Raw genomic sequence first — 288,358 nt, 5'->3', positions numbered from 1 at the left:
TGAGAAACCTCAGCAGCTTTAAACATCTCATCTGAATGTCCGACACTGCAAAATGCACACACCACCACATGCACCTCAAACACAGTGGTCAATTGGAAGAGTACCTGCATCTTCAGATTACTTCGTATTTATTATCTACTAGCTCAGAGATTTAAGATATCTAATGTACATCAAAGCATAATAGATGTTTTCATACCACTTGAACTCCAGGGTTTGTAAACAAGCCCATTAATCTTTAATGTATCAGCAGTGTAGGCAGATGTGGTTTCTTTCAGAGACACACAGCCAAACGCAGCAACCTCTGACCAGTAAAATTCCCAACTATGTCTAGACCTTTGGCACAGAACAAAAATTGTCACTGATGTGTTTTTTGTATTTTTAGCAACAGTTTACCTGAGTAAACACGGAACGATTTAACCCAAGGCCAGCAAGCCAGACACAGGGCAAATTTAGCCCCTGGTCCCTACCTCTGTGTGCATACCACTGATACATAAAACTCTGTCGTTTCAGAAAGCACGTAAGGGTGTTACCTTTCTGGACGTGGATGATGTCTGGAAAGTTGGCCAAATGCCCCTGATACAGCGCTAACAAATCCATCACGGGATCTAGGTCCTGCCGGGGCTGATCCGCAAAGAGGTCCCCGATGGTGTCGTAGGCTTCTGCAGTGAAGGCTATGGCTTGGTTGAGGCCAGCCGAAAAGGCCTGCTGGTCCAGCTCAAATGCCTGACTGAGGCACTTAAAGGAGTGCCCCACCTTCTGGTATTCCTTCTTGAAACCAGTGACTTGTTTGCGGGCAAACTCGTTGGCCGTGTGAGTAAGCTGCAGGGCACTCTCATCCATCTTCTTCGTGAAGGCTTTGAAGCCATCCACCTGGCTTTCCACCTCCTGCAAGTCCAGGCTGGCCCCAGGGCCCGTGGGGACACTGATGGTCAGGAAAAAGTTGGCACCCACCATCTCATCCTTCTCAGCCTTGCGCTTGCCTTGTTTCCAGGCCTTCTCATCCGTGCTGGGACAGGTGAGGAAGTGCTGGAAGGCATCGCACTGAGCCAGCACAGGGTGGCTGCACATGTGGTCCATCCACCAGGCCAGGCCTTTGCGACGTTTGGAGATGAAGTCCTCCTCGAAGCGGCCGGTGGCCTGCTTCTCTGGCAAGTGGGGCACGGAGATGACGGGGAACTTCTCAGCCAGGCGCCCATAGAGCCAGTCAAAGTGCTTGTAGCGGCGGTGCACCTGCTGCCCGGTGTGGCTGGGCACCAGCTTGTAGGCGATGTAGCTCTTCATGCCCTTGAACTTGGTCTGCTTGGTGGGGTCCTCGATGGAGCACTGGAAGGGGTAGGGGTTCTCCTGCCACTCGGGGCCCCGGGGGCCCAGCACCACGCACAGCTTGTCCCCGTCCTTCACGAAGCCCGACGCCTCGCCCAGCACGAAGGCCTCCCCGCCAGACTTGACGAAGGTGGAGAAGCGGTTGAGGTTGCGGCTCACCGTGGCCGAGCTCTTGGCTCCGCCGCCACCGCCACCGGGCGGGTGCAGGTGGCCGGCCGGGTGGCCGCCGCCGCGGGAGCCCAGGGAGAGGTCGGACCGGGTGGACAGGCGGTAGCGGCCGGAGGCCCCGCCGCCCGCCGCCTCGTAGTCGGGGTAGGAGCTGCCCAGGGCGCCCGGCTCGTCGGCCACGGTGGAGCTGTCGTCCCAGTCGTCGTCCCAGTCGTCATCGCTGCCCTGGCTGGGCTGGTAGGGGCCGCCGTAGGGCGCCGGCGGGAAGGGGTAGCCGGCGGCGGCGGGGGGCAGCGGGAAGGGCTCGGGCGCCGCCGCCGGCGGGGGCTGCTGCGCCGCCGGCTTGAAGGCGGCGGGGGGCGGCAGCGGCTCGAAGCCGCCGGCGGGGAGGTTGGCGTAGCGGGCGGGCGGCGGCGGCTCGGCGGCGGGGGCGCGGATCACCTGCACGTAGGAGGCCGGGAAGAGGCCGCGGTCGCCGCGGCTGTTGACGCCCTCCAGCCAGCCCTCGATGTCCTGCTCGCTGCAGAGGCTCAGCACCTCGTGCTCCCGCAGCGAGATCTCCCCCGGGTTCTCCGACCTGAAGTCGTACAGCGCCCGGGCCCGCAGCGCCATGGCCCGGCCGCCCCCCGCGGGGGGCTCCCCGCCCGCCGCGGTGCCGCCGCCGCCCCTCGCCTCGCCGCGCCGCGCCGGCGGGGCTGCGGCAGGAGAGCGCCGCTGCTGCCTGCCTCCCGCCTCCGCGGCCCGCCGGCGGGGACGCTGCGCTCCCCGGTGCTCCGCTGCGCTGCGCTGCGGCGCGGCCGGCTCCGAGTCCCGGCTTCACCCCGGCGGGCGAGGGAGGGCGCGGGGGCCGGGCCGGCGACCGTCCCACGTCGCCAGTTTCGCTAATCCAGGGCCGAGAGGCAGGGCGGAGGAGCCGAGCGCAGAGCGGCCGCCCCCATCGATGGGCCCGGCCCGCCGCCGCCCGTCCCGCCCCCTGGCGCCGCGCCGGCCCCGGGCCGGGGCAGGCCCGCCGTGCGGCCGCCCGTCCCGCCTGCCCCGCGCTGCGCCTTTCGTACCGGGTTCTGCGGGCCGTGGCGCCGGCACGGGCAGCCTCCCTACGTCCGTTGACCCGTTTCTCATCAGTCTGCCAGCTGTCCGCCGCTCGAACGCGTAGCGATCCCCCTCGGCCCGCTCCAAGGCGTTCCAGCCCTTCGCCAGGGCTGGCCAAGAGGCTTGGGCGCCTTCTGGGGTGCCCGGTGTTCTTCCCAGGGCTCCCGCCTGGGGAGCAGGGCCGACCGATGCTGTGGCGGCTTCGGCTCCTCCGCAGGGGATGCCGGCGGGGGGTTACGCTGTTTCTGGAGGTCCTCCTCCAGGTGGTTGTTGCTTACAAAGAAAAGTAAGGTTAGAATCAGGAAACCGTGCATTTTAGTTGCGGATAATGTGTATTTTAGCCCTCTCAAAAAATGTGGTCGTGCTGCTGGTGTTGGTTTTCTGTGGAACAGCCTCAGTCCCATCCCCAACCTTTTTCCCTGCCCTGATCATTTCCGCATGTGTCTCCGGTGGCGCCTGGTTCTGTGTTGTCTCATCACGTAGATCCCATCCCACTAATCATCTTTTAGCTCTCTTTGGATCCCCAGATGCAAGTTTCTCTCAAGATTTCTACCTGTTCATGAACAGTTAGTTCTCTGGAGGAGACGTGCCTGTTTGGTCCCCAGTTCTTCGTGCTTTCCCGTCAGCATCCTGCCAGATACACAGTTCTGGCTCATTTCTCTGACACAGTTCGAAGTGTATGTTGCTTCTCAGAGGTATTTGTGACAAATACTTTGTCTTCATCTGGGGACGATTCACTGGAATGCTACAAGACCCACTGCTTCCTTTCATTGCTAGTTTTAGTGCTTGATACCTGGGTTTTGCTTTTGTTCCCTTTTTTCTTCTGACCTTCATTTTTCCAATGTTAGTGCACACATTATCACAGTGCCCTTCTGTTACTGTTGCTTGGCTTATGTACTTAACACTTTTTTAGTATATCGGGTCACCCCACCCTAGCATTTTAGCCCCAAATTTCTTTAGTGCTTAACTCTGGAAGTCTGTTTTGGTTAGCCAATACCAATACTGTCCGAAGAGCCACATAGTTCACCACACAACCAGCTCCTCGGTGGCGAGCCCAGTAGAACACGTTCGTGTTGCATCACCTGTGCCACTGTCTCCAGACCCAAGCACTACATTTGCAGCAGCAAGTTAATGGAAAGCAATTCTGAGTATCAACATCAGTGCTAAAGTGAGAGGCGTCAGTCTCCTCCCAAGAGAGCTGGCAACTGCCCAGGACGGTGCAGCTGAAGACTTTGACTTCAGACAGCTCTGTATCAAGGCTTCTGGGTTTCCCCGCCAGCTCAGTTGGTACCGGTGGAAGCACCCTGACCTGGCCTGCTCATGATTGCCCCCCACAGAAGGCTCTGAGATGCTCCTCCCGCCCTGCATCAGCATCTGTCAGCTCTCTTAGAACTGCCAAAGTTCTTTTTCCATCAAGTCTAGTGATTGTCAGCATTCTGCCACTGCAGCTGGTGTGCCGTCAGTGTCTGCCTTCAACACAGACGTGGTTCTCTTCTGCCAACTGCAGAGATTGCCATGGCACCTGATGCACGGTCCAGCATGCTGCCCTCCACCCGTGTGGCCAACCTAGAGTAAGGACTAAAACCCCAACAGGAGGTAGATGTGGGTTAGTTTAACCTTGGTATTAGATTTCATCCCAAATTCTGACTACTGAAAATCAAGATGAGTGATTGAGGGTTTGTATACCTTACAAAGTAACTCCTAACATTGATCTGGGCAGTCTGGTGCATTCATGTGAATCCTCACAGGTTAAACTACAGAAAATAAGTTCCTGATCTGCCTTTTCTATAGCACTTACTGTTTTATACATATTTCACTGCACCTGATTCAGCTCCTTTCCCAAGCTGTTCAGCCCTATTCATCTTAATTTCAGTGTCCTTAATCATTAATGTTGTTTTCTCTAAAATAGTCTTTTTTTCACGAGGTGATCAGTACTTGAAATGATGCTGACCTACTTGCTTTGTATAAATAGACACATTTAAGATTTGCTTTCCTTGAACAACCTGGAGTGATGAACAAGATGCATTGCACAGCTGCAAAGCCAGTTCAGGAATGGGATTTTGCTGCTCCATGTGGTCGTCCTGACGTCTGTCAGGCTGCGGCTGTCACGGCCAGGGCAGGATGAAGGGACAACATTGAGCTGGGTGCCTGCCTTACTTCCTTGGGTCCGGTGGTGGAGGTGGCAGCTGTCCTGCTTCCCCCTGCCCCATTTCGTGCATTAGATCTGAAGATAGTAAGTACCTAGTTAGTAAGTTCTTAGCAAGTACCGTCTCAGTATTTGTATCTCAAACCGACACAAGAAAAGGCGTCAAGTAAAAACTCTACCAGGAGAATTTGAAGGCATAAGATCTGTAAAGCTAATGAGAATAGTATTTCTTATATAAATGTGTAAACTAGTGAAGTAGTTATTCTCTAAAATCTTCCAGTTTTATCTTCAGATTTTAACAAAAATTAAGTTACATGAAATTGGGTCGTGTTTTTTCAGGCACTAACACCACCAATAAGGCAAAATCATGAAAGGAAAAGTGTGTTATGTTATTTCCCTAGTGGACAAAACTGCAAAGAGAATTTGGAACAATAATGAGGTTGTAAATGACATTTTCTATCTTTCTTCTACCTGTGAGCCAACTCCGATTACCGCTGTGTTCAGGCACTCTGTTGTGGATGTTAAAATTAACATTTTTAAAAACTCAACAATTATTTTTGAGAAAACCAACCTGCAAAATTAGAAGCCACCCTAAAAAAGATTTTTAAAGGGTTTGAGAAAGCCAGCTTCCTAGGCCCTCGGTAACCACCTACAGTGCCAAGTAGAAGAGCTGGATTGATTGAGCTTTGTTTCTTGTTGTTCAGACTAGCAGAGGCAAGGATTTCAAAATAAGAATGGCACATATTGACTTACAGCATTTTAGCTGCACAAAGCATGTATCTGAATGCTTTGCTTGGGTCAGAAATTCCCACCATCTTCATTGGGAATGGAATTTTCAGAGTAAAAGTGAATGTTATTCTGATCCTATTGAGACTGATAACCTATAATTCAGTGAAAATGTTTATTATTTAATGTGTTCCTGCAGATTTGTAATTTGGGGGGTGAAACTGAAAGCCAGACTAAAGCCAAATGGCTACTGATGTCTATGTATGGGATACCTCATTGTTTTAATTTGGAGTTAGGCATCTCAAGCCCCTGAGAATATATACTGAAAGAGCTGTTTGAAAATAGCATGATTTATTTTTCTGCTCAGGTGCAGAAGCTTAAAATAAAAAATTTGGGAACATTTTGGGGAAAAGGTAAGGATTTTAGGCTATCTTGAATTAGGAAAAAGTGAATGAATAGAGGCTCTGAAACCAAAAATAATAAAAGTGTGTATCACCCCTGTGTAACTTTTCCTTGAAGCCCCCCAATCTTTCCTTCTTTATTTTGTTAATTTTCCTCTATGCTATCACTTTGCTGCTTTAGTATGAAAAGCAGAGTGATTTTTCATGAGAGAAGGTGAAGTTCGGTAGCACTTAGCCTTTTCATTATGATGATACCGCTTTGTGGAGCCTGGAAAAACTGTGTGTCTGGATATTGAACAATGTCCTAGTAGAAAACACACTGAATAGTGCTTTGTGCAAGGAAATGGCTACAAATAGGTCAGTTTTCATCGATATAATTTCTAAGAGCAAACTTAGTCAAACGCTTAGTCAGTATGTGATTTTTTTTTTGTTGCTCTTTGTGTTGCATCTCTAGATGATTTTGTTTTGCTGGTTTGTTTTTTGCTGGATTTTGTTTTGTTTTCTCATCATAACTAGAAATGACTGTAATTTTTTTTAAACTGTAGAGACAGGTAATAAATTTCACTTAAAAGGGGAATAAACTGTTTTTCTTACATTTCTACATCATCTGTAACTGTGATGTCCAATTCCCAGTCCTCCCAGAGCAGCAGTTCAGGGTTGCCACTAGAGGGCACGAAATGATTTTAAACATTGAAGTTACCAGACTAAAAGCAAGTAAAGACTTTGGCAGTGAAGAAAATGCAGTAAATGCAACAAATATGTTATTCTAGGGTTCTTTTATTCAGCCTCTAAAAGACAGAATATGGTTAGATTATAAACGTTTTGTAGAATCATACTTTAAAACATAAAACAGGTATCAGAAACTGAGACACTTCATAGTGTGCTATGGAATTTAGGGAAAGATACAGTGAACTATAGGAGAAAAGAAAATGTTTTTCAAGTGAGAACATAAATTAAGCAGAAATGGCATATTTTTTTTTTTCAAACTAGGTTGTGTAAAATAAGAGATAATTGAGCAGAAACACTGAGGTTCTTGTCTGACCTTTGCAATATGTATTAGCTATCTCAGCCCCAGTCTATGTAATAGATCGCTGTTACTCAGGAATTCTCAACCGTTCATTTAATATCGCTTGAAATGCATGTCTGTCTCCGTTCCTTGGCTGAAGAGATAATGTTTCATAACCATCTAAGGATGCTGTCAAGATAAATCCATTATGTATGCAGTTCTTCCATACTGAGGCAGTGGGGGTATGTGCTAGACAGACATTCTGGATGGTGCCGAGTCTTTCGTGGTTACAGATGAATGGGCCTGGGTCATCTGCCAGTCCCTTGACACGCGTACAGGCAGAATTTACCTTCTAATCATAAAGACTGAGACACAGCAAAAGAGGACGCGTGAGCCTGCTGTGCTTTAGCCCAAGCTGCACAAGTCCTTGAGGAGTAATCTCAGTCTTATATATTGCAATCCAATACCTTTCATGATAACAAACATTTTATAAAAAGCAAGACTGTGAGCTAAGTGAGTAACTGGTAAGGAAATCCAGGTGAGGCCAACATTATGTCCATGTGTCATATAAATGTGGCATGAAAGTAAAGTTACCATCTCAGCAGTGAACCCATTGTATAGGTTGAATAAAGTATGGTAGAGCAAGAAAGAAGGATTGAGCATTCATTCATTTCCCACATGCAGGTGTCTCTATCCTTACCCAGGATAGAGAAATTGCAGAGAGGACCTCCTTAGTGGGTTCTGTACCCGTGTTAACTCTGACCACTCCCCACAGGGGTCTATCATGCGAAAATAAATGCTGCTGGGTTCTAGAAATGCATGGAACTTGGGTCCTTTGGGCTGAAGAGGTTCACATTAACCCTGAAGGTCCTCTGGCCCTCTGCAGAGAGGTGGCTGGCAGAGGCTGGCCTCCGAGTAAAGGACTAGTCACCCTAGTTACATACTGCTCCTCAGTTATACCTGTCAATTGATCCGGATGATTGACCCTTAACTCGACTTTATGAGATTTTACTGTTCATTGTGGGACCTTATGAGAGTGACTTCTCAGTCTCAGCCTGGAAACCAGAACAAGTTCTCGCTACCTTAGGCAACAGACCAGTTTCGATGGCAGTTTGGCCATCAAAGTATCTTCCACTCTCTCAGTGCTTGTGTTTAAGCTGAGACAGTGCATTCGACTAGCAGGAGGCAGTGACATTAAATTCTGAGTAAGTGAGATTGCTGTCTTATCTTCAAGGACAAAAATTTAGCTTGTGTCGTTGCTTAAGGACGTGGAGTACAGAAAGGATGGTCAAGGAGATGCTCATGTTGTCTGTGTCAGCTCAAGAGATGAGTTCCGAGAAGCCTGGTGGCTGAAAACAGCATTAAGTTACTCTAAGGTAAATGTTTTATCTTCTGGGTTTTGCTGGTCTTTTGGCAAACATAGAGGCCTGCAAAGGATGAGGTGGTGAAGAAGGTTCCTGCTGTGCTTGGTTTGGGTTGTGTATTGATGAGAAGGTGAGGTATGAATTCCTTCTCACAGGTGGTGCAGCCTGTCCATTCCTTATTAAACCCTTGTTTTAGAAGGGATTTCAGTGCTGGAGACATACTGGGCATCCCATACCATTAGTGAAATGTTAAGAGATGATAATTTCCTAAGAGAAACAGTGTCAGAACCTGCCTGTGGCCATTCTGCATGCATTTAGAAGAATGTTTTATTAGCTACTTATAAATACATAACTGTATTCACACAGGCAGAATTATCTGAATTTAAAATATATTGTTATAAAAGGGCAAGTGAATGTAGAAATGGAAAAATTAAGAAGTTGACAGCAAGCAATACCAGTTGATAGTTATGAGAAAAAGCTAAAGGTATATTAAAAATTATATGGCCATTGGGACAATAGGCAGGACTTATTCAGGAAGAAACAAAATCCTAACAATGGTTTAGATGAGTATGGCATGAAGATGACAAAACTGCCAATGGTGATACAAGAGAGATATTAAATATATCCAAGGTTATTCAATAAATATTTCTGCTCTGTATGTGGAAAAATGATATTCACAGTTTTTCCTGTTGATGAATTCCTTTGTGTTCTATTAGTAACTAAAGAGGGTGTTTAGCAGCAGGTGTTAAACTTTTATATCTTTGTAACTCACAACATCAGGATAGTAAAAAGACTGTCCCAAGAGCTGTCCAGACTATTACTTTTAATTTTAGGGTAAAGTTTATATCACTGAGCAAATCTCAGAGGGCTAGGGAAAACCTGCTTTTTGTTGGCTGTGGTGATTATTAACACTTGAACAATTTATGGAGGGGTGTGATGAGTTTTCCATCAACTGAAGTCTTTTAATAAAGATTTGATGTCTTAAATATGTGTTCTTTTTCAAACATATTATGGGCTTCATGACGAAATTAACAAGTGAGATGATGTGAGTTCTGTTCAGGGGATCACACTGAGGATCGTCACTGATCCTTCTGACCTTTAAACCTATAAATCTAGAAACCTTAACTGTCTCCACACTGTAACCATTTCAGGATGAAGTTTCTAGAAAGTCTCAGGTAAATATTGCTATGGGTAGTATGATAGAATGAGTCTCAGAGTTCATATTTCTGCATGTATTTGCCTCGGAGTCTCCTAATCTGCGTTGAGTCCTTATCAGTTTCATTCCAGGATCAAGCCCTAAGGCTTTGTATATAAGGCAGAGACTGTATGGTGCATCTTGTACAGTACATACTGATCATGACAGCAGGACTTGGATAACTGTGGTAGTTACAAAAAATATACTTGAAATACTATTAAAATGCATACAGCTGTCACCACTGCAGGTAGCTCAGGAGTTTCTGTCTGCTTGTAAAATAGAGTACAAGAATTATGTTTTTATTTGTCAAACCACACTCTGAAAATCATTTCCCTTCATTAATTTTTCATTATAGCTCTGATGTAATGCTATCGCTTTTAGTTAAGACTTGGTCTTACTTAAACCCAACATCCAGACTCAAAATCAGCTCATTCACAGAAAAAGCTACTCCTGCTCTTAGTGCCTACACCACTGCACTGCTGTGGCGCCTGTGGAACAGCCCACTCCAGTGTCATAGAATCATAGAATCATAGAACCATACAATCGTTAAGGTTGGAAAAGACCCTTAAGATCACCGAGTCCAGCCGTTAACCTAGGACTGCCAAATCCACCACTAAACCATGTCGTCAAGGACCACATCTACCCTTCTTTTAAATACCTCCAGGGATGGGGACTCAACCACTTCCCTGGGCAGCCTGGTCCAATGCCTGACTAACCCTTTCGGTGAACAAGTTTTTTCTAATATCCAAACTAACCTTCCCCTGGCGCAGCTTGAGGCCGTTTCCTCTCATCCTACCGCTTGTTACTTGGGAGAAGAGACCAACCCCCACCTCACTACAACCTCCTTTCAGGTAGTTGTAGAGAGCAATAAGGTCTCCCCTCAGCTTCCTCTTCTCCAGACTAAACAACCCCAGCTCCCTCAGCCGCTCCTCATAAGACTTGTGCTCTAGACCCTTCACCAACTTTGTTGCCCTTCTCTGGACACGCTCCAGCACCTCAATGTCCTTCTCGTAGTGAGGGGCCCAAAACTGAACACACTACTTGAGGTGCAGCCTCACCAATGCCAAGTACAGGGGCACGATCACCTCCCTGGTCCTGCTGGCCACACTATTCCTGATACAAGCCAGGATGCCATTGGCCCTCTTGGCCACTTGACCACAGTGCTGGCTCATGTTCAGGTGGCTGTCAACCAACATCCCCAGGTCCTTTTCTGCCAGGCAGCTCTCCAGACACTCCCCCCGCCCAGCCTGTGGCGTTGCATGGGGTTGTTGTGACCCAAGTGCAGGACCTGGCACTTAGCCTTGTTGAACCTCATGCAGTTGGCCCCGGCCCAACGACCCAGCCTGTCCAGGTCCCTCTGTAGGGCCTTCCTACCCTCCAGCAGATCAACATTTCCACCCAACTTGGTGTCATTTGCAAACTTACTGAGGGTGCACTCGATCCCCTCATCCAGGTCATCAATGAAGATATTGAACAGGACCGGTACCAGTACTGAGCCCTGGGGAACACCACTCGTGACTGGCTGCTAACTGGATTAGACTCCATTCACCACCACTCTCTGGGCTCAGCCATCCAGCCAGTTTTTAACCCAGCGCAGAGTGCACTTATCCAAGCCGTGTGCAGCCAGCTTCTCCAGGAGAATGTTGTGGGAGGCAGTGTCAAAGGCCTTACTAAAGTCTGAGTAGACAACATCCACAGCCTTCCCCTCATCCACTAAGCAGGTCACCTTGTCATAGAAGGAGACCAGGTTAGTGAAGCAGGATCTCCCTTTCATAAACCCATGTTGGCTGAGCCTGATCCCCGGGTTGTCCCATGCGTGCCATGTAATGGCACTCAAGATGATCTGCTCCATGACCTTTCCCAGCACCGAGGTCAGGCTGACAGGCCTGTAGTTCCCCGGATCCTCCTTCCGACCCTTCTTGTAGAGGGGCGTCACGTTTGCTAGCTTCCAGTCATCTGGGACCTCCCCGGTTGACCAGGACTGCTGATAAATGATGGAGAGTGGCTTGGCAAGCTCCTCTGCCAGCTCCCTCAGTATCCTCGGGTGGATAGGTTGGTGGATAGCCTGGTGTCCAGGCTAAGAAGACAGTGGGATATCCTGGAACATGAGGAGTGGAACTGATAATAAAAGAGTTATTGCCACTGGAACCCAAAACGTCTTCTGATCCCATCTTACCTCTCGTGTGGAGTCACACACATGCAGGGAACCACTCACGTTGTACTGTTTGGAATCTGCCTGAATCAGCTGCAGGAGCAGGCAGATGAGCTCTGCGTTGCATTGGTACTGTGGTGGGAGAGAGAGAGACGCCAGTTGGCCGTGGAGGCTGCACAGCGGCACCTGAGTGAGGAAATCTTGCTGGATTAAAACAGCTCCATGCAGAGCCAACGAGAGGAACAACTGCACGTGTTGACTAGTTTACAGTCAATCAGTAAACCAGCTTGAGGTGATGAGGACTTGACTGTAGAAATTTTGGGATGGCTAGCTGAGAGAGGGCACTCACACTTTAACCCCCATGTCATCCATCTCTGCTAGGAGCACATGAAACTTTTGGAAATTCTGCAATGGTATCTCTGCTTACATGACAGGAATGTACAATTAATGGATAGGAAAATTGAAGGGATGTGCAATTGGAAAGAAACGTAGCTGAAGATATTAGGTGACTAATTCTTTCATCCTAGCCCACCAAGGATTTAGTCCATATATGGTATTCCTTTTCTATTAAATCTATTAACTTTTTTAAAGTCATTTTGAAATGTCTTTCTCAGCCCTTAAAAATGCTCATTTTATCAAAAAGTCAAATATTTCTTATAGGAGGTTTAAATATTATGCCTTAAAATTTTTATTTTTATATATATACTCTGAATATATATGTATTTATATAGGTATTCTGAACCAGTTGGAGTGTTGTTCCAGCTCCCCATCCTTGCCTGGGAGACCTCTGTGGAAGGTGGGCTTCCTTGCTGGCTACGTGCCAAGGCCCACCCTAGTCCTACCATTTTCTGTCTCCTCTCCGTGCACAGACCTGCCCACTGCTGCTTCTGTATTAGTTCACAGGGCTCAGGAGCAGCACGCTTTGTCAGCAGAGGAGGGGTACCCGCTGGGGTCAGGGCCAGTCCAAAGCACAGTAAACACACCAAGGAGCACAAGAGGAACCGTAAGTGATTCTCTACTTGCATCAGTTCTACTTCTGCAAGTGGCTACTAGACATACTTCCCCCTGAAAATGCTGGCATCAGCACTATTATGATGTGGTTAAATAGTGTGTCTTTTTAAGGAGGTTGATGGGATTTGTGGTAAGGCTACAGCCCACTGTGGTGCAGAGATCTGAGACCCCCATGCTAGCACTAACCTGGCTGGGGAGTCCTGAGCTGTAGTGCCATGTTTCTCCTGTCTCTCTGTCTGTGAAAGTATTTTTAATAAGGGATGAGTTTTTAGCCTAAGCACAGCAATGGACAGTCGGGGCTTTCTGGACCTGAGTTGGGGGTCACAATCTTGATGCTTGATTCATCTGTTCTCGACAGTAGCTTATCTGATCTGCATCATGCTCTTCCGATTCTCTCCCCATCCCATCGGGGCGGGGGGAATGAGCAAGCGGCTGTGTGGTGCTCAGTTGCCAGCTGGGGTTAAACCATGACAGTCCTTTTTGGCACCCAACATGGGTCTCAAAGGGTTTAAGATAATAACAGATTGATCAGAGCATATTAGATTTATATCTGTTAATAGTTGGGGGTCACAATCTTGATTCATCTGTTCTCGACAGTAGTTTATCTGATCTGCATCATGCTCTTTTTTTTGCTGTACCTGTTGAAGATTGGTGTTGGCTTTTGCAGTTTGCTGTGCTCTGTAGTGATTAGTGATGTTTTGCCTGGGAGATTTGTTATTAAATACTTGAGCTTAATCTGGTATTTGGGCTCTGTACTGAAGCCTTTACTGTACTTCGGGTACCATCTCATGGAGACAATTAACAATTATACTTCTTCCTCTGAGAGGTTTTCTGTGGAGGAAATACAGAATAGCACCTTTGCTACCTTCTTCTGTCATGTCTTTTCGCTTGTTACAGTAACTTCTCAGTATCTTGAACATCCTTGGGTAGTTAAAATACTTCTGTTGATATCTCTTAGAAATATTGCTTTGGTTTTGTCTAAGGTTAACAAGTGATTTAGGAATATGACCCAGGCTCCTCAAGAGTATGACCACGGGTGGCACGGCATGTGGGAGAATATGGGCAGGTATCTAGAGAACTTCTCACCTCCAATGGTCTGGAACTTCACTCCTGAACAACTGCAGGATCCTGATGAAGTGATAGAATGTTTGAAAAAAAATGCCGTGGCTACCCCGAAGAGCACTGTGCTGGGCCCCGGCCAGCATCTACTAAACACTGCTTGATATTATGCAGCACCCTCACAGAGAAGAGAGGAAAAGCATACCAACAGACATTGTGGCTAAACCAGACACTATATCAGTCACCCCTATAACTAAAAAGAAACAATGGAAGTGGAAGTCAGCTTGTTTAGTAAGGGATGAAGAAGCTTCTCCTAAGAGGGAGCAGGAGGAAGAATCAGGAGGTAGCCTGTTCTGCAGCAGAGAAGCCGCAAGAACAGAAGGAGGAAGAGACTGAAATCATAAATGAGACAGAAACCACCCAGTCCCTGTCTGTGAGTGAGCTGTGAGATATGCAAAAAGATTTTAGCTGTCAATCAGGTGAGCTAATTCTCAGGTGGTTACTGGGATATTTGGGCCAGTAGTCAGGAATTAGAGGTTAAGGAAGCATTTGGGATCCCTTGCTAAGGACAAGGCCATTGACAAAGGGACTGGAAAAAAGGCAGGAGTCCTCAGTCTTTGGTAGCGACTCCTGTCAAGTGTGAAGGACAGGTATCCCTTCAAGGAAGGACTTGCAAATTCCTGAAGCAAATGGACCAACACTGAGAAAGGTATCCAGTATCTGAGGGAATTAGCCATGTTGGAGGTGATCTATAACGACCAGGCATCCGAAGACCCAGATGAAATACGGATCATGCGGTCCATGTGGCAAAATTTTGTACAAAATGCACCATCATACACCCACACCTTGGCAATAATGAGCTGGACAGATATAGAGGCACCAACTATAGATGAACTGACCAGACATCTCCAAGAATACAAAGATACTTTCACTCCCTCCTTGTGGGCCTGTGTCTCGGCTGTGGACAGACTGACCCAAAAAATGTCCGAGCAAGCTGAGAACGGCAGGTCTTCCTCATACAGTCCGACCAAGGCTTCAGATATTAAGAGTCAGCCTTTTTCTGTCCAAGGGAAAGGGTACCAGTGGCACACACCATGTGCAACCCTGTGGTTCTTCCTGCATGACCAGAGGGAGGACATGAGGAAGTGAGATGGTGAACCTACCTGGAGACTAGAAGCTCAGGTACAGGAACTGCATGGAAAAACAACAGCCAAAAAGCATTCATCCAGGCAAATTACTTCTCCAATGTCTGTTGGGCAGAGCTGAAGGGCTGATCGTACTTTTGACCCTGATGAAGGGACTTCTGTTTTGCAGTTAAAAAAATCAAGTAATGAAGAGTCTGACCAAGAATAGAGGAGTCCTGCTTTTGGCCAGGTGGAGGAAAGGGACAACTGGGTTTACTGGACTGTGTGGGTCTGATGGCCTGGCACATCAGCCTCACAGGAGTATAAAGCTCTAGTGGACACCGGTGCACAGCATACTCTAATGCCATCAGATTGCAAAGGGACAGAATCCATCTGTATTTCTGGAGTGATGGGAGGATCCCAAGAACTGTCTGTGTTGGAGGCTGAAGTAAGCCTAACTGGGAGTGAGTGGCAAAAGCATCCTATTATGACTGGTTCAGAGGCGCCATGTATCCTTGGCATAGACTACCTCAGGAGAGGGTATTTCAAGGACCCAAAAGGCCACTGGTGGGCTTTTGGTATAGCTGCCTTGAGTACGGAGATTAAACAGCTGTCTAGCCTGCCTGGTCTCTCAGAGGACCCATCTGTAGTGGGGTTGCTGTGGGTTAAAGAACAGCAGGTGCCAGTTGCTACCATGACAGTGTATTGGCGACAATATCACACCAGTTGAGACTCCCTGGTTCCCACCCATAAGTTGATCCATCGACTGGAGAGTCAAGGATTGATCAGTAAGACTCATTCACCCTTTAATAGTCCCATATGGGCATTGCAAAAATCTAATGGAGAGTGGAGGCTAACAGTGGACTACCAAGGCCTGAACAAAGTCATGCTGCCGCTGAGTGCTGCCGTACCAGACATGCTAGAACTCCAATATGAAGTGGAGTCAAAGGCTGCCAAATGGTATGCAACAATTGATATTGCTAACATGTTTTTCTCGATCCCTCTGGCAGCAGAGTGCAGGTCACAGTTTGCTTTCATGTGGAGGGGTATCCGGTACACCTGGAATCAACTGCCCCAGGGGTGGAAACACAGCCCTACCATTTGTAATATATTGATACAGACTGCACTGGAACAGGGTGAAGCTCCCGAACACCTGCAGTACATTGATGACACCATTGTGGGGGGCAACACAGCGGAGGAAGTGTTTGAGAAGGGGAGAAGAATAATACAGATTGTCTTGAAAGCTGGTTTTGCTGTAAAACAAAGTAAGGTCAAAGGACCTGCACAGGAAATTCATTTTTTAGGAGTAAAATGGCAAGATGGGCATCATCTTATCCCAGTGGATGTGATCAATAAAATAACAGCTATATGTCTCCACCAACTAACAAAAAGGGAACACAAGCTTTCTTAGGTGTTGTGGGTTTTTGGAGAATGCATATTCCAGGTTGTAGTCTGATCATAAGCCCTCTGTATTGAGTGACCTGGAAGAAGAACAACTTTGAATGGGGCCCTGAGCAGCAGCAAGCCTTGGAACAAATTAAACGGGAGATCGTTCATGCAGTAGCCCTTGGGCCAGTCCAGGCAGGACAAGATGTGAAAAATGTGCTTTACACCTCAGGCGGGGATCATGGCCCCACTTGGAGCCTCTGGCAGAAAGCACCTGGAGAGACTTCAGGTCAACCTTTAGGTTTTGGAGCCAAGGATACAGGGGATCTGAAGCTGATTCCACTCTAATAGTAAAAGAAATATTAGGAGCATATGAAGGAATTTGAGCCACTTCAGAAGCAGTTGGTACTGAAGCACAGCTCCTTTTGGCATCTCGATTGCCTGTGCTGGGCTGGATGTTCAAAGGGAGGGTCCCCTCTATGCATCATGCAACTGATGCTACATGGAATAAGTGGGTTGCACTGATAATGCCATGGGCTCAAATGGGAAACCCCGAGTGCCCAGGAATCCTAGAATTGATCATGGACTGGCTGAAACTTTGGAATGTCGCCAGAGGAGGAGTTTCGTATTGTGGGGAAACATCAGAGGTGGGAAGCAGCTGTGTGGAGTCCTATATGACAAGTCGCAGAAACTGCTGAAGGAGAAGGTGAACCAAGTCAGTTTGCAGAGGTGAAAGCCATCCAGATGGCTTTGGATATTGCTGAACGAGGAAAACGGCCAGTACTTTATATTGACTCATGGATGGTGGCAAATGCCCTGTGGGAGTGGTTACACCAATGGCAGCAGAGCAACTGCCAGTGCAGAGGCAAACCCATCTGGGCTGCTGAAGTATGGCAAGATATTGCTGCCCGGGTAGAGAAACTGGTTGTAAAAGTACATCATGTAGATGCTCATGTACTCAAGAGTTCAGCCACTGAAGACACTGAAAAAATGAGCAGGTGGACCAGGCTGCTAGAATTGAAGTTGCTCAGGTGGATCTGGACTGGGAACATAAGAGTGAGCTATTTATAGCTCAGTGGGCCCATGACACATCAGGACATTTAGGAAGGGATGCAACATACAAATAGGCTCATGATTGAGGGGTGTATTTGACTATTGATGCCATTACACAGCTTATCCATGAATGCCAAATGTGCGCCATAATCAAACAAGCTAAGCAGCTGAAGCCTTTTTGGTATAGAGGACGGTGGCTGAAATATCAATATGGGGAAGCCTGGCAGATTGATTATATCACACTACCAGGAACCCGCCATGGTAAGCAACATGTGCTTACAATGGTGGAAGCCACTACTGGATGGTTGGAAATATACCCTGTGACCCATGCCACTGCCCAGAATACTGTCTTGGGCCTTGAAAAGCAACTTTTATGGCAACACGGCACCCCAGAAAGAATTGAGTCTGACAATAGGACTAATTTCCAAAACAATCTCATAAACACCTGGGCCAAGGAGCATAGCATTGACTGGATGTATCACATCCCCTATCATGCACAAGCCTCCAGGAAAATCAAACAATACAATGGACTGTTAAAGACTACACTGAGAGCAATGGGTGCTGGGACATTCAAGCATTGGGATACACACTTAGCAGAAGCCGCTTGGCTAGTTAACACTAGAGGATCTGCCAGCCGACGTGGCCCTGCCTAATCAAAACCCCTGCGCACTGTGCAAGGAGATGAGATCCCTGTAGTACTTATAAGGAACTTGTTGGGAAACACAGTCTGGGTTATTCCTCCCTCAGGAAGGGGTAAACCCATTCGTGGGATTGTTTTTGCTCAAGGTCCTGGGTGCACTTGGTGGGTAATGCAGAAGGACGGGGGAGTCCAATGTGTACCTCAAGGTGATTTAATTCTGGGTGAAAACAATCCATGATTTGAGTTGCATGTTATGGGAATTACTGTAGCACGAACCCCTTGTTGCTAGCCAGGCTAGGAGCAAAAGGAGTTCATTGCAATGTTAAACCCTGTAACCTGGACCAAAGTGACCAGTGGTGGAGACTGTAATGGAAATACCTTTAAATTTTTGTAACCCAGGATTATTTGTGGTAGGAATTACTATAGCAGGAACCACCTGAACCAATGGACAAGCCTTACAAGAAGCAGTGGAAATGCAGCAGTGACCCGACCTGAGCTGGCTTTGGTGCCCAGTAACTCCATGCAACACACCATGTCTCCTGTTCTGACTAACCACCACAACAGATGGAGCCCAAAGTCATGGACTAAATGAACTCAATGGACATTTTGTGGGCCTTTGTGGACATTTATGGACATTTTACAGACATTTCACAGGTGGTCCATAGACTAAGGGAATCATACCTGGGTATTGTATCAAAGGATGGGAAGGGTGGTGCTGGGTAATGAGGATGTATTGGATAGTGTGAGACCTGAGCGTGACGTAAATGGTATGGAATAAAGGGGGGAGAATGTGCTGGTTTTGGCTGGGATAAAGTTAATTTTCTTCATAGTAGCTAGTGTGAGACTATGTTTTGGATTTGTGCTGAGAACAGTGTTGATAACACAGGGAGGTTTTAGTTACTGCTGAGCAGTGCTTACACAGAGTCAAGGCCTTTTCTGCTTCTCACCCCACCCCACCAGCGAGGAGGCTGGGGGTGCACAAGAAGCTGGGAGGGGACACAGCTGGGACAGCTGACCCCACGTGACCAAAGGGATATCCCACACCATATGGCGTCATGCTCAGCACATAAACTAGGGGAAAAGCTGTCCGGGGGGTTGCTGCTCAAGGACAGGTTGAGCATCATTCAGTGGGTGGTGAGCAATTGTTTTCATTTGCATCACTTGTCTTTCTTGGGCTTTATTTCTCTCTCTTTTTGTTATTTTCCTTTCCATTACAATTTATTATTATTATTATTATTATTATTATTATTATTATTATTATTATTATTATTATTATTATTATTATATAATTTTATATATAAATATATTATTTATATATTTATATATTTATAAATATATTATATATTATATATTATATATTATATATTATATATTATATATTATTATAATATATCATATGTAATTATTAATGGTATTGATTATTAAATAATAATAATAATAATAATGTTTTAAATTTTTATCTTATCTATCTTATCTTATTTCAATTATTAAACGGTTCTTATCTCAACCCACAAGTTTTCTCACTTTTACTCATCCAGTTCTCTCCCCCATCCTACTGGTGGCAGGGAGTGAGTGAGCAGCTTTGTGTTGTTTAGTTGCCAGCTGGGGTTTAACCACAACACCCATTAAAAGCCAAATCTTGTAGCAATGAAAAAGCAGATTTTGATTCCTGGCTATGAACTAAGTAAGGAACACAAGACCTAACCCTCTTAGAGGGAATGTTGCCACCATGATACCCCAGGGGTTTCCTTTTCTCTTTTCCAATGCCCAGGGCTGTAGCTGGGTGGTTACTGAAGTGATTGATGGGTGTCAGCCTCGTTTCATTGCACCACAAGTATCAGATTGTGTAGAGAGATCTCAAATGCCCTGGATGCAGGAGAACCTATAAAAAGGCAACAAGTCCAAGGCATCTGTGGGCTTTTACCCACAGGGATCACATGGAAACGTATGTTTGTTACCTTGCTTTTGGAGACTAATGCTGATACTGAGACATTTTCTTCTTCTATGAAACCATTTTTCACAGTGCTTAGACTCATGTATGGAATCATCTTTATCCATTTGGAGGAGCGGTCTGATCAATTCTGAAGGTAATCCTTCAGTGTTGGGAACTGAGAAGACTCCGTAACACTTGCTCTGCAGGGCTTACAGCAGCATTTATCAATTATTCTGGGCCAGGGTTTTGTAGGCAGCCAATATCAGGGCTCTTAATTTAACCGTATCAGCATGTCTTAAACCTGTCTTAAGATGTAGCTGTTCTGAAATCCCTTGCTGTTGATGAATTTCTCATTTTGCTGTCCATGAGCAATATTAGCAGCTTTCTCCATCACATTCACATTCAGTTCTAATCAGATTATAAAAGTAAAACACCACATACAATATGTGAAAACAGCTCTTTCCAGACAATTCAGAAACACTCTGCCAAGTACTTTGAGACTGTTCTGGTAAACACATAAAAATCATTCATTCAAGAAGTTTTGATAAACTGACACTAAAAAAAGGAGAGAAGTACTTTCGTCTGCGTGGTTCTTGGTGCTAAAACGCAGGAAGCCAACAGCAGGTCCATACTCCAGCATGGTCCCTGTTACACGAGCAGTCTGGTGCTGGGCCAGGGCAAGTTCCCATTCACTAAGGAGCACACATTAAGCTTTTGTAAAGCTCTGAGTACTACAGAAGGTAAAATCATCCTGGGTACATCCTTGCCGTGTTTGGGTCAGTATGTTCCAGTGATTTCTATCTGACAACATCATCAGCAAGTACAGACCTGGGCACGGGGTGATATGAAGAGACCTATGATATACAACAGCCAAATGCCAAATTCTCCATCCAGTTTTGTGAGGCAGGCCTGTGTACATAAGCAGGGCTGTGTGTAACCATGGTATTAACATATATAGAACAGACGATATGATTTTGGCTGTCTGGTCTAATTCCTTGCCAAGTTTCCTGTAGTTTAATCATGATCTAATTTGAAATAATTAAATCACTTATGTTTTTTTAGAACTGTGTTTTCATCTCTAGTGCTATGAATACCATTGCTGCAATCATAGCTAGAATCATTTTTATAATAACCTATAATTTTAATTGATCAAATTTACAAAATCCTCTATAAACAAAAATCACCAAAGCAGGTTACTAACTGGTGATCCTGAACTCTGCTCCAACAGTTGTGCCAAAAGGTGATGTGTAAGTATGGGTCTAAACTTGTGAGCTTTTATAAAGTTGGTGTGTAAAGTTTAAATCCAGACCTGTATCTAGAATTCATTTTTTTTTAAATCCATGTTACATCTTTCATCAGATTCCTGGCTGAGGAAGCTTCTTGACCTAAAAGTATTGAAAATCTAGACCTGATTTTCTAGCATGACAGTTTATTATCTTAAAGCAATACACAAACTAAACACAGACAATATGAGGGAAAAGTGTGGGTTGAGTGGAAAATGTAGGGACATATGCTTTATATTTGGTTTGGTTTGTTAGAAAACACTCAGTTCTTGACTTCTGCTCTATTCAAAAAATAAAATAATTGCACATGATGGAAATTTACAATCCAGAACTTATTCTGTGTTTCTTGTACAAATTCCTTGTGAGTTTTAGCACAAATAATAAATAAAATGCAAGAATTGGACTACCTGCTTTTTTAAAGTCAATTGCTTCAAATATCTTCAAGTCTAAACAACCATGACATAAATCTTTCTAATGAAAGGACATGTGCAGAAGTACAAGCTTAGGGCTTTCATTTTAAACTAAAGGAACTCTCTGGCTTCAGCTAGTGAGAGCCTGGGTTTTGTTCATCAGATTTTTCTCATATTCTTAAAATTGTATTTGTATTCAGTTTCATTTGAATATGTTTTTGATTTGTCCAAACAGCAGATGGCTATCATAAAGAGTCTGTATTTAACTTGGCACTTTCCATTCCACATTCCTTTACTATTCATAGCACAGCAGTCATACTCATCTCCAGTACACATAAAAGGAGGCAGTTTGACTTGCAGCTGCAGATCTCCTCAAATGTTTGAGTATTTACAAACTCACAGCACTATTTTTTTTAATGTTAAGAAGACCAGATAGTAGACGTAGTGGGTGGATTTTTTTTTTCCTCTCTACCACTCTCATGAAATGACAGAAACCGGGACAGAAATTAAACGTGTATCTGTAGTAAGGAACCCCCACACTTAAAATTAGATTCATGTAGAGCCCATGTTGGTACAGGGAGAGTGGGACTATACATGGGCAGAAAAATTTGCTCTTGAAGACACAAACTGTCAAGCAACATGAAGAATAAAATGTTCATCTGATTGAAAAACAAGACTACTTAAAATGTGTAAGAATAAAGGCATCTGTGCTAGAGTAATGCCTTTTAATTACTGGGGCTTCACAAGGAAGAATTTGATCCTTTTTAGTATTTGTAAGCAATATCTTTTTTCTTCAGTTGCTAATAGCAGAATGTGTTAAATAAAACCAATTTTCTAAATGTCTTTGAATGTTTTCTTTTGAATTAATTTGTCTTTGACAGAAAGTATCATTTCGACTTACTGTGTTTTCAAGCAAATACAGTCAGTGATTATTCTTTTTTCTTATAGTTTCAAACATGCAACACACTTCTGAAAAGTAATCTCTCAAGGGTGTTTTTGTATACAACCTTAAACTGTGGAAATTTTTTTTTCTTGATAGTACCTTCAATTTCTGTGCTTTTCCAGAGCCTAAGGAACAAGAATTTAATCTCAAAAATTAGAAAACAGAATTTTTGGTATGTAAATTAAATTTCCGTAAGACTCACAACCTGTCTATTGCTTCTTTAATGATTATGACTATGAATAAATAAATACTTATTCCTTAGAAATACAGCTACTCCTACTGAACTCATAAATGTGCTTTATTTTCAGTATGTTATCAAAGAGATTTTTTTTCTCTTGCTGTGACTAGCCTAAATTTTCTACTGTTCAAAAAGCCTGGCTTTCCAACACATATGTAGCTGGAGGCAAGCAGTCTAACATTTCACATCAAACCATAAACTCAGCATACTGAAAAATATATACAAAGATTTTCCATTACTCTAATATAAATACAGCCACATGCTTAGTACACTCTACAGCATCACTTGAATGATATTATTTTGTTGTATTAAGAATGATTTTATCTCACCAATAAACTATGGACAAGACTCTAATTCTTTCCCACTGAGTTCTTCATTTCAACAACCAAAATGCCATCATGGCAGAAAAGCGCAGACAAGTCTTTGTTCTCCACTCCATTAGGTAATTTATATTGTCTGGTAAAGCTTCTGGATATGAAACCATGTTCGTCCATCCTGGGTCCATGCTGAGCTTTGATCAGGAGCCAGCCTTCAAAAGTCTGAATAATGATATCTTCGGGGCGGAACTGCACAACATCCAGCAAGACCTGAAAGCGTGTGTTTTCCTCCTCCTGGTCGCTCTTCCCAGCCCCAGCTGTACTTTCCACGATACACCTTCTGTTGCTCAGTGCAGCTGTAGAAGGGCCCGGCAAAGCATATAAAGAGTGGTCCAGTTTGTGTGCTTCCAGCTCTTGGACAGCAAACTGCTCTTGGTAGCGTACGGGAGTTTCCACCCAGTGTCTTATAACAGCTTCTGCCATTGCTGAGGCAGAAAGATAAGTTGCTGCTCCTGTGTCGCTCTGGGGAAGCTGCAGAGTCAGAGCAAACTCTTCCCAGTCATATGCCTTACCCACAGACTAGTTTATCAGTTGATGTCGCCTTTCACTTTTAGCACAGGCAGAGCTTAACATTTAATAGGGTGTGCTGTGCTCCAGTGCAGGGAGACTTGTTTCATCTTTTATCCACTAACAATAGAGCACTATTTATAGTGCTGGGGTCTTGAGTGGCTTCAACACGTGCACAGCTTTCATGCATAAGTAGTAAAAGCAAAATTTTAATACACCTCTGATTATTGCAATATTGGGCTGTTTGTCATTATGAATAATGAGCAGACCAATAATGTGAAACATTCTATGATTTAAATGGAAGTTTAATGATTCTGGTTTTCCAAGGGATAGATACAAACTCTGTATTTCCTCTAACTGAAGCACAGGGATTTAATTAGCCTGACAATAGGAATGGAGCAGATTTCAGGTTAGGTAAACTATAAAATTATCAAGTGCATTGGACTTTGTTGCAGAAGTTGTGCATAGGTGAAATACAGGCATGGTTAACCATGTTATTGGTGGGAGGAGGGAACTGTAGCCATCCCAGCCCAAAGAAGAGGTGCCTGCAGGGCTGAGTCAGCAATCTTAGTGACCTACAAACACAGCAGAGCCTTCTCCAACGTGTCAGGGAGTCAGACTCAAGAGTTCAGGGAGAATGACAGTGAAAGCTCATGTTTCACAGCTTCCAGGAGAGGGCAGAGTTATTTTTCCCCAGCGGAACAGTAAAGACAACTCCAAATCCTTAGTGCTATCACATTGTCCCAGTGACCTTCATCTTCTGGGGCTTAACAGCTTGAATCTATGATCCCATCTAGCGCATGTGTCTGGGGAGGAGGACTCATGACCTCAAAGGCTCTCTGTGGTATAATCTTCTTGCTACTCTGTGATCTCAGGGCAAATAATGCCTACAAGTGTTAATAGTTTGGTTAACAAGACTGAAGAGGAAAGTGCAATTAAAAGGGAAAAGCATTTCCAAATTTTAGTATGTTTCCTAAAAGATCCATCCAGCTGGGCTTGGTAATGTAATGTAAAGCAGAATGCACTATGGCAACTGATGGTGAAAACTTTATTTCCCTCAGTTGCACTGATGCTAGAAATAATCAAGCAAGATACTTTCATTCCTTCTTGTTTGGCGATTGTTGTTCAGAGCTCTGTCCCTCTCTTGTCCTTACATCTTCCATTACCATGAAAATGGCAAGTCAGTTTCTCTGGGATCTTTGGTTGCTTATGGACTCACAAAGAAAAAGGCATTTGAATTTTGATAGCTATCAGAAATGAACTTCGGTATTGAGTCGATGGCAGAGCAGGATTACCAGACATATCTATAATTAAAGTTCTAAGGTTGCTATTTTATTTTAGACTGATGAAGCCTGTATCACAAGGTAAGGAAATTTTTGAAGGGAGATCAAAGGTTCAAGATAACTTACATTAATGGGCAATCATTTAATTGAGTATTGTGGAAAAGGAGAGTTATGCTACTTTATTTAACTATTGGCTCGTCTTCTGTCAAACTGCCCTCCAGAAATTATTTAAAAATGCAATTCCAAATGTATGGCTTGCTAAAATAGTGATAAAAATAACCTGGAGCATTGCCCATTATCTGTTCAGCAGCTGTTTTCTGTTTTGTTAGCCAATGATTCACTTGATGAAGAAACTTTAACCCTGAAGTGAAGGAGTATGCCTGGTTGGTTGTGATATTATGCTTTTAGAGACTGCTGAAAGTTATTGCTATCCCTACTGAATTCCGTGATGATAGCCTGACTTATTTTACTTCAATTTTGCACTTCATTAATAAATGTACTGTGCAGGAATACAGCATTCTTTTATTTTTTCTTTTATTTTAATTATTCCCATCTCCTCTGGAAAAAGGTAAACTTGCTTATACTTACACTTTAAATGAAAACAGAAACCACCACCTCAGTGCAGCTCACTGCGGGACAGCTACACCCATTCCCAGAAACAGTTGTGTTAGTCTTTCAAATGTCTATATTAAGCACACTTGGAACTGTCTGTCTGGTCTAATTAGCACAAAAGATGCTTTGAATAGCCTTTAAATTAATGTCATGCACAAAGCTCTACAAAAGTTCATGGGATCCCTTTCTATTCTGTAGGACAAGGGTTCGGAAAAATTTTGGTAAAGAAGCCACGTAGCCTCTTTCTTCTCTCCCATCCTGCTCTCTCCTGGGTCCCAGTCCCCTTTTCTCTCTGTTTGCCACCTAAGGGCTCAGGAATTAGCACCATCTTTCTTATCTCTTTGTTGCTAACACAGAGAATATGTCTCCTGGAAAAAGGAAACACCCTTGAAATGCAAACAACCCAGAATATATTTCTGGGCTTTCAAATTTAAACATGGACGTGGTGCTGCAATACTGAGGAACTCTTGATGCTTATGCTGCTATACTCTTCAAATATCTATAGCACGCTTCGGTCAAGCAATGCATTTTAAAAACAATTGATTACCGAGGTAGTTTTAAACCTACAGAGCAGATCCGGCAGGAACAGGATCGATGTCCTTAATTGCCAGCTCGGTGCCTCGCGTTTTCTTTCCCTGTTTTTCTGTGCACAGCGAAGGCCTCGCCCCGCGCTGCACAGCGGGTAGGAAACCACCGACTGGCGTGGGAAGTATTGCAGAGCTGTTCTTTGCAGAACTGAAGTGAGACAATTACCTATCGTGGCCTTGCACGAGTCAGTCCATGCTCGCTTTCGCTGATCGCACGTATTCATTGTCTCAATGTCTTTTGGGGATTTTTAAGGGAAAGGAACGGGATCCATGGGGAATTTGCAACGGTTGGCTGGGAGAAACACGGTGCCAGTATAAATGGGTGACACCGACATCTTGTGGTGAGACGAGAAAATAGCTGCGAACAGAAAATCACAAGCTGCCTGCGGCGTGCTAATACCAGGTATAGTTACCAGTCTGTGAGATACTTGTATGGAAAGACAAATCAAAGGACGAAAACCGCAAGAGTTTAACTTACAATAGGCTATTTTCAAGCCTTTATATAAGCTTCTTTCTCAGTATTTTTTTGGGGGGGGGGGGTGTGTTTAAATATTTGATTTATGTTGAACTCCTGGAAAATATAGAAAGCAGGCACCCTGGTAAAGCTGTATTGCAAACTGCAAAAATGTGAGGTGCACAAATTCATGAGAATAACACATTTTTGATGCATATCATAAAGAAATACAGGTGCATCCTGCTTGACACAACTTTAAAATAACAGATTGCCGTGTCACAATTCTCTGCATGCTTGATTCCCCAATGAGAAGTATGTATTTCAGCTACCATTGAAATTCAGTAACTGCTGAAAAGGGAAAAAACTGAAAAGGCTGGCAGGCTGAAGTGAGCAAGAACTCTTCTAGCAAAAGCTAACAGGCTGTATTCAAATGAGAGCCATGTAATTGTCCTAATGAATTTAGGCAGAGCACTGCAATTACTTTTACCAAAGCACCCAAGGATGCCACTCATGATCTACTTCACGTGTCATTCAAAAGAGGTGCTGTCCCTTCGGAACGGGCAATACGTAAGAAACGGAAGGAAAAGTAGGACTTGGTGGGTTTTAGCGGTGCTGGCTCTGCTATACCCAACATGGGAGGTTCAAGCTTTGTGGCAATACTGAAGAGCTAAACAGTAAAATAAAATGTATGTGAGAATGGAATGTGGGGTAACACTTATGGAAACTGGGTGGTAAAGAGCTATTTTTCACATGGTATTTAATATATTTTTGTAGAGTGAGAAAATTACTGTCACCTACTTGTGCTGCTTTGAGTCCATTACTTCTTAGAGCTGTGAGTTGTCCTTTTAGCTGGATTGTTAGATCTGGATATATGTAAGCTCTGAAGGAGCCAAAAATATAATCACAACTACTGCAAGTGTCTAATCAGCAGATACTAGGTGTTCTGTTTTCCAGAAATATTAAGGGTTCTTTTTTATTAATGTCTCATTCCAGTCACATGGTATTTATATTGGTCAGTGAATCACAACATAACTCTTTCTGCAGCCAGACTTCATGCTGTGTTCTAAAACTTCTTGCAAGTTGTAAAGCTTGGTTGAAGGAAGGCTTCAGTCCGTGGGTCACGTCCTTCAAAACCTGGAAAAGGCTTGATCTGCCCAGCCTCTTGGAAAATCTCTCCAGGGCACTGATGCTCACTTGTAACTGTAAACTCAATCTCCTATTTTAGAGGCCTCTTAAGAAGTGGAAAACTAATCTCAGGTTTTGCACTAAGAATCAAGTGTTTGCTCATTTGTTAGGAAGCTATGTAAGAAATATAAGTAAGCATGGAAAGGACTGTCATTTTGACACGTTACATCCACTATTACAGGACTTTTTTTTAACACGTTGAGATGATAGAGGGACAGAGGAAGGAGGATATGGGGGATGACAGGACCATAACAGCTGCTGTTGGAGCAACATCTTTACAGAACAGTGAAGGAATAAAAATGCAACTTGTATAATAAGGATTTTAAAATTTCAAGTTACTATAAAAGTTACTTGAAAGTGATGTCATGGAACTCTTTACAAGTATCTGCTTTGTTATTCACACGGCTTGTTTTCTAAACATTTTTATGTCTGTTATAGGCAAATGCATCTGTGCCTCATGAATTCTTGTAGAACTCCTGTAGAAAGCAAACTGTAGTATTTTATTTAGAGTGATAATAATCTGTTCACTTCTTGCACACGGAACAGTAGAGAGGAAATGAACAATTAAAAGAGAATAACATGCCTAAGGGCTTGGAAGCTCTGTTTTGCCACTGAAAGGCAGGATGTAATGCACTCTTGTTGTAGAAACAGTCTTATTTTTCACCAGTTAAAAATTAACTAGTGTTCCAAGAAGAATGCCTATTTTCAGGTTTCCTCCTCCTCTGCCTCACTGAAGTCTTGACTTGAGACTGGATAGGAATAACTCAAGGCAGTTGAGTACAGTAAGACTGGTGTATTTATTTTGGATCTGTTTAAACTTCATAGCAAGTGCTCACTTGTTTATTTAGGATATGAAACTCCTATTCCATGGATCAGATCTTCAGGTTTGCATGTTTTGAGGTTGACCACTTCAGTAAAAATAATAGAAGTACTGAAAATATCACCTATGAGGTTCTGGGAGTAGGAATATTTCTGCTGTTTAAAATTAGGTACTCCCTAAGGCTTCTAGTGTTAAGGGCTGGAAAATCTAGGATCTAAATTACCCATAAAACATGCTCACATGTAATTAGCACAAAACCCCCATGATCTCATTTTGTTTAGTTTCTTCTAAGAACAAAGTTAAGACTGAAGTTAAATAGCTAGAATGAATTGAAGACCTATGGTGTACTGATGCTCTGGATATGTTTGTCAAAATAATTACTTGGCAGAAAATTTAACTTACTAAATGAATTTTGAGATTTAAAATTTTCACTATGTTGAAGTGTTGGAAGGGACTAAAAGTATAATTGAACACCCTTCATTGCTCACCTACCATGAAAATATTGTATTATGACACGAGTGCTAGAGTCAAGACTACATTATAGAATACATATTTGTGTACTCGAGATTTTAAAGCTGTGGAAAATACTTTCTGAGTATTTGCTGGCAATGAAGTATCAGCTGAATGGCCCCTGATATGAAGGTAGCTTGTGGCTTTAGCTAAAGTCTGCGACTTGAGCACTGGATGCGAAATGAAGCCACTGATTTAAGGCATCCTGTGTTGCTGCATCCTGCATCATTTGTGACTGTGTCTTCTAGGCACAACTGGAATCAGTTCAATTAAATTAAAGAATTCTTCTTTAACATCAAGAATCCATGAACATTTATCCAAATAACATAAAAGTCACCCACCACCATGCATCACCAATGTGGGAAGTTCCCTAGGGCAAAACAAATAATCCCTGATTACTCAGCCCAAAACTCGTTGAGGCTGAGAGTCAACACATTGGTCTGGAAGGTGGCCAGCTACCGATTCCAGGCTAGAAGCACCTCATCCAGAAAGTCCTTAAAGAGCAACTGCTGTAATTTGTGAAGGATTTACAGGAAGAGTTTGCTATGGTTAGTGAACAATTCCTTTCTGGAGTGACATAAATGTTCTGTTCGATGTCAATGTACCTTGGGAATTAACTTCTGTGATGAGCATCTTTGACTGACAAGGAGCAGCTGGAGACTGGGTGGGTCAGTAATGAGAGTGGAAGGCTTGCCTCAAAATCTCCAATTTAGAGTGACTGATAGGGGATTGATGGTGACTCAGTGCTACTGTCTTCATATGCTGACTTAGTGCATAATGTGAAATTCGTTGGTAGCCGCATCTGCATTCTATGGGCCACCTGTTTGTATCACAAAACCAGCCTCTCCCCTGGTTTCCAGTCTTAGAAGGAGAGCCAATAGTTTATTGGCAAAAATACTGCCTCCCCTTGCCTGTCCACATGGTGACAGCCAACCAAAATCTGGCTCCTGTGTCAGAATTGTTGTTTCCTTCAGTGTTGGAGTTAGAACAATATTCTCATATTTTCTTTATTTCCTGACTTTGGCAATGCCAGGAAGGCTGCAGGGGTTGTAAAATCTGATGTTGGAAATCCTTCTTTGTAGACAGAGTTTTCAGTTAAATCTGAGGACCAAATTCTGATATATAAACCACATAATCCTTTTATCTTCGTTGGAGCTGCACATACATATCAGTGCAGAATGTCTTAACTGTTTAAGTTTATTAAACTGTTCAGTAACAACTTAATTTTAACATTATCTTCCATACTAGTTCTGAAATTACATGTTCTTTCATAGTACAGGTTCAGCTCAGAAGACAGCAGTTAGCCAGACTTTTCTTTAAGATTACAGATTGAGTTTACTGTGGATCTTGATCTACAAGGCTTGGACAGTTATGATATTCCACAGACATAAGTAGTGAATACTTTAAGGAAGTGTTAGGCCTGCAATTTAAAACTTTTTTCTCCTCTCTCTTATTTGAGCTCTTGTTCATACATGTTAGTATTTGAAAAATCTGAAAACATGTTTTCTGGCCTGCTTTGTACACTTGCCTATATGCAAAGACTTCATGTCACATAGGTTGGAAAAAAATAATGAGAGACTTGCTTTTCTTCTTAAAAAAGTCATTGTATCACATAACATACCAGCAGAACCTCACTCAGTACCCTCTAAGCAATGATCTCTGCACATGTAAGCATTTATAACATATGACCAGATACCTGGTTAGTAGGTAAGGTAGCACTTTCTTTCCATTACTACAATAATTTCCTCCCAACAAGTATTTATCAATAAAGCTATTTTTGTAATAATATAGAGCAGAATTGCTGTGCAAAATCTATTGCTTGTATGTTGTGCTACTGAAGGTCAGGAGATCCTTAATTAAACTTTATTGTGCTAAGGTTTATGTTTAGATAGCATGTTGTGCAAGAAATAAAATATTTATAGTGAGATTGTGAGAGAGCAATAGTTGATAAAGGTAGATTTAACTCCCATGTTATAGAAGCTGTTTTGTTTTCACAGTAGAAGCTCTTTTTTCCATATTAATCTTTGCTGTACCAAGGAGTTAATTTATGTCTGTGTAGGCTAATAGGATAGTTCTGTAGTCATATTTGTAGTACTGGACTTTAAAGTGATTACCTATTCTTGGAGAGAAGTTTTAAAAAATAATTCAAATCTTTATTGAGCATTTTAAGTGTGTTAGCTATTCCATAGAGATTGTAGCATTCTTTGGGGCTGGTCAGAGCTACTTCTAGACAGCCAAAGAGTATGGACTCTGTTATTTATAAAGTGAGGTGGGGCTTCTTTGTGCTAGGGATGAACAAAGCCACAGGAAGATCATTCAGAAGAGTTAACCATAAGCAGAACCGCAAACCACAGAGTGGGGTTTGACATGCAGTCAGAGGAGCTAGTGCTGTTGGCATTTTCTAGCAATTCAAAATATATTTGGTTATACAGCGAGTGACTGATGGATGGATGGATAAAGAAGTTAGAAGCAGAGAATGAGAGTGAAAGAAAAAATGGATAGAGAGGAATGTTCTAAAACTGAGGAAATCTGATTATTAGTGTACAAGCAAGCTCTCATTCAGCAAAATATACTGAGTGATAGTAGCCCAAGGCAGCGGGATATTGAATAATGAGTGATTGTCTGTCCAGTTCGCCAACTCCCTGCTCACATTGCTATTCCCATAGCATTAGGTGGCGATATCAGAGAAGCTAAGGTTGCAAGATTAAACCTGATTCTAGCAACAGCCTAGGAGAGAAAGAACCACCAGACGGTTTCAGATGGACTCCACGCTGTCTCACTGCTATTCATTTTCTATCACTGCTGGAATTTTGCTGTGGAAACAAATAGCAAAGAAAACAATAACAGGATTAAGAACAATGACAGACTAAGTCACATACCAGTGGTTTACAGCCTATAACATTTTTTTCCTCTGGTGCAATGTCAGATTTTTTTTTGGCAATGGTTTTGTTTTTTTATGTACAACATTTTAGAGTTAAGCACATGACTCAGCTGAGGAGTAGATGCTTTCTAGTTCCTCCCTACTTTGATATAGTTTGTATGTTATTTTTGATTTAGTTCTCCCACCTGGCTCTGTGTAATTTGGAGAGAGGCCCCTTTTCTGCTCAGGAACAGCAACTAGGGCCCCAGTTGCCAAACCACGCTTCATTCTTCCTGGGTATAGGGAGCCATAGAGAGCAGTTAGCCAGTAGTGAGCGAACAATAGTAATGAACTCTTCTATGAACCGTAATTCTGGGAGTGCTAATGTGCACAGACCGCATAGCAACAGAGATTTGGGACCAACATACAAACAAGGATCTAGTCTAGCACCATAGAAAAGCAGCATCCTCTAAGGTTAGGTATTTAAATAGTGAAAGAGGACTCTGCTCTTTTGAGAGATCAAATTCAGTTTCCTGTTCTTCTTATTGCACGTTTCCAGAGTCAACAATGCATCCTAACAATACTATAAAAAGACACCGGTCTATTCAGCAAGCTGGAAAAGTGGTTTTTAGTTATTCTGCTGCTTCATTTCTATGCTCTGATTATGTAAAAACTCAAAGTTAATATTTCTTTTCAGTAGATGTTAAATTTTTTTAGTCTTTGAGGTCACTTTGCTTGCTCTGATAATAATTTTAATTTCCTGCTCTAAAATGTCCAGCATTATTTTCACACATTTTAGGATTATTTTTATCCGTATCCAAGTGTGAAGTAAGCATTTAGGTAGGTAATGTGGTTACAAAAGATGCTTGCTACATACCAATTACACATCAGGTGCATGATCGCTTGCAAAATTCAGCCCCATTTCAACATGCAGAAGGCTTTAGGGGTTTCCAAATTCAGCTGCTACAGTCACTTGTCTTCTAGAGCTTGTTACCCTTAACGTCCACATCTCATAGGTGTGGATGAGTTCAATAAGAGGTATCCTTCTGCCTCTAAGTTGGCTGCTATAGGCTGCTATATTTGTACGAACTAATATGGAGTTAATTGCCTGCATTTACAGAATCACTGGACTGATCCCTTGTGTTACCAGATACATTCCCCTGCAGTTATTACCTCCAGACGTGGGGAGAAAGGCTAGCAGAAATACCTGGCTCCATTGGCCCACGCTTTGTTCGACTACAGCAGGTCTGAGCTGGAATGTCAAGACCTGGTCTGCAGCAGTGTTAGGCACTCAGAGCTGTGTCACAGATGAGTGGTTAGGTTGCTTAAAGAATCACTGTCCAAGATATTTGCAAATAGTGATTTTAATAGAAATTTATGAAAGTGTGATTTAACAAAGTTTGATGGCAAGGTTCACTCTATTACTTACTAAATGAATGGAATATATATATAAAGAGAAAGAAAGAGAACATTGAGTTAGAAGAAAATACACGGGGGAAAAGAGGGCCGTCCCGCTGAGTCACGAGGTTCAGAATGGACCCCCTTGCTTTCTCAACTCCTTCTCAGAGAGGAGCCTAGGTGCGGCTGGATCCAATCCTAGTCTCAGACTTGGTCAATGGTTTATGTCTAAGGATTATATATGTCTAGTGGCAGTTTAAGGTTTGTTCACAGTCAAGAGAGAATCACAGGAATTTAGCAATAACTAATCATTGGTTAATTTAGCATCTACAAGGTGATTAAATAGCACTTACCACAATATTTGTATCAATACACACACATACACAATAGGCCTAGTAATTTGTCGCGAGTTTAGTGAAATACACACAATATGCTTATACAAAGGTACCTAGTAAAAATTCCCCTCAAGTTCAGTGAAATACTCAATCAAATGATTATCTCAACAGGCGAAGATTGAGTCTCAAGGAGTGAAAGGCACTGGAGATCAGCCCAGGTCCTGATCTGTCGGGCCTCTGTATGCAAACCTAAGAGTTCGCAGCTCTGAGAGGCGTCCCACTCAGAGGGAGATACTGGCGCAGCCCGCTGTGGTCCAGGAGAGCTCAAAGGGTCTCACTTGGTACCGCTGTTTATAGGGTCACAAGATGATTGACTTTAGGCATCAGTAAATTTTCCTCCTGTCATGTTCACAATCAGGTTGGTAATTACTGGAGTTTTCAAAAATACCAGTGATGCTGGTACAGATCCACCTGTAGAAATCCGCCCGAGTTACGACCCAGATATAGATAAAATATGTTCCAAGGCTGTCAGGGGGTGATTGATTGTTCCTGGTACAGTCAGTACTACTCCCACCTTAGCCATGTGATAGTTTCTGATATGGTTCAGGGATGCTTAACTGCCAAACTCGTTTCACAAAGGCCAAGTCTTGACAGGAGTTACTGAGACTGTAAAACAGTCCAGGAAGGCACGGGAGATGCACCACCACAAAGCTGTACTTCCAGATAATATTAAAAGCAGTCTGGCTGGGATGATATTTGATGCTAAATATTGCAGAATCATGTCTGTCTTATATTAGGTACCCAAAATCAATAGATACTTTGACCTTTAACTTTGTGTGCCTCATTCCTGCTTCTGAAAGAGAGCAATAATAATACTCTCTCATCTTAAAGGATTGTTGTGAAAATGAACTAATTAATATCTGTGAAGCACTCAGTATCGCAATGCATGCCAAAGCAATGAATAATTCTGTCCTCAGACAGGATTTGACAAGTGGTGAGTAAATAGTACATGGGGCCACACACAGCAATAATAACAGTAAAGAAAAGGAAAATTGAATACCTGCAAGATAGTAGTCAAGTGGAAAATATACAGTAAAGTTATATAATTGGACAGCACATCATAATAGACAGCCACATGCAGACTGAATTAAAGCTGCACAGGAAATCTGAAATCTAGAATTTCCTTCCTAAGTGCCTGATTTCAACGGTGGTTTTAATGTTGTGTTTTGAACATTTACTGTACTATAGCCGCAATTGTTAGGTTTCTATTCCTCTCCTTGGTTTTCAGCATGATACATAATTCACTGTGAGAATGTGGGATATGTAGAAAGATAGAATCACATTTGGAAAATAATTCAGATAGATAGTAAAGTAAAGTTGTCTGAAATGAAGTTAGGTCTGACCACACTGTGACTCCCATCTATTCCTCCTCCATGAGAATTAAGAGTCAGCTGATGTGGTAAATTGAAGCTTCTTGGCAGTTCCCTGTCTGGAGACCAAATCCATCAGGTATGTTCTGCCCACTGTTCCAGCAAAGACAAACCAGGACTTCCCCATCTGCAGCAGGAATGATATCAGGAAAAGTAGACAGAACCTGGTAGGATACAGGTTAAAATGTCTCAATTGGAAATTTCCATTTGTATCCCACTGAAATTATTAGGAATTTTACCGATATCTGTTTGTAAGCAGTAATATGCCTTAGACCTCTGAAAGCTAGGTATTAAACAGGTAACATGTGAAAAACATTACTTTTGCCCAATGCTTGTTCAGTTCTGAGACAGTGCATTAATATGCATGCCGAACTGCTGAATAGGGTAAAAATGAAGAATTAGTGATCAATACTAATGAGGACCATTAGTTCTAAACACAAATGTACTGTGCTTTTTGCTCACAATATATACAGCTTTACTTGAAAGATTCTCCTAGTGTCTGGTTATTTTAGTACCACTACTTATGATTTTTCATGTGGTCAGAGTAACATTAATGTTTAGCTTTAATTCCCTCAGTAAGTATTAACAGAATTACATGTTAATGAATTAACAGACTCACCTTCCTTGTTGCTTAAACCCTCCATGTAGAAGCAACTCATCAAATTCATGTTATACAGAAAGCTTTAGATTATTATTTAGCCAGGACTACAAAAATCAGATATGATCCAAATCTATCTATCCTTCATGCTGGAATAAAATAGAAATAAAATAGAGGAGGTATTCCTCCTCACATATTCTTCAGATGGGTTAAGGACAAGAAGCCTATACTTTTGCTGCTGGCCTCAAGGAAAAAAAGAAAAACACATTAGTGAGTGTCAAAGGACCCTGTAAAGCATGCTTTGGACTTGCTCCCATCGCTGAAATCTATACAGTTACCACACAGAATACTAACCTTTAATGAGCTTGTAAAAAACCTCACTGTTGTGACCTATGTTCCTGACCTGAGATTCAGTTTGGCTGATAGGTCTGTCAGTGTCTTTTAAATTGTGATTCTCTTAATTCCTTCATGGGCCAGCTACTTGCCAGTTTTTCCCATCCTCAAGACTATGTGGAGGATGCTCAAAGGACAAATACAGTTTATTCCTAACCAAGAATTTTTCAGGATGGACTCACAATATTCACACCCTTGTCTTGCTTTCCCTCACCTTTGGAGCTGTAATTGCTTGTAGGATAGATGAAAATGCACTGAAGTGGTTGAACTCACATGCTGTCTTTAGACCCTCGTACCGAAAACATGCAGGAACAGTGGGAAAAAGGGGACAGTGCTAGTGTAAAGTTCCCACCCACACAGTAAATTGGCTAAGTGGAAATGCATTTCCAAGTGCGTGCGCCCTCTGCCGTATTTATTCCTATACCCTTGACTGTACTGCGGCTGAGCTTCTCAGCTGCATAAGTCTGCTCCCTAGCACGTCTGCAGTGTTACTGGCTTTGCGCTGTTCAGGCAATCATCATCACTAACTGGTTTTATTACTCACAAGATAGATAGATAGGTTTATAATCCAGTTGCCAAGACATTAGCAAGAAAGGATGGCTGGACTTGTGGTTAGGGCTCTGACTTGGGAGGTAAGAAATCCAATCTTGGTTCTTGGCTCTCCCGCAGGCTTTTCTCTACCACTTCTGGCAAACCACAGTCTTCCTGTTCCACTTTCAAAGAGTGGGGGAAGAGATATCAGGATCCTAGCCCTATTTAGATTATCGAGCTTTTTGGGAGATACAGTATCTTCTACTGCATGTATGCAAAAACTCTTGCACAGAAACAAGATTTGGTCACAACAACCCCATGCAACGCTACAGGCTGGGGGAGGAGTGGCTGGAGAGCTGCCTGGCAGAAAAGGACCTGGGGGTGTTGGTCGACAGCCACCTGAACATGAGCCAGCAGTGTGCCCAGGTGGCCAAGAAGGCCAATGGCATCCTGGCTTGTATCAGGAATAGTGTGGCCAGCAGGACCAGGGAGGTGATAGTGCCCCTGCACTCGCCACTGGTGAGGCCACACCTCGAGTACTGTGTTCAGTTTTGGGCCCCTCACTACAAGGACATTGAGGTGCTGGAGCGTGTCCAGAGGAGGGCAACAAAGTTGGTGAAGGGTCTAGAGCACAAGTCTTATGAGGAGCGGCTGAGGGAGCTGGGGTTGTTTAGTCTGGAGAAGAGGAGGCTGAGGGGAGACCTTATTGGTCTCTACAACTACCTGAAAGGAGGTTGTAGCAAGGTGGGGGTCAGTATTTTCTCCCAAGTAGCAAGTGATAGGACAGGAGGAAATGGCTTCAAGTTGTGCCAGAGCAGGTTTAGGTTGGATATTAGGAAAAATTTCTTCACTGAAAGGGTAGTTAGTCAGGCATTGGACCAGGCTGCCCAGGGAAGTGGTTGAGTCCCCATCCCTGGAGGTATTTAAAAGATGGGTAGATGTGGTGCTTAGGGACATGGTATAGTGATGGACTTGGCAGTGCTAGGTTAATGGTTGGACTTGATGATCTTAAGGATCTTTTCCAACCTAATCGATTCTGTGATTCTGTGATTCTATGATTCTATGATCTCCCAAAACATCCTTGATGACTGGAAGAATTCCCTTGCTGGTGGGTTATTTTTAGGTTTTGGGTTTTTGGGGTTTTTTTTGTTGTTGTTTATTTGTTTTAAATTGAATCTGGAAATAAAAAGATCTTTAAAAGATCATTCATTGATGACTTCTTGAAAACTGGGGTTTGAAGCATAGATTCTCTCTTGGCTTATGCAGGCTCCTATTCATAAAGCAGACTGTAGGTACTAGAAAATCTGTGACTCCACCTCATTAGCCCATAAGAAGTTACAGGAGTTCAGGACTTAATTCAAAGTTAAAGTCAACAGGAGTCTGTTTATGTCTTTGGATCAGAGTCAAAAATTTACTACCTTTTCAGATCAGAATCTCTCCAAAGAGTGTGCATAAAAACCAGGCTCCTTCCTTTCTTCTTGTACTTTTCAGGTTGTCCTGATGTTTTTCTGGTTAACATGCAAGGGAATCAGAAGAGCTGACTGAGCATACACAATTTTCACACTCAGTGAAGTCAAAACTCCTATAGCGCACTTTGGCAGGCAAGGGGGGCACTCCTTACAGCATTAACTCTGAGATGGAGATTTTCACACTCCTCACCATCACTTAAAGAAATTTGCATTATATGATACCAGACCTGGCAAAGATAACAAAAGTTTGTTAAAAATCTAGATCTATGATTTTAATTACCTTTATGAAAACTTTAGGTATTTATCTTTAAGGTCAAGTCTTGATACAGCAAAATAGCATTGAGAACAAGTGTTAGCAAAAGGCTTTCTTCATTTCAGTCTTTAATTGAAAAACAGAAGGAGAGCTGAGTGTGTATAATTAAGTACAACAACTTAAGTAGTATCTATCTGGCTTACAGGGAAATTCAGCTAAGACAGAGTGTGACCACAATCTGAAGAGTGTACAACAAAGAAATATGTTTTATCCAGAATTACCATAAGCATAGTTGGCAGAAACCTCATGATTTTCTCTCTTAACTACATACTTGCAATTTCCTGTAAATAATAATGCAGAATAGTAGCTAGTCATTTACGGTTTGTATAAAATAAGGAGACTATAAAAGAAACGAGCATTCTGCCTATTCTTAGTTTGAGATTACGTTTTACTATAAAGTGTATGGTATTGGTCTCATTCCTGAGTCTCTGCAAGTCTTAATGCATATTTAATGGTGCACACCTACTGCAGAAAGTCTATCAGGAGGGAGAATTATCCCGATAGAAACCTAGTCACACATTTCCCCATCCTGAGTCCCAAAGCAGGTTAATAAGAGCCTGAAAAGTGAGAAGCAATGGTGAGGAATGCTGAGAGATGGCCTGTTTCAAGACAACTTGCTTGTGCCCGCAAACAGAACTGCTTTTTTAGGGTTCCTTGCTGATATTTTAAATCACCTATTTGGCTCCTCCATTGTTCCTTTGAATCCCTTTTGTTAGAAATTACTAAATGAACTTTTTAATGTAGAAAACACTGTGTTTTTAAATACAGCGACTAATTGTGATTATCTCAGACAAAAGCAGTTAACACAGGTCTGCCCTTGGCCATAGTAAGGGCAAGTCCGCATTTAATGTAATTGTCAATTAACATCTATTAATTTGGTACAACTTTGCAGTAAAACCAAGCCAATGACAGCAGAGTGCACACTGTTCTTTCCAGACTGAATCCTTCCCTGCCAGTGACCATCTTCTGTTCTCCAGCGCAAAGCAGCAGTTGTTCCTTTGTTAAATGGCAATAAGCCTTTGTCCATGCTTTTGTATGAACAAATCGTTATGTATGTTTCACACCCTTAAAAAGTCTAAATGTCATAGTTAATATACTAGGGACTTACAACAGTCTTTGCCTCTAGCTGTTTTCTACACCTAATTTTACGCAGTGCACATAAGCAGAACTAAATTGTTTAAATAGCGTAATGCCATACAGCTGGTTCAGTCAATAATGTCCTTAACTCTTGCTACACCGTCTTTTTCCCCAAAGGATTATATGCGTTTTATCCTATTGTTTTGCCTTGTTTGGGAGGGGAAGAAAAATTTCTCAATAATTTTATTCTGCAGGAAGCAATAAAGAAGAACATAAACAACGTATATACTGTTACATGTTATAAGCAGCTGACAGAGGCATCTTAAAACTGCTGTACAAATACCACCAGCATCCAAATAGCTCTCCAAAAAGTAGCAATGGCAATAAAGGCTTCCTTGACCTTTCTCCAAACACCCAAGGAAAAACGGTCTTGCTAACAAACCATTCAATTTTTACTCATGGAAACCAGCTGAAATCTGTGGAAGCTTTTCTCACCAACACCAGTGGCAACTGGCAAGTTTAACTTTCAGGCACAGCCAAAGTAAACACCAGTATGTGACCTTGCTACCAGTTTTGCAAGATCTTGCTGGGGGTAAAGCTGGAGCATGTGAAGTGTGGGCTGTTAGTGTGAGACCTGGCAACAACCTGCTGGCTTATTTTTGGCCGTCCCTTCCCTGCCCGGTCTGTGCAGAGTCAGGTGAATGCTTCCCCTGGAGAGGGTGGGAGCTGACAGCCATTCAATGGGAGGAAGAGGAAGGAAGAAGAGGCCTCTAGGTTTTAAGATGGGAGTAGACTGGGGAGGGAGGAGAGGCTACTGGGAAGTGGGGGAGGCAGAAGGACGTGTCCTGTATCCTGTCATCTGAAGGGATGAGGGCTGCTGAGTGTGTGGAGAGACTCCCCAAAGCCCCAGAACTGCCCTCATCCTTCTCCTTCCTTTTTCTAGAATCCCACTCCTTTCCACAGACCTGACTTTTTCCAGTCATCCTTCCCACTGAAACCCCCTAAACTCACTCCCAGTTCATCTTTCCCTGCTTTCAATCTAAGGAACAAAACCCTTAAATACACTTGCTAAGCCCTGCCACTTCTCCACCACAGCAGAACCTGATAGTGATTTTCTCCATTTATTGCTGATGAATCTTGAACTTTTGAGACTTCATAAAATCCTCTCTCTCACTCCCTGCAGGTCTCTACTCTGGCCTGAGAGGTAAAGTATTAATTGTATTCCTCCTATGGCATTCTGTAAGTCAATGGATTTAAACAAGCAGAATCCCAGTATGTTATATCACACTGTATCCCGATACCTATCTGTTGCCATTTTCCTATGTTTAAAGGATACAGAGGCCCCACCGTGTGCTGTTCTCTCTTGGACAGTGGCTTACAGTCATTCTGCAACAGTATTACTGGAAGGATCTTCTGGGCAGGGAACAAGGCACAGTAGAGAGAGCCGTCAGAGCGATGGCATTTCAGGGTCAGCTGCCTGTCTTCCAACAGATGGTGTTTTGTTGTCTCTCATTAAAAAATCTTCCGTGCAGAAAGTAACAGTGTCAGATCTTCTCATGCTAATTTAGCCTAAGTTCAAAGATAAAATATGTATTCCAAAATTACACAGGCTACATGGTCAGCTTCAAAGTGCAAAACATCTTTTGATTGATGTGCTAGCTATGCGACATGTAATTATATCACCTCATTTCCTTTTGCAGTTTAGTTTTGATTGGACCAATACATATAAGCTACTTCACTTGTTTGCTTTACATTTCGCTCTTGGCCATGGATGGGGTATGTGCTACCACAGTGCACACACATGACACAGTATGGTTCAGAGCACTCAGCATATACGAATTCTGGACAGCCAGGAATTCAAGAACCATATTTTTCTTTCAGTTCTTCCTGGTTGTAAAAATGAGTGCATAAGGCTTATGGAAATCCAGTTCAATTACCAGGAAAATCTCTGAACAAAACCCTTTACACGAAGGTCAGGTAGCCAGTGTCTTGCTCCAATTGAAAGCTGTGTTTTTACTGGAAACGTGAATTCGGTCTTCAAATCAAGTACCTGGATCTTTGTGAAGAGGGATACAGGCTTTTCTGCTTTTCCTGACTTAGAGAGTCCAGTCTTCCAAAGCAAAGATGTTCTCATCATTGCTATAATACATAAAGATTATGCTGAAGATGCAAATACTCGATGCAAATGCTGTTTACGTTTTTAAGTAGCTTTCTACATGTACTTTCAGAATAGGCAACCATTCTCATTATGAAGATCATCCATTTTGCATGGGGATACTTTCTTATTTCCACTCGCACTATCAGAGCAGTTTCTTAAAAACCTGTGATATAAAATAAATAGCAAGAATTTGACCTGTGGATTTCCAAGAGGAAGTTTAATTAAGAAAAAACTTCAAATTAAGAAGAACCTACTTTATATTCTGCTTGTATAAACATTTGAACTAAGGTCTTTTGAACTTATTGGTAATTGAAGTATATACTTAAGCATCTGTTGAATCAATTTTTATAAGGTGGCATGTTTAACAGCCTGCTGTGTTCAACCTTGGTTACTCATCATAACCTTAGAAAAGAGAATAGGTAAACTTGTTTTGACATAAACTATGCTACCTTTCCCATGAAGTGGGCCCAGTAGTGAAATAACTTTGCATGAATTACAGCATTTGTAGAGCAGCCAGCAGTCAACCAAACCACTTTATGGAGAAAGCAATATAACTGGTACTGAATACCTCCAGTGTTATATTCCATGTGTTAATCTTCCAAGAGCAGTTCATGTGAAGGTGGAGGTGGTTATACAGATATTTAAGTGGAAGCTCCCAAACCTAGAAAGCATGGTGCTTTGAAGACATTTGGATTACCTTCAGTTCATGTTATTCCTACAGTACAGATCGCATTCAGGTGAGTTGCTTTTGGAAATCAAGGAGACAGTTGAGTGATTAAAAAATGCAAGTTATTTACTTAATAGCCACAGTACAGAGATTAGTAGATCTGAAAAAGAAACACTTTGTTATACACATTTGCTTTCCTTCTTCCAGACATATTTTCCAGTGTAGCGCTATTTTCTCAAGTTTCCATCCTAAAAATACATTTGCTGTCCTAGTGGGGGAGCATGAAGTTGATTTATCTGGATTCTTTTGGTGTATCATTGCTTCAAATTTTTATTACCTCAGATGTATAGAACTGTACCTACAGAAACATCACAAAATGCCTCAGAAACAGTTAAAATTGAAACAAACCCTTTGGAAAGATATGATTCGTTTCTAAGACTTCCCAATTACCGTGTTGGTTTCAGTTCACAGTATCTCCTTACTACATCTATTTTTTCCCCTCAAGAATTAGTACATCGGCCCGTATTTCCTGCTTTTCAACTAAATGGGAATCCTTTAAAATGATCTGCCGTTGATATAACCTTTTCCCTGTTCATTGTCTTCAAAAAGTGGCTGAACCACAATCCTTTTGCTAAATATGTCTGACCAACATAGGATTCTCCTTCTGGACTGGTATTGTTCAAGGCTTGTAATGACTTCTTGAGGCACTGATATCTATACCTCAGATTTTGCTTCCAGACTCTTATGGTTTGACAGTGCTTTTTAGTCTTGTTTCAGCTGTATGTTAATGTGTGCCTTATCATTAGTTACATACTTCAATTCATCAGGAATATGCAGATAAACATTTAAGGACACTTTAGCCAGTAGGACTTTAGGACGTGCTTTAAAGAAAAAAGAGCTCCTAAGGGTACGCTACATGGCAAAATGCAGGTTTAATTATAACTTGTGTTCACATGCCTGCATAGCTTAAATTAGCTAACATGAATAAAAGTAAAAGAATTACTTTCGTGTGAACTGGTAACTGGAGTTCAGACTCTAAGGCATGTGTTAGTACTTTGTCCTTTCTCTTCTTAATATACTGCCTAGATGAGGCTAAAACATGCCTTCATTTCTGCCATAAAGGTATATCCATAACAACAAATTATTTCTTACTCATTTTGAGCATTTATTTTATCCTTTTTGCTCAAAGGCATTTTGCTTTTCATTTAAGATTGAGAAATAAGTTAAAATGTAGAAAAACTTCAACCACTGAGACTTTGTAGCTGGTTTTCATTATTCCTGGTGAGAGATGAAACGGTCATGTCCACTGATCGCTGCAATGCTTTGCTGAGCATATTCTCTGCACAACTTCACTTGAGGCACCACCTTCCTCGCCTTTGGACAGGCAGACCTATGGGACGGGCATTGTTGATCTCCAAACACAACAGAGGTATTATGCAAGTCATAAGATATATTGTCTTCTCATGGTATTTTTTTTCATACCTTCACAGGACTACGAGAAGTTCTGAGAATATGAAGAATTTTCTAAGACCAAATGGGAAGGTGGAAGGCTTTAAGAACTGGATCCAAACCCAGCCCATTTTATAGTTTGAAAAAGACAGAATATTGTCTCTCTAATGTTTTTAGGAGTAAATTTGGAACAGGATAATTCTGGCCTAACAGAGTTCTCATCATGTGGTCAAAAACAAAGGAAAAGGCTACAGATGAAAACATGTATTTGCATGTTAACACTAGAGCAAAGACCATAGTATAACTGTATTGCTTCTATTTATTTATTCAGTAAAAAGGCAAAACAATCTGAACATGAGATAAATATTTGAATACTCTGTAAACAATATTCATACTAGAAACAAATGTATTACAAACTCTAATCGGAACTGTAATCTTCATAAAATGTAACACACTGAAGTCACAAAAGTCCAAAGGTTCAGCTCATCCCAGAAAGGTAGACATTATGTGGAACAGGACTAGATTTCTTAGTGTTTGCCTCCTCATTGATTCTCAGCAGGGACACAAAGGTACAACTTCTAATCCATCTCTTGAAGGTATTTCCACAGTGCCCTCAAGCAGTAGAGGGTTAAACGAGATCGCAACTGTGATTTTTTTTTTTTAAATCTTCACAACACCTTACTAGAGGAAAACACTATTTTTCTACATTTCACAAAAAGGAAACCAAGCAAAGAAAAGTCAAATGCTTTGTTAAGGGTGTATGAGAAAAAACCCTAAAGCCCTAAATCTAGGCCTTCCAAATTCCACAGTTTCTTACACACAAAACCCCTGCTACCAAGGGAGATTCTCTATCTGTCATCATTTAGGCCTCACACTCTGCTAATAATTCCAACAAGGTTGCCAGTTTAGGACTAGGACTCTTTACTATTGTTTTTATTGCTGTGGGACCATTTCATGACCTTCCATTGAAGAGTCATGAAATGAAAAATGAGTCCACAGCATTGCCAACTTGGGCTGGGGTGACATAGAAGTGAAAAAATATCGTAGGTAATTTCCAGTCTGCTCAGCAATATCATCTATGGACTAATCTATTTGATTTTCTTCCTGCAAATCTTCTTGCATTACTTTACCAACAGTAACATTTTTGGTGCACAAGGAAGAGTAAATAATGTATACAAAATCAACTGTAATACTACAATTACTTTATTCATATCCCATAGGTTTAAATTAATTATTCATTAAAATTACACTAAATTTGTATCTGTGTAACTACACTCAGAAACAGTTTTCTACTTTTGACCTTTTTTACCATTAATCTTTGCTTTTAGACTGCCTGTTGTTATTTTGCAGTAAGGTTACCTAATGGACAGACAAATATTTCAGGAAACAAGAAAAGGAAGGAGAAGAGGTAAAAAATCCGTTTCAAAATCTGCTTGCTTGCTTTCCTATCCACATGTTCTTTTGTAGGAAAAATACCTAACCATAGCACACATGGCGACCATGTCAGAAGGTAGTAAAGCATCAGAGCACAGAGAAAGAGGAAGAGAATATTTTTGATTTAGATGTCTTGCTTCTCCCATAGCACTCATTCACCTTTGTCTGTAGTATCTCTGCATGCTGACATTTGCCAATGTATCAGATAGAGTTGCAAATCACTTCAAGTTTTATTTACTCAGAGCAGCTTCTCCCTTTTGCTGGTAAAAGTTACATGAGTTTGTTTAGCAGCAGGCTCCAAGTCGCTGAAATTAGAGCTGCAACTACAACTGCCGACTGCTCTTGGCCTCTATTTAATACTCAAACTCTCCCTGTGAAAAAACCCCACATTCTTTGATTTCTATGCCCAGTTCTTTTTCCATTTTCCTGCCCTTCTGGATCTTTCTAGGAAATACGTTTGGTGACAACTGGCCACACACATCTACTGTTAAAATTTATACTTCAAAATCTGTTACCATTAGACCATTAAGATACTTTTTCCCCCCACCAGTTTTCCAGCTGCTGAACCTCAGAATTCCTCTAAGTAGTCTTACTTCCTATCTTCAGCTTTTTGTCTGTTCTGTCAGTGAAGTTGGAGACTGTTTTGTACATCATTTGTCTTTTTGAACTAACCACAATTTCTATCTTTTAAGGCATCCAATTCTAAATTTCTAGCCATGCCCAATAAAGGGATTTTGTAGCATTTGGGAGCATTTACATTACTGTATAAGTGTCCTGACTCAAAGTGGTCTGTATTTTTATGTGTAGCTTTTCTCTACAGATTTTATTATTCCAGAGTAAGGATATGGTATTAACATGAAGCTACATGTTATAACATTTTGCTTTCCTGTTGCTAACTATCCTATGAATTGCCAAGATCAGAGTTTCTATATGCCCTCTGTAACAGCCTTGTACCATGGAAAACTGAATGTTAAAACATAACACAGTATGCATAAGGTAGTGTCTTTCAGTACTTTCAGAGATATTGAATGCTTTGTCTCAGTTTCTTAAGTTTAATCAGAAGGGTAATATTAAACAGAGCTATCTGGGCACCTTATACCAGTAAAAAAAAAAAAAAAAAAAAAAAAAAAAGATGATTAGTACAACTGCCTTCTTGCTAATAAACAAAAGTCAGTTGCTTTTCACCTAAGGTTACTAAAAAGTAAGGCAATTGGGCGAGATGGGGGAGCAAGGAGAGAACAAACACACCATGCACTTTGTTGTCTCAAAGAATTAAATTATTCTGGCAAAGTAGTTTAGATTGTCTCAATCGCTGATACACTGCTAGATCTCTTTCCTTTAGGGCACCTTTTATGAAACATCCAGTGTTCAGGTCATTCAAACCATGATGTGGCAACACTGACCACACTGTTTCTTTGTACTGCTACTGAATGAATAGCACAGCTTTTTTGCAGGACTTCTATACAAGTATTATCTTTGCTAGAATCTATTTAACTAATGAGACCAGAAATTAAAGTGGTATGACTAAAAGATATACTAAAGTATGCCTGTCTCTCAAGTTGTTTTCCAAGATAATGCTTGCTGGACAACTTGTATCTATACAGCTGACTGTACAATTCTGAAAAAATTCTGAATTCCATTCAGATATGTTTGGAAATAGGCATATTCATTGGTATTTACATTTTAAATTCCCATTTCTCTAATATCTACTAATGAACAAATACATTTTATGTCAATTTCCCCTTCAGAGTTTGTTGACTGCTAGTGCCATAAAACCTTGAATTTGGCAAGTGGCAATCATAGGTTAAAATGTTCAAACTCATTAAATTGCACTGACATAAACAATAGATGATTAAATGTTGTGCTCAGCACTTCTCAGGGTCAAAGCCTGAGTCCAAGATCAATTATTTTTCATACAAGTTTTACAGAAATAATTTTCGCAACAGGATTTAACTGAACATACGCTCATGCTTCTGTGAAGCAGCTCACTTCACTTTTTGGATCCAGAGTTATTACTAATAGCCACCACATGAAGTTCGCCCCATTGAAATATTTTGGTCTTTTCCCTTCTATCTTGACATGTTAGTTTCTGCTGACAAGCTTCTTTATGAAGATAGCTAACACTACATTAGGTATATATTCCAATATAAAATTGAACTTCTTTTTAGATGGAAGACATCCTACAGGACTTGCTAGAAAAATCTCAGCAACACAATGACTATTATGTAGGCTAGAAGACACATGTTGTTGGACTTGTATTCTGCTTACATTCTGCTATTGTTTAATGTTAATCTTCACTTTATGTCATAAAATGAATGCACCATAAGGCTACACAATGGCCAAATGACTTGTGTGTTTATAGTGAACAGAATGACTAATATCTAAGCTTAGGCTTGGTTTCTCTCTCAGTCAAGTCTGTGGGATTTGCAGTGTATACATTAGAATTTTTCTGATTTTGTAAACTGATGTTCTGTTCAGCTCATGAGGACTTGTTTATAAGCTAGAAAGAAAACTGCATGTATAAATTAGTCATTTGGGAATAAGTATTTTTCTTCGCACGTATAAACACATTGCATCTTCATAATCAGATCTATCAGATTCATATAAAACAAAAGGGTCTTCTAGTTCATTTTCTCCAGATCTAAATCAGTGCTAACTAAACCACACCTAAGAAATGTTTACGTAACTCACTCTCAGAAAGTCTACTACTTTTGGTTGTGATGTCTGTCTGTGCTTGATTATTCTTCCCATTACAGTGTTTTCCAGTGTCTGACCCAAATCTCCCTTGCTGCAATGCAAGAAAATCACTTAATTTTCCCATCATGACATCCTCTCTGCAGCAACTTTCTACATATGGATTCTGTTTTCCCCTCAATCAGCTCTAGAAGAAATAATTCCCAGTCCTTTCCCATTACTCTCATAGGAAACACTTCTGAAATCTCTGCTTGTTCCTGATGCTCTCCTTTAGATTCTATTCCAGTCACCCTTCATTTAGAGAAGCGTCTAAAGGCTGCAAGTCTCAAGAGTGATGTGTTACTGCTGCTAAAAAGACAAAATAAAGAGTTTTAAAGGTTAAGGGGAAAGCACTGCAGAATGTTAAAAAACACGGGCAATGACAGAAGAATGATGAAATCCGAGTTTCTCACAGCTCCTTTGTTACATTATTGAGAGCCATACTTTAGCCTGTTCACCCTGTAGTTCCCACTGTCAAAAAGTTATCTTGTGATCAGCAATGGTTGTGACTATATGGAAAACAGTCAGAAAACTGAAGAGCGGGAAGTTCAAGCCTGTCTCTCTCCTTCCACCTCTTAGCTATTAAAATACTAGAATTAGCAAATTTCTTAATGATTCAAAGTAAACGAATTCATTTGTACTCATCTAAGTTAAATGTAATCTGCTCTGCAGCTGTATTTGACATTGATTCCCAAAGTCAAGTATGGAAGGTCAAAGGAAGTAAGTTTTTTCTAGACTAGACACATGAGGAAAATAAATTGTCCATTGACAGGAACTATCTGCCCTTTGGGCAGATGGGGGGAACACCTTATCAAGGCTCTCTGACACCGACTGGATGTTGTAACTGAGCCTGTTTGCAACAGGCCTTAATTCATTACAAAAATCAGAGCAGCGACTGCAATTATGTTTCCCCCACACCAGTTCACTAAATCTTGGCCAACTGCTTACTAATATCCTTACAAATACACATTCCTGTTTGCTCCTGAATCCTCATTTACTCCTTGTTTCCTCTTTACTCCTTTCCTACTTTTGCAATGCTTTTTACTACACTGCAGGATTTCTTCTTTTTTTTTTTTTTTTTAAATTATCTCACCTGATACTGTCTTTCTAGATTTCCTATCCCGCAGCCACACTGAGAAGTTTCCTTCTATTTCTCCAGCAAGGCAGGTGTTATTGCTGAAGTTACAGATGTGTGGGAAAGCCTGGGGGTCAGATGTCAGCTTGCAGCACAAAACACCAGTGTTGCTTTCACAGGTGGCTGGGGGAACTACGCTATAGTATAAATAAGATAAACTTCTTACCTGCCTACACCAAATTTCTCAGAAGTAAGTTTACTGAGAGGTTCTGCTGAATGTGGTTTGCCTACCGCGGTCCCTCCTGACAAGAGCTGCCCTCTGCACCGCTATTACCCTGCCCCTCGGGAATTACCCGGTATTTGCAAACCGGGTCGCTCCCTGCGCGGGGTGAGGAACCCCCGCGCTCCCAGGGTGCTCCCTCGGCCCCCCCGGTCCTCGTCACGTTCAAACCCGCCCAGCGCCGGAGGCGGAGAGCGGAGGCGAGAGCTTCCCGGAGCGCAGCCCGCGGGCCGCCGCCAGGCACCCGCCCCGCCCCGGCGTCGCCCATGCGGCAGATGACTGGGCCTGAGGCCGCGCACGACAGGCTCTCCCCGGGGATGGGCCGCCCGCCTCCGCCCCGCCTGACAGCCTCCTCCCGGGCGCCCAGGCTCAGCGCGGACCCCTGCGGCTTCACCCCGCTCCTCCTCCCGCAGCGGAGCCGGCTCCGACCCTCACCTCACCCGCCACGGGAGAGCCCCACTGAGCAGGCAGCGGCCCCGCCTAGGCAGAGGCCCCGCTCGCCTTACCCAGGGCGGGAGCGGAAGGCGAACCGCACCGGCGAGCGGAGCACGGGCGACTGCCACCCGCCCCGCCGCCGCCGGACCTTCCGCAGGCCCCGCCGGGCGCGTACGCCTTTAAGAGCGTCCTCCTCGCGCCCCACGTGTGCGATCAGCTGATCGCGACGTCGCGCGGGGCGGGGGGGGCGGGGCCTCTGCCTGCTGGCGAGCGCGGGGGCGCCGCGGGCGGCGGGCTGGGGTTGGCTGCGCCGCGGCCGCCCGCCCGCCGCGCGCCCCGCCGCCGCCGCCCGCCCCGCCCCGCCCCCGCCCGCCGCCCCTCCCCCCCGCGCGCGCAGGGCGCTGCGGCGCGGTGAGGCGCGGTGAGGTGCGGGCGGCGGCAGCGGCGGCGGCGGCTCTGACAGCGGCGCCGGGGCAGCGCCGGCGCCCCGGACCCTCCGCTGGCCCCCGGGGCGGCCGCGGCCGAGCCTCCCCCGGCCCTGCACCTTGCGGCGGCGGCCGAGCCCCCCGCGCCGCCGAGGCGGCGGCAGGAAGCGCCGCTCCTCCTGACGGCGGGGCTCCCGGTGGCCCAGCGCCGCTGCCAGCCGGGCGGGCGCCCGCGGCCCCGGAGACCTCCTCGGCAGCGCGGCGCCCGGCGCCACCCGGTAGATGGATTACCTGGTAGGTCCCCGGCTGGGAGCGGGGCGCCCCCCGCCGCGCCGCCCCCCGCCGCCGGCCCGTCGGACATCTTACCGGGCGCGCCGCGGCTGAGGCGGCGTCCCCGGCGGGGAGGGGGCATGGAGGCGGCAGGTGGGGCGGTGGGCAGCCGGGGGCCGCCCGCACCGCCCTCCCCCGGCCCGGCGGGCCGTTACGGCGCGATCAGCCGGCAGGGTTCCGCTGGAGCGTGCGGCGGCCCCGCTCATTTGGCCGCTATTAGATTGCTAAAGCCGTGACCCGGGTCGCTGTTTTTTTCCTAAATGCATCAGCTTAGGGTACGCTTGAATGAACTAAATTGTCACCGCGGGCGGGATCAGCCCTGCGCCCAGGCAGCTGGTATTCAGGGGTAACGTTTATTGCTCTTTAATGAATATTGGCTTTATTCGACTGCGAGAGATCGTATCGCGGGCGCGCACTCTAGGCTGGAGTCCTGGTTGGCGTTCAGACTCACCGACCTACACTCGGCAGGTAAACCCTGTGCCACGGCTGGGTAACGAGCTGGTGGCTTTATTTTGGAACGGTACCTGCTCACCTGGTCTTTTCAGCGTAGCAGCGGGAGAGCGTAATGGGCCCATCCCATCACTCGAGTTTTGTTCCTTTGAGTGCTAGTCTGTAAACTGTGCCCCACCTTCGCTGTGAAGGGCTGCGAAGAGTCAACTGGGGCAATAAGGAGTAGGGCTCTTCTGGCCACCCCTGTTTGCTGGTGGTGTCTGGTGTGAGCAGTCAGGAAATATCTGGAGTCAGAAACTTGACTCGGCCTTTCTGGTGTCTTCACATGAGATGCGCATGGGTGTAGGCTTTCAAGAGAGGTTTGTCAGCCCATCGACAAAATCTCAGGGGATGCTCTTTTTAGTGAACTGATTTGAAGATTTGCTGTATTGAGGTGAGAGCTGCATGCAGTGGCTGACTATTCCTTCTCTGATGATGAAATTAACTAAATCAGAACTATATTAAATATTTACTTAAATACTGTTCTTGTGTCCCTGTAGCTTAGATTTATTTTGGGGTTTTCAGCTTCATACAAAAAAAAAATGTTTTAGGCTTTCCTTCCTGAATGCGAGTAACAGAGAGAGAATAGAAAATGAGTCCTGTGTGGCAGAAGTGGTAGACAGACTTCTCTTTAAGAACCTAGTTAATGAAATACTGATAATAAACTTGCTGTGTGCTAAGTGCAGCCTTGTCGCTCCTTGAGAGCCTGGAGCTGTTTCTTAGATTTTTTTCCTTTATAAACTTATATCCAGATGAAACTGGCCATCCTGTACTTTTTTGAAATGCTTGCATTAACCTTTGTGACTGCTACAGGCTGTTGTGTGCAAGGCCAACCGCTCCGAGAACAATAAATTTAATAAGCCTTGGAAACTGAGAGCATGTTTTTGTATTAACTAAAGGGGGGAGGGGATTAAGTAGCTCTACATTTTTTTTTTTTTCCCTTACTCTTTTTCTCCACTTGATCCTTTTCCTCTTCTCTGTTGTGTGGCCTTCTTTGGTGCCATCTCTAAAAAAAGTAAATCTTCAAGATAATGGTATCCTGAGTGTTCATGCAATTTTTGCATATTGTTTCTGTTGTATCAGGGAGTATCTCTAAAGACAGAATTTCTCAAGGTCTCATCAATCTCACAGTGCATGTTACAGTGCTGTGTGAAACACAAAGGATACTTTTGGTGTCGAAGTTGTTACAGATCAGCCAAGTTGTTTTTTATAGATGGTGAAAGCCAGGGGTTGGGGATAATAGTTTAAACAGGGTCCTGGTCCACTGATGCTCCAGGACAGTCCAAGATGCCTTCATCTATCACTGACCACCACTTGTTGCTGGGGTTTCCATACTTCTTATGCAATAGGAGTCCCTTGATCTTTGGAATACTTGTTGCAACTGGCTTCAACTCTTTTAAACCAAAGCAGAAAAAAACCCGAAAGTTTTTAATCTTTTGCATCTGTGTATAACTTGGAAAGAAAACAAATTCTGTTTGGCAGTTCAAATATTTTCTCATGCATTTGTGCTGAGGACTTCCCCTTCCAGTCCTCATCTTCACCAGATGCAGGAGATTGGTCCTCCTCCGCCTTTCTCTGTTAATGGTGGTAAATGGAACGGCTCTTCTTGGTAATGAAGAGCAGGTTCAAGCACCTGAGAAAGTCCCCTCTGACAAAAAGAATCAATGGTGGCGAGTTAGGCAACTAGTTGTCTACAGTCCACTTTCAGCCTGGAAGACCGAGTTATTGCCACAGTCTGCCCTCACGTAAAGACGGGCCTGCTCTTTATTTATGCAAGACTTGCAGTTATAGTATGGACCTGTACATGTGTAACAACCACCTTGTTATTTTCATAACAGCAGTAGGAAAAAGCTGTACATGTTAAGGAATTTTGTGTTTTATGCATTTATGTTGGGATCTTACACCTATGTGGGATTCAAAACTTGAGCAGAAGGTCCCTTTGCTGGTTCTTCATGTTGGTCACCTGCATTCCAGCCTGCAGGCAGTGAGGTTTTCTCCTCTGCTGTTAGTGTGAAGCAGACAGCAGGGCAAAGGGTGCAGTTGTTTCTGGCTGCAGTAGTCCCTTGACAGAGCATTAGACAAAGTTTCGGTTAGCAGTTGGGCTGAATGAGGAGGTTGGGTGGAAGGAAGCTAGGATAACTGAGGTCAGGTTTGCTGCAGCACGGACTCAGGAATCATTCCCTCTTGGTGAGGAGTCTACCCTCAGCTAGCTCTTCCCAGACTTGCATAGGAAGGTTCTGTTCCTGATTTTTCCTGGATAGGGCCTACATTGACGGAGACTTTTGTCTCCTTTAAGGAGCTGATCCCAAGAAATACCGAACATCTGCAGCACCTGCTAATATCAGCAAGTCATTGAAAATGTTCAAAACCTGCTCAAAGCCAAGTCCATTGGAGCCAGCTTGGAGTATGGCCCTGAAGTTTGTATGGGTAGATACCCAGAACCTGTGTAGGACCTCTCTGCTTACAGTGTGATCCTTGATTTGTGACTAATGCTGTTTGATAAAGCACTGGTATTAGAAGAGTATCTTCTGTGGTGCTGTGGTCTGGTTGTGCATTGTAACAGAAGAGTAACATTAGCCCCTGTATTTTAATAGCTAGAAGAGGCTCCTGAGCCTGGTGCCTTTTTTATTTTTGTATTGATATAATTACAGTGTTAGGAGTGGTGTGTTTTTTTGTGTGTTTTTTTTTTTAATCAACATAGCTAAACCAAGTTCAAGCTCTAGAAGACAATCCATCTTCACTCATTTAGAAGCACCTTTTACTCATACAGTTTATTCTCCTTTTATTGAAGTTAACTCCTTTAAAACATACTATGTGAACACAGCTGCATCAATGTAGATTTGTAGGTTTTTGTGACTACGTAATCCTGTGGTGTATCTGCAACCTTCTTCTGCTTCGTTCTTGCTGCATTGCATCTGGAAGGATTATAGCGTGTACATAGACTTGTGTTGGCTGGCCTATGTTCAGTAGACTATGCTTAATTTAAGAAATTATGGCATGATGCATCTTGTGAAAAGCATGGCATGCAATCAGTCTTACAATTTTTGCTCGGAGAACTTGTGGGGAAACAATAACAATGCTTCCATTTTCCATATGTGATACTTGCAATGCAAATTTTAAGCTGCTGAGTAGACTTTCACAATATACTTCTTCAGTGGCATCCTCTGCACTAGGTAAGTATCTTAAACTGAACAGTTGCATGTATCAGCCTGATCTGTGTAGAGCTTTTAAAAGCTACCTTAGAGGATGATGTAGAAATTTGAATTAGTGTGACCACAAAAGAAGAGGAGATCTTATATGGCCCTGGAAGTTTGTAACGTAGATTTGATAACCTGTTTAATTTTGTATATTTAGCATTTTTAATATGATAGCTTATCGTTAAATTGTATCCTATACTATGTAGTAGCTTAGTTGCATATAAGAATGTTTCTTGGTGGGTAATGAAGAGTATATTCCAACCGGAAATGGAACATAACACTTCTTGCATGACCAACCACATCAACTTTAGTGATTTTTTTTTTTTTCCCTTAAAAGTTAAGCATGAACATGAGTATTGCAAAGTCAAGAGAGTGTACACTCTTAGGGCGGTAGAATCCTTGTTGCTTTGTTTGGGATTGCTTTTTTAACTATAATAAGTTTGGATTTTTTTGGTTCTTTGTACATTTGTTAGCTGTTATGAAATACTTTAGTTCTGTATGTGTGCACACAGAAGCTAAAATTTGGGTAGTGTCTGAGTAAATTGAACATAATTTTCAAATTTTAGATGAATAGGCCTTGAAGTGACTTCAGAGTTTCTTGGTTTCTAAATGGTTTTGACCTGAAGTTCTGGATAGTCAGTGTCCAGGCAAAGTCTTTCTTGGCTGGGGAAAGCTGCATATACCAAGCTGTGGTGTTCTTAAAAACATTAGGTGATATTAAAAGAAAAAAAAAATGTTTCTGAGCAACTTTTCTTTTTTGGACAGCTTACCTTTAAGACCTTCCCTTTTATGTAGTTGGACCCTTTAATTTAATTGGACAGGTTTGATTTGGAAAGTGGTAATATGGGGTAGATCATGATCCCTTGATGGTTCTGACCTACTTCAGATCCTGTCTTTCCATTGCTGTTGCCTGTTATGTTGTTTGGTATCTGCAGGCCATAGGCTACGTTCGTTCTTCTACTAGAAATGGCATTATGGAGGCTTCTGAAGGTTAGAGTCTTACTTCACTGAAACTTTGTAAACCAGTAGCTGCTGTTCTTTGAATAAGGAAAGATGGGAGAAGGTCCACACTAAGAACGCTGGATTTTTCCTCTGAGGCACGTACGGGTGTTTGATACATCACCTGCAACATGAGCAACGAAGGCCTATGTAGCCTTGCCCTCTTACCGTTCGCTAAACATCCCTGTCATCATATGAATTTTGTCTTTTCTTGTGTAACTATAAGGATTATTGGGACTGTCTGTTGTCTCATCTGTCAGCTATAACATCCTTGACATTTGACACCCTCTGTAGAGCACAATGGCTTATATCTTAAGATACTATCCCTCATGCAGTTTGGGAAGCTGATTAGGCACAAGAATGAGGGGTCTGACAGTTGTTTCAAGATAAAGGTATAGCTGAACGCAGGAAAGAAGGCAACTAGCAGGTGTAAGATCAACTAGTGTATAGGGTGCATGCAACTGTATTAGTATTTGGATCAGATGTGAATTTTTGAAGTGAATCTTAGTCACCACTACTGACTGTATGTAGGTTTGCACTTCAGAGTGATCACAGGTCACATGAACTTGGTATTTTTCAGACGAAACCATATCGGAAAATGCATTCAACGAATGAGTTTTCAGTCCACAGGACCAGATCAGAACTAGTCTGAAGTGAAATGTCTGAAGTACGTAGTATGAATACTTGGTCTTCAGCACCAGCTCTTATTATGCTGCACTACTTGCTATTATGTACATAGCCAGGGTAACTTAATCTGGAAGTGAGAGTGCTGCTGCTTCTTATTGCTTTCTGCATCAGCATAGCAATGTAGGAAGAAACCCCAAAGAAACAAATTTTTGAGACCCTCGCCTGAGGAAGTTGTTGTGGCTAGGTTCCTGTTGGTATTTCAGCTCTATGAAGCATAATATTCAAATCTAAATCAATTGGGAATGGGAAATGGAATCAGTTCTGGGAGACAACCTCCCCTGAACGAGCATGCTTCTGATTTAAGTAAGTTTGGGAGTTCAAGAGCCTGATCTGGCTGAAGACCTGAAAGATAGGTGCTCTGGAAGACAAATCCTCCTCCTTGCTAGAATCTACCTAGCCAGTATTGCAAACAGGTTTTGCTGAATGAAGGATGTAATCAGCCATATAGAAAGGGCAATAAAAAGATTGGTGACTTAACTCACTGGAAATTACCTGGCTGAAGATAGATCAGTGAGCAGAAGTGTAGAATTCCTTTGCAGAAGATAAAAGTCAAACGCTGTGTTTGCTCATCCTGCAATAGGAAGCATTATTGAATTCCCCAGGTAAACATTTGATTCAAAGGTGGCTGTTACAAACAGTGAAACTTGGTACAGCTTCCTTGGGAAGACAAAAGAATGACTTAATGTGATTATAATTTCCAGCACAAGGTTCTGTGAAGTCACAGGAGTATTGCAGTGCCAGAAAATTCATTCTCTTCAGAGATATGCACACTGAAGAAACAAGTGAATTAGCATGGTTAAAATCAAATTACTTTACCATTTTGCCTTTTCTGTGATGAGGATTGCATTAAAGTGGTAGATATTATTACATCAAAAAATGTGTGCCAGTTTCTGAAAATGTGCTAGTCTGTGTTTGTTACAAACAGCGCTATAGTGTCTTTGTGAATTACTTCCAGGTTCAATATAAGTTGGGCCCCATGTTTCTCTGCAGTGTGCTGCTCCTGAATTCTTCAGTCAGAGCTCCAAGCTTGAGGCAGCATAGTAATGAATTTCACAAAAGGTTAGAAATGCAAGCTTTTAATAAGTGAGAAAATCTGCATTTAGTAAGGACAGAATATTCCTCCGAATACCCCCTGCTGATTACCATTTTTGGCTTGTCCTCAGTATCATCAGCTCATGTTTTTTAATACTGCCAGCTTGTGATATTTATTCTCTTAAGGACTGAATTCTGAAGTTTTGTTGTTATATGAGGGTATCAGCTTTCCATTAACAAAAGAAGCATTTCTAGTTTCAAACTAAAAAGCACAAATGTAAGCCCAAACAGCTGTAAAGCCATAAGGAAAAAAAAACATATGCAGTACTTAAAATCTTGTGATTGTTTGGGTTCTGGCTCATAATACTCTGGAGTGTGTTGGTTTTGCTTTTTTTCACTGTGTGTGCAGCAAAACTTTCTGAAGTGCAAACTGTCCGACTGTATAAAAGTCCATGGGGACATAAATGGCGTATTTGCAATTGAATAAGAGATTGGCTCATCTCACGATGGAGCTCTTCAGAGTACAGAACTTTTCTTTTGTCTCACTGGCAGCCTGGTAAGGTGACGATATTAATTGCCAACACGAGGATGTAAGTAGCTTCCTGCTATCTGAGGACGACACAAAGCAGGAAGTCCAGCTGACGAGTCCTCTTATGTTTAGATGCACTCCTCCCCTACAGCTTTGTTTCCTATAAGGACAAACAGCAGGGAGAACATGAATCTTTGAACAATGCTTTGTTTTTATGGTGTATGTTTGTGTGGAGCAGTAGAGGAAAAATTGTTTCACAGGACCACATTAGCTTTTGGCATTGGAGGGTCTGGGGAGGCAAGGTGGCATCCAGGAGCCACTAGGAACTGTTGATATGGGGGAAGTGAGTGGGCAGATCTGGTTTTTTTTCTTGTTACGACTTGGAGATTTTTGGATGGAAGAAGCGTCTGTTTTCTATGTTTTATTTTACAGCAACTACTGCCCGGTCCTCCCTTATATGATTTTGCCTCTAACAGAGATGAAAAACTTGGAAGCAATTAAAAATGAAGTAATCATTCTGTAAACTGTCAATAGGAAGTTTCATAAATGAGCATTGATAGTGCTGCTCTGGCAGTGAATAAGAGGGAGAAGAGAATGCAGAGATTACAAGGGAATTTCATGTTTGTGTTTAGTTCAATAAACTGCATATGCTTTGGATGCGCTGATGCAGAGACAAATATTAAAGGTGCATATTGAATCTGGGAAAAAATCATAGTACCCCTTTTGATATTGGTAATAAAATGGCAGATGAAATTCAGTTGATAAATGCAAAGTTACATATATTTATAGTAGACGTCACATGACAGTACAGATGCATGGATAGGCCCAAAAATACCATCAGTGCTCAGGAGAGGGAAAGAGGATCCTTCTTTAAAGTGTCATCTCAACCCAGACATTTGCCAACAAGTTTAGAGTATTAAGAAGGAAAAAGAAGGAGTAATCTCATTTTTACACTGCTTAAATGCAAGGTTTGCTGCTGTCTTAAATGCTACATTTCTGGTTGCATCATGTCAGAAAGAGTATTGTAAAACCAAAGAAGATACAGAGAAGGATGACATGGTAATTGAAAGAAAACAATTGCTTCTGTACAAGGAGGGATTAAAAAGTTACAGCCCTTCAGTCTGAAGAGGAGACAGCTGAATGGTGTGGTGAGGTGATATTATAGACATCTTTGAAATCATAAAGAGAGGGTAAATAGGCGATAAATCATTTCTCCACCAGAAGAACATGACGACAGTTAGAATCCACAAACTGCTTTTTCCCACAAGTATAGTTGAATTCTGGGTCTCACTTGTGCAGTAACATTAGGGAGGCCAAAATGACTAGAGTATGAATTTGTACAGTTTCTTGGAAGACAGGTCCATTGGGGGGGGTGTTAAACATGATGTTCAGATGCGATGGTAGGCTTGTGGAGATCCTGAAGCTGTGATTGCTAGAACCTAAGGATATGTCCATGAGATGTGATTCCCTGTGTGTCCTAGTGCTTATGCTGTGTGCTAAACACCTCCATCCCTCCTCACTGAGGGGACAGCTAGGTCTAGTTCCAGAACAGGAAACTGCAGTTAGAAAATGGAGGTATTCTGGACGGTGTCCAGGAGCACTCCCCAGTGTAAGCAGAATTGCATTGACTGCACAGGAGGTGAGACTTTTTAATTCAGAGGGATTTATGAAGATACTTAATCTGCTCCAGGGACATGTAGCGAAAGGGTTCCTTCTGCTTGGAGGTGCTGCCTTGACATGCTAGCAGAGGCTATTGGCCTTCCAACATTTGTATCCTAACCATTTTATGACTTTATATGTAAGGCCCACAACATTGACTGAACCTGAAACTGAATTGACAGCCTGTGGAGAGTGATGATGCACTCTGCAGCGAGTGATCTCTCAGTACTTTATTCTTGCCTAGAAACTTGCATACTTTCTGGTTTCATCAAGACCGGAGAAAAGGTCCAGAATTCTTGAGAAATGTCTATGCTGTTCTTGCAGCTATTCATTTTGTGTTGGCTAATCTGCAGCTTTCACTGTCTCAACCGTTGCAGTCCTGGAAACAGTCATGGAAAACTGTTCTAGTGAGAATATTGCCTAAAAGAGGGGAGAGCATTGTTCTCTGGGGCATCCACTTGATTACTTTTTATGATGACAAGAGAGTTCTTGGATCCAACCCTATTTCATGTTCACATATCATTGCCTTTCCATCAGCATCAGGTTTCTTCTAGTCTCTAAACTCAGATTTATTTTTCTAATGATTATGTACAAGAAGGTCGGTATTTTAAAAATCTAATTATTCAGCATTAAAGGAGGATATGAAAATATTTTGTGTGTCTTTTACCTCTGAGAACTGTATTAAAAAAGAATTTGGAGAGTTTAAATTAGAAATGTTACTAATGGAATGTGCTAGAGGGCTGTGACATCTTGTGCAGAAAGAGGAGCCTTTGAGTTACTACTTGGAGTTTAGTACACAAGCTTAGCAAACAGCAGTTCTGGTCAAAGTTCCTGCCACCTCTACTGTAGCACAGTTGTGTGTGCTTTTGGGTACCTACACGTTCTTTAAAACACAAAAGCACAGAGAATTTTTTTCAGGCTCCATACATATAGGTACCTTAAAATCTGCATATTGTTTACACTTGTATTGCTAATTTTCACATTTCTTATTCACTGAAAAAGATGCAGATGAGAATGGAGGCAGAAAAGCTTTTTGCCTGGGAAGTCCAGTAATTCCAAGTGATTACTGGTGTGGACTGCTTCTTTACAAATGAACAGGAGGGTATCTTAATCTTTATTTTACTAAAGAAACATATCACCAGAAAAAAACCAGCAACTTCTTTTTCTCATATTACTTTCTGGTTTTGTGGTCTTGGAACGATACCTAGTGCCATAATTTATTTAGGATTATGGCAAAGCGAGCTGAGGTCAAGGTGAGTATTTCTGTTGCTTGGCAGAATTGAAGACACCAGCTCCTGCAGTTCTGGCAGGTAGGGAGCCTCTTGTGCCTTTTCCGAGAAGCTGGTTAGGATCCCCCCGCTTTTGCCCACCAAAGTTCTTGAGACTAGTGCTTTCAACTCGGTGATTTCAACTTTAAGTGATCAGTTGCAAAACATCCTCTATTAATGTCTTCAAAATGTGCTCTCTTGCAAATATTATGGGCAGGAATTTCATTTAGTATTTGCTGAAGATATAGATATTAAAACAATGAATTTGTGTGGTTGCAGACTAATGTGTGCCTGTGTCAGAGCTGTATGAGTTTGTTTTTTTTGTTTTAAACACCAAATACTGAAATTATTTTGTAGTCATATATTTGTACTGATAGCTGAATGCTTGAAAAAATGGACAGAACAAATGCTTGTTGTGAATGAAAGGCTGCACAGTTGCAAGGCAGATATCTTTCTAAGTCATTATCAACAGTCACGTTTTTACAACATATGATTAAAATAACAAAGTTTTGGGCAAATATGTCTGTTAGCCATGAATTTAGTTTCCAGCTGTATAAATTATTTAATGTTTGTGAGATGACCCTTTGCCTACCAGAAGGGTGCATATTGGCAGAGATGCATGCTTATGTTGTTTGACATATTTGGCCTGACGACTCCATTTCTCACTTTAGACATGTTAAGTGACTTCTGTTAAGAGTAAGTCTTTGTAGAATTGTATCAAACAAGATGTCTTTCTTTTGTAATATTTGTAGGCATATCTTTACTTTTTTTTTCTTTTATTTTCATGCTTACCATGTAAAATCCTTTCAGAAAGCAACAATAAACTGTAAGTAAATTAAATGCAAATTGTCCAACAATTGTTTTGTTGCCTAATTGTATGGTGAAAAATGAGTTGCAAAACCAAAGTAATGAAAGCTTAAAAGTATCAAGAATAAATTCTCAATTGTAGCAGCATATATGTGGCAACATATATGTATCACATATATTGTAATCCAGTGATCAGAGTGATCAGAGTGATAGGCTGTAGGATAGTATCACTAAACAACTGATTATTTAAATCATGTCCTGACACTTTTTCAGTGATTAAACAGAAATAATACTGGTGGGGAATGTAAATTTTTTTGGGGGGAGGAGGGGTGAATATAGAATCATAGAATCGATATAGAATCATAAAATTGTTTAGGTTGGAAAAGGCCTTCAAGATCATCAAGTCCAACCGTTAACCTAGTGCTGCCAAGTCCACCACTAAACCATGTCCCTAAGCACCACATCTACCCGTCTTTTAAATACCTCCAGGGATGGGGACTCAACCACTTCCCTGGGCAGCCTGGTCCAGTGCCTGACTACCCTTTTGGTGAAGAAATTTTTCCTAATATCCAACCTAAACCTCCCCTGGCTCAACTTGAGGCCATTTCCTCTCATCCTATCACTTGCTACTTGGGAGAAGAGACCGACCCCCACCTCGCTACAACCTCCTTTCAGGTAGTTGTAGAGAGCAATAAGGTCTCTCCTCAGCCTCCTCTTCTCCAGGCTAAACAACCCCAGCTCCCTCAGCCGCTCCTCATAAGACTTGTGCTCTAGACCCTTCACCAGCTTCGTTGCCCTCCTCTGGACACGCTCCAGCACCTCGATGTCCTTCTCGTAGTGAGGGACCCAAAACTGAACACAGTACTCGAGGTGCGGCCTCCCCAGTGCCGAGTGCAGGGGCACTATCACCTCCCTGGTCCTGCTGGCCACACTATTATATATGTAAGAGAGAAGCTAATAACAGCATTGGAATTAATGAGCTTTTTTAACACTATAGACATAAGCATTGTCTTGGAGGCTTGGGGAAGGGATTAGCTTAACATTTCATTGGGAAATGCATAGGGTAAACATTGACTGGTACTGTATGTGACAGTAGGAAGGGGAGATAATTTTAGAATTCAAGCCTTGTAATAGCTTGTTGATTTCAAAACATTAACAGTAGTAAACCCAGCAACAGATGAGTAAGGTAACACAGATCTAGCTTGCTTTATTCTGCTGAAGCAAGGGTCCACAGGCGCTCGCTGGGGAATTTGAACTGCAGCTTAGTTCTCCCATGAATGTATAGCCTGGATGTACTGAACAAAAATTAAAATATGAAAACAATTTATAATGCTGCAATTGTCTGGAATAAAAGCAAACTATATACATTGAGAAACTGTAATGGTTTCCTGCCGCGGCATGTTTACTTCCCTTGCAACCTGAAATAATTTTTTACTTTGTATGTAAAGGTGGGCCTGCCATCAACGCAGAATCTGTCATGATACTAAAAATACAAACCACTGTATGTATCACCGTGTGTTTAAGTATGGGCTTAAATTGCAACAGACTCAGGTTAAACATTAGGAAACTTTCTAGTAAGGAGGGTAATGAAGCAGTGAACTAGATTCCTTGGGGAAGTCATCCATCCCTGGAACCTTTGGAACAAGGTCTGCAAATACTGTCAAGAGGGGTATGAGTATGGTATATAATCCCACCCCACCACTTTGTGTAACATAGGATTTCTCAAAGTCAGTTCTAGTCCTATTTTTCTGTGGGAAACTCAGAGCACAATTTATAGAATTGGATGTTTGTTCTGAAAGCTGGGAAAAAAAAAAACCAACAAAATATCCTGGCAATTTAAGTGGTGCTTTGAAGCAGAATTTCCTTGTCAGCAATAATATTCTAGGTTGCTTCCAGTAATAAAAGAAAATCAACCATGCCGTTGAGGTTTGCTTTCAGGTTTTCATGCTGTGCTTTTTGACTTCAGAGAGTTCAGTGAAATATCGTTTGTTTAAAATATAAATTTAACAGTTACAGCAAAAGAAAAATGTTACTACACATTTTTTTATTACTCATAATTCATAAGAGCTGTTCTTTTAATTTTTTAAATCACGATTCTAATTAAATGGGTAATTCAATTGCAGGGGTTTTTTTGGGGGGGGAGTTTAGAAAGCAAAGGCCAAAAAAAAAGTTTTCACTGATACTCTTTGAAGTCTGTAGCATCCAGCACTTCACCTTCAGCATCTTAAAATACATGCAGATGATGTGTGAACTTGTTAAACATACAGTAAAAATGTTCCACTTGATTGCTTTAATTTTTGCCTACAGTGACTTCTCAAATACCTTATTTAAAGTAATTTCTCAGTTACGCTTCTGAATAAATAATTGTAAGCCTGGTTTATTGTACCTGACCATATATAAAAAAATGACGAACCTACAATAGGTTTTATATTGGTGGTGGGGAGTTGCATTTATTTTCTGGCTTCTTTATGCTATTTAAAGAAGGTGTTTTTCATCTGTTTCATCAGAAATTCTTAGTCCATCATCTGCAGTCACCCAGAGAGGCTGAAGACATAGAATTGTGGCATCACAACAGATTGGAAGTTGAGCGAGTTGAGGGTAAAAACTTTTAATATGATATTGACAGCTGTAAGAGCAGATTAAATAAAATATTCAAGACAGTAGAGAGTTCTATTTTGAATATGAAAATCTCAGAAAACTAAAGGAGTATTTAGAAATGTGGGAATGTAAAGTTGTATGCATTATTTTGGTATCTAGAGGCAGAGAATTTGAATTATGATAGCGGGAGAGAACTGTAATATTTAAACATGGAAGCTCTTTACAGTCCACTAAAAGCACATTACCCTGTTAAAATGTCTCTTGCAGGTTGTTTTTAAACCAGAGTAGATAAAAATAAATGGGACTGAAAGCTTGCATGCAAAATGTTAATGTTGTGTACATACAGGCATTTTGGGGAGCATTAGGTAATTTGAGGCCTCTAATGAAATACTGAATTAGTAAGTGCAGTTGTGTTGGCAGCTGCTTCTGTATGAAAGGTAATAAGTATCTGCATAATCTGAATTTATATGGCGTTTTTTTCAGCTTGTTTAATACAGCCTTACAGGAGAAACATAAAGTAGTATACTATCAGGTGTTTCTTTCAGGGAAGAGGGGAGACATGGGAAGAAAACTATTTGTTAATAAATAGCATTCTTGGTAATGTCTTTATTTTAATTTCTTTAGACTATGTCTGAATGTATCCAGCTGTCATTTGCTGTTTGTAGAATTGGCATTTACACGGTAAGGCAATGCTCTAACTAACTAACTAATTTTTGTTAGTGTTAATGCCATTTGAGTGAAAAGAAGTTACTTAAGTTTTTTGGGATCAGGATTAAGTAATGCAGTTAGCAAAAGGGATTTGTCATATTAGTTTACATAAACAGACTACATCATGGTTTTATCCTGATTTACTAATACCAGGACAGAAAAAGTATTCTCCACCTTTATTAAAAATGTAAAGAAAAATTCAGCCAACCTCTTAAGGTGTAAGAAAACTTGGAATTCGTGTGTATCAGTTGCTGAGAATTCTGGCCTAATGTTATTGCTGAAGGGTTTGTATACATTTGCTTCTAAATATCCATGATGTTTGAGTAATGTCATATATTAAAACACGTTAGCTAAATGCACATATTGTTGTAAGCTTTGTCTAGATTGCCTTAATATTTTCCAAATGCTATTAAGTTAAACTTCCCAAACCTTAATTAAGTTATATGAAAGAAATATGACGTTTACTTCGAACATACATCCCAAATATGCTAAGTTGTTTTTTTTTTTTTTGCTGCTCCCAGTTGTTCCAATTATTGATGAGAACAGTTAGATGAGTGGGATATTTTGTAGAAATTCATTGTGTAAGCTTCTACACATTATGTCTGCTTATACGCAATGTATAAGACACTGTTGCTCAAACCACGCTTCAAATCCTGGAGCTTTTGGAATGGGAGTGCTACTCCTACTGTCAGTACTTTTCAGGAGGAAACCTTCCCATTTTATTAGGCTGTACAGTCAAAAGTGTAGGTGACACTTGAACAACTGTGGTGAGGACTATGTATCACCAGCAAGTCTTATTTGAGGACAGAATCGCAAAGCTAAACATTTGCTTTTATTCTTAGAATTTGGTTCCAGGTAGGGTTTAATATCTGCTTGAAGTTTTTTCCCATGACATTTGCCTGCATTTTGTTGTCAACATCTAAAAGACTATTTTATAAGTGGTAGAAAGTAATAGATTTGGGCAATACGGACAAAATCGTCCTGGAGGAAACTGCTGCTTGTAAAGTAAAAGGCGTATTTTCCTGTGGTATTTAAGTTCCTTAGGAAGACTTTCTGTCTCCAGATTCCTATGTTGTAAGAGTATGCTTATCTTGAAGGATCAGAAAGACTTACAGTATGAGGTTTTAATGGCTGCAAGGTATGCAAACCATCTGCCAGCTCTTTAGAAGGCTATAGTAAGCTGTCTCAAATTAATTTGAGAGGATGTCAAAGTATAAATGTGTGTGTATTGCAAAATTGGGTATAAGCAGGTATAATGTATAGCAAAATACACCCTCTGACAATAATTGGTTCTGTTTTAGTTTAGAATACCTAAGTGTGATGTGTATCCTGCAGTGCACTACTAAGTTGTGGTAGCTGCATTTATAGTGATAGCTGGGTAACTGATATCTCATTGTGACCTTTTGGGCAGCATAATATTTAATTTCATCAAACGTTTTAAATTACAAACTATAAAGAGCTAGCTTCATTTATGAAAATGCTGAGAGGAACTGATTTCATCGACTGCTGGTACTTAAGAGAGGAGAGCGAGGAAGATGATGAGTAGGCTTCAGAGCATCCAGAGATGCATGGCTGTGGGCACGGTGTAGACAGAGGACATGCATCCCATCTAAAGAGCATCTGAAGGCTAATATAGTTCCTTTAGGAAAATGCTAGGTGCCGAGAGTACTTGCTTATATAGAAATGCCTGTCATTGAAAAGGCAAGTTCCAGATGATCTGACTGGCGAGTGGGTCTGGACAGCTTTGGTATCAGAGTAAAGGGAGAGGCCTGCTGAAGTGAGAGCTATGCGGAAATGCAGTGTGATAGTTCCTCCCTCTGCGCTGTGCCCTGCTCGTGCTCAGGCATGTAACTCGGTCACTGGATTTGTTGCTCAGATAGGCGAGCAGTCTGGCAGCTAGCAAGTATGGTGCTCCCTACTGACGTCAAGAAGCAAAACACAAAGCTCCAATTCATATTTCCCATTTAATTAATTCCTTATATCTTGTATTGTGTGCTTTCTACTGCATGCTGTTTTGCAGATTAAATAGGTTTTTTTTTAATTGATTGATTTTTATCCAAAAGCTAAGCAGTCTCTCAAATGCCAGTCCTTACCAGCACCATGTGTTCAGTTCGTACTGTATTACTTGGACACTTCCTGTTCTGCACACCCATGTTGTACAGTGCTGCAAGTATCTTGCAAAGGCTCTTAGTCCTTTGGGCTACAGATATCTCAATTGTTAGTCCGTTATCAAGCTGCTTATCAGTAACACTCCTGAGCACCCATTACTTCAGCTGTGCTACTCCATTAAATAGGCTTCCTGTTTTTCAGGCCTGTACAGATTATGAGATGGAGGACGGGTTTATATAGTTATCCATGGCAAAAGAGCCTGTGCTGCCTTCAGCTACCATGACTAAGAGGATAAAGCTTCATTGTCTTGAGCTGGGAAAAACATAGAACTTTGCAAGAGTGCAGAAAGAGATGCGATGCCCATTTTGGGGGATTAAAGCAATGAGGTTACTTAGAAGTGTATACCCTTGAAGCAGGGAGTAGAAAAGCAGAGGTGGTTAATAAAAAAACTGTATAGATGTTTGTAAGGATCTGAAGCTGAAAGATGTGTATCGTAAAATGAAAACATTATCATAAACTTAAATGAAAACTTTTGGGATTAAAAAAATCAATCAACCAACCAACCAACCAAAATAAAAATCCATTTCCTCTGTGTGTTTTACACAGCTAGTACCTTCTGGCAGAAGTACCAGTCTTTTCAGATGCATGTTTCTTCTTCTTCCAACATACTAGCGGCTCAGTCAGATTCTTGAATCTGTATGACTGTGGAGATTGTAAGCATATGACAGCTTGTAGCAAAGCTTATCATTATATTATCATTAGCTTCCTTTCTGTTTCTGATATCATTTTCTTAACCAGGTAAAAATTGTAATAAAATAATGACAGAGAGTTCAACCTGCGTGAACGTCAGAGGAAAAATAATCCAAAATTTGTTGTCTTGTAAGACAGTTTTTATGATGGGACGTTTGCCACCTTTATAGATATTTAGGACTTCACCTCAGAAACAGTGTGCACGTTTGTATGCCTACACATCTTCTCTGGAAGGTTCTCTGATACTCTATACTAGGCTTTGAGACTTTTTTTCTTCTCTACTGTTTCTGTATAATAGTAAACTTTTTTGAACAGGGGTAATAAGGAATTCTTTCCTGTCCCTACCCCCTAAATGTGGCTCCAGGAATAAGCAAAAAGTAATTTTCTTGTCGCTTGCTGTTTTGGATAACAAAACAAGGACAGAAGCCTCTGCAGTGGTGAGAACCATGCAGAAAAACTAAAGAGACTTAATCGAAGTGTCGTCCTTTGCTGGTATGCATTAGAAAGAAAAATACTGGAAAAGAACATTTTCCCTTCTCAGGAAATTAGAAAGTAGCAGTTTTCCTTGATTATAGAGTATGGCATCAATAGATAAACAGTTAGAAAACACTCATTTAAAAACAAAACAGTAAAGGTAACAAAAACGCCCCTGTAGAGCTTTCTGCTTCTCGTACGCTGGGTATGGCAAAAGTGATGCACTCTAGCAGCATTGCATCAATGTTGGCATCTTCTTCCTGAAAACGATGAGTACTGGATATTTTGGTATTAGTAGCTTCTTGGCTTTAATTTGTGCAGTGAGATGTGGAAATAAATGATGCATTTATACATTGTGCTTACTATAGTTTATATATGGTAAGTATAGTAAATGATGCAAATGTGCTTTTAGTTCTCTGGTTTACTTTGGATTAACTTACATTTGTTTTTGTTTATAATGATAAATTCACGTCTTGAAATGGTTTGACTGGAAACAGCTGGTGTGCTAAGGAATTTGTTTGACAGAACAAAATAGAAATAACATTTATTCATGAAGTGGTGGAGGGAAGCTTTTAAGAGAAGAGAAACCAACTGAGGTGGCAACTAAAGGCAGTCATAGAATAGGAGGTAATCATGGGAGCATGTTTGGGAAGGTTCAGGAGCCAGCCTGTGACTTATAGTATGGAAAGCTTCCTGTGAGACTCTTCCCCTTCCTGACGTGGTTTCCCATTGGAAAATGCAAAGTTAAAGTAATAACAGAGCTCATATAGCATATCCTGTCTACTCCTCCCTTTCCCATGTCACGTCCTTGACATGAGCAGCAAAACAAAGGCACAAAAGGGCAGCAGGAAAAAATCCTTTTATGTGCTACCCTTTGGGAAATGTGGACAATGCCATTCACAGACACTGTTGATATTCTGTGGGTAGACTGCTGGAAAGGAAAGGTATAAGTGTTTTCAACCTCCAGCCTTAAATAAAAGGTGCTTGCTATCACCAGAGTCTTGGCAGTGACTTGTATTTGATGGGAGTATGTCCACTTTGTTGCTGCAAATCTGTAGTCAAGCTGCTTGAACCATGCTGGTCGTGGTCTGCGTTGCTACCAGCCTAAACAGGAGAAAGAGAGGCAGAATGTTCTGATGCATGTGTTGTTCTGTGCGTGTGAATGTTAGACAGACTGTGGACTCTTTTGCTATGAGACTTTCCCTTCTACTTTTATGAAATAAAGAATTGTGACTTTTTTTTTCTTTTTTCAAATGGGGAAAGTAAAGACAGGTGAAGTGGGAAATCATCAGGGCTGGGCGAGGAGTGAGGATCAGAATACAGTTCTCCACGCTTTCTCTCCACAGAGTTCATTGGTTGAAGTGAATTGCTGAGCAGCCTCTCCTTGTGGCCAGAGCTCACATTCGCTGCTCGAAGAGCTCAGCAGCTTGGTCCAACCAATGCCACTGCGACAGCAATACTTCCCTGAGCTATTAACTGATATACACTGTACTTACCGCCCTTTGACAACCTCTGACAACGAGTAATTGATTTCACTGGGAAAGGCATGGTTTGCCAAATTAGCCTGTTAATTTTTGTCAGAATGAAATGTCTGTTTGACAATCTTGCAGGCTGCAATAGAGCTTTGTCCTGAACTAGGGACTTTATGAACTCTGGTTGTGTTCCTTCTAACTAGTCTCTGCTGTCCATGGCCCCTTCCTGCTCTAGAAAACAGCAGTGGTAGTCCACAGACCATTAACTTTAGGGAGCACTAGGAAAAAAGCCCAGATCCTCATTACAGAAGTCTCAAATCTTTTCTGTTCAGACAAGTTGCCGTTCAGTTTGTATTTATCAAAGCTATGTGGTTAGTTATCCTGTGCATAAACACTGTTTTGCATCTTCTCTTTGGAAGTCAGGATTCCTGATCTTCAATGTTGCTGTCTTTCCAGAAAACAGTTGTGTAATGTACTGGCAAAATGTCACGTTTTGCCTTCAGTGACTGGTCTGCATGAAAGATAAACTACTCCTGTAGGCTCAAGTGATGCAGGGGGTGATTGTGTGAGCACGGAATTTTCCTGATGGCCTCTGCTGAGCATCCTTTTTTCATACAGTTTGCAGAGTAGCCTCTTTAATTATAAAAATAAAAAATAATTCTTTTAAATGAATAATAGATTTAAAATGTAAATTGCAGGTACATTGCAAAGCAAAGGTATTTAAAATCCTGACAGTCTCCTATGAAAAATATCACATGCTTGAAATTTGAGCTGCCCTGTGACTGTGGACTCAGAAAGATAGCAGTGGGACATGTTGAATTACTAAGTGGCAAGTGTACAAATCCAGCGGTTAGCTGTATCATGTGAATTATTGAAGGGGCAAAGACACTAGAAGTGGCTCTTCAGTGAAACTGCATTTTTTTCTTTCATGTTCTGTAGTCCAGAGGTTGGGGCCATGCGTAGCCATGAGATTTGCAAAATAGCAAGTTAATTTGCAAGGATTCCTGAGGTCTGGATGGGCAATTCTAAATTGTGGTGAAAGATTGCTCTGTGATTATGCTGTAAGTTGCATGTGCTGCTGTGTGTGTGTGTGTGTGTGCAGTCACATCCTCTCCTCTGTGTAGTGAGTTACAAATGAAATCACCTCTGTGCAGTCTTGCAGCTCTTCTGCTTCATTTGCAGCAGTTCTAGCTAGCACAAGGTTGAAGCCAAATACTCTTAATAATCTTTCACCGTTCTGTGGCAGTGTGTTGGTTACCTGGTTTGGGAAACATGCATAGCTCACTCCTCGCCTCCTCAAAACTCCTGAGCATCATCCAGGTGGTGGGGTTCTACATGTTTAAGTTTTTTTGGTTCAGCTGCTAATGGAGTTACCTCAGTGTAATTTGCTAATGTTTGTCACTGTCTTTTCTCTTTCATCCCACGGTTCAGTTATCCATTATTTTATCTATTTTCTACAGTCCCATTCTGTTCAATGGTCCCTTAAGCATCACATTTGTTTTCTTCACCTCTCTGATGTGATTCTACTTCATCATGGCCTTCTCTGTTAGATCAGACTTCTTGCCACTGACAAAAATAATGGTTTTTATTCTGTACAACTCACTTTCCTTGTACCTCAGACTTGTTTCTTAGTGTTGCTTTATTAATTTCCTCCAGTTTTAGCACAGAGTGTTTTAACTTCTCCGGTTGTTTGTTGGGGTGAGTGGTGGTGGGGAAAGGTGTGTGTGCAGATGAAACATTTTGAGGTGAATTGTATGCTAAAATCTATTTCCCTCAGATTCCATTAATAACGGTATTTTTAACCACTGTTCACACTGTAGTGTAGTCAGACAACATACACTTCAACTTATGGAAGATGATTATTTGTTCACTGATTCTAAAACTGCCTGTATTTCCAAAACCTGGTAGATTTTGTTTCTTAGCCAGGACTGTGTTGTTAGTGTTCTCTTGAAGATCTACTTAATTTTGTTGTCATCTTGGATTACATGGAAGACATTCCAGTGTATTTCTCAGGTTTATATACTCTTAAGTAATAACTCCTCTGTATAGGGTCATACCTAGAGGCCCGACAGATGTTGATACTCTGTTCGGTTCCTACCATAGTCTCCGCTGTGACAAGCAGACTACAGGCAGATAGGGAAAATATCAAACACAGCAGTGTGTGTGGAAACTGTGCAAGTTCTGCACCACATGCACTTCTTGCCTGCGCATGGAAAACAAGGTGGGATTTGTTGTGAAGTTGAATCTGTATATACAAAAGATCCTGGAACGATGAAGGGAAAGTGAAACGAACCTGTAGAGTAAAACTTGACAAAGACTTCTGATTATTGACATCAAGGTTTGTGTTTCAGATGCTTTTGCCTTGCTCTTTATAAAAATTGTGTGTTTTTTTTTCTCTGCTTGAATTTATTGGCTATAGAAGAGAATGAATCTACCGAGAGAGGCTCACAAGAGCAGGTTAGGTCATGTTGTGGGGTGTTGGAGGGAAGTAAGCCTTGGGTTCAAGGGTTCTAAAATGCTTTTCACTGTAACATCTCACTTGACCTTGAACAAGAAGGTAACTCTGAAAGGGCTCAAGTGTGGAAATGCACACCTTGACATACCAGATTAAAAAGCAGAGGCTACAGTAGCATGAGAACCCCGAATACTGGACTTCAGCCTTGCAGGCAAAAATGACATGGGGGTCATAAAAAGGAGCTCTAAATCCAAATACCCCATGAATAAGAAGGTCAAAATGTGTATTAAAAAAAAAGTCACTGTGGAATGAGCTATGCTGAGCCAGTGGAAATGTGAGGCTCTAGGACTATCAGATACTGAGCAAGAAAACCACAGTAAAAAAACCTGAGGTTTTAGGTGTGTGTTGTGCTGAGTCTGTAATGTAATGTGAATTAGTCTTATATAAGGTATCACCCTCTAATAATAATCTAGTGGGTGGTAAATCAGCTTCAGATGGAGAATATGAGCAAAGCTCTTAGGAAGGATGAAATTTGAATGTATTTGGAAATGCCTGTGGAACGCTTCTTCATGATGTTTTTTTTATTCTATCTGCGTGTAGTCCCAAATCTTGCATCTAGTGGCTCAACTTTCAAACTTCCTGATGAGACACAAGCTAATTTTTTTTTTTCAGCAGGGTAAACTGAGCTGTAAAATGGAAACAATTTACTGATATTCCACAGCAAATTCTAGGATCTTGTAGTTCCGTATCATAGTGCCTTGTGTGATAGACATCTGGGCATTTGAATTCTGACATGAGCCTTCTGCTCTTTTTACTGTTGAAATTAGAACATAATTAGAAAAAATACATTGTGATTGCAAATTTGTATGTGAATTCTAGCACAGGATAGAGAAAAGATAGGCTTGTTTTGTGGGAGTTAGGGATTTTCCCTTTTAAAATCTATAGTGTAGGAAGCTCTTTCCTGAGGAAGGAAGATGTTAGTAATTTGGTCTATTTCTTGAATAATATTGCAAAGAATACCACTTGGTTTCATGTTGTCACTACTCTGTCCCCTTTCTGACCTCTTTCGAGGTTTCTTTTCAAGGTTTCTTTAGGTGAGATAGGTGCGCCAGGTAAGCTGACATCGTTTTTCTCTTAGCATCTGGTTTTAATTAAGTAACCATTTTTTTCCATAGATGCTAACTGTGATATTATATGTGACCAGGGTTCAAGATTTTCTGTTTTTGATGTCCTGTTCCCTTCATTGCTAATATATTTTTGTTAAAAAAACTTGTGTTATATTTCAGCATGTGTATTGCCTGCTTACCATAACCACTGCTGCAAGGAAGGTCTTCTGCTCTTAATAAGGAAAAAGTATTCAGTGGAGAACTGAAAAGAGAGAGTGCATAGCAAATGTGGTGCCAAAACTTTTATATATTTATAAAAGTCGCATATAAATTTTTACTATTATATGGTCAGTATATTGAACTATTGCAGGTCTTTGTGTTGCTGTTTAGGCACTGGGTACTGCTATATTCCTCAGCTCTTAAACTGATTTCAGTTACTTTCTGATGGTTATGTCTGTGTTTTGTACTGAAAACAGATTCCTTATTTGAAGAGCAAGCTTTGATTCTTGGTGGAGCTTCGCAAGAGATATTTGGGATACCAAAGAAGGTCTTTCTGTAAAGGTCTTTTCAATGGCTGTTTTGGGTTTGTCAAGGTTGAAACGCCTCCTCTTTAAAGAAGGACTTAATCAAGAAAAGTACTTGATAGACAGATGAATTAATGGATTAATGTGTTGCTGAGGCAAGACTGCATGGCACGGATTGGTAAAGTATAACAAGCCTCAGAAACAGAGAGTCTGCCTTGATGCACAAATGATTCTGTTTTTCATATTCATGTGATAGAATCATAACAAATAAGGCTGAAAGGAGTGAGAGTCATCTAATTCCTCCCTGGCTTAGAAGCAGGATGAGCTATGGCCAAACCAGCTCCGACCAGACTGGTCCTCTAAAAAACCCCAGCAGATTCCATAATCTCCTCTGGCAATCTCTTCCCAAGCTTGACTAGCCATACTCTTGTACACACTGTTTTTCTAAGATCTAACCTAAATCTCCTGTTAATCTCTTTTGCTACAGTTTAAGCTTTTCTTTATCTTACACATAGCAAAGAGGGAGAAAAGTCACTGCCTTTGTTCTTTGGTTGTCACATACTTTTTCAGCTTTCTGTAAATTAACAGATGGGTCATTCTCTACAGAACCCCAAACTTACACCCAGAGTGAGGAGTTATTTGTGTGGCAGGTTACAATTCAGAGGTGCTGCTATGTAGCTTCCCTTTGTTGTTTTGCCTTATTTTCTTCAATAAAACATGGGTGGGAAGCAGTTTATTACTTTCATGTGAACATATTAAATTGCTTGATGAGGATCATTTACTGGGTAGGCACTCTTCTGTCAAGGATACTTGGAAAGACTCTTAGAAGATAAGCTTCACCAATGTTAGCACTTGATTTTATTGGACAATAGAAACAACGTAAGTATACCTGGATGTTCCTAGAACAGCCGATGAAACCATGAAACAGATTCACTGTTTTTTCTTTCCTTTTTCTTAAGAGGCTTACCAGTTGTGACTTGGCACCTCTTCTATAGCAGTTGGGAAGATACGATTTTTATGGTGACAAGATTCCCTCCCCTGAAGAATAGTATACTTTGAACAAAAAAGCATCACAAATGCTTCCATCATTGGATGGTGTTAGGTTAACAGGGAACTTGAATCCCTATGAAGTTAGACTTCATGCCTTAATTTCTTGTATTACTTAGAGACGATTTAACTTCGTGCAGCTGTGTGCTATGATCTTTTACAGAGAGAACTCATTCTATTTTTGATTTAACAATAAGGAAGTTGCTATTGAAAATCTGGAAATCTGTTTATTGAGCCAATACATGTGATTTTTATGGAACATAATGCTGTTTCTGTCTACAGCTGAAAACTGGTAAATTTGAACAAATCGTAGGTTTGGTTCATGTTCTGCTTGCATGCCACCAAAGGCCAACGGCAGGCTGCTAGCTCTAGGGCTCTTGTCGATTGATTCAACGCAATCTACCTGGTTGGATTTATAGTCTAGTAGACCTATTTCCTGTGTGGTTAAGCTTTTAGAAAGAGGCAAGACCTGTAGGGCTTTCAGTGAGAGTGTGTTTTGTTGCTTAAATTAGAGAGGGTGAGGTGAATTAGCTTTTTACGCATAAGCATTAATCTGGTTATGGTGATTAAACTGTAAATCTACATGATTGGTGTTTGTTCAGTTTCTTGCTTCATATAAAATGAATTAAACAGTTTATTGCCTTGCTGCATTTGAAGGAGTAAACAAAGTACAGATTTCAAACCAGTTAATGTGGCCACATTTCTACTTATTGTTGTTTGCAAGTTTCTGTTTAGACTAATCTGCAGTCTAGAAAGTTTCCCTTCTGTCATGTTTGTTTGCTTTGGCGTTTATCCAAAAGGCACTTGCTTAAGTAGTTTCTCATCGCTTTTAGAAATCCACATTCCAGCTGAAAAAAAATACTAATTTGTTTATATTAATATAGGTACATAATTGGTAATAAATTCTGTATCTTGTCTGTCTGATTTATGTTAGTGTAATAAATGAGCTATAATGCCTATTTTAGATTTTCAGATGCCTTCAATAACTGTAGAATGTGCACCAAGAAACCAATACCACCATCAGAATGCCAAAAAATATTGTGAAAACATGAATATTTCCAAGAGACAGATTTTTCCTGAAGAACAAGTAGCTGCATATTTTGAAGGATAAGTTGAGTTAGATCGCCCGCAAAATTCCAAATTATGCTTGGCTTCAGCTTTCAGTAGTATTGTGGTGTTCTCTAATAAACTTCAGGGGTGGCAGTCAAAAAGGTTGTTAGATAAACCAGTGAGTTAGATAAACTAGTGAATAAAATGGGTATTTTTAACATGTGTGAAACTGATAGCTGTGGGATACTTACAAGTTAAGCATCTTTTTGTTGATCTTGTTGGAAACCATGAAGTTGATGTCATATGCAGGTTCTGACTGTGATAGGAAAAATTTCAAGTACACATCATGGGTATATGCAATTATAGGTGGTTTTCTAATGAAAAATCTTGCATTTATTTTAGAGGTCATGCTCCAGATGTTACTTGATCTTCAAACAGTTCTTGCTTTCTTTCATAACTTAACATTATGTTAACATAACATCAGATGACAAAATCAGTTTTCTAGGTTTTCTCTTGATTTGTAGTGTAATGATGTGGTTCTACTTACCAACTGCATTTGAATTAGAAGTTAAAAAATCCATTAGAAGTTTAGTAATTTTTCTTGGAGGACTGTTTCTTGGTTTCTGTCACCAATTTTGGATTGCCCCTGTAAGCTGAAGGGGCAAATAGCAATACTCACCAAAGAACGTCATTTTCCGTGCTGTCACTATCAAAATGGCAAAGCTGAGCTATGTCAAGTCCAGCTGGTTCAGTATATTTAAGAGACAAGGGGCTGTGCAGCTTGTTTTAGAGTCTCCTGACTTTGAAATGCCTGTATGCAGTTTCTGAGCAGCAGTTCCAAACTGTTTTATGTGGTGGAATTAATGTTTGAGTGCTGTGTTTTGCAGGAAAGTTAATGTTAATTCCCTTGTTTAAAGCAGATCCCAACAAACAACCAGAAGTGGAATGAAGTTCAAGAGCAAAGAGAAAAAGCAGCAAGTTGTTTAGTGAGAAGAAAAAAATACTTCGCCTCCCACCATGGTGGAAGTGTGGAATGAATGCTCAAAATAGGGTAAAACCAAAACCAGAAAAATGAAAACTACAGAAATGAAAACTGATTTCCAAACAATAAATTTCTATCGGCATTTCTTTGAGCAACTCTTGTAAATAATTTGGTTTTGGGCTAGTTGCTGTACTGTAGAATTAAAACATAGTTAGATTGTATTGTTATGTATTTATTATTGTATATTATTATAATATTTAATTTTGGATGGCATCTTTATTTAAAATAAAGCCCAAGTATGCAAGAGTCAGCTGCTTTTGTGTGATGTCATGTGAGATGATTGTCTAATAATTTGAGCAGATGGTTATATGCAATTTTTGTCTTAGAAGTACCTCTGTAAATGTGAAAGAAAATGTTATATTTTTAGAACTCAGCATCATACAAATGTTTTGTTTTTTTTTTTCAAAAAGCCTGAAAGCAGAATGTGTACTCCAGAATGGCGGTGTAATAGAATGAAAAATATTGTACAGTGATCATGACATTGAGATAATTTAAAGAAACATTCTCTGTGTGGTGAGGACTTAACAGTTGTGATTCAGTATTTTTGAGGGTTGGTTGCGCTTGGTGTGTTTTTAGGAACTGGTAGGTTTTTTTCCTCTCCTTTGCGCTGGCAGATAAGGCTTGTTTTGGTCTTCTCTTACAGAAATACAGTATATGAGTTGTGCTTCAAGTCATATTTCTTGTGGTGAAATATGGGATTATTCCAGTGTATGACCTTCTACTCGGTCAGCCAACAATACTAATAAATGAAATTAAAAGCAATTATGTATGGGGCCAGAGAGGTCCTATGCTAGTTTGTGATCTGATGACTGTCTGTATCTGGAGTACCTTCTGTGCTGTAAAAATGCTTTGGACTCATTTTGGCTCCTCACCCGGGGTTCCCAGAATGTGCTATGATAATAGTTTATGTCCTCAAGTTTCAGGAAATACAGTTAATTTGTTTCAATGCTGGCTGTTGTCTTCTGTGCTTACTCCATGTGGATGAGGGGGTTCCACTTGTGCTTTTCATCTCCTGCTCTGCTTTGGCTGGACTCTGTTTCGTCTTTGACAGGAACCCAGCTGCACTTGGTCTCAGAAATGTGCATGTAAAGGGGAAGCATGTATTTTCATTGAAGACTAACTTGAGTAATTAAGTTTGCTTCAGGTCCCTAAAAGACCTAATACCTAGTAGTGAGAGACCATGCATGTGTATGTGGGAACATCGTTGTAAGATTGTGTGAGAGTGTGTGCTGTCCTTGCATAACTAGCTTGAAGATGAGGAGCACCTCAATGTAAGCCATACTTCTTCAGGTAGATATCCAAAGTACAGGCGAACCTCAATTATATTTCAGTGCAGTGCTGCTGTAATTAAGCCAGAAAAGGGTCCTTAGGCAGTCTCTGTGCCCAGTACTACGTCTTTCAAAGGTTATGAATCTTAGGAACATGCGGAAAGCTGTAGAAAAACACTTGTGCAGAGCTATCGCTTGATGAACATAGCCTTCTCTGGCAACGCTTGGTTTTGGCTCAGTCAAAATATTTTCATGAAGTTACGTAGACCTATAAACAATAACATGACTATTTTTTTCTATAGTTCAACATCCCCCTTTATTTCTTTGTTTAAAGCTTAAAACCAACTGCTTCATGAGGAAACGATAAGGATGGCTTTATTTTTGTTGGGGAAATCCAGGTTGAAGGTTCTGAGTTGCTACACAGTGTGAATTGGAGGATATAAGTACTGGGGCCCTCCCTCTTTTAGCAGAAGCCTTTTTAAAGCTTTACACAAAGGGGTCTACAAAACATGAACTGAACTTTTTTTCCTAAATGGCTAAACAGGATGTAGATATAAATAATAATTCAATACAAACTTATTTTGGTGGAGCTTTCTCACACACAGCTTCTTGTATGTTGAGAAATGTAGTTTCCTTTTAGAAAGAGTTCTTTCATTCGTTTCCGGACAGTGCTTAAGATGAATTCATACAATTTTACAAAAATAAAATTAACTCTTGTTCCAAGGTGGTATAATTTCTCTTTTTTTTTAATTTGGTGTTTTTGAAATGCATTGTTCTGAATCAAATATTGTTAAGATTTGTCCTAACTCTTCGCAAAATATTCAGAATGGTTGAGCAAGAAGATGATCAAGTACTGGAGTAGAGACTTCTCATACATACCACGTTAGTAAAACAACTGTATAGATTCTGTCTTTTTAGAGCATTCCTATTCTGCAGGCGAACACAAGTCTACTGAACATTGTCTCCACCAAATTGCATGCCCGTCTATTGTAACAAATACCATGTTATCACTTTAAAACTATATATTTTTGTTTTGTTTAAATGTACCTGCTGAGTAGCTTTTCTGTGGTCTGTTCCATATAGCCAATCTCTCTTGCTGACATGCATGTTCAACATAGCAACACGGAAATACTTTTTGAAGGTACCATAGACAGAGATTGAAGGGCAGTGGCAGAATGTGAAACCACTTCCAATTCTGGCTATATGCTTGACTTTTTGTTTAATCTTTATCTTGGAGAGACTGTCCTATCTTGAGGGCAAATCATGGTTGATGTAACCTGAAGGAAATAGTAAAACCTGAGATTGGCTGTCACAGGGGAGTTGGGAAACACCTTTGTATGAAGGCAGGAAAGAAATGCTTGTCTATCTTGTTGATAGTGTGTTATTACCTCTTGTTCAGACAGGCTAGTTTTGAATCACTGGAGTGTCTTCAGACTTAAAACACACTGGGCATGGGCTTGGTTGGTTTTGTTTGGTTGTTTTTTTTGTCAGCAGAATAGTTTGTATCAAATTGTTTCTCACTTTGAGTGGTGTTACCACAGAACAGGCTTTGTATGTTTTGATTCTTTTGTGTTCTCCCATAAGCTTTATATTCTCTTATTCTGTGAAGTTAACTAGCTTTTCTCTGAAATATTTGGTTTTCCACCCATTTGCCTTTCCTGGTTAAATCTGAGATCATTCTCACATCAATACTACGCTTGGCTAACCATATAGGTTTGCTAGTTTCCTGCCTGATTCCTTCTCGCATGGGCTGTCTTGTCTCAGCAGAAGTGGTGCCTCCATCTAGTCAGGACTAGTTTATAACGCCTGCCTCTTTCATATGAATATCTGAATTGTTGAGGGGAGCTAGGATCACCTTTTCTGTCAGTGCTGGTAAGGGCTTTGTGCTTTGCCTTTTACATTTGCTTCATTTGGTGTAAGTGATTTATGCATTTATTTTTGCACGTCCGTGGCTCAGTTTCTGCTTCACTCAGTCTCTTGCTTTGACGACATAATATATTTCAGCCTTCTACTGCTTGAACTGTGTCTAAATGGAAGGTCTCTTGTGATACTCAAGCTAAGCTGTTTTGGTGGCGGATCAAAATAATTCTGCATTACTGCACCTCTGTTGTGTATATACAGGGGACTTTGGGGAGGGTTCTGAGACCCAAGAGGTGTATGCATGCAGTGTGCACTCCTTCCTTTGCCTCTTCTATGATGGTTTCTTTTAATTGTTACAAATTTCATGCTTACTGCCTGAAGTGCAGGGTCTGCAAGATGTTAGCAGCAATTTCTATGAAGGTTCCTTCTGTTCTCCCCTCCCTTTTTTTTTCTTTTCTTTTTTTAATGGTCCTCCTTTTAAGCCAATCGCTTGTCTAAGCCCTGAGTTGTGAGGCTCTGTCTTCTGTAAGCTACTGACTGCTAAAAGTTCTCTGTGGCTTTTTAGTTATTATCTGTTCTTTTCTACCACATTTCCTGACTGAGAAAGAAGTTGTTCCTGAAAGACTTGCTCTGGTGTTGGCAAGCTCAAAACATTGCCAATTTCTCCTTTTTGTTTTCTGGAGAAATGTTGGTTTTCTGGCTTTGGAATTTTTATACTGGCAATCTTTAATCTACTGTGGGGATCTGGGAGATGACTTGCAGCTCACTGTGTGTGCAGGCGATGGGAGAACAGGACAAAGTGAATGTTTGAGATTGTTTGAGGTAGTCCATCTCACATCTTTATGTGCATCTCTGCTCTTGTGGAAGGTGGAAATTAGTGACTTAACAGTGATCCTATCTAGTCCTGTGTTCCCACTGAAAGTTGGCTAGTTTTATTGTAGCCTTTTCTGAAGCATGGGAAGGAACATGGAGAATGGTGGACAGTGGTCTCAATGTTCTTTGATGCTTGCCTGGTCTCCGGTTCACGTGACTGGAGTCAACTGGACTGGTAGATCTGAGATCAAGAAGGAGTTTCTTCTGAGGTCAGACTGACCGAGGTGTGTTGCTTCTTTCATTTCCAGTATGCTGGGAGGCGGTTTGCCCACTGGGCAGCGTGTTTTACCTGCCCATGCCCTAAATGTGGACCTCGGGTGTTGTTGATACCCTCGTACTACCATTCTCAGTTTATAGCATTTGATCAAGTCTCCTGATGGCTGAAGTAATTTAGTGTTAATTGAAGTCTAAGGTTCTGCTTTATAGTAATATTTGAGTAAAATTAATGGCATACAGGTTAATGCATTGAATACTCTGATGATAATTTCCATCTTTTAGCTATGGCATAATTGCACTTTGTTTGGAAAATTAGTGCCAGAAGCAGTGATGCTACTTGTTGCAAGCAAATTACTCAGCTGAACATGATCCATTTTTCTGCCTGAGCTCCGGTCATTATTTTGGCTAATGTTGGTGGTTTGCTAATTTGACTGTTTCATATCACGTACTGTTAAATCACTGTCTGCTTCAGTTGTCTTGCAGCTCACTGTGTGTGCTGCATGACTGGTTGCAAAAACCACATCCTACAAAGCTATTCCATGAAGATTGCATGCTTCTGTACTGTGTAGATGTTGACTGATGGCTTGACACACTACGGTTGCAAAGAAGTCTTTGCTTATTACTTGGTTTATTTGCTTATTACTTGTTACTCAGAAGAGATTGCCACTCGCAGTTTGTGTCGCTTCATGTAAAATTACTGAGAAAAACCCTGCTAAGTTTGGGAGAGTGATGATAAAACACTGATTTCCTATGTGAGAAATGCTCGTGATTGCCCTCTCCCTTCCAGGACTGTGGGTTTGGATACTGGGAGACTCTGTGGTCCTTCTCTGCCCTTAGTCTTCAAGTGGACATTCAGCTATTGAATGTGTTGTTAGTTTGTTTTTCCTAATGTCTTCAAGCCTTTTCCAGAAGTTAATGGAGAATTTAAAAGAAGCAAAGATTACCTGTTCTCCTTAAGCTTATACTGGTGTTTCGCAAAAAAAAATTGCAGACTCGGTTGGTCTTTTGTATGTATCTGTCTTCAAATAGTCCTCTCCATTCCCCAGGGCTGTCTAGTGAGACCTTACAGTACCAATGGTTAGTTAGCTTATCTTTAACTGTTGGTAGCAGCTTGTTTCTTCCAGGTCAGGAGAGTGAGAAACAGCTGTGATTTCTGGATGTAGGTGTGAAAGTTCACTCCCTTATCCTGAAGTGGCTGAGCTGTTGCCAGCAAAAGGTAGATAATTGTTCCCTGGATAATATAAGTACTTCAGCAGCTATTGTAAATTATGCGTGTTTTAAATCTTGCTTGATATTGTTGAATCTGTTGACTGACGGACTCTGGGCATAAAAATTAGTATTAAAATACTATTTTGTCTTTCATGAGATACTAAATGAGTAGGCACACAGAAGTTGAACAGACTGGCATAAGTTATGATATCAATATGGTATTTGAAAGCTGTAACTCAGTACAGGAAGTAGGCTTTTGTAGATGACATTGAGTGTTATAAAAACATGGTGTGACATAGTCTTGGTATGTAAACCAATTCAGTTGTAAATTGATTTAATTGTCTAAACTGTAGGCAAAGAGATTTCCTAGATACCAGTTCAATGCAGAAAGTTAATGAAACCCAGAAATTGGGTATGTTGCAATTAAAAAGAGAACAGATCAGCAGGGTTCTAAAGGAGAAATCTGTACCCACTCGGAAATTAAATGCTCTGTGTTTTAGTGAATTTGAAATAAATGACCGGTGCAGCATGAATGCATGCTGAATGAAATAACTACATGTGAAGGCCAGAACCATGGGGTTGTGTGTGTGTATGTCTGTGTGTGTAACTCAGCAAAATATTTCAAGGATGTTAGGTTGACATGCAAACTGAGAAGTAATGAAGCAGTGACAATTCAGGAAAGCAGACTGCTGTCACTGGGTAAAGCTTACTAGCCTTTTCTTTAGCAAAAAGCAAACATGGATGCCAAAAATGTAATACTGATGCAGTTAGATAAATAACTGTTGTTCCTTTACCTAAACCATGACAGGGTTTTTTTCCCATCTCTCCTCTAAATATGCTACAGAAATACAGAAAATTGTTTAAAAACAGAAAAACTGACAATTTTGGAATCTCTCTGAATATCCGATTTCAGAGGCCACTGCAGAATTTGAGACTTTTCTTAGAATAGTGACATTGAAGAACAAAATGAACAATTTTTGTAGAGGCGATAAATCAGATGCTCCTGGATTATGTTTTTCAAAAACCAGGGAGACATTACATTTCAGATTTTTTTTCCTTTTAATAAATGTTGCACATTTTTTCATAGTATGTAGTGGAACATTATGCTACAAGATAGTTCTGTAGTTAAGAATTTAATAGCACTTGAAAGATTAAACATTTATATGGGTATTTAAATCATATTTGCACTGAACAGCAAACATTTTTAGGAAGACATTAAACCTCAGGTTTTCACAATATAACCTACAAACAGTATTTCGTAGTCCTATACATGTATACTTCAATTCTTCTTTGTATGTTTTCTCTTAGCAGTCACCATCAGGTATAGAAGCTTACGTGGAAAGTAGTGTTTCGCTCTTCCTATTGAAACAGAATCCCTAAACGTTTGTCCCTAAAAGCAATCAGCTTTTGTGAAGGTGCAGTCTAAGTATGCTTACTCAGCCTTGATTAGCATTTTCTACTCTCTTCTGAAGGTTCTGTCCTGAGAAAGAACCCACGATTAAGAAAAAAATAATCTCGCCTCACCTTTGACAGATCCGTCTATTAGTAAACTCAGCCCAGTTTTAACGCATAGTCAGCCGTCATTTTCTGGTTATGATCCAATGCAGAAGATACAGAATAACTTTTACAGCAGTATCTTTGTAATTGGCAGAGATGTGTGTGACGTTCCAGTACTGATGACAAAACACTTCCATGTCAATGTGCTGACATCCGATTTCTTCTTGTGCAATAACATTTGTAGCCATGGTTATCTGCATCTTTGATCTGCCTGGAATGGATGGAGAAAGGTATGGCTGCCCCGCTTAGCTGCTAGAATATAGTTTGAGTGCTCCCATATCTGCTTGGGTACAAGGTCAGCTGGTTTAGCTTAAAGCACCGTCTTTGATAGCTTACGCAGTTGTCTCTCTATAGGGAAGAAGGTGAGATTCTTCACATGTTCCATTCCATTGATTCTGACGTGTGAGTGGCATTCTTTATCACAAGACCTGTATATGAAACTTCCAGACCATTGGAAACTTACCTATGCTGTTTTAGAAATGGGAGTTGTATACATGAGATAGATGACGGACACAACTGTCTGATGGCAAAGCTAAACTATCGTATATTGGCAAATGTACAAGCAAGTTAATCCAGCCTAATTTGTCTTCTGTGTTTCATGTGTATTTTGGTGTAGTCTTTAATTACTTATATTGCTTTGTTTTCCCTCTTCCTTTCCCCATAGGACCCATGAGTCATTCATTGCACAGGATGGGTGGTGGTAATTTAATTAACTGCTGTTAACAATTGTGGAGAAAAACAGAGTTAGGTGTTGTTGCCTCATGTTTTTTTCTGCTGAACACTTTTCTGAAGGTAGAATTAGAACACAAAAATGACCATATTGGGTCAGTCCAAATATGTCTCTTGACCAGCAATGTGTTTCACAAAAGCCATAAAGAAATGCCTGTGGAAGAGCAAGAACAGCAAAAGTGTATGTGCTACTGTTACCTGTTACTTTACAAGTTTCAAACTCTCTTAAGTGCAGGTGATTTCAGAGTTAGTTGTGGTTTATGGCCTTATTAACATCAGTAGATTTTAGTCTCTGAATATGTCCAGTTTCCTTGTGAAATCAGGCAGAATCCACAGCCTCCTTTGGCAATGACCTGGTGGTTCTTCAGTTGAACTACCCGTGACGACCCACCTCTTGTCCTTTTGAAGCTATCTCCAATGAGCTTAATTCAGTGGCTCTTAATCCTTGTACTGGAAGAGACTGTGCAGTTACTTGGTGCTACCACCCTCTAGAATCTACTTAAAGCTTCGTAAATTTGTCAGACCTCTCCAAAATTCTCTTTTCCAGAATGAAAAACCTAAGATTGCTTAGACTACTTCTTGAAGGAGAAGCTATTCCATATTTTGATCAACCTTTTTGTCCTTTTAGGAACCTTTCTAGTTCTGTTACCCTTACAGTGTTAGGTATAAACATGGTTAGATTGAAACATGGATTTATACAGTGGCTTGATGATGTTCCTGTCCTTACTTCTAACACGTGATTTATTTTTTTGAGAAATATCAAGGACCAAACTGCTGTTTTCTTGGGACTATCATAACCCAAAATCTGATTCCTGAGTAATATAATGGTCAGCTTAGACCCGATCAGCTTATTAGGACTGCAATTATTTTCCCTCCATGTAGATCACTGTATTTGTTGAATAACACCTGCCATTCTGCTGTCCATTCAGTCTCACAGTGTGTCCTTCTGAATCTTTAGTCTGTACTGTTCTGAGTAATTGGATGTTGCTCACTGCTCACCTCTCCCACACCAGATCCATCATGGATCCTTGTGAAATTTTGCAAGTGGCCTCCCTCCATTGCAGGAATTGATGATTTACTGTCTGTTTCCTGCCACTTAACCAATTACTTGTCCATAAAAGGCCTTTTTTTGTCCTGTCACGACCACTTAGTTTTTGTAAGTGTTTGAAGAATTTTGTAGAAAGCTTTCTGAAAATCCACCTTGACTATGCTTTTATGGGTCTTTCTGTGGTAGTTATGGCTACTATGTTTGGCTACGTCACAAATGCTGAATTTTATTTAATCATATGTCTGTGAGGTTGTAAAATTTCTTTAGTTAGGGAGGAAGGCATAGAGTAGCTGAACTCTAAACTGTGTAATAACTTCATGTCCAGTTTCAGACTCATACTCTTTTTTTTTTCCTCCAGAATTCATTTTTTCCCAGAACTCTCAGCCTCATAGAACATGCCACCCGTTCTGTGTATGGATCCATCACGTTGACTGTAGCAGTGACTAGTTCTTCTCTAAATCACACTTCATCATCTCATCTTCGGTATCTAAAATAGCATCTGTCTTTGAAATATGTAAGTGTTCTAACAGAGCCACTCCGTGGCAGAAGCAGTGGTAGAATTACATTTACCAAGCTGGCGGTCTTCTGCTTGTAATGAGAAAATCCCTTGCCTTGTTCAAATTTCTGCAACAAATGATGTTGCAGAGTCTACAGATTTGTAAGACAGATGTATTTGCTGTGATTTGTCCTGTGTGAGTCAAGGACTGTTGCACTGCCATTGTCTTCACTGTCAAAAGACTTAAAAAGGACAAATTAACATCATTGCCAGAGATACTTCTTTGTCAATTCAAATCTGAAGTTAGTGTTTGTGACATCAGCTGGTCCTATGGCACCATCCAGCTTAGTACGTGTGTTCAGCAAAGGCCAGAAATGCACACATTGATACAAATAATGACATATTGCTAAAATGCAGCAGTGTGACAGCAAACCATTTTTAAATCTTATGCTGACTGTGCTCGTTTACACTGCCCAGGATTTGTGTGCTGTGTGCTGTGTAAATGATTTGTGCTCTTGCATTTTGAACTACACATATCCATCTTCTAAGAGAATTTAAAAAAAAATATTATGGTTGAAATTTCTGGGGGACAGAAAGTAAAGTAGAATGTAAACAGGAAAAAGCATGGAAAATTCTCCCTTTCCCACTGTTTTATTGTAGTGGAAAAGCTGGGCTTGGAAAGAGGTGGGTTATACACATGGATTTTTATTCATATCCAGAGTATTTGATCACCGTGTCCTGACATCCTGAAATGAGGTCTTACAGTCCCCAACATTTGTTTGTAGTCAACACATGCCAGAGTGTGCCCTAAAGGTTGTGGTGGCCCAGCCAGTCAAAAAGTTTCTGCCTGATGCAACCTTGCAGCTGCAGGAGAGCGATAAATTCAGACTGAACATAGTGTATGTAATTGTCAGTATATAATAAAATACGGTAGATAGTTGTCTGATCTACTGCTTCTGTGCTGCAGGAGGGAGGAGGCACAGAGTGAGGGAAAGGGAATGGATAGGGGGAAGGAAGAAAGGAAATGGAGGTTTCCTTCAACCATTAGCCGTCCTGTCATGTGTCTGTTCATCTTGGCATTTCCCCAGGGGGAGTCTAAAAAGATTTTTAGGATTTTATTAACATTATAGAGTACATTAAGACTTGTACTGTTCCAGTATTGCACATATGGAATTCTTTATTTGTGTATTTTTACCTGAAAACTTATTGTAAGTAGCAAAGAAAACAGAAAAGGAAAAACAGAGTAAGGGAAGGGAAAAACAGATAAGTAGATCTAGGAAGCATATGTGATAGACTGATTTGCAGGCATGATCATGTACATGCATGTACATATTTGCACAGATCTCTCCCCCCCGACAGTTGCTTGCGTATCTGGGACAATTTTTCCATTAGCAAAAGAAAACTTTCTACAGAGGGTGGCTTTTATGATCTTTTAGTATAGGCCACATAGCTGACAGTACAACAGGAAAACCAGGGGAGTGTGTAGACTTCGTGCAACTATGGAAGAAGACAGCCTTTCTGCTGCATCTTAACATGTTGACTTCTTGCAATGTTTTTATATGTAGTTACTAACTTACTTGAGCAGAATTTTAAATTCATGTGTAGATAGAGTCTGTCTAAGTGAAGAACAGGAAGGTGAAATGCTAAATTTTGTTTCTCATTTCCTCCCCTAGTAGTTCTCATTTTCCCAGTAGCATCTGTTTTTGCGCAGGCAGTGATGGATGTGGGTTAGATACTGTACCTTAGCATGGATGGAGCTCAAGATGATGATTCACAAGTAGGGCTGATCAGTTACTACTGCTCTGCTTCTGGATGTTGGACACTGCAGAGTCTTGAGGTGAATAACCAGACAAGATGGTGATTGTTCCAAACATTGGGAATCTGTGTAACAGTTTCTAGTGTGGGTTGGGAATATAATGCCCAATAACTGGTAAACCTAAAAAAAAGCTTATTTTAGTAATGAAACTGGTTGTGTGGTAGTCATTCCTCTTTGTGAGCCTTCCTCAAACTGTTGAGGATTTGTCTGTTACAGAAATGCTAGGTTGGGGTTTTCAAAGTTACTCTTGAGGGTTGGTATTTATGCAGTCCCTTCCACTTGTTCTTTAAAATATGAGACTCCTGTAACTTATAGCCATCTTAGAAACTATTAATGGTTTCTCGCATCCCCTTGTCTGACTGCTGCAGAGCATGCTTGTTAGCTGAGTGCACCCTGTCTGAACCTTCTCTCCCTCCTAAGGAGATTGGAGGATTAACAACTGTTTCATAGCCACTTCTCATCCAAAGAACTTCGTACATGCTACTAAGTTTCAATCAGTTTACTTATACAAGAATCAAGTCCTCCATCACTGAAGTTCGGTTATCCCTGGCATGAGGACTACACAGAGCAGACCTTTCTAAGAGCAAACATCAGGTTTCTGCTAATGAGATGGGTGGTTTGAGGAAACTCTCACATGTCCTGCGTTGTTTTTTAAGAGCGGTGATGTACCTCTTGCTGCCGCATTGGCAATTTTGTTTGCTAACACAGGGGCTCCGTTATCGCTCTGCATGCCAGCAGCACATCTGCTTCCTGTTTTCTCTGATAGAGGTGAATGCAGGTCTTCTCATTTATACTCCACCTGTGATAAGTTCTGTGATCTATGGAACTGATTTTTTTTTTCCCCATATATTTAAAAGCATTAATTTAAGTTTAGATCCAACAAACCTGTATGTTTTCTGTCCAGTACTGATTTTCTTGAATTTGTGTTTTATACTGACTGCAGGTGGAGCAGCACTGAGCTCTGGCACATGTGACTTTGTTTTGTTGTTACTGTATTACCTGCTTGAAGAGTCGTGCAGTTCTCTTTGTACTTCTGATGAGTATATACAATACGCAGTGTGATGGTACTTATGAAGCCCCCTCCTCCCCAGTCTTCAAAAGAGTGGAAGATGATACCATGCAGGCTTGTGGATCCAAGTTAGTAGGTTTATCAAACTTCTGTGTGTTTTTCTTCCATGACAGTGGCTTTGAAAAGATGCTGTCAGCTTACAGATTGGATTTGTTGCAGGACTCTGGTCACCTATTAAATTAACAGGTATGATTAATGTGAATGAAAGGTTAAAGAGCTCACTAGACTTTCAGTTTTCTATTGAAACTTGACAGCACTGTAGACAGTGTCATGCCACAGTTAAGGCTGGAGGAAATCCTGGGCGTCTCTAGTCTGACCTCCTGCTCAAAGCAGAGTCAGCAAGGAGGTCAGACCACGTGGCTCAGGGCTTTATGCAGTCTGTCTTGAAAACCTCCAAGAACAGACACCGCACAGCGCTTCTGGGCGACCTGCACTGCTGCTGCGCTGTCCCCGTAGGGAGAAAGGTTTCCCTTTATCTCCAGGCTGAACTTGTCTTGTTTCAGCTTGTGCCCACTGTCTCTCATCCAGCCACCATGAGAGAGCCTGGCTCTGTCTTGTCAGTGACCTGCCTGTAGGCCGGAGAAGGCTGCTCTGAGGTGCCCTCAAAGCCTTCCCTTCTCCAGGCTGAAGCAGCTCCGTCCCTCAGGGTCCCCTCGCCGGGCAGGTGCTCCAGCCCCTGAGCATCCTGGTGGGCCTCTGCTGGGCTCGCTGTAGTTTGGCAGTGTCCTGGACTAGGGAGCCCAAACCAGAGGACTCAGTATCGTATCTAGGTGTGGTCTAAGAAGTGCTGAGTCACGGGGGATCCTCACTTCCCTCCATCTCCTGGTTGCGCCTGTGCTACTGTAGTGCTGGATGCTGCTGGCCTTTGCTGCTGCCAGCCCCAGGGTGGCTCCTGTGCAGCTCGCGGTCCCTCAGGGCCCCAAGGACTCTTCTGCAGAGCTGCTGCCCAGGCAAGCGGTGTCTAGCCTAGACCGCTGCCTGAGGCTTTGACTTCCCAGGGGCAGGGCTTGGCATTCCTCCGTGCTAAACTGCACAAGACCCTGTCCTTCCACCCTGCCCTCTGGGCCCCTGCCCTCCAGCGCATTGGCTGTTCCCCCCAGTTTGGTGTCATCTGCAAGCTTGACAAGAGTGACTCCTCCCAGGTCACCGATAAAGTTGTTAAGCAGGACGGGTCACAGGCTGGGCCCCTGTAGTTCTCCACTTTGTTACTGCAGTCCAGGGAGTACGAGCCGTTAACTGCTACCTCTAAGCCAATCATCCAGCCATTTTTTATCCATCTAAATTGTCTGCCTATGCAGACTGTAATGTTTTTCCTCTTGTAGAGGTCTTGCTCTGTAACTTTCCCAGGGACCAAAATTAGACTGATCAACCTGTAGTTCCCTGGACAGGCTTTTTTTTGAAGATAGCATGACATTGGCATTCTTACACTTGTTTGGGACCTCCCCCATCTTGGTCACCATTGAGATCAGCCAGCACCATCTTTGGGTGCAGCCCTTCTGTGGCAACAGTCTCCCATGTAACCCCTGGCTCTGTTCTCACACACTGCTGGAAATTCTCCTCATGGACAGTCTGTGGGTGATCTTTTTGGCACAGTAGTGCGGACAGCAGTTTTTCTGAAGAGGAAAGGGATTAAGTGTCTTAAACTTGTAACACAGCAGAAGAAGCTAAAGCACAGCAAAGAGGCAAACTTCAAGTAAGGTCTTCTGAAACATCAACGTTTTTGGTTTATTTTCTGACCACTTCTTATACTCCTTCAACATTTTTACAATCTTCAATTTAAAGAACGTACCTGAACATGACTAAGGTGTGTAGCTGATTCAGATACTTACGATAGTTCATTGTTGGGTTTAAATAAGCGAAAGCCAAGGTAGTTATTGGATTATTCAGACTTCTTTCGCTTTTTGGGAGGAAATCTTTCATTTGTGTCTTTACTTTTGCTGTTTTCTGATACTGACAGGTAAGACATAAGAGACCAGGTAAGAACTTTTAGAAGATGTTAGTAAAACTTTCCCACTTTCCTTCTGTGTTAATAGAGTGCAGTGTGCTTCCTCTGGTTTATACAGTACCTAGGTTTGTATGGTTGTCTTGTGTCTCCTGAATATCCCACTGGGTTAAACCGAGTTTCTGTAGTTGTCTTTAGAATTCCCTGTGTTACGGGTGTGGCTTTCAGTTACGGATCTGTTCTGTTAGGAAGAGCTAAGAGACAATGGCATTAGAAAATTACTTAAGAACTCATTTAGCAAACTGTTATTTTGCAGATTAAAAAGTTGAACACTGACAAACGCACTCCAGCAGAGGTAGAGGGAGAATTCAGCAGGTGAGTCTCCTCAGCTGCCGTTGTCTCAATACCAGATCTCAGTCTTCCAGAAAGTCAGTCGCGTTTTGGTAGCGGACCACTGAGATTGCAGTTCACAAGTCTTATCAATTTAATGTATTTTCAGGGAGGTTTTTTTAAAGTCCGTTAAAAGCAAACAAACAAACAACAACCACCAGCCGCCAAACCCCCCAAACCAAAACGAAGCGACTTCTCGTTGGCGCCTAACTCCCGTGGGGCCTGCGGGGCGCTGCCGCGGGCGGTGTGTGGGCTGGCGGCCGGCGGGGGGCGCTGTGGCGCCGGCGGGGCGGCGGGCCGTGCTCCCCGCGCTCCCCGCCCGCTCGCTGCCGCCCGCCGCCCGGCGCCAGCCCCGTCCCGGCGCGCCGGCAGGAGAAGCCCGCTCTTCTTTACTTCGTGAATACAGCTCGCCGGCTTGCTCAGCGCTTTCGGATTGTCCCCGTTTCTTACTTTACCATAAGGCTGCTTTCTGTGCCTGTAAAACAAGGGATTATGTGCCTGTAGCCCAGGAGCAGCTGCTGGAAAACATTCAGCGTTGTAGTGAGATGAGGATTCGTGTTTCACTGAAGACCTGGCATGCCACGTTAGGCAAACACTGCTTGCAGACAAAGTCGATTTAAGCTGTAGTTTAAGACACGGAGCCCTCATTCCTACTGGGGATGAACAGATTTTAGATCCCTACCAGTGGGGAGGGTGTAGTGAAGAAGTTTTATTGTGCCGAGAAGGGTGAGAGGAGACTGGGGCCAGTTTAGGAAGGTGAACTTCGGAGCTGGGGCAGATAGGGGAGAAAAAGCTGCTTTTGGTTGTTTGGGGTTTTTTCCCACTGTTTTCCCTAGTGTTATTGTGCCTTCAGTACAAGACGGGGTGACCTGACAGCCAAGTGACTTGTCAGCATCTGGAGCAACTACCGGGAGACTGTGTGGTCTGAGGTACATACAGGAGGCTGGAGGGAGCGGGGAATAAAGCTTGGAAGCAAGAGCACCTGTAAGTGAAGTAGAACAGGGGTGGCCAGAAACTGTGTGTAGAAGAGTACAGAGAGCCTGCGAGGCTGGGGGTAGCTCACCAGAGGCAGTCAACGCTGCAGAAAGTGAGAGCTAGCTCAGAGTGGTTCATTTGGGGCGTGTGAAATGGTTCAGTGTAGCACCTCCTGGAAACTAGGCCCTTCCCGCACAGTGGAAGTTCTGGGCGTGTGGATCCCTCAGCCTGGCATCTGAGGGTCATGGTGGTAGCAACCATTCTACCTGCAGCGCACAACATTTCTAGGCTTTTGTCCTGTGGGAAGCCAAGGGAGAGCCAGCTTCTGCAGTTGCTGCTGCTCTGCAGGGAGGGTGACAACCCATAGCCATCTTCCCCCTTGCCTGAACTGGTGAGAAAGGGGAGGAAGAGAAATGCTAGAGAGAGTCTGCAGTGGTCTGTTTGCAGTTGCATTGCAAATCTGTACAGCTGTTAGGCTCTGTATGGTTTGCCTTAGTTTTGTTGTGTTTGGGTTTTTCCAGTTTGATTTTTACAGAAGCAAACTGTCTGTGGCATTAGAGTAATGCATAGTAGAGCTTTTACTCCCTGTAGCATTTGTGTGGGAGATAAGAACATGAAAACTGTCATACTTTGTACCTGTGATCCAGCTGGGAGCACAGTCTCCAACGTTCAGTAAAAACATAAAAAACTCCCATAGTGAACATGTGGAATAATCTGCATGTTTATGAGGATTTTATGCAATGCCTAATGGTTAAAGGCTGGTTTTAAACATTTTTTTTTTCTTATAATCCGTCTGGTTTTTTTTCCTAGCTTTGTAGCTCTCTGAGCGTGCTTGCTGCTGTGTAAATGGCTAGACCCTCTTTGATTCTTGTCAATTACTGGATTCTGTAGTATCTTATAACAGTGGGGTTTTGCTGTCTAATTATATTTTGTGTGTGGAGAAAATACCCCTTTTTATTCTTTTTGTTGTTGTTTTGAAGTAGCCACTTTTTAGCTTACTGAAGTAATTGATGCTTCTTACTGTTTTCGCAACTGCTTCATCTCTGGATCATTGTGCAGTTTTCCTTCGAGAAGGAACTTAATCCATCTTTTGTTTTCCGATTCTAGAGTATTTACAGAAGAGAAAGAGCAAAGTTGTCACTGTGACTTTTCAAGGCAGAGTTGTTTTTACATAGCTAATTCTTTCAAATAGGTGCAGCATTTTTGAGGCGGGGAGGAGTTGGCTGTGACACCTTTACTCTTCAGTTTGCGTTTCTGCCATTTCCATTATCTTGTCTGAGCTATTAGTCACTCTGGAAAAAGACATGCCAGGAAGATGGATTGGTCTGGTTTGAAAAGAGAACCAATGTAAATCCCTTCTGGTTAGACAGTTGTGTCCTTGTGGGGGCAGATTCTGAATTGTCTCACCTTAGGTCTTGTATTGCAAAGCTCATGAAGACGTAGTGCTGATGAGTGCCAAGGACTACAGAGAAGAACGATTCCAGATATATTTGAGAACAAACAGAGCCTACAGGAAACCTCAGGATGCAAACCAACAAGTTAGGCCAGCATTGAAATCCAGCAGTGGCTCCAAATGAGAAGGAGAATGGGTTTTATCTGAAAAAAAAATGCAAATGAAAAACGAGTACTTAACTCTTTAGTTAACACTTCATTGTTCAAGAGTGAGTGAGTTTTCAGACTCAAGGGAATGAGAATTAGAAAAAATATCTGGGAAGTTCTGAGCTAGAGCCTGGAGACCTTGTTGATTCACTGCAACGCCTACCTATTTCGTAATGTTATGGATAGCTGTCGCATGATATTTTCAAATTCTTTTCTAGATAAATGTTTAAACCTGTAAAATAAGGGAATGGTTAGAATGAGGCTTCATGGGATAGCTGAGCTGCCAAAACCAGCTGGATGCTGAAAGGGGAGCCTTGCTTCAAGGTTTATGACCCCCTTTTCCCCTTGCTTTGGCATGGGGGATAAAGTGTGTTGTGGTGGTCATACTCTCCATACTCTCCTGTTTAGTTTTCTGCCAGTTGAGCAAGCTGGCTTATTTTTTTCACCCTTATGTTAGTCTTCTGATAGTTCAGTGAACTCAGTGGTCTCATATGAGGGATCAGATTAGCACCAAGGGTTGGTGGCATGTAAGGGGCAGGAATATGCAACTGGGAAGGGACACAGAAAGGGGTGAACCTACCCTTTTGACAGCAGTGAGCTGTCTCATGAAACCTTTTGCTGCATCCCTTTGAGTTAATGTAGACTGAAAAGTGTCCACTCCATGCATGCCTTTGTTTTGTACCATGAAGGAAAAGGTCATCAACCTTTACTTCCACTGTAAATGCTCTATAAAGCACCTGTTAGATCATTTGATGAACCAACACAGTGTGTTTGTTTGTGGCAGCACTGTAAGTCCTGCATTCAGCTTATTTGCAGCATAGTGCTGAAGTTTGGATTAGTATTGTTCTCAAGATTTATAGAAGGTAATGCATGGTGAGGCTAGTTCTCAGGTTTTTGTAGAAAATAGTGAAAGAACAGCTAATACAAAGGAAGGTGATCAAGGGTGTTCTGGTCATGTTTGTCTTGTTCCTAATGGACAACGTACTGAAAAAATGTTTTTTTAATACAAATCCTTCAGTTTCTGTGAAAGGGAATAGTGAAGTCTTGAGATTTACTCTGCAAGATCATAAAATTCTCTCCAGTGGAAGCCTTAGAGAATTCATTCAGCTGCTGAGTGAAGACTTGACTTACCCGCATCCGGTTGCATTTCCACGAGCCTTATTTCTTTGTACCTTCTAGATCTTCTCGGTTGTTCCCACCTGTTGTTTTATCATCTGTTTCTTCTAGCTCCTTTTCGTTGCTGATTGTCCCAGCCACAGACAAAAAGTAAAATGTTGAAGGTGGAATAGTGTAACTCAGTGAAGTTTTGATGCTAAAGCTAAATTGATGTAAAGATTTAAGCCCAGAAAACCGATCACTTTTGCTAGTAGAGTTATTTTTCTGCTCACATGATTCCTGTATTTCTTATGTAAGCTGTAATGCTAGCAAAATTTTGGGAAGCGTTGGTTTTGTTTCTCTTAAAGGTTTGTGATGTTTCAGATCTTGCTGTCCTTTCATACCTTGTTGGCTGATGCAGTAATCTCTTCTGTGTCCATCCTGGCCCAGTGTTTTTCTGATAACCTTTATTTAACTGCTGTTATTTAACTGCTATAACTCCTAACAACAGAAGCCTTTTCTCATAAGATTATATTCAATATTCAGAAGAATCTCTTAAAACGGTACTGTTCCTCTTACATGAGAGTGGGTCAGTCTTCATGAGGCTTCCATGAATGCTCTTGTACTTCTGGCATTTTCCGAAGAAGTCTTGCCTGCATGTTAAAGGCTTTTTCCTTGTTCATGTGAGGTTGATGCACTGTTCATATTAGACCTAGAAGTATCTGGTCCAAATCAGGATGTTAACCAAGGTAGCATTCCAGTGCCAACTTTGCGTCACCTGGTTCAGCATAAATTGCTGAGAAATTTTCATAAGCTTTTCTTTCTTTTTGGTTTCACGCTCAAAGGAGGAGCCTTGTCTTGAACTGGGCTGTTGTGTCTAGGAGACCTGTATCATCAGTCATCAAGACACAAATTCTGAGGGAACATGTGCCAAATTTTGTTCTCAGATGTCCTTTATCATACATCTGGGCATTACTGTTTAGGTTTTTCCAGATCATGAATTAGTCTCAGTCTTTTCAGATTAGTAAGTGACAAATGCCATACGCCAGATAGGAATTGTTTGCACGTGGGAACTGAAGAACGTTCTGTGGCATTAATGTGTGCTAAATAATCCCTAAATAGTGAAATAAAACTGTGCAAGGTAGGAGCCTACGTCTTCTATCTGCAAACTGCTATCTATCTCAAATACAATAACTTCATTTCAACTTGATGATAAATTGCTTCAGGTAACATATTTAAGCTTTGTTATGGAAAAAGTGTGGTTTATACGATTTTTATATGCAAGTTATTAAATGTGAACTGAATTTTCAGGGGGAATTTTCTTAGAATGCTGTATTGTCCATTTAGCACCATCTTTTTCATTTTGCTACACAGAGAGGACTGACAACATTTGTGTTGTGGCTTGCTGAGAGCTTCATGCCAGGTGGAGTATGTTTTTGGTGTTTTGTTTTTATCCACGTTGGCTCAATTTAACCTCAGATTTGTCTCATATTTAAGACTCTTTTGTTTGTGCCTGTTTTGCTCATGACGACATCTCCAAGACTCTTAAAGGCCTCCTGTAGTTCAGAATCATTCCAGGCTTTTCTAACTAAACTGTTCTGAATTTGACCTGAATAACATTACAAATAACTTTGTGCATTTTTCAGTATTTTTTTTTGATTCCCACACTGTGCTTGGTACAAACTTGATATTAAATAGCATAACAAACTAGAAAGCTGTTGACATCTTATGTTTTTATTGCCAGCAATTATTGTTTGCATAAGATTTATCTCCTGAGAGGAGAAGGGATTGCTTTAGAGAAATGTGCTTGCCTTCACTAGCCTAACAATTGGTAATCTGTTCCAATGTGTGTGTGTATACACACTCTTCTCTGAAATGTTTTCTCAGTTGTGAGGTTTCCCTCTAATAAGTTCCCAGCTGGGAAAAGGAAGTGTGGTTTCAGCAGGACCTGATCTTGTCTTATATCTGAATGATGGTTTGGTAACTGTCCTTCCTTTCAAGCTCACCGCACTTACGGTGAATTTTCTCTACTGCATTGGTTTGAATAAAAGCTGTCTAAACTGCTACCTGGTAATGGTCATCTACAGACACCATTGCAGTTCTTGAGGTAGTGCAGACTTTGCAGACCTGTTTGCACACACACATAGACTATTTTTGGATTGAAATGAAAAATTTATAGTTTATTACTTCTCCAAATGGAGTAGATAAAAGCTATTACTGTTTAAGACAAACTGTCTGCTCTGTATGTCTTGGGAGCTGGTTCTACTTGCTTCACTGACTAAAATATTGCTGGGATTCTGTGCCTTTCAGGCACTTCCAGAACAGTTCACTGAACTCTAGTCAGCGTTGGGCACCTCTATTAAAATCATAGGGATTGCAGACATGTGACCGGCAGCATAAGTTAGCCTGGAGAACCTTTTACTATTTGATGTAAGAGAGGTGAACAGCACATCTTAACTCTTGGATCTGAGGTTCTCTGGAGTGACGCCTGCAAGAAAAGCTGAATTTCTTTTACAGAAGTCTGGATGCATTTTCAATGGAATTCAGTGAGATGCACCTATCATGGAATGAGAATTTAAAGTTTATAAAAAGCTTCCTGAAGTGGGCAGCCAGATGAAGTACACTGAAGTCAATATGGTCCATCTTTTGGGAGGTAGTCATTTCTGACTTCCAGGCTTACTCTGTTTGGCACATGGGACTGGACGAGCAAAATGCTTCCTTGCTTGTGTTCAGTTGCAGGGACAAAGGAACATGCTAAGTGGTAGCAGGAGTAGCAATCACCTCACTTAAACACCTGCAGGTCTCCTGCCTTTCCTTAACCAGCTCCTGCTGCTGGCTTCATGGCTGGAGCGGGGAGGGAAAGGGAAAATGACACAAGGGTGTTCCTGTTCCCCCTCTGCCTCCTTTCTTTTCTTCTTCCTCTTGCTGAAGTGATTTCTGCTTCTGCATGTTTTGCAGTCCCTGTGACAGGCCAGGTAAACAGGAAGCTTTTTCTGCTGCTCTGTCCCAGAGGAGATTCCATCACCTCCAGGGAAAGGTTTGCTTTTCCTCTCGGGCCTGATGTGCACCGGTGTCCTGAAAGTTATTTTTTGCTCAGCGTTGAAAAGATTGGGCTGCTGTGTTATAAATGGGGATTTGTGTTTACTTTGTGCTGTTTGCTCTGTCCGAACTGCCTGAAGCGCCATGAGCCAAATTCAGCCTTTAACAGTTTTAACTTAGTGAACTCTGTATTGTCCCCATTAGAGTTCCTTCTGCTCTGAATGTGAGTTGATCTCCATGTCTGAGATGCTTCAGCATAATACAGGCTTCTGCCAGCACCGCGAGATGCACAGCACGCGATGGCACTTGTGGAACCGAGCACGGAAATACTCATCTCGAGGACATCCACTACCTTCTATCTGTTTTAGTAAAGCCATGGTTGTTGGTTATCTGGTACAAATGAATAGGTGTAAATCCAGAATGCATTGTTTTGATTACCTTGTCTTTATTCATAATAAAGTCTACAGATATCCTCTAAACTAAAACACCTTTTTGGGGCGAGAGTCAAAGTATCTAATTAGGATATGAATATTTCCAGTAGTAGAAAATCCACTACAGTCTGGGCAACATGTTCTAGTGTTTAACTGCCTCTCCTTTAATGAATGCCTATAGCATTTTTGATCCTCTTCTGTATGTTTCAAGGGAGATTTTCTTTGCTCCTTTTCTAATAAGGCAAATATTATGAGTCCCTCAAGCCCTGAATTATCAGAGATTTTTTTCTAATCTTTCACTCATCCTAATGACTCTTCCGTGACCTCTGATTCTATTTTTTGCATATTTGAACACTCTTCTTTGGGGACATCAGTGCAGACAACAGCAGTGCAATGGGAATTATTCTTGTGACAACTACAGACATCATAAAACCTTTCTTTTCCAACTTGGTAATTCCCTAATCTCCAAAGCAGACATCAGTCCTTTGAGGCTATGATCCTTACAGATGCCCTGTGAAAATTTAGCTACCATGCCCAAAAGCATTTTCAGAGGCATTATTTTCCAGGGCAGAAAATACCACCGTCTTTTTTTGTTTCTAGATGCAAATGTACGCACCCTTGGGTTTCTTGTTATACCTACCATTACCTGTGCTCAGAGTAGTCAACATGGCCTGTGATTTGCTTTCTGCGACCTTCTCTCCAGGAAACCCAGTACACATCCAGTCGCTTGAAACAGGATTATCGCCTGTAGATTTGTTCAAGGAGTGTTTATTCCAAATTATATTGCGGTGGTACTAGCCACCTGGTAATGTATCGGCAAGCTGGCTTTTTCATTATTTATCAGTATTGTTTCTCTGTTGTTGATGATCTTGGGCTTCTTTGGGATGGGTGCTGTTAAATGTCAGACAGCATGGGCAGGACCTATGGGATCACACTAGAAATGCATCACTAAATGAAAGCTCCTTGTTTACAGGTATATCGTGGAGCCCATAAATCAAATAAACTTATACAATTTTAAAAGTGCTTTGTTGATATTGAATTGTTCTAATGGATTAAACAAAGTGTCCTACAGTGCCAAACTGAGTGTATTCCAGAAGACCAAGAATATTACATAAAGACATACTTTTTTAAACCCAGTTTAAAACCGGTAAGTCGATTGTCTGTAGGCCTATTCATGGGCATTCATTGTGTAATTTAATTTAATTGTTCATAATAAAATCTTTCATCAGCTATTTCACTACATAAAAATTATTTTTCTTCACAAAATCTACTTCAGACTGACAGGCCTGTAATTATTTAGGGCATCCAGTTTGTCTTTTGTAAATATTGACATAGCACTTCTTTCTGTTCTTGTGAACTTTTCCAGTTCCAGTTTTTCAAACCTTAATGACAAGCATTACCAGTCCTGCCAGTACCTATGCCATCTCTTTCAGCACACTTGTATCCAAGTTATCCAGCTTTGCTGATGTATAAGTGTCCAATTAATAGCTGCTGCTTAACATCTTCTTGAGTGACTCTTGGAATGGAAACTATTTCATCATCATCATAAGAATGTTGTTTGCTTTTTCTCAAACAGATGTGTGTGTTAAACTTCTCCTGCTTTTCTTTGTTACTGTCAGCAATCCTACAGTTTCCATCTAATAATGGAATTTTTTTTTCATCAGAAGAGGACAATTTAAAAACCTCTTTGTTTAACAATTCTAGCTACTCATTTCTCCTTCTGTTCTTTTGCAGCTCATATAATTTTCTTTCAGTATTAATTCCCAGTCAGAAATCGTCTTGCGTTGAGGGGACAACTGATACTCTGTTAACGAAGACAGAAGATTTTAATCAGGGTGCCACAGATGAATTAATATCTTTTGCTTAAGAAAAATGAAATAGCCTAACTCATTTTCAATATGAGCATCCTGTTGATAACTATTTCTTTACTACAGGTGGGATTTAAATCTAAACATAGAAGAAGTAGACCTGTGACCTTAAACATTGATTTTAGAATGAGAAGAGTCCTGCATTTGGAGGTGCCTGTTTCCTTTTACTGGCTGTAAAGAAATAATTCGTTCTTAGGTTTCTAATTTGTAGGTGACTTAGGGTAGGTGCAAAGCTGATCATCTTTCTTCAGATATAAAAAGGGGGAACTACCAAGGGAAGCATCATCTAGATTTCAGTTCCCAAGTTTTGCTTTTCTACAATGAAGATTTAAAAAGTGGCTCTTTACAGATAGTGTTTGCCTTTGTCTCTTGTTCACTGGTGACTTCAAGTAAAAAGGGCAATGTACCTTAGAAGAAAAAGGTAATAATTTGTATATATCACACCAGACATGTGAAAGTTAATTTCTTTGTGTTCCCAATGGATTCTCCAGGTTGAATTTGATAGTCTAGCAGCTTGCAGATTAAAATCTGTTCCCAGATCTTTTGGAGAGAGAGAATGATTAATGTGGTCAGCACTTTCCGATCAGAACTGTATGAAAATTGAGTCTTTTTAGCTTTCCAGTTCATCTGTATTTCTTTTTGTCTACTAGGTATAGAAAATAGAGAGACTTGCTTTTGTTGGTTCTGCAGAGCAAGTATTTTTGAACATTCTCTGAAAAACTGTTTAACAAGAAAGAGGCGTAGAGTGACTGCAGCAGTCTTTCGGGAGAGCTTTGTACGTAAAGGTACCACTGAAAGAGAAATATGCAAGAGAAGCTACACAGCAAAAATAGATTAAGCCTAGAGGGCAAAATCTTTGGGTGATCTTTGGCTCTGTGAAGCAATGCAAAATTAAATGTTGATATTTTGGTTATGTTTCGATAATGAATTGTTTTGTTTAAGAAGTTCCAGGACCACCATACCTATAACATCTCTGCAGATCTCTAAGGGCAGACTGCACCTGTGGTTTCTGAAAGGTCATTCACATTTTGATAGAATCTGTCTTAAGAAAAATGAAAACCCAAAACACCACAAAACAGCAGCAAACCAAAACCCTCTGAATGTGTAACTTTGCAATACTGTAATTACAGATTTCACAATTGTTCTCGCCTTTTTAAAGTTATCTTCAGCATCCGCCAACTGTCACCATCAACTCTGAATTACTAAATATGGTAACAGCTAACCTGCTTTTATTGCCATGTAACCTGTGAGACATGAATAACTATGTACTCTAATTACATGGTACTTACCTTATGATTGCAGTGATTACATGGCTATTTGTACCCTGCAAAGCAGTGATAACTTTTTTGGTTTTCATAATGGGATGCTTCAATTTGTCTTCAGTGTATTTAGAGATTAAGTTTCAGTAGTTTCATCATTATGATTATACCCTGTGAGATGTGTTCCATTAACAAAATCCATCATCTCTTTCCTTATTAAATTATGTGTGTCAGTTTCTAGGGGATGCAAATTTGTTGTTAATTTGAAGAGCACTTTTGGAGTGGAATTCTCAAGTATAACCCTTGAAACTTACCAGACAAACTTATTTTCTTTCAGTGAGAAAGTCAGTGGCACAAATAAATCTTTGTGCTTCTTTTTTACTAAATTCTTCATCGTATCAAGATTGTGATTGAAATGAATTGGCCTGTCAGTAACTTCCTGGCAACTCTTTTAAGCAGCTGAATGAAGTATCTTTTTATTACCTAGTGCATGGTTTATCCACAAGCTTTATTTTAAGTGGAGGTATGATTTGAGTCTGTGGCATTTGCTGGAAATAAATTTTCTATGCTAAAATTTGAAAAACTAATGATTGTTGCACTTAAAACACTGGCAATGTGATTTGCGTAGCCTTGTAATGTTTGCCTACGTGTGAAAATTGGTAGCTTCTCAGGCTACAGACAGATTTAATTACGTCTATGCTCTGAAAAGGACTGAAAAATGGAAAAGGGACTGTGTCAGTGTTCCCGGGGGGTACAGCTGGGTTGGTGGGAAGGCAGCGGAGGGCCCCGCACAGCTGCCCGGTGACCCCGAGAGCCAGCGCCGCTCCGGGGAGCAGCTGCTCTGCGCTGCACTTCGCTGCTTCTTAGGCGTTTCTTTAAAAAAACCCGCGGCATTCTGTTTTATATTACGTAGAATTACAGAATTACTGGAGGAGTTCACTGGTGCCAGTATCTTCCCTGAGAAGGGCTTCTCCAGGGCCAGCCGTCGATTCTGCTCCGCCGGGCGCTGGGGGGAGGCGGCGGTTTGGCGGCGGCGCGCGTGGGGCGCGTGCGGCGGCCGCGAGCGGTAGGTGGCAGTGCTGTCCCGCCGCACGCCTGCAGCGGCCTTCGCAGGAGCGCTGGACCCTGCGTAACGTGCCCGTCGCTGCGGGTCTGCTGCCGAAGCATTCGTTAGCCCGGTTACAGAGTGTTCTGTCTAGCGCTAGGTTAGTTCTCCGAAGGCGATTATCCATGTAGAAATTTGGAGGTTATAGGCATTTAGTTATAGATAGACGCTAAGTGAATATGTGTTCTTCCGTTATTTGTTCTGTACGTGGTTCAGACATAAAGGAGCCTAATACTAACATGATGCCATTAATGCCACTGCAAATGTAATGAGAAGTCACTGCGACATGTACGTTCCTAACTTTTTACCTCAAGGGGAATTACTTGCTTTCTGCAGAAACAACTCTTGGTTCGTGATGCACAGTTCATTCCCGTAAATCTCCCACTTCCCCATATTGAAACATCTCTGCAGGCTGAAAACTTGATGACTCATAGTTTATCAGTCTTTTGAGTCTTAAGTCAGGGCCAGTCTCTCATGGCTTTTCTAGTACCGGAAATCTTTGTGGAGATTTTTTTCTGTTTATCCATGAGCACACTTTGAACGGAAAGACTACTTGATCACTTTTTTTTGTCCTAAAAAGCAATCTGATTGCAAAAATACGTTTTCTCTGTCCCTCCCTACCCCCCCCCCCCCTTTTTTTTGTTGGAATGTTAATCTTCTAGAAAAAAAAAGAAAAAAATGTGTTTAATCTATATCACTTCAAAAAAAGTTGTTATAATTCGCCCTTCTGATGGCACGTTAGCAGAAAGTTCCTCAGAATATTTTATCCCCATAACAGTCTGAACTTGTTTCTCTTCTGAAGTTTTTATTAAAAACCATATACAGAACTTAGATATTTAAATTTTAAGACGACTGTAAATTTCTATAGGTACTGAATTAGAATATCATGAAGACTGTAGAGTGTACTTTTTTTTTTACTGTTGTATTTCACTGATGCACCACAGTATAGCTGTTGTAACTCCATAACTGTACTCTTAGAAGTATATACTTTTTCAAGTTACACTGAGAGTTTTATTAAATTATTTGTGTTTGCAAGTTTAGTTCCAGTGATTTTTGTGTGTGTGTGTGCAGATTTACAGAATTTTTGCAGGTTTGGTAAAGGAACTAAGGAGTTTATTTTTCTATGGTAATTTTATGAAACATTATATTAGGGATGCAGTATTTTATGACAGGCCATTCTTGTTAACATGCTAGTTCTGTTTTTTGGGAATAAAGAAATTACTAGCATCAGACTATAAAAGTTCAAAATGCAGTTTTAGTAGTTATTTAACTTGCATTGAACTGCACATGGTGGCAGAAATAAGTTTTGCCACTTCTCATTTTTTAATTTAAGTATTTAAGGAGCTAGGATTGTGGTCTTGCCCAGATGTTTTCTATATGAAGTCCCTCCCCGTGAGTGTTTAGATTGCTTTCAAAAGACTAGAGAAAAAGACTTAAATGATAGGATGTCAGTTTTTTAAAGATGGAGCTTGTATCAAAATGGTTGTTAAAACCTGCCGTTGCTTTCTGTCTGGATACATCTTCAGTATCAGCAAACTGGCTTCACACTGTAGTTTTCCCAGAAAGACTAACGACTGCTTGTTGTAAACTTTTACATCATAAAAAGAAAACAGAGTTAAATGGGAAATACAGTCTCAATGGTAAAAAGGTTGGGAACAATATAATTGCTGGAAGCTTAGTATTAGCGGTTACTTCACAGAAAAAAAAATTGGTGGATTTTATGACAAAGCTAAATGTCTTGTGCAGGTTGTTGAATTTGTTACATAATGCATTACATTAAGTAAAAATTACAAGACCTCTTGAAGGGCAGTAGTTTAAAAAGCACCCCAGAAACTCTTGGAAGTGAACTATGCAGAAAAAAACCCCAGTAATCTTTGATCTTTTTTTTTTTTTTCCCCCCCAGTGGATGAAACTTTTATCAATTTAAAGTTTGCAGTATGGCTATATAGTACTTTTTGTACCTTTTTAAGCTGTATCATGGGAAGCCATGTTTTGTTTTTTGGAGGCAGAAAAAAAATTGGCTTACTTTTAGTTTCTGCATAGCCAGACTTGCTCTTATGTTTGTAATATTTAGAGAAGTTCAATAGGGGGCCCTTGGTGCTTTGATCTAGTGCCATGGTGCAGTTTAATGAGAGAGGGGTTTTCAATATTGTCTGCAATATTGCAAATTCTGCCAGCTCTGTCTTAAATAAGAAAATGCGAGATCTACACCTCGGAAACCTTCTTGTATTTCTGGGCACTCTTTCTGTTTGAAACAGGTAATTACAAAAACCTCCGGATCAATTTTTGTAAAGGGGCACCCTGATGGGTGCCATGACTGAAGTGTGACATGAGCCTTTTCCAATACAATGGGTGGCCTAACATTCCTCAGGAAGGCCAAGCTCATTAAATATTCTCTTCTTTTTTTCCACCCTCTCCGCCTCTTCATGCACTTAGCTTGAGTTGTGCTAAGTCTGAGGTTTCTTCACTGAGGACTTAGGAAAATTGCATAGAATTCTCAGATTGAATTTTTTATGTGTATGACTTCATGATGGCATTAGCATGTGCTTTGATCCATGTGTGAATGGCACTGGGTCGGCTCTTATTGCCATATCCAGATGGTGTTACAGGGAACAAACAGTTGTGTTTTAGGATTTCTCAATAGACTGTCTAGACTGGTCTTGCAGCAGACAGATACAGCCACCCATCAAATTAGCGTTTGTCAGATTTATGGTAATGGTTCTCCAAAGCCTTCCTGTCATTGACATTAAGATTTACGCCTCCAAAGTTATTTTGTCTTCCGCAGAGTGTAAAGTCTGATCGTGTGTATGTGTGTGATTATCTACATGTAGATGTATATTTGCATATATAAATTCTTAACTAAAGGGGAGGAAAGCAACTGAAGAGAAGTAATTGCTATGGTAAGAGGCATAATTTTTAAAGTATTTTTTTAAGAGGCTGATTCCTACAGCTGGGTTGATTAGGGAAGCTTTCCCTTGCCTGTCCATCCCCTCCCTGCAAATGATAATACGGATGTTCTGTTCCAGTCAGTGTCTCCCATATGCCCTTTTTGGAAAGAAAAACATGTATGTGGATTACTACGGCTAGATTTTACACTTTCATGTTACACTGGAGTAATATGAGCTGCTCCCTGTACGCAGTGGGAATAACCTTTTGACAGGCAGTATGTCCATTCTCAGTGGAAATGTTTTTCCAAGTCTGGCCAGGGCTCCTTTGATCATGCCACCTCAAATGTAGGGGTCATAGCTACTATGCAATGCAAGAACCACTGATGGTTGACCAGGGGAGAGATGATTTTGAGGAGAGCATATTTAAAATAAGCCAAATGTCGTGGGGTTTGAGGTATCTTCTTGTTTTTATTTTTTTTGGGCATCGGTAATTCGTGTTGCAGTGGGAATGCTAAGCAGGAGTGTGGGGGAAATTTTAAATTAAGCTGGACGGGCTGGTACATTTGATGGTGGAAACAAGAGGTGGTGTAAGTTTCAAATAGCTGAATTGCAGTGGCGAGCTTTGGGCTTGAACATGCCAGAGCATGTTTTGAAAATGTTTTCCTGTTACGAGGATATTTCAAGAATAGCAAAGGAGTAATGGGATGATGAAAGGATCCAGATGTTATAGTAAACTGTATATTTGGGGAATGCTACCACTTAATGAAGAAACAATTTCACAAAATACTTGAATTAATTTGCAAGTTTGTCTGTGGTATGTGCTTTGGAAAGTCTTTCCCCTGTTTGCTAGGAGTAATTATTACTGATCATGAATAAGAACAACAATTGGATTAAATATAAAGCCCTTTTATAGACAGTTTTATCCTCTGCTCTTGCTATTTTTCTTGCTTGAAGGAGCTTTGTGACATTGGAAGAAAGTAAATATATCTGGTAAATATGTAAATAAAAAGTAAATATGTAAATATTAATTGATAAGAATCAGCTCCAGGAAATCAGAGCTGATTCTCCAGCAGGCAGTCCACTATTCCCGCAAAATGTGCATGTGCTCCCTGTGCACTGTTTTGGGTGCTCACGACCTCTTTGCTAGGCAGCAGCGTACCAATGAATCTTGGAAAAAGCAGCTAGTTTATTCTTCGCAAATCCATGGTCAGAGATTGTGATGGTGTAATCTTTGTTTATTGGGTAGATTTCTGTGATTTATGTGTTCTGAACATGTTTGACTGTTACACAACCTTCCTCTGTGCGAGTTCTTTAGTGAAAAGAATATGAGATATCAGAGAAACAAGTCATTAACGGCAGAATAAAAATTCTTTTCCTTTATGTGAAGGAGGCATAGAGCAGTTCTTTTTTCTTTTTTTTTTTCCCCCTTCTTTTTTTTTTTTCTTTCTTAGGGGTATTATCTATGGCTACTAGGACTAATAGTTTGTCGAACTTTGTCTCCATGTTGTATCTTTCCATGTCTCAGTGGAAACATAATTTTCTGTTTTTCTTTAAGTAGAACAGGAGAAATATTTCTGGGTTTGCTTTTTTTCCTGTGCTCCAATTTTATCAAAATAAGCATCCGTTGCATTGAGATATTTTAATTAACCAGTTAATTTTCCATATAAACTTAAAATTAACTAATATTAATACAGCATTTAAACAGTTGAGTAAGCATTTTAACTTCACTATAGTTTTATTTTGCTTTTAACGGGATGTTGTGAAATGTGTACCTACATATAATAAATACAGGTGGTATCTTTTTTTTTTTTTCAAGACTCTTAAGTTGTACTTGGTTACTTTTTATTCCTTGTTCGTGGTGCATTAGAAAACCTTACCCAGCCTTGGAGGCTTTAGATGGGATATTTTTCTTTGAAGTTAAGAACTGAGATTTTTCTTTAAGTGTACTTCTGGTTTTATTTTGATATGGTGAAAACTTGGGATGAAATCTTACTTCATGCTGTCTTTACTTGTCTCAATCAACTAAAAGATTTTTACATGGACAGTTTAAATTTTCAAGAATCATTACTTCTACATCAAGACAATAGAGCATGTAAGCATTGATCACTTTAATGAATGTGGATTACTGACTTGAACATAACTTTGTTGCTTATTGGAAGTGAATTATCAGAGATGGGCTAAAAGGTGCACACTGTATTTTGTTCTCATGCTTTGGTTCCCCCCCGCCCCTGAAGTCTCACTTTTGGGGCAGCCTAAACTTACAAAAAGTAACAGAGGGACTAATAACAAAATATTTAGCCTGGCCAGGTTCCCACCAGGATGGTGTGTTGTGCTGCCCAAACTCACACAGGTGCCTGAGGCTGGTGTATTGCAAACCATTGTCAGTTCTGAGAGGCAAAGACCCCTGCTGCCATAGCGAAGGACGGTCTGCTCCACGAGCACGTGGCTGGAGTAGAGAAGGAAAGCTTAGGAGATGCTGGTCGGCGGTGCCGGGTACTGCGATCGTAATGGCCGGAGATGCTCCCTCCCCATATGTCCTTCTAGAAAGAGGTGGCCCGCCGGTGTTACCTAACTCTGGAGATGCGCAAGCAGCGAGACTTAGGACTTCTTGTTGGGCTTTGTGCTTGGGGAAGTCACTGTCATTTTATTTTTTTGAAGGAGATTTTTTTGACAAGTGATTAACTAGGGAAGGTGCTGCCATCTCCCCTTTCCTCTGAAGGTGAGCAGAGAGAAGTGGGAGCGGGGAGGAAACAGACTGTGGCAACTGGTGTGCAAGGCATGGAGGCAGAGGAGTGGAGTAAGTGGTGAAAAGCAGGTGAGAGAGGGCCCTGGTTTTTAAGAATAAATTGAGACCAGCCTGTCCCTGCCAGCCCAAAGGCGCTAGCGGTACCTGCAGCTTGCCTGCCCTGATGGCGAAGCCGGGGCACTGTGCCACTGGCTGCTGGCTGGGCCACCACTCCTGAGGCCCCGGGTCCATCACCCACACCCCGGCTGCAGTGCAGCCTCAGGTTCCTGCCCCTGCCCCTCACGGCCTGCATCTGTTCAGACCTCAAGGAGAACAGGGTGAGCGGGAGAGCAGAGCTGCTTGGGCTGACCTTGCATCAGAAGAGAAGTCCTCTAGAGCCATGGCCCAATTCCCTTGTCAACACATGCCGCCCTCACACCCAAACCCAGTGTTTTAAATCCCAGATATCTGGCCCAGCTGGGAATATAAACTAGACCTCAGGTATTGGTTTAACTCAGTCTGGCAACCTGCCCACTGCACAAATGAGGATACCGAATAGATCTGGCAGTCCTTCAGAGCTGTCCCACAGCTCTCCCAGAAGCAGGCAGATGCTTGATGATTCCTTTCCAGTTAATGTGGGAGAAGGTTCTCTTCCCCCCTTACTGTAAAAACCAAGCAAAAAAAACCCCTGTGGTGGTACACCTCTAGAGATGTTTTCACTGGTAAAGAAAGAGTAACTTGGGAAGTGGCTACTCGCCTTGTGACTAAGCTGATGCAGGTGCTTGGGTCTGAGCACCTGGACAAAACTGGCAGTGAATCAACATGCCTACATTGAAGCAAGCAGTCTGTGGAAGTCTATTCCAATTAATAATCTGTTCAAGATTTTTTGAGAGCACTCGTCAGTGATGGTAGCTTTGTAAGGGCACTGTCAACTTACAAACTGTACTAGAAAATGTTGTCACCTAAGGCTTGCGTAGATGAAAGATCAGAGAAGAGCTCTGTAGACTTTGTGTTGCTTTCACAAGACAATTGAGGTTGGAAGGGATCTTGGAAGGTCTGTAGTCCAACCTTGTGGTCAGAGCAGGGTCAGCTAAAGGTCTGACTAGATTGCTCAGGGCTTTATTCAGCTTAGTTCTGGTCTTGAAAACCAAGTGGAAGAAACCATCAAAGATAAGGACTGCAGAGCCCCTCTGGGCACTGTTGGACTGTTCCCATGGGGAAGAAGCATTTTCTTATATGCAGTCTGAACTTCTTTGGCTTCGATTTGTCCATTGTTTCTGGTCCTCACTCCATTTACAGTTGCAAGTATCCCTTCAGAAAGTTCCCAGGACATTTATCTGGATATCTTAATTGCTTTAGATTGTTTCAAAGATTATTCCGTGTTTTTACTGCTGTGGTCTTGTTAGATTTTATAAGTGCAATTTCTTTTAGTGGAGGGTGCAACTCAGACTGCAGTGTGATTTTTGAGAGTTGGCACGTTCAGTGTGCCACATGTAGTATAAGTACAAAATAAATTTGAACAAATAGAAATTTGTACTTTTGACAATATTGTCGTCTGAAACATAAGGAAAAAATGTGACGCCTGATGCATTTGCATTAACAAATGCCTGTTCTGAAAGCGGGAAATCAGAATGGCTTTGTAAGTAACAAAAGGAAATGGATTTTTTTTTAATATGCTGCTGCATTTAGGGCATGGAGTTGAGAGACTGACTGATTTTAATTTCACATAGGACATTTAGGGCATTGACAAAGACACTAAAAAGCCAACAGAACCCGAAGACAGCAACATGTTAATATGCTACTGTTTTCACATAGCAGGGTAGCCTGAAATTCATGTTAAAATAATCAGCTGTATGAAAACAGATGTCTTAAGTCTTTCTGCTCTCCAGGTAGGTTTTTCTTTAATGACAGGTAGGTAAGTGGTGTTTTCAAGCTCTGTTCATAGATTTCTCTTTTGTTTCCGTATGGCTTTTTGATAGTAAGTACATGCTGAGCTACCGTCCACTGTATGCACAAGTTGCAGCTTAATTAAAATTGATTTTTGAACAGTTTAGGTAAGTAATCCTAACCTGCGTGATTCACTGAATTAAGTTAGGCTAACTTGCATCCTGTATATGTGTAATGTACGGGAGTAATAAGAGTCCACTTAATTCACGTTTTCTTTCTTTTTAGTGTGTTATCCCAAAGGGCTCGTATCACTTGTTCGTGTGTAACTCTACATTGTCACGTGAGCTATCTAGGGCCTACTATGGCTGTGTGAGGTACATAACTTGTTTTATTTTTACGTCAGTAAAACCCCATTTTTGAAAAGGGACAATGTTATGTTCTCTTCCTCTGCCTGTTCCGGATGCACAGGAGATTTTGCTGTGTTTCACAGGATCTACAATGATTGCTTTCTAAAGCCTGTGCCTTAGGTAGTTATTTTTGTGAAGTGGTACACTAGCATTCTTGATGTGCAGAACTGCATATGAGTAGCCAGTATTAAAAATGTAGCATCAAGGCTGCAAAATATTTTTTAATACAAGACTTGACTAACAAAAACTGCTTACTGAAGTGAGTAGCTTCTTTAATAGAGCAGAAAACTAGGAGTAGCTGGAACAGGGAAGACATGGGGAATCTGAACTGTGGAATGGTCTCTGCCTTGATTTATCTATTTACCTCTGTTGTATTAACTACTTTCCAACTGGCAAACAACAGAATTGGGTAAAAGAAATGTGTCACAATTTTTTGGCCCCTCCCTGCTCTTTCTTCTATGTAAAGCAGCATTTGTTGCATTTTTTGTAAGCTTTCCATGCAACTTCTTAAATACCATTTTTTGTTCAGACAAGAATGTTGCAGGCATACGTGTTCAGAATACATGGTAATGCGATACGAGTGCCTACTGAAACTCCATGTAGTGCTCTGAGATGGTGCTTTCCATTTTTCTCTTTGTAGGCGTTGAAACTGTTCCTATAATCACAATGCTATCGCAAAGGAAATTTTGCTGAACTAATAATTGTTTTGCGGTTGAGACACCACCACAAGTATGTCGCTGCTGAAGTCAGCTGCTGTGGAAACGAACCTTCCTCCCCTGATTTGGCCTGTACCGATGATCTCTTGACTGCCGTCATCACAGAAATTCATGGGGAAACGGATCCACTCCCACTCATTAGCATGAAATCAAGCACCAGATCTTGGAAAGAATCTGGTAACAGACCAGCAGGCAGCTGGGCGCGGGTGAGCAGTCTCCACGCGCGGCTTCGCAGGGCAGGCTGCCTGTTGATTCAGTTGAAACGCCTCATCCCTGGGGTGTAGCACTTGGTGATACTCAGCCTAGGGGTGATGAATACATGGATAAGGATGCTTGAATCCACATTCCTGGAGAAGGGGTGTAGTCTCCTGGACAGCCAAAGATGGCAAGAGTTTTTAGCTACTGTTACTATGTAACCACCCAGGAGTACTACAAATAGTTCCCAAGTAAAAAAACAAACCAAATCCCTCCTCCGCTTTTCAGGGTGTGGCAGTCCGTTCAGTAGTCTGATTTGGAAGCTGTAGCCTACCAGTGTCTAGAATTGGCAACTGCAAAAAAAAAAAAAAAAAAGATATTTCCCCCCAAACAACAAACAAGCAAACCCCACTGAAGGAATGAGGCTACGCCATAGGTGAAGTTCACTTCTTCATACATTGGTTTTGATAGGCCCCACGTACGTGTAGCATGTGTTGATACTGAAAATGAAAACTTGGCCTTTACCATGCAGTACAGTTTAACATGGCATGATGTGACTGTAGAATTAGCACAACAGCAGAATAGTGGCTTTTCAATATTCAAACACTTTTCTTTGGGTGTTTGGATGGAGATTGTAGGCTATGTAAAACTACAGAAAAAAACAACTGGAACTTGCTGGTGTGTTCTAAAATCTCTTCCTACAGGCCTATGAATTAAAAATTCTGTAATAAAATAATTTGAATATTGGCTCAGCTGGTAAAGAGAAAAGTATAATCACTAGATGATGTGTGAAAAGCTACTGAAGTACTAGGAGACTTCACCATCAAGAAGTTGAACGTCTCTAAAACTTTTAGATGGTCAGGTTTCTGAGTGAAACTTTCTACCCTGCTGCAAGTCCCAAGTTCCATGTGTTGGGAACGGGCAAAGTTGCATGCCTGTTCACTTGTGACATGGAGAATACTCAAGCCAATGAGTATGAAATGCTAAAGGGTATGGCTGACATTTCTGCCACATGATAAACAGTGTAAAGTGGTGGAAAACTGCAGGATCATTATGCCAGTATTTTTTTAGGGGAAAACGTAGTTTGAAAAGTGTAAACTGAAATTGCTCCCTGTGACAGAACAGAAAATAAAAGATTTTGCTCATTCGTTTTTGAAATTTTATCATCTCTTGTCTGTATTGGAAGGGAAGGATTCTGCACTGTTAAAGCAGTATTTTTTCCTATGCATGGGCAATGGAGTAATCATTACTATTTTATACGATGTATGCTTTCTTTGCCAATATTTGTTTCAGTTATCAATTTATAATGGCAAAAACAATGACATCACATTCTTTAAAAACAAGTGCATGCAATCTGGTTTTTGTTTTCACTGTTCTAAGGTATCAGTGATGAAGTCTGTTTTTAATAAGTAGCTAATAAGCCACTGAAATAGCTCTAGTTGCTGAGATTCTTTCTCAGCAGATTGATTAAATTCTTCTATATACTACAGTAACAAAGTAGATCTAGAGTGCAACCAACACAGGAAGCATTACGAGCCAATCAGTCTTCCACTCATGATGGTTCTTACACTGAAACTAATGAATATTGCAGAAATTTGGAATGCAGAATAGGACTGGTATGACTTTTCAAATATAGTTGGAATTTGTGGAATGGTAAGTGTTAGCGATCTTGCTTGTTTTTTAACACTACTGTGACTGGCAGAGTATTTCTTTTAAAATTTTCTGGAGTTTTTATTCTGCTGATCAGAGATACAAAGTACACAGACCAAGCATATGTAGAGGGTCTTACTCTGCTTTAGAAGGATTAATAGTTTCAAGTTAAGATCAAAAGAATGTCCAATATATGTAACACATCATGCATCTTAATTTGCCTTAAGCAAATACCACATATATAACATTGTCCTTCACTTGGCATGTTAGTGATGCAAAGGAGTTAAGAGTTTAGACTTCTGAGCCACAAGGTAATGTTAATTCTTGTTAAAATAAGTCATCCACAATAAGCACTTAAGGGAAATTCAAAGCTATTAGAGCAGATGGCCTGCCAAAAATCTTAAGTCATTTATGACAGTCTAATAATGTTAAATTCTTTGAACATGTGTAAAAATGGGGAAACTTGCAGGTCTAATTCCTGAAAATGTGGGCAGCACAGAATCGTAGGAGAACACTGATAGATGAGTTGCACTGCAGATTCACACAGTTCTTTGTTACGTACAGTTTGATTTAATGGAGTGTTTAATTGTTGATGGAAGTTAAGCAATTCCTGAAGGAAAGAATATGTTTTTGTTTTCCCTCAATGAGATTCTGTGTGGCACCTGCAAGGTAACTTTTTTTGTCGCTGTTTTTGTCTAGTCAGGTACCACCAAATTATTTTTAACCAGAAAATTATGAAGAGGACTTCACTCTTCTAAAATTCCACATATGAGCTGCTTTTGTTTTCCCAATGAAACATGCATGATCATGTAATAGTGCAATACCATAATGCTGCTTGTGTAGACCTTTTCAGTTTATTTTTACTGCAATCAATCTTTCATGCATCATGACTTTTCTGATCCTTTTGAGTCCACATAGCTTTAAAATTATGGAGTGAAGTCCAAGACACAAACCTGATACAGTTAAATTTTGCTAAAATGTCTATACTTTTACCCAATTTTCTATGCTGGTAGGTTCACTAAGGAATTTCTTAAATTCTTCTTTCAGTATTATTTCAACTGGAATCTGTGGTATATCAAGCTGTCCCTGAAGGATTTTCTTCTGTGTTTATCTGACACACAAGAAAAATTTTTCTAGGAAATACCACTGAATAGTATGGTTGATTGGAGTAGAAAATATGTCGCTGTTAGGCTGGAATGTAAGGCTTAGCAGAAGAAAAAAGCAGTAGACAGCAGGAAGGAGAATCATGATACATTTGTCATTAAAATACTTCAGTGTGCCTGGAAGTCCAAGTTGGTTTTAATGTTTTTACAATGAACTTCATATGTACACTTAGTGCAAAAATATTTACCTGGTTTCATACTATTCAACACTGTGCTTATTGCTGTCAATGTGATTTTTCTAATGTGAACATTTCCAAGTCAATTTATGGTCTGTTGGAACTTCATCTTATTTGTAAAAGATTATTTTTCTTAGGATTTTTATTGGGATAGGCCTTAACCGTTTTTACCATTTAAGGCTGTATAATGTCCCCAGCTGAAAAATCTTCAAACATTTAGACTACAGCTTAATAGTTCATTTTGATTCCTGTTTCTGGACAAGAGTCAAATATGAGACTTACAAACTCAGTTGTGTCTGCTTACAATAAACTACTTTAAATTAGTCTAGTTTCCTTGTACTAGATGGACATCACAATCATGTTCTCATATTTTTGCTGCCTTTAAGAAGAAAACTAGCACTGAAATTTGCATCTAGTCTTTTTTTTAGACCATGTTTCTATGCTGAAGGACTGTTTTCTTTTGAACTACATATAGGTTGAATCAGTCCCCAAACTAAATTCCAAATCTGAACAAAATAATAAAAAAAATCCATATAATTATTACTTCTCTTTAGTGTATGGAACTTACAGTCTTTGCTGCTTTACACACATTGCACTGTGGTTTGGATCACATTGGACTTCAGTGGTATTTCACTAGAAGTAATACGTTAATAACAACATAATTTTGTCCCTTCCTGCTAGTATTCTTAGGTCTTTTTTTCAGCTCTTTGGCTGACTTATACTGGTCAGACTGACATGATCCTCAACGTTGTGAGATTAGCTACATTTAAAAATAGGTTTAATAAGATTTGCTGGCTTGTTTCTAAGAATAAAGTTAAAAAATAACCCAGCTGTCTGCTAGTTTGTCCGTTTAAAAAATTAGGCAATGACACATTAGTTTTGGAAATCACAGTTTGCCTCATAATAATCAAAGGCCTTTCACTGTTTCTTAGGAAAATGCATTTAGATTTGTGAACTTGAGACAGCATGTGTTCACTAGAATTTCTTATGTTTTGCTTCATCTTGAACTGTCTGCCTGAGTATTCTGTTCTTTTCCATCAAAATACCTCTGGGTTTAGAGAGTGCACTTAATTGCGTAAAAGATCTGAGGTTTTTTAGTTTCCTGTGGTAAGGAACTTGGAAAATTCAATAGGAAAACATTAGCTGTTAACAAATTTTCAGATTTGAGCAGTGTAGTTAATAGTGGCAGGAGAATTTCTGCTTCAGCATTCTCCCTAACTGGATGAGGCTTGAGGAATGGTCAGGCTTATGCTTTTTTTATATGTCGCTCTGTATTTTTTAGTTTGATTTCCTTGGCATTCATCAGTAGAGGACAGTGACCTGACACAATTTGCAGGTGCTTCAGCTCCTCTGTTACAGGAGACATAGGGGCTCATTCTTTACATTGGCCACCAGAAATTTTGTGTCTTGCCAGAGAACTACAAACAACATGTTTTCCTCATTTATATAGGCTTTATAAACTGCTTGTAAGAAAATGAATAGAAAACATTCTTTTGCAGTAACTGCTTCTAATTGTAATCTTTCTGCTCTCGACCTGCAAAACTGGAAGCGACCGGAGTCTTGGAGGGTCTGCTCTTTTTTAATTCCTTTAGTTCAGTATCTATCCAGGAAGTCCCTTGTGCTTCCTGATCACCTGTGCAAGTCCAAGGAGGTTGTATGTAGACTGATGCCCCACTACCGGCTCTTATTCTGTTGGGCTGTTGGGTTTGGGACAGAGTTTTTGCTTCCTGCTGCTCTGCAGAAGTAGTATGTTGATAGATAGTAGTACAGCAGCACCTTGTTCTTGTCTCTGATCTGCACACTTATGAAGTGAAGGTTCATCTATGTGCATGATGATTCTATCTAGGTATGAGATAAGGATCTTGTGCAGCCCACCATGAAACCAAGGTTTAATATTTCTTAATTTCATGAATGTTTATGATAAGGCATTTGTTCTGAAATACTCTTTTTCTTCAAATGTTTCTCTTACCCTGCTTTTATAGATTGCCATTTCTTCCTGATTAAGCATTGATCTCTTTAAGGCATAATTTGTGATTGTATGCTTCTGTAGCAATAAACTCGATAACATGTGCTTAAGATTTTCTTGCAAGGGTGAGAAAAAGTGATGATTTACACATTTCTTCAAATATAGAGGTCTGTATTATCCTTTACTTCGGAGAGTAAAATACTTCTGGTGCTTTTTCGGTTACTGTGATCTTTATTTGACATGTTTTAGTGCCATTAGTTTCTTCTTAAATCCTACACTTCGTAATTTTATTACCCAATAACATAATCAAACTGTGCTGCACTCCTTAATCCTTGTATAAAATGGTATGATGTATCCTGTGTCTTATCGTATCTTTTCATTGTCATAAATTGCTTTGGAGAAATACTTGTGAGCTGTGAATGCTTCCTCTCCAGTGAAAAATTTCTGTGGCATGAGAAAAACTGTGTGCATCTCTTCTCATACTCTATACATTCCTTGTGCTTCAAAAATACTGATCTAATGATAGGTAGGTAATTGGCAGTTACTGAAGTTTCACTCTAGAAGTTGTTTCCTTATTATACCTTTATATTACAAAATCCTAGCTTCCAGTTCTCTATTACAATTCTTTAATAATCTGTCAGTCCTTAGGGAAGTGAATGTAAAAAATTAAAAATACTTAAAAAAAAAAAGGTTGAGTTAAAGCTCGTGTTCTGCTTTTACAACTAATCATCTTCATCTCTAAAAGACAGTGCCTTCCATTTCTTAAGCTTGTTTTTCTTAATTGTCTCACTCTGAATTATGCCACCAGCTCCAGATTGCTTATGTTTCTCCGATAGACTCTCATCATTATGGCAATTCTCCCTGGTCCTCAGTGAAATTTTCTCTCTAGCCAGCAAAAGGAGGAGTTTCCCAGCTTGGCAAGATTTATGCTGATCTAGAATAAACGGTAAAATTTTTGTTCCAGTAAGAAACAGTGAGTCAGTTCTTTCTGAGGTGTCTGCAGCCTCCTTGGAACAAGTATTAAATCTCTCACAGCTGTGCCTTAAAGCAGGTGAGGGACTGAGCACCCCAGAGCTGTGCTCAGTTATCTGAACAGCATGTTGAGTTTATTTCTGCTTGGATTTATGATCGTATTTCATCAACATAAGAGATATTCTTAAGTAACAACCTGTTGCTTTTTTAACTTAAGAGAATTTTTATGGAACTATTGTGTAATAATTATCTGAAAAACCAGACACCCAGCACACTGTCAGTGAAAGCAGTAGCACTGGGAAAGGGATGGCACAGGAAGGTTTCAGGATGGGGGCTTTTACTTTCTTTAAAAGCATGCATTTGCTGGAGCTGCCTGGATGCTGCACCTACGCGAAGAAGAAAAATTTGAATCCCCTCAAAAGGTTTTCAGCAGCTCTCAGACTAAAAGCAGATCTGTCCCACACAAAAAAAAAAAATCTGGCATAGTGATTCCTTCCTGTGGTTTGAAGTATTTCATGCCCCTTAATTGATAAAAAGTGGTTGTAGTTTCACCAGGAGAAACTTGTTGGTTTGGGCTGTCTGCACTGCAGAGAGGGCACGCTGACATATCTGTGAGTAGGCGTAGCTGTATGGCAGGCCGTTTTGTGAGTAAGGCCACAATAATCTGTGTTTTCACAAAAATAAAACTGGTTCTTCCCAGCTCCCATTTTCTCCCAAAAAAGTTAAAATTCAGCTGTGTCTTTTCAAAGGCAGCTTAAGCTCTAAGTGTGTCCAGAATTTATCTACAAAATATTCTACAAAATATTCTTTACCTTTTCTCTTTTTTTTCCCCACCTTACTCAAGTAGATGAATAGGTATTGGTCAATATTTATTAAAAATTTCTTGTTTGAACAGATTAGTGTGGTTATTGTGTGGGGTTTTGTGTTTTATTTTGTTTGTTTGTTTTTATTCGCTCTACTTTTTTTAACGTGCAAGCATATGAAAACATCTTATATATATATATATGTAGTTGATCCGTTGCTCTGTATGATCCATTCCCTTACTTGTCAGCTGAGAATCCCCATCTCAAATTGAGTTGTGTTCCCCAAACATTCAAGCACTAGAAGCAGAGCACCTGTTGGGTTTCTCTTTTAGACAGTTTAAAGGCTGTGTAGTCCTTGATCCATACGTGCTCAGCAGTGACATATTTGACAGTTCTGATTTTACAGTGCTAGATGAACAAAATAGCCAATAGAGTCTTCATCTGCAAACACACTGGTGACAGCTGAGAAACTCTGTGGTAGATGTAGATATATAGCCAGGAAAAAAAAAAAGCCAAACTTGCAACTGGAGAGAGGAGAAATACAAAATCCCTGTGTTGGAGCATGAGATGTTTTCAATGGCTGAAGTTTCTCAAACCTAACTCATTAAGAGTTTGATTGAGGCAAAAACTGTTTTACATTCAAAGAGGCTCTTGCCGATTAAAATGTGAAGAATTTTTAATGGTAGCTGAGATTTGTATGCCTTCCTCTAATTGTATATTTTGGATTAATGTTTTTGTGTGAGTCGGTCTTCTGTTTCCTCCCACAGCAGTAATGTTCTGTGCTAGCCAAGTAAAACTCTTAGGCTATATAAGGGGGGAAGAGAGGTTCCTGTATATGTTACTAAATATTTCATATTCCCTAGGTCTTTTGGTCAAAATAGATATCCTCTTAGAGGTTCTTATTTTTTGTAAATATAGCATACTGGGAAAGTAAAATGAAAAGGGCACGTAAGAGCGAAATCATTCATAGAGAGCCTAATAAATAAGAGATGCCCATAGCCTGAAACTATAAAATGCTTCAAAATCAACAGTGGAGATTGATAACACCATGAACTTGTAATAGAGCACATCCATTAGATCTCCCATTTGCGTCTCCACCAACGCTGGTGTAATTCTTACTCCATTTCCTAGTGTTGGAAGGCAGTCTCGTCTTCAGTGTTCCAAGCAGAAGAATTTTTTGGCCAGAAGACTTGCGCTGCCTGCAAAACTCCGCTATCCTTGTTCGTCTGTCCACCTCCTTCTTTTATCTAAATCTTCCTATTACTTCTTGTTAGACTGTGTGTACACTGGTAATACTTTTCACCCTTATGCTTAGATGTTAACTGCGTAGACGGTTTCTATTTTAGTAGGGTTTTTTTGCATCAGTCTCTACTGGTATCTTCTTTCCCTTGCCTCCAGATAATTTTAAGGCAATGAAACATTCATGGGTTTGCTAACTTCTTGGTTGGGTAATACCTAAATTTGCTACAGTGTGCTTCCTTGTACTGGGTCAGCAAAGAGAGAATTACTAGCTGGGACCCCTGAACAGGTAGGTTTAAAAGTGGCATTTGACACTGTACTTTCCTTTTTAATGTACCGTCACACTCTCATAATTTTGTTTAATTTTGCTCTATGGTATTTTGCAGAATAATTCTATAACTCTTTTTTCCTTTTGTCAATGGGTCATTCTCTCCTGTTTTGTTTTTTTATACTGATTTGCTTACTTTGACTGATACCCACAATCTCTTTGTACTTACTATTCTACCTCAGCTATGGACATGTTCAGTAAGACCAGGCTTTATAGAAAACAGTCTGGTCTGTTGTCCTTAGAGATTTCTCCTCTCTTCTCTCAGATTTGATGGTAAATGTTAGTTTTGAAATCTTTCATAAGAAAGAACAAGACATATCCTGGGGCTTAATCTCAGAGGAAACACTGCCTTGAGTAAACATTAGATATTTCTTCTTTTTCCCTCAAAACACACTTGGAGTTTCTCTAGGTTCCTTTGCTTTTTGATACTCAGAGACATGCATGCAGCCCAGGAGCTGTTTTCTTTTAGTTATGATTATGATGCCCAACAACTCTGAAAGTGTGGGCTGAAGTGGGGTGGAAAAAATTCTCTGGAGTTTGTCAACAGTTTCTGTAATGTTACTGATACAGTGGCTGGAAGAACTACTTTTCTCAGTGATGTGTTAACTGGTATCACCTGAATCCCCCTTGAGATCTTCTGGCTATCAGTGCATGAGGGCACACTTTTCTTTGTTGTACTTGGCCATTTCTTGTGCTTTTTCCAACTATGTTTCAAATAAATTTGTTTGTGTTTATTTTAACTTAACTGAATTTTTTTAGACCCTTTTTGCTACATAAATCCTATTGTAAGTTGCAGAAATCTCACTTCACACTTGGTGATGGGTTATACTCTCCTGGTGTACTTTGAATTTGCCTAGCAATTTCAGAGTAAGACAGCAGCAGTAGCTTTTCTTTTTCTCTTCTTTTTTAATGTATGGAATACAATGCAAGTCTTCATTTACCACCTTCTTCATCTAGTGTATATCTGGATTTCTGTTTGCACCTGAAGTATTTCTTTAATTTTGTTTCTTTGAGGTTCTTTGACCCATTTGGGCGTGGGATTTGGATATATCACTGTACTGTTTCCATAAATCTTCTTTTTTATATTATTACAGAAGTAATACTATGTGTGCCATGCATATCAAATATGGATGTCCAGGGTCTTGTGTACCAAATAGTTGTCAGGGAGAAGAAAGAAACAAAGTGTGCTGTTACATTTAGGTGACATGTAGTCAGCTTTAATTAGAAAAATCAAAGAACACCAAGTGGTCTATATGCTTCTTTCTGGTTTTGTGATCCCATGTGAGCTTATAGAACACAAGTAATTATTCATGCTATGCTGAACAAAACAGAAGTGTTCTGTAACCTACCTTGTAACACACATGAATCATGGAAAAGCTTTTTATGATTTGGCTCAGAAACTGTAAAAGAGTGGCTTTTAGCAAGCCCGAAAGCTCTAAGCTATTTTTTGGGGGTGGGGGTGGCATTAAAAAATAAATAAAACCTATATATATCTTTCATCCTTACTAGAAATTAGGAGTGACAGGAGGTGCCGCATCCTTAACTTTTGCACACTTCAGTGGTGCTGCTACTGCCTTTTTTGCTGGTATTTTCAATGATTCTTTGGGCTTTTTTAGTACCGTTGTGTTGCGTTAGGTTGTGAAACAAACTGCACAGGCTTTCGTTCATCTTTTTTGTTGTCTTTGTCTCTTGCTGTTAAATGTGACTGGGCTGATGGGTTGAAAGAGATGAGTTACTCTTGTGCAGCAAAACAAATGGAAAGCAGACTGTCAGAGAGGAAACAACTTGAGCAATAATTCTACACTTGATGAAACCTAGAAGTGTCCGACAACCCCCTTGGAGCTTGATGTGACACTGCAGTGAAGTGAGTGAGTGCTTCTGTTCAGAGTAGCACCTGTGCATGTGTTTAACTGTTTTGCTGACTCAGCATTGGTTTATCATAGCCATGTGCTATTTTATTTTACGTCGGCTTTTAAATCAAACTACTGCACTGAGTATTTGAGTACATCCAGAACTTGATACTGTTTTTCTTCATGCTTCCTTCAAGCAAGTGGAGAGTCATGATTTGGCTTTGCTCTTCTTTCATTTATAGGGAGCATGCAAAAGACTAAAGTCAGAGAGCCTCATTTTCCATTTTGGACATGAGGTTTTGTGATTTGTTTTGGCTGAGAGTAGGGAAAGGAATTCTGTTGCCTTATAGCTTCTTCCAGGGAAGTTACATTTTTGACTGCATTTATTGAATTTTTGTGGTTCCTAAAGCCCTGAACTTCTGGGTGACACCCTCACTCCAGAGCAGTCCCTCTGATATCAGATAAAACAAATGATCTCCTGCCTTCTGCCCAACTGCTACACAAACAAAGATACTGTCCTTCATCCTTGTGCACTGTGGCAGCCAGCAGCTTGACCATCAAAAACTGAGCTGAAGCTTTTATTTTATCCTTGAGATAGTGAAGACTTTATTTTCTTGAGAAATCCGAAAGTTGTTCTGGAGTTTGGACAAGACTGAACTCACTGTGGTTGTGTTATCATCACTCAAAGGAAGAATGCATCATGACCGTGAAGTCTTTTGAAGTGATATGCTCTGAACAGCAGTGTCATATCTGGCTTGTCAGAAGTCAGCCAGTTCTTTCTTCTTGACCTTATTTCCTCCAACCCTTCTCCGCTAGTAGCGGAGTTGTCAAATATGTTGAAGAATGAATAGGGCTGTGTCTTTTGTCTGGTTTTGCTACTTCAGCCTGTGTCTTATGTCCTGTTCGGCTGGTGACTACATAGGGATGTTGAAAGTCATTTGAGGTGTGATTGCTCCTTTTGAGACTCCAGAAGTGTGGCTCCTCTGAAATACCAAGAAGTTTTTGACAGGGGTCGGTGAAGAATTTCAACCAGTGAATCCAAATGTATTTCTTTTCTTAGTGGTCTGAAGGGAGAATTTGAGATCGCTGCTGCAAACAATATGTTGCTGTTCTAGTGTCACATAACATTTCTATAAGGTAGGACATCACCAAGACTCTATTTGCACTGTAAAACTGCCTCACTTAATTGAGAATTTGTTTTCCTCTGTCCTGTTTTATATTATCCTGTTTTTAATGCCAGACTTGTCTGTCTTCCTGCAGCACAGGCTGATATAAAATTGAAGATGTGTAGGCGCATGTAGAGGAAGAGTGCTTTTGGGTTCAACTAGTGGGCTGACCACCCACTCATGAAGATCAGCCAGGTTAAACAAGAGGATTACTTCGTCCTGTGGGGGGAGTGGTGCAGTAGGTTAGCAGGCCTTGAGTTGGGGACACTCTGTTGGAGTTTGTATCGTTAGTCTGTATTGGGACGGAGCAGCTTGAGTAGAGTGGTCACTGTTTAATGAGGTTGAGGGCTGTAAAAGAAGGTGACTGGTCATGATTTTAGTATTTTTACCTGTGCTGAACATCAGTTCGGGATGGCAGTGGCTGTATGAATATTCATTCATCTGTCGGTAGCCACAAAACGAACAGCAGCCTGTTAGGTTTTGACATCATTACTGTTGTCATGTAGATGAAGATGAACCTTATCAGTCTGATGTTTTGAAAACATGAAAGCACTGTCACTGGTTGTGTGTCTTAAAATTGGTATTTTTTTCCTCTTCCTCCCTTTTTTTGTAGTGGTAAAACCATTTGTGCAGCAGTATGGAGACTGAAAAGTCTGCAGCTTTAGCTCGCACAGTCAAATGCATAGATTCTATTGTACTAATTTAACATTAGAGTATTCATACACTTAAAATTTAGTTTATTTATATATCCCTTTCCCCCTCTCTCCTAAGTGTGTGTAATTTCATTCAGGTGCCTTGAATATTTTATTATTTGCATTCAATTATTCTGCTGCTGTCCCCAGTTGTTTCCTATCCTTAGCATTGCAACTGTCTACCTTGGTTTTCCCCCTACTTTTCACATTATCTCTTCAAGGTTTGAGATTTCTTTGCGCTTGTGTGATCTCATACATCAGAGCTTTGGAGCCTGCTGTGTGTAAATTTGACTTTTTTTAATAATCTCTTTGCATTTTCATCAACAGCTTAAGATTATTAACCAGTCCTCTGGATATAAGTGTGTGCTGCGTACTAGAAGTCTGTTCAAAGATACCTTAATTGAAAAATAAAATGTAAGGGGAGACCATATCCATAAGTATAAGCAAGAGGGGGAGTGGAGCAGAGTTACGGTTGAGCTTTCAGCCTTAATTCTGGATTTCAAGAGCTCTGAATGCTTGGTTTGTTAGCATTAGTGTTGCACTAACTTGGGGTATTTTTGCATGAGAGTGTGTGTGTTTAATCAACTAAGCGTGAAATCCCTTGCTTCTATTTGCCCCTATTAAATAGTGGGAACAAAGGAAACAGACAGGAGATGGGTCCAGAACAAAGCAGAAATAATGGAGTATTTCACCCCAAAAAGGAGAGTGAAGCGAGAAGTACAATGAGTAGGCAAAGACAGATTCAATGGCCAGAGGCAGTGTAATGTGTTGGAGAGAGTAGTAATTCGGGGACGTTTGCTGCCCAGAGCTCAGTCTGTGATCTCCGAGCGGCACATATATCAGAAGTGTTTGGCCACCCCTGCTATAGACACAATATTTAATGCTTTTCCCAGAAGAAATCTCCCTAGGGCCTTTAAGGGACACTATCCAGGATTGTCAGCCCAAATACTGATCCACCTAAAACTGGAATCATCTGGTTGGGATAGAAATCCCTAAGCAGGAGTAGGACTAGCTAACTTCTTCCCTTAGCTCTTGCCTATGATTATATGTGGAAATGCATCATTTGTGCACACATACAAGTAAAATGAAAGTAACAGTGGTGCTGAATAGTGCACAGTTTTCTGCAGACTGCAGCACCTAATTACTCTCAGCTTCCTGGATAAATGCATCCTTTTTCCAAAACTGGCTAAATGCATACATTCTTTCAAGATACTGTATTGGTTTATTTTCAGTATTTTAAAATCTGCTCGTTCATTTAAAAAAAAAAAAAAATTAACTCCCAACTCTCCCTGTCTGCCTCTCTTTGTCTGCTTCTTCTCCCCATCCCCATGGCTATAAAGAGTTTTGAGTGTGATGTTCTCAAAAATCACGAAAACTGACACTTTGTTTAACATGTATCTCCCTTTAAAGTAAGTAAGGTCTTACCCTGATAGGATGAAAAGGCTCCAAAAAATGTTGTCCCTTTGTTTTTGCTAGTAGTGGGGCTGAAATGCATGATCACACCCCAAACATTTCAGTGACTATGCCAGCTAGCTGTGCTTGACCCTATATTTGCAGTAGTCAAATGTTTACCTTCTGTCCTCTCCAGCACTCCCTGCGAATGGCCTCACTTGAGTTCGGAGTTTGTTTTATAACACCTAAAAGGCAGCCTTTTATTGGATGGTCAGTCATTGAGCAAATCAGGTTTGGGAATCAATGAAAGAGACTTCCAGGTCCCTCTCTGAAAAGTGTTTCAAGACCAGTCAGGCTGTTAATTCAAATTTCTCCTATGCCTTTTGGGTTGTCCAAATGGAGTGGAAAGTATGGTAGTTTTGGAAAGGACTGAGCGCTAGTTGTGAATTGAACAACTCTCTCAATGTTTTTGATATATTTGTGTTTTGGATTTCAGGAATGGCTTCTTTAGTTACTAATACACATTTCTTGCAGTTCTGTGCATTTCAGGCTGCACTGTAATACACGACAACATCTTAAATAATGTAGCTGTAGTCCATGCTTTATGAAATACTTCAGGACATTTCCTGTGCATAATCAAAAGCAGAATATAGGCTGTAATGTTATTTGCATGGTCAATGACCTCTTAATTTTCGTCTCTCCACAGATCTTGTGCAGCTACTAGGTGCAGCTGCCAAAGTTGTGACAGGTTTAGTCTCTATAATGCATGCTTAAATAGCCCTGACTTTGTTAGGGACCACGTAACTTTAAGCTGCTGAGAGAACAGGAAGGCACTGATCGGACTGTTTGTATAGTGATATTTCCAATGGAAGAGATGTTCATTGAGCTTGAGTAAGGAGGGTTGCAGAACAACTTTATAAAACTTAAATATGTTATTACAAGTGTCCCCTAAAATGTGCTGTAGAATGTCTCATGTCAGCTGGTGGTAAGCGCTATACACAGCAGCTTAAGTTTCAGCAGCTTTTTGAAGCTAGAATATTTAAAGTCTGTTTTCATTCCAGCCAAACAAAAATATCTGCTGAAGGAAATTAGCCTTGCAGGACGAAGTCAGGAACATAACAAAGATAGGGGAATTAAATAAAATAGGAGAGCGGTCTGGAGGGAGCCATTTCCCTGTCTCCTGGGGTTCTGTGTCTGCTGTATCTCAGGAGCCCTCATACCTAACTGTGCTTGCTAGTGAAGGATGAGTGCGTGGGTGGCGGGTCTACATATGCTGCTTTGGACATGCAATTTGACCTGGATTTTTGATAGCACATAAAGATTGTCCAGACTAAGTTAGACTTAAGGAATCTGCACTAAGGAGATACTGAACTAGACAAAACCAGCCTGCAGAGCTCCTCTGTCACCCACAGACCCTCCATATGTGTTCTACAAAGAGCAATAATTGTCTTTGACAGAACTGCAGGTTATTAAACGTTGTCAGGGCTGCAAGAGTTGTGTCTGGTTGCATAAGAACTGGCACAGTGTCTGGACAGAGAGAAGCACAGACTTTCATCAGCTCATCTATTCCGTTATGTTTTTCAATATGGCATCAAGAAGTTGTTGCAAAGATACCGTGCTGACGGGGACAAAGTGCATGCTTTTTAAAGACTGGCTGCAAAGGGCCTGACACAGCCTTGGGAGCTCTGGCAAGCTTCGAAGAATTTTATGTGGCCTTCAGCCTGATATCCACTAAGTGGAAACTGTGTTTGAAGGAGCTTATGTTGTGCAATGAACTCAATTGGCCTTTCTCACTTAAGTACCAGAGTAGAATATTTGCCATCGCTTTGTAGAATCTGTGAGATAAGTATAAACTGACGTCAGTGAATAAAGCTAGAAGGCATGTTTACTCTGTTTTAGCTATGGACACACATACAAGGGCAAACCTTCTTGAAAAAAAGAATTTTTGAGTCAAATTTTGATAGAGGCAAAGCTTTTCTTTTTAAAATCTTTTGCCTTTGTTCAGCTTAACTACTGCTGCAAATGTTTTTACTCCTAAAATATTTCCTTTCACATTTTTAAAAGGTGTTGAAGGAATTTTGTAACTTTCCCTGAACTCATCTTTTGCTTCTTTAAACCAATGAAGACTGTTTCGGCAGCATGTATAATAACTTACCGTCTATACGAAAAGTATCCAATAAAAGTTCTGGTTTCAGTGAGCTGTCTTTTTCTAATCACATTCTCTTTGGATGAGTTGCTCACAGAGCCAGACCCCACTATTTGCAACAGTGCCTTACTGTCGTCTGTTCAGTTTCTCTGCTCTTCCAGTAGTCCTCAATGAGAGATCCTGGGTAGCTGGTTAGACAAACTAGGTTAAGGTTGTAAAGACTGGGTTTCTTTACCCGATGCGGTGACTGGCTTGTGGTTTAGATGGAAAAAAGGAGCTGGGACTATGTAAAGACAGAATGTGTGAGAGGAGTGATTGCACAACCATGTTTTCCCTTCCTTGTTATAGCAGGTGTATTCCTCTGATATGAAGGTGGCAGATATTGGGGAAAAAGGTGTATATATGTGTGTATATATATATATATATATATATATATATATATATATATATATATATGAGTGGTGGAGGTCTGTCTTGGACATAGGTGGTAATTATACCCCGTACCTTAAATATAAACTTCCTAGCTTTCCCAGAATAGTATGTTTTTAGATTTTTACATAAGAATTTTCCATATTACATATAAAGAAAGATCTGATGAACCTTGCCAAGGGGTTGAAGGACATTTTGGATGAGCTTGACCTACTTCGGCAATACTGTTTAAGAGACGTGAGCAGAACTCTAAAGTAGACTTTGTGTAAGAAATTTTTATTCTTTATATTGTGATTAATTTATACTTCTCCAAGGAAAGTGAGAGATCTGCATATTTATGACTAGAGCTATGTCCAACAAAATTTATTTCTTTAGAAGCTGTACTCTTTAACAGCTGATAGTGTAAGGTAAAACACATGACAAAGTAAGCCCAGGAAGGACATCAATGGAGCAAAGTTCTCTGATTCTTTCCTGTGACAAGTAGAGCTTGTCCAGCAGCTGCTCAGGAGCTGCTCTGATGTTCACACCAGGTATTGCATGAAATTAGCACAGGAAGCAAACTCATGCATACCCAGCCACAGAGTTGAGTAGGGTATGTGCCTATCTCGCTGTATGTGCACTGGTCATGCTATTTGGGAAATGGATGTCACTTTCCTCAATCCAGCTTTATAAGGTTTAGGTGAAAAGTTAACAGGTGTATTTATGTTTTATTATAAAGCTGTTCTAGATTGTAGTTGAGGTGGTCTCAGTCTATTAATTGTTGTTTTTTTCAAAATAATAGGTTGAAGTAGTATTTTGCTTCTCCCCAATACCTTGAAGTTTATAAACTTGATTTTTAGAACCTTGTTGAATAAACATTTGCAAAAAAAAAGTAACTTCCTCCTTTTGTTTTTGTTTTTGTTTTGTTTTGTTTCTTTTTGCCTGCCCTGGCAGTGTTTTAGAGCACTTTGCTGCAAGGGACCGCCACCACCACGACCTGAATATGACTTGGTTTGCATAGGCCTCACTGGTTCTGGCAAGACAAGTCTTCTGTCACAGCTTTGCAGTGAAAGCCCGGAGAATATAGTGTCTACCACAGGTAGGATGCTGCCTTTATTCCATGGTGTGTTGTAATGTTGCCCAAAGGTAACTTTTGAAACATATAGCAAAGGTGGTAGAGAACTTCAGTTTAGTTATCTTCCTTTTGCAAGTACCTAATGGATTGCTTTGAAGCTACCACTGCTTGCTTACTCTTTCAGTGTTTGGTCATACATTGGGGAATATCCATGAAAACATACAACGTGGAATTTGTTGAAAGTCAAAACATACATTGTGGTGTAATGAAGTAGAACCATTGGAAACATACAGTAGCAGTGTGGTGTAGACACGCATTAAAAGGTTTCTTTCTTCTCTTTTTCCCTTTGGTTTTTAAGCAGTCTTGTTATATGGACAGAAAAGAGGAGAATGTGCTATAAAATAGAATGGGATAATGGTGCTCTGAAACTTAAGTTGGGATTTATTTCTTCTCATACTTGGTCAATACTGCTTTGTGGTATGTGCTAGCAACCAAAAGAATAAATGTAGTGCACATGTTTATTTCTGATGATAATCCTTTCTTTTTAGATCAGCAAAGAGACTTGTTTATGTAGTAAGGAGAGATTGAGATCAGAGAATTAATTTACAAAAAGTTTCAGTAGCATTGAGAAGATACATAAAAACAGACAAAACAACCACAGCTAAAAGGTATCTTAAGTCCAAAAAAATTGAATATGCATGCTGATATAGATGAACTAGAATGCCTAATACTGAAAAGAGTATTTTGATTAAAAAAAAACCCAAAAAACAAAACAGCACCAGAAAAAACAGAAACAAGCATGTGGAGTGAGAAAAAGGAGTACCTGGCTACAGAGTTCAGGAAGAGGACAGATTAGGTCATAGAGATGGAAGAAATCTGGTTCTGTGGCTGCAGCGATCTGCTAAGGTTGATTTGCTGAGGGAACAGATAGTGAGTGTTGTGCAAGTAACTTGTATTTATAGTTATATGGCTTTATATTATAGCTGTGGTTCATGGGCCTGAATTTTATGATTGTCCCTTAGCAACCCTTAGGTTTTCAGTGTATCTTTGATTAAATTACAAGAACATAAGGTTATTTAATACAACTGTAAGTAAACAAAGTAAAACGGGTACAAGGAAATACTGTTTTTTTCTGGGAGAAAAAATAGCTTGTTTCTATTAAACGATAGCTAATAAACTTGGAGTGAAACACATTTTTTCAAAACTTCTTTACTCAGTTCACAGGTATATAATCATGTTGAAACTACTTGTGATAGATGGAAATAAATTTAATGCCTATCTGGACATTTTATGTTGAAAGAGCAGACATAATTTTTCCTATATAAAGTATTATATGCATTTATATGTATGTATGCACTAAACATGCAGAATTTAGTCTATAATATAATAACTGATTGCTGGGAGCCTTTCACATTCCCTTTCTCTTGGCTGTCTGAATTTTCAATTAAGGGAAAACATCACAGCTTTAAAAAGTTTTTTAGTTTTAAGCATGTAACAGGCTAATAGAGGATTCATAGATGCTTCTAGTGTGCTTGTAACCATTTTAATACATACCATTTATGTGTGTAAAAGGATCCTTCTGTTAATAACATTTATAGACAGGATTAATACTCTGGGTGTAACCGAAACTTACGAAGTTTAAATGTTAGAAAACAGTGATTTGAATTGCACATTGTCTTCCAAATCTCCTAAAAATTGCAGAAGAATCACTTCATATCACTGGTAGTCTGAAATCTAAACTTTAATTCCAGATGCATTAAAAGATGGTTTTATAGAGGTATATTCCGTACTAACTCCTTACCAAATGGTAGATGGCTTGGATGCAAGTTTTGTGCTGAATTTTATGTGTACCAGCTATTTAATAGTATCATTGCAAATTTCATTGCTCATACTGATTTATTCCCTGCTCTTCCTCCTCCACCCTGCTTATAACTGATATTTTTAAAACAACACATTGAAACAGAATTTCATGTGCAAAACCTGGTTCTTGATGAAAAACGTTGTCTTTTCTGAATGTATGCAATTGATTTCAAATGGCCTCTTTAACAAATAACTTACTAATACTCTTTATTTCTGTTCTTAGGTTTTAGTATAAAAGCGGTGCCATTCCAGAATGCCATCTTGAACGTAAAAGAACTTGGAGGTATAGCATTTATTAATTTGATTATAAAAACATGCAGTGTCTAAATCTCATCATACCAAACTGTTACTTATTTTAAATTTAAAAATGATAAATCAGTGTGGCTGGAATTTAAAATCTGTGTTTCACCACAGCAGATGAAGTTGAGAAAAATTGTACAAATGCTGACTACAAAGAACAAAAAGTAAAAAGCAGGAGGAGTGGGAGGCAGATAAGTGTGGTATATCTCCTTAATGTAATTTCTTGGATTACAGTGGTTAAGTTATACAGAAATATAAACTGGACTGTAATTGTAGTACAGCTCACGGCGCAGCTCAAGGAAGTGCGTTCCTTGTGTTCATTGTACAGATAAACTTTTACTTATGAGCACTGGCTCAGGTCACTATGTGAACATTCGGCAAAACCAGTATATTTGCTGCAGCCCTGAAAGCGTTGCAAAGGCAGCCAACTTCCAGTGAGTTATATTCTTTAAGATTTGTTCTCTTGTTGGATTTGTTGGGTTTGGAGGAATGGTTGTTTTGTGGTTGTGTTTTTTTAATTGCCTGTATACAGGTAGGCTATTTGGCTGCCTGGTTCTGACCCTGAGTCTTAAGTGATCAAGAGGTAGCTCTGTTAAAAGGAAGAAAACACTCTCCTAATGAGAGTGCTTGTGGAGTCTAATTTCATCTAATGCTCTTCTAATTAAAAGATTATTCTGGAATTTCTGTAGATCTTCTTTATTATCTGTGTAAATATAGTAGAATGAATCTTGAGGACGTTTATTAGATTTTCAGCAAGTCTGAAACCTCTCTTAAATGCTCTGGGGTAGAAGTTAACTTGGTTATTGAAGAAAGTTTTGTGAGAACAAATCAAGTTTCATGATGGTTGTCTTATCTGAAACTGTTTCAAGAAGGTTTTGAGATAAGCATATATTAAAAGGATATCATTTCCTCTTTACTAACATTGGTCCATGGATTTAAACGTACATTTTCTTGTTTGAGCATGTATCCTGTAAAAGAAGCAGAAGTTTTCTTTGATGAAGGGACCGCTCCACAGGGATAGTGTTGGCTCTGCTTGAGCGTCTTATCTGCATAATGTGCAGTTAGGTCACTTTTTGGATTTTTATTGAAATAGGGTGAATCATTTGCAGCCCAGTTTATACATTCTGCTGCCTAATCTTTATGAAATATATAATGCATATAGGTAAGTGTAGTTTTTGCATCAGGAATTGAATCTGAGTATTCTATAGCAGATCCTCATTAAAGTCTCTTCCTTAATATTTTTGGATCATACAACTTTTATTTTATGCACGTATGTGTGTTATGAGAAACCTTATCTCAGTGGAGTGCTTTGATGTCTCGTGACAGGATGTCCTGAAGTAATCCAGAATATTTGATTTGGTTTTTTCACCCATTTATCTCTTCCCAAAGACAGAAGGATTGTCAGAATTTTTTTACTCCACCTTTTTATTTCTTTTCCCTTTAACTATGGGTGTTTACATGTCTGTGCTTAGAAATGGTATCATCTGTTTTTTCTGTGAGATATTGGAGAAAAATGCTAATTCTGGTAGCTTTTGATGGCCTAGGTAAGGGAGCTAAGGCAAGCTTCCAAAAGTTTGTTCTTCTTTCAAAAGTTGGTGGTCAGCATTTAATCTTCTAGTTGAGAGATGTATCTATTTGATGAAGGTAAAGCCTGAGCTTTCTGGAGTATGCATGGTTTCTCTCTTGCTGCTGTATGAAAATAAAGAAAAACATCTTATGTATTTAATCACTGCTAAATTTTATTTTGGAATTTCTGCTTCTGGTGTTGAAGAGAAGCCTATGTTTTTGTTCTTATTCCTGGTTTTTGCCTTCAGTTGTTATGGTATTGTTATCTAAGTTCTCTTTACTGTAGTATGGAGGTCTTCTCCAGATGTTTGATCTTGGAGACTTCGGAGGAAGGTAGAGAGGTATCTGTTTTTAATGATCACTGTCCGTTGTTGCATGTTATTCAAAGGGTGAAGTTCTATAAAGTTTTAATTTTTGATACTCTCTTTTAAAATTGTCTTTTAGGTTTAGGTAACTGAAAGCTTCCTATGTCTTCATACAGCAACTTATTAACAGCCGATATTTAAAAAACTTTCAGCAGAAGTCATACTGTCTAAGGTTTTTATATTCAGCAGCCAAGCAGTTATGTGAAACAGATGCTGACTGTGTAATACCCTGTGTCCTTCCTCGAGGTCGAAGATGGTGCTGGTTTTTACTGTGCTGGTTGCCTTCTGGAGCTGCTAATGAAGCAAGGTTTTGTTTCTTAATGTCTGTAGGGATGGTAAATTTTCAAGCAAAGTGTATAGAAGACAGTCGCTCTTCTTTTGTCCCTTCCTGGTCTGACTATCTATTCATCAGCCTTTAGAAATAGGGACATGGAGCAAAGTTTGCTGTGCTCTTTTTGCAGAAATTTTTCTTTGAAGTACATTACACTAGAATATTAAAAAAAATGCTATTTCTGGTTTGTTTTTTTTTTAATTGTGTTTGTTTCCTAAGCCAGGCTGCCTTCCTACCAGAAAACAAGGGTTTTATCCAATTTCATAAATGTTAAATATTTTCTTTAAAAACATTGAACTTGATCCTGAATAGGTAAGAATATATATAGTTTTCAAATCAAACATAGGCTTGGTTGAATTGCTTGAAAAGTATCGATCTCCAGTGCAGCAATCTCCAGTGGGAACTAATGATGAAATTGTGTATGATGAACATACAGGAGAGTGGGGAAAGACTGGAAAAATGAGGCAGATGATAACATTTGTTGTTCAGAAGGTTCTAACAGTGTTTTGCTGAAAGAAGTTTGGGATGCTGAATGCTGAGGTTTGTTCTCAAGACAGATAATGAAAGTGTAAAGGCAATAGGAAGCTTTTTCTTTGGTTCTAACAAATTCCAGCCTGGAGACACAGTGCCTGAAACCACCATTTATTCAGTGTGCTTATTCAGTCATTTGCTGGTGTAATGCTGTCAAAACAGAATGCGAAGTCGTGGTGTCTGTTGCGATATAGATACTTATTCAGGCCTAAATCAAGATTATAGGTCCATTCTGGAGGTTAACTGATAATTTACAGTTGTTTTTTTAGAATAAGTCTATTTTATAATTTAATTTGCCATCTTGTATATGCTGGCTTAGAAACTACTGGTGAGATGCCAAATACAGAGCCTGGTCAAATTTAAAAGAATTATTCGGGATGTGAACAGCTCTTTTTCTTCTTACCACGTTTAGAAATACTAACGATATGTTATAGAGTTTGGTAAAATTCTCTGACTTATGTACTAAAATATATTGTCATATGTTTGTGTTACGTTTTTGTAATCTACCCAAAGGCCTTTTTCACAAGTGTAGAGAATGAACATGTTGTGTAGTCATCTTTGAAACTTCCTTTAAGACAAAGTGTGTTAAGTGCTTAGCAAGAGTGGAGTGCTTAATACCAGGGACGTTTGAGTCTCCGGTTGGTTCAGCATGCCCAGGAAAAGAGAGATGAGAGAGCTGTCCTCCCCACTGCTCTTCCTTCCTAAGCTTTATGACCAAAGTCATAAATTCACGCTCTTCGGCCAGCTATATTAATTGTCTAGGTGAGAGCTTGAGAACAAATAACTTCAAATAGGATTGGTTAAACAAAGCTTGTGTATTTTGCCTTAATTTGGAAGTAAAGAGCAGAAGAAGAGAGAGTAGGAGGGCGAGTCACACTGTCATTCAGTCCAAGCTGAATGGAAAATATGAACCAGCAGTTGTCAGGTAGTATCTGCCTTGCAAAAAAATGAGGGAGGAAATAATGTTGAGCTGTTAATTAGAACTTAAAATTTCAATAGTTATGGGAAACCCCTCTCCTCCTTTGCTCTGTGGAGGTAGAGGGGAGTACTGAACACCCTTCTAGCAACGTAGCCTGGCAGAGCAGCTAAAATTTCATCTAATTAGTCATCAAAAAAACCAATCCCACAAGTAAATGCCAGCCTAAGTCATCTTCACAGGGATGAACTAACAAAAAGCAATAAAATCTCCGTATTGTATTTGACTAAAAGGCAGTTGACACCTCTAAAAAATCTGGTTGTGCAGTGCATGCAGTGCCATCTGCGACATAGCTGCGTCTAACAGTTTACAGAACGTCTTAGCAGATGAAATTTTTAGATGACCCTGATGAGCTGTGCAAGCTGTGAGTCGCACAGAGACATTCAGCTTCCGAAAGCATTAAAGTTAGATCTGTTTGCTATCAATCATACTCAGCCTGCTGTTCAAATGGTGCCTAAGCCCAGGCTTTGTCACATAGTTTCGTCATTTCATAGATAAGACAGATCATTTACACCTGCTTACGGATCTCATTAACATGAGTCCTCAGGAAGCTCTGATAAGGATTCAGCATTAACAATCTTTCCATTGTTCTTTGGAAATATTGTTCTTCTTCTACAATTAGCTTTTTACAGTGTGAATAGACAACCCACTGCCTATCTTATTCAAAACAAGTAGGAGCAATGCAAGCAATGCCTATGAAAGCTATGTACAATATGATAAGCAAAACACAAAATTTCCTAGTTACATTTTTTATGGGGTAGGGGGCTGGTTGTTTTTGTTGATGGGATGTTTCGTGGAGAGAAAAGTAGAACCTTTGGTTTGCTATAAAGCCTCTGTCTCCGGTTGGACTTGCAACTCCATTTTCTTCAGGCTGAGTCAAAGGGTAGAGTATAGCAGCCTAATTTAGCAACAGAAATGATACCTACATTTTATGAACTCCTCCCCAAACAAAAAAAAAAAAGTTTTTATTTTTGATTCTAGACAGGAAAGGCCTTGATGCGTTCAAAGGTTAAAACAGATTCAAACTTTTGTGAGCCAGTCAGCAGAAGGCCTAGACAGACAGAAATACGCAGCTGTGGTAGACTTGCTGCTTTCTATATATGCCTACTAGTCTGAAGTGCCATAGAGAAAGATGCATTTTGAGATTACCTGCACTGTTACCACAGGTGTGACTGCAGCTCAGAGGAGGGTAATCTGTGCCTTGCTGGGTGCTGGCAGCAGTCGTCATCCTGGGGAGCTGTGCTGCTGGTTCTGAGATCCTGGCTGTTACTGAGCCCTGCAGCAGAGGTGGAGGGAGGGCAGAGATGCAGTAATGGGTAAAGAGGAAACTGGCAGATGATTTTCCTGTTGCCAAGCATTCTTTGGTAGTCCCAGAGGACTTACTGTTCGTTTGTGCCTTTAAAAAAAGATTTAAAAAAAAAAACAACTTTAAAAAAAAGAAGAATCAGGCGTGATTTTGAGAATGTCATACATGAAGTCCAGTTTAGTGGTGTGCCACCAGCTGCAAACTATTAAAGCTTCAGACTTCAGGCTTAAATAAATGTTAGAGCATATTGCAGCGCACGTATTTTCTTATCTTTCTTTTGAAATAATCTGTAAGATTTTTTTTTAATGAACTTTTAAAATGAACTTTATGTGCCTGACTAGAACAGGAGACTTTGGTTGCCAATTGCGTGTTTTATTTTAAGATGGTAGTAAAATAAACGCGCCTAAGTAGATCAAACTGACTTTCTGCAGGCAAGTGTAAATATGGTGGTTTTAAAAATTCGAAGTGCTTGCAACATGAATGTTGTTCTAATAGTTCTAAATATCAGAGTAGATGGAGATTCAAAGTTGGAGATGGCACCTAAATTAGCTAATAGGGAAAATGCTGAAGGCATAACTTCCAGATTAATCTCACTGGGGAAGACTAGAAGGCAGACAAGAGATGACAGAGATGGTTTCCATAAACTTCAGTTTGATAAGAAAAATAAAAATTAGCACAATAAAGTTAGTGTATTCCTGATTTTTGTATGTATTGAATATAAAGGCAGAAAATTTATTCCTCAACATTTTTTGGGTTTTTTCTTTTATATTGTTTGATCAGATTGTTGTTGAATTGCTGCAGTGAATATAGCTGATCTAGCAATCTCAAAATGTTCCTCGTTCAGGAACAAAACCTGCAAATTTCCTGCCGCCATGCTTTGCCTATGATTGCAGGAGTGCACTGCCTGAAAGGCTAGAGAAAGGAGGCTGTGATCACTTGGTCTTAAACGCTAGGAAGCAAAAGTCCTAGGACTTTTGAACCTTGGGGAAGGTTTCGGTTTAGCACCTGTATCGCTGCTTACCGATAAGCAGTAGCAATACAAAACAGCCATCGAATGGGGACTGACATTATACCCGCAGCAAACTTCAGTATCATCTGTGTGTGGATGTGTCTGTCAGTGCGGACAAATTGCATGTACATACAAAACAGGTATCCTAGAAAGGATTTATAACTTTATTTATAATAAAAAGGAGCTAACAAGTTGAAAAATAGCTAGTGTTAAAAAAAAACAACAACAACAACAAAATCTGTATGCTGTAATTCTTCAAGGGGAGTACTGGGAGACCTAAAAAGAGAGTATGCCCAAGATAGATAAGGAGCAGCCACATGTCTTAAATATGTGTTAAGATTGCTAAGATTTCGGCATATTCCTGATTACCTAAGAAAACATGTCAGTTTTTCTTGTGAGGAAAAGATGGGAAGTGAAGTTATAAACCCTATGTAGATTTAGAAACAGTTATTTCAAAATTATTTTCATAAGGTTTTCTTGGGGTGGGAGGGTAGGGTGTATGTAAAGATTTTGCCAGAACAGACAAGAGATTTCTTTTCCTCTTCCCCTTCCCTTCCCTCTTACTCCCCCACCCATGGGCCAGTCTTTCATGTAAAAAGATTTTGTGGCACAGTTGACATATTCCTTGGCATCTTTTCACCTTTTTGCTAATTAGAAATGGTCTGTTTAATATTAGTAGAGGAATTATCTATATAATTTTTTAATCAACTATAAAACCTTCAAAATAGGTAGATGTCTTTATTCCGGGTGAGTGGATGTTATATTTGAAGTGGTAGAAAAACTGGTTGCAGCCTGCATTCTTTCATGGCCCGAGGTTAACTGTTTTTGGTGGGAAGGAAAAAAAGTTCTCCCCTGGATTTGGGACTATAACTTCTGCAGAGCTGTGATGTATTTTGAGGTGAACAAGAGCTTTCATGTGCAGGCTAGACTATCTTGAAGCAAGGGCTGTGTGACGTTCATTGTGCTGTCGATGGAGACTTGCTGCAAGTTTGACAAGTAACAAATTTGACACTTTTAAATCGCTTTCAGTGTTTTTTTTCTGTAATGCTGTGGTCTGTTCTCCTGAAAGTACTGAAACAGAGGGAATTGAAGGTAGCCTCAAACTGCTGTGAATGAAGATGTAAACAGAAGTATTCATAGTTGAAAGAAATATTTACAGTTCTGCATTTTGTGTAATATTTACAGGAATGCATAAATGTGCAGCCTGTTTTGGATGTGTCTTAAACTGCACATAACTCTCAAACTCTTCCCCCCAGCTTCCAAGGGCCATTTGGGAGGGTACTATTGGCACTGATACAAATTACAAACGGTATTAATATGGACACACTACACCCTTGGCTGATAATCAAAAATAATTTATTTGATATTTAAAATATTATAAATGAAAACTATCTGAAATTGTGAACAGTTAGTTGAATAAACCTGCCCTGTAGTAATGCTGAATGACTGGGGTTTTTAATTACAGCACCCTGTTATTTCTCTGTAAAGAGAGGAAGTTTTTTTTCCTTTTATAAAGTAATTCAAGCCTATGTTTGACTGAATACTATCTTTTCTAATAAGTAGTGTGTTTGTGTCGTAGTGCGGGGTTTTTTTTTCCCCTCTCAATTTATTTGTAGATGAGATGTTTTAGTCACATCACAGGACTCACAGAACCCACAGAACTCCTGTGGGTTCATTGCTGAGGGAAACAAATCAGATGCTTAGGCATGAGTTGTGGCTCTTGCCTGTGTCTGAGGAAAATACTACACTGAATGTCACATTTCAGAGAACCTTTCATGTAGCATGTTCCCTAGGTCTAATGTGAATTGTTGTTATGTTTTTCTGATGTTTTGGAGATTTTTACCTGAGTTACTTCTCTTTCTTTTTCTTTTTCATTTCTTTTTCTTTTTTTAACCTTAGTTTAGGCATAAAGTGTGGTTGAATAAACAGCCACGTGCCTGCAAAGCTGTGGAGAAACACATGATATTAAGCTCAGAAAACTAAATGCTTATTTTGTGTGTTACTATTGTTTGATAGGACATTTTGGGTACCAGCTAGGTTTCTGGTTTTATCTCGGCAGTCTCTGAGAGCCTGAGGATGTTTAATGCACCATTAGAAACAACTGTTTGCAGTATAAGGCTGAATTTGTCATGCACGATGGCTGGATCACTATTCACAGGACAGCGTTTCCTGCCCAGGATAACTCCACAACATACTACCTAATGCTCTGGAGAAAGAAGCTGAGAGCAGGTTTTGCTCCCTGGATATGAAGAATTAAGGCAAAAGAATATAAGCTTATTTGTCTTGTAGAAATTGTGATTTCCAGTTGCTGATGACTTATTGATGCCAAGAATTATTTTTCAAGCACATTTGCCAGAAAAATGAGTTAAAATGGCACTCCAAGGTACAGACTTCCTCAGTCTTTTTTCTTGTCTACTTAGTGCAATTTTTTTTGTTCTTAAACTTCAGGCTGTGATTTCCTCAGAATTGAAGTGTAAGCAAGTTCAGTGCAGGTCATTATTCTAATCAAAGATACTGGAGGAAATACCAAGATTTTTTTTGACATTATTGGTTGATTCTTATAACTATGTCATGATGACTGGCTGGGGCTGGAGAGAAAAGAACTAATATGCTTTGGTGGTGTTTCTTTTGGGACAGTTGATGTGGAGAAACAAAGTTGAGCAGCTAAAGAACCTGAACCAAAAAGACAGGACCGTAAGGCCAACAAATCGGCATACTGCTTTTCTGGCTCCAGTGTCCCATGTAGGGATCCATGAGCTGCTTTCTTCCATGTGCCTAGATACAAGAGGTCAAATGCTCTGCAGTTCACCACACAGTTTTTCTCTTTAGAAATAGGATGGTTACAAAGGTAAGACTCAGGGTCTGGCAGTGACATGTGATTGAAAAGTAGCTGGCTGAAGTTTAGAGTAAATAAGACACATGTTATGTTGCTAGGAAAAAAAAAAGACCTTCAAAGAACTGATCATGGTGTTGGCCTTTCAGTTCACTGAAAATGATTCTCTACCAGTTTTTAAAGTAATGTGATACTTCAGCTGCCTGCAACAGTGCTCTGTGTGTGTATGTAAATAGTGTCCCTCTGTCAACTTGCTCTACTTGGTTCTCATATAGACAGCTGTTTGGAAAGACTGGGACATCTAACAGATGCTATGAAATTCTTTACAAGTACAATAGGTGGATATTCCAGTGGTATAGAAACATAGAATTAGCTTCCAATGCAATCCCTCTTCTGTATAAGTAATGTTAATCTTTGGAAGTTGATGATAAAATAAATGAAACACTTGTCCGAGTTGCGCATTGTTACTTTGAGTCTGGTTAAATTAATAGGGAAAGTAAGCAAGGTCTTGACCAAATCCCATGACCATTTACCTTTAAGTAATCAACTCTTAGATCTCTTGCAGAAAAAAACCTGTTCAGGTATGACTTCAGTATTCTCTGTAGGAAACAGTGTGTGTTCACAATGTTTGTTAGCCACCTAAATTATTCTAGGTGCAGAATACAGAAACGGAGTGCTTAAGGTTCCAGTGTGGCCAGTACAGAGAAGACAGTAACTCCATGGGGCGAGATTTGAATACTCTGAGTTGGATGCCTAAAGTATATGGTGTAAATTCCTTTTTAGATATTTATTTCTTGACCTTTGTTTAGTGACTGTCTTTTCTGTTGCACGATGTACAAATTAAGTGAGTATTTTAAATATCATAGAATCATAGAATGCTTTGGGATGGAAGGGACCCCTAAAGGTCATCTAGTCCATCCCCCCTGCAATTGGCAAGGACATCTTCACCTAGATCAGGTTGCTCAGAGCCCCATCCAGCCTGTCCTTGAATGTTTCCAAGGATGGGGCATCTACTACCTCTCTGGGCAACCTGTTCCAGTGTTTCACCACCCTCATTGTAAAACATGTCTTCCTTATATCTAGTCTGAATCTACCCTCTTTCAGTTTAAAACCATTACCCCTTGTCCTATGGCGACAGGCCCTGCTAAAAAGACTGTCCCCATCTTTCTTATAAGCCCCCTTTAAGTACTGAAGGCCGCAATAAGGTCACCCTGCAGCCTTCTCTTTTCCAGGCTGAACAACCCCAACTCGCTCAGCCTTTCCTCACAGGGGAGATGCTCCATCCCTCTTATGATTTTTGTGGCCCTCCTCTGGACCCGCTCCAACAGGTCCATGTCCTTCCTGTGCTGAGGACCCCAGAGCTGGACGCAGCACTCCAGGTGGGGTCTCACCAGAGCAGAGTAGAGGGGCAGAATCACCTCCCTCAGCCTGCTGGCCACACTTCTTTTGATGCAGCCAGGATACAGTTGGCTTTCTGGGCTGCAAGTGCACTTTGCCGGCTCCTGTCCAGCTTTTCGTCCACCAGTACCCCCAAGTCCTTCTCGGCAGGGCTGCTCTCCATCCCTTCATCCCCCAGCCTGTATTGATAGAGGGGTTTCCCCAACCCAGGTGCAGGACCTCGCACCTGTCCTTGTTGAACCTCATGAGGTTCACATGGGCCCACCTCTCCAGCCTGTCCAGATCCCTCTGGATGGTATCCCATCCCTCAGGCGTGTCAACTACACCACTCAGCTTGGTGTCACCTGCAAACTTGCTGAGGGTGCACTCGATCCCGCTATGTCATTGATGAAGATATTGAACAGCATTGGCCCCGGAATGGATCCCTGAGGGACGCCACTCATCACTGTTCTCCATCTGGACATCAAGCCATTGACCACCACCCTCTGGATGCGACCATCCAGCCAATTTCTTATCCACCGAACAGTCCACCCATCAAATCCATATCCTTCCAGTTTAGAGAGGAGGATGTTGTGGGGGACCATTTCAAAGGCCTAACACAAGTCCAGAGAGATGACATCCGTAGCTCTTCCGTCGTCCACTGATGTAGTTACTCCGTCATAGAAGGCCACTAGGTTGGTCAGGCAGGACTTGCCTTTGGTGAAGCCGTGCTGACTGTCCCAAATCACCTCCCTGTCCTCCACGTGCCTTAGCAGAGATTCCAGGAGGATCTGTTCCATGATCTTCCCAGGCACAGAGGTAAGGCTGACAGGTTGGTAGTTCCCAGGGTCCTCCTTTTTACCCTTTTTAAAAATGGCTGCCATGTTTCCCTTTTTCCAGTCCCCACAGACTTCGCCTGACTGCCAGGACTTTTCAGATATCATGGAGAGTGGCTTGACAGCTACATCAGCCAATTCCCTCAGGACTCTGGGATGCATCTCGTCAGGCCCCATAGACTTATGTATGTTCAGGTTCCTCAGGTGGTCACAAACCTGATCTTCACTTACAGTGGGAGGACCTCTGTCCTCCCAATCCCCATCAAGTGGCCCATTGACTCAGAAGGTGTGAGGAGAGTGATTGCCAGTGAAGACTGAGGCAAAAAAGTTGTTGAGTACCTCAGCCTTGTCCTAGTCTGTTGTTATCAGCTTGCCACTACTGCTCATCAGAGGGGGTATGCTTTCCTTAACCTTCCTTTTCTGGTTAATGTACCTGTAGAAATCCTTCTTATTATTTTTCACATCCCTCACCAGGTTCAGCTCCAGCCAAGCCTTGGCCTTCCTGATCCCATCCTTACACAACCGGGCAGCGTCCCTGTACTCTTCCCAAGACACCAGTCCCTTCTTCCACTGCCTGTGCAATCTCTTCTTGGCCTTTAGTTGGACCAACAGGTCATGGCTCAGCCATGTTGGCCTCTTCCCTTCCTTGCTCGATTTCCTGCACCTGGAGATCGAGAGCTCTTGTGCCCTATGGAAAGCATCATATCAATGTTAGAGTAATTATCTTGCATTAAATTCTCATTTTGTGCCTACACATATTGCCCAGAACTTTTGTGTAGTTTTGTTTCACTTAAAAAATCAAGTTTTATCATTATCAGCACTTGGTATCTGTGTCTACATTAAAGTTCACTTCTCCCTATCTCAAAGTAAGAAAAGTGTCTGTAAAGGATACCTTCAGCACATTTCTGCAAATCACTGTCTTGCAGACATGTCAAGTTTTCTACTAGAGTATTGCTGCTGCTGTTCACTTTTTAGTGTTAGTCCCCATGAGTGTAGTGCCAGATTCAGACATACAAAGAATAGCCCATATCGAAATCATAGTTTAGATAGTTTGACAGCTGTCAAATACATTTTTTTTTTTCCTACCTCAATGTTACAACATATGCTTCTCTCCAGGGGAGACAAAAGCTTTCTGTAGATAACCTTATTGCTTGGCTTCTGTTGAGATGGCTGAGTGGTGCTGAACTGTGTCCTAAAAATTACTGTGGCACATAAGCCTGTACAGTCACTCGTGTCTACTGTTGGACTCTTCCAGAATCCTTAGTGTGGCTGACAGGGCAAAAGTAGTTGAAATGAATGCCTTTGCATGTTGTCACTGTAGCTCCTCATTCACTGTTCAACTCACTATTGTATCACCATTCTCCTCATTAGGTGTCTAATTACTTTAATAGGCTTTGCTGACACCTTTTTTCCCTAATTATGAAGTGTTTGCCTGATGCTTTGGAGATGAACTGAAAGACCTTATCATGCTCTGAAATGAGCAACTGCCATGACAGAAGCTACAGGTTACGGCAAGGAGCTGCAGGGCTAAGTAATAAAGAATGTCAAAGGTTTAGATATTAGTACTAACATATTTTAGTGAGAAGGTATAGGATTAGACTATATGGCACTGGAAGCATGGTAATTCTGCCAGTACTCATTAATGGAGAAGAAACTTTCAGGGATGAAAACTGCATTGAGTCAAATTCCTTCCTTATTTAAACAATGTTAATATGACATTTGTATATGTGTTGGATTTACGGTTGCTTTTTTCCTTTTTATTCTTTCAATGATTATTTAGGAAAGAAAATTTAGTCCATTGCTTTGATTGTTCTAAGTAGAAGAGTTATTTTCAGATACAAGTGTTGAATCTGTTTAATTATTCTTGTTTTAATTGGTTCTTATTATTGTCTTGAAAGGGGCTGACAATATCAGGAAATACTGGAGTCGTTACTACCAAGGATCCCAAGGGGTAATATTTGTATTAGACAGTGCCTCCTCTGAAGATGATCTAGAAACTGCTAGGAATGAACTGCATTCTGCTCTCCAGCACCCACAGTTATGTACTTTGCCGTTTTTAATACTGGCCAATCATCAAGACAAGCCAGCAGCTCGCTCCGTACAAGAGGTATGTTAACATGGCAGCATTTTGCCTGTTTGTATTTACTGTCTGCACACCACTGACCTAGTATTACTTATTACCCTGACATCCTAGTTAAGGACTGGCCTCAGTTACTCTTTGCTGTAAGTATGCAGACCACGAACAGTCCCAGCCCCTAAGAACTTCTTCCAATGCACTCTATACAGGCTTAGTTGTTCTGGAAAACAGACAAGTAATACTTGGATACAAACAGTTCTTCTGCTTTCACCATACTTTGCTTAAGGGAGAAAAGACGTTTTTAAACTACTCTTATCAAAAGCTGCTGGGACAGTGATTTTTTGTTTAGCTTGGTTTTTTATTTGCTATTAGTTTTAATCATGCACTACCCCATTAGTCCATTCTTTGCAACTGCTTAAAGGAATAGATTGCAGCCATAGGTTGTCTTTTATGAAAAAGCTTTTTTCTGAACTGCTATGTACTGATGTGAGGGCAGGGTTGCAATTCCTGTTCTGAAGTCCTTAACTTGTTCTGATTTTCTTATTTTAAGGAGTAATGTCTTTGTCTAATTTGTAGCTATCACAAAGTAACTTATATGTGTTCTATTCAGTGTACCTTTTGCTCTTAAGTTTCTGAAAAATTTTTCTCACCTACATTCCTATCGTGTCACATACCTTTGAAGAAATGCTGAAAGTTACCGATTCTTCATGAGAAGCTCTGCTTACTCTTCTGAAGTTGTAGGAAGGAGTTCTAATTTGGTTGTGTCATTCTGTTAATGAATGCCATTTAAAGGACTCTTCCTATTAAAGATTGTATGTGAAATCTCCTGTTTGTTCTGTGAGTGGCATTTTTTATTACAGCAGAGTGAAAACTGTTTCAGCACCTTACTGTGTTGCTGCTTTGCATTTAAACGTGTTGCTTTCTTTGTCTAAAATATGATCTTTCTGAAGAATGCCAATTCAGTTCAATGCACAACTTACTGATCTGTAGGATAACTGCTATTTGTGCAGTATAGTTGTATGTACTTTCTGTACTGCTTTATTGCTATTTATGCCTCCTTTCTTAGCCAAAAGAAATAGAGGACAAAAAGTTAAGCTTATTATGTGTTAAGAAGGAGAAGTGTAAATGTGACTGGAGTATAGTGATGTTTTTAATATGAGAGGAAGAGAATAAATGAGAACTGTGTAAGGTACACTGTAAAATGTTTTATTGAATTGTTGGTCCTTTCCTCCAAGAATCCATGCTTAGGGGAACCAAGAAAAGGGAATTTGGATTTAGTATATCAAGTTACATAAAAAGGTAAACTGAAATGATGCAGGGACAGAATCTAGAAGTTCTAGGTCTTGTTCATCTAAAAACAGATATAGGAAGAAGTAACGAATATTTAAAGGAAATGTAATATGGATTTTTATGTATCAGTTTATTAATTTCTTCTAGTTTACTGTGCAATGTAAAAGCAAAGCATGTATTCCTAAACCTTCCACTTGAAAAATGACAATATCCTGAGACACAACTGGTTTAATTTTACTCATGCAAATATACCAAGGTGTTTTGATTTTTACTTTTTTCATAGAGCAATACAGATTACAGTTTTGATCAACAGAAATGCTTTTTTCACATGATTTAAGTATTTTTTATTTTACTACTTTTTTCCTTTTTAAAATGGCCAAATTTAGTTTAAAGTTAATTGAGGATTTTGATTATAGATATCATTTAAGAAATGTTCCTTGTCCGGTTTCATAAGAATAGTGAATACAATCAATGCTGGTTAGTTTGCTTTACAGCAAATTATGTATGTAGCTCTCCATTTTGCAGTTGAGCCCATGTGGATAGACTTTTGGGCCTGAAATGAATCTTTTGTGTATTTAGAGTTAGCATTTCTTCTCTTTTATTGGCAGTACCCTCCTTTTCTCCTCATCCATCATTACCAATTGCTTGATATCTCAGTAGAGCAGTAGATATTTATATGCTTACAATAGCATTTAAATATGTTTCTACTGCATGCTCTTCTAAAAAAAAAATCTTTTGGTATCTTATCATAGCAAAGAAGTCTTGATTGCTACTTTGAGTCTGTATGAAATGGTGACTACAGGAATTTTGTTAAATGTGCACAGCTTACGCGTATTTTCAGAAAAAAATCGCTATATCAAGAGCTTACTGTATGTCTTTGAAATTCTTTACTTAAGAATAGTGGAAAACAAAATTACAAAAAAAAAAAGGAGGAGAATGTCACAAAGTTGTACTTTGTCCCTGAAGAAATGATGTCTTGTGCTTCTTGTGTATGCAAAGTGGGAGCCTTATTCGGTCAATTTTGCCGATGTTCAAGTGGAAAGTTCTTGCTTTCCTAAAGGCTTTTCTGTGCTGTTGTCCTCATTATTGAGATGTGAAATGAAAGTAAAATGCTGAATCATAAATCCATTCCTTCTTTCAAAAAAAGCATATTTAAAGATTTAACAAAAATAATGTGTTCAGCATTGAGTTTTGTAAGACATTTTTGCAGAACTAAGTCCATTAATTATAGGTATTTCCTTGCTTTTTTATGTGTCAGAAGGCAGATGAATCACAGTTGAAATTTAGAAGTATGTATGCATTCCTTTAGGCAACAAATTGCCTTTCTTTAATGGATATGAAAGGACCCCTTGGAGTATAATTAAAGAAAATGCCTGAGTTGAGTGGTGTGTAATAGGAATTGTAGAAAAATATTTATCTACAACAAAAATCCTTCACAAAACTGTACAAGTGCCAAGCAGTTTGTGCAACAGATGTTAGTTGTATTTATTGTTGGGAAGTGTTGCTTCAGTTCAATTTTTTATATTTTGTTTTAATGTGTTTTCTCCGTGCATTGCTTAGGTAGAAATGGTATTGTAGAAGCTGCATGCTGTAAGTGTTAAGCAATGTCATGAATAGTTCAATTCACAACTGTAATATCTATTTGTAAGAATATCCAAATAACTTGTTTAATTTATTTAATGTAATTTAACCTAATTCATTTTGCAGGCATGATTGGAGAATATACTTCATATTATTGAAGTGCTCAGAAAAAATTACAGGAGAAGCTAAGTTGAAATACTAATCAGTAAATGTAATTCTTTTTTCCTGTGTTCAGTTGCTGGCTGGCTGTTTCGTAGTTTTTTTGATTTTAAAATGAAATCAAGAAAATAAATTTGACATTTCATTCTAGAAACTATAAATGAAGATGTAATTTTAAATATTGTGCTTCATATTTCTCTTATGATGTCAGCTTCTATGGTGTTCATTCCATGTTCCCATGTCAAAGATAATTGTAAGATGTTTTGTTGTCCCTGTGACAGTAGCACATATTTAAGTGTTTTCAAATACCTGCTAAGTGATTTCAACTGAGCCATGCCGAAATAAAGACTGGGTATGTTCACCAGACTGTGAAACTCAGACAATCCTATTTGAGTCAGTAGGTATGCTGCAAAATAACCTTATTTTAGATTAAGACATCAATAATGAAGAATTAATCATATGTAAGTCAGTTCCAACTGCCATTTTGGAAACCTCCTGAACTGGTAAATAAAAATAGTTACAAGTGAAAAATAAATTTAGTTACTCAGCAGATGGGAAGATGGTGGAATATCAGTTTAGCCACTGTTTCCAAAATACAGGATGCAATTCTAAACCAGTGTACCTTATTATACATTTTCTTAATAAGTATCTTGCTTTTGATTGGAGTGTGCTTTTGGTTTTCCATCACAAAAGGGCTTTTGATTATAACAAGTGTTTTTGATTAGTCAGATTTCTGTTACAGGCTTAAAATATTGCAGGAGATTTATGGTGATAAAAGCACTGTAAATTGCTTTGCAAAGGAACAGCAGCATTACTATGATTACCAACTTGTTGATTTTTATTTTGGAATTTATGCTACTTTGTGTAATAATATTGGAAGCTGGATATTGCAGTGGATTGCTGTGATTTGAACCAGTACACAAACTGAGAGTCCCTTTCCTCCCAGATCAGAGCAATATTTAGAAGTTGCAGATAGTACACGTTGCAAGTTGTCCATAGCCACTGTATTTTAGGAACAAGCTATGCTGAGCAAACATGCATCTGAATCTGTTGAGGGCTTCTGGAAGCCATGTAGGAGGAGAGACGCAATCAAACCATGAAGCTTTGCCAGTTCAATGGTGAAGCAGCTACATGTTTGGCAGCGTGTTGGTTTTGGGGAGTTTCTTTGGGTTTTATATTTAAGGCTGTTTTCAAGATTCCAGTTGGACTAGATGATCATTAGTTAATTAAGTTAGCTAATGTGACACCCATCTACAAGAACGGTTGGAGGGAGTATCCAGGGAACTACAGGCCTGTCAGCCTGACCTTGGTGCTGGGGAAGGTCGTGGAGCAGATCATCCTGAGTGCCATCACACGGCATGTGTGGGACAATCAGGGGATCAGGCCCAGCCAGCATGGGTTCATGAAGGGCAGGTCCTGCTTGACTAACCTGATCTCCTTCTATGACAAGGTGACCCGCTTGGTGGATGAGGGAAAGGCTGTGGATTTTGTCTACCTGGACTTTAGTAAAGCCTTTTGACACTGTCTCCTACAGCATTCTTCTGGAGAAACTGGCTGCTCATGGCTTGGATAAGTGTACTCTTTGCTGGATAAAAAACTGGCTGAATGGCCAAGCCCAGAGAGTGGTGGTGAATGGAGTCTAATCCAGTTGGCAACCAGTCACAAGTGGTGTTCCCCAGGGCTTAGTATTGGGGCCGGTCCTGTTCAATATCTTTATCGATGATCTGGATGAGGGGATCGAGTGCACCCTCAGTAAGTTTGCAGATGACACCAAGTTGGGTGGAAGTGTCGATCTGCTGGAGGGTAGGAAGGCTCTACAGAGGGACCTGGACAGGCTGGATTGTTGGGCCGGGGCCAACTGTATGAGATTCAACAAGGCCAAGTGCCGGGTCCTGCACTTGGGTCACAACAACCCCACACAACGCTACAGGCTTGGGGAGGAGTGGCTAAAGAGCTGCTTGGAGGCAAAGGACCTGGGGATGTTGGTTGACAGCCACCTGAACATGAGCCAGCAGTGTGCTCAGGTGGCCAAGAGGGCCAACGGCATCCTGGCTCGTATCATTGTGGCCAGCAGGACCAGGGAGGTGATAGTGCCCCTGTACTCGGCACTGGTGAGGCCACACCTCGAGTACTGTGTGCAGTTTTGAGCCCCTCACTACAAGAAGGACATCAAGGTGCTGGGGCGTGTCCAAAGAAGGGCAACGAAGCTGGTGAAGGGTCTAGAGCACAAGTCTTATGAGGAGCGGCTGAGGGAGCTGGGGTTGTTTAGTCTGGAGAAGAGGAGGCTGAGGGGAGACCTTATTGCTCTCTACGACTACCAGAAAGGAGGTTGTAGCGAGGTGGGGGTCAGCCTCTTCTCCCAGGTAGCAAGAAACAGGACAAGAGGACATGTCCTCAAGTTGTGCCAGGGGAGGTTTAGGTTAGATATTAGGAAAAATTTCTTCATGGAGAGAGTGGTTAGGCATTGGAACAGACTGCTCAGGGAAGTGGTGCAACCACAGTCCCTGGAAGTGTTCAGAAAATGTGTGGATGTGGTGCTTAGGGACATGGTGTAGATAGAGGTGGACCTGGCAGTTAGATTAACAGTTACTCGATGATCTCAGAGGTTTTTTCCAACCTGAATGATTTTGTGATTCTATGATCATTGTAGGTCCCTTCCAGCTGAACTGTTATATTCTAAGATCATATATGTGAAGACATTCATAGAGTATAAGCTTTTGGTAGGTTTTCTTTTAGTTATCCAAAAATGCAGGCAATTAATAAATTTCTTTCATATATATAAATTGCTGACCACTAGTACCAGGGGAAATCATTGAAGATATGTTCTAAATACCCATTTATAAAAATGCTAGAACTTTTTAATATAGACTTACTAGTAGACAGTGAATCAAAAGTCTTCTCAGTCTATTTTAAAATTATATTATCTTTTTAAATATTGTTGTCAGGAAAAAAAGTGTGAAAATGTTATGTAATGCGCCAATTACAAATGCTTTTTTTCTCTTGCATACAAGATCTTACTTTAAAGATGTGGTACTGATAGGCATCTGAAACTCCAGAGAAATTCTTTCCCATTTTCCTTATTTCTTTGATAGAGCAAGATTAAAAATATCTTTGAACTACAAAAAATATTTTCAAAAGCAAGTGTGAAAGGTTGATCCTATGTTTACATAGATTGTGATGTACTTATCCATTTGAGAATATTCTAAGGCATTTGGGTTTTGAATCATGGACAGTGTTTAATTTAGTTTTCTGCTAGCAGAAAAGTGGAGGGTGGCTCTCCCTGTGAAAAAGAGCCACCTTAGGGATGTGAGGGCTAATATCTGTTACTCTGCCAGTTTCTTCTCTGTTGTTTATGTCTGGAAATAATTTTGTAGATAAACAATGTCTTCTTGATGTCTTAAGTGTCTTAAAGCTAACTAACGATTGCAGAAGAATGTCCAAGTTTGTCAGCACCTGCAGAGACTGTTACTGGTGCTGGGGAGCTGGAGTGCTCTAGAAACGGTGCTTTCTGGACCTGCTGATGCTTTACGGTCTGAGTTGGCTGCATATGACAGGCTTAGTTCCAGGACGTAATTACTTCTTTTTAGTTCGGTGTCTTCATACTATTTTGCCATACTTCATGCCTTTTGTAGTTTCTGTTAGTTACGGGAAAACGGATTCTTTTTGGAAAACCTTTCAACATACCAGTTACAGACATCATTACTAACAATGTGAAAAACTGCATTGAACAGTGACACGTGAGGAGGTTTAGCTTTAGAGAGCATGCAGTATCTCACCTAACAGCACCTAACAGTTTGAGCAGATAATGCCTCCAGCAGCAGGGACTACAAAAACTTAGCCCGAAACCAAGAGTGAAAATGGAAGTGCTCTCTGCAGTCTGTCCCGTCCTCACCCTGGTCAAGCCTCTCAAATTAGTTCACCTATCTGAATTCTTAAAGACCAGCTGTTGCAAATCTGTATACTTTATGACAGGGACATCCATAGCAAAGTTAAATCGGGGACAGATTTTTGGTTCCTTAAGAAACTGTTTCTGAAATGATTTATCTTCAGATTACTGCAGCAAATAGCCAAAATATGGATTCCTACCCTGTTTTGAGATCATAGTGACCTTAATGACCTTAATATTTGCAATCCCCTCACTGCAAATACTTCTTCTCGTCCAAGGTGTATCCCCTGATATTTGAAGATTGTTTTGGAGCTGGACTCTGCTATTTTGAGTATTGGCTGCTTCCTTCACAACTGTGGCCTTTGTGGGAACAGAGGAGTTATTTGTCAGACTTCAGTTACGAACACATTTGCAGGAGAGGAGGACATTATTAAACTGATGTTAAGGAAATACTAGTTTTGCCATGTTTAGAACAATGCAGAAATAAGTCCTATTTACATGTCTCATAGGAACTCCCATTCTGATTAAAGAATTTCTTCAGACCTGTTAGGAAGATGATTTAGATATAAAAAGATCCTGAAATAAAATAATGTAAATAAAATACGATCTAAAATAATAAACAATTTAAATCCACATCCTAGCTAGATGTGAACAGAACAATTTCATACAGTTGCAGGACTGTCTTCAATATAAATATTTATCAGGTAGTGTTTGCTTTAATCATTTTATAGTTAGAATGATCATACTAATAGCAAGTTCAGTAGTAAGTATTTATTACTGCAAAATGCAAGTGACCATATAAAGAAATTAAAATGAGAAACCGAAAATCTTGGAAGAAGCTGGATTTGTCTGTTCTCTTTGACTCACTTGCATGGGAGAAAATAATGGTGAGCAAAGAAGAAATTAGGATGATCCGAACAGGAATTGTAAGGTCTTTTTAAGGACTCGTAAATAAATCTACCTAGAACGTCTCTACTTTTTGTGAAAATCCCTTTATATATATATTATAAAAAGGTGACATGAAGAATCCAAACAGTGAGCATGCTTTTTCTTTATATGGATTTCTGTTTCAATTATGTTTTACAATAAAGAAAGCCATGGCAGATAAAATCCCCAATATATTTTCATTAGATCAGAAGATGAATTGGAATTGTTGATAATTTTTAGGTGAATAATACAGCTTGCAAATAACTGTGCTGTACCAATGTACGTGGCCCATTTAACAAAGTATATCTCTGAGGAGTAAATTCCTAGTCCTGCTCTTGACAAAGAAGTAAGTCTGCAAGAAACTCAGTTGAAAGAGTGCCCCTAGAAACTTTGAATTGGAATGATCCTCCTGAAGATACAGACAAAAATGCTTGAGCACACCTGCGAATGTGCACATATTGCATAATGTACAGGGAACTGAAGGAACAGGAGTAGAATAGCCAAGAAACAGGAGTGAAAGTACTGTCCCCATACACCAGTTTCACGACATCAAACTGTCCTTAGAGAAGTAAATCTCTTGAATGGCCCTTGCAGCTAATGGTGCCAAGTACAGTTCTGCAAAAAAGCTGCGTGTTTTGGAGTAGATTTTGAAGAGTATTGCTGTGTATAGGTTTGACATCAGTAACTTGATTTTTAAAGCACTTTTTGTGTCTGCAAATGGTTGTTTTATATGTATACAGATGGGTGTACTTGGAGTGCTTCTTTTATCAGCAGTATTGGCTTGCATGCTGGCCTCTTTGCTTATCCCATCCTTCAGGTGTGACAGTCTGACTGTTTGTGTGACCATGTGATGAACTGGTTTGGGCATAAAAAATACGTAATTATTTCCCTCCTTCCTCCTGGTCTTATTTTCAAACAGACTCAGCTCACAAGATAATTGGATAAATTAGTGTACAGGCACAAAGAAGAGGTGGGTGGAAGGTGAGAGTGGAAATGGTACTGGTGCAGAAAAACGGTGGTGTGGAACTCTAAAACCCAGTGACGCTTGGACCTTTCTCCCTGCCACCTTTCTCACCTACCTTTTTTTTGCTTATCCCACTACAGTGAACCTTGATAGAGGAAGGTTATACAGAAAATTCTGGGAAATAATTTTTCCGTATTACTTCCCAATGAAAGTTCTGCAGTAGGTACAAGTACTTTTACTGGGGTTGAGAGAGAGGTATGAAAGAAGCATTTATTTTCACTATGTGCTTTGAAAAGCAAATGTCCTTGTTGTCTTCCTAGCCAAGGAAGAAAAAAGAAAATGTCATTCAAAGAGAAGGAGTTGGTTGCACTTGCTGAACTAAACATAGTGACTGTGAAGGTAGAACATAATCTGTATAAATAAAAAGCAAAGTGATTAGAGAAACTTTCAACTACTTTCAAATACAAAAATCTGCATTAATCTTTTAGTAGATGTTTTCTATAAATATTTGTATTCTTATGAATGCTTATGTAGTATTTATTAAAGACTGCTGGAGCTGAGAAGAGTGCAGCTTTTTAGAGTTCTTTCTGAAACCTTTTTTGCTTGGTCAAAAGTTGGTGGGCTTTAGTAGAGGATTAAATGAAATCCTGAGGCCTGTTGGATACAAATCTGACTACATCGTCATTATGATCCTTTTGGGCCTCTATGTCGGTGATACTGCTGTTCAGAAGAATTCCTGAGTGCTCAAAAATTTAATTACTGTTTGAGACATTTTGCATGAGCAAGAGAAGATGTGTTTCTTTCAGAATAAATAACTATTTCAAATGGAACAAAGTAGTAGCTATATAACTGCTTGCCAAATATAGCTCCACAATTTTTATAAAAAAGGTCTCAGGATCAGATGAAAAAGAATGGAAAAGTATTTAGTAAAGCATTGGATCAAGTTTGTGAAAACTCGGCTATTGTATAAGTGATTTAGGATATGTTTTCCTTTCAGACATCCTTTTTATATTTATTAAAATGAATTCTTGAATGCAAGAATGCAAGCTGCTGCTTTTTAAAAGATGAGGACATATCCTTCTCTTTATTTAAAAAAAAAAAAGAAAACATAATAAATTTATTGATTGAAGGGAAGTTAACTATATTGGGAACCTTCTATTCACCAAGCAAGAGGCTCTCTGATCATTTTGTGTAGTTGAACTTTTTTCTATATCATTTATATTTGGTACTCCATGTAACAGAATTAAATTTTTTAAAATGTTTTTCAAGTTGATTATGATCACATAATCTACATTACATTAGAGTAGGCATGCTGTGTATGAAATGAATTTCTGGTCTCAGTCCATTCTGTGGGAGTTAGATACTCACACTGTATGGGAGACTATGATGAGCATCTTTATTGGTCATGCCAGGGAGGTTCAAGAATAACTGAACAGGAGAAAATCTATTGATTTCATATCTGTGTAGGTATTTAAAGTTGGAATTTAATTACATGCCTCAAAAGTAGAAAAGTTTCAGCTCTATCAGCACTACCTGCACTGTGAAGTAACATAGATTAATGTTATCTGTAATTTCCAACATCTTGAAGAGCTTGCTGCGAGCATGTGTATGCAGAGTTTCTTTAAACCTGCATAAAATAGAAGGTGCTTAGAGTTCAGCTTGGGTCTGGGGTGCTTTTGGTGCCTCTTCAAACTCAGCATTTCTGAAGATGCTTGAGGGGAGTTTCTCTTGAGTATAAGCTGTAACATGAGGGAAAGCAAAACTGAAAATTGGTGGATCATTGGCCCATCAGAGGCTGAAACTGTTTTAGAAAGGTGAGCACAAAATTCCTGTGAAAGGGAACAAGCCACACAGCTCTGGACATGGAGATGATGGCATACATGTGAGACTTCACAAAACAATGACGTGTTTCCAAGTGACATGATAGGGAAAGGATCATCTTTGCATTAGCGTTCTGGATGAATGTTACTGGGACAAAGCTGCAGTTGTCAAAGACCAAGAAGGAGAGACCTACTATTATAAGGTGAGATTAAATCCTTTCCTATGCATTCTCAGTTCTGAACTGTTTTTTTTTGTCCTGGTATTCCTTCAAGCTGTTATACTTCTGGAGAAATCTCGGATGCTGTGTGGGTGTGAGGGAAGCCAAAAATCAAAGATTGTTCCCAGGTTTTGAGCTGAGTGCTGGACAGGACATTGTAGTTTTTGCAAATGGGATAATCCAGAGATAAGGAGTAACAGGAGGAATGGAAGGGAACTGGTGACAAATCTCATGCACTTCTTACCCTGCCAATTCCCAAGACTTTACTGGTAATAAAGCAGAAGAGATGAGGAGAAAGCAATCTGGGGTTGAAACAGAAATGAAGAATGGAAGGGAGTTCAGCAAGTTCAAAAGTGGTGAAGGGTTCCACAGTTCAGGGAGGATGAGGATGGTGTTCTGCTGAGATTTTGCTTGAAGCAGTCCATTGGAGGCCTTGTTCTGTAGGGATGTACGCTGAGAACAGTGTCCATTATTTCTTCAGAAATCTCTTCTGTCTGATGCATAATGACATTTGGTTCAAAAAGAGGAAACCATTTTCCCATCCCCTTCTTGCAGTGATTCAGCAGCAGATGCAGACATACCCCTGAAGAAACATGAATTATCCACTCTCTAGCATCTGGGAACAATCGTCTTCCTAAGACTAGAAGCAGAGTTTTGAATATAATGACATTATTCTAATGATGATTTGTTGATACTGCAGCATATCATTAGTCATGCTAGAATCTTTATAAGCATAAATGTTTTCTCAAAATAGTTTAAATGTTTAGAAAATCTATTACAGCAGTCTGACATGAAACAGTAACTGTTCATCTCATCCACACACACGTGTAGAAAAGGGTGATTGGGATTACAGCATATATTGTTATATATTTGCTACAATTGTGTTATTTATTTAAAAATAAGTTGTCCTGTCTGTGTTTCTGTCAGTACAGGTTTGTTCTATAAACTTTTTCCAATATTTTTTCATAATGTATTATCACACCATTTACATTCTTATTTTGTTTCTTATCTTACTGTGGTAATAAATGCTAGGAAATTATTTACTGAAATCGTATGAAACATTTGAGTATTTTAAGGATTTATTTCCTTTGATTTCCTGTAGCTTTGTTCTGTTGCAGTAATACCATTGCAACAGACCATGTATTAACTGCAAATCTACTACCAGATATTCTGTTCCAATTTAGATACCTTGGTTCCTCTTTCCTAATTATGCCTTTACTTGTGGCTGAGGCTAAAGGAAGTAAGAGACTGAAATTTGAGTTACTCTCTAGGGCAAAAAAATAAAGCTCTTCAGAGTGGTAAATGAAAAGATGCTCTGTCACCAATATTGTAGGAAACATTGGGGTCCCTTTAGCTGCAGCATTGTCTTCACTGGTGGCACAATGTACGTTTGTTGTTTTAAAAATACATAACTCATTTTGAATAAGGAGAGTTATCTATGTGATTTTTAAAATGCATTATGTAGGTTAATCTTGTCACATTTCATTCATTCTGGTTAAGTAGAGACTATCCAATCTTGCTTCCAAAAGCACATGTGTGCGTAGAACTTTGTTAAACAGCCAGTACTCTTCATTGAGTAGTTCCATCTGTTCTGTGTATCAGACTTTATTACTTAAAGTTTCTATTTTATTTTAAAATAGATTTTTTTCTTTTGGAGTTTTCTGTGGTTTTCTTAGTTGTCTTTAATAAATTGCCATATGTTCTTAAAAGATGAACAGTGGCTACGGAAATGGTACTGCACATTCTTCAAGTGTTGCACGTGCTTGCACATCTGTCATGTACCAGAAGAGTTCAAACTATGTAATTTCTGTTGACTACTTTTTCTGTGGGCATACTACCTGTATCGTTTCTCATGAAGTTCAGAATGCATCATTTGTTTAAATTAAAGTCATAATTGAATGAAAATTGATTTTAACTACATTTTTGAATAATTAAATATGTATATGATGGAGAGAAAATCCCCAATATTTTCCATTATAGTTTCTCTTGCTAATTTTCTTAAGGTAGTTTTGAGATTTGTTGAAATCTTACTCTTAGGAGTTAAAAGATAATCTTACTCTTAGAAAATCTTCTGAAAAACAAGGTATTCCATTTTAAAGCCAAAATGGAGTGTTGTTAACGGGGAGAAAAAGCTTACTATCTTTGTATTCTGATTTATTATACAGAAGGCTGTTTTTTAACAAAAAAGGGCTTTTTTTTCTTTTTTCCCTCCACTATTCTCAGTCTCTTTTGATCATTGATCTGGGTGACCCCACGCTCAGGGGTTTTTTCTTCATTTGACATGGACAGATTTTTGAAGTATAGCTCTCCTTTGGGAACCTCGGGCAGTTCCACTTGACTAACCTGTGATCTAATGAGCAGTAATGCAGGGTTACAGTGACCATTTTGTTTGCTTTGAGGGAGGATGGCTAGACAGAGAGTGGGAGAGAGGCGGTGTCTGTGGAGAAAAAAGATGCAGGGTGATCGAACAGTGTGAAAAAGACTTGTTAGCCCACATTAGTGTGCCTGATTTACTTCACAACAGGTCAGGAAAGGCCAAAGGCAGGGTTGTCATTAAATTGCAAAGTTGAAAATCCTGGTATTCAAAAGCATTCAGATTTCTGAAAGTTGTAAATTAGAAAGTTTGTGGTTCATGTTGAATTTGCCAGGAAGATATACAGAAGTACCAGCTTCTCTAAAACATGAAAGGTACATTATGAAATCATGCTGTAAATATAAAAAGAAAACCAGCTTTTTAAAGTACTTTCATGGTTGACTGTTTTACAATGAGACTGGGTGTGAAAGAAAGGCCAAACACTAACAAGGTCGTTGCACTTTCTTTATGAGCCCTGGGGACCCCTTAATTATGTGCCCGTGCTGCTTATTTTGAGATCTGTAGAGTGTATTTGTGCACGTGTTTGTATAATATATATTTTTTATTTGTATTTATTAAATACACACATATATATACACATATGCGTATATATGTAAAAATAAAATTCTAACACCAGTTGCCCAGGAATGTAGATTTCAAGTCTCCTGCAGCATATCACAAATTTTTTTTTTCTCGTATCCTTTATTGTTTCTCTTGGAGTGAATACTAAGCACTAATCTTAATGCCATTGCTCATGGAATGAACACAACTTTATCTTAAATTTACATTTATGAATGCAGAGACCAAAAAAACTATTGTCTTTGTGTTCTGAAGAATTATTTTTCCTAATAGTAAATGTTGCTTCCTAACATTTGAATTGGACTTGACAGTCCAATATACTTTGTTGTCTGTGGTTAATATTTGCAAATTTTTTATTGCTGCTTCGCAATTGCAAAAAGAAAAAGTTGGAGCTACTGATTTCTGAATTTACATATCCTCTTCTGTTTCATTCACTACTTGGCAGTGGCCTGAACCTCTGTGATTTGAAGAGTACAACTACCATGCAGAATATCCTTTTAAGCTGTTGCATTGATAGCCTTTAACTCATAGCAAACTCTTGTCATTCCTATTTCTGATCTGGCTGGGTTTAGTAAAAATCAAAGTGCAGCCTTTTAGCTATATTATCATTGTGCATTGAAGCATTAGGTAATAAAACAAATGGGTGGTCGTAAAGGTAAGGTACTTTTTTCTGTCTACTAGCAGAAGTTTCACTAATTGATTCTTACTCCTGCTGGCTGTCAAAAATCACTTTTCCACAACTGGCATACAACTGTGTTAACTTTTAGATTGTACTACGTGGACAGAGTTTGTTGCCTTGATCTTTGTGTGTCTCATTACGACTAGTAAAGATACAAAATTAAACATCTAAGAACAGCTGACTGTAATTAAGAGATTTTTTCTTATCTGACTTCAGAAACTGTGCTCCCCCTTGATCATTCAAATAATTTCATTGATGTTAAGGGAGTGTGTCTTCTTGGTTAAAAGGAAGAGAAGATAATAGGATGTTAGACTAATCATGTTGAACATTAACTTTTGTTTTTTACTTACATTGGATTATGTATTCATATGTGGTGCCAGATTATTTTGGGTTATCTTGATCCTCTTTTGTTTGCAGTGAACATATGGTATAGTTTGGTTTCCTGATAAAATGAAGTTTACATGACAGTTGAACATGGGAAACAAAGTACATCTTCTATATACAGTGCTGCATTTCTCAATTACTTTCTCAGTGTGTCACTCCTGTTTTTACCACATTGTAAAATTCACTTATTATTAGAATTTTGATTTAGAATTATTTATGTTGAAACAGTTTAGTGTCCAAAGTAGCTTAGTGGTTACTAGACTCAAAGAATTTTACCAGTACATTACCAAACATACCATTTATGTTTCCATTTTCTTGATTACTTTAACTGATGTTTAGCTGCAGCAACTTGGCGGAGATACATTCTAGGAAACTCTGCACTTGACTAGCTTTCTCTGTAGCTTTAGGTCATGTTAGTCTATGGAAACTTATTAGGGCATAAAACGATGGGAAAATGTTTAACAAATCAGCATACTGAATCAAAACACACTTAAGCTTTACTACTATTCTCTTTCCATTGACTTTCTCCATTCCCTAAGTAATGTTGTCTGTGCAGTGTCTATGCACTCTTTATTAGCTCTTCTATTTGATTTAATTATTCAGTTACTCAGTGTGTCTGAATTAAGCCATCTCCACCAGTCTGCTTATTACAAAGCATTTGGTCAGTGAGAAGAGACTAACATCATCTCGCTGGACTAATGTTTGAGGGTGTTTGTTTAGGAATCAAGACACTGGAGAGGTATTTCAAAATTGGTTTATAAACAAAAGTTAATCCAAGAGTAGATTAATGTACTGATACTGCCAGTCGCAGGCAGTGGAAGAGTAAATATTCCTTACCCATCTGAAGAACATGGTAAATTTTCATATATTCTTGTTGCCTTTCTTGAAGACATGAATAGGTTTTGCAGCTTGGTGCCTGGAAATTCTTTTAAAAAACACAGAAAGTTTGCCGTTATGTAAATTGTTTTCACATAAACTTGCCAGGTATTCTATGAAAAGATTAAGATCTTTTTTGATGGTAATATTGTTGCTTGGTTCAGGAAGACTGCTCACAAAAGAGGGGATATGGCCAAATGCAGGCTTTTGGAAAATTCTCCTTCCAGTTCATAATTGCCTTTTAAGAAAGCATTTCTTGTAAGACAGAGATGTTAACTTTTGATATAGGTACTAAAATACAACATAGAAGTTTTTTCTGTTTATCTATATGTCACAATATATAACGTGCAGCAAAACGTTATACCTTCCTTCAGGTTAAGCTACAGTTCCTGCAGGTTATCCACTGTAAAATCCTTAATGGTGTGAAGTGGTTATGATTTAGTCCACATCATGGATGGGATGCAACCACTAAGGTTTAGCAAATTAGGAGAAATAAAATACAAAAGTAGCTGCAGGTGCTCTTTTACTAAAGAAAATGGGTGTGCCTTCTTACATTTCTCTTAAGTCATTATTTGTGTTCTGGGCTATGTTTGAGAAATCTACCTGTAAAAATGTTCTAAACTGGGAATGCAGTAGCTAATATGTTGCATAAAAATGAAGTGTTATGCTATGCCAATGGGCTCTGACAGTTCAGATTTTAGTAACTGTAAAATGGGCTTAAGATGATCCCCAGATGTATTTGGCTACCTCTCCTTTTGGAAGTCATTCCTTCTGTGCAATAGGAAAAACTCTTGGTTAACTAAGAAAACTAATTCAATAATGCCAGCCTTCCCCTGCATAAATAAGAAGGTGGGGGTGGTAATACTATGGTCTGGGAAAGGAAGCAAAAATGCATACTTGGATATCCCATTGCCAGCTGTTGTAGGGAGTGTGCTTGCCAGCAGCTTCTGGCAAGCTTATTCCTTCCAAACCCTCTCCGAACTCTCCAGGCATTTAAAAAGTCTTTTGCCTGTTAGTCACCTTTCACTTACTTGTAGTGTAGAAGGAATGTTTATTGACTGAAGAACTGCCTGTTTTGAAATCAGGAACATTGAATTAAGTTTTTGTTTTGTTACATGTTAGTTTGTTGACATTTGCTTGACAGCACGGTTGAGTTAGGAAGATGGCTGTTACTGGCCAAACTGGGTCAAAGCTTAAAGGGTCTCCTCTTGCGGATATTAAGGCCCAGGATTTGGCTGATGTTTTTTGTGCATGTAGAATGCAGCAGATCATCAAGTCCCTGACCCCTGTGCAGGGAAATGGATGCTTCAGAAGTGAGCTGTGTTCAAAGGGTAGGTAAGTAAAGGAGCATCTCCATTTTTGGTAGAACCTGGCTGAGAGAGAATTTGAAAATCTACTATGTCTGGCAGTGGGGCACATGGAGCCTCCTTGTGTTAGTTTGATTCAGTCATGGTCTGGTGTTTGAATCCTCTTCTGTGAACTGTCGATCAGGATGTGCATGGGTTTGAATCTCCATAAAGCATTTGAAGACGAAATGAGTAGTGTATGTTAAGTATCACTTGATAAAAATGTCATTTAGAGTCTGCAGCTGTAACCAACACTCTGCTGGGGAGGAGGCCTGATAGCGAAAGACTGTGCACCAAATCACTTGTAGAAGCCAGTTCAGGCAGGGAGGGGTTGGAGGGAGAAAACAGATATAATGAAAGAGGAAGAACTTGACTACTGTCCTAGCTAGAACCATGGCTGAGGGGAGATAAGAAATCTAGCTGCTTGGATGCAAAGTATTCTGCAAAACTGTCCTTCTCAGAAGGGTTCGCATTCATAATTATATTTCTGTTCTTTCCACTCCATTTTGTTCTCAGACACACAAAAACTGAATTAAAGAGAGATCTCAGTTATAAATTGTTGTACCAGAGACAACTGGAGTTACATCTGGGACTGCACTGGCCCTTGCTTTGTGGTTTTTAGGCAGAAGGTTGTCTGGACTTTTTTATGCACCTTGCTCCCCATACTGAGGTCTTTAACTGAAATAATAGTGTAGTATTGGAATGTGTTGGTCTTTTAATATATTTGCTTGTCATCTTTGAGGTAAGGAACAAGTCTGCTATTCCTTTTACAGGAATTTAAGCACTGGTAGACTGTCAGCTACAACCACAAAGCTAATGGCCATCTAATTATTGGTGATTCCAATGAGAGTTTGAATCTGAAGCAGGAATTAAGAGCTTAATGCAAAAGTTTGGACAAACAGAACAGAAAACAAGACTATGGTGTCCCAACTGGTGCTATCCTCTAATGAATATTTCTGGTTTTCTTCTTTTCCAAGATGGCTCTGATTCAGCCTACATCACAGTGCTTTTATATGCCTAGACTGAGATATATGCAAATTAAAGAACTGTGGTATCAACCATAAGAACTGCGGTCATAAGGAGTCCTGCACTATACATATGTTACTGTTGCGGTCATGGTATTGTCTTCTCTGACTGGAGAAGTTATGCAAATCATTTAAGCAATAAACTAGTATGACAGTTTTCTGGTCCTGAGGCTTTACAATTGTTTGAACTTCTGTGTTCTGAAAAGTACAATTTTAAGTATTCTGAGAACCTGCAATGAGTAACTGAAAGTGGTTGAGAATACAGTATGCATTGTCTGGGTATTTTGATCAGGCAATGAAGGAAGAGTTGACTTGCCCTGCTCAGGATTATTAGTCAGGGACTCACTATTTTAGTCATTTGACTAAAATACGTTGAATGCTGGAAAAATGTCCCAAAGCTCATTAGGTTATTTTGGTGCGACTGAAAATTAATTTTGGTTTTTGAATTGATTGGATTTTAACTTTGAATTTATATTAAAAGTAGAATTTTCAGTGTACTTACATAAGCAGTCAGTTTGTAACTTGTTTGACAGCAATAGCTGCAAATTAATTGAAAGAGATAGTGATGTTGCTTTGACACTTGAGCGTTGTGTCATTCGAAACCTTTTTTGACCCTTTGAAAAAGATTTTGATTTATTTGATGTCAGTCTGGATTCTCTTTCATTGTAATAATTGGAAATAAATATGGTACTGTCAAGTTCTGAAATGGCATTCCTGAGTTACCCAAGACACAGATAACATACAGTATCTCCTAATTAGTTATCTGTTACAAAAAAATTATTCTGCATACTTCATTCATTTCATTATGTACAGTCAGTTTCACTACCTTCTTATTAAGGATGTCTGATCTAGAAACAGTTGAGTTTTTCTCCAAGTTTAATGTTTTTTGAGATCTATGGTGATTTAATATTCTCTCTTTGTGTGATCATTTTCCTCCTTGTTCATTCAGCTATGGTGTTAATAGTATTCCTATAAAATATTTTTTAGACATGTGGAATGTCCATACTGAAGTGGTCATTTTGCTAGTATGCCCACTGAAGACCCTAATTTTCTCTGTCTTGTAGATTTAAAATTCTCTGTTACTGTTTAGATTATTTCAGTTGTTTCCATTTCTTTTGCTTGACTGTATATTCTTAATGGAGTTTTAATTCATCTTGTGTGCAAAAAAAATTGTTCCTATTTAGAAGTATTTCGGAATGAATAAGTCAGAATGTAAGTGCTAATATTCAGAATATAAGTGTTAATATACAGAATGTAAGTGCTAATAGATAATGACTCTTTTCTTTTGTATTAATAGGCAAAAAGTAGTCTCAGCTAGTTTGTGTAGTGGAGTTGTTTGCAAGCTTTGATAAAATTCTGAATTCTTCCAGAGATAAAAAAGAAAGCTTTAAATCTAATTCCCAGTTCTCTTTTTGGACCTTAATTGTTGCTTTATCAGTTACTTGGTTCTTAATTTAGACTGATGAGGCTCTTCAGGAGTCAAGTTTATGGGAGTTTTGTGAAGATTGGTATAAAGTATTAGTGCTGAAAAGTGTGGCAATCCTGTACCTATTAAAGGAATTTGCAGCTTGAGCTCCACAAAAGACTCAGCAAGAAACCTATGTAGTTCTATAGAAATGCAGGAAAACTCTGCCAGAAATCCTGCAAAACACCACAGGATTCCACAAATTTAGCATTTTTCAGATGACTGCACTCTGGACAACTGCCCTCCCTCTACAACAGCAGTATATCTGATCAGGACCATCAGTCTCACAACCTCTATCCAAGTTTTCTCTGTTGCATCTTCAGACTTTGCTTAGAAGGCTGCTTTCTGCAGTGCTTGGGAATAGAGAAATGTTTTCATATTTGCAGCTTTTGTTGCTGGGACAGATGTGAACAATTATTCATCACCAAGATGTTTATAAATATCTTACTTGAAAGCACACTGGAAGTCTTAATTTCTGGTGGTAAGAGAAAAACTGAAGTCTGTTCTTGTTGAGCAAATTTCTAATTCATGGCTATTGAAAATAGTTGTGTTTCAAAAAGAGTTTGTCACGTTATTATTTAAAACCTCCCTGCTTTTAAGTTGGATTTCTATGTATCTACCCTTTTAGTAGAATACGTGCTGTTTCTACAGAGGAAGATTTATGGATACCACCATCATAATCTTTCTGTTCATGAGCTTTGAGGCACTGAGGATAATTTCCAAAATAAAACTTCATCATCGTAATTTTATATGCCAAGCATAGATCGATACCAGAAACCTTCTAACAATCCCATACTACTTCTCCTTTAAATTGTGTTCTGGGTACTGGATCCTGCAAGGTTTTACTGTGCTGTGGTACTATATTTTAGGGCCATATCAGCTTTTTTGTGTTTCATAGCACTAGGGAAACATTATTATTTACACATAGCATCTAAAGTTTTGCCTTGGAAGGGCCAAGCCACGTCTGTTGTAGCCTGTCTCTGGGGCTGGCAGGCTATTGTTAGAAAAGACGAGGTTTGTTTTTGTCATGCAGTAATAATCTCCTGCTTGTCTTTGCAGACCCCGAGTATTTGATCTTAAATTTAACAGACAAACAACAAGGGAGAAGAGATGAAGAGGAGAAAAGCAAACTAAAGTCCTAGAAAATTCCTTTTCTTTCTTTTCTTTCCCCATGAAACTAGTTCTGCAGAGAAAAGAATATTTACAGACAGGGTGTGCCAGCTAATGTCACCAAGCACTGAGTAGGAAGAAGAATGCTAAAAAGCAGAAAATGAGAGCTGTGCTTGCCTGTTTGCCTCCCCAAAAGAATTGAAATTGTCGGTGTTTGGGACTCCTTGTCAGAAGCTGAGAGCCTCACCTGTCTGTGGGGCTTGGAAAATCTGCTCCAGTGACCATCACCCCTCACAAGTGTGTGTCTGAGAGCAATTAAAATTTTACTAAAGAATACTGAAAAAAATTAGGTACGTGTGTGTCATGTAGTTACTGAATTCTTTAAAGATAAAAACAAAGGCCACCACAGAAGCAAATTAAAGCCCCTGGGAGCTGACATGGTTATTGAAGGCTTTAACAGAGCTGCCCTGCCATAGAAACCTGCTTTCCTATTGTCATTCATTTTGGTCTCTGAAAAGGAATTTATGATCAAAGTTTTGTTTGAGCAGAACGTAATGGCACAGTTAAGCACTCAGATTAGATTTTGGCAAAGTTAGCCAAGGATTTGGGTCCGTCTTTTTTTTTTTTTTTTTTTTTAATTTAACATGGCACTCATCCTGTAGTGAGAAAAGCAGTTTAGCCATTAAAATGTTTACCCCTTAAAATAGAACTTTACCTGAGGTGGGTTTTTAAGGCTACTTTTAATCATAGCTCCATTTAAAAAAAAAAAAAAAAAGTGGAAGAATCTGTTTACAATATTTTTCTTGAATTACATTAGATCTGTGTTTCTTGTTTTATATCTGTTGCTACTATTTCATGATAAATTCCAATCTAGAGCATCTTTTGTGGGTGCCATCTCACAACGTAAATGAAATAAAACCTATGCATATTTAAAATATTTTCATTCATAAGATGCTTCTGTGTATAAAGTTTCCAGCTTGGTGGCTCTCCAGAAAAATCACTGAATGCCCACTGTCCAATTTTTCAGTTGCTATCGGCAGAAAGAAGTTGCATTTTTGACAATTAATATACCATAATATAATTCTTATTCATCATACAGCTAATTACCAGTTGTTTCATTTGATAACACATACAGTTTGATTTAATGCAAGGGGAGCTTTTGGAGAAGAGGCATTAAGATGAGAAATAACTTACAGTGGGAGAAGTCATTACAATTCCTGAGATGTTAGGAAATACAGGTTCATTTCTTGTCTTCGGTGTGGACTTGCTGCACAAGTCCGCAGCTACTTTGTAGAAGTAGGTTATTTCTGCACTCCAGCTTATGTCCATATAGAAAAGTCTTATAAATACTCTAGGATGATAATGACAATCTGTAATTTTGAATAACTTGGAGACCCAAGTACAAGTGGAAGAAACATTGATTGCTGTGATAAAAAAACAAAGCTCCAAAGATTGTGGTGGTGAAATGAGTTATGTAAACTGATAAGATGTCATTTAAAACAAGGGTCAAGAAAAATCTGAATGTGTACAGTTCCCTTAACATACAGTCATGCTGCTGTACGTTGAAATTTTAGAAGTAGCTTTAGAAATGCTGTCTCTTGGTGTGATCAAAACAGAAGAGCAATTAGCCAATTTAAGTTTTCTGTCTTGAATGCCCATGGGAAATAGGAGTATTTGCCTAGTCCTATATATGAGGTTTATAAAAAGAATACATTAGAAGCTAAATAATAGATTTAGAAGACTGCCTTTGGAGTGCATTGAAAGAAAGAAATCACAATAGAGGTCCCCCTCTGCTGGTAGAGAGTTCAATGTTCAAGGCATTGCAGTGTGTCTAGACACTGAGGTGAAGTTGATTGAGTCTGAACACGTTTACACAATAAAACAAGCCACTGTTACACAGTATAAACTCTTGTGAATCTACTGACTGCATTTTAAAGTGAAATACAGTACAACTGAAGTTATCAGGTTCCCTGTTTATTCATTTTAGCTGGCACATAAGTAATTCATGTCAAGTGCCCAATAGAGAGTGTACACTGTATTGTCAATTTGTATTATACCTAACCCGTGGCACTGTTCAGCTTGTTGTTTACCTATTTCAGAGCTGTTTAGGAATTTTGTCCTTTTTTTTGCACTTACCCTTTTTAAGAGATTTTAAATTCAATATAATTAATAATCTGCTTAAAATGTTGTTGTATGCATCCTTGTCAGGAGAATTTCTCAAGTCCTTCTTCTGTGGTGGGAAATGCTTGTACCAAATTTTGCATGTTTACTTTGAGTACTCATGAAGAAGAGTGAAAATTTTAGGGGTACTGGAGACAAGAGTAGATTATTCATGGTGAGAAACAGGTACCGCGATCCACTAAGAAGTGAACCAGCAGGAAAATACAAATGAATAAGCAGACAAAAAGCCATCTTAAGTGAATCTCTTGGAGACCTGTGTGAATTCCTGCTGCCTGTGTTTGTCCTGAGACTTGTATGAAATCTGTTGTCCCAACAGCCCCAGCAGTGTAATACTTTTTCCTCTACCAGAGGAGAGATTGCCCATCAGGAAGGGAAATAATTCTACTGTCTCTTTGCTGGATTCTTCCAGCTTTTCTTTTTCATGTTTGGCTAGGTTAAAACTTGCTCTTAGTTTCAGATTTAGTGTTCAATAAGATGGTGAACCAATTCCTTATTTTAAAATGTAAAATGTTGTGGCTGGTTATTTACCTCTGTGTGTCTGTATTGGGGGGGGGGGGGTGTGAAATAAAATTTAAACGGTGACTACTTTTACAGAAAACATGCCAAGGTTTTTAGTTCTGAAATATATTCCAAAATTGTTTTTTTTTTGTATGGCAAATATTAATGTAACTTTGGTTAAGTACTTGGAATAAATATTCTTATATATCCCAAGTAATTTCTGTTTCTTATGAATATAATCAAGGCTCTATTACAACTGTAAATCAAAACCTTTCTATAGTTCATGTATTGATACACTAATAAGAGTGTGAAAACAAGTTACTCTGTTGCATACAAAGCCGTCAACAATTAACTTTTTAAAATTAAGTCAGGCATTTGTATATAAGAGTTAAATTTACTTATACAGGCTTAATGTTGTCTCTCTGTACATCTAGACAGTATAAATGAGACAGAATGAGGTTTTGTTCCCCTCAGAAATATAAGTCATGAGAGGACTGTGGATGAGTCTAATATGATCATTCAGCTAAAGCTGAAGCAAAGCAACAGCACCATCACCTTCTCTTAAGCAATGGGCAGTCTTGGAATTCTTACAACATGTTTTTGTAGCTTTTTACATGGAAACTGATACGTAATGTTAATACTGTCCCCCTTCTTTCCCTTCACCCCTGTGTTTAGTATGAGTTGAATGATTTTAGTGCCTAAGAAAACAAGTAGGCTTTTTGCCACAAAATCTGATTTTGATTTTCATATTTTTTAAACACTTCTGGATTTATAAAGGCCTTCTTGGTCATACTCTCTGTTCTTTTGAGAAAAATAGCTCTGGCTTTTTAATCACCTAATTTGTTTTTTATATAACTGTTGGTGTCTGTGGCAAATATTAATCCATATCTATTGGCGTTTTTCTGTTTTGTTTACTTGTATTAGATTTAAATTAAGAACAAGCATGACTTCTCAGCCTTCAGCTTTACGCTTGCCTTTCAAGATGGTGTAACCTCTATCTACCACTAATCTGTTGCTTTGTTTTGGCCAAGAAAGTTAGATATGGGGTGGCATATTTTCTCATTAAACTATCACTAAAAATAAGCAATTACAGATACAAATTAGGTTGTAATTGCAACTTTCCTGATAATTTAATTTTTTTTTAATTTTCTTTGAACTTACCAAATTGTTTTAACCATTTTCAGCTAAGTTTTGAGGCTGGCTATTCAGAATTTGATTGTATGCCTACACTATACACTAGATATTAGTATAAACTAATGAAGAATAGAGTTGACTTGAAAATTTGGCTACTCCTATATGCATGGCGAGTTCAAAATTATCCCTGTTTATACAGCCTTTGGCAGTTTAAGCAATGTGTTTTGTCACCTGCTTTGCCGTCTCATGAAGCGCTGGAACATTTATGAAGAAATAGAAAATATGACTTTGAATCCTTGACGTCTTTCAAATAAATGCACATATTGATAGTGACAGATTGCTAAACTTGGCGTTAGACACTTAGCCGTGTTTCTTGCCAAAAGTAATCCAGATGTGCATAATTTATCCGCCTGCCATATGTGCACTGACATGTCTTTCTGTAATCAACTGTCTGTTGAGTATTGTTAAACAGTTAAATGTTCTTTATCAACTATCTTTTTGAATAATGCTAATAAGTCCTTTAAAGGAGTTAAGGAGCAGCAAGACCATAAAAATAGCTTTTTAAACTGAAGAATGCAACTTCAGTTTTTTGATTGTCCAAAATGCATGCATGTTCAGAAAAAATTCATTGGTAAAAGAAGCTTATGTAAAGACCGTTTTAGGTGGTGTTATACAACTAAGGAGGATGCATATTTTACGTAATCTCATTATGATGGGACAGATCTGTGTTGTGACAGTGTAAAGGAAGTTGCTATGGAATAATAACATTAATTAATAAGCATTTTTTTTGTATGATGTGCTTGTTGAAAGGAGAAAATGAACTTAACTTGACAAGCAGTAACCAAACATGTCCTAGCATTAAGTTCAGAAAGAGTTGTAGGAGGACATTTGTGTCATTTGGAATATTTCATCATATCATCAGAAGAGCCAGCTCCCATTTTATGGCATGTTTTGCACTGGGTGTTTGTTCTTCAGCTGTCCTCAGAAAGTTATTTATTGATTAGTAGTATTACATGACCTTAATGGAAAAATTCCTATGCAAAAAAAGTTTCTGTCCAAGGAGTTTGCTGTCCCAAAAGTTTGTTTGCAAAGGAAGCACTGATCCATAGAAATATTCCCCCTTTGTTTCCTATATGATTATCCTTTCACCTCATTGACATAATGTTACCAGAATATTAACATGGATAATCTGGCTTTCATCAGTCTCTGAGTCAGATCCCAGTGTTCACCTTGGAGGTATATAGGAAGGTGTGTGGTGGTCATGTAGAGCAAAATGCACACAGTGTCTCATGGTTCTGAGTTTCCCCTGAGGAGAAGGGTGTCTGGCTCTGTCTGATGTTCCTGTGCATACAGGTAAGTATTTATCCCTACAGTTATATAGATATCTATCTGTTGTACATAGGCCTGTCTTTGTAGCAATCTGCTTTGGTTTTTGAACTCCCCCCCAGCGGTTGCATAACTTGTGGCATGATTAGCAGCTCCTCTTCATCATCCTGGGAGGTCTCAGTCATGACCTTTCCAACTGATGATCTTTGTCGTTAAGATGAGAATATGTGTACATAAGCTGTTGAGAGCACCAACTGTATGATGCTTATTTCCATAAAGTCATCCAGATTTGGGCAACTCATCTTGGTTTGTACAAGAGAAGAAGCAGAATGCCTACATAATGTCCTAAAATTGAGTTACCATACTAGACACAGTAATGCGGCACAGTTCTTGCTACCATCCTGTTAGAAACCATCTTTGCTGAAATAGTTTGTAGGACCATTCTCCTAGTTTGTAAACTCTGCTGTTTACTATGAGATTTCGACTTACCTGTCTGACCAATGCGTGTGATCTAAATGGAGATACTAATTCAGTGTTTTGTGATGTTACACTGCTGTAGTTACCAAAGATACAGGCCGTGTGGATATGATATGGCAGAGTACCCTCATGCAAATGCTGGTGGTAAGCAGGAACGTCAGGAGGCTTCTTCAGGAAAGTTTGTTGCGTGTTGGTGAACAGTTCAAAATCTTCTGAAGTTGCTAGGGTCATCATTAAAAATGCTTGTACCTCATGGATTACCATTGATCCATGCTGCTTGAACTTCTGTGCTCACTAAACCATGCTACAGCTACTCCACTAGAATCTCTGCCCTTTCAAAACAAACAAAGCAAACACCAAAATCAAAGGCCTCTGGTGTGTTCTTAGCTGCTTCTGGGAACTGATCATCATATTGAACTGGTTCCTAAAGTATACAGTTTTTGTCTAATTTTTTAAGTTACTTAATGTTTACTTGTCTAATGACAAACTAGTAGCATGCAAAATATGGGGAAGCACTTTTTCTGAAGATACTATCTTTGTTCTTGATGAAGGTGCAGCTTCTTGCACTTCAGAAGCACTGTGGAATCTCAGTATTCCATAACCAACGACAAATTTGCACCATGGATGACTCTCTGTTCTCTGTTTTTCAACAATCAGTCCTTGTAATGTAAGTTTTCTTCAATAGTATAAATTGACATTTCTGGAAATTTAGATAGTTTGGGGTTAGGAAATTATCTTAGAATTTTCAGCACATTTTTTTTCCTCATTGATTCTTGGTGTTTTGCCCTTTGTTCTAATCTTTAGTAAAACAATGGGTGTGAATTTTTTTTTCACCCCCTTATTTAAAAAAACCCACACACATCATCAAAAACCATTGTAATCTGTGATATTCCTTCAGGCAAGGTATTTCAGGGATTAATTCACTCCTCTATTAATCTGCATTCAGCATAGTACTTTATCTCAGCTTTATAATAATTTACTAAAATGTACTCTTTGTTATTTGTTCACTTCAGTTTCTAAGAAAACAGTATCTTTGTAAACAATTCCAGGTGAGAAAGTATGTGTTTTCTTTGTAGAAAATGCTATGTAAATCTTAAAATATATATTGATGTCCTGCCCTTTGTGAAATGCTGTGATATTTTCCATTGCTCATATTGTAGCTAATTTTATGAACCTCTGAGAAGCCTTCAGCCTCCACGAGCCACTGACATACATGGCTTGTATGAAAAAACCTTTTTTGCTCTGATTACTTATGTCCTGAATTTGCTAGAGGTGTCATTGTTTGCTGCAGAATTATGGTCCAGAATCTTAGTTTTTAATTTTCTTTCTTAAACTGTTTCTGTTTCAATTCTGGGAGCCAGAAACTCTTTAAAAAAAAAGTACTGAGCTTAATAAATGTTACTACATTATTATATTACATAACCATCTGAACATTAATGGTTGTGGCATTTTGAAATTCTTATCACTGATTATTTAGTCAGTATCAGTGACATCTTGGCCACTTCCAACATGATAGGTTTGTCATTCCAGATGTTTTCTGGGAGGCAAATGAAAAGAGGTAGTGGGGAGGAGAGGAAAAATCATTCAAAATTATCCTGGATGTGTGCATGTATGTTTATATACATCCTCCAGACAGTGCTGCACTGAACATCAACTGAAGTATTGTATATCTGTGCTCTGTACTTTTACAACCCAGCAGCATTTAGTTGTTTTAGTTTGTCTTCAGTTAGATTTACTAAAAGGGTAATTAACGTACTAGAAAAGTGGTTTTGGCCAACAAAGAGCTAGCCTGACAACTGAACTCTCTCATTACATTTCCATCTATCTATCTTGCTAAAGTAGACAAGACCCTGGATTGACTATAGTTTGAAAGGTTAGTTGAAAAGATTAAAGGTGACTTGTAAATGGAAAATGGCAACTTTGCGCTTTTGGATTCTAAACACATCTGGTCTAGTGTACCTCTTGTTGAGTGGTAGGTCTGCCAAGACTTGTTGCAGGCTTTGTAGAGCAGTAATAATAAACCTGTTCAGAGAGTTTAAAAGAACTTGGCATGCCATATGACGGGTTCTCGAGTAGTTCCGTCAGGAGCCAAGTGTACTGTGATAGACCCCTTTTAAATTGTTGGCTTACACGAAAACTGGAGATGTCTGCATTTTCTCCTTCTCTCCCCCCCTCCCCTGAAGTACAAAAGGCAGATGAATTTATTAAAATGTTTCTTTAGTGTATGCTATTGAGCTGTGAAAGAGACCAACAGATAAACATTATTGTAAGTTTGCAGATGCACTCACATTTATGCCTGTAGGCAAGATAAATTTATCTACTTATGTTAGAGGAGCCTTTAATCAGATAATCTGTTATTGCAAGTAGTTTAGATCATGAGGTGAGTAGTTTTTAAACAGGCCTTTACAATGTGTGTAGACTTTGCTAGTCCTGTTCTTCATCATGAGAAACATAAAATACAATCAAGTGTAAAGAACATAAGCAGTATCCTTTTCTCTCTTACCTTCAGTACAGTGTATGTAACTGCAGACATATACAATATTTCTGGATGAATATACAGCCCGTAAAATATTACTCATTAAATTATGGAGAAGAGATCAGATCCAGATGTTGGGATAATAACGTCCTTCTAGAGAAGTAAAAAAATGGCAGGAGGATTGAAATATATACAAATAATATCACATGAAAAATCTGGCCTCATACACCTAGAGGTAAAGGAGATTGAGATTATAACAGAGGCCTAAGCTTGTTACATCCAGCATGAATTGTCATGTGCTGAAGAGATCTATGCTTTCATAAAGAATGAGTTGACTCACTGTGATGTACATATTTGTGCTGGTCTTCAGGTCTGGTCTTTATACTGGTCTTACGGAATTCTCACTTTACACAAGGAAACCTTTGGTTTAATATATGGAGACCTTGATCAACTTTGACACCGACATCCTCTTTCTGTACTGGAAAGGGTACGCTCTTCTGAAAGCATCTTCATCTTATTCAAGATGTGGCAGGAAGTGAATGACACACAGAGGTGCTCTAAGTGGTTGGGCACAAATTTACGCTGAGAAGAAATCGTATGTTTGTGCTTCTTTCTTGCATACAGGCCAAGCATTTAATGGGTTGCAGCGCAGGGTTGTATAGTTGAGCCAAAAACTTTTGGGGCAGAATCGCTTCAGTCTAGCCATGTGATTCATCTTGTTTTTAATCTTCTCTCCTTTCCTCTCTGAGTGAGAGAGAGGTCACTAAGGAGGGGATAGCTTAGAAGTAATCAGAGAAATCCCAGACCTTATTTATCTCTGAGAATCTGTCTTTTTTTTTCTTTTTAAATTTTTTTTTATTTGCAGTGGTTATTGCTTACAGTAGATTTAGCAATCTTAATTTTCCCAATATTTTCAAATCGCAATTGCTTTCAGCCAAGCAGTATCCCCTTAATGCTTCCAAGAAAGTTTTTTGTGTTTTGTTTTTTTTGTTGTTGTTGTTCTTTTGGGTGTCGTTGGGAGTTTGGGTGTTCCGATGTTAGTTGTGGGGGTTTTGTTTGTTTTTAATTTTTTAAAGCCACCGGAAACTCAGCTAGTGACAGGAAAAATCACACTGTCATGCCAGTAATGACTCTTTAACATTATGGCATCCAGAAGGAAACTACATTCCAGCTTAACATAGAGGAGTCACAGGACAGCTAGGAAAGGAGAGAGGAACTTGAGAAGCACAGGAGATTTTAGAGGATTAAGAGAATGCTTGAGGACTGATCACCTAATCTGCTCATCCCAGATAATATAAAAGAGAAAATAGGAGGAGGAAGAGACTGAGCAGGAGTACTGATCTATAGCAATTGCAATTAAAGGAAAAACTATTCATGTGTCTCCTCTCAGAGATTTCTGATGATTTGGCAATCTATAGTAATTTTTTTTTTTAATACAGTAAAAAAAAATTCCACTCTCCATTTCCTTTTGATCACCTAGAAGAAATTAATGTTATCAAAATATCCAGGAAAAGAAAGAACAGTTTACAGGCCTTCTATTCTTCCATCTCTCTAACCCCAAAACCTCAGAGTCCTTCTCCTCAGTAAAATGTAGAGTACCGCAGACTTCATTTGGGCAAATTGAGCCAAGATTTTGCACTAAGGCAGAAATGATAGACATGGATGATGGAAGCTGAATCATGAGTTCCAGACTTGTGAGTGTAAACCGGTCCATTCAAGAAGTTTTTAGAGTAAGATTCAATATGTATATATAGGATTCTGAAAATGAAGTAAAATACACAAGTCTTTGGCTCAGATTTTAGAAAATGATGGGGAAAAAAGTTTTCTGAAGGGATCAGTGAATCACATTTGTTGCGGTTGTGCAGCTACTAGGCTCCTCTGTTGTGCCCAGCTCGGACAAGGAGAAGAGAAGCAGCACCTCACTGGGTGTGAGAAAGCACTTCTGCTTAGGTTCCCTTGCAAGAACAAGGATGGGGTACAGAACAGGACTGAGGGATTTGGTTCCAGTGATCAAAGCCCAGAGTAAGTGTTTCAAGAAACTACAGTTAGCTTAATTGCTGTGTCATCTTTGATTTCTTTCACAGTGCAGCTGAACTGGGGGGGGGTGGGGGGTGGAAAAATCACCAAACCCCAACTTTTAAAATAGTTTGTCTCTGTTCTTCTGACTTTCATTTGCTTTTATAAGTGTGACGGTAAATAGATAGGAGGCAGGATTTTTCTGTTGGTGCTTCTGTGGTTCTTTCCCCGGGTTCCTATGTCCTGTCTGTTCTCCCTCATCCTTTTTATCATACTTTGATCTCATTGTTTTTTACTGAATATTCATTATTTGCAGAAGTATTCTATGTTCAGTGAAGGTCAGTATCAACACCAAAGCAGTACCACTTTCCCAAGGAGAAGTGTCAGTTAGTTGCTTGGCTGTTCTCTTCTGACTGTCTCCTTTGTGTGAGAGCCTGCTACAGCGCTGCTGCTTTGGCTGATTTTGTGGAGATGCAGTGTGTTGAGGCAGGGAGTGGATAGACGTTTCTGGGGTACAGAGAGCAAGCTTGTTGGGCTCTAAATACAAAGTCTTTTAGAGAATGTTTTACCAATTCTTCAGATTTCTAAAGAACTTTGCAAACCTAATGCTTTATCTTCATTATTGTAAAAAGGAAGTGTTTGTAATTGGCATTTTCTTGATTCAACTGTGTCACTGTGAAAAGTAAGATGTAAAAGTGGTCTGTGAAGAAAACACTACTGAAAGTTACTAACCTTTACTGAGAGTATTAGGTAGTTAACTAGTTTTATAGGCAATACGTGGCATCACGGTTACTTCCTTTAAATAGGATAAAATACACTTACAGCTAAATGTGGGCGTGTTTTATTAAAATAGAAAGTGCAAGACAAAGCAATGTAGCTGTTCACTATCCAGGAGAGTTGCAAAGCCTTGGAAACAGAAGTATTTTGGCTATCCTCTCTGCCACACTGTGGTGGTCTTCACACAGTCTGGGCGTGTATAGCGAGTGATTTCTTCAGTTCTTGGCTTTTCTGTAGATGTGAAGAGGGTGATGGTGTGCAAGCCAAACAGCTAACCCAAATACAAATATTGAAGAAATAGCCCCTAGCCCAGAAGCTTCTGTGCAAGGTGGGTTTTGAGATTTCATTTTTCTGAAGAAAAGGGCTTGACCAGGTTTAGAGGCAATTAATAAGATACTTTAAGTTTTTGAAATCCTTAATAAGCTGAGGGGTGGAAAAGTTTATTTTTATGGATTTGGATTTTTTTAAAGAAAATAAAATATCCTCCCTTTTTAAGATGGTTTTGATCTTCTCAGTTTCAATCTTTTTTCTTTTAAAAATATATTTACCTCTAACTTATTCATCTATCTCAGTTAGAATATGTTTCATCTTGCTTCCTAGGACAGAAATCTTCATTGAGCTGTCCACTTGTTTTGAGCTTAGTTCTAAGAAATGGAGGGACAGAGATGTAGGCATGATCCGCGTTACTATTAGTTCTGGGTTAGTGAGAAAAATCCTGTGATTCAGCCCTGGAACAAGACTTGATTAGTAAGGCAAAAATGGAAATGTTTGTATATTAATGTAATGTTTCCCAAGTGTCTTGAACTAATGAACCTACAATCATAGTCAGGTCAATAGAACAAACTACTTTTAAACATGTAGTTTCATCAGTTGTCCGAGCTGGAACAGGGATTACCATTGCCTGCAGGAGCGGAGGAGTGCACCTGGTCAGCCTGACAGGCTCCACATAGTCATCTGCCCCTGCCCTAGTTGTGAAGCTGGTGGGCAGTTTAGAGCTTGATAAGGTGTATGTGTAAGTCATCTTACACCTTTCAGAAGCCATTCACATGCAGTTATTGTGGCTGGGGGCATCTCACCTCATGTAGCCCTTCATTTGCTTGGGCGAGATCCCTTTGATCCCTTACTCAATCTGCATCATGATCAGTATTGCTTCATTTATAATTTTTATATATGTGTACATATGTTAATGCAATGTTCATATTTACCATAATTATTTGGATATGCATGTACATTAATATCAGCAGAAAAATAATTTTTAATTTACTTTATTGATTTTAAAAATATAAAAGTGATTTTCACATCCATGGCATGATGAGTAATAGTTCAGTAAACTCAGTCTCACTGGTTAAAGCAATGGTTTTGTGACATCTCAAAGTTTCTCTGGTGTTTGAAAATTTCAGTGTGCTCCACTTATAAGAGAACTCGAGATAGCATTTAAAATGCAGAATGTGAGTTAGCTTCATTTCCATGTGATGTAAAGCTACGAAAATAAAAAGCACTGAGAAGTCTCATGCAGTAACCAGTTTTCACTATCCTGCCAAAGAAAAGTTAAGGTGTCGAGACAGATATCTTATAAGATCAAATAAGAAATAATGTGTAGAATCAGCCAAAGATGAAAAGTATGTCTACATGGTATTTTCTTGGAAGACTGTGACTGTACTCTGAGCAGACCAGGAGTCATGCAGTTGTGTTAGTGTGGCACTGAGCTCGGGATGTCCTGGCACTCAACACACCACTGCAGGTACTCTCCGCTTGGTCTGAAGTCATGACTCAGCTCTACGTGGTTGAAGCCCAAGCAAAGGAAGCTCAAGTCTGCCTTCAGGATAGATTTTGGAGATACGGTCATTGTGATGTACTAGCAGAAAATACAGATTCTCATTTGGGATTATATTTCTGTGCATATTCTCATGGAGCAGAATTAATATCACATTAATTTAGGCATGTCCTGCCTCAACTGAAAGATGGAGGCACTGTATTAATTAATGTCATTAGCTTTATACATACTATGTAGAGACTTTTTCTACTACTGGTCACTGAGCCGGTAGTTAATAAAGAACAGATGATTACACTGTATCCAAAGAAACAAATGTTCAGCGAAGTACAGAACTTGCAGTTGAATGGCAATGCTGCCTCAGCACTCACAGTGCAGTCACTTGCGACATGAAACTCCTCTGTGGTCTGAATGCAGGGCTCGGTACTGTGCTTGCTACTGCTGTCCAGCCTAGCTTCAAGACGAAGATGCATTTTACAGAGAGATTGCAGGGTGACTGCAGTGTGAAAACGTTATCTATTTTATTATTTACTTCTCCTAAATGCCTTCTGGAGTTAAAAAAGTAGTTGTGCAGGAAGCTTGATCCTTCATTTTGGGATGTTAGAAGAACACAAGTTTTTTTTATTACCATTTTTCTTGGTGCTTTTTGGAAGTTGTCATTACAGTTAGAAAAAACAGTAATTCCTGTCTGTAAAGAGTTCTAATGTTACCAGGCTTGTGCTGGGTTTAGCAGCCTTGACAATATTTGCACAGAGGTTAGGGAAGAAAATGAGTGTTGTGTTACATTAATTGATCTTGTTTGCTGTCATGCAACATCACTGCAAACACAGGTGCCATGTGATGGGCAGCCTGCAAATAGCTAATTGACTCTGATCTCTGTTAATTAACGCAAGTAAATCTTATAATGAAGCTTTGAAGAGATCATCTGAAGTAGATGAAAGCTGAGGCTTTACTCAGTGTCAGGGCCTTGATGTTAATTATTGAGTCCTGTGACCCAGCAAAAGGAAGACTCACTGATAAGGTGGTCTTAATACAGGAACTTCTACTGTTGTGCTGTTTTGCAATTTGCGTGAATTGTATCACCACCTCTGTTTCACTATTTCTGTACTTCAGCACAGAACTTAAAATAATTAGACCAAAACCTGAGGAACGGCACCCCTATCTTTTGCTTGAGACACAGTTTAAATACAGAAATTAGCTTTTCTAATATAAAGAAAAATTAAAATCTTAGAATAGTGTATTTATAATAAAATAGCATTTTTTGAACACAGAAAATAATCTTACTGAAAAAGCCCATGACTTTCCCCCCCCACCTGAAATTTCACATTAATCTCTAACAATGACAGACAGTAGACTGATCATATTTCCATTTTATCAGCCTAACCTTCTAGGTGTAGAGAGTAATACGTTGTAAGCTAGGGTTTCAGTTTATTTTTTTATGCTGTATAATTTGTTTATTCTGTAAAAATACACATTCCAAGTTTTATACACGAGTAACAATGTTAAAAAATTGCTATAAACTTGCTATAAAAAAATTGCTATAATTGCTATAAAAAGTGTCAGAGTTCAATGATCAGAAAGACTAACATGAAAACTGGAACACTCTCAATGCCAAATAGACATTGTGATGGAAAACATTTATAGGCTTTGATGATTTCAAACGGTTTAGGTATTTCCCAGAAATACAAACTAATAAGGATGAGAAAGACTGAATGTTATAATATGAACAGGAAAGATTGTAGGTCATCCTTACTGAAAACTGATGATACGTGGTGTTTGCTCTCTGTGACCTAGTAATTTGAAACGGAAATTTTTGTGAATCTAGTTGTGTCTTCTTTATAGGGGCTTAATTGGTGCATGCTAGACAGCAAAAGATTAGGCTTGCGGCTCTGAAGTTAAACACTTCTTGATAGTGGCTGTCTGATCAGGCTTGTTGCATTCTTTCACTAAAATAGACTGACTTTGTTAAATTAGAGATGGCCACGTGAGATACTCTTGGGAGTTTCAGGGGTTTTTTTGGGATTTTATATTCACTGCAGATGTCAAAGAAGAAAGTTGTTCAAGAAGAGTTAGAGAGTAAGAACAAGTTTAATAGACTCTGATTTTTGAAAGCATTTACTTTAAATCTATTTAGAGTAACGTCATGATGTAATTTATGAAATTGCATTGCTGTGTGGAAATGACCTTTGAACCTAAGTTCTGCACACCAATTGATAGAAGGTGGGTTAAAGGACCCAATTGCTAGAATTGGTCCTAATTTTCAGGTATAATAAAAGATGAATTGTGTATTTTGTTAGTCTGGGAATTGGAAATATGTCATAAAATCAGTGCTTGCTTCAAGATAACTTTAATACACGGAAATCATATATTCTTCTTACATCTATAGAAGATGAGGGTTTTATTTTCAAAATAACTATGTAAAAATAATCTTTCATATAATATACAAAAATATATTTTTATGTTAATTAATACTAGGAGACAATGCTCATTAAGGTGGCTAGCAATAGCAAAACACTTGCATAGAATAATTGTAGATAACATTGGTAATTAGAATGATTTTTTGCACACTATTTACAATTTCTATCAATTATTACAGATAAAGGGCATCACTGCAGGTGATTTTTAGATGTTAAAAATGCTAGAGAAATTTGCCTTCCAAGCATGCAAAATTTGCTAAAGAAAACTGAATTTATGTAAGTTAATTAAGCTAGTTTTGGGGGTATAGATTATAACCAGTGACGAAACAGAGATCTGCCAAAATACGGCAGTGGAATTTCCTAGTATAGTGGACAATCTTGTACAGTGCAGAGATGCAGAAACTCCTGCTTTATTGTGCTTTGTCATAAACTATGTATATAATACTTTATAACCAATATATAATGTAATATATATTATATATAAAATTTTTATATATATAATAATTATATATATTATACATTGTATATTAGTTATATATTAATTATATATTACATATTACATATTACATATTATATATGAAAATAGTGCAGCCTTAAGGAATGTCATCAAATATGGACCAAGTTACATACCTGAACTGTATGCAGAAGGAGAGAGAAATGTGCCCAGCAAAAATGCAGTTTTGTGAAATGCATGCTTTATGTGAGTCAGCCATGGCTGTGAGTGTTTCCTTTTGTTCCATGATGTGAGATGAACCCTTCACTGAGGGTGTCGCTTCATCAGATCTAGGAGCTCGCAGTGCGAAGGTCATGATTATTTCCTAATTGTTCCTGGCAGGTGACTCGGGCATCATTTGTCCCCAGCTTCTTCCTGAGACCTGTTTGCCAGGCTGAAGAAACAGGGTAGGATCATAGAATCATAGAACTGTCGAGGTTGGAAAAGACCCCTAAGATCATCAAGTCCAACCATTAACCTATCACTGCCAAGTCCATCTATACCATGTCCTCGAGCACCACATCTATCCGTTCTTTAAATACCTCCAGGGATGGAGACTCAACTACTTCCCTGAGCAGCCTGTTCCAATGCCTGACAACCCTTTCGGTGAAGAAGTTTTTCCTAATATCTAACCTAAACCTCCCCTGGCGCAGCTTGAGGCCGTTTCCTCTCGTCCTGTCACTCGTTACTAAGGAGAAGAGACCGACCCCAACCTCGCTACAACCTCCTTTCAGGTAGCTGTAGAGAGCAATAAGGTCTCCCCTCAGCCTCCTCTTCTCCAGACTAAACAACCCCAGCTCCCTCAGCCGCTCCTCATAAGACTTGTGCTCCAGATCCTTCACCAGCTTTGTTGCCCTCCTCTGGACACGCTCCAGCACCTCGATGTCCTTCTTGTAGAGAGCGGCCCAAAACTGAACACATCATTCGAGGTGCGGCCTCACCAATGCCGAGTACAGGGGCGCTATCACCTCCCTGGTCCTGCTGGTCATACTATTCCTGATACAAGCCAGGATGCCATTGGCCCTCTTGGCCACTTGACCACAGTGCTGGCTCATGTTCAGGCGGCTGTCAACCAACGCCTCCAGGTCCTTTTCTGCCAGACAGCTCTCCAGCCACTCCTTCCCCAGCCTGTAGCTTTGCATGGGGTTGTTGTGACCGAAGTGCAGGACTCAGCACTTAGCCTTGTTGAATGAACCTCATACAGTTGGCCAGTTGGATAGGACAACTCCCCCAAAATAGAATAATGATGTCATCTGATGTGGGAGAGTACAGTAACCATGGTAAGTAGAATAACCATGTAGGCTATTAACACAGGGATAGGGTCATTTCTTTGCCTCTCTGCATTGTGTGGATGGAAAACTAAGTTTTTAGCCAGATCCTCTCCTCAGAGATACAAACAGTTTTTAATATGACGTTTCTTACCTGCCTTCTCACTGCAGTAACAAAGTGGTATCTGATTCCTCAGCTTTGGGCTCCAATTTTGCCTGGTTTTGTTTAACATGATGTTGAACTCCTGTACCGGCTGAAGATGGCTTGATGAGTTGCAGTCTCTCTCTGTGTAGATGCAGACTGGACCTGGGAACATTATGAGTTTCATTAGCTATGTCCAAACTAAAAGTTTTACAGAAAAATATCCTGATTACTTGAAGCCAAAACCAGTGAGCTAATTCCTGGACACTGTTTGGTAGTTGGTGTTCCAGGGATCATTCCCAAAAGGCAGTTTCTGTGAGGCCACTGTTTTGCAGAGTAGGGGAGTTTACCACCCTAGACACATGTCATTTTGTACCAGTTGGCCTCCATTCCCTGGAATATACTCATGGACATGTTTAATTTACTGTTACAGATGTATCTGAAAAGTTTGTTTTAAAGGAACCATTTTGGCTAAGGAATTACTATGTGAAACTCTTCCATGCTTGGTGGCAATGAACAGGTAGTCACTAGCAACTTCATCTGGTTATGTGACAGACAGCTCTGTGGGCATGGGTGAAACTGCTCATGTGTGCTGAATTATATAGGCAGCAGTGCCTATAGAATGCTGCTCTTCTAACCTACATGGCTCTTGCATGAATGCAGTTGTCCTCTCAACTCTGTGATTCTGTCTGCTAATACCTTGCAATTCTGCAGATGCTCATAAAATATATGTAGCTAATAATTTTATTTTCTTCCTCGTTTTTTAAGTCACAGTATCTATTGCTGCATTTTCATTTGCTCATTTTAGTCAAGTTTTTCCCCCTTTGGTTCTCACATAGTTATTAGAATTGATGCATCCCAATTCAGATGAGCATAGAAGTTTTGATTTCTGGGACCCCTTCATACAAATATTTACTTTTTCATTAACCTATGGAAGATCTGTTTCAAATACATTAGAGTTTAGGTGTAAAAACTATTTTAAAAACTCCTGAAGATAGTTTGTTTTAAAATATTAAACTTCTGATCATTCTAAAGAACTTCTAAACGAAAAAGACTCAATGTGCATAGATGTTTGATTTCTTGTTTCTTATTTATAGGAATAGGGGTAGCAGTAGGGCTTGAGCTCCTCTGTACTTTTGCATGAGAACTAGGGTTCTGTCCAACTACTGTCACTGCCTTTGCTGTAAAATGAACTGCTGGCTTGGACTGTAAACTCTAAATAGGATCATTGTGAGTAAATTGGTCTTTGTGCAAGTTTTATATAAGCAAGAGTTAAGTCTTTGGTGTAATGTAGCACCAGTTAGAAGTGAACAGGCTATGATTTCAGTGCTAGACACTGCCTTAAGGCAGAAGAAATTACACTGTCATGCAGAGGATATGTAGCTGCTGCTATTTTGGTGTTTGATTTCTTCATTGTCACATAGTTGAAAGCTATCCAGGAGAGGAAGAAGTATAAACTGACAAGGGAAGAAAATGACCAGCTTATGGAGGATATAGGAGTGAGGAATAGTGTATATACTTAAGAGTCATTTGTACTACTTGCAGCATGCTTCCATGTATCGGTTCATTCTTAGTGAAAGTATTGGCTCCCAAGAATAAAATGCTTCCAAAATTGGCAATTATCAATGACTTAAAGGATTAAATACTGATGAAATGTTTTAGTAATCAGTCATGGAGTTGGTTATCATCTGACTGATGGAAGTGCACTTCACCCTGTTAAAAATGTGTGTATTAGTAATAGCTATGGCTTTTAATATACAAAACAGTTGTCTCGAGTTTTGAAGAAAATTCCTGGAAGTATCCAATGTTGGAAAAAGGCTTGTTTGTAACAGCATATAAAAATATGTAGACATCACCTGTGTCATCGCTTGTTTCTCCAAAAGAGTCAGGGCTTTTTAGTCCTAAATCTGTAAGTTGGAGATAAGCAATTTATTAACAGGTTCTTTTAAATATAGTGCGGCTACTGCTAATGCTAATGAATGAGTGAATGGCTAACAAACTTCTGGGAACATATCCGTAACAAGTTCTAAAAAACCTGGGAGGTATTAGCACAAGGCATATGTAATCGAAGCCTTCAGAAAATATTAAAAAATCCTGGTAATAGCTCCAATAAATCTCACTCGGGAAGTGAAACATCTCTGACCTACTCAAGAACGAAGTATAATCATACGCAACAGTATTCAAGATCACCTTGCGTATCTTGCCCAGACGCTTTCAAACATCTCGGTGCTAGGACAATAACCACCTGCATGCTTGCATACAAATTGACCCCATGTTAGAGAGGATGCTGGGACTGATTTGTAAGGCATGAGTAGCAGAGCTTAATATATGCAGATTAGGTACAAGTAGACTAAGAAGGAAACAGCTGTAAATTATTGAAGAATATTAAGGAAAGGGATTGTTCTGATATGTGTAGTGATTGAAATTAGTATTGATGACATTAAACAATGGGAAGAAACTTGTGTATGCGATACTGTCATTATTTTGTGGGATTCTTCTCTCAAATGATACTGAAACCATTGGAGGAGAAATGGTATAAAGCTCAAGAATTACAACCTTTAAAATTAGAGCAGGACAGGTACTACAATCTTATTGCAAGAAGTTATCTTGTATTGGGAAGGTGACACAAAACCCCATGTTCTTCAAGAACTTTGCTATAGCTGATTGAACATATTTTTATTGCCTTTTCTTCAGTGTTTCCAAAATACAGATAGAAATGAATCCCAGTAGGCCTGCGAGGGAACTGAAAACTCTTCCCTTCAAATTGGGGTGGAAAGCCAAGAAGCTGGCTGGGTAAGAGGAAGAAGAGGTGCCATGATAAACTTACAGGCTTTCCTAAAGAAAAGTTGTTCAGCATCTATGGTAACTGCTGGCTGAAGCTGGCATTCTGCTCAGTACGTCAGCTCCCCGGTCCCAGGTAGCTGTGGTAAAATCACACTGGAAAAAGCTCTGCTGCTTTCACTAAGAGCAATATAGGAAGGTAAATATGTAGATTACCGTAGTTTATTCCACCACCCTAAAGTGCTTGCTTTTTATGTTACCAGAAAACCTTACTACCACCAATGAGAACATTTTCTTAAAAAGTAGATTTTTGGCTCTGAATTCTTCAGGCAGATAGATCTTTTTTTTTTTTTTTTAAACAGAATATTTTGTTGAATTTAAGGGAACTGGACTGACCAAATTAATTCTGTTTGGGGAACTGGTGTTAAACTAAAGCAAAAGGAAAATCTGCAGAAAATCTTGCTTGAACAAAAATAGCTAAATATACTTATCAGCATCTCCACCAGACGCTTCTCAGTTGTAATTGTAATATCATATAAAACTACATCTTTTATAATGAGTTAAACCATAGGGTGTGCACTTTGAAGTCTTTCAAAATTATCACAAGGAGAAGAATGTTACTTTATGACAAGGGATGTGCTGAGTACCATAGAACATATGTCTAAATGTTTTTTTCTCTGAATTAACAAGTTAATCCCTGTACTTTAGTTTTGGAATATATTTGGTGGTCGTCTTAGTATGTACTCAGATTTCCATCAATCAAAATAGTTAGCAAAAAAGGCAGTGGAACTGTCTTTTGTGTGGAGGCTTAAATTTTCTCCTTAGTTGCTGGGAACAATTAGTTGCGGGGAATATTAAGAGATATCCCAGTTCTCCAATTCTCCCTCATCAATTGTTACCAGTAATTACTATTTAATGATATAACTTGGTCATCACGTTTATGTCATAATTTCTGTCTTAAGTATGATAGCCTGATACCCTATATAATCAAAAAAGTTTAGTCAATGATGTGAATGAATCCCATTCTCATTTTTTTCCCAGGGATTGTACATTTTAAATGTATCCAAGTCAGAGTTCCATATTTTACTTTAAATCTCATACTAGTTTGAAATGCAGTAAAGATTTCACTGCCTGCTATTCTTTGTGTTGTTAATGGTAGACACATTATCATGAGAATGCTGTATCATTCTCATAGTTTTACCAAAGTTGCTAAATGCTTTCACTGTGGTTCAGAAGATATTTTGCAGCAAACTGATGCAACTTCAATCTGCTATCATAAGATTATTGTTTTTAAGCCATAAAAAGAATGAGTTATATCTTCCAGTCATGCTAGTGTTTTCTCTAACACCGCAGCTCTCTGGAAGGAGGGAAAACAGAAGATGGCTTCCTTACCCTGTAAGATTTGGACCATCCTTTTTTGTTTCACTTTTGCATCTCATGCTGTCTGATGAACTGGGAGAATATTTTTACCTACAGTTTGACCACAACTTAGTAAAGAAGTAAACATTGTACTGGATAATGGTTCTTCTGCAGTGCCTGAGAATGCTAGTTTCCTAATATCTATTTAGAAATTACTTATTTCTATGTATTTATTATTTCTGTTTAACCAGATTTTCTAATGAGGTTGTGTATTTCCATCATAGAAAATGAACTCTTAAATATTTATTGACTCAGCTGGAAAAATGTTTGTATGTATATTATATATACATACAATAATATGTATATAAATGATTTTTTTTTTAAAAAAATCATAGTTCTAAGGCCATCAGCATGAACTTGCAATGAAACAAATTACATCAGTCTAGCTATTAGCCTTGTCAAGCACTGTCCTTCATAGTCATTTAACATGCTATAATTTTCAACATGCTGGTGATGTATCCAGGCTAATGCTTTTTCTCTACTTTCCATCATTATTCTGTCATTTAAATGAAGTCACAGCATTTCGTATGTAACTTTGTGCTAAAAAATGCAGACTTCGAGCTTTAGCTTGAAGCAAAGATTAATAAATACTTCTGTGTCAAATTATGTGTTTCTTACTAAAGATTATCAAAGTGTCACTGAGCTGCATTCAGTTCTGCTTAAAAAAGAAAAGCAAAGAGGAGATGGTAGACAAGGTTCATAATGGCTACATAGATGGGCACACGGTGTTTTGGTTTATTTAGGTTACGCCAAGCTTTACGAAGTAGGTTGGATAGTCCAGTGTCTTTCCAAACAAGAAAAGTACATCTACAAGTTATATGGATACCTGGTTTAATACCCTTGTTTCCTCACAAATGGTGATACCCTCTTTTAGATGTACATAAGTTTCTTCCAGTAGCTGTCCTGTTTTAGGCTGAGAAACCAGGGCATCAACAGAGTTGCTAAGATAACATCTCAGTTGCTGACCTTTTTTCCAACGTATTTACTACATTAAATAAGAAAAGCATCCATTTAAATAAGAAAAGCAGTTCTAGTGTTATTACAAAAAAATAAATTCATACTATATAATAGCATGAAATAACATTTGGGAAGTTTCTCAGTTTATACAGAATCTGCTACAAAAATCTCAAGTCTCCCCCCCCCCATTTTACAGGCAACTTGAAAGTATTTTTCATTTGGCATAATTATGAGGGTGGAGTCCTTTTAAAATCATGATGAATGCATTCAGCTGTTGTTTTGGGAATTTAGTGATGAATCTGTTTCAGCATCCAGAAACAGAACAACCTATATAATGACTGAAGCTACTTCTTTTGCAGCACTGAGGTGAGGTCTCAGTTCTCATTTTAAGTTTAAATATATGTTTGTATACATCATAAAAACTGTAAAGTGCATTTGAAAAATAAGTTGTAAAGTGTGTTTTAAAAATGCTTAGCGTGAAATCAAAAGTCCTGCACACTTTAGCAAAACTGTCAGTAGAAAAAAAAAACAAACAAAAAAAGCTTTGAATAAGAACATGCTGATTTAAATAAATTCCAGTACAAATTGAACTAGAACTGTCCATGTTCAGGACTCAATCCTTCTGAGAACAGAGCATTTCAGTTTAAAAGTCCATACAGCTATTCTCCCAGAGTAGCTTTTATATGAAACACTGGAGTTCATAGAGTTCAAGGTCCCGAGCTGGGGAGTATATTTACTCCTGAATCTGTGTTTTGTAGTGATCACACTTAAGGAGGATAATTGACCATATGACACATTCACTGTATCTTGAGAAACTGTAAGGTTTTTGCAAAACAGAGTCAAATAACTATTTCTCGCCCACAGTGCTTGGAAAGAGAACTTTCAGTGTGTCTAAAGATGCATCTTCACAGCATATGCGTTGTTTCTGAGTGCTGTTAAAATACAAGTTCCTGAATAACACTGAAATATCTGTCACAGTTGATTATTTCAGTATTCTTCATCACTAGTTTAGAGTATTTAAAGTTTTTCCTGTTGTGTTGTCCTAGTGTGGTTTGTTTCTTTTTATGTATGCAGAGCCAAATGTGTGACAGCCTGGCTGGGCACTGCATGTTACAGCTCTGCCCTGCCTCACACATGGCACAATGGGAGCAATGCCTTTCTGAATATGCAGATAAACAGTAACTTTTAAAGAAGTATTACCATGATGACAGTTAGATTTTTAGCTCTTCCACAGAAAAGCCCAGCAGCTGTATTCTGGGATCATGTCTGGAGTTTCCAGGGGGAACTACCACTCTTAATCATTTTCAATCACCCTTACAGGAAAAACTGCTGGAAGAACATGCAGCCCCCCCTGCCCCCCTTTTTTATGTTTTCTTTTTGTGGAAGGTATGCTAGATAGCAGCTAGCATCTTTACTGCCAAGAATTGTGTCTATTGTAAGATAACTGCAAATTGATAAGAAAGGGCAAAATTGTAGAAAACTGGCGATGACAGATCTTAGATTTCATACCTTTGTTTGGTCTGGGAGTAGGATTTTGGCTGCAGCATGTTTGCCTGAGAAGACTGTGTAGTGTCAGGATGGGCAGATAAAGACAGTACAATGCTGTGGTTATCCAGGTAAGAGAAAATGGATTGACGAGAGGTTTGTGCAGTCTGTGCACAGGCTGCTGTTGCCATGGGGCACAATCACTTGTGAATATGCATCCCTCCTACCTGTGGTTAGTTTGAGCTTTTATTTGAAACTGGACTTTTAAAATTGTTTGGCTGGTTTATGCTGAAGATCCAGATGTCAATATCTCTGAGACAATTAAGCTCCTGCACCTGTTGTGGAAATAGGCAGCTGGGTGGAGAAGAGTCAATCCCACAAGGAGGGGGCTGCAGCATGAGACACCCCTGGTCAGAGCTGTACGGAAAGCCTTGCCCTGTGCAGGTGGGAGGCTCACCTTGTAAGTGTAACTTAGAACAGCTTGAGTTGGTTTTTTTGTTTGTTTGTTTGTTTTTCTTAAATAACTTGCACAGAAATATTCTATTGACGTGTTTGTTTAAGGATGGTTTGAAATGTTTCTTCTTTCCTCCCCAGTCATCCCCTAAAAAGTAGCTTGTTCCAGCTTGTTTTCCTGTCTTTATTCTCCCATCAAACATATTTGCCCTGGGCTTTTACTTAAAAACATAAAAAACAGGGTAGTCTCTTTTAAAGCCTGGACTGTTGCTCTTATTGACCTTGGCAAAAAGAAGATGCTTTGAAACTTGGTAAGAGGAGGATTTTTTTCATTAACCTGTTATTACTCACAACGTGTTTCCAGACACAGGCTGTGAGGTACTGGGTCCTAGGGAGGTAGGAAAGAAGACAAGGTGTCAATCTCCGTCACAGGAGGAGGACACCGCGTTCGCCAGATGTCCCATTTGGGTGAGGGGAGGGCAGGTCAGCTGCCCAGCTTCATCTGTCCCTTGGGTTTGCCTTCCTTTTGCTCCTGTTGATTTCTTCACAGTTTTAATAAACTGTGGCATGCTACAGGAATTCATCCCAAATACTCCTTGTTTATTGCTATACAAGCCTGCATCAAAAACACCTTGTGAAAATCCAAGCTTACTCCTGGCAAATGTGGGGAGGTTTCTTCAGCAAAAACAAAGATGAAAACTTATATACTGTAATTAAAATGAACTGGATAAAGGATGCAAAGAGTCTATAAAAACTTCCCAGTCTTGCAGTATAAATAGTAATGGAGTAAGTATATTACTCCTTTAAATAAATAAGGAGTAATAATAGTAAGGGAGTAATGTTTTTACTCTTTTAGTCTTTGTATAAGACTCTGTGTACAAGCTTTCTTCCTTTGCAGGTTGCTTTTAGAAGTTTGAAGGTCATCCAGTGAAAACTAGTTGATTTTGGATTTAACATATAACATTATTATGTAATTACTTTCACTGGCTGTACTGCTTGGACTGGGTTGGTTAGTTGGTTTCTGTTCCTTCCAATTTGGAAACACATCCATCCCTTTTTGCTGCAATTTTTGTGAGCAAGCTGGGACATACTCTAGCTGTCAGAGTGAGAATAAATGCAAAATTAAAGCATATTTGATACAAGAACTGGGTGACAGAAGCTTCCTCTGTGCGTACTTAAAAATGAAAAGTGGTGTATTCTAATAGTCTTTTGACAATTTGATTTATTACCAATTTGTAAGTTATAAAAGGATTTGGCGATTAGAATAACATATGTATATTTTTTGTGTTATGTTAGCCTGAAGAATTTGACATTCAACCATGCCAATGAATTAGGTTAACTATTTCTGGACCTTCAGTTGGAGGAGAGCAGGGATGGGGTCATTTTCTTCACCTGATCACCTCATTGGTCATTACAGGTGCCTCTCTCTGTCGTTACGGTGCTGAAGCAGAACGGTGTTACCCTTTTGCTCACCCTTGCAGTTCGTCTTCCAGTTTGGGTAGACAGTGAGCAGGGTCTTGGGTTTTGATCTATGCTAAGCCTCTCCTCCTAGAACTTGACAGTTAGGCTATAAAATTAACACAGGAGCTGGGAAAAATACTGCTGTTGACAGAATGCAATTTGTTTATTCATATATATGTTAGAGGCAAGAGAATTCCATAGGTAATAGCTACTACTGTATTTTTCTTGTTTTCCTGCTGACTACTTATCTGTTTGATTTGTGGGGGTTTGTACCACAGGGTGCTTGGGAATACATTATCCTGCTAGTTAAGTGAAGGAACCGGATTTGTATTATTACTCTTGTTTTTAAAATCAAATTCAGTTCTGAATTGATCAGCTGCTCCATTATACACAAAAGCCATTATTAGGACGGGTCGTTGTGTGTCTTCACAAAGGTCTATAGCAAGGGAAGGTGTATGGTGAGAGATCAACTGTTAAAGCTGAAAAATTAGGTGGGCCAGGAATACAAAGGCTTTTCTCCCTGTTAACAATACTGTAAATTTTAAAATACATCAATTACCACCTCAGTCAGACTTCCCTACATTACTAACCTGTGTAATAGAAAATATTCAAAATATTCAAAATACTTGTAATACAATTATAAATGTAGATGCAACATATAACTTGCAGCTTAGCTTCACCTGAAGGATTTGTATCCAAAGCTTGCTTGAATTACATTTCAATGTTAAATTAGATTTTCTACGTCTAGACAAGTATTTGATCAAGGCTTTTTCTGCTCTGCTAGTTTAAGGGAGCCCTCCCCACCACCACCCCATTCACAAGGGTGCATCATACAATCAGGTAAGAGGATCGAATCTAAGTGTTTATAAAACAATAATAAACATACTAAGGTGATGAAGGAAGTGAAGACATTGTTTCATTTTGTCAGTAAATAAAGAGTTTAAGAATGTGTAGTTTGTGCTAAGACAATCAAGGACTGTCAGCACTGATTCTTCTGTGGTTTTTTTTTCCCCTATGATTTTAAACCTTTTAAAATCTGCATACAGCATGGGACTACAGTCAGTGTTAGGATCTCAGGCTTTGTAGCACTAGTTATTGGGCTTGGACACTTGCATTAGCTTTTACGGTGCCTGTGTAAGAAAACAGCAAGTTGATTTAGTGACCTTGGAAAAGCTCTAGATTGCTGGTATTTCGCGATGATGTACCTTTTTTCTTGGCACTAAGTTTCCATGCAAAAACACATACATTAACTGATTCTATAGATGTCTCATTTGCACTTTTTGTCAGTGGCTTGATAACTTTCTTTCTGAAGAATGACTGTTATACTTCCAAAGTGCAATATCTCAATATTTTCAGGATTTCGGAAATCTGGAAGTGAAATATCAGCTGGTTTTGAGGATATTTATCTCAAATGTGCAGCACAGATGTAACATCTTCCTTGTCTTCCTGAAACTAAAGAAGGGAAGGGCTGCTGTTTAGGATGATGTCCATTCACAGTTTTACGTTTAGAACTATTCGTCTGTTTTCCTTTAGTCAATATTTTTACTTTTCTTATACACATGCTCTGTCTGGGAACAAATAGCAGTCTCAGACCCTGTGAACTACTGGAATGCTCTGAGTACTGAGTACATTATGGTCCCAGGTGGGAGAGGATGAATTGACGGGCTGAGAGAACTAAAAAAAAAAAAAAATTAAAAAAAATTCTGAAGAGTGAAGCTGCTGGGAAATATGTTTGCTCAAAAGAGATGTAGGGCTTGACTGTATCTCTGCTTTGCACCTAATCTAGACTGCATGAAAACTATTGAAGAAACATAAAACCTTACCAAAATAGTATCGGCGGATAAAGCTTTCTCTTCAGGAAAAGCACACGGGAGAGAGGAAATTAAGAGACAAATGTTTGTTGGGCCTCATTGTGTGCCAGTGAAAAACCTCTGTCGATCACGCCACAGACTGTGTTGTGGCAGTCTGGGAGCAGATTTGAACATTTTCCTCCCCATAAGTATTTTCTATGGTCCATAAAAGCATTTTGTGATTTAAGTTTAGAATCTGATTCTATGTCCATGAGTTATCATAGAGGTTTATGCTTGGCATTTGCTATAGGTCATTTTAGAAAACTTCTGTTACATTAATGTTGGAAGAGCGCAAGAGCAGGAGTTCATATTGTAATTGACCTTAATAAAATTAAAATGAATGAAAATGAAGTCTTTCTAATCTTAAGGAGTATTTCCCAGTGCCTTTATAAACTGTTTATATTTTGTTCCTTACTGAATTTTGAGTGAATTTTGAAATGTATTTTAAATAGTGGCTCTAGACTTGTTGGTATTCATAGTAGACACATCTAAACATAATTAATCCCCTTTTGGCAAATACCATATTCTGCAGTTGAGCTAAAGATACTCTTTGCTATAGAGCCTTAGGGATTACACCTGAATTTCATTAAGGAAGTCTAAATAATATCCAGAAGAATCTTCCCATGTAGAATTGCTTTGGACTGGTTAGGACAAGATGGGATGCAGCTCCCCCCCCAGCCCCCAAACTAGTTGTATTGTTTGCTTTTTGTAAGAATAAAATTGTATTGAGATGAACAGGATATTGTCTGTGAATAATTCAGAGATTGAAGACAGATCTATTGTGCTGGAGTTACAGTTTCAAGGCACGATATGTTTTATAAGCTTTTTTTTTAAAATAAAATAGTCAGATTTTAAATGAATATGAAGAGTTGATGTACAATACAGGATGCTGGGAAACAGATTAATTATATGAACACCAGCTAAAGCTTAGCCTGCTTAGGTGACTGAAAATTCATGGGCTTTATTCAGTGACCATATTATGGTCCATTTACTTCCCAGGCAAGAACTTTGATACTATAGGCTCTTCCTCACATATTATTTGTTTACTATTATCTATTTTTTCCCAGGATAGGTCCCTGCATCTTTCATCATCTGTTTCTGTATAGAAAAATTAATAGGGGAGAGATGTGAAAATGCTTAAGGCTTCTATTCTGTTTTGTTTTGCTTTTTTTTTTATTTAGGGAGAGACAGTCATGGTCTTCTTAGGAAAAAGGAAAAAGTAATTTACCTGCTGCTGTGCATAACAGGGTCCACTTTAAGAATGGAGTTACGTATGACAGATGTTAGGAGTATTGCCTGTGCTTAATGTCCTGCCAAATTAGAAACATGAGAGGAAATTTTTGTCTTATCTGAAACTAAATGCTTGACACAGATTTCGAAGGATTTGTTATTAATCTTAAGTGCTGCATTTTTGCTTTGTGCTGTATGCAATCTCTGTCCTGGGATTTTACGTTTTAAATTTGGAGAGCTGTTGAAGACCAATAGCTCAACAGTCTGTTGGAGATGAGTCCAAAGCTTGAATTATCTTGACGCTTCCTTTCTTGCAACCCATTTCTGCACAGTATAGAACAACTTTTGTCTTTGCCACAGCTTCCTCTTCAGAATTGAGTTCCGAAACTGCTTAAGCTCACTCACCAGTCATTAAAGTACCTGGATTTGAAACTTCTAAACAAGTTTCTTTTCTGGGAACACTTACTCCCTGTGTTTGTCAGTGTTACAGCTTGGACTAGACACAACTCTGGGATGATGATCTCAGTTGTGCAAATGTATACCTGCAGGTTAAACCTTTTAAAGTTTACAGAAGGATTCCAGGTCTCTTTAAGGTTTTAACTAGGTCAATTCAAGGCTTAGATAGAGAAAACATTTTTTGAAAATTTTAGCTTTCTGCTGGCTTGGCCAACAGTTCCAGACTGTCATGCAATAATGAATTTCCTGTCATTAAGCTGATTACTTCTGTAACTAAATGGATTTTTTTTTTCACCCTCTGAATTAAAATGCTCTGCAAAATTATATGTGGCAAGTAATGAAAGTTTATGTAATTAAGAGCTCTATTGTATAAAGTGAGATAGTGATAGTCTCCTGAAGACTCAGGGGAGCCCTGTTTATGTCTAGTGCTGTACATGTTTCAGAGTTATGAGGAGCTCTATACAATTAGTTGTTCTAAGTCGTTATCTTGATAGATAGATTTATTACCAGTAAAACAAGTTCACATTATAAGTCCTTTACATTTAAACAACTTCTGGCATTTTTACAAATGTCTTATTGGAACCGTAGAACTGGGATTTTACAAGATGAAGACTCGTAAGGGTTTTGCAGGCTGATAACTGACTATTATAAGGGAGTTTTGCTGTTTTACCATGGAGATAATGTCTGAATTTCTCAGGGGAAGTGAAAAGTTGCTGTACTTTTGGTAGTTCTTTCAATATTAATGCTTCCCAGTTTGAAAAGCTCTTATTTACTTCCAGCTAATTGTGTTTACTTCCCTTCCTGCAAAAGAAAGGTAGAAAGTAGGAGGGACTCTTGCTAGCTCCTTGAAAAGTTTTGGAGACTTGAGCAAGTTATAAGCCGTTGAAAATTGTCGTAGTCTGTCTAGCTTTTCCTTTGTACAGTGTGTTCCTGGATTCCTGCCAAAATCAGTAAGCATTATTAGCACAACACTTGAACCATCTTGGTGTCTGCGTCAGTATGACACACACAATTTAAACTCCAGACAGGACACAGATAAAATAGTGGTGGCTACAGCTGCAGCTGCTTTCCTCCCTCTAAATACCCTTTGGCCCAGACAAAGGTGTCCTGGGGCAGGTAATCAGAAAAGCTTGAGATCAGATGTCATGTCTGCTGACTGATGTTAATAATCTGTGATTTCATAATCGCTCATTACCAAGGAAGGAATTCTGACCTACCCAAGGCTACTCTGCTGTGAATCCTCTCCGGCGTCCTTCTTCTGAAGATGCCTAAACACCTTTTGAAGCGTGACCCTTAAACAAGGAATAAAGCCGCAAAACAGGGGTTTCTCATGCTGTTTTGCACCGTGCATGGCTTCCACTGAAATCAACTGCCTTTTGGTAATTGTGGATTTCAGTGTAGGAAAATTAAACTAAAATTGAGAGCTTCTGGCTTTCTAACTGGATGACAGAAAAGTAAATCTCTGCTGGTTAGCCACAGAGTGTCAGGCAAATTGCATGGTTATGCTTTCTTCATTTACTCTAACCTGCACGTAGACGTGGAGAGCTCATTCTCCAGAGGCTGCCCACTTGCATGGAATCAAGGAGGCATCTTTACAGAAAATAGGATTTGATGTGTGTAATTATTTTAGTATCTTAATGGCAATTAAGAGGGCAAAATGCAGACTGCATAAGCAACCTTAACTCACAATTTCCTCACTTCTGAGTGTTTGCTTTTACAACCTTATTGAAATTTCAGGAGCAGAGGATGATAATTGGTATTGAGCTGTCAGGTTAACATACAGAGGGACTTCACTGCTAATGGCTGCGGACTTGCTTTTAGAGAAACAGCTTTAAATTTGTTTAAAATGTTGAGACAGATTTGAGATTCTCATGGCTGGTTTGATGCACAATCAGTAGACATGGACAGCAAAGGAGTAAAGTTCAAGCCAACTTGGACCCAGAAGCAACAATGAGCTCTTGGAAAGGTTTTTTAAGTTAAAGGAAGAGTAAGCCTGGCAGTGCCACTCCTGACTCTGATATCATAGAAACATAGAACAGTTTGGGTTGGAAGGGGCCTTTAAAGGTCATCTAGTCCAACCCCCCTGCAATTGGCAGGGACATCTTCAACTAGTGCAGGTTGCTTAGAGCCCCGTCCAGCCTGTCCTTGAATGTTTCCAGGGATGGGGCATCTACCACCCCTCTGGGCAACCTGTTCCAGTGTTTCACCACCCTCATTGTAAAAAATCCCTTCCTTATATCTAGTCTGAATCTACCCTCTTTCAGTTTAAAACCATTACTCCTTGTCCTATGGCGACAGGCCCTGCTAAAAAGACTGTCCCCATCTTTCTTATAAGCCCCCTTTAAGTACTGAAAGGCCGCAATAAGGTCACCCTGCAGCCTTCTCTTTTCCAGGCTGAACAACCCCAACTCGCTCAGCCTTTCCTCACAGGAGAGATGCTCCATCCCTCTAATGATTTTTGTGGCCCTCCTCTGGACCCACTCCAACAGGTCCATGTCCTTCCTGTGGTGAGGACCCCAGAGCTGGACGCAGCACTCCAGGTGGGGTCTCACCAGAGCGGAGTAGAGGGGCAGAATCACCTCCCTCAGCCTGCTGGCCACACTGCTTTTGATGCAGCCAGGATACAGTTGGCTTTCTGGGCTGCAAGTGCACTTTGCCGGCTCCTGTCCAGCTTTTCGTCCACCAGCACCCCCAAGTCCTTCTCGGCAGGGCTGCTCTCCATCCCTTCATCCCCCAGCCTGTATTGATAGAGGGGTTTCCCCAACCCAGGTGCAGGACCTCGCACCTGTCCTTGTTGAACCGCATGAGGTTCACATGGGCCCACCTCTCCAGCCTGTCCAGATCCCTCTGGATGGTATCCCATCCCTCAGGCGTGTCAACTACACCACTCAGCTTGGTGTCACCTGCAAACTTGCGAGGGTGCACTCGATTCTGCTATGTCATTGGTGAAGATATTAAACAGTACTGGTCCCAGTATGAACCCCTGAGGGACACCACTCATCACTGATCTCCATTTGGACATTGAGCCGTTGACCACCACCCTCTGGATGTGACCATCCAACTAATTCCTCATCCACCGAACAGTCCACCCGTCAAATCCATATCTCTCCAATTTAGAGAGAAGGATGTTGTGGGGGACCATACCAAAGGCCTTACACAAGTCCAGAGAGATGACATCCGTAGCTCTTCCCTCATCCATTGATGTACTTACTCCGTCATAGAAGGCCACTAGGTTGGTCAGGCAGGACTTGCCCTTGGTGAAGCCATGCTGGCTGTCTTGAATCACCTCCCTGTCCTCCACGTGCCTTAGCATGGCTTCCAGGAGGATCTGTTCCATGATCTTCCCAGGCACAGAGGTGAGGTTGACAGGTTGGTAGTTCCCAGGGTCCTCCTTTTTACCCTTTTTAAAAATGGCTGCCATGTTTCCCTTTTTCCAGTCCCCACAGACTTCACCTGACTGCCATGACTTTTCAAATATCGTGGAGAGTGGCTTAGCAACTACATCAGCCAATTCCCTCAGGACTCTGGGATGCATCTCGTCAGGCCCCATAGACTTATGTATGTTCAGGTTCCTCAGGTGGTCATGAACCTGACCTTCTCTCGCAGTGGGAGGGACTTTGCTCCCCCAGTCCCTGTCTTGCGGTCCATCCACTCAAGAGGTATGGGAAAAGAGGCTGCCAGTGAAGACTGAGGCAAAAAAGTTTTTGAGTACTTCAGCCTTCTCCTCGTCCATTGTTACCAGTTTGCCAGTCTTGCTTATCAGGGGGTAGTGCTTTCTTTGACCTTCCTTTTCTGGCTGACATAGCTATAGAAGCCCTTCTTATTATCCTTTGCATCCCTCACCAGGTTCAGTTCCAGCTGCACCTTGGCCTTCCTGACTCCATCCTTACACAACCGGGCAGCGTCCCTGTACTCTTCCCAGGATACCTGCCCCTGCTTCCACCGCCTGTGCATTTCCTTCTTGCCCTTTAGTTTAACCAGCAGGTCTCAACTCATCCACACCAGTGTCTTGCCTTCCTTTCCTGATTTCTTACACATGGAGACCGAGAGCTCTTGCGCTTTATGGAAGGCGTCCTTAAAGATCTGCCAGCTCTGTTCTGCTCCCTTGTCCCTGAGGGCAGTTTCTGAGGGAGTCCTATTGACTAACTCCTTGAATGGCTGGAATTTTGCTTTCCTAAAATTCAGGGTCCTGACTTTACTCTTTGCCTGTCCCATATCCCTCAGGACTGCGAGCTCCACCAGTGCATGATCACTGCAGCCCAGGCTGCTTCCAGTCTTGACATCGCTGATTAGCTCGCTTGCATTGGTGACCAACGGGTCCAGTATCGCATCCCCTCTGGTAGGGCTGTCTATTACCTGGCTTAAGAAGTTATCCTTAGTGCACTCCAGGAGTCTCCTGGATTGCCTACAGCTCGCCGTGCTACTTTTCCAGCAGATGTCAAGGTGGTTGAAGTCCCGCAGCAGGATGAGAGCCTGCAAGCGCAATGCCTCCTGTAACTGCAGTAAGAAGGCTTCATCAATAGGCTCCCCTTGATTGGGCGGCCTGTAGCAGACACCAACTACAAGGTTCCCTTTGTTGCCTCGGTCTCTGATTCTTACCCATAAGCTTTCAGCCTCCTTGTGGCTGTTCTTCAGAGACGGCTCTTCACACTCTGTCCATTTCTTGACATAGAGGGCAACCCCTCCACCCCTCCTTCCTCATCTGTCCCTTCTGAACAGCCTATAGCCACTGGCAGCTGCACTGCAGTCATGGGATTCATCCCACCAAGCTTCAGTAACGGCAATTAGGTCGTAGCTTTCTAGCAGCACAGAGGCTTCCAGCTCCTCCTGTTTGTTGCCCATGCTGCATGCTTTGGTGTAGAAGCAATTCAGCTGGGCTGTCGGCCGTGTCACCTTCTCAGAGGAAGACCCCTTAATTCCTTTGAGGTACTTCACTATTGGCTCCTATTACCTCAGGAGCCCCTGGCTTCAAGTGTGCTGCAGGGTAGCCAGCACATCTCAGAGCAACAGGCTGAGGGCCCTCGCTAGCACCCCATCCCTCCAACCTTGGTGTGTCAGCCCACAGCTCGTCACGGGCAAGCCTGGTATTATCCCCCTCCTCCCTCTGGTTTAAAGCTCTGTCAATGAGCCCCGCTAGCTCATGAGAAAAGACCCTCTTCACGCTGTGAGAGAGGTGAATCCCATCTGATGCCAGCAGGCCTGGTGCTGTGTAGGCCATCCCATGGATGGGAAAACCCAAAATTGTGGTGGTGACACCAGCCATGGAGCCATGTATTAACAGACTGGGTCCATCTGTTTCTTCCAGTGTCACTGCCTGCAACTGGAAGGAGAGAGGAAAAAACAACCTGTGCTCCAGATTCCCTACACCTCTGCTGTAGATGGACTGTCATCCACATCATCCATAGACTGGCCTTCCACATCCAGAGCCTTATACCTGTTGTACTGAGGCACCTGGGAAGGCAAGGTGGGCAAGGAGGGGGTTCGCCTGCCACCCCGAGCATGGACTTTCCTCCATTCACTCCTTTCCTTTAAGCTACTGCCTTCAGCCTGTCAGGGGGAGGATACAGGATCCCCTTGATCTTGTGTTTTGTCTGGTGGCTGTTCCCGTTTCTGCCTCAGGGAGGGCAGAGCATGGTTCCACCAGTCTCTCTCTTTCTCAGAGTCCCTGACGCTCCTTAACCTTTCTACTTCCTCTCGTAGCTCTGCCACCAGGCTGAGCAGTTCGCCCACTTGGTCACACCTCACACAGCTGTTCTCGCTACGGCCATCCGTTACCAGTGAAAGGCTCTGGCCGCCCTGCAGCCTGAGACCTGGGTGGCTGCATGTTTTCATGGGAGCTCTGTCTGGGTTGCCACATCCATTCTGGTGAGTGCAGAGGATGTGGTTTTCTGCTGGTATGGGTGTATGATATCGGTGTGTTCATTCACAGAGCACATGCCAGTTGGCTGGTTTGGGTTTGCATTCTTGCATTGTGCTTTATGTTTTCTTACATCTACAAATTCATGAAAATCCTATAGGCCAGATGAAATGGTTTAGTGGGATGGATGTAGCTGGCAGTGGGATGCTTGACATACCTCCTTCAGAAGAGAAAGCTTCAATGATCAGGTGTGAGAGTTAAGACTGTTATGGCAGTCTCCTGCACTTTAACCACCAGGTTGTATCATGTAGAAAACAGTCATTAGAAAAATTTAGAAGCCTTTAAGAGTTCAGGGTGGAATGAGGGAAGCAAGAGACTGAAGCTGGACTGTAAAACAGCCAGACATGAAATGTGTCTATTTCTCACAAGATGTAGATGAGTGGATGAAGGTGAAGACAATGACTAAACAGTAGATGGAAATCATGCAGACTGGAGCAGGCCATATAATCACTTTGTCATTGAGTATGAGTCCATGTATTTTTTTTCAAGACTCCCAACGTCATGTGTTTGAGTATCTTCTCTAACCAGGTCATGAAGAGCCTTGTGATGATGTCCAGAACACTTTTGTTTTCTGCAGTGCCCCATTTGTTGTTATGTTAAGAACATTTTTCTAATAAATGTTTTTACGTTTTTTAGCCTTATCATCCTCTCAGACTGAATAATTGATTTCCAGCAGACCTGCTTCTTGTGTGCTCAAACTTAGGTTAGCGTGTACCAAAATAACAATGATGTGCCAATGTCTCTTGAATTTTTTTATGGAGAAAAGGAAACACTGATTGTGTTGCTTTTTTAAGTGTATGTGGCAGTATATTCAATGATATATCTGAAACACAAGTAACCATTGCAGTTCCGTGTTAAGAGTTTCAAACTTGTAATTAAGTAAAATAAATTCATTTTTGTGTAACGTTGATAATTCTGGCAGATAAGGATAAGACAGGGTATTACATGACAAACGAGGGTTATTTAGTGATATGTTCTGTTACTTCGGCTGGAGTTGGCTGCCTGGCAGAATTTCTTCTGCTTTTGAAAAGGGAGAGACATCTTGCTTACCTATTCTCTAGTTCTTCATTTGATAAAGTGTGAAATTACATTTTGTTTTGTTTTGTTTTGTTTTGTTTTCCCCTGGGAGTCCAGAGTTTGCTGTTTTCTATCTTAAAATTATTGGATGCCTCTCTCCTGATGGATGTATCTGCACAGTTACACATGTTTTCTACCATCATAGAACAAATGTAATATACAGTGTTAAGTTTTGAATTAGCAATGTAACTACTATATCAGAATCAGTAATTTGCTCTTATGAAGGTGAGGAAAAAGAACAATTTCAAGTCATGACCTGAAGTTTATGGAAGTGTTTCTGGACTTCTGAACACATCATTTCGTAGATTGAAACAGCAAGTTTCTTAATGTTTGTTGTTTCAAAAAATACAAAAAAGCTGGGGAACTTTCTTTTTAATTTGGATGGAAAATTTCTTTGTACGAAGGAAAGATAATGGTGAAAACCTTCAGAATAGGACAGAGGAATGTTCAGACTTCACATTTTCTGTACAAATGCTTGATGAAAACCTGTTTATATACACACTAGGCCTTCTATAGATGATAAGTATAGAAGACTTCAGAGGATTTGGAATGCAGAATACCTGGATCTACCCACAAAGTTGTTTCCAAAAGACTGAAGCATTGTGATGGATCATGTAACATTAGAAAGTATGCCAAGAAAGGTGTCACTTCAGGCTTGCCTACATGGAGAAATAACCCAAAATATCTATCAAGCGAAAGATAGATACAGTAGCTCTCTGAGAGGATCTTAAGAGTCCCTTTTTTAGTCCACTTTGAAAGTGGGTTAAGCTAAACCACAGAAAAGCTTTTAGTAAGAGTGTCTGTGGGGGAGTTTAGACGGGATAGCTGTAGTACTTCCACGTTTTCACAATCCCTTCCCCACATAGACTAACTTCTACAACAGGTTTGACCATTTCTAGGAAAATTTTCCTTTTGAGTTTGTGACAGCATACAGTTTCCCAAAACCTTTTAACTGTATTTGTGAATAAAGAGACAAATGAAGGCTCTCAAAAATGATGTGAATGTAACTTAATGCTGGGCATAACCAGTTAAATATGCTACACAAACATTGATTATAAATTTCTACCTCATACTTGATAGCAGAATACAGGGAAATCAATACAACCTGTACAACTTACGAGATCATAAAATTCCTGTATTTTTGGCACAGAGGAGGCCAGAACTTTTTTGGATAAGCCAGGTGGAAAGTCAGGTTCTGGAATACTTCAGCCTTGAAGACTGAATCTGAATAACAAAGCAAAACACATATCGTGAACAGTCAGAAACAGTAGTCTAATATATTTTAGCACAAGCCTCAGAAAAGTGTTGTTGCATGTTTAATGCTCAAAAAGAAGGTGGTGCTCAGCAGTGTCTTACCAGAAGAACTGAAACTGTGAACAGGATGCAATTCAATTTATCATGCTTGTCACTACAATCTCAACAGGTCCTTCTAATATTAAAAAATGTAATTTTGTAAGTGCTTCAAGCATAATGTCTACCACTCTCATCAAAGAGGCCTTGTTAGGTAGATAAATTATTCTAGTGTATCATTTTGCGTGTTCACAGTAAGATTAAATTGCTTTATAGTAAAACTCCCATGTTTAAAAGCTTTCAACTGCACATACTATACTAAAGTTTACAATATGATTCACAAACAGAAGATAGCATAATTCATTATGAATCCTTTTAAAAAAGTGGGTTAAACGTATTCTTCTCTGCGTGAAGGAACTTCCTGGTTAATCCAGTAGCACATTCCCATACTGTTCTCATGCTTTTCCCTGCTTCAAATGGGGTATTTCTACCTCTTCCACAGCAGAGAACTCATGTGCCCGTAAGCGTTCGGCACAAACAGAAAGTATTGTGGAGTTTCCCAGTGGGATGATGTGCCTTTTTAATGTTATTTAGATTCTCAGCTCCTTGGGAAAGGTACAGACCCTAGCCCATGTGTTGTGTACTGTGTGAAAGATATCGGTGTGTCAGAAATGGGGAAAACCTGCAGGTTTTCATGTTTGCAGTGTGTGACCTGCCCTGGCTGAAGCACCCTGCAGCTCCCGAGAGGGCCATGCAGCGTGCCGAAGGCGACGCAGCCGGCAGGGTCTGTCAGGCTTCCCCCTGTGGAAACGCCTCTGCTGCAGCGAGCCGACAGTTGTTCTTGCCTACTTTTTACATGGTAAAATATTTATCCTCTGGTTTTGTTTGCAAAATAGTTCTGCGAAATGTATCACTTGTATATAAGAGCCAGTCTTAGCAGTAGGACAGGGAAGGCTATTAATGACTGGGAAATTGTCAAAGAGCAAAGCTTAGTAGAGCCAAAATAGTAAAGAAATTGATCCCACTCCTCCGCCAGTTTAGTCTGCACATATTATCTGAATGCAATGCTGTTCATAGTCAAAACAACATGGGTAGCTATAATAGATTAAAACTGCTTTTCGTCATTTTCTTCTTGAAAGACCAAACTTTTTTCTTACTGTGTTTGTGACTCTGCCTGAAGAACATAGGGCTAGACTTTACGGTTTGTTTAGCTATGAAGGGATGACAGACTAGGGGGGTGGTAAGGGGAGCTTAGTTTTGGAATGTAAATACATGTAGAGCTCTTCTTTTGTTTAGCATCTCTTTAAACTAAGACAAAAAAAATCAGTGAATGAATGAATAGCAGCATGGTGAAATACCTAAATGTTTGAGTTAAAATTTTTGGATGTTTGAAATCCTATTTGGATCCTTTTCCCAGATCGCAGTGCATTCATATGCACTCAGCAGGAAACTTCATGGAGATGCACATTTGGGCAGAAGGTCTTTGGCGGTGCCTTTTTCTTAACTTGTGTCTTTTCTTCTTTTGAAGAAAGTAATGGCTTAAGTCTGACTGAAGAACAATCTTTTTTGTATGTTCCTTATAAGAATTTACTTATGGTTCACAGATTTTACCCACCATCTATGTCTGCAGTCCTTTGGATTTAAAACAGCATATATCCCACTGCAGACAACAGGAAACGCCAAATTAAAGACTTAATGACATACTGCTGAAAGAAGACAAAAGGTGACAAATTATAAAACAGCCAGCTAAACTTTTAAAGAAAACGCTGAAAAAAATCCCACATTCAGACAGCTTGAAAAGGATAAGGATATTGTTACACTTGCAGACATGTTAATAGAAATTAGACTGAATTATGCTGAATATAAACTTAAGCATTTAAAAAGAACGAACGGGTTTCAAAAACCAGCAATTTCCTAGAACAATGAAAACGGGCTTCTGAGTTTAAAAAAAAAGTGAATACTTTGATATGTTTTAACCTTGTTGATACTTGTGACTAACCACAGACTCCATTTTTGTAACTGTGAAACTAGTGAATGTGTGACTTCTACCTTTTAAAAATTATTAACCTCTGTTGCTGATGCAAGTGCAGTTGTGTTGGCTTTCCCTGCAGTTGTGCCCTGGCTGTGTGCTCCAGCCTGACAGCCTTTGGCTTGTTTTACAATGGGTGGAGCATCCTTTGATCTCCTGTTGAGTTCTGGAGAGATGGTAGAAGAGGAGTGAGATGAGTGAAAAAGAGAAGGGAGGGGGAATTATACAGATGAAAAAGCAAGGTGGCAGACTTTTCCTCTCCAATCCCAGCGGCTTTGATCCCCTAATTTATTTAATCATTTTAATATTTACATTCTTTGATGGTGAACATTTTGTGTTTTAGTATCCTTAATGTCATGAACTTAATTTTGGACTGTAGCACTTAGTAACTTAACAGGAGGTGCTGCTTCTGGTTGGGAAATGGCAAGAATGTGAACAATGGTTCAACTGGTAGTTTGAGACCAGTTGTCTTGCATTTATATTAGATACTGTTCCCAGTTTACCTTAAGGATTCACACTTAAAGGGTTACCTACTCCGTACTTTACTGATACAAGTCTGAAATCAGATCAGAGGGAATCTGTCAGTAACTTCACTGTGAATAATCATCACGATAGGACTGTGGTGAAACTTTTTATTCATATGCTCCTAAAATTATATTTTTAGATTCCTGTCACTGCCACTGCAATATTTAGAAATACACGGCACCCATTTGATCGATAAATGCTGTTGATGCATTGTTTTGGTTTGTTGTTTGGTTTTTTTTTATGATTTGGAAAAAAGATGAATGATTGCTTGGGGATTCCTAGTGGAAGCAAATTGCATATTAAGAGAGAGTGAGCTCTTTATTCATGACTCCACTTCTCATGAAAAGAAATGTTTAAACAGGAACATTTGCAGGCCTATGTGAAGTGTAGTATTCATCTAACTCTGGTTATGATGATAAATTCCATTGCTTACCTAATATTCGAACAAGCATCTTCATCCTCTGTGTATGCCTCTATACTCCAAAGAAACTTGCCATGTATATATTTTTGGTTTTTATATATATATATAAAACCCAGTCATCTGCCACTGTGCTGAGAATATTCTGACCAGCTTTATCTCCTTTTTAGATATTGTCTGCATCCATCTGTTGTTTGTGTTGTTACACATGCATTGTAAGTTCTGGGGCTGAGCTTCTGTTTTGTATGTGCAGCATCTATTGCAATGGGTACAAGTCAACAGCTGCGCATCAGGCAATGCAGTAAAGCAAAATAATGAACGAGTGTGTATGTGTCAGACAAGCCGCTGTCATTGTGAATGTGCAGCACTGAGAAACATCATGAGATGAGTGAAATAGAGAAGACTCACCAAGTTATTTTATTTGGCATTGTTCTTGATAATATGAGAGGCCAGTTTTATTTCTTTGGTTTAAAGCTGGACTGAAACATTTACCCCACCTCTTCCCATATGGAAAAAAGTTTGCCATTGCAAAAGCACTGCTTTTTGACTGCTTCAGCAGTTAGAAACTTGCTTGATTTTTAGTTGGGCTTGCTTTTATAAAGTGTCAAACTCCATTTGATGTTCATCTTTCAATACAGTGCTCCTCAAAATGTTTTTAAGCGAAAGTGCTACCTAGTCTTTTTAAAAATATGTGAATAGTCAAAGTATAGTCATTGCTTGATGGTCTATGCTCTCAAGGGTGTTATCCAGGCTAGTTTTGAAGAACTGAGCAGCCACACTGTATTTATGTGCATCGTAGGAGAAATACAGATTTGTGAACTCTCTTGGGCTGGAGCTGAGTTGTAATAGATGTCTGTACAGCATATCATACAGTGGGGCCCCAGTCTCTACTGAGGTTTGTAAATTTTACCATGATAAAAATAATAAAGGAGAATCTTCTTGAAAAGATAGTTTAGCCTCAGGGTGTTGCCTTTTTGTGCGTATATATATACACACACACTCTCAGCTATTCAGTTGTTAGCAGTTCAGCCAAAATTTTTTGTTTTAATACCTACAGAACCATTAATTCCTCATTTGAAATAGAGAAAAGTTCAAATTGAGAAAAATCCTCCAAATTTAATTTACAAAAAGTGAAAAGCAAAGATGAAGTTTGAGAACTGATTTTAAACAAAAAAGTTTGTTTTTCTTATGGCAAAAAATATTAATCAGAATATTCCCCAGTGATTTGCAGGATCTGGTAGAAATGGAGCAGAGGAGAAAGCCTGGCATATGATAATCTTGCAGAAGAAATTAGTAACCACAAACAGTATTTAGCAAGTCAATTTTAAGTTTTAAAACGTAAGCTTTCTTCTTGTATAGTTCTGCCAGAAAGCAGAAACAAACAAGCAAAAAATCAGTAATCTCAGACAGATCTGAGACTAGCTACAGTGAAGGAAGTTTCCTGATAATGAAGACTGCCTTCTCACAGCAACAAGGAAAGGGCCACTAATCCCTCGAGAGGGAGACAGTGAATGTAACTAGGTTTGAGCTGGTTGGTTGGCATGGAGTGGAAGAAAGGGGAAAGAGATGCAGGGAAGGAGCAGCAGGATTAGGGCTGTTCCTTCTTTAGGACTTTCCACCTCTCCATTTGTGGTTGGAGGAAGATGAGAGCCAGCTGTTGGCTCACCTGGGTTTTTCAGGAGCCTCTGGCTCCTAAAATTAAACTTCATGGGTGTGGAGAACATCTTTTTGTTACATTTAGGTACTAGCAAATAGAAATAGTTTGTAGGTTCTGCTGAAAAACAAATAATAGTTACACCCAAAGCTAATTTTGTGTTAAAGGAAAGTATATACTTTCTGAGCAAGTTCAGGTACAATATTCCAACCATACAAGCATAAAATTAGCTCTCTTTGCAGCTATAGTTTCTCTTGATGCAAATATTATTTTAAACTTAGTTTAGAGTCTGTAGAGAGTGCATGGTGGTTAGTCCTAAAAACTGTCCTGTGTTTATGCTCAGAAGCTGACTGCCCAGTGTGTTACAGCTGTGACTTCAAAAGCCAGTTTGCAGGAGGGGGAAACAGTGGTTTTACTCTGGTGGCACTGCAGCCTTGGGTCTGAACTGCAAAGCTGCCAAAATTGCTAGTAATCATGGTGGTGTTAATCAGGGGGTTTGTTTCTTTGTTACTGAGAATGCCAGCTATTCCAGAAATTAAGCAAGACCCTCGATTAAATTTGTACAGGCTATCAAACTATCATCAAATGGCATCAACTTCTAGTAAGATACGGTCAGAATTATCTTCTGCAGTGAAATCCCTACAGGCATTGAAGGAATGGTGCCGTGAAGAACAGACCTGCCATTGGCAATGCTCCAGCCCTGCAGATGTGAGGCGGAGGAGGTTCTGCAGGATTAGGGGAGTGGAGAATATGCTGTGTTCAGCCTCAAAACTCTACCCTGGTTTACAATCCTAGGTTGCTCAATATGGGTGGAAGGTGGCAGAAACTAAGAATGTTTCATAAAATTGTTTAGGAAAAGTGAAAGCAAAAGATGAAAAAAACAAAATAAAAGTTGCTTGTAACTTCCCAAAAATGATTAAATAAATAAAGAAAAATCCATGATCTTAAGACCTGCCCCATGAAAACTGTCAAATATGTTTTGAATGAATGATTTTAACGGTTGATTTGACATGTATTTTTGATGTCATTGAAACACAACTCTCCTGTGGTGCACCAGACATTTTAAAGTGGTTTATCACTGTTATCTTGGCTACCGCCGCTATCCTGTGTTGAGCCAGTGGGACTCTTCACCACTCCACTGAAGTTTTCTGACCACTGAAATGCAACATAACACAAAACCTAACCAAATATCCATAGCTTACCCTACGCGCTTCTTGAAATGGAGAACCTAGTTCCTCACTGCCTTGTCTGATTTTCTAGGGCCATGGGGTGGTTTTTTTATTTCATTGGTTTTGTGTTGGTTTTTTTTTTTTTCTCCAGGTGTTGGTGGTATGGCACCCTAAATACAGCAAAGTAAAACACAAAACGAAACACACACCCCCTCCAAAAAAAACCCCTGCACTTATTTTTGTTAACTAGGAAAGTCAAGGTCTTTATTTTAAACTTAAGAACTGTATTGTTTTATAATTAGAAAGCACTCACCTAGCTTCTCACCAGGTTGGTTGCTCTCCTGTGCGAACCTTACTGCCTCTTCCTTGTGATGGCCTGCTCATAGGGATGTTCAGTTTAGCTGCCCTCCCTCTGGAAGTTCATACTCTGTTCCCTGACTGCTCCTTCTTGAAATTTGCCAGTTAGACAGCTAGAGACACGAAGTAGCCATTTGTTACTTGGCTGGTGCCTCCTGCCTCTCTTTCTTCCCAGATGATATGTTTTCCTCTTGTGTTTTCACTTTTAATATGTTTGTGTAGCACTTATCAAAACAGATCCAAACAATGTAATGGGTGTTATGTGTCAATGATAATCAAAGCCGTGGTGCTTAAACTGCTTTGCAAAGGTTTGGGTTTCCTCAGTATTCTGAGGTGTGTTTGGAAACAATTAGATCTGTTTTTAGGAAAGAGATCCTTTGGAGTCTGAACAGTTTTTCTTATTCCAGACTGAAAAATTCCAACAAAAGCAAGTTTTCTATTGAGTGGTTTAAATAGTTCTGGGAAATGGCAATCTAGATTAATTTTTTTGTATTCCAGCTTCGCTGTGAAATCATCTGAAATATACTGTTACTGAAGCACTAATTAAATATGTAGTGTAATACTCCTCAGACAAATGCTGTTTTATAGGCACTTTTTGTATTATTGTCCTGTCTCTACCAGGACACAGGCTTCAATCAGGGTTTAAAGGGGAAAAAAAAAAGTCTTGTCATGTGTAGTATGTATGTTTTGCTGAAATCGTTTGCAAATAACCGCATCTGTTAGCTATTGGTGTCCTTGCTTAATAGGCAAGTTTAAAATAACTGCTTATACTTATGTGCTTCTGATTCTTTCTTTTGCAAAACAGATGAACCTCTGTATTCCAAGAATTGTTCCAAATCATATTTTCTGGCAGTTCCCTTACTTTTAGTCATTGTATGAATTAAAATATGCTTTCCAGCTCTTGCCTAAGTTGTCAGAAAAATGTCTCTATAGAATTAACATGCATACAGTTTTTGCAATCTTTTCTTTTTCTTTTTTTTTTTTTTTCTAAGCAATGTTAAATTTGCTTGAGCAACATCTCTTGTTTTGACTAGTGGAAGATCTAAAAATACACTACTGTATTGACTGAACTAATTACATTTCAGTTCTAGCCACTACCATCTGGATCTCTCTCTTTCTGGTTACATTTTCATTGCACAGATTGCACACGAGTGATAGCACCATGAGCGGGTTGTCCAAATTTTGTTCTGGGTGTTAGCGGTAGCTCTGCAGAGCCACATGCAAGTTGCTGTACCCTTCGTCTTCCTCTGTGGATACTGCATTTCAGTTGGGGGGTCCCCAGGTCAGCAGAGATGCAGAGAAAGCGGGGAGGGTCCAGTGGCAAGCTGCCAGGGTGGCCGGGGGCCACCTTCTTACCAAGAGAGGCTACAAGGGAGCTGGGCTTCTCTAGTCTGGCAAGAGAAAGCTAAAACACAATCAGAATAGTTGCTTACTTGAGAAGCAGTTAGAAAGATAATGAAATCAAACTCCTCTCGGTAGAGCCAGGTGATGTGATACAAAGAGTAATAGCCAGAAATTGTGGCTAGGGTGGCTCAGGCTGGACATCAGCAAGGAAATCTCCCCCAGGAGAGCATGGCTGCACTGAGGCAGAGGGGTTGTGGGGTCTCTCTTCGGAGTTTTTCAAGACTCACGAAGATAAAGCCACAGCTGGCCTGCCCAGTGATGGTGTTAGTCTGGGTTCCTGCCTGAAGTTACTCTAAGTGAGCTCCAGAGGTCCTGTTACCCTTTGCTGGGGTTACCTGATGCCCATGAGCAGAACCTGAGTGGGATCTGTGATTCCTACCAGTGAATTAAAGGCAAAATTTTCTGCTCCAGGCAGTGCTCTGCCAGGCCAGAGGTTTCAACCTTGGTAAAAAGCAATTACGTAACTGAAACTTTCTCCCTTAACCTTTTCAACCCATGCATCACTTAAATTGAGAATTTTACATGCCTTGCTATAGTATATAGCAGATACCTGAGTGGTGCAGTTTAGCTGTGACAAATTGCAGGCCAAGGGTACACTGCCTGAGGAAAACCTAGCTGAAGCTATAAAGTTGAGTTCAGGTTGAAGGCATTCCTGAGCTTAGGTGGAAGGTTCTGTTCCACAGGTGTAGATTAGGCAGTAGTGCTTGCATGAAGCCTTAGGGTAACCCTTGGCAATACTTTATAGTTCTTTCTCTGTTCTTTCTGCTGTTCCTAAGGTCATTTTCATATAGTTTTTTCTGTCTCAGTGTTGTAACATATAGATTTTGCCATTAGCAGAATGTCTCAGGGGATAACTTGTGGATAAAACACTGAAACTAGAGAGAAAATGGGGCGACATGATTGTGTCCTCTTTGGTGAGAAGCAGAGGTCTTTTGTTTAGGTGCCTAATAAGGTGTTAGCTAGCATTGCCTCTGAAAAGTCTATAGAAAGCTTTCAAAACAGGAGGTATTTAAATTGTACCAGCCCAAGTCACAGTATATGTTGCAGAAAGTTTTCAAAAAGCAGTATTTTAAGATCCAAGGTCTTGCAAACCACCAGTGTTAGCAAAAACAATGATGTTTTCCCAAGCAACTTGTAGAAAAAGGGCTGACATAGTGACCTTTGTCAGTTTTATCGTACAAACTAGTTCCTTCAAAGAGACATCAGCCTACAAGCTTATCTAATCATCATATTTAGACAGCCATCTTTCTTTCTCTTAACTCTTGTTCTTTAAGACACCTGATTTTAGAGACTAACATCTCATGAATGGATGCTGTTAAATCTAATGCTACATGCCAGCTCTGCTTTTATGTACGTCAATTTGAAGTCTTTAATACTAGTTCAGTGGAATTGTTACGTGAAGATGTGTTGCAAGTAGACCTCATGATCAGAATAGGCAGCATTTACTAAAGTTTATATCTTAACAATGTAAACTTAGTCCAATGTGTTCAACCTGATTAGCTGTCTCTTGTTCGTATGTTCATGTGATACTGCAGTACAGATAATACATGGTCGTATTCATGCAGAAATCTTCTTTTTTTTTTTTTTTGTGAACCAGCCAATAATTTAAGAATAAGCACATTTTAGGGGAGGCTGTCAACAGCAAATAAGGTATGAAGCAGTGCTGATCAACTGGGAGCTATGTACTACAGTGAAGTATGAAAAATTCTCAAACAATTCCAGTGACCCATGGGTTGAAAAAGTTGATCGAGAAAGTTTGTTACATAATGGATTTAATAATCTAGCTTGATTTTTTTGTTTGGTTTTGTATTCATCTAGTTCTGCTTCCACACTGTTAGCTGTTTTCTATCCCATTATACTACCCAACTGTTCGTCAGTCAATACCATGTTAACATCTAATGCTATTTTCCCCTCCGATTATTTTCCTTGTGTTTACAAAGCAAGGCTAAAACATTTTTTTTTCATTTGTATAAGTCTGTTTTCTGTGTTTAGTTATTGGGCCAAAGCAACTTCTCTTCAAGAGGGATCAAAAACAGTTTGTCAGTGATAGCACAAGGTTTATGACCTGCTCCATGGGGCATAATTAAACATGGAATTCAGCCCCTTTTTGCAGAATAACTTTGACACATCTGGTTTAAACAGTTTTGGTGCAGCAAGGAGATAAGTAGAAGTTTCTTTGCGCAGTAGATTAATTTCAGATGAGGTATAGGATCCCCTCAAATTCAGGTACACATAAAAAGTATACTAATGGGACAGCCACCCAAGAAAAAGGCATAGCCATCCATTGAATATGTGAAAATAAATGGTAGGCCTGCAGCACAATAAAATAAGAAAGAAAAAAAACAAAGATCTTGCCACAGCCCCAGAAGGAAATGTAGGGCAATCACCCGGAAAAGGAGAAGGACCAGGGCTGAATTCTTTTACAAAATCCCTATTCTTTCCGTGCTTTCTTTGCCAGAGCACCTCTGATCCAGTTTTATTCCTTGTTCACCTTCGGTATGTTCATGTTTTTACAGATATAGCACATTTTATGACACCCACTAAAGTTATCTGCTGTGAAATTCAATTGTTTAAATACTTTGTCCTTTTGTTACCCTTTTCTAATGGATTGCCAATACATATTGCTTTCTCATCAGATGCTGATAGTCCCTTTAGTAGACTTTACTATTCTGTAAAATGGTGATGAACACGCAATATGGCTTACAGGTAGTGAAGTACAAAGTAGTTGTTTCAGCACTTTGCTTTCCAACAGAAAATACATTCCATGTCTGTTTAATATTCGCTAGTCTATCCCAGTGTTTAAGGCATGTTGCTGGTAGACACCTCTCTGAACATTCAGGCATATTATTACCGCATGCATTTTAGAAAAATATTTTTACTCATTTTAAAAGACAATTAAGATGTGGGGGAGAGGTTTAGTAATATATCTGTAAATTGAGGTAGTATTTGTGAAAGCCTTATGAAGTCTTAATAAGAACTGTGTTTATTTGCATTAAAAAGTAGGAGACCTGGTCTGAATGGCTGATTGCTGGGAGTTAGCAGACTGGCGTAAATAAAGGATAGCACATCATCGTGCAGATTAATTCTTATGTAAATTATTTCTAGTTCACATTTTACTGGTTAAATAATGTTTGGTTGTATGTTTTCTCAAGTAGACTGGTTGAGAACCTGAGAAATCTGATATTTAGGCTGTCTGTTGTAAAATCGTTGAAGTAGCTCAAGAAATGTCTCACTTTTTGCACAGACTGCAGAAATACAGTAGTTCTTAACCAATCTGTGTGGGTAGGTTGAAATGATATAAAATACATTGAACGAATACAAGTATTTTTAAATTTAGTTGGAAGTACGTACAGTTTAAGTCACTGTAGGTGGTCTCAGTAAAGCCATTTGAGATGCGGAAAAGGGGTAGTGTTTTCATTCCCTTGTGCTATATGTACATTATCATGGTTCAAGTTAAACTATTTCCAAAATAATTGGAACATGAGGAAGTTGGTTACTAGCAAAGTTAATTCAACCCGCCTCCTGCTGTAAATCTTTTACTCTCTAGAGAGGATACATTTTGTTAAAAGAAAAAAAAAAAGGAAAAAAGAGAAGTAAAGTATAAATGTGTTGTTCTATCATGTAATTAAGTAACTGACATCTTTTTATGATAATACATTTGGGTGGTCTGTTCTTGAAACACTTGATTTGTTAGGAAACATTACCATTTCCGCAAGTAATCTCTGAGTCCTAAATATTTTGAAAAAAATTTGTATTGCGGTATTTCGTCAGTGCATTACTCACCAGTTAAACTCCCTAAACTGCTGTCGCTTGGCATTGGAGAGGGCTTCCAGGTTTTTTTCTATCAGCAAAAACTTCTGTAAATTATAATATTGCTTGGCAGAGCATAAAGAATAAATACTAGAAAACCAGATGATTTAAGAGAAAATAAATGGAAAAACTCGAATCTCATTTTGCTTTTCCTTGGAAAAAGAAGTCTCTGTAGTTTACAAAACATAGAAAGTTTGAAATTGCCTTCAGCCGCAATGTTTGTTTAGGTGTGGTGACCCTTTTGTATCCTTGTTGTAGTTTCCTCTCAATCAGCACAATTCTGATTGTCCCCACTGGACACTATGGAGATTTAGAGGCTTGCTTGCTGCAATGAACCTCAATGATTTTGAGGTTAGGCATGCTGCCACTGAGTCTAGCATCATTTTAACTGCCAGTGGTAACGAGCCACTGAGTTTTTCCAGATTAAAAGAAAACCAGCTTGAATATTTTTAAATATTATGCTAATGTGCATAAACACTAATAGATTGAATAACATTCCAAAGCAATCTACCCAAAACCAATTTCTGCAGACTCAGCTGACTGTCAGGTTACTTGTTCTGTGCACAAATGTTTAAACTTCAGGTACCAGCAGGAAATAGCTAATGCACTCAATAGCTCCTATAGTTTATAGCTGGTGAAGGTCAATATTAAAATGTTTCTGTTGGTGAAAACAGTCTATGATGATTTTTCCCAAGCCTGATTTGCAACACCATTGCCTTACTTTTCTAAATTTATAAACATCTGTAGAATCTATTTTTGCAAAAGAAATATACTCATGGAAACCCACCTGGCCTGTTTAAAAAATGAAATAAAAAAAAAGAAACAGAAATAGAACCAGAATGAAATTTTACTTATTTGCTTAAAGATTTTAAAGAACAACATTCTTCTCCGTTTATTTTCCATGTGGTTCCACTGCTATTAAGTTACAGTTTTTGTTATAAAACAAAAATGACGCTTAGAGTTGAAGTAATCTGGTGCTTGAGTTATCAGGAAGTTTAGGACACCGTTAGATTTCCTTCTTGAGGACATTCAGGAATCATTATGCTATCATCCTCTTATTCCAAACAAGAGCAAAGGTGGGATGTGAAACTAGAGCCCTTTGCTTCCCTCTCTTTTACTCTGTGCATGCTGCTGTAGCAGCAGCCAAGCTACGTGGTGTGAGTACTTAAATGCCGTGGCTGCGTCCTCAGAACGGGGATTTGATCGCTCGCACACGAGGCCTGAGCTCACCTGACAAGAGCACTTAGAAAGCTGTGGAGTGATTATGCATTTTGTTCGCAGGTGGGAACTCTGCTCAAGAGAGGAGTCTCTCTAGGGAAAGAGCAAAATCCTCTCTTGTCATGGCTCAGAGGCATGCTGATGCCTCCTGCTAATGCTCAAGTTTCTGCTGACTGTCTAGACAGTTTCCATTCAGTAACTCTGCTTTTGTTTCTTATGATGCTCTTTGTCTGCAAAGACCATGCTCATCTCTGACACAAACATTCTCTGTGGCTTGGTTAAGTCGAAGTGATCAAAAACGGTAGAGGCAGGTTTTCCCTATAAGGTTTGTCTCAAGTCCTTAAGTCATATGCCTTCGGCAAGTTGTTCATCATTCTTGAAGTTAGGAATAAAGGTTTTGATTTAAATAGGAAGATCAGACAGTGCATAGCCTCTACCATTCACAGTAATTTTGCCTGTTCTGAAGGGAAAAAATGCCAGTGCTGGAAACTCTTTAACTATATTATTTCTCAAGCCAGTAGAACTTCAGTGTGTCCACTGTATACGCATTTACCATTGCAGAGCCTGATTTATGATGATTATTTAACAAAAAAAACAAACACACCCCCCCCCAAAAAAAACACACACCCCCCTCCAAAAAACCCCAGACAATATGAATGATACTTGACAGATATCTCTGGAAGCTGATAATAAAGTAAATACCAGCAATTCAAGAAACTATCATTCTGTATTGGAGAAAATGGAGAAATATTGATGCCTTGTGAAACAAAGATTTTGCTTTAGCCACTGCAGACTCTTAACTTCATTTTTCTAAAATCCTGGACTCATAGGACTCCTGATATGGATGCTGATTATAAGTTCCTTTAGGAATCATACTATTAATTTTCCTTTAAAAGTTAAATTTTTGACAATGGCAGATATATCTTTATAGCTTTGTTTCCTGGTACCGAGAGAAGAAAGTGGGTTTGTTGTAGCAAAAAATGGACCATCTTTCTTACTGTCTTCAACTTGAAAATATAATTGCAACAACCAAAATGAAAACGGAGCCAACTCAGGTTTTGTGTGGAATAGCCACAAGCTGTTTCAGAAGTTACCCCACAAAACATGCTGGCCCTGAACTGCAATGACATATCCAGCAGTGTGAGTGCTCCTCATTATTTTCTGAGCAAAGTAAAATACACTGGTGTAATCTGCTGATGAAGACAGTTTAAACTAACCTTTCTTTGAGCTGAAATGTACTGGAGCTTATACAATTAACTACTTTATCTTGCCCAAGTGGGGGGGGGGGGGGGGGGGATGACAGTAGACACATCTGCAGCATGGTAACTTTATATACTGCTACAGCTGTTAGGCAAGAAGATATCTGATTCCCCTTGGATCCATTTATATCTGAGATTTGAAACAGGAAGGCACTTGTACCTACATTAAGTGCAGTGTAAGAGTTGGGATATGCCACATTTAAGCATTATAACCTTGCATCCCTCAAATGTTTTGTTAATCTTGCTGTGATAGCTTGGACCTAGATAAAATAAAATCACTTGTACAAGTATAAGATCCCTGGTCTGGTTTTGGATCATTCATAGTAATTTTCTTTTTTTAATTCTAAAAGGAATGTTATTACTATTTTTAGTATGTTTGAATTCCTTCATATGTTTTAACCATAATTCATGTAATTACATGTGAAATGCTCCAAATATGTATTTTTGTTCTTGCTGTACACTAGGGTTTGCTGTGACTGTGTAACTAAGATGATTTTTGAAACTTAATCAGTCTCCTCTTTGGGTCACTTACTCTAGTACTGCATAGAAATATTTATATTTGGATCAGATGATGTTCATGTTGCCATAGACATGTCTAAATGTGAGTAGATGTGGAACAGCACTGTGCCCTGTGTCTTTGAACTGTACAGGCAGTATTCCTTCCTGAGCAGACGGTGGCAAGGTTTTGCAACACTCTGAGCTGGAGTGATGGCTGCTTTGGTGACCTGAATGTGTAAAATAATGCGTAGCAGAGACTTGCAACACTGCTACATTTCATTTTCACTCGGCCCTTCTTTAGCTCTGTCAGAGTTGCTTCAGTTGCTTGAGCCAGGACAACAGCCCTGCAACTGAGCTCTGCTCAGCTTGTGGATGCATGAGGACAGTGAGGGCATCTGTTAGCTGGAGGGTCTGCAGAGACACGACTGCAGGGAGGGGGTTCATGGGTGACTAGAAGTACATTGCAGCTGCGATGTCATGCTCTCCTTCCCTCTTAGGACTTTTCAGAGGAAACAGGGGCTCTTGTGCCCTTAGACCAGAATGGCTTCAGGTCTATGAGCTCACTGGCATGCTGCTCTCAAACTGGTTTGAGTCTTGCAACATGCAGCACCTGGGTTAATCTGCAACGAGGCAAACCTATTAAATGGGCAAGTAGTAATGGGTTTCCCCATAACCCAAATGAAACACAGTTTCAGACAAAACTTGTTTACTTAGTCAGGTCTTAGCTGATGGCAGTAAGCGCTGTTCTGTGACCTGCTCCTCTTTATTTCATAGACAGACTGCTCTTCAGGCTTTGTCACATTGTTCAGTGGATGTTTGCCTTTGTTGTCCAAAAAATTGTGGAAAAATTAGTTTTATTTGGGGGAAATATGTTCTGATCAATTATAAAACTCCCAACTGCGGACTAGAGCCTGGATACTGTTAAACACCACATATGAAACAGCAGTGTACTGTCTCTCTTAAGGATTGTATGTATACCAAGGCATGCAGCAAAGGATTAAACAGACATGCAAGTAAATCTCTCCCATAAAAAAGATATTGTGTTATATTGTATATGACCTGTAGCTCAAGACACTTTTATGAACTGCTTATCCACTACCATCCCAACCCTACTCCCCTGTCTGGTACCAGCACTCATTATAAATCATCAGTGTTTCTCTCGTTCTCTTAATATCTTCCTGCTCTAGTTGCATTCTATTTTTTTATAATCCTTAAATTAATATTAAGAAAAAGATTTTTTAAATACATTTTTTTTTTCCCTGGGTTTTGCCACTAGGTTATGATTCGTCCAAGTGATTACCCTGATTTTAAGGATAGTCAGGCTAAGAGAACTGCTGCAAGAACCATCTGTCTGGACTTACTGAATGACCGAGAGGGTGTTTGTCTGGGTGATCTGCATTTAAATTGTATCATCTTATCCTCATTATCTTTTTGTGTGATTGTCTGGGGATTTTTCTGAAGGATTCCTTTAGCATAAATCACAATGTATGATTTCTGATACCTCATTTTTGTCTGTGTGGCTTAAACCAGAAATATATTAAATTTGGTCCTTAGAGTCCTCTTGGGTCATTCTTTTTTGTGCCTTTATGTATTAAATCCCTTTCTCCCTCTCCTCTTTTTTTCATCCCTGGATTATTTGTCCACTGGAAAGAGCTGATGTCTGAAACTTACAAGGGGTATGTGTTCCCCAGGCTTTCAGAATGTATTTGTGTTAACATATTTATGTGGTTTTTTCTCATATAATCTAATGATGGTGGCATTTTTAATCAGTTTTGAAGGACCATTCTGAAACAGCCTGTGAAATTTGAAAAATACTCCAAAAGGAGCTGTCTGACTAGGTCTGAGATACTCATTAACAAATATCCATAAATTCATAATTGCAGACTGGCTTCCTTGTTTACCATTTTTCTTTCATAATGACAATGAGACATGACAGCTAGTCCCAGCGGATTACTGCACTTCTCGGCTGGTTGATGTCACTCTGCCTTTAGACCTGCATCTTGCAGAGCAACCAGGGGACTCACTGATCTCCTGCAAATGTGCTACCTGTCACGTCTTATTGTCTTAAAACAGACCCATCTGATTACTGAAATGGAGAAATATTTGTGCATAAGGTTTAAACCCATCTTAAAAAGACTGCCTCTGCTTCTGTAACAGATCCAAAATTGGGATATGGTTTAAATTAAGAACATAGGAAAAATGTTTCAGTTGTAAAGATTTTTTTTTTTTTTTGTGAATCTGCATGCCTTTATTTTAGTGTTGGAAAAAAAACAAAACCATGACTTTCAAATAGATTCAGGTCTTCCACTCTAACAGAAGTCTTGTCATTACATGTTCGTTACTTGATTTCTACTCAAAATTAAAATTCTGCTGCTCAATCGGTTATTTTTCAAGGTGAGGTGAAAACCCAGTTCCAGACTTTCTCAATTTTAACCGGTTTACTGTAAAATTTGGTCAGAATTTCATAGCCTGGTAAATACAGTGACTTTTTTGGCCTTTATATTAACATGCTTTTGTACGTTTATTATGATTATTAAGTAAATGCTGTTTTTGTGTTATAAATTCTTTGGACTGATCCGGACGTCCCCAGATGCTTCTCAGTTGGCTGCTATGTTCTGGATTCTGGACTGAATTTTAAACTGGTGTTTGGATCTGCTCAACTGTGCTGCTTAAACTCTAATTGTCATTTTTGGACTAAAAGAGTAAGCAGAATTTTTCCCCGAAGGTTTGGATGTGTTCATCGTTCAGCCTTAAAACTGTTAAGCTTGCAAACAATTTGAACTTGATTATTCTTCTGCAGAGCTGTGTCCTCCAAACAAAATTAATGGCAAATATGCTTTTGAATTTTTCTGGAAACAGAATCGGGCTCTTACAGTCTCGTTCAATGTGCTCGTCTTCCCAAAATTGTCTCGGAATTGGTATTGCCAGTGTATTCGCAATAATGCTTCGGCCTTTGGGCCACATGGCTGGTTAGTCCACCAGTATGGTTCTACCAGCGAAGAGCAGGTTTAGCCACCTACCCCTGAGAATCCCAGCTGTGCCAGGAGCCCCCGGTCCAGTGGCACGGACCTCCCTGGCAACCTGGCTCAGGAAGCGCAGCCGAAGGCTTTCCATGCTAGAAGGGGATCAAAATGTCTTGTGTACAAAGCTGGTTTCAGCTTGATCAATGATGTGATGAACTCTCATTACTTGCCCGACTCAGAAAGAACGTGCATCCTGCTCCCGCATACTGAGATTTGTCAAGTTTCTTGCTCTGAGAGTCGTGAAATTGTGAGTCCTTTCATATTAATCACTCCTAATGCATTTGATCTCGGTGCTGCTTGCCGTGTCAATGTCACAGTCTCACTTGCTCTCTGTAGGTCCCATCAGGCTGGATGCGGTTGTTTGGGTGATGGTTTCGTTGTCTGCCGTGTTGGCGCGTGAGGCTGTGATACCTGCAGAGCTGGCAGAGGTTTATGTGACCCCCAGGGCCCCGTGTTTGGGGACGCTGCTGGGGCACGGTGCCCCACACCAAGACCCAAGCACCCATCGCATCCCTCCTCACCTCATGGTTGGTCGGGTACACGAGGCACATCCCTTCTCACAAAGGCTTGTCTGTCACTGGCTCCTGTCAATCAAGAGGTGTTTGCAAATTCTGCATGATCCTTCCACAAGTACCTAGCGTATTTTTTTCCCCCCAAATATTAAATGCCAGATCACTGAAATAGAAGTAAAAAACTCCCAAACCTTATCTCTGGGACAAGAAACAGTAACTTGGACTAGTGTCTGAATATTTACCTTTATTACTAATTTAGTAATTAGTAAATAATTAGTAAATAGTAAGATGATGCACACTAGTCATCTTGGTTTGACACCTCATGACTTTCAACCACCGTTTTTAAGGGAAGACAGCAACCTTTGTCTGAAAAAGTGACATTGTGAGCCATTCCAGCCCCATCGTTAATTACATGAAGCTGGCTTCTAAGACAAGAAGATGTAATTGCAGAAAGACACAAAATATCTCCATAATTACCAGTTTCATAAAGTACTTGAAAATGGTGAGAGGGAGCATATTGCAAATCTCTAAAAATAAATAGTTTGTAAAGTCATAATCATTATAAAACAGATTTACTTGTGAAGACAGTATTACACATGTTAAGGGTAGTCTGTCACTTACAACGTGTAGTACATATGTGACTTGAAAAAACAAGCCAGTAAGAGCTGTATTAATGACAAATTTTATTTCTGTTCTGTCATTTTAATGGATATAAAATTGTGAAAATTAGGAAGGAATTCATAATATTTTTCAAAAATTAGTTTAATCCTGAAAACTTTTTAAAAAGAAAATCTAGTTTTGAAAACATGAGCCTACTTGTATTTGTGAAAACAAAGCAGAAGAATCCCCTTCATCAATAGGTAATCTCTCATTTTGACCACTCCACCAGTTCTTGTTTTACTTTTTCTTTCTTTTTTTTTTTTTTTTAAATTTAGATTCTATTGCTGGCTATATTGGAAAACTACTAAAATACTATCATTTTCCAGATAATGTTCTTAACTTCTAGGCATATGTTCCTTCTTTCAAACCCCTCAGGATAATCCGCAGCTCCACAAAAACATGAGTCAAATACATTACAAATTTCCCTCAGAGAATCAACATCTTTTCCAGCTGTTTGGATAGTCTGTCTAAAACCTGACCAGACCTCTCATCTCCCAGTATTGTTTTGGGCTTTTATTTTTTGACTTTGATTTGTTCAATGTTATAATTTCTAAACTGAGCCAATAATTTCAGTCTCTTTGGTTTTCTTTACAATACTTACACTGGACAATGAAATGATCTATTATCCAAAGAAGATTGCATTTTTTTCAACTATTTCTATTCACTAGTGCAAAATTTCTTACCCATGTCAACAAACCCCCTTTTAAAATCCTCCCTAGGCAGTTTAATATATTATTTATGGATTAAAACATCTCCCAACTATATTCCTAAATAGACTTCTACTTGGTTTGATTGGTTTCAGATAGGTGCACAGCAATTATGGGGGCCATATAAAGCTCTTGGTAGATGTTCTATTTTAAATATAGTTCTGGCAACTGGGTAGGTTGCTTTTTTAAAAAAAAAAAATTTGTGATCATTCCAGTTAATTCGTTGTGTATTTTGTCTGGCAAGGTAGTATAAATCTAGTTGTAACAGCTTTAAAGATTGGCAAGTTACGTAGTAAGCAGCCTAAGGTGGGAATTGGGCCTCGAAAGTTTTCCATCTCAATTAGCAAAAATAAGCTTATCCCCCAGCCTGTCTACCCATGACCATTTATTTTCTTCTAACCTTTAATAAACCTTCATTGACTAGGGAGAAAGAGAATTATGTTAAGAGAATCCAGAGTTGGACCAGTTAATATCCGTGAACAATACGATATTCTGCTCTATTTTTCATTTGTTGCCTGCAAGTGGAAGAAAGCAAAGGAGGTTACAACCATAGTAAAACTATGTCCCAGTTCTCACAGTATATTAGATCATACTTTTAAAGTGCTCTATTAAATATGATAGCCAGCAATCAGGAAAGTGTTTGTCACTTGGGTTGCCCAGGTCTCTCTCAATGGAGGCTCTAATTGTGTGGTTTTGTGCTCAATGACAGACGTTAGCTGCTGGTTCCTCCTGAAGATGGGGACTAAAACAGTAACGCGCTTTGACCACACACTGCTCTGGTGTTCAGCAAGCTGGGGGCTGGCTTGTAGCTGTAGGACATGGTGCTGCTGCGCTGGCCGCTGGCAGCCCTGCTGAGGATCCCCGTCCTATGCCCGACCCAACTCTGAAGACCCTGAGCAGTCCTGCTGGTGCTGGGTCGCTGCGGTCTGTGCCAATGGCCTTCAGCCTTTCCCTTCCCTCCTTCTCCTCCCTGTCTGTGGCTGCTGGCCCTCTTCTCCTGCAGCTGGGATGGGGGAGCTTGTCCCGCACCCCCAGCTCCCTCTGCTCACCCTGCTTGCCTCCCTGCCCCAGACTTCCCCACCACCGCTCCTGCTGCAAGTTACCACCCGTGGCGTAACCTGTGTGGATGCCGACCACCCCCATTCCATCTGTAGGCTTAAAAATTTTTTTTAAAATAATTTAAAAAGCATACTACTGGTATTGAAGCTAGCCCAGATCATTCTGAACTAAGTAAGCAAACAATTACTTGAGCAGTTATGCCAGCAGATTGTGGGGAGAGGAAACCTCTGGCACGCTGGGGGAAGGAGCTGACATGCAGTGATCACATCTGGATTAAGGAATCGGTCATCTCGCAGAGCTCAGCTGCAGGTAGCACCAGTGGTGAGGTCAGTGCCCCATACACAGCACTGGGCTGCTTTCTGCAGCCCCCAGCCCCACAGCGTGCTTGCCAGCTGGGGAGGATGCTCGGTAGCTGCACACTGCCACGTTCAACCGCAGTTCTCCATGCTTGGAAGTTCAGCAGCTTCCAGTTTTTGACCATTGTCTTTCAGAGATGTTTAAAGAGTTGGCACCTGTGCACTGGCCCCAAAAACAAACAAACAAAGAAGCCTTCAAAAACAAACCTCCTTCTTTGCATTGTCTATAGGCGACTCAGCAAAACTTGGGAATGAGTTTAAGAACCACACAGATGACACTCCATAGTGCCAGTGTTCTCTGAGATGTGCTTTTTACCATGTTTTAAACATGCTGCACACAGAACTTTGTGTGTGTGTGTATGTGTATGTAGTTTGAGTTGAAGACATGAAAAAAAAGGTCATTTTCCAAAAGAAAAGCTGTTTTGGGGAGAACTTTTTGCATTGCTAGGGAGTCCGAGATGAGCACCGTCAGCAGACTTGAACACAGTGAACGTTAATACTTCTCTTCTGCTAAAATGTTACATACAGATGTCCTCATGACACTATTTGCGTGTATGCAGAATTATGTGTGGATCTGATATAGTGGGTGTGTGTTTCTAAAATGTAATATATAATGGGTTTTACATGCAGTGAAAATCTGAATCTCTTTGTCAATCTAGACACCCTAAATTATGCCAGTGACTACTCTGTGAATTTAGGAGGTCTAATAAAATTTTATTTAGTGCTATTCATGTGGGGATTAAGTCTTAAGTATTATTTATGGTATTCTTTAAAAATAGCTTTACCTTGGTGGTGTTTCAAAGAAATATGAAAATCCTTAGGGCCCAACATCCTGCAGTGGGGAAACTATTTGGTTAAGCTGAAGAGGTCGTAGTGTTGACCTGTTTGTAAGGAAGCAAGCACTTGCTATTTGATTAGACTTTGAACTCGAAAAAAATATTGTTGAATGTTTTATAGAGTAGGTATTTTCTGGCCTTTAGGGCTGTGAATGGCTATTTGATAAAGGCTTTAGCGTTTGCAACTCTGATTGTGGAAACTTTCTTGTTTTGTGAATCTAGCTGATTTACTGGGACATAAGTTAATATTAATCTTTCTCATCATAAAGACTGCATTTAGCTTCTGGCAGTATGCAGAAGTCATTATTGTCACATGTTTCTAATTTCTGAAAATTAATGTTTTTAAGATAAACATGGAAAGAAAAAACTCTGGACGCTTCATTAACAGGAAAGTAGTTGAAGTTCTGCCATAAACGCTTATGAAAAACTGTATAATACTGTTTGGCCCCATATAATTTCCTGGGGAATTGAGATCCTTGAAGAAGTAATAGTAGTTTTATAATATTCTGTGACAGACAGAGCATGCTTGTTATGTAAACATGGTTACTAAAGATACTAGGACAGATGTGTTTAATACTATAAATTGATCTTACTTGAGCATAAAAATGACTGAAGTCCCTTTGAATACTTTCTAGTACACCTAATGCTTATGCCAAAAGTGCAGAATTTATCTGAATCTTTGGTCTTTATTAAGCCTTTTGTCTTGAGGATAAGTTTCTGAGCTGTGTCTCAAGTTGCAAGCTTCTTGCTTTAGAAAATCAGCCCATAAACTTTTGTTAACATGTAATTGCATCTCATTTCCAGTGCAAAAGAACAATAATGCCAGGTGAGCATTGATCAAGATACTAAACGCTTGAGGTGGTACGTTTCTTGTGACATCTTATGAGGAACCTGAATTCTCACATTTTCGCTGTGTGGCCCTCAGTTCTATGGAGTGTATGTGCAAAGCACATTCTGAAAGAGATTGCTGGTATAACGGCACTTGCCATGAGGAACAGGAAAAAATGAAGCTGCGACGACACGGTCAAACCTCCACCAAAACTGTTGGTGTTACTCTAGCTGTTACTAATGAGTGATTGCCTCTCCTCCTGTTAGGACGATGGTGGTGCTAAGAATCAATATAGGTCCTTGTTCTCCCTTACACCCGCAAATTCTTCAGATTGTAAGTACAGGATAGTTCCTTATCTTTTTTTCTGTATTTTGGAATTTCTTATTGCTACAGTAGGGTCTTGAGCTTGTCTATGTTTATGTAGGCACATCCTCTTGGCTAATGGCTATTCTCTTTGCCAATAGTGTCTGACTGATTTTTAAGACAAAAAAAAGCAATAAATCTGTGTTTCTAGTACAAACTGCTTCTGATTCTTATGAACTAGAAAGAAATGGATTAAACCTTAAACAATATTAAATCTTTCTCAGATTATTTATAATTAAAATCAATGGCAATCTATATTTTACCAGTCTTAACACAATACTTGTGTCAACTATTTTGTTGATGAGACTTTTTAATAGATTCATTGGGCAACTAGTGAACCTTGCCTAAACATGTCACTATGTGCTCTAAGAATGGCATGTCTCCAGCTTCTGGATTAACTGTAGCTGTAAACATGCTACTGGCAGATGTCTTTTCAGTTGGGACGTTGCACCTACTGCATACTATTTCTTCTTCCATCTTGACTGCCATATTGGGGTACCGTGGTCAAGGAACTCGGGTTGCTTTGGATAAAGTTGAAAAAGTCCCCCAAATTATTATGTTGAAACAGTTCTTTGTTTAAAAAAGAAAAAAAAAAAACTTTTGTTGAAACTGAAATATGTTGTGTGAACCTGTCCGTTTTAATGGTACAGCTATTGAAAAGCTCAGTATTTTGTTTTATTTTATATTGAAAAGATTGTTCTAGTGTTCTCTGCAGAAAGGTAATATTGAAGATGAAACAGAGGTGTTCAAATAATAGTTGAAATGTTACATTTTGAAACCTAAAAAACTGAAACTAACAACTTTTTCAAACCAGTTGGGAATGGTAATTTTGTAATTGAGACTCCCACAATCTCAGTTTTTTAATTAACTGTTAGAAAATTTCCAAATATTGGCACTAAAAAAAAAAGAAGACATTCTAGCTTCTGGCAACACTGTTGTGAGCTTTTTGATTTTCTGACACTTGTACACTAAATAAGACATGATCATTATGTAGTAAAATATATTCAGTGATGGATATAATTTTGCTTTCGTCTCTGAACCCAAATGTCCCAATGTGACTGAAGATTTAATTACAGGACGTAGGATAATGAAGTTCTCAGGTTCTGTACAGAAGTTCATTGCAATCAGTTGGTAACTCAGAGCACAGAAGAACCATTTATTGTTTAATTTTTATTTTTTTTGCTGGTACGATCTTTTTTAACTTAGTACAGGGAGGAGATTATGAGTTTCAGATGAGTTAATTTAAGAGAGTTGGGTTCTGGAGTACCAAAACAGTTACGAATTTCAATGCTTCCTCTGTTCCTGGTATGTAATTCTTCAGGCATTAGCAATGTTTTTTTACTTCAGATTTCCTAATTCCTAAAACAGGCTTTTAGATTTTTGTCCCAGGAATGTGGTGAGAACTCTCTTTATTAAAATATGTGATATTTCCTTCTTTATTATTGTCATGTCACAGGTGAGGTTTTGCTTTAAAATAAATATCCTTTGAGGAACTGTTTCTGAACGTGGTTTCCTAAGAAAACAAAGCTCATGGGATGGTGCTTTCTGCATGTGTGTGCCTGCCTGTGTGCCGTCCTAGCAGTAACTTTTTACTCTTGTCCAACTTCAGCAACATCTCTGAGCACTCTCCTGAAAAACAAGTTCACCCCATGCTAGATACCAAAGAATCAGTGCAGGACACAAATCTGTGTTTTACAGAAAACCAAGTTTTATTCATTCACCTGCTTATGGAACCACTTGTTTCTTATGTAACATATGGGTTTAATTTGTTTCTTTTCCAAGTTGGGAAGGATTGTTCTTTTAAAAGTGATCCTTGCATGACTTTGGCTTGGTCCAGGCTGGATTGTTTTGATGGGGAGTTGTGAGATGACGGATTTAGTTCTCATACAGGTGTGCAAGCCAGGAGATCTGGCCCAGTTTTTATATAGACTTTGTATGATTGCTACTCCCAGTTTTCCTGTATGATGCGTCTTCAAAGTGTGGACGCTTGTCTGGTGTTAGTGACTATATCACCCATTTTTTGGTTCTTTTGATTTCAAAGAGGTATTTTAGATTTTCTGCAATTTATTTCAGGATGTGTTAGTTGATATTATGAACATGATTCTCTATTATCTCCAGCGTGACTGTCAAGCCACTGACATTTCCATCCTTGCAAGCCCAGTTATCCAGCCATACCTGCCTCCAGGCCTCAACTGAAAGCTGAACGGAGGAGAGCTGCATTTCTCCTTTGAACTATGTTTACCTTCCCTTTTCAGTTCAGCATATCCCCTGCATCAGTCCTGGGGAGGCTGAGGGAGCCCTGCCATTCTCTGGTTATCCTACATAGTTGTTACTGGGTATATCTCTTTTTTGTAACAGCTTTACCCCAGACATCCTGGTCTTCCACGTCAACAAGGGCAGTATGTCCCGTGTGCTCCTGCCTTCCCCAGGGGCTGTGCAGCAGCTCTGGGGGGTCTCTGCAGCAGCAGCCAGGCAGCTGCAACACGTCCCCTCTCCCGCGCTCCTCCTCCTAACCTGTATTTTGTCACCTCGCTTTGCTGCAGCCAATGGACTTTCCTTAAAAAGGAAGCACTCATATCATTATGTGGATGCTATTTTAATCCACTACCTAAAATATAAAGCACTGATTGTTTGGAGTTAGGTTTTCAGCCTTCCCAAAAATAAATTGTCTGTCTTTGAAAACCAAAGAATATTTCTTTAATTAAAAATATGTAGCTTTATACTTTGCTACACGGTCAGTGAAAAATAGGAGTAGGACTTTCAAACTGCATTTAGTACTGCCCTGAAACTTTTATTCACTAAATTATCAAATAGTAGGTGTTCAATCATTTATTTTGATTTCTTAAATTAAAATAGCAGAGAGTGGTAACTAGTAGTATCTGTGAGGAGAGTTTAGGGAACTTTTTTTTCTTATTACTCACATCTGCAGTACAGCAAAGGGCTCATCAGGTCCTGGTATCCCCAGACACACCATCTTTGTTTCTGCTCATTTCATTTGTAATCACCTGACGCAAATATTTCCACAACTTTTTGAGTTATCAGTCACTTGGATAAGGAGATGGGTAAAGGCTTTCTAATAAAATTTTATCATTTGACTCTAACTTTGAGGATGTATTTCCAAGATACTGTTGTTCAGCAGAAAGTAGGCTCTTTGTTTTAACCATGTGCTGCTTGCAGGCCAGGCTCTGAATCCAGGCTGTGCTTAGCGCCTTGATGTCAGGCTTGTTCTGTTTGGTTTAGTTTTGTTAATTTTCTACCACAGCTAAAATGCCAATGTTTTGTCTAGTAGGAAGAGTGCTATGATCTTCTGCATGGACAAGTATGTCTTATTTTGTTTATGCAGATAGGTTTTATGGATTATTTCCTCCTTTGTCTACCATCTGTTGTTGACTCCTATTCTTTCTGGAGGTTCTTCTCCTCCAGCCCTCCCAAATATTTCTTTTTTTAGCAAATACGTTGTGGAGCTCTTTTTTTGTGTGACCCTGAAGAATCCAGTCTGTTGTTCAGTGTATTTGCCACTTGGATAAAAAATGTTTGAATAACAATGACTGGAGTATTAAAAAATAAGTATATTGATTTAGACACCTGACCAATACATTCTGAGTGCCTAATATCTTCTGAAACTGGAAATGTTTTTGTTTTTCAAGAATTGAAATAAGATGTCCATGGAAGAAAGTGGGAAGTGTTGTGTATTCATTAACGAAAGGCAAGTTGCTGATCCCTGAACTCATTTCTGAGTTCCACAGAACTAAATGTAAAATAAGGTCTTAATACATCTAGCTTTGCTTATTTAACTTAGTACATAAACTACATACTTTGAAGGCAGACATATAAATCAGAAAAAGTAAGTGGTCTGCATGGCATGAAATAATTTGAGATTTTTATTTCCCTTCTTTTTGCATTCTATCATTTAAATAGGTATATTTTTATGTGACATAATATTAAGCATAGATTGGCATAAGTATTTCCCACTAAGTTGACATAAGTTTCACACTATTGCAAACAAAAAATGTAAATTTGAGAAGAAATCTGTAGTTACAAAAACTAAGCTGACCATTTCAGTGTCAATTTATTCATTCTAATTAATGACATTAAAACATAAAACCCCAAAGCTGTTTTTGATGAACATTTTCACATATTGATAACTCTGAGATAAATTTAATTCTGACATTATCAGGAGTGGAATGTATATTAAACCTTCCTCCCTGTTACATCAAGTGTGCTTTTTAATTCTTACATCTGGGATGTCTTTTTTGTCATAGCTGTATCCTTTACAGTAGTGTTAGTAAAATAGTCATAACTAAGTATTTATTTAGATGAGGATTGGATACTGATATTGGGAGAAACGCATTACAAGCTGCACGTGACATTGTATTCCAACAGCACAGAGGTTGAGCATCGCTTCAGTTATTCTTCGCACTGGTGAGTGGTCGCATTTCTGGTCAAAGAAACATAATTGTTAGAGGAATAAGTCTTAAATTGGGATGGTGCAATATTTTTTATCAAATTACAATAAACTAACATAAAGGAGGGTTTTTTTGTGAAATGGCAGTGTTATCCTCTAGTACCTGTGGCAATACGTGCAACTGAACTAAAACCATTTTAGAGTTAGCCTGCTGTCTTTATTAGAAAAGAGTGGGTTTCTCTGTGAAGCTTTGCTGTTGATTTAAATTAAATTATAACTGTGATGATAAAGTGCTTTGTTTGAGTGCTTTCAGGTCAAATGGGTATGTGCTCTTGCATGCTAGAAGGATGCAGAAAGCATTGTGCTCAAGTAACTGAGATTCAAGCGGCCAAATTGGCATGAAAATTTCAAGTATCGGGCAAAAGCCAGGCAAGAGTTAGCTACCATCAGAGTACAAAGCTGAACTCGGGGGTCTGGTGTTTGTCTGGTGGTTAATGGGCACCTGCAAACCTTTCTTTGGGGAGCGTACTGGTGGGCGAGTGCCTGATGAGTTGGTTGTTCCTGGGGGCGGGTACAAAATCCACCATGCCAAAGCAGGGACTTATGCAGCCACAGTCATCAAATACTGCCAAAGTTTGCCAAAGGCATATAAACAGACCCATAAAAGATGAGCCCTGGATTGATGAAGACAAGTGATGTCAAAGAATACATGGAATCTGAATGGGTGTATAATATTGGAGGAATTCCTCTTATTTTTAAGCTATGCTATGACTTTTTGAGTATTCAGATGTTTAACAATCCATAGAGCCTTACTACTCTAACAGATGAGCATAGACAACTTTTTATGACTAACATTTAATTTGTTGGCACATTATCTTTTCAACTTGCTAGGTCAGTGTTCACAATCACTAAGGACTGTTTGAGGGAACTTTCTATTTTTTACAAAAAGGAAGGTATGTAAACATGAAGGGCCAATCTGTGCCAGCTACTAGTTGGTTTACATCCCCTGAGACCTTTCTATGAACTCCATGTGGCAGGAACTTCTGCTGAAGTACTGCATGACTAAAATCTCAAGTTACTACTTTTTGGGTCCACCATTGAGTGACTGACAGGAAAAGGCAAATAATGCCAGAAAGAGAAAAATAAAATAAAAAAAAATCCACAGACTGCCATTTTCTTTTGTCCATATGTCTTCAATCAGGTTTAGACAAGCTTAAACATCATTTATTTCTCCTCAAATTCACTCTCTTAGTGAGGCAGGTGGAGGCAAGCAGAATTACTGAGTTGGAGGACTCTTAAAGTGTCTTTGATGCAACATACCTTCTAGTTACTGAAAGAGTTTAATTTAAACAAATTAATTCCTTTCACATAATGGAAAAATCAAGCGATGATTAAAAAAAGCAGGACCCTCCTGCTCTCCACACCCTCAGAAAATCATTAAATGGTTCAGGCAGGTGAAATCAGTGGTGATTGTCCAAAAGTCAAGACCAGGCAGGTGCTGTGGGTGGCTTTTTTGTTCACTTTTCCTGTGAAAACTAGGGCAATTTGCTTAAAGCAACAAAAGAATTCGCATTGATTCTTTCAGACAGCTGCTGCAGAAGGTATATTCGAGAAAAGTGTAGAAATCAGAGGCATTAGAGAAGATCACAAGCATCTGACCATGCTTCAGAGGTAGTGAAAATATTCAGACGGCAGAAATGTGGCACGAAGAGACATGGAAGAGAAGAACGAGTTTCTTCTGAACAGTTCTCTTTATATGAGGGAGAAAAAAAAACCCGTGGTGTGTTTCCACTTATTTTTGCAAATCAGCTTGTTACTGTACTGGTAGACTAGAAGTCACACCCAATCACAAGATAGGACTTACACAAATAGCTGATCTTTATCAAAGAGATGCTGATGATCCAGCTATCCTGAAGTGACTGTTATAGCTGTAAAATCTTACAACTTTTCCCCAAGACTTCCCATTAACTCTTCTCTCTCACTTTCTCCTGATAACAACAACAAGAATTTGGTATTTTATCAGTTGTCAAAAATAAATCCAATTAAGCTGAAAAGCTTTCAGAAGGAACACCTTAATATTTGTTGTTTTATCAGACTCCATGGTTTGTCCCCGTGGGAGCTACAAAGTAGTGTATATTTTAAGTACAAGGATTTACAGTTAGTGTGATCACCATTGTTAGCTGGAGGTGTGTACTGTTGGGGAGCTGTCTCTATCACTAGGTTTATGTGAGGGTCTATTCTCATCCTATATTTCTTTTAGTCATGGTGTAACATAAAGGTCAGATAACACAACTGAAATTTCCTAAGGGATTTCTAATTGCTATTTATGACAACTTAGAGATCGGGGCCTGAAACAGGCAAGCTTTTGTGCCTGAAGCTAACTTCATTAGGAAACCTTAATGTTTGTCCACATCAGGATGCTGCATTGGTTCCTTTAATAGTATATTCAAATCTGACATCCTGGTCTTATTGTTTTGCTTGATTATGCTCATGTCATCAACATTTTATTAAATAATTTGGCTGGAAAGAACATCACTTTAGTACACAATCAAAGATATATAATCATCAAATATATTGCATTGCATGATTTTATTACATATTATGATATTTGAGGATGAAATGTTTTGCAAGTATAACTCCTTCCATTAAAAAATACTATGGCTTGTGATATTCCATTAGTTTTGTAGTTCAACCATATAAACCACAGCTGTATTAAACGAACAGAGCACTTCCACTTAACACTTTTTATGCAAGTTAGGAAGTTGTTTTTGTAAGGTATTATGATATGTAAAGAGGTGTCTGCTCCAGTATGTTGCCTTAATGCTTAATTTCTTTGCTTTTATAGACTTAAACCAGATCCTTTATATTGCTTTAATGTATTTTTTGCATGTATTATAAACACACCCACACATGCATCAGTTCAACATTCCAGCAAGGCAGCTGATTTTAAAAAAATGTTGTTAAACAAGTTGAAGCTAGTTGGCACATATCTGAAGAAAGAAATCAAATAAAACTGGCAACTAAAGAGAAAGGGAAGTTGATATTGGCACCTCATCACAGAGGTCTCTAGGTAAAACATATGCAAAAGCCCTTAAAATGTAGTTCTGCTTTGAAAAGTGACTATGTAAAAATGTCACCTTACTCAACAGATCTATTCCTTGTATGTACCCAGTGTTGCATCTGCTTGCCCTTGTAATGAAACACATATTTTTTTCTTCAATTGCTTTTCCTGTTAACTCTACTGTATCAACACAAACCTGGCTTGCATGTTGACATTTGTGCTTACCAAAGGTCAGTCACTTGACATAGTTTGCAAAGGATCTTAAGGTGCAAGTTGTCTGACGGATAGACAGCAAGAAAAGATAATACTTAAGTTGTCAAATTCCAGCCTGAGTTTGAATTGCTGATACCTTAAACTTCACATCTCCTCTTTTACCTTTTTGAATTTAAGTTATCCCAGTTCCTTTGACAGTAATGCTCAGACTGAAGTTTTAGCTTCAGTGGGCCAGTACTTCATGACAGAGGATAGAAAATGAATTATTGGAATTTAAGCCCATGATTGCAAATGGAATAAATCTGATCTAAAGAGCATGGTATAGGAAGAAGCAGCCACTCAGCTATTTCTAGAATCACTTTCTACATCAGGAAAATATGTTCAGGTACAACTAGTACAAGTATTGCTTGTATTACGTAATTACTGGGTTTTTTTTAAAGGTTTAATAATGTAGTATTGAAAGTAAGTTTTCAGTCTTGTCTGAAAACTTGTCTTATCTACACTTTTGCCTTAAGTGTAAAGTTGCTGAGAAGAGTTTTTTATTACTAATTATGATTTTGCAGGATTCGTTTTGTCAAGGTAAGGGTTTTTTTGTATCCTTTTATCATGACAGACACTTCATTAGGCATGCTGAAAATATAATTATGCTTGATCACCTACTTCTTACACCCCTGAACTGATCTTGCCATAGCGTGGATATTCATTTGTCTATCTGCTTAACTTGTCTGTGTGCTTACTTAAGTTTCTTACCCTTGCTAGATGTGAAGTACCACTGAAACATGCAAATAAGTGAGAGGTATCTAACTATGTGTTAGTCAGGACTCTTAAAATCTAATTGTTACTGTTATTTGTAAATATGATTACCTGTCCTCCAGTCAACCTGTGTTTCTTCCGCAACTTTTATTTCTTTTCTCTCTTCTTGTATGGTAGTGCTTCCCTTTTAAACTATATGAAAGAAGACAAAAACATGTCCAGAACTGACAGACACATGAAGAATTTCAAGCTGGACAACTGATAAAAGTGTTATATCAGTACTTTGATAAGCTTTGAGCTTAAAACTTGAGGTTAAAATACTGCATGAGTATCAACACTGCTATTTTCAACCTTGATTAGGAAATGGGTTATTCCAAAAATTTTGAGTTGCTTGATGTGAATAAAAAAGGCGAAGATAGCTGAATTAGAGGCTTTTGCTTGGGGTATTTTTTCACAAAGAAAAATTTCTGAACAGTTTTAGATTCTGTGGGCACTGACACATTGGCTGGTGCAGTGCAAACATGCTTAGGTGATGTCACAGCTCCTGATGGGATCACAAAAGGATTCAAAATTGCCTGGAGAGTGTTAGAAAGGTTTAAGAATTTATTTCGTGTTATTCTAAAAAGGATAAAACTTAACCAGGATTACTATTTTTTTTTCTTGGCATTGTAAATCTGTAAGTTGGGCTGGTGTGACAAATACTGTTCTTCACATCTTTCTGGTTTTAGTGGTGTGACCCTGAAAGCGTGCCTAGTATTTGGCTCCTGGGGTGGTTGTATGATCAGGTGGGCTAAAAAGCCGCGCGCTTCCACCAAGCTTGAGAAACGCAGCAGTGAAGCAATTGTACACTCAGCAGAGGACGTTGGCCTTAGCACCTCTTCGTCTTTTCTTTGAGTGAGATGCTTGTAGTCAGCAGTTTGCTGCTGATCAAAGCCATCATTTCAGCTAATGGAAGAGCCATCTACATGCAGAACACTTTTCTCGGATATGCCTTTTGTCCTAGTCTGCTTTCCTTACAGCTCTAAGAAGGTTTTCTAGTTGATGTGAGTGAGCTGAAAGAGGCCCCTACGTGCTCATCTCTCCCTTTTCCACACTGGTGATACAATAGCAGTTTGTTTGTGAAACTAAACAGCTCTTTTTTATGGGTCAGGCTAAGTACTTTGGGATAAAGGTACGTGTTACTCATATACACAGCCCATACTTTAAATGTGTTTTCTGACCTGGCTTTCTGTTTATGTGCTGTAGAGAACACACCAGGGAATTCGTGACAGTCATGTTTTTTTTTTCTTTCAAACAAAAAACTAAATCGGGTGAAGATTTTCTAATCTGGTGCTTGTTACCATGGCAACCTAAAATATAGCTTTCTGTGTGTTTGTACTATAAGCTGACTTGAGATGCTAACGTTACTGAAAGTATGTTAAATTACTTTGCTTCCATCCTCCCTGCAGTTTCTCTTCCAGCCTTCCCATGTCTAACAGTTTTGGATAGTATCTGATTGTACCTCTGAGAACAGGAGTGTTGCACGTATCCTTCAGCTCCAGTTTTTTGAATCCTCAGTGAATGGGGTCCATGACTTACCAGTTACAAGTCATTTTAGTGATTACATGAAATGCAGCCTGAAACGCCTCGTGTGTGTTATGCAGATTGTCAAATCAGGTGATTTAATGATCTCTGAAACTTATATCCATGAGCTGCAGTCTTGGTCATCATGCCAACATTTTGGGGGTTTTACGTATTCAATTCAGTAATATCGGAAGTCTGACATGTTATGTTTTGATATACTGGACTTTCACTGGTCTCAAAGAGAAAATGTCACACAGTTTTTGGGGGATTTTTTTTTCATTGTAATGTGGGATCTGTTATGGCTATGCCAAAAATCTGTTGATGCAATTTCTGTTGCCAGTGCTTTGAATCAGGGAGAGGGAAAAACTCAAAATAAAAACATATGTCATAGAATTTAGGATTTAGATCTAAATGCCAGCTTCTCATGATGGCCATAGGCATTATCTGCCTGTAGAAAAAAAATCTACACCCACCACCTTGAGTTATTGTGATGTGCATATTTTTCAATCAAGATATGGTATTAGCAGATAAAGGGTTATTCTCTACTTTTCATGTCCACTTTAGAGCCATAGAAAGAGACTTGGCAAAACAGTCCCCTGTAAAGACTAGAGAGAGATGATTATGTTCTTTCTGTTCATAATAAATGCATCATAGTGTTTTTATAGCTACTTTCAGCTCTTCAAAAACAACCAAAACTGATAGCAATTAATTATCTTGAGCTGCACTAAAGTAATTCTACTAATAATTACTGCAGATCATTTTCTTCCAGTCTGATATTTGGAAACTTTTTTCTGGTTTATACTGTTGCTTTGAATAGAATTTGGCTGCAGGAGAAAAAATAGTACTGTGTTGGGTCCAAGTGTAGCTTAAGTAAAGCCTACAAAGATCTAAAGTAATTGCCAGGTTGTCAGATCAGAAAATACCCATTGAAAGTCAAAAAAAAAATAGGTATGTAGTAGTCTGCAGGTCCTGAGAATATGCACAATTCTGAACTCTTTATGTTTTCTGTTAGTGCTAGGCTTGGTGGTATAATTTTTTGCTCTTTCTGATTTACTTCTGTCCATTCTATTCAACATCATAATCAGGAATAGTTAATTACCATTCAGGACTGACTCCAAAAGTGTCTGGAGAAAGTCAGCTATCCATTTAGATTTGATCTGTATTTCCATATGATAGAGAGCCCAGGTGATGTACTTAGTAGTATACTTGGCAATTTTTCCCCAGGGATGGGGATGCCTTAAAAAAGATATGAAAATTATCTAAACTAAATAAAGCTTTGAATCTTGAAAAGCAGCTGCTGGGAGTCAGCCCCTAATTCAAAGGAAATTCAAAGTGTGGTAGGAATATTCAGAGCTATAATGATTTGTATGCCAGTGATGTTTTATGTCCTGAAACTGCTTTTGATTTGATATCACAGGCAGGCAATCTCTTTCAGTATGTGAGCACTCTTGTGTATGGTAACTTTAGTTTCTGCAGCTTCCTTTGCTCTGTTCCCAGTTGATTCCCTTGAAACCTTGGGAAATTCGTATCTCGTCGCCAGCTATGTTCTTTAAAACGCAGGTCGTCTTTCTCCATTCTTGCTTAAGTGCCCTAGTAGGGCTTCAGACTACAGATCTTAGATTTGTACTTCCTCCTCACTTAAGTAATCTCAAGATAAATCTATCCCACCACTTCTTTTTTCCTGGAACCGAGCAACAAATTTTATATTTGTCATGTATTAAATGGCTTAATGTTTAGACATGAATTAGGACCGCTATTGTAGTTTCACTTTGAGACTTCAGCTTTAAAAGCCCTACTCTTCCTTTGCAAGATACTATTCTTGGGGAGAACTGTGCTATTACAGATATATTTCATGAGCACACCAAATACCATGAACAGAATCACTATTGAATGTAGGCTCGTTTTTTTAATATGATACAGTGGTATATCTTCTTTCTTGCAATGTTTTAGTTTAAATGATAATTCATTATAGTCTGAGATAAATATTGTGGCTGACTGCTACTTTCACTTCTATTTCAGTATTCCTAATTATCACAAAAACATTGTAACAAATTACATGGGGTTTTGTAGTCCATATTTTATTGACTAGTTTACCAATACTGCCATGGTCAGACTTTGAATATTTTCCCAGTTTTTCTTCTCATTGGATTCTTTACAGTTCAAATATCTTTTCATTTTTTTAAAATACAAACAAGTGTGATGTTCTTATAGAAAGGCAGAGACTTACATTTTTGAATGCCGCTACTTTGTCCCCTGTCATCTTTGTGTCGATTGGAGAAATTTTGCTTTTTTAATTATTATTATTATTTTTAATTACCTTTTTTTTTTTAATTGATAATACCTAAAGACTTACACTCTGAAAGTAAGTGGTAAACTTGTGGAAATTTTCTTGCAGATGCTCAGATGTTATTAATGGTCAAGTATAAATTATCTAGGTTTCCTTATGCATTTTAATTGATCTTGTTCAGAACTGTGCTTAGATTTACGCCTTTGTCTTCATTATTGGGGCCAGGATGATTGCAGTAACTATTTCTTTCAAGAATAGTCTCTGTACCCTGTTCACCTCACTAGAATAATTTATATCTGGATACAGCATTGGACTAAGGTTGAACTTTTTCTTCCTGAACAGATATGAGACATGTCTTATTAGTTTTATTTACTGGTAGTGTCTGAATTTTGTAGCTGAAAAAATTAGTCAGGAGAACATGTACAATGTAAAGAGGAAATAACTCTATGCAGAGGCCCAAGAAAGAAGAAAGAGATGACTAAAACTGAAGGGGGAAGGATTGTGCAATTAACATGTGGTAAGCTTGTACTTTTAAGTAAGTAGAAACAACAATGTCATGAAAGTGAGTAATCCCTTTACAGGCTGTCCAAAAGATGTTGACAGTATATGGAGATAATGGAAGAGTGGGAAGGATCAAATAGAAAGAATAATCTGGAAGAAAATATGATGGGCTTTCAGGGACATGTAAAGATAGATTTTAAATCTGGTAAATATAATTGGGATGTATGAAAATGTAGATAAAACAGAAGTCCTAACTTGCGGAGAGTTGGGGGAAAAGGGATATAAAGAGATCTGGCAGATATCATCAAAAGGAAAAAAACAAGCAGAAGGAAAGCTTACTAAAAACTTGATTGAAGTTTTACTACTTAATAATGGAAGGAGAGACGTACAGAAGGGTGACTTGCTTCATGGATATACAAATCCAAGAAAATAAACTTAAAAACTATTAAACAATATAGATAAGCAGACAAAAAAGTTGGAAACAAGAAGGGAGCGGAGCAATTTACAGATGCTACATTAAAAATGAGAAGATGAGAAAAACCCTGGAAGGAAATGTCCCATAAGGTATGGACCTCTAATGGACTTCAGTCTTACTGTTGATCTGAGGATTATCTGGGGCTTTTCTGTAGTTAAAATGTGTACGCTGTTACATCCCTCTATGGATTCTCCAATTTCTAATGAGGTTTGGAGCTGAGCTGCATTCTTTTAGAGAGTGGGCCCATTAATGGGATTACAGTCCTCTGTACACTTATTCATTTTCATGAAACTTGGAGGTTTAATATCTTGGAGGCACGTCTCCTCTGCCAAATTACTAGGGGGATGGAGTCAGACAGATGAAGTGTCTTAGTGCATCAAGTCTCTTTTCCGCTGGAAAGAGAGAGAGAGGGAGACAACTAATTTCCCTTAGATCCTTATCACAGAACCTTTTTTAAGTGTTCAGGGACTGGCATTTCAAAGGAACTATTGGTTGATGTAAATTGTGAAATGAAACTGTGAGAATGTTGGCTCATACACCCCAAGCCACAGGTACACAGCCCAAGTATATCTTCTATGTTGGAAAGTAGAAAAATGCATGAAACTATTTAGGAGCTATGATAAGTTTTATTTTGGTTGAGAAAATAAAAATCTACGACTGTGAGTGTTATAAAATCACCAGGTTCTTAGACATCTAGGTTAAATGATTGTTTACTTAAGTGCTACAGAGACCTGACTCTAGAAAATAAACTTAACACGTTCTAAAATTTCCAGCAGAGATTGTGCATGGGAAAGTTAAGATGAAACATGCAGAAATTTTCTGCTCTTATACCATGGGGTCATGCACCCATAATAAAGAAAAAATATGATATGGGAGAGTAAGAGAGAAAGAAAGAAGTAGATATTCCATTGTACTGGAGCAAATGTACACAATATGTAATTAATATCACGGAAGGACATAAAATATACCTTGTAAATGAATAAAAGAACAGAATGGTGGAAGATCCACACCAAGAAAAACCATAATTGTTGGCAAACAGATGTATATTTGTGGTACATACACTGGTAGACAGGTAATTCTTAGATAGACTAAAAGGTAGGCAATTAAAACAAGTAAAGCAGGAAGTACCTTACAAAGACAAACTAGAAAGCAGTGTGAATAACTGCTCATGTAAATCTCTGGGAGCAAAAACTGGGGCAGTGTACTTTGAGCTAGTGCAGGTTTGCATTCTTAGTTCAATGGTCGAGACAGCTGGAGGCCATTCTAGACTTCAGGCAATTAAACAAATTAAGTATGAGACATAGGATGCAAAGATTAAAGTTAATTATGAAAAGAAATGGATGAAGCAGATTGTATAGACATAATTTCTTCATTGCATCTCATCCGTTGAGCCTCATAGTATGGTTGTTACTTCCAGCAAGCTATTCTGTGGTTATTTTGCTTAAATGGCACATCTAGTTTGATCTGCCATCTGAAAGATAACAGGCTGCCCGTCTCAAGTGTCTGGAAAGTAGCTGCTACGCTGAAGGTGTGAAGCAGATGCGTGAATATTGGTTAGCAGTCTGCAGAGTAGAATCCAACCTTGCACAGCTACTTTGTGTATTATTCTACAAAAGTGCAGGTTTGTTTTGCTTCAGAGGAACTCTCTTTGAGAAAATCTGGAAGGTATCTTTTCAGCAGTTTTGCTAATTATGTAGGTGAGGCATCTATGGCAGAAGTTGAGACAGCAAATTAACTTCTACTCCTAACCAGCACAAGAATACTGAGATGAGAGTAACTTAAGAAGTAGTGAGGGATTACAAAATAATATCCTAAAGCAATCCCTCTAAATACTCTAGAACCTTACATAGTAGCTTTCTTGATCAGATGTGGCAGTGTCTTAAGATCTGATCCTATCATTCAGTATTTTGTATATAGTTTTGTAAAGGGTATCTTCATTTTTCCAGTCATTATTTGCCACATCAATGACTTCTGTTGTAAGGCTGAACAGCCTATTTTAATTGAAAGTTTAATTTAAAATATAATGTGGGATTGTAATTTAAATGAAATATAACAATTGGGGATTAATGTTAGATGAAAGGGAGTTTAAAGGGGAAGAATCTAACTGGATGTAATTCAAACATTTTAAAAAAGAAAAAAGTTAATTAGGAACAACCAACATGAATTTGTGAGAAGGCCAGCCTGCTTAGGATGTTGAGATGGCAAACAAAGAAAACTGAGTGGATGTTTATTTTTACTTCCAAAAAGAATGTTAGAAATTAATCACATCCATTACCATTGGCTAAGGTAAGAAATCTTGTTGCCAATGTAATACCGTTTGTTAAGTAGAAAACTGGCTTACAACATTAAGCAAACCATGGCAATAGAATATCACAATTATTTTAATAGTCAGAAATTACTAGTGCTTAATGTAGGGAACGATTGTGGGTCATCTAACTTATAAACATACAAAAGTTTCCATTATTGCATCACTGTGGTTATGAATTCAGGAAATGAAAACGATATGATTTATAAAGTAAAGTTACTTGGCTGTGCTGTACTTCATGAGTTTGTTATAGCGTTCGAACAGACTTTTAGTACTGTTGATTCAGTGGACAAATCTGATGATTTCAAATGTTCCCTTCCTGCAAAACATTCCCCCAGGGAGTTTGAAGAAGTTCTTTTCTGTTAGGGGAGCTCTCCTCGCATCAAAATCCAACAGTAATAGAGAGATACAGGCTTGTTGCTGTCATAATCCTATCAACACGAGATTTTTTCTTTTAAGATGGTCTGAGCAGTCTGTCACTGTATTTTGGAGAACTGGTTGATGCACAAAAGTAAGTTAGCTGGCAGAAGCTCAATCAAAAAATACGGGTTCTAGTTTAAGGAAAACTACCAGAAAATTTGGTGAAGTATTCATGAGCTATGAATCCTGCTAGATTCCTAGCTCTTGGCAATGATCAAGTAGCATCAATGGCCAAAAAACATTTTTCCATCTGTATTTTTGTAGGAGACTGAGAGTAGAGCACTGTTTAGTGCAGACTTCTTTTGTCTGCTTGTGATTAGATATTTGCAACATGCATTGTATTGAACTGTATTTCAACCCGCCTTCATAATCCAAAGCTGGTATGGAGCATGGTAGCCTGCTTCTTTAAGTGGCTCTATTTCCAAAAACCCTTTTCATTTAATGCAACAGGTGAGGTTTTCGTGTCATTGCATGACTCTGGAAACTGGGGTGTGAAAAAAAATATTCAACAAATACCCTGAGACTCACGATGAAATCGTAAGTTAATAATGCTGTTGGTGTTCTTGGAGTGGTATTTAAAATATTGACTTTGGCCTATGGAACATCCGAAGGCTTGGAACTTGTCTAGGCAGTTTATTCTAGCTGTGTGCAATGGGGGAGCTCAAACAAAAGATCTCCGTTTAAAGGAGAGCAGCGGCTAGCAATGTTCCATCAATATTGCACTTCAGTTTTCTCATTGCCCCTATTTTTATCTTACTGAGTTTATGGATGGAATTAGAAGAGCTTGTAGAGGTTTTATGGACCTCGAGGTTTTTTTTTCCTACAGCCACACTGAGAGTTGTATGCCATTAGCAGCGCTGAATCTGCCTTCATGCTGGATCTGCAGAAAATTTCTACAGATTGAAAACTTGATATATATATTTGCTCATATTCATGGTTTGTCATATATTTATTTTGCAGATAAAGTTAAAGATCTTAGCTTTAGTCCAGGTAGCTGTAAAAACAGTTTTTATTTAATACATTGTTGTGAACTGCAGAGAGAGCACTGTGGTTGAACGGAACCTCAGCTTAGGAGGTTCATGCGTATTACTAAAATGAACAATTAGTATTGAAATACACACCTAACAATACGCACAATTTGAACATTCAAATAAATGTCACTCGAGTTCACATCAAAAATGACATGTGCTACCTGATACAACTACTGGAAAACATGAAAAAACTAACAGTTTAAAAATGTAATCTTTTGCTGTGTTAGAGCTGAGACACACTTATGTGTTTGAAAGAAATTATAAAGAAATAATGACTTGTAGCTGTAAATAGTCCCAGCTTATGAGGATAGTTGGCATTGAGCTTCCCTTACAGGAGCTCTGGCATTGAAAGAGGTGTGTAACAGTGGATAAGTTCTTTCAAAATCCATAATACGTGTCCTCCAAGTTCTGTATCTACACACCTGGATATGTTCTGCAAGTATTCTGAGATCTGGAATGTCCTTTCACCCTTGTAGCTGAGAGTCAGACTGCAGGCCCCAAAAAAGGTGCGTGCTAGAGAAAAGCATGCCTGTGTGCTGACTTGAATAGCCTTTCACAGTGTGTCGCCAAGTATACTCCAAATTTGCTAATAAGAAAAAAAATTGTAGACGTAGCAAACAAGAAACAGTTCAACTGTATTATGTCAAGTGATGTAGATATCCAGGCCGGCGTAGAGAAATTGCAGCTTCATTAGACATTCATTATGTAAAGGCTTGCAGCATAGAGCAGAAGAACTGTAAGGTGTGGTTAAGTTACACTTAAAGGGTACAGGCTTGTTTGTGGTGGTGTTTAATCTGCTGACTGCTCGTAGTCAAATAGAATTTTGCTTATTGCTTCTACTCTTGGCAATAAATTAAATACTGAAATCAACAACTTGTTACTACTTATATCTCTCATGAGCAGCTATCTAAGTGACAAGCAGACATTGCTTCTGGGTGAGAGTGGGAGGACGGAAAATAGCTCACTGTTGCAGTATGTGGAAAAGGAATCCAAAAGAGATTTGAAGGTCTACTATATGCCGCAACACTTTTTTTTTTTTTTCCTTTTTCTTTTAACAGAGAGTTTAGTTAGAAAATGAAGAATACCACTTAAGCATATTATTTCACTTGATGTGCAATCACGGTAAAATGAAACATGGCACAGACAAAGTGAGATGAGGTTTGTAACATTGGCATTTCTGTCTTCTCTGTGATGCTTCAGCTTTGCCTTAAGACAGCAGACTTCCTTCCTTTGAATACCGAAGACTGTAACTGCCACTCCTAGTTCAACTAAAGAAAGCATTGTCTTCATAGGTCCAAATAGTTTGTAGTGGTTTTTGTCCCCATTTCTAACAGATCTTCACCCAGCTTTTTAGAGTCAAGTGTTAGAGTATCTGATTTGAGATACATCAAAATCGCTTGCTATTTTTTAAGATAAGAAGCTAACTTTCTTACTTAATCAAATAAAACATTCAGAAATTACTGTACCGTCATCTGTAAGTAAATACATGGAAGATTTTGAATAGAAGGGGATCTTCAATGTGATGGTGAGGGAGTTAAATACAGAAATAACTTCTCATACTCCAGTAAGTCTTTGGGAAAAAAAAAAACAGTTGCAATTGTATACAAACTGGCTACATGTCATCTCATTCATGGTCATAGTCCATGCACACTTAGCCTTCACCAAACACAAAGTAATTCGAATGAGCTTAGTTCTCAGAGGATGTAAACTTATCTTGAATTTGTCACAGGGGGTAAATGCATGAATTGTCAGCATGATGCTCTGGTATATAGTAACTCTCTGTTCTGCAGTGACTTGTTCCTATGTCAAAGCTTCTGCAATTTTTAAAACTAGACCAGATATCTTGCTTAAAGTTTGGTTCTAGTTCAAACAATAATAGCTGAGATTTGTACAGAAACTCTGTGGATTGTCTGTAAGACCAGAAATTGTCATAACTGATGTAACTGTCAGTTTGTCAAATCAATGATTGACATAACTGTCCTTTCTAACTCAGTTACTTTTCCTGCAGAAAGGATTTTAAGGCCAAGTTTAGTTAACATTTTAAGTTAACTTAAAACATTATTTTACTGTCAACTATGCAAGACATAGATTTACTCCACATATGTTTACATTATAAAACCTCTTTCTCTGAGTATTAATTAGTAAATATGACCCTTCTCTGAAATAGAGCTAGATACTAGAAAAAGCAACCAATTCACTTGTAAGAAATTGATTTCTGCATGATTACATGTCGCAGTGTTTTTAACTCTGAAGCAATACAAATTTTTAAATTGAAATTGAAGCTGTAAATCTTTCCTTAGAAAGTACTGTGCACACAGTACTGTGTGCATCATTACTGAAACCATTTTACTTTGAAGCACAGAAGGAACACTTAATTTTTGTTTACTATTATGAAGGAAACCCTTTGATTACAGGAAAAAAAAAGCTGACAAATATGAAAATATGACTGTGATTTGGGCAAAGTTCCAGAGACGGGAGAGAGTGATGCTTTTATCTTCAGAGGGTCTCTGACTGCTGCATTTATTCCATTAATAGCTCCAGTATGGCTAATGTCATACTTTGTGTGTTTGCCTCTGTGTCTGGCCTTTGTATAAACTGCAGGGGAAGGTATTTTGATGTTTAACTGTGCTGGGAAATATGGTGGAATAATATGCTGTCTCTTGTTTCCCTGGATTGCATGGAACACCATGATAAAGTTCATTGTTTTACAAATGTGTTCTTTCAAACTTTTATTCTTCCCATTTTGAATATTAAACCCATTGCATTAAGAATATAATTGAACAAAAGTCATTGCAAGTTATGTATACTTATGAATAATTTCAACTATAGTTTCAGCTGTTCAAAAGGCTGCAGTGAAATTATTTGACCAGACAAACTTGAACAGTGCTGGCCAGTCTGAAGGAAAGGTCAGATCCTACCCATATATAGAAGGAACTGAGGAATGAAAGCACATAACTGTGAGCTTCAGTAAAGCCTATGTGCTTTGTGATCAAACCCACCATCTACACATGCACTCATTCTATTCTCATTCAGTATTTATTATTAGGTATAAGTTTGCCTGTTGAATGCAGAGATGTAATAAGCAAATGCACTATAGTTCCTATTCAGCTGTTTCCTGTCTTAATTTCTGCCAAATAGATGAGTGGAGAATGTCTATGGGGAGAGAGAGAGAGAGAGAGAGAGATACGTATGGGTTTTATGCTGAATAAAATCATAATTACTTGTAAATTAATTTTAAAAAACAGGTGAAGAAAAAAATCTGTCAGCTAAAATTATTTTACATTATATACTTTAGTTGAAGTGAAAGGATTCCATCTACACACACTAATTTATGTGTACTGGAGGAGGATAAATCACAGGACCTGGAACTTACATATCATTGGCCATGCCAGGATTTTGGAATGCTCTGCAGATGTTAATGTGAAAATATAGCCTACCTAACCTTGCCTTCCAAAAACAAAGATAAATGAGATCACTGTGTAACTCAATGAACTTCAGTCTGATCTCATTGCATTGATTCTTAGCCATATGCTTCATGGTGATGCAAAGGCTTTAGAAAGAACATTGCTGAAACATGCCACTGTCTCCTTCCAGTACATGAAAAGCTTTTCTGTTTAGCTGAAGATTATACATTTAGGTTTTTATTATACCATACCATTTTCAGCAAAGGTGTGTTCTTCACAAGTTCTAATAACAAGTTTGTTTATAAGGCTTTGAGTTTTCAAGTAATTTGATGAATGTAAGTAATTCCTGCTTCTGAAAGGTAGGTCAAAATAAGTTTTATCTACATGCTACAGACAGGAAAATACAGTTTCTAGTTGCCTTTGCTGGTAATATGATAACCAAGTAAAATTAACTCGTCCAAAACACTTCACAGTGGCATAGCAAGGGTCAGATCTACAGAACTAATAACCAGTCTTTTAAAATACGGAGTACTCACTATTTCCATATGCTGCAGGGTGCTCCTCAAAAATCAAGGTGATAATTTCTAATGATTCCTAACTGAGCTTTTTAATTCAAAAATGTATTTTGTAATATAATAGGATCTTGTTTTGGGCAGGTATCTCTTCGTGATGTGATTTGGAAAAGGTATTCTGGAGGGAAAAATGCTTGTAATTCACAAAATCTGTAATGTGAAACTTTGCTGAAAAAGCCATATGGAAGTTATGGAAACAGGTTAAAAGCATGGAAATATGCAAGGGAAAAGATATGGATTGTTAATAACATTTTAAGACTGTATGATAAGAACAGGAGTTTTGCTCAACCACTTATATCCACTGGAGTTAATATTTTGGTTAATGTGTATTTCATTTTGAGTTAAATCATCCCAACACAGAAACACTTCTGTGCAATAGAAAGGACATACATTCCTGGTTGCTCTTACTTTTGGAATGTTAATGGGACTTTTCGTTTCCTTCTGTCAGTGCATAAGCTTAACGTACAAAAAATTCAATAATATCAGAGATCCATCAATCCATCAGTCCATCAATCCATCAATACTTGCCCCCATACGACCCTCACTATCCCTGAACATCTCTATCAGCCACAGATTTTCAGTCTCCTTAAGTTTTTATGTCCATGCACCAACCAAAACTAGAAAAAAATTAGAACCCAAAGGACATACAGTCAAGAAATGTGGTGAGCAATATTGTGCTTCAGTCTTGCGATGATACCGCCTGCAAAGCAAGCCTTTTGGCCCACACTTCTTACTGAGATCCTAAGTAAAATCACATGGTGCTTTATTTTTATACCTTAATGTTTATAATCTGGTTGATTCCCAAGCTTGTTGTTGGTGAAAATAAGGTAAGATTTAGTCTGGATTTTTACATAACGCTTTACATAAATTGAGTTTACTTCTGTTATCCATCATGTGAAAATAATCTTACCATAACTGACCCAGGGCTGAGTGCTAAGATACCCAATAGCAGTCTGTAAATTTAAAACATTTTGTTTTGTTTTCCTTTTTTTATATACCCAAAGTGAGAGGAAAAACAATCAGGAAGTTTGGGAGGTCTGAACTTTGCTGGCTGCCAAGGGTGTGTTGTGTGCATGAGTTCCTCCACTTTGGTTTGTAGCTCAGCTGTGGATATCTTTTGGTAGCTTTGAGTGATGTTTAAACTATTTATGGCCTTTCACACTATGCTGAATATCCTGCACTCAGAAAGCCTCTGAAAGTCAAGTCCAACAGGCAACTATCCAGAGTACAAGGTTAAAGCACATATTACTATTGTTTTTAACCAAAGTAACGTTAATAATATAAGGCAGAATGGTATGTGATAGAAAACCTAGAAGCTGCCACGCTAATCATGTAGCAGCCTAATTACTAGTGCTTTATACCTGAGGAATGTTTCCTCCTTCCCTGCAAAAGCACTCATAAATGAATTGCACCCTATCACAATATCACTTCTTTTGGCTCAACCTTGCAATCTTCCCCTGAAGTGCAGGGATTTTTATACTTCTTGATGTTTTAGCCTCACAGACCTTTTGGAATTTTTGTAATTAATTTGTGTTGTTAGAGATCTGCAATTGGCTTCCATGGATTAGTATTTTCACTAATTTTTAATCTCTCTTTAGTTTTTATTTCATGACATCATGTAGTTGGTTTGTTCCCTTGCTTAAAAAGAAAAAGACAGACCTTTAATGCCATTCCATTCTTTCAGGTTTTACGTTATTTTTCCTCTTAAAATTTTGAAAACCAAAGTCACAAGTTCTGATTCCCAGCTCTGTTTCATTATACTGATGTTTGTCCTTATTTACATTAGAGCATGAGAGGAGTGTAGCCTCACAGGAACATTTGCTGTATGGTATTGGTTTGGTTAATTTTTTGCTCTTTTAAAAGAATTACGTTTTATTGTTAATCAAAACTGTACTTCCCTCCTACCATCTAGCATAATCTTCTTGTTCAGAAATAATTGAGTTTTTTGAATCTGATTTTATAAGGGTTGCTTTTAATTTACATTCAAATACTACCTAAGAAATTTTAGTTGTATTTTCTTCTTTATGGGAGCTGATGTCTAATACCATTGAGTAACAGGAATTGCCCGTGTTCCAGGGTGTTTTGCTCTTGGACTGAGAGTTTTTGTGTGTTGCCACATCCAAAGACTTCCTATGATCTTCTCAGATACTTTGGCATCACTGCCTGTATTCAGAAAGTGTGAGTGTGGAGGTTGTACTTATAGAAATATCTCATCATTGACTTGCATTGTGGCAAAGATGACTTCTGATTATTGAAAAGATTGTTAAAATAATTCTAAATAATTATTTGTTTTGGAAGATGCATAACATACATTTTATTAATATAGGTACAATATAGGTGTTTTGATTTGCAAGACAATGTAATGTGTTTTACATTTAATTAGGGGGGTATATTTTTTATCAATCAAAATTTAGAGCAACTTTCTTACTTTTGTAACAGTTTCACTAATTTGCATTAATCCTCATTTCATTTTTGCCACACCTTGTTTGTATTCCTATACTATGTTAATATAGGTATTGTCCGTAGGTGAGCAACACAGGTATACAGAGTTGCTAGTGGTGAAGCATGAGTATACAGAGTGGCAGTGAGGTTCATGTAGTCATCCGTACACTGGCTTCACTAGTCGGTTCATCGCTCTGATTAGCATTATATTTTGGTTTAATATATAAAAGACCTATGTATGATGCACAAGTTAAAATGCCATAAAGTAGATTGTGTTCGGGATAAAAGCTTTAATTTGGAACTGCAAGACTAGAAATGCTGCTCATATGCAGAGTGTAAGAGCTGCCGCACTGGGTCGCACCAAAGGCTTGTTTTTCCCAGCGCCCCTTTCTGACCGTGGTTGACTTGGACTCCCATTGTACCAGTGTAAGAACATGTGAGGTACACAGCGATTCTTCACCCATTGTCCTCTCTCAGTTTCCAGTACTCTTTAGGGATTTCCTAGCTGTGCAGGTTGCATTCCCACCTTTCTACCTAAAATAATGCTTCTTGCATGAATTTCTGAAATTAATTGGCGAATGTATTTATACTTCTGGCATCCATAGGACTCTGTGTCAGTGAGTTTCACAGTTTGGTTGTATTTTGTGTGGGGGAAATACACTCCCTTTGAAGGACCCATATTCATGAGTAGGTAGATAGTTTCACTGAGGGAAATGTAGACACTGAGAATATTAGGTGGGGGAAAAAAGTTACAACATGCAGTCTCATTTAACTAGGTCAGTCTGACGTGGTTGTATTTGGTTTTGTATGTCTAATTTTCCTTCAGTGAGCTTTGTTCATTTGTGACATATGGTGTATGGCTTGTGTAAGAGGAAACAGTTGTGGTGAAAAACACTGAAGAAGTTGCTTCTCTCCATACGCTATGTTTTAAAGTCCATTTTCTCCTAGTAAAATGTTTAGTAATTTCAGTTATAAATAAGAATCAAGAAATAATGGTAGGCACCAAACACTCATCATATTACATTTTTTGGCAGATGGAAGTGAAGCAAATGCTCAAGTATGTGGGCTATCCTAAAATTGGCAATTTATTAGGAATATTACAAACATTCCAGGTGTCTTCTGATACAACAGTATATGAAGTCATTTATTCCTCTATACATATGTGTAAGTTGGTATTATGTATAATATGACATTTGGGGGTGAAAAAGGGAATTGTAGGAGGGAGAGAATTTTCCCTCTTGCCTCCATGAGAAACTGTTTTTACGTAGATAGATGTGCATTTGTGTATGAAGAAGAAAAACACTCTCCTTCCTAAAGTAATAGGGCTGGGGTTTTTTAATATGCAGCTAAATGTGTAGAGAAATAGATGCGAACATGCATACAGTAGCTACATTAATAATGCTTATAAGGGGAAAATGTTTTCACCTCTATATACCCTTTTATTCTGCTGCAGTTTCATGTGATTACAAAATCATCCTGATACTGTGTCAGGCATAGATGATTGTTGGTGGATGATTTTTGGTGGTCAGTATTGCCACACTGAGAAGAGTTTTTCTCTTCCATAGAAATGACTTCTCTGGCTTCTGATTTTCAATGAATTATTTTGAGAAATAGTTCATTTGCTTTTTTGGAACCTGTACTAAGCTTCTGCCCTGTGTGCGTGGCTTCCAGGAGTACATGAGATAGGACCTTGGTGGTACGTGGGAGAGAGGGCTTACACTTCGGGCCCATTTCTCTCTAGGTTTCTGTTTCTCTGCTAATCTTTTGCATCAACAGCAAATGGCAGTGACCAGTTATACTCAAAACTTACGTGGACCTGTGTCTAAACAGGTTTTGTATAATCATTTTTTTTAGTTGTAATTGTTGGTCTTGTGTTATCAGTTGGTAGCATGTAGGATGGTGTGGTCTGCCTTTTAAGCATGCTATGGTTTGTGTTCAGTGTGAGCTGCATGCTTTTTGCTCTTTGTAATAGATAACATTTACGTTAGTTGGATGCATAATTCTGTTTTATTTTTAGGTTTTGTGTGGATGCATTTCAGCTGTGGGGTAATTTGGCCATCTATGGAAATGTTTTCTTTGAATGATTTACAATCCTATTCCCAAAAAACCTTAATTGAGACAGAAAAAAATGATTCAAAATTGTGTACAACAAAGAATGTCAGTATTTTTTTGTTTCTGTGTTAAAAACTAGCTGTGGAGAATACTTCTGAAAGTAGCTTTCTAGCTACTGAAATTGGGTTTCAGGTAGCTACAATGCTGGGGCTGCCTACTGTTATAAAACAGAAAGTGACCACATGGTTTGGGGTGCTTCCATTGCTCATTTCACTGGAATAAAGTAATGACTAATTTTAATTTTCTCATCAACAAAATTTTAAAGCAAGTCAGTCAAGCCGAAAGTTATGTTACATAATTTATATTTAGGTACTTCAACAAACGACTTAATGTTTCAATGATGCTGAAGCTGAAACCCTGAGCTTTGCAAGTTCTCAACACCTCTGAAGACTGGCCAGTGCTCAGGTCAGCATTCACATCTGGGTTAGGAATCTAACTGTAGGCATCTCATTTGAAAAATCTTGCCTAAATTCATTCCTGATTATTTTTGGCATTCCATATTGGTGAAGTATTAATATCAGTCATGTGATATTGTGCTCTTGACATTCTTGGGTGTCACCCTTCTTCTGCAGTTTCCTCTGCAGTGCCTTTGTGAAAGATGTTCTTCACAGAGCTTAGTACCAAGTGTGGAGAGCCAAAAATGGGCCATCAGGCAGGCTGAAGTATATACAGATACTTCTGTGGTAAAGGAAAAGAGTAAGATTCAGCAAGGGTTCTTTTGGGGATCAGCCGTTAGTAATACTTCTTAGTGTTTAAGCCTTGATTCAGCAAAGCTCTTAAACAAGGACTTATTTTTAGAGATGATAAAGGTCCCGTCTCTGGTCCTTAAAGCTCTTCAGTGTCTTTTTAACTACTAATGGGACAGTTTAAATACTTGAAGTTCAGCATGTGCTTAAAAGCCTTAGTGAATATGAGAATTTTGCTTAGTGTTTTACTTAATCCTGGCCTCTGCTGGTGATCCTTGGAGAAAGGAATAGGATCAGTTTGGGAGGATGTGCAACACAATGCACAAAGAAGTATATGGTTGAAGTAATTGAATGCTTCTCTATCTGAGTGCCTTTGTTATAATATTTTTGTCTAATGCCCAATAAATCAGTGAAACCTAGCATTTTTGAGTGGTTCCTTATTGTGTATTCTCCCGGTTCTCTTTTCTTGATACCCAACTTGCGAGAACTTTTCTATGTTAAATATTGTCAATCAAAGACTCAGTAGGCACTTTGTTTGAATCTGGAAAGCGCTATAAAATGCTAAGAACTTTGACAAATCAGACAATGAATGTCTGGAGCTTGGAATAAGTAAAAAACGTTGGCCTTTATTGCTATAGCTCAGTTTTTTAAAGTAGTGGATTTGTTCATTCGTGGCTGGTATTCTTTTCATGCAGTTTCTATGTATGTTTTTCTGGGTTTTTTCTGTGCAAATAATTTGCATGAGCCTCCTGAACTCTTAGTTAAAAAAGATGTGGTCTCACATGTGAGATTCGGGAGAGTTTCTGTAGGGATAGTCCCATCAGAAAAAGCCCAGTCTCTTCAGGTTGACATTTCTCTCTTTTCATCTAAGAGCTCCTTATTCTTAGTTGGGATCTTTTGCACTCAGTCATGTTGCTGTTGCATGAGCAGTTTGTAAGCAAGCGTAACCTGGCAGAGCTTCCCACATGAATGGTTGCAGTCGAACTTGTAGTTGCCCTTAAAGGGAGCAGGGGAGGACACAGTCTCTATGAACAATTCTTCCTTCATTGTCACAACATTTATGATAGTTACTGAGACTCAGCAGTCATTTTCAGAGTCTTTGCTTTGGAGCATCGGGGCCTTCAAAACAGAAAATAAGCTCCTCTAAGCCTGAGATGCTTGCCTATAGATACAGAAAGCCAATAAGCAGAAATAATTGCTTGGGTAGCACAGTAGCTGTCTGGTTTTGGTCTGCTGGCTGTGTTGCACTCTCCCTTTCTGCATCTCTCAGTAGTCCTGGGGTAGACAAGGTCTCACCCTGATTCTTTAGTAGGGGAAGCAGGAAGAGCCACCAGCTGCAGCAAACAGATCAGTAGTGCTTCCTTCTGGCTTGCAGCCTATTGCCTAAGGATTCCTTACTTTGTGACCCACAGTATGTAGTTGGTTAGTAAGCACAAACATTAAACTTCTGTTGTCATTAGCACCAAATTATTTTTACCTTTGAAAGGAGAAGGCTGCTGTCATTAAAAAGCCAGGTACCTTGTGGTGTTAAAGGACCACAGATCTCTAGGTTGGAACAAGAACATTGTTGTCTGAGGTATGACCTCCACTGTTCTTTTCTCCTCACTTGTGCCAGATGAAGAGTTTTTGCCATATCTCCTGACATTTGTGTTCAGGTCAGCTAGCAATACTTCAAGTCTTCATCTTTTTTTTAGTCTACAAATCGACTTCGCTATATTGCTTATAGCTATTAAGGAAACACCTGTCAACAGCAACAGACTCTGACTAGCAGTCAGCAAAATTGTGAGTGGTTTTTATAAGCAATTCCATGTTTGGAGCTGCTAGAACCCCTTTCAAGAGTAAAAACCACCACTGAAAGTAATTTGCAATTTGCAGTGGAGGTGTACAGAGCATGGTGACTTCCCAGACTCTTATTTATTGCTTATATTGATGCTACCAGTCACCTTCCTTCTGTCCTTTAGCAGACAGCACAAATGCTTGGGGAAATAGTTTCCTTGGCTTTTTCCTTGCCTCTTTTTTCTGGTTCTCAAGCTATCATTAGTGGTGATATTGTATTGAAATAAGCTTGGTTGTGCTGCCTTGCTGTGATGTTCCAGAATTTTATATTGGCTTTTAAAGTATTTTTTAGAGTAGTGAAACAAGGCATTTCATTGTTCCTGTACTTCAGTTCATGTATCTCCAGCTGGTTTTAGTATAACACAAAAGTTTTACTGGAACTATTGGCTGTATTTTTAATTGGAAAAATAGGCAATATTTATGATACTAGTTAGGTAGTCATGGTATTTCTTTATATCAGATGCTTTCAATGCAGTTTTGATACTGCCATCATTAGAGTATTAGCAGAGGGAGACTGTGGAGAATCTCTTATGTAAAGAACACGAAGAATAGCACCAAAGAAAGGCAATGCTGTTTAACTTGCTTGTTATAGCTGTCTCTCTGTATGAAGTTTTCATATCTCAGTTGTTTACATATAAAATACCGATAGGAAAGTCCTTCCGTTGACTTCAGGTGGTACCTGGATCTTTTTCAAGAAAATGGTTTTGAAAATATTTGAGGAGTTGTTTGGGCTTTTTTGCAGTTTGGTTTTTGCGTCTTCTTTGTGTGTGTTTTTAGGGAGAGGATGCGGAGGACTTAAGGGAAGCTCAATATGTAACCATCTTTCTTACTGTGATTTAATTGCCAAAATAAGTTCTACTACATAGTGAGCAGGAAGCAAAAAGGAAGCATACATTAGAATTCCATCTGAGTTCTTCTGCTATGGGGTTTATTCATTTTTATTATTTTAAGATGTTCTCTCTCCAGCAGTAACCTCTCCTCTGTATCATTTTTATAGTCTATTTGTGAAGTCAACTCACATAAATGTGTGCATGCTTTACTGACCTAGAAGGGATTAATCAAATCACTGAAGTAACAATTGCTTTAGCACAGCAAGGTGTTAGGACTCCAGTTTTTGCTCTAAGATGTCCTCAAGAAATACAAAGAAAATGTGTTTATGTGATACCACTATAGCAATTGGTGTAGTCTGATGAAGCATCGTTTAAAAAAAACACGTTAACAAAAACGAGTTGTCCAGGGTTAAACCGAATTGCACGTCTGTCCTCATTGAACGTCCCAAAGTTTCACTTCAGTCTACTGCTAAAAGGCAATTATTTGTCGTAGCTGTCTGCTAGAACACATTTAAATAATTTGACAATAGGCTTGGCAGAGTGGCCATAAGAGGGGTGAATTAGTTCTGAGTACGGCAGTGGCAGATTGGCCCAGCGGACTACTTCTGACCCAGAAGGATCCTGAGTCACTGCAATCTGTTCTGTGGGAGATGGAAAGCAGTATGACCTGGCTCTTGAACACGTTTTCAGCAGTCGTGAGAAAACAGCTTGTGGGCTAAGTGATGCTATGGTTCTCCATGCTATTCCTGGCCTTGTGGGCTGTTGTGCTGCAGCAGATGGTTCTTGTCCAGTTGGGTGGATTTGAAAGATCAGAACAAGGTAAGCACAGGAAAGGCACTCAATTGAGGGGAAGAGGGGAAAGAATGAAGAGGGATAAACAGGCCATGTTTTTTTTCTCCTTTTTCTTTGACATTTTTCCTTTCTATCTTTAAATTCTGTATAAATATATATAAATATCTTAACAAGTAAACAGTAAGACCATTTTGGCGGGGGAGGAGGACAACAAAAACCTACTGTTAATGTTTCCATACTCAACTAATGTTCTGACTTACTGTTTGTATTTACTTGGAGAATCTTCAGTTGGGTTTGTAAACTCTTTGTCCACCAACTTCTTAAATGTGTTAGTAGCTAAAATGAATTAGTATTAGCTTTGTAGAGTCACAGAACACAAATGGGAAAGCCAGAAAAACAGCCTGGAACTTCTTAGACATCCTTCATTTTTTAAATACAGTCTTTTGGTATTTAAATACAAGACTTTCTCCAACCATAAAATCAGGCTTCTCAGGACTTAAGTGTTTGAGGAAATATAAAATCTAACTTACAGAATACTTTATACTCATTTTATATACTCATTTTATAATCTGTCATGAAAAAAGTAGTAATTTTATTTCTGAGACTTGCTGTAAAATTCTTGACTAATGGGCCAGACATACTTCGAAATACTACTTTTTGCAGCCACTGACAGAGACATAGCTCTAGCTTGCAGTATTTGTCTTCTAGACTGGGCACATTTTCTGTGCACAGAACAGCTATTTTTACCTTGTTTAGACAGAGTTTGGTGGGGGGAGAGTTGTGTTTTGAGCTTTTTAGATAGTTTGAGATTTTAAAGTGGGAATTCTAGTTTCCCAGCAGTGCTTGCTATGTAATTATTGTCATTGATAGCCTGGAAGCATTTGGTAATGTTTTGATTCCTTTAGAGAATCTCCACATTCTGGAGAATATCAGCTTGAGAAATACAGATAAAATCTATGCTAAGTCTAGTCAGGGTCTTTTTTTTTTTTTTATTAGCTATAAATACTCTACTGTCTGCAGACTTTTTCACCACTGTGCATCTGACACAAGTCAGTTATGTTGCTGTACACGTTTAAATAGTCTATTAGTAGTCTGCTGCCAGGCACTAATAAAAATATATTAACCCTCTGATCAAATTTTATTATTTTTCTTATTTTCTTTCGAGACAGTTTATGGTTCCACAGGATTCTTTAATTCACAGTCATGATGCACTGTTAATAAGCTTTAGTATCTTGTCTTCTCGGATCCAAGCCAAGCAGAAGTCTCAGCTATCCTTTGAACAGCTGTACATGTGGCAAATACATAGACTGGGACTCCTAATACAGCTGTAAATGTGGGGTAATTGGACAAAATTTGTTTGACATATTGCAGTTCTTTATATGTAAATTTACCCATAAGAATAAGAGAAATATTTGCCAACAAAACATCATTTCTATAAACTCAGTCTTACTCTATTTTAAAGCCCTTGAATTTGCATATTCAAACTTATCTGGAAAGGTAAAGAAAATTAGTACTTTATATGGTCATATCACAGCAATGTGAAAAAGCTGAGACATGTGGATAAGAAAGATTACTGTATTTACAAAGTATAATTCATTATACTAGTATATACTGGGAAAGAGATGAATGAGAAAATTCTAAATTTTCCATAATTCCAAATTATTGTAATTTACTGCTTCACAATATTTGATCTAAAGAGAGACAGGTTATCTCTGTCTTCAGAGCAAACCAGCCCTCTACACTGTTTTCTGTTGTTACCTGCCTGGCAATCTAACTTTTGGCTAGTTAACTGACTGAGAGCCTGGATGTACTCACTACTTTATAAGGAGTTTACTGAATAGCTAGATGATAAGCACTAATAATTCCCCCTGTTTTTGAAAAAGACAAGGACCTACGGAAAACCCAGAAACACTTCACAGCTCCTCACCAACTCACCTGTCTCATTCCCTTTCTGGGGTAACAAGATGTGCCAGATCTGGGTGCTGCCAGAGTCCATTTGTAAGTGAGTTCTATTTTAGGCTATTTTAGGAGACAGTTTCTGTGTAGAAATGACAAGTTTCCTGAACTTCTCCAAGGCACAGACTCAGAAAAGAACAAGTATGAGCTGGTGTCAGTTCCTAAAAAGAAGTGTTGTTTTTCTTCTGGCTAGCCGTTACCTGGCTGAATTTACTCCAGCATACTTGGGTTGGGGGTGGGTGGGAAGAACTGGAAAAAATTGCTTGCAGGTCAGAAGTGAAGTATTTACTCACCTGAGCGGGACTACTCACAACTGGTGATCAAACACTTAATGAAATAACTTGCCAATTTGAGGATTTTAATCTCTACTTTCAGCTTTCGACCTGTAAAACTGGGAAAATAATACTTATTTAATTCACAGGGATAGATGACATTTCCTTCATTAATATCTCTAACATCAGATGGTATTCTTACACAAAAGCCTTCTAGAATCCAACAGTTCTTTTTGAGAAAGAGATCTGGTGTCCCTATCATAGTTTGTATCAATCTAGAGCTTATTTATGCCTGCATAAGGGATGCTTAAAGTAGATGTGCCCTTAAAATGAAAGCAAGCAATATAGCAGTAAATAAACTAAATTTGCTGAACTCCTGATGCTCATGGGTTATATGTTTACAAAAAAGAAAAAAATTTCAAGATCTGAATTTTAACTTTATTGAAGACATGCTTTGAATGTTTTACCTTCTCTCTAATTACAGTATATGATTCTAGGTATTCTGTTAGCTGAAAAGTAGATTCTGTAACTGGGTATGAGGATGGTAAATGTTACCATATTGTTTTATTAGCCATGCTTTCAGGGAATGTCATGATGATGACTTGCAATTGGTATTGTTGAAATAGCATGAATAATAAAGTGATTTGCAGTTGGTAGTGGCATTCTTGAATGCGCATGAATCATAAAAACTCAGCTCACATTGAAGCTTTTTCAAATTAAAGTGGGTCTGAAAGACAGGGAGTAGTATGGTATTCTTTTCACACCTCAGTACCATTTGCAAAATACAATTTTTTTTTAACCTCTGGATTGTGTCCCAAAATATGGGCTTTGTGGAATGAGAGCTTTCAGCTGACTTATGAAATGAATGGTAAACACTGGAGATAAACGAGTAGCTGTAATGGAAAGTGGAGTTCTCATACAATAATGCCTCATATCAGTCTCGTGCAATTTCCAGTAAACAGAACTAATCTGAAACTAATCACGATCTAAACTTTCTGCTTTGAGTTCTAACGTCTTTCTCTCTGTCTTGACATGTGCCTAATGGAGCATGTCTTTCTTTTGCTGCCTCTTGCCTCTATCCTTCACCATTTCTTCACCTGTTCCCACCTTCCTGTGCTCCCTTTTGAGCTGAATTAGGGAAGAAAGAAAACGTTTTAAAAAAAAAAAAAACAACTGTGTAGTCCCCTTAGCTCTTTTTAGTTCCATTTCTGCTGGCCAAACTTGACTTAATTTTGATGTATGCCCACAACTGGAGCTGCAGTCACCATACGTTTGTGGAGGGCTTCAGTCCTGCAACATTCACCTTTGTCCGTCGGTCACATGGGCAATTCTACTGCTACAGTGAAGTTTGAATAGCAAATGAAGCAGACTGAGCTCATGGCGGGTGAGCGCAAAGAAAATTTGCCCTGCCCTGTTCCAGCTGGCCAGTCAAAGCAAAGAAGGTGATCCTTTACCCCTAGAGTCTGGAGTAAACTTTTTCCTATTTGACTGCTGCAGATATGCTAAATTCTCATCCTTCATCCTAGAGGCAGCTGGACATTTCATTGTCACTGGGAGCCAAAGGTGGGCTGGCAGCTACCCAAGTGAAAGCTCTACCCTGAATGTGTATTTTAGACAAGTTCAGTCAAAAGTTTGCTATGACTTTGACTTTGAACTTAAATCAGGAAGGAAGTGACAGGGCTTTCAGGGAAAGCCTGATCAAGAAGCTGGGCATAACTGTACAGCTACAATACACCAGTACTCTGCATACAATTTAATTATCATGATCTGTAGCAACAACCTTCAAGATAGTGCATTTTTTGTTAGAAAGCAAATGTCAAAAAATCAGTTTCTTGGTCACTGGAACAGAACAAAGCAGATTTTCCAAAACCCAGAATACAATAAAATTATTATAATTGTCACACAATTACATGTGGGGTACTTTTGCAGTACAGACAACTTTGAAAAGTGGAGCACTCCTAAAGGCAAAGAAGAGCAGTCACACTAGTGCTGTCAGACATCTCAGCTGTGTATGGCTGTAGGGAGAGTTTCAAAAGCACAGGTGCCACTACGTCCAGTTATAGGTTGGCAGTAATTAGCAGTTGGTCTAATTGCTTACTTGCCATTAAAATCTATGCCTTTGTTGTTAATTCTAAATAGGGTCAATAAGTTGTTCTGATGTGTCAGACCATGTTCTGCTCTTAGCAGTAATATTAATGAACTGCAACTTTGTAAATGTCATGGGAGAGTGCTACTGTCCAGACTCCTGGCCCTCTGCTAGCTCGCGGGTCAGTGCTAGGGAGTGATGCACTGACAGTTTTCCAAAGGGACCAATTTCTTGTCTACAGTTCTATAGTTTCAAAAATTGTATTTGTACTAGTCTAATGGATTTGTTAAATTGTCTCCATTTCATGGATTTGTAATAACAAATGCGCTCTAATACATTTTTAATTAGTTGATGAAAATTAAATTATTAATTTGAGATTATCTTTTGTGAAGCAGTTGTAATTAGGACAGGAATAATCAAACATTAATTATTGAAGATTTTACTGGTAAGCTGTCTGCTGAACATGTGGTACTGCAGATATGTGATAGGGAACATAAAACTTCTCTTTCTGTAACTTCAACTCTGAAACAGGTAAACTGTACCTAAATCACTTGCCATATAGTCGTTAAGCGTAAGCTGCAGGTGAGCTTCCCAAAGCAGATCCCATCTTTTTCCTGTGAACTGTGTTTTTTAGAATTGGACAAAATCTCCTTATCGACATTGAATTAACACAGAGATGCAAAAGGTTTGTTCCATGTATTTTTTTTGTGGTACTGCTTTAAGGAGTAGATACCTCTTGATTGCATTACTTGTGTACAGAAGAACGGTAGTTCAAGATTTATTTAATATACATCTGATATTATAGCTCTATAAAACTGAGTAGTTTATAGAGGGTGGTAGTCTCTGGGGCAAACCCCCTTTTATTGCAAATACTGACAATAGACTTTAGTTTTGGGATTACCACCTTGTGGATTCCCTTTGCTTTCACCTCGACTTTCCTGCTGTTGGTAGTCAGCTGTCAGTGCAGCTCTATGTTGTTGTTGGTTTTCAAAAATCATCTGAGGAAAGATAAGTGTGTTTTGCTTGATTTGTACATGAGGAATCATAGTACACATGCATTGGCAAGGGATTCAAGAAGTTAGAGTGTAAATGCCAAATATGAAGATTTTCTCTTGTGTAAAAAATCACCTGCTGTCCAGTAGGACAGCCACATAAAAAGCACTCAAGTATGAGCAATCTGGCTAAGCCAGTGACAGAGAATTTAAAGTGTTTTCTGAACTGAAAACTGTTGTACTGGATGGCCAGAAAGCTGAGCCATCCCCAGGTGGACTTGGAAACATCCAACCCAAATATGAAAAGGAGACTTAGCTTCCAAAATAAATTATTAGGAGTAGACATTTGTAGTAGACAAAGCCAAATATGTTTTCCCTCTTCTGCTTTTAGATCAACAGATGATGGAAGTTATTTAGTTTATATTGAAAATGTTGGAATGTGATAGTCGAGCAGAGTTGTCACACCTGTGTTATGCTTTCCTGGTCGTCTAGACATTCCAGCCTCCGTTCATTCCTGCGGATCTGAATCCATCACCTGTGCTTAATACTTATGTCTGTTGAAAAAAGTAAATACTCCTCCAAATGGTGTGTCATGTACATGCTCTTCTAACTTCAAACAGGCCTTTAATTCTCTTGGGTTATGTGAATTATATTGGTGTCAAGATAGAAAGATTACTTTCAAGAAACCAGGTGTTCATTCTCTGAGATTTTTTTTATAGACCTACCCATACATCTCCTGCTGTTTTCAGATACATCAGAGTGAGGAAGCGTGTATTTTTTACTATGGTACTGCAAGCTTTTCGAACATATCTATGAAGGATGCTATCCCATTTGCTGTAATGATTGTCCATTTATATGTCCTTCTTTGTTGCAGTATGGCTTGCAACAGCTAACTCAATTTCCTTCTCTTGAAAATGAATCTTATTCCATCTTCCAAAAGATAAATTTATTCTTTGTACTTGAGACACTGATACCACAGTTCAATCCTCTTTTCCATACCTCAGTCATCTGTCATCATTCCAAAGCTTCAAAACTCTCAAGAGAGTACAATGCACGTCAGATGTGAGAAGAGTGCTCTCAGTAAGATTGACCTGATCAGGAAAACTTCCTTCTTCTTTTCTTCTCCTCCCCTTTCACCCGAAATGACTCCTTCAGGAAACATCCAATCCTTCTGTAGCTCAGTGGATCAAAGTGTGTATTGTTGGATCTTAATCACATATGAATGGCTCCAGAAGGGATCAGAGCTCTCTTTGTTCATTAGAGGCTTCTAGGCCAAAACCAGTGCCAGCAGCCATAGAGGAAATATGTAAACCTCTATTTAGTCATTCAGTGAACCATGTCACTCTAGGCTTGACCTCCACTTCTTTGCACAAACTTCCTTCTGCAGGAAGGTGGCCTAGATCATGGTCCTAAAATATATTAATGCTAGCAATTGTACAGAAAGGGATTTATTTTCTTCTGTTTGATGGGCTTCTACTAATTTTTCTCCTTGTAGTTTCCTGCTTCTGAATAACCTCAGCTTTAAGTACAAACTAGGATTCAAAATGTTCCAGATTTATCTGTATCAGGTAGAGGCATGGTCTATATCACTGTGGTATCACAGTGTCTTGCAATCTGTAGTGGGGTTTTTTTGGTTTTGGGTTTGGGTGTGGGTCTTTTTTTAATAAATAAATAAATAATCCCATAAAACACTACTCTCCCCTCTGATTTTCAAGGATCCCTGTTGTGAGGTTAGTAGCATGCAGCCAAGCCCAGTGCACTATGGAGAGGTCTGAATAGTAGCTGTTTCTACCAGTATAAAGAAATAGCTTTAAAATATGTTTGAATGGGCAATGAGTAATTAAAGAGTACTATTCCCTCACAAAGAACACTTACAAGAAGGAATCTAAAAGCTTTTTGAATTGTGCCTTTTATGTTGTTATTTCCAACAGACAGCTCCTGTTTTACTTTCTCTCCCTTCTCACTTTTCCATGCAGTCAGTCATTGGCTTGTATATATTGTTCAGTTTGCACAGGTGTGTGATTGCAAATGAACTTGAGTCTAACTTGCAGTGGTAAAAATGTACTATGCACAAGTATGTGCCAATATCAAAGTATAAGACCATAAATGGTTTTTTCTTCCTGTTAAATGGGTTTCTGTTGCACTGGATGTGTACGTATCTGCAGATTGAGACTGGTAATAGGTAGATGAACGGTTGGTGAAAAAAAATTACTTGACCATGTGTTTTTACTTCTTTATAGCCCATCAAGATGTTGGGAGTGCTTAATGAGGCGAAACAGTATTGGATATGACATTAACAAGACATTGTATTTCTCCTCTTGCTTCAGTTGGGCATTTTTGTGCAGCCATTTTAATGATAATGCCACTTTACCTTTTTATATGATACAAATTGAGATGTTCTTGCGTGTAGAATAATGCGTAGTTGATAGCTAAAGTGCTATCCTGTATCTTTCTTATACTGTTGTATCAAGCGTGAGTGAATTACATAACTGGCAATAAACTTACTGTCATCTCTGAATGTTAGTAGTGAAAGGAAGGTAGAGAATGAGAAGTTTCATGTCATCCAGGGTATTTGTGCGCAAACACAAGTGTTGTTGTTTATGGGGCTATCTGTCTGTTACTGCCATGCTTTAAAATGTCATCCAGTGAAGAAGGAAAATGAAATTACTTAGCTGATCAATCATATACTGTGGACAATGAAAAGCAAATAATTGAATTGTTCATGTTTACCCTTTAGGTTAGAAAATTCATTGTACAAAGTAAATGGCTGAGTGTGTTCACAGAAATAAGGATTGGTTTATATTTGACTTGTAATTGTACAGGCTATATTAGTAGAACAATATAAGTTTGAATATAGTTTCATTGGCTTTTTGTCTTCATATATGTATCCATAAACACAGACAAGGCTAAAAGGGAAGGAACTTAGTGTTTTAACTAATGCTTATAGTAAAATTCACAAAATTCACATATGTTAACTTTTAATAAAAAATGGAATATACAAATTCTACTAGAAGCATTATGGTGTTGCATGTGTTTCGTATAAAATAAGCAGAACTGCTCTCTCCCCTCCCCCAAGAATAACTGAAGATCCGATCAGACCACAAGCGAGTGGATTTTTTATAGGATCCAGTTGTATGTGTTTGTCCTTCATTTGTCTTTCATCTAAACCCAGTTTATTGCATTTATACTTTATTTTTACTGATAGATACTGTTAATACATTTTAACTCTTATCAAGGCAACAAATGAACCATTTTTTGTTTCCTGTGATAAATGTCACTGTTTCACCTTGATTTTTTGGAGCATTGTCCACTTTTCAGTATACTCTGCTTCAAGCACCATCAAGTCCATTTGCAGATTTGTGCTTTCTAGCTGGCAAGCATCAAGCTGATACACTACCAGCTGGGCTGGAATTTTTTTCTTTTAATATGATGTCATTTCTGTTGTGCTGGATTAGGCATCTTTAGAAGCAGGATGTTTTATTGCTTGTAAGTCATCTAAAGCCATTTTATGTGGTCGATCTCTTCACACCCTTCTCTACTTCCCCTCTCCGATTCCTGCTGCACTGCCTGTGGTCTGACTGACATGATGATGACACTGTCCTTTCTATTAATCTGTCTACAACTGGGCTTATAAAACAGCGTGGCTGGTGGCACTCTTCACTGAATGTTGAGTAAACTGCTGTACAATGTGCAAATACTTCTTTATTCAAAGTCAAAGAATTTGATTCTTCTCCAAAACAGTTTTGCAGTAGGCAGCATAGTATCTTTTCCAGCTTTTCTGGAGTAATGTATAAAACACTTCATCTGTTGTATTGATTTTTAAAAAAACTATTGTTAGTGCTTCATCTTGTAATGAGGTAATTTCTTTTTTGAGAGAACAATTGGAAATGTTCCATTAGTAAGACTGCAAATTTTAGCTGTTACCAAATAGGCTTTTTTTGGTTTAAGTCACTAAAGCATCTGTGAATTATTAGCAATGTACCATTAGTACACTGAGTCATTATAAACCAATAGAACCATTTTCCAGTTATGGAAGCAAACGTAAAACATTACTTTGCAAATTCTAGTCTCTTCAGTAACCCTGGCATAGGCTATCTGTCCGTATTTATAGGACCATGCTAAAAATTCGAATCTAAAATGTTATTGAAGAACATATTTTTAGCTTTGGGCTTTTTTTTTATGTATTCAACTCCATGACCTCCTTACAATGGTTTCTTCTTTTTCTTTCAAATCTGGACCACTGTAAAGTTGAAAACTGAGTCCCTGAGCTGGAGATTTAGGAATATTCAGTAGTCTGTTGCTAGATATGCTGTTCTCATGCCACCCGCTGCCTAAAAGGCATAACAAAATAATAATACTAAATCTAATTGGAAGTGTCAGGTGTAAAACCACAATATAGCACTACTTTCAGACTATAGAAAAATAGCAACTCAGATTTATTTTTGGTGCTTATGGCTGAAAGATGTTCTATTTGTTGTTTTATTGTCTTTGCACTACTTCAGAACTGCACAGGCTGTGGTGGAATAACACTAGATTCTATACCATACATCTTGGCATAGAAATGGCAGAATAGTTTAATCTTATTAAACCTTTCAATTACTGCCCTACAAATGACTATTTGTTCTTGATGAGTTTCTCATTCAAGTAACCCTTGACCTCATAAAATACTAAACTCATACTGAAACCTACGCTTTATAATGCCAGATTTTTTCCCATTTTCAGTTTACGCAGTTAACTTCTATCAAGTTTAAAAATAATGCTTTAAAAGAATCAATTTCATGGTGAATGCATCTAGTCAAACAAGTCATTTAAACAACATCTTACTCCTGTGTAGCAGACCGTTTTACAAGTAACTGAGAGTTTTACAAGCCTGTGTTTCAGACAGGATAATTGGTTGTTTCTTGTATGTGAGTTTGGGTCTTAAACTCATTAACTTCAATATACAGAACCTTTCCTCGCCTGGTATGGAGTACTTAGTTAAGGTCTTTTTAGCTGTATTCATATTTAATAGTTCATCATCAAGAAGTGGTAAAATGGTGCAAATTTCGAGTATATTCTCAAAAAGCTAGTCATAGAGACTATAACCTTTTAGCTTGTCACTAGTGGTCAGCAAAGAAAACTCAATTAGTAATTGCAAATGTGAAGAATTAACACTTATCTTGAGCACAAGAACACCAAAATTTGAAGATATTATTATACCTTCATTAGACCACAATTTTGAATAGGTAGGTTACTCTAAGGTGAGTGGAGAGTGCTTAGAAAAATCTGTTGCATTAAGGTATTATAGTCAACTGATATTAATCTTCTCATCCTCTGAAAAAATTAATGTTAGCTATATATTGCTATATACAATTTCCTTTCCAGTAAGAAGCTTGCCCCAGGTGTAACGCTGGGACCTGTTGGTAAAACTGCAAGTCAGATTCAGAGGCAGAGGGAAGGAGCTGCCTGTCAGCTTGCAGAAGCCAAGTTACCTTTTCTGCTGGAATCACTTGACAGATACCTGCTTTTGTTTTTAATTGATACAATCATGAGAACTGGGGCATCACCGGCCATAATCTTCCTGCCTTCAGGTGCTTTTCTTCAGAAATAATCTGACTTTTCAGTGACACTGTAAAGGCACTCCACAGGCGTAGGTGTAGAAAGGCAAGCCCTAATTCACTTAATCAAAGTAACGATAGCTTTATTACAGATCCCGTTTTAAGCATCTTCGATATTATTATCAGTAACCCTCCTTCAAGGAGGCCGTAAATTTTATAGATGCTGTCTGTCTGCTCTAGAATTCAGGCATTCTTTGGAGAGGAGTGTGGTTTCTTTGGGTATGGGATTTTTTTATGTAAAGGTTGGTATCCTGCCTGAGATATCAGTGGATCTTTCTTCTTTGATGTATATGCAACTCCTGATGTACTGCCTATTATTTCATCTTTTTCCTTGAAGTGTGGGTCAGGATAATGTAGGGCAAGTGGTATCTTGATGCAGTAAGTGAAGAATATTCATTACTCTTTTGCTTGTCCCTTCCCATGGGACCTTTTGACTAAAAGACTTCTCAGGCAGGTAGAACTCCCTCCTGCAACCTACGGTGATGGAAGGAATAGCGCTGGGGCTTGGAAAAAGAGAGATTCTAGCCTATTACTTTTAAGTTCAAGAGTCAAAAGAACCATACAGTTCTTCAGTGTCTCATTGTATTCACCCATCTTCTCAAAATCCTTCTGGTCATCCCTGGCTTTTCCAGCATCGTTGTTGCAAACGTCTGCATTAGTTCACTAATATTACTTCCCGATACTGGAAATAGTTCAGTTACCTGCTTAAAACATCCTCTCTCAGTGTGAAGTGCTCCCTTTTTTCCATATCTATGATTGTTCGTGCATTTCCTGTCATTTTAGAGGTAGTGGCAAATCCCTTTTGCACATGGGTGTTCTCTATACCCCTGTGTACAGGACTGTGTCTGACTTGAGCTGTGTAATTTTCCTCTTGGTATCCTTGTACTTCATGAATGAATCTGGAAGCTGTGACGGGCCTTACTCAAGCAAGGTTCTAGTCACAGAGCATGAAGGGGTTCTGCCATATTTCTAGGTGGAGAGTTATTACATATCAAGAAATGGAGATGAGTCTGAAGCTGCCTGGAATACTAGTTTAAAGTGGTGGCTTGCTGTGAGTTTGGAAGCATTGGCGCTTCCAGAGGCCTGGACCTAGAAAACCCAAAGCAGAGATTTGCTCCCTCTAACCGTAGGACAAGCAGGAAATTTTCACAAACAGCTCCTGGAGAAGTCCCTGGCGCTGCAGGAATGGGGGGGTCACAGAGCCCATGGCCTTCTGGCAGCCAGGAACTGAAGCTGGTGGTGGCAGGGTCTCTGGGAGCACTTTTTGCCTCAGAAGTACTGTATGTCAACTTGTTTCAAAATGGATTTATTTCATTTTTGAACAAGAAATGGTTAATTGCAGTTAGGTCTGGGCTTCCATTGCCTCTGTGTGGACTTTGCATAACTAATAATACTCCTATCAGCAAAGGACCTGAAGGGAGGTTGAAACCATCCTGCATTTATACCCTCTGCTCTGTACCTGGTACAGAACAAGTGAAATAGGCACGGCTGCTGTCTCATCTTCTGTGCATGAGAGTTCGCATCTCATAGAACGCAGCTACTGCCGAATAAATGGCTTTTCTTTTGTGTTCATACTGGCTGTTGGCTTGGAACAGTTTCAGCAGTGTAAATGTGAGGAACCAACCACAAAACCCGTAGAAATCCTGTTCTTTGCTGTTGATACAAGAATACATGTCCATACAGTGTTTCGGTGCTTTGCAGACGTGGGCACGGTATACAGATGTTATTTATTCAAGTGCTAGATTTATATACATGTTCAGGCAAACGCAGATGAATAATCACATATGCACCTCTCCAGAAAATACTGTCTAACTGTTACCTGAACAGAAGACATGCCATTTGCAAAAGGGATGTCATAATAAGGATTGATCTTTGGACTTCTCATTATTCTAAAGGTTATTTTGACATTCAACATCACAGGTAAACTTTTTTTTGGAGGGGGGTAAAAACTCAGCACTTCTGTACCTATGTCTCAGGTTTTGTTACTAGTTGAAACCACAATCTGTAGTTAAAGCTAGCATATTTTGCTGCTGAAATCAGCGTACTCTGTTGTTAGTATTATATTCTGAAGTAAACCATTAATATCTGCAGTCTATTTAAAAAAAATGCTACAAAACCTCTGCAAAGCTCTGAAAGATACCTGCTTAAAGGTCTTGAGTGTTGAGTTTCTACTAGTTATTTGTATTCCTTAAGTTATTTAACTGAAGATGTAACAAAAAAACAAACCTGAGTGAGAGAGGGTAGAGAGGAGATGAGTGGTGATATAGTAAAAGTTTTTGATAGGTTTCTGGTAAAATTATCTTTGAATATGCTCCATTTTTTTTAACAGATTAGGGCAATAATAATAATTTAAAAAAATTATCCTAAGTTTAAATTGATCTTAAATTCAATCAGTTATTTGTTGTATATCTTAAGAATATATTTGGATATGCTAAGAATACACTTATATAGAAAATCGTCCTTATATGCAGTAAATTGGCATTTTTGTGTCTATGTAGTATATGGGGAAAAAAATGTGTTGTTTAGATGTCCTCCAAAAAGCTGACTTTAACCAGGGCTAATTTTCAGTATTACTCTTTAGGATTTTATATCATAACACTTAAATTCTAAGTATGTAGCTGTCAGACATCTGTTGCAACCCAAAGTACTTCGGAAAACATAATGGGTAAGAGAGGAAGCAATAGGAGCAGTAACTTAAAGGGTTAGTTGTAGTCTTGTATTAAATCTGATGTCTGATTTCCACTTGTGATTAATTCTTTAGAATAAATTAAAGAATTAAAACTGTAGATATTAAAGGAAAATATTCCACTGTGCTTTCATTGCATGCATTTTTGTACATTGCCTCCTTCACTGTTCTCGTTTTTTCACTTGTCACTCAAGAAGGGATGCTGTTTTGCTCACTCTGGCGTTGGATATTGTAAGCCCTCGTCTTGTTTGTCCAGCCCAGTACTGGTTGTGTGAATCTTCATCTAGAAGTCTGTTTTTCTCTATATAGATATGCTGATGCTGTTCTCATGTTATCTCTATGTCTTACAGTTGTAGGAAAAGCACATGCTTATATAAACAGCATGTGCTGGGTGAATGAGACATGGAAGGCAAAGTATAGGTGTATATTTTTGGCAGCTACCTGATTCTTACTATTTCTTTTGAACAAATTAACAGAATGTAACCAAAGAAACCTAATACGCCGTAGTACGTTGTGTGGTAAAGACTTGCATGAAAAGAGCTGATAGATGCCAGTAGCTCCTCAGAGCCCACCTTTGCTGCCATCCACATACATGCAAATCTCAGTAGTACTTTTGCACCCTCGGCAGTTTTCTGTCCTCACTCTCATCCGTCTGATTTGTCCCAGACCCATTATAACATGACATAATATGTATCTGTATAAAAAAAGTACTTATCCATTTTAAAAATCTTCCACTCTGTCCATCCTGATAGATGATGCAATATTTTATATTTTACAGTAAGCACCCTTCTCTATTCATCTTCCAGCTCTCTAGCTCACTCCCCTTTTTCTTGTCTCACACTTGCATTTGCCAGTACTGTGTGCTCTCTGGAACAGCGTGTTCATGCTGATTGGCCAGGCATCCTATTTCTTCATTCAGAACAGTTAAGTATCTTCAACATACATTTCTTTCACCAATCACTTGCAATCTGAAAAGTGTAATGTCTTGTGGCCACTGGAGATAACAAGGATGGAAAAGTGCATCTGTTCCACAACGCACTGCGTAAATTATTTTGTGGAATATGTTTATAAGTGGCTGTATTGCTCTTTGTAAAGACTTATGAGCCAAAAGTATCAGCTAGGTCTATTACAAAGCTAAGTACAAAGCTCAGTTGGAGATGTTTCAGGTAATCTTTTGTAAAAAGCAAAATTAAAAAAAAAAAAAAAAAGATTGGAAATCTGTACAAACTAGAAATACTGATTTGTAAAGCATTCACCACTACCTGCGAGTTGTACAGAAAGGCTTCTGACGGTTTTGAAGTCTTGTCTAGAGAAATTGCATACCCTGCCATCACACAGAAATGCTGAAGAAGAGAGTCTTGGGTTTTCTTTTGGTTTTACTTCAGCAGGTCATATTTTAAAAAGCAAAAAAAAAGCAGCTCAATTACATAATTCCGATTATCATAATATGTACTTAATTGATTCATTGCAAATATTTAACATTGCACACCCAGGCTTTGGATTCAGTGGCACATAAAAGTCAGCTGGCAGTAAAATATTTAGCTTGAAAGAACTGAATTTAAGAGCATTTCTATGGCTGATAGTGTTGTTTACCTCAGCTGGCGTTCCTGGGAATAGCCCTGTGCATAGATTGCTCCAGACTGTCCCTGTCCTTCACTATCACTGTCCCTTCCCATCAGCTGAGGCACATTCATTTTCCTCCCTGTTGCGTGAGAGGTATTCCATATCGAGTCAATAAATATGAGGTATAGGTGTTTTAGGAGGAGTGCTTATGAGACATAGGTGCATTACAAAGATCCCTCTAGACGTGGATGAGATCACTGTTATGAAAAAGCATAGGAGCAGGCGCACGTGAAGTATCTTTTCAGGAGGATATGAAGTGTCTCTGTCAGATGAATAAACATTATGAAACGTCTGCTGACAGTTTTGCACATTAGAGCAGCTGTTCTGGTCAGACAAGAGGTCCTTTTTAGCCAAGTGGGGTGTCAGATAAAGAGGTTTCTAGGAGGTTTTTAGGGAAAACCATGAAAGTGTTAACTGCTGTACAACAGTGGATTGAGCTAGTTGATTTAAGATAAAGTGGCTACCGATCCATTCCACCCATTCTTATAAATCACTATACTCAGAACAGGACCAGCAGAAAAGCAGGTGTAGCAGCTCAAGAGGCTGTGCATTTTGCAGTCCAGCAGACTAACATAAACTAGAGTGGATTTCAATTTACTTTTTAGCATCAGTGGTGATTTAAGCAATGGGTTCCACTCTATGATTAGTAGGTCAACATTTGTGGTTTCTATTTAATTTGCCAGAATTTCCTTTCTTTTGTTTTCTGTTTTCCTTTTTTAGACATGACTTCTTTTACCTCTAATACCATCCTTTTCCTTATTGCAACTGTTGAAAGCTTTTTTTGTTTCTTTTAAAGTCTTCTGTAGCAGTATAAATATACTCTGAGCCTCTAATTATGGTATTTTTTTCTATGCCACCTGCAAGCATTTTACCTTTTTAGCTGCACAGGTAATTTTCTTTAAGTTACTCATTTTATGTAGTTTCCCTTTTTAAAACTTAATGCTATGTGATGGACTTTTGGCTTTTTCTCTTCTCCAAAGATACTGAATTTGTGCATGCTTTGGTCACTGTTATAGGCAGCTCATCTGTTGTTCATGGGCTAGGCAATCAAAATTGCCTCTCTCTCTCCTCTGCATCTTCTAAACAGTTGCTCCAAAAGGCAGGTTTTTATGATGTCTGAAAAGGTAATCTCAGAATCACTGCTTAATGAAACTTTCACAATATCAATATGAGGAACACCAATCTCCCATTATTACTGCATTTCTTGTGCATGCAGATTTGGGATAGATGAGTGAAACATTTCATGCGGTTAATGCGTGGATTCAGCAAATTAGGTAATTTTAGTTTAATGCATCCTCCACCAGTCACCCTCTTGCAGTAGTACTTGCTTAGTCCTGTCAAAGCCTTTGAAAAATTTAGACTAGTGGGGACACTGACATAACTGTGCAGCCTTTGGTTAGATAAAATATACATGTGTTGTTACAATTTTTTTCACCAGTAAAATTGTTCAGTAAAACCGCAATGGATGCAAAAATATTTTATCCATTAAATTCTCCAAATACAGCCTGGTAATGTAGGTGACTACATGAATGTTGTATTTGTTTACAACAGATTAATCAGAGTGGGTTGGAAGCCTTTTTGTGTTGGTGAAATCTGGTATTAAAATTTTTAATTCAAATGAAAAATAATACTGTCAATCAGCTTTTTTTCATGTTGAGTAATAGATAGAAATTACTCTATATTCATGTATTACAGTATCTAAGTTTTCCTATGTGTCTTACGTTCATGTGTGTTGTGAACTGGCTAGATGAGGTTCAGTAATAGAACATACAAAAGCTTTCAGCAGGGCCTAGTTAGTCAGCTTACATATATCAATTTAGTAACATCAGTTCTACACTGCTATGCTAATTTACACCAGCTGAGGTTCTGGGCACCAATCCTTTTATTGTGTCTTGGCTTTTCTAACACGTAGGTTAAGCAACATTTGATAACCATATGCTTAGTGTATTGTGCTAGTAGAATAAGACTTGGAAGGTGGAGTGTGGGAAGAGTGGGAATAATTGCAAACGTGTATTGTTAGATTTTATTGACTTCAGAATGTGGCATAAATACAATGTCAGCTTCTCTATAAAACAAGCCCCCCACATGGAGTCAAGACATACAGGGAGATCCTGTAAAACAGTAGTAAAGAAGTCTTAAAATTATGTGGATATAATTGATTGCATTTTCTTCTAAGGTTATGTCTTAAAAATTTAGGAATCCCAAAGTAAACACTTAAAAATGCAAAGCCAGTATGTAAGTGCACACCTAATGTGTCAGGCATCTGAAGCATGTTTGAGTCTATATTTTGCTTCGGCATCCATGAACAGGCAGAAAGCTTTTCACCATTTATGCAAGAGGGCAAGACAAAAGAGTTTCTCTTAGAAACTCAGCCCTTTTGTTCTAGTGCGATTGAAGGGAGCTGCAAAATAGTTACTGCTGATTATCTGATTATGCAAGAACTACCTAGGTGAGTGACTATTCAGAGAATTTCAGTTTCCTTTGGATAGTTTGGTGATTAGTGTGCATCCTCTTAGGAAATCTGGTAGGGAATGAGTGTGAATGATGGTCATCGGGGCAGAAAGCAACTAGAAAAATGAAAGTGGATGGAGAGCTGAGAGCATTCCAGTGGAAAACTCAATGGTATAAACAGTGTTGGGCATCTGATTGTGTCATCTATTTTCCTGTTGTTGTTTCATCTCTTGTGTGTAAAAAAAGGATCCTTTTTAAGTCTAAAGAACCTTACTTGGGTTTAGAACTGAATGACATCTTCTGAGTTGAAGGGGGAGAAGTTATAGTAAATTGGGAAATATTAGTGTCTGCAAACTCCTTTCTGGAAGTTTCAAAGTCGTAGAGCCCGCTTGCAAAGCTCTGGGCTTACCAAACTCCATTGTGGTGTGAAGTTTAAATGAGGAAATATAGTAACATACCATAGAGTGTCCCTTGGGTTAGGTGGAAAACCACTTCTGTGCTACTTCTGGTTTAGTTATTTATTGTTTGTAAACCAATCAGTGTTATTTTTCTGTATTTGGATTAGAGACAAATCATCTAGCAATTCTTTTTTTCTCTGTAGGTATGAACAAAATATCTGTTACTTATGTGAATATAAGCAGTTGTGCTTTCATGCCATTATCAAAACTTCCCATGTCAAAAGCCACTGCTTAATGGTCACTTTAATTTCAGCATTCATCTAAGGCCTATTAATGCAGATACTCTGAACTGTTCCTTAGGTGTGGTAAATGATGACAGCACATTGCTGATTTTGTTACGTTTTGATTACACACCTAGAAATAGGAAAAAATAAATTTTAATGTGTTGGGCATCCAAACAAATAATTTATCTGCAAAATTTGTTTCACTAAATCAATTGATGCTGTTTTACTGCTGAAATAGAAATTCTATCTTGGCATCTGCAGTCACTGAAAGATAGCTTAAAGGTATTTTCTTGGCTAGAGGCACCTTGGTAAGCAATGTCGTATTTGCCTGCAAACGCACAAGCTAGTCTGCTTATTGCCATCATTTCGTTATGTATGTGTTTCTAGATATTTAATGCTTTTAAACCGAAGTACTCTTCTTACAATGTAGTAACCTTTTCCTAATCGTTTCTTCATATGGTATAGCCTTAATTCAAGAGGCTATGTAAATAAGATTGCGGACAGACTTCAGTGAGCTCAAGGGGCTGATGGCAATAGTCTTCCAGTAGAGGGGGTGTGGTGGACATCCTCTGGGTTGTGGGTCTGAAACATCTCAAATTACTCAGCCATATTTGTCAGCTTAACACCAGCAGGCTGCTCTATCAGCTAGCTGCGCTGACACCTTGCTTTGTTATGCTTCTGTGCAGCTTTTAGTTCCTCCCCTTATTTAGCAGTCAAGGAGGCTGTTGCTGAAACAGGCAAGAGAGCTTTCTTCACCTGCTTCTCCAGTACTACGACTGGTGCAATTAATTCAATATATTAATGGGGGTAAATTCAGTTTGGTGTCACTTCAGCTGCTGGAGACATTACAATATATACCTTAGAGAGATTAGTATTTGGGTTCTGATCACATATAACCATGCTAACATATCAGATACTAATATGGTACTGAGATAGAAATGCTAAAAAGTAGGTGTGCTGATATTAAAACACTGGTTGTTGAAGTCCCATTTATTTCAACTTCTATGTTTTCTGAAATTTGTTTGAGGGGAAGCAAATGTCAAGTACCACGCTTCATTTTCAAATGTTTGCAGGTTGTTATTGATACAACTCTGCTTTGTTGGAAAGAGATTTTAAAAGGTTTCACCTGTATCTTAGCTGGGGAAGCAGAAGTTCCCATCTCAAAACCACCATTTTTTCCTGATATTTATTCGTAAACACTCTCCTCAAAATTCCTGTCTAAAAAATAAGAAACTCTTCCTGCCACATTGTCACGGTTGAATTCTGATTTATGTGGGTTGATACAACTACAGTCGGTTTCTTCTATTAGAATACATTACTAGATAAACAAAACTGTTGTGTAGATACTATAAGAGCTGCATAGAGATGTTGCAGCTTGTTTGGGCTTTGGAAGCTTTTTTTTTCTTTCTTTCTTTTTTTATCCCATGTAAGACTCCATGTAAGGTACATGGAGCTTTACACAGTGTGGCTGCAGTTGCCTGTCTAGGGCCTCTACTGCCTACTACAATACAAGTAACTGTTCCTGTTGTTGTGCATGTTTATGGCACAGTCTGTGATAAAAGAAAATTAAGACTATTTGGCAATAATTAAAAGGAACAAGAATGTGCAAGCTAAGTCAGGACTAAATATTTCTGTTGGTATGTTGACAATAGCAAGTACTGATGGATATAATTTTGGATGTAAAAACTAAATGTCTATTTTGACAAGTCAAACATTAGTGGACTTTTGGATCAAATAGTGTTGGATCAAATACTATCAAAGACTAAAATTTTTATAAAAACAGTAATCTGTGGACCAAAATAACCTGCAGACTGCTGTCTTCTCCTAAGAGGCATCAAAAATGTGTTTTGATATTGTACTTGCTCTTTTGAAAAGTGATTGGAGTATGCTACTAAATGAAAATCTTTTCTTTCTCAGTCTTTCTGTGGGTCTGTGTTTCTGCCTTGACAGTTGGTGTAATTAGCATCACTGACGATTGCTCGTTCCAAGCAACTGCATCTTCCTCAGTTATTTTATCAAGGCCTATAATGACCTTAAAACTTACAATTCTATATTGCATCATATTCTTATGCCTTCTTGCTGCACGATTGCTGCAGAAGTAGAAATGGAATGAGTTTCATTAAAATGTTTTCTTCTTTATAGGCATTATTAGGCATTGTTAGTAAGCAGCTGAAGTCTGCTGGAATGTGCTGGATTTTGAACTAAGATGATTGTAGAAAGCCATCATATCTCAAGTATAATACTTATTACTGTCCTAATCACATTAGTGTGCTAGTCTTCTGTGTTTAATTTTAGAAACACTAACTGATTTTGGAAGAATTTTTATTTTTCAGTGTTCTCAAGGTCGTTAAGAAACCCTTTGCTATAGTCTACCTTTGACTGGAATGTTTAGGATTTGTACATTTTTGACAGTTCATTTGTATAGTTAGAGTAGTCTGGTGACAAATTCTGCATCTTAAGTGTTTACCAATAAATGGATGATGAAACATACAGCTTTAACATTAAAATACAAACATAACCTAAAATTTCTTAGTTACTTTTGCTGTTTTGGCTATTTTTTTGAAGACTTGTTTTGTGTGCTTTGCTCTTTGCCTTGAGTCCGTATAATTCTTCCCCAGACCTCCCATGCTGTTAAATGTATGGGTAGAATGGTAGCTTCCGAGCAGGTCACTCACCCCTAAAGAAAACACTTTCAGGTCACGTCATATAACCTGTATTATAAGAACAGCTGTGGGTAAGATTCTAAAAATGAGTATCCTGATCTTTTTACATGGGGTTTTTTGATGTTTTGTTTTGTTTTGTTTTTTTAAATGAGAGACAGAGAGTTGTCATTATAATATTAATACGTTGGTCTCTTTTTTTCTTAATAGATAAAAAAATATTTTGAACTTGAGCCACTTGCACGTGGAAAGCGCTGGATTCTTAAACCCTGTTCCTTGGATGATATGGAGGCAGTAAAAGACAGCTTCTCCCTTCTAATAAACTTGCTAGAAGAGAGAGACTTCGAACCTGCAAGAATGTGAAACGCAAGAGAGAAGAGTGGTTCTCCAGGCATCACTGTACCTGCACATTCTGCTCACAGCTTAATTATGGTGTGGTATCAAGACTGTGCTGCGATATGTTGTTCATACACAGTTAGTGCAGAATGTCCTTTTATTAAAATAAATATTCTGTGAATCAGGTACACAACTATTTCCAGTAAAGTTGTCTACACTACTGAAATAGGGAGTTCCTCTTTGTTTACCACTATTTCTGCACACTGCACGTTGCTTTCTTGCGTTGCGATCATCCTTGATAGGAAATTTTACACGCACAAAAATAACATAGTCTGTAAAGGAGGAATTATACCTGCTACCTTGGTTTTTAAAAAATAACTAATGTGTTAAGGTTTCGTGAGACTAATTTGTATTAGCTTGTTTACTGACCCTGCAGTATGGAAAGCACAGCCACTGGGAACCTTAATAGGATACCTTAAAGGCAAGCAGTTTCATGTTAATGCAAAGGTTAGTCTTGAAGTTTTACTGAGTGAAAACACAGTTGACAAGTTAGTTGATTCCTCTGCTAAAGTCACAACATAACCTTGTCAAAGGCAGAACCGTTATTTTGCTGGAAGCTTCCTGAAAGGTAAATTAGCAAATAGATGTGTGCAGATAACAGTATTTGGGAAAAACAGGTGACATAAAAAGGTGGTCTAAGTAACAATATTTTTAGAAAATACACAAAAGTTGGATAAAGTAATAATTTTCATTGAAAGTAGTTTTCCATAAGAGAAGCAAAGCAAATGTCTGATAATTCAGCTGTGGAGGCTTTATTACTAGTTAGAAGTGTGACTGATTTTAAATAAGGATTGCTACCTTTATCACTCACTCATAGAATACTACTCTTATTGTAACATTGCCAAGGCATCTATACCATAATTAAGGACCTTCTAGTGTTTGTACTGTAAGCTTCTCTTTTCAGGAGATTATAACTTGTTCTTTCAAACTTCCTCTGGGCTAAATCTTACTTAGAAGACAAAAAAGTATCATTGGAAACAACATTTGTAATACATTTGGAAAAATCCTATTTGGTTCCAGTAACACAGTGCATATTTCCTCTTTCCAAGTTTTCCCCATTGTAGGTTTGCAGTTTTTTGGCTGCCTTTTGTTGATTTTTTTAAAACCTTATAAACCGATTTTGTCTATTAAAGAAACATGCCAGGTCACTGGTTCACCATTAAGTCAGTCACAACAGGGTATGTGCAGATCAGTCACTGGACTGGTGCACACCTTGGATGTTGTGCCTTGTGCGTTCAACTACCCTTGTGCATGACTGTCTGCAAACACAAAGTGTAGTGATCTGTCAGTGCTTCCTCATCGATTCTGCTTCTGTTTTGAAACTCGTAACTCCTTTTTTCAGGGCTTTAAGCAACATACCTTTTTACTCTGAGCATTTATTTTTTAAGTTTGAAGTTTATTGTAGTTTCTCACTAGTTTATTTGGGAATAAGAAAAGAGCAAAGATCAGCTTTTAAAGGCTTATAAAAGCCATTTCTCTATTACTTGCAATTATACTCTTTGTTAAACAAAATATTTTTAATAGGTTTTTTGTTTACTTTTCAGTTTCCACGGTTTTCTTGCATTGCTCCCTCAGAATTATTTCTGGCCAAATGCATGGCCTGATGATCACTGTTTTAACTTGCTTCCTATTATCAGAAAGACACTGGGAAAACTGGCAAACTCCTTGTTTGGTTTTGTGATAGAATAGGCAGAAAGCCTGAAGGGCATCTCTTCTTGCCTTGTTTTTCTTCTCTTTCCTGCCAGGTCAATCGCTTCACTCCTAATACCATTGGAAAAAACCAAGAACTGGAATTGTTCATTTTAAAACACAGAGAGGAGCCCTATGTTGGTTCAGTTCTCTCTGCACAGTTTAGACGGGACCCAGCCACCCATCAGTTACTCTTGTGTGGGTTAAGGAGGCTTCTTTCCCTGGATTTAAAGAGGAACTGGATCTAATTTACAGTTCCAAACTCTCTCTTAGCTGACGTGAGCTTAGAGGCTACAGAGTCCCCAGATTTCCACAAGGTCCCCAGATTTGTGTCCTCTTCAGAGACAATGACAAATAAGAAGTGGTGTGGAGGAGTGAGAATTATTTCCCAGAGAAGGCAGTTAGGGGAGGCAAAAAGAGGGATTCAGAGCTTTTACTGCTTTTTCATTGAGCATTAGTTAGAAGATGAGAGATATTTTTTTTTTACTATTTTTCCCCTTCTTTCCCATAGTAAAGCTATGGACCAAAAGGTACAGCAAATGAAAATAAGCCCAGCTGTATTGCATTCTTAAAACCATACTTACTTGTACCATCAGTGAGTCTGGTCCAAAGACCTCAGAGTTTCCAAGTTAGTTTTGGTCATGATTTCCCAGCTGTGCACTTTGGAAGGTGCTACATGACTAACATGCAAAAGGCCCAAGTAGTCAATGAGAATATGGCTTTGGCATATGTCAGTGACCACTTAGACTAGGACCTTTTGATGCTTAATGCTTTTTCTTTAGGAAAATGCCAACTGCACAGGAGCAGTGATTCTTTTTTTTCCCCAAGAATTATTTTGAATATGCTTTTTTCTTACTAATACAGTGATCATTCCTCACCACAGGTTGAAACAATACCTCATAACTGCTTAAGGCTAAGACCAACACTTAACTTTACTTTGAATGTAGTTCTTCTGTGGTTTTGTGTTGTGGATGGACTTAATGGATGTGTACCTTTTTAGTATCTGTAAACACCTTCACCTTTTTATGAAGGAATTAAAAATGTTCATAGCAGCTCACATAACACTTCCTTGTCTAAAGTGTTGTTGAATCCTCTGGCTATGATAGAATATATAAGCACCATGCAGTTTTTATTCTGAATGACCAATCTCAGTTGTCTCTTTTTTTTTTTTTTTTTTTAATCTTTTCACATGTCCTCATCATTTAGGTGAAATAAACTTGAGCACTAGGCTCTACTTACAGGCAAATTCATTAAGGAGTGAACATTGTCTTTTTAAAAAAGATATTGTGCTTTAATGTTCTTTAGCCATCTGTTAAATTACTTTGTGTTTGTATGTGTGCGTATGTGTATGTGCCCACATTGGGCTTCTTCTCAGACCTATTGCTGTCTGCAGTGTCTCAGCCGTCAGAATGAAAACATTATCAATCAGTATCCAACAACAGCTGGTTTTGACAAGCTTCTGTCTGCTGCCTAGTGCTTTACAACTTGTCAATAAGACCTCTTTGTCTACCCGCTCTGAGCTGCTAATCTTACTGCTTCCATGTTGTGTCCCGTACTTGTTCTCCTGGCATTTGTATGGAAAAAAAGTTAAATCTTAGTGGGTTTTGATATTCTTTCTTGCTGTATAATGCTCCATGTGTATCTTAGCTTGCCTCTTCAAATGCGTTATACAAAAATCTGTGATGTATTATTTCATTTAACTTCTTGCATTTCATTATATTTATAGAAGTTGCAGATTTTTGTACCGTATTAGTTAATACAGTTGCCTTTTTGTAACGGCAATTAATTTATATTACAAAAGTTTGTATCTTTACTGTAGTCAAAAGTATTAGTTAACTGCCATATTATCTTGACTTTATACTAAAAATACAGTGTCTATACACAGTTGACCCATTCGACTGCTGATATGAGGAACTTGTACTGTTTGTGATTTATACATGATTTCCACTATCAAAAAAAAAAAAAAAAAAAGAAAATAAACACTGTGTAGAGTTGAGTTGCTAAGTTTGGATTTCTTGAGTAGTAGCCAGTTTGGGAGTATGGCGTATTACCTTAATTTGGAATCTTCAAGATAAATTATTTACTCCTAGATGAAAGCAAATATTACTGTATAATCATTGCTAAATTATTAGTTACACATAGTTATGCATTTACACACATACATATATAAAATAGAAACTTCCAAAAATTGGCTGATTTATTTCCACAGCAAGATGTTGTTACACTGGAAATATATCTGAAAGACATTGCAGGTTTACTGGTGGAACAGAGATTGGAATAATCCTTATACAATTATTGCATGTTGAACTGAGAGACATGTTTATATGACTAGAAATTATTTTTAAATAAAATGACATGGCAAAGTACAGATACCAAAAAAAAAACTACAGAAGTTGAGCAAAGGAAAATACTATGGGAAAAATAAAAGCTTGCTGAGACAACTCAATGTTATCGTATCAAATGCTGTTTGAGAAGAGACTCTCACAACTCAAGTTGTAACAGCTGATGGAAGTACAGCTCTGCTGAGCAAGACTGGAGTTGCTGATTCAGCTACTGAGGTATGCTTTTTTCATTTTATTATTTTTAAATCTGCCTCTTACCAAGACTGGGATGGAGATGAAATATTTGTAAACTCTGAATATTTTTTTAATTCTTTTGTTTCATATAAATAGGAACTGAAAATCTGCTAATCATGCCTCATTTGATAGGTCTTGAAAGAATTTTCATTAGCTCATTAGCCCTTTGACCTAATAGTTCAAACAAATAAAAACATCTGTTTGTGTCAGCTGTAGGGTTAGTCATCCAGGGCCCAGGTTAACACAAGGATGAGAGAGAGTCCCATATCCTACGTGAAAATGAAAACCATACCTTTTTCAGTATCTGCAGTTGAAAAGAACCCCTGAAATCAAGTAGGGCTGCTGAATTCTGTTAGGTGAAGAGACTGAAAAAGATCATTACCCTTCTCAATCCTCAGCCCTCATGGGTGAACTGACTTAACTTCATTGTGTGGGTTGGACTGAAGATCACATCTAATTTAACTAGTTCTGAGACTTCCATGCTTAATGCTAGCTGCTTATAATGTATTTTAGCTTTTAGCACAGCTATATTTAGAGAAGCCAAAGTATGATGTATATATTGCTTGTTTATTCACCAGATTTCATAGGAAAATGTAATATGTCGTATTCTGGTGGGTTTGATGGAATATATTCAGGACAGCCTTGTTTGTGGAGTGTATGTTTGTGCATCAGGTATGACCATCAGCATTTCCATTTATGATGTCTTAAATATGCCGTAATTTTTTAATCACTGTAACTGCCTACAAGACAGATATTCAAATGAGAATATTTGTGCTAACAGTAGTCTGTGCAGCTCCAGTTACTTGTGGCAATAAGGTGGGGAGAACAGAAGAGAAATATTTTAATCATCTGGTTGTCAGGTCTACAGTAAACCCAGCAAAAGTGTTTCGCAAAAGGTCCTGTGCTGATTTGGGATGACTATGGAAAAATCAAGAGTTAAGGGTGTGAAAAGGAGGAATGACATAATACATGCCCAGCCATACTACTATTATGGGAATAAAGCGACTCATTGCCTGAAAATAGCCTGGTTTCGGTAAAGACCGTGTTTGTAATGAAAAGCTGTTGTATAGTTAATTTCTAAGCACAGAAACATTTCCTCACGCATGAAAAATCTATACATATATTTGAGAACCTGCCCACATGCTAATAAGAGGCACGAATTGTACCTTTTATGCTTGTGTGCAATATAAGGAAAGCCATTCACAATTAATTTTCTCAATTCTCACTCTTAGATTGTGAACTAAAACTGACAAAAAATAAAAACAGCAATCACAGCGCTTCTTTTTTACCTGTCACCTTGAAATAGTGAAATGCTGTTGTTCATTTTTATTACTGTGCCATGTAACTATAATTTATTGCATTTCAGTGTGCACTGGAAAGTATTTACATGTATTAAGTAAAACAAGACAAAAATAAATCCTTTTGTGGTTTGGCAACTTCCATGTATGAAGAACTGCCCTCTTTCTAAGGAGGCATTTACCATTGGAGTACAGAAGCCTCATATTATAGCTTTGTTATAAATTACTGCTAACTGACATGCTAAATCGTGGAAATTCCCAACAAAAGATTTAAATGCATTGTCCCAAAGATAGTGTGGAGGTGAGAGCAAAATCATGACTTGCATATACATGTTGAAAACCAAACCAAGTTTAATGGCTAATCACACAGCAAAGTATTTGGTATTTTAACAATGTGACAGTCTTGGATTTGGAAGGTTGATAGATTTTTCAGGATCAAAAGGGCACTTCGTAAAAAGTTTAATTTTATGGTGGGTTACATTTTGGGCCTGTCAACTTTGACACAGTCCCTTTAAAGCAACAATTCCTGCTGTGTGTTAAGGTTGGCACTCTAAAAATTTCTTCTATAGAAATGAATCCATTCTGCATTCTGTTAGCACATGCTAAAATAGCATTTTCTGTCCTGTGCCACCTTATCTCATTTACTTGAAAGCACATACCCATTTTCCACTAATACACATATTGCTGGTTTTTGAAACAAAAGCTTCATGTACATCTCATAGTAGGCTTTGTGTGCTACTGTCTTCAATAGCATATCCTCAGAGAAGCTTATACACACAAATTGCAGTATTATTGTGTACCTTTCAAAGACCCCATTTCTGCCAGTATCAAAATTGTGTCTTTTTAGTGCTTGTAACAAAAAATGTCTATTTGCAAATCTATGTCGGAATTATTTTATTCCCATGTATAGTATCTGTAAGATCTAGAGATTCAAGATGTGAATGGGATTGTACCATTCAAAATTAACAATTTAAACTGCAGTATGTGGGGAAATTACTTTTTTTATTTAACAGTGGAACGAACAATTCAATCTCATAATTTCCTCAATATTTACCTTGCTACAGAGAAGAAATGAGCACTTATTGTCAATAATGTAAATTATAACAGCCTTAGTCCATCTGTACTAAATTGCTTTGTTTGCCAATGAGATAATTGTAATCCTCCTGGTTTACACATGTGTGTCAGTTAAAGTTAAAACCCTTCCTTCAAGTATCTGAAACTAAGGTTAATTTAAAAAAAAATGCTAATTGCCTTTTCTAAAAATATTTTTGTACATGATTTGCAGGAGTGTGACTGATGTAGAAAAGTTCACTGTTTACCTTTAAAATATAGAGCATGACCTTTTGGTTACAGTAAATACAGTACTGCAAATCTGGTAAAGTCATCACATATACTAAAGGTATTGGGACCATTTACCTCACATTCCTCCCTATTAGCTTCCACAATTAACATGATCCACAGCTGAAAAAATAATTCTAGTTGTCAGTGATAAATGGAGTGAAATAGTCAATCACTGAAGTCGACAGTATTATTTTAAAAAGATATTGCAAACAAATGTTTACCCAAAGATAGCAATATGTTGCTGAGATTTTTTTCCTTGGGGTTCTCTCATTTCATTCACATGGCAAACTGACTTTAGTGCTCACTTTCAGACTAAAGAGAGCTTTTTTCCTTTTCTTTTTTTCTGTAGCATGAAGAGTACCAAACACTCAAGCACCAAAGTCTTTAGCAGAACAAGGAACATTCCTGGTAACCCTCTGAGATCTGAGACAGAACTTTAGCTTTTTGTTTATTTGTTTTCTTTTCTTCATATGATGTGCAGACCTGAGGTTTGGGTTCAGGCCTGTCTCCACTGAGAGGTGCCAGTAATATAGGAGTCTGCTATTATGAGCTGTATAAATATCTTGCCTATTTTTAGTGGTTGCTTTTGATCTCTGAAGAATTTTAATGTCAAGGTCAAATATTGTGTGGTGGTTTCATATGTAGATGTATTGGTCACCTAGACATTAAAGAAAATGCATACAATGTTTGTAGAGAAGAAATCTCTTACTTTGTATTGCTTTCTCAATGCTGAGGAGAAATCTTCCATAAAACTGCTTTGGGATGGTGAATCTTGTTCTGGTTGCTTGTGAGAGATTCAGCAGGCAATTTTGCCTCTAGGTTTGGGTCAAATCAAATGGAAGATAAACTGTTTCTTCTTTTAAATTTGGCATTTTATACTACATGGATACTGGTGATTAGCATGTCCTCAAGCACTTCATCTGTTAAAACCACTTCACATCTAACCTGAATAAGGCCTGAACGAGGTGGTCACTACTAATCAATCTTTCCAGTTACTGATCTGATTCTTTTAATTCCTGCCTGCATGTAAGGTTTAAAAAAAAACCTGGGTGTTGACACCTGTTTACACATCTCTCTCCTGCATCATGCAAATGTGCCCTCAAGGTGGTTGTTGAGGCAGGTCTGGAGTTCCCCTTGCACTCACAAGGATCAGTTCATTCCCAGTTGTCTCCAGGTGAGGCACAGTATTGTGGCTTCTCTCTGCTGGAGTGTGCATGAAGACCCATTTCTCACCATCTTTTGCATTTCCATATTTGCATATTTTGGATGGGAACTCTGGTTCATGCAATAACTGATCTTTGATGATGGGTTTATCTTTTAGTAAAGTAGGGGCTATTACAGGAGGACTAGCTCTGAGGTTGGTTTATCTTTAAAATTACAGGTCACAATGCAAATAGTAACTAGAAGATATGACTATTAGTCAATGGGTTTGAGTATAACTAAAAGCCAAGATCAAGTGTGTCCTGGTCCAGTTGACTGATGCTGAAAATGGATTCTCATTTGGTAATTAAACCAGAAAAAGTTGCCAGGAATAGACATTGTCCGGTTTAGCAAGAGGGGTGCAGAAGGTTAGCCGAGTGTAATTGGAGATACAGGCCACCATTGCAAATGGCACTGAGACCTCCGTCTCTCTGATGGGAAGCAGGGATAGCCATCTGCCTGAACCTACGACCTGTAGACCATAAGATATTTAATATGTCCACCACAGAGCTGAGGGGAGATGCCAGTTTGAGGAGATACTGATAGCCGCTCTACCTCGCCAGGTCATGCTGACCCCCATCTTCCTCCAGAGAGGGGTTCAAATGCTCAGCAGCCACAGTCCTGGCAGAGCCCGCCACTCACCAGCAATGTGCCTCAACCGTGGGAGCCCTGCCGAGCTTGTTATGGACTGCATGGAGCTCAAGCCACCCATGCCTGGCTTACTGAGATAAGCACTTTTCAAGATGATGAAAGAAATACTGAAATGGGAAAATCGGTAATGGTGGCATGCCTCCACACCTGTCATGCTGTGTTACAATTTCAGTCTTTGATTGTTGGTCCCATAAAGGTGTCGTTTTTTTCATGTTATTAAAGCAATTACAGTTATTATACTAAATTTGTCCTTTCTGAAGGGAGCAAGAACAAATGAGGGAGGATTTGCATACAAATTGAGCCTGGATGTGGGGGGAAATCACAGCAGGCCTGCTCGGCAGACAGATGAGGCGGTGAGGAGACATTATAAAGGAGCATGGGCCAGAGCCACCCTCCTTTGCAGCCCTTTGCTGGTGACCCTTTGAGGAATGTCTCCCAACTGTCTGGCAGATTCATTTGAATGAGAGACAGTTTGGCGCACTGTCATCCCGGGCAGATCAAAGCCCGCTCCGCTCCTCGGTCAGCCGAAGGAGACATGTGGAAGGCCTCCCCTCCCCCGGGCAAGGCCTTTCCCCCGGCACTGCTCAGACCTCCCTACTGCTTCTCTCAGAGAAGCATCCCTGTGTAATGGCAACTGTCCCACTCCGTGCTTTCAGGCGTACCAGCTTGCCTCAGTAGCAGGAGTGCCTGCCTCTAAGCACGGCGGCGTTCCCCTTGGAGCCAGCAAGCCAGGCTTCTGGGCGGCTGCAGTGGGGCTGTGCCATGGGTCGCATCACAGGAAGGGCATCAGGCTGCCAGTGCAGGTGTTTGTAGTTCAGAAGAGCAAAGCAAGGTGGACAGTAGGTTTCAAAGCTTTTAAGTGGCAACAGAGTTGGCTTTTGGGCATGGGAAGCCATTTGCAATGTCCCAATTTCCTGCCATGGGTGCATTTCTTTACAGAAGGTTCCCCTCGTGTTTCTAAAGACAGGGGGAGGGTGTTTCTCCCTCACAAAAATGCTATCGAAAACTTAGGAAATATACTGATTTTTTTCCCTGGGACTGAGTGTTATGCCCCAAGTCACTGCTAAACAAAGTGTGCCCCCATGAAGATCAGTGGCGTGAAGGAAACACGAGCTTGTGGCCCTCTCTGGGGACTCGATGAGCCCAGAGCTCACACATCATTGTCACCTACAGCATTACGATTGCTGGAAAGTCCCTGCTCACCAGTATCCTGAAGCAACACAGCCTTTTGACTTCAAAAGCAAGCACTGGTAAAGGGGGGAAACACAGATGGGAACAATGAATTCTTAAGTTTTAGTTCTATCTCTGAACCTTGCTTCCTTGACTCTCTGAGCCTGTCCATGGATGTGATGCTGTTTTGCTGCTGCTTTGGACATAGGTACAGGGCTTTGAGGGTGTATTAACTTCTGTGAAGTGCTCAGGTACACCAGAATGTGGGATTTTCTGGTGGCTATGGGGCTCATGCCTTTACTGTCATGTAAAGATATAGCCTATAACCTTTGTGCTGGCCACCTTCCACCCAGAGATGTAGAGAGAAGTTTCTAAGTACTTTGGGTATTCTTTAAAAAAGAAACTGCTGGGTAATATGGTAACTAGAAGTTTTGCCACTTCAAGCAATCAAATTTGGGAAAGTTTGTGATCTAATTTAAATGTTGAAAATTGACCCCTTTGTTAGATTTGGACTAGTTTCAGCCCATCAAGCCTGGTAGTGAGTAATTGATGTGTAAATTAATTTTCTGATATCACTAGTAGCTTAATAGTGTATCTGCAAAATACATTACTTGCAAATGAACCTTTGGATCATTAGGTTGTCCTCACTGACACGGCCCTGGAACATGCTGTTTAAATAAGGAAGGATGCTGCTGTGCTTTATTTAATGTCATTTGATGCTAAATGAGATGCTTTGAATTCATATAGATGTAAAAAAAATGCAGTCTGTTTCTCTTATTTAGGAAAAAAAATGGTTTTACAGTTGTTTTTATAAGTGGAAGAATATTCTGAAGTGGTGTATCTTCATGGATCAGCATTTTCAGCTATATTATAGGGCGAGAACCAAGTTGCTCTCCTGACTTATTTACAACTCTAGGATAACAAAACCGATAAAGCTATGTTGCATTGTTCATTAAAATTAAACTGGCAAAAGCCTGCCTGCTTGAAGGTACGTATTAATTTTCAAAAGTCTTTTACAGTAACAAGTGTAGCAGACATCCTAAATTAGAGCATGCAGGTGATGTCGGATCATCTTAACTATTTTGAAGAGTTCTCTGTGTTTCAATGTCAGACCTGTTTCAACTGTAAAAGAGTAACTGGGTAGAGTATGAGCTACCAGAGTCGTGGCTGTTACTGAGTATCTGCTGCTTAACCATGACAACTGTTCTGCCTTTCAGTTGTGGTTCAAGATTGGTTCAGAAATACTCATTTATTTCCATAGTTAAATCAATGATATAGAAGTTACTGTCTGGGCATTCAAATACAGGATTTTTACTTGGGTATCTTCCTCCATAACTGCAGAAGAAATAATTTCCTTTTTTGCACTATGCTGTTTAAATTTGAGAAAACAATTGAAAGGATAATGAGGCAAGAAAACTAACTCTCCTCTTCCAGGCAATGAAGAGAAACCACTTGGCAAGTAAAACATCCTGCTCTAGAAATCCTGATGGACTCATTGATCTACAAAGATCTATTCAGTTCTCACAGTTATTAAACTACAGGTATTAAGATTTGGAGGACATCACTAACTGGTCTTAGTCACAGCTCAAGTAATCAAATTTCTCTAATGTTGTATTTTTGTTGACTTTTTAAAACAAATAATCAAACCTTTACTTCTGACCGCTGTATGGGTTAGTAACCTAATAATAAAGAAACTAGCTCAGGCTTCTGAAATTCAGTGATGTTTGTGAATATATTTTTCCTCATAGTATTTGATCTTTAAAGAATACAGAAATATTTTTCTCCTTTTTTTAAATCTATATTTTAAAAATTTTTACTTGCTTTATTCATTGCTAATTTTGCCCTGATGAGGATTTTTTCATAGATAGAATAGTATAGTTCAGTTGGAAAGGACCTACAATGATCACCTAGTCCAACTGCCTGACCACATCAGGGCTGAGCAAGTTAAAGCATGTTGTTAAGGGCATTGCCCAAATGCCTCTTGAACACTGACAGGCCTGGGGCATCAACCACCTCTCTAGGAAGCCTGTTTCAGTGTTTGGCCACCCTCGGTAAAGAAATGCTTCCTAATATCCAGTCTGAACCTTACTTCACACAGCTTTGAACCATTCCCATGCATTCTGTCACAGGATACCACGGATCATTCCCAGAAATAACAAAGAGGCTAATTTTTGGATTACAACTGTACGAACTTGTTCAGAAAGCATTTTCTGCTGTAATCTGTTCCATCAGAAACCTGTTTTTTCTTTTCATCTACATCTGTTGCTTAGTACTAACCATCATATTATGCCCTCTCAAGAATTCCCCTTGCATACAAGGTTCTCAAAAGCAAACATTTTCAAATATGTTTCTGTGTTCTTAGTAAAAAAAAACAAATCTCAGGATGTTCAAATAAGATACAATATGTTTTTATTTAATGCAAAGAGATGCAAGAAAAAAAAAAATGCTGACCTCTCTCCAGTAAATTTTCTCAAGAACATTGCAAAATACATGTAAACTCCCTTGGCCTATTCAACCTTTCCAGATGCATCATTCTCCGGGGTAGCTAGACAGATGTAGAGTCAAGTGGGAGTGCAGATAAGCATGTTGGATACCACCACTGTACTGAGATATGTAGGCCTCCATATGGTAAGGTAAATGCCATCATTTTTTCCCCATTTTAAAGTTTCCTATGAGGAAAGTTTAGTCCTATCTGTGGTTACAGAACAAAGGAAAAATCTTCTCTATATGCACTTTATGAAATAGCTCTTTCATTTAATCATTTATGGGATGTTATAGCTGGAATACATAAAATGTTACAATATTTATTTCTCCTTCAGAATTGCTGGGGTTTTTTGTCATCTATGGAAATTACTTGCTCTTACTAAGCAATGTTTGATCTGCATGTCTGTATTCTGTCGTTACTTTAATGCCACAGTATATCAGATTCAGTTTCTTGAACTAAAAAGTACAGGAAATTCAGAGAGAAAAATATGAACAAAGTAACTTGATTAAAGAGTGCTGTAGGGAAGATGTGCATGCTCAAAATGGCACTTGGAGAAAATGGTGTGTTGAAAAGCAATAAAAAATATTACATTGATGTTTCAGAGGATGTAAATGTGAGATTCTGTTATCAGAATTACTTTAGTGTCAGATATACTTACCTATAATTGACTTTATTTTGAAACTTTGTTATCTATCCTCATTTCTCTATCTGCCTTTGTAACACATCT

At 39.3% G+C, this 288,358-nt stretch overlaps 3 protein-coding genes across 10 annotated transcripts in view; 1 reads left to right on the top strand and 2 right to left on the bottom strand.

The window, feature by feature from the left end:
* Positions 1-2,103, bottom strand: part of SNX18 (sorting nexin 18) — a 21,439-nt gene extending 19,336 nt beyond the window's left edge. Inside the window, exon 1 of the mRNA XM_087759746.1 lies at positions 531-2,103. Coding sequence (XP_087615872.1) covers positions 531-2,103 — 1,573 coding nt within the window. The remainder of the gene's footprint in view (positions 1-530) is intronic.
* A 19,165-nt stretch (positions 2,104-21,268) lies between these two features.
* On the bottom strand, positions 21,269-23,511 carry HSPB3 (heat shock protein family B (small) member 3). Its single transcript, XM_087759819.1, has one exon. The coding sequence runs from the start codon at positions 23,448-23,450 to the stop codon at positions 23,001-23,003; it is 450 nt and encodes a 149-aa protein (XP_087615945.1). The 5' UTR covers positions 23,451-23,511; the 3' UTR covers positions 21,269-23,000.
* A 26,514-nt stretch (positions 23,512-50,025) lies between these two features.
* ARL15 (ARF like GTPase 15) lies at positions 50,026-278,906 on the top strand. Of its 8 annotated transcripts, none has more exons than XM_087759852.1 (8): positions 50,026-50,339; positions 63,550-63,640; positions 64,265-64,321; positions 90,777-90,815; positions 127,945-128,089; positions 130,149-130,208; positions 143,254-143,462; positions 217,064-217,246. In XM_087759852.1, the coding sequence occupies exons 3-8, from the start codon at positions 64,268-64,270 to the stop codon at positions 217,244-217,246; spliced, it is 690 nt and encodes a 229-aa protein (XP_087615978.1). In that variant the 5' UTR covers positions 50,026-50,339; positions 63,550-63,640; positions 64,265-64,267. The 8 variants fall into 8 exon arrangements, with proteins under 8 accessions (XP_087615978.1, XP_087615980.1, XP_087615987.1 ...); XM_087759855.1 differs by lacking the exons at positions 90,777-90,815; positions 217,064-217,246 and adding exons at positions 76,256-76,386; positions 275,036-278,906 and having other exon boundaries at positions 50,027-50,339; XM_087759856.1 differs by lacking the exons at positions 90,777-90,815; positions 217,064-217,246 and adding exons at positions 76,253-76,386; positions 275,036-278,906 and having other exon boundaries at positions 50,027-50,339.
* The last annotated feature ends 9,452 nt before the right edge of the window (positions 278,907-288,358 follow it).

Source organism: Nipponia nippon, unplaced genomic scaffold (genome assembly GCF_047370975.1).
Source record: "Nipponia nippon isolate SJK-2023a ecotype South Korea unplaced genomic scaffold, ASM4737097v1 scaffold_20, whole genome shotgun sequence".
NCBI lineage: Eukaryota > Metazoa > Chordata > Aves > Pelecaniformes > Threskiornithidae > Nipponia > Nipponia nippon.
Note: the sequence above shows the minus strand (reverse complement) of the source record. Positions and strands in the feature narration are given on the sequence as shown.

Bases quoted from the DNA above. Each gene is read 5' to 3' on its own strand.
- HSPB3 (XM_087759819.1), bottom strand. From the start codon at position 23,450: ATGGCAGAAGCTGTTATAAGACACTGGGTGGAAACTCCCGTACGCTAC.
- ARL15 (XM_087759852.1), top strand. From the start codon at position 64,268: ATGTCTGAATGTATCCAGCTGTCATTTGCTGTTTGTAGAATTGGCATT. The intron at 90,816-127,944 runs GTAGAGGGAGAA...CTGCCCTGGCAG, and splicing joins ACAAACGCACTCCAGCAGAG to TGTTTTAGAGCACTTTGCTG. The intron at 143,463-217,063 runs GTATGTTAACAT...TTTTGCCACTAG, and splicing joins CAGCTCGCTCCGTACAAGAG to GTTATGATTCGTCCAAGTGA.